The sequence below is a fragment of the Synchiropus splendidus genome, chromosome 2 (assembly GCF_027744825.2).
Source record: "Synchiropus splendidus isolate RoL2022-P1 chromosome 2, RoL_Sspl_1.0, whole genome shotgun sequence".
Lineage (NCBI taxonomy): Eukaryota > Metazoa > Chordata > Actinopteri > Syngnathiformes > Callionymidae > Synchiropus > Synchiropus splendidus.
The window spans coordinates 20,456,742-20,734,127 of NC_071335.1; the positions used below are offsets into that span (position 1 = coordinate 20,456,742).

At 43.6% G+C, this 277,386-nt stretch overlaps 24 protein-coding genes and 1 long non-coding RNA gene across 61 annotated transcripts in view; 11 read left to right on the plus strand and 14 right to left on the minus strand.

Annotated features, from left to right (window-relative positions):
• The first annotated feature begins 3,513 nt into the window (after nt 1-3,513).
• scrn2 (secernin 2) lies at nt 3,514-15,042 on the plus strand. Of its 3 annotated transcripts, XM_053855047.1 has the most exons (12): nt 3,514-3,609; nt 4,182-4,344; nt 5,034-5,215; nt 6,379-6,578; nt 7,400-7,615; nt 7,688-7,853; nt 9,241-9,421; nt 9,900-10,053; nt 10,132-10,555; nt 11,391-11,925; nt 12,075-12,170; nt 13,830-15,033. In XM_053855047.1, the coding sequence occupies exons 2-8, from the start codon at nt 4,183-4,185 to the stop codon at nt 10,050-10,052; spliced, it is 1,260 nt and encodes a 419-aa protein (XP_053711022.1). In that variant the 5' UTR covers nt 3,514-3,609; nt 4,182; the 3' UTR covers nt 10,053; nt 10,132-10,555; nt 11,391-11,925; nt 12,075-12,170; nt 13,830-15,033. The 3 variants fall into 3 exon arrangements, with proteins under 3 accessions (XP_053711022.1, XP_053711021.1, XP_053711020.1); XM_053855046.1 differs by lacking the exons at nt 3,514-3,609; nt 4,182-4,344; nt 5,034-5,215; ... (3 more) ...; nt 9,241-9,421; nt 9,900-10,053 and having other exon boundaries at nt 10,135-10,555; nt 13,830-15,042; XM_053855045.1 differs by lacking the exons at nt 3,514-3,609; nt 4,182-4,344; nt 5,034-5,215; ... (4 more) ...; nt 9,900-10,053; nt 10,132-10,555 and adding an exon at nt 10,652-10,887 and having other exon boundaries at nt 13,830-15,042.
• Nucleotides 15,043-15,350: 308 nt separating this feature from the next.
• LOC128753385 (serine/arginine repetitive matrix protein 5-like) lies at nt 15,351-37,290 on the plus strand. Of its 5 annotated transcripts, none has more exons than XM_053855041.1 (17): nt 15,351-15,426; nt 16,216-16,465; nt 16,546-16,662; nt 16,791-16,897; nt 16,981-17,098; nt 17,333-17,449; nt 17,546-17,638; nt 17,748-17,864; nt 17,944-18,069; nt 18,837-18,941; nt 19,013-19,120; nt 19,290-19,406; nt 19,681-19,776; nt 19,891-19,992; nt 20,460-22,259; nt 23,090-23,470; nt 23,797-37,290. In XM_053855041.1, exons 2-15 carry the CDS (start codon nt 16,238-16,240, stop codon nt 22,170-22,172), a joined length of 3,264 nt encoding a protein of 1,087 aa, XP_053711016.1. In that variant the 5' UTR covers nt 15,351-15,426; nt 16,216-16,237; the 3' UTR covers nt 22,173-22,259; nt 23,090-23,470; nt 23,797-37,290. The 5 variants fall into 5 exon arrangements, with proteins under 5 accessions (XP_053711016.1, XP_053711014.1, XP_053711019.1 ...); XM_053855039.1 differs by lacking the exon at nt 15,351-15,426 and adding an exon at nt 15,457-15,678; XM_053855044.1 differs by lacking the exon at nt 15,351-15,426 and adding an exon at nt 15,457-15,665.
• LOC128753387 (group XIIB secretory phospholipase A2-like protein) lies at nt 23,326-26,744 on the minus strand. The gene is made up of 4 exons (XM_053855048.1): nt 26,442-26,744; nt 25,749-25,837; nt 25,263-25,428; nt 23,326-24,518 (listed from the first exon to the last, which is right to left on the minus strand). Exons 1-4 carry the CDS (start codon nt 26,689-26,691, stop codon nt 24,400-24,402), a joined length of 624 nt encoding a protein of 207 aa, XP_053711023.1. The 5' UTR covers nt 26,692-26,744; the 3' UTR covers nt 23,326-24,399.
• LOC128753384 (integrin alpha-M-like) lies at nt 27,370-41,506 on the minus strand. 3 transcript variants are annotated; one of them, XM_053855038.1, is made up of 31 exons: nt 41,423-41,506; nt 38,167-38,284; nt 37,972-38,063; nt 37,818-37,900; nt 37,411-37,525; nt 37,200-37,330; nt 36,954-37,096; nt 36,584-36,740; nt 35,528-35,663; nt 35,386-35,459; nt 35,141-35,258; nt 34,443-34,585; nt 34,180-34,326; nt 33,909-34,106; nt 32,710-32,840; nt 32,480-32,637; nt 32,242-32,408; nt 32,062-32,178; nt 31,897-31,967; nt 31,696-31,828; nt 30,285-30,380; nt 30,132-30,211; nt 29,987-30,058; nt 29,828-29,903; nt 29,360-29,467; nt 29,246-29,287; nt 29,046-29,171; nt 28,870-28,980; nt 28,762-28,791; nt 28,586-28,696; nt 27,370-28,120 (listed from the first exon to the last, which is right to left on the minus strand). In XM_053855038.1, the coding sequence occupies exons 1-31, from the start codon at nt 41,457-41,459 to the stop codon at nt 27,923-27,925; spliced, it is 3,519 nt and encodes a 1,172-aa protein (XP_053711013.1). In that variant the 5' UTR covers nt 41,460-41,506; the 3' UTR covers nt 27,370-27,922. The 3 variants fall into 3 exon arrangements, with proteins under 3 accessions (XP_053711013.1, XP_053711012.1, XP_053711011.1); XM_053855037.1 differs by having other exon boundaries at nt 28,762-28,980; nt 32,242-32,402; XM_053855036.1 differs by having other exon boundaries at nt 28,762-28,980.
• A 2,092-nt stretch (nt 41,507-43,598) lies between these two features.
• LOC128753516 (nicotinate-nucleotide pyrophosphorylase [carboxylating]-like) lies at nt 43,599-46,947 on the minus strand. Its single transcript, XM_053855299.1, has 5 exons — nt 46,897-46,947; nt 45,769-46,022; nt 45,385-45,695; nt 43,861-43,992; nt 43,599-43,796 (listed from the first exon to the last, which is right to left on the minus strand). Exons 2-5 carry the CDS (start codon nt 46,019-46,021, stop codon nt 43,599-43,601), a joined length of 894 nt encoding a protein of 297 aa, XP_053711274.1. The 5' UTR covers nt 46,022; nt 46,897-46,947.
• Nucleotides 46,948-48,794: 1,847 nt separating this feature from the next.
• Nucleotides 48,795-60,587, plus strand: ppp1r12c (protein phosphatase 1, regulatory subunit 12C). Its single transcript, XM_053857858.1, has 20 exons — nt 48,795-49,134; nt 50,925-51,099; nt 51,174-51,304; nt 51,622-51,740; nt 52,401-52,560; nt 52,882-53,026; nt 53,103-53,177; nt 53,247-53,326; nt 53,651-53,763; nt 53,824-53,891; nt 54,017-54,147; nt 55,836-55,923; nt 56,890-57,007; nt 57,674-57,783; nt 57,948-58,000; nt 58,089-58,125; nt 58,504-58,608; nt 58,914-58,964; nt 59,110-59,160; nt 59,244-60,587. The coding sequence occupies exons 1-20, from the start codon at nt 48,932-48,934 to the stop codon at nt 59,328-59,330; spliced, it is 2,100 nt and encodes a 699-aa protein (XP_053713833.1). The 5' UTR covers nt 48,795-48,931; the 3' UTR covers nt 59,331-60,587.
• A 799-nt stretch (nt 60,588-61,386) lies between these two features.
• On the minus strand, nt 61,387-68,513 carry LOC128753855 (rho GDP-dissociation inhibitor 1-like). The gene is made up of 6 exons (XM_053856009.1): nt 68,388-68,513; nt 65,296-65,487; nt 64,250-64,333; nt 63,113-63,189; nt 62,962-63,025; nt 61,387-62,456 (listed from the first exon to the last, which is right to left on the minus strand). The coding sequence occupies exons 2-6, from the start codon at nt 65,483-65,485 to the stop codon at nt 62,257-62,259; spliced, it is 615 nt and encodes a 204-aa protein (XP_053711984.1). The 5' UTR covers nt 65,486-65,487; nt 68,388-68,513; the 3' UTR covers nt 61,387-62,256.
• Nucleotides 68,514-69,221: 708 nt separating this feature from the next.
• Nucleotides 69,222-71,857, minus strand: LOC128754323 (THO complex subunit 4-A-like). Its single transcript, XM_053856853.1, has 6 exons — nt 71,568-71,857; nt 70,700-70,861; nt 70,473-70,620; nt 69,939-69,987; nt 69,674-69,860; nt 69,222-69,594 (listed from the first exon to the last, which is right to left on the minus strand). Exons 1-6 carry the CDS (start codon nt 71,751-71,753, stop codon nt 69,580-69,582), a joined length of 747 nt encoding a protein of 248 aa, XP_053712828.1. The 5' UTR covers nt 71,754-71,857; the 3' UTR covers nt 69,222-69,579.
• Nucleotides 71,858-72,016: 159 nt separating this feature from the next.
• anapc11 (APC11 anaphase promoting complex subunit 11 homolog (yeast)) lies at nt 72,017-73,092 on the plus strand. Its single transcript, XM_053857260.1, has 3 exons — nt 72,017-72,256; nt 72,364-72,481; nt 72,863-73,092. Exons 2-3 carry the CDS (start codon nt 72,373-72,375, stop codon nt 73,006-73,008), a joined length of 255 nt encoding a protein of 84 aa, XP_053713235.1. The 5' UTR covers nt 72,017-72,256; nt 72,364-72,372; the 3' UTR covers nt 73,009-73,092.
• A 154-nt stretch (nt 73,093-73,246) lies between these two features.
• ppp1r27b (protein phosphatase 1, regulatory subunit 27b) lies at nt 73,247-76,441 on the minus strand. The gene is made up of 3 exons (XM_053857698.1): nt 74,730-76,441; nt 74,509-74,659; nt 73,247-73,825 (listed from the first exon to the last, which is right to left on the minus strand). Exons 1-3 carry the CDS (start codon nt 74,956-74,958, stop codon nt 73,702-73,704), a joined length of 504 nt encoding a protein of 167 aa, XP_053713673.1. The 5' UTR covers nt 74,959-76,441; the 3' UTR covers nt 73,247-73,701.
• Nucleotides 76,442-76,529: 88 nt separating this feature from the next.
• On the minus strand, nt 76,530-90,336 carry p4hb (prolyl 4-hydroxylase, beta polypeptide). The gene is made up of 11 exons (XM_053857697.1): nt 90,032-90,336; nt 88,943-89,149; nt 87,053-87,186; nt 86,643-86,780; nt 83,848-83,952; nt 83,652-83,777; nt 83,374-83,574; nt 82,196-82,316; nt 81,658-81,839; nt 80,705-80,818; nt 76,530-77,704 (listed from the first exon to the last, which is right to left on the minus strand). The coding sequence occupies exons 1-11, from the start codon at nt 90,168-90,170 to the stop codon at nt 77,633-77,635; spliced, it is 1,539 nt and encodes a 512-aa protein (XP_053713672.1). The 5' UTR covers nt 90,171-90,336; the 3' UTR covers nt 76,530-77,632.
• A 2,773-nt stretch (nt 90,337-93,109) lies between these two features.
• pecam1b (platelet and endothelial cell adhesion molecule 1b) lies at nt 93,110-111,599 on the minus strand. 6 transcript variants are annotated; one of them, XM_053857602.1, is made up of 17 exons: nt 111,481-111,599; nt 109,100-109,492; nt 107,369-107,659; nt 107,015-107,293; nt 106,329-106,598; nt 105,985-106,257; nt 104,312-104,590; nt 103,104-103,382; nt 101,606-101,707; nt 101,445-101,475; nt 100,835-100,914; nt 98,083-98,130; nt 97,372-97,461; nt 97,053-97,109; nt 96,440-96,462; nt 95,769-95,828; nt 93,111-94,859 (listed from the first exon to the last, which is right to left on the minus strand). In XM_053857602.1, the coding sequence occupies exons 2-17, from the start codon at nt 109,194-109,196 to the stop codon at nt 94,722-94,724; spliced, it is 2,397 nt and encodes a 798-aa protein (XP_053713577.1). In that variant the 5' UTR covers nt 109,197-109,492; nt 111,481-111,599; the 3' UTR covers nt 93,111-94,721. The 6 variants fall into 6 exon arrangements, 5 of the variants coding, with proteins under 5 accessions (XP_053713579.1, XP_053713577.1, XP_053713578.1 ...); XM_053857603.1 differs by lacking the exon at nt 95,769-95,828 and having other exon boundaries at nt 111,481-111,597; XM_053857604.1 differs by lacking the exons at nt 100,835-100,914; nt 101,445-101,475 and having other exon boundaries at nt 93,110-94,859; nt 111,481-111,598.
• Nucleotides 111,600-112,486: 887 nt separating this feature from the next.
• LOC128754728 (uncharacterized) lies at nt 112,487-114,907 on the plus strand. The gene is made up of 3 exons (XR_008413964.1): nt 112,487-112,567; nt 112,771-113,144; nt 114,202-114,907. It is a non-coding gene; the product is annotated as an uncharacterized LOC128754728 (long non-coding RNA).
• A 117-nt stretch (nt 114,908-115,024) lies between these two features.
• LOC128754527 (putative methyltransferase NSUN7) lies at nt 115,025-122,327 on the minus strand. 3 transcript variants are annotated; one of them, XM_053857217.1, is made up of 12 exons: nt 122,215-122,327; nt 120,550-120,732; nt 119,524-119,582; nt 118,363-118,493; nt 118,151-118,303; nt 117,910-118,093; nt 117,306-117,519; nt 117,093-117,236; nt 116,933-117,034; nt 116,423-116,540; nt 116,011-116,131; nt 115,025-115,804 (listed from the first exon to the last, which is right to left on the minus strand). In XM_053857217.1, exons 1-12 carry the CDS (start codon nt 122,255-122,257, stop codon nt 115,046-115,048), a joined length of 2,211 nt encoding a protein of 736 aa, XP_053713192.1. In that variant the 5' UTR covers nt 122,258-122,327; the 3' UTR covers nt 115,025-115,045. The 3 variants fall into 3 exon arrangements, with proteins under 3 accessions (XP_053713192.1, XP_053713193.1, XP_053713194.1); XM_053857218.1 differs by having other exon boundaries at nt 120,550-120,764; nt 122,215-122,290; XM_053857219.1 differs by lacking the exons at nt 119,524-119,582; nt 120,550-120,732; nt 122,215-122,327 and adding an exon at nt 119,173-119,248.
• A 5,801-nt stretch (nt 122,328-128,128) lies between these two features.
• Nucleotides 128,129-151,954, plus strand: rbm47 (RNA binding motif protein 47). 13 transcript variants are annotated; one of them, XM_053855724.1, is made up of 8 exons: nt 128,129-128,264; nt 129,378-129,541; nt 145,070-145,934; nt 146,651-146,978; nt 147,226-147,249; nt 147,656-147,865; nt 149,243-149,448; nt 149,630-151,954. In XM_053855724.1, the coding sequence occupies exons 3-8, from the start codon at nt 145,101-145,103 to the stop codon at nt 149,879-149,881; spliced, it is 1,854 nt and encodes a 617-aa protein (XP_053711699.1). In that variant the 5' UTR covers nt 128,129-128,264; nt 129,378-129,541; nt 145,070-145,100; the 3' UTR covers nt 149,882-151,954. The 13 variants fall into 13 exon arrangements, with proteins under 13 accessions (XP_053711699.1, XP_053711702.1, XP_053711698.1 ...); XM_053855727.1 differs by having other exon boundaries at nt 128,242-128,264; nt 129,382-129,541; XM_053855723.1 differs by lacking the exon at nt 128,129-128,264 and adding an exon at nt 128,349-128,878.
• A 1,089-nt stretch (nt 151,955-153,043) lies between these two features.
• zfp91 (ZFP91 zinc finger protein, atypical E3 ubiquitin ligase) lies at nt 153,044-160,298 on the plus strand. Of its 2 annotated transcripts, none has more exons than XM_053858061.1 (12): nt 153,044-153,765; nt 153,992-154,029; nt 154,112-154,228; nt 154,739-154,778; nt 154,919-155,032; nt 155,975-156,061; nt 156,135-156,320; nt 156,540-156,590; nt 157,710-157,788; nt 158,052-158,166; nt 158,240-158,339; nt 159,060-160,298. In XM_053858061.1, exons 1-12 carry the CDS (start codon nt 153,371-153,373, stop codon nt 159,862-159,864), a joined length of 2,127 nt encoding a protein of 708 aa, XP_053714036.1. In that variant the 5' UTR covers nt 153,044-153,370; the 3' UTR covers nt 159,865-160,298. The 2 variants fall into 2 exon arrangements, with proteins under 2 accessions (XP_053714036.1, XP_053714037.1); XM_053858062.1 differs by having other exon boundaries at nt 153,061-153,106.
• Nucleotides 160,164-161,725, minus strand: si:ch211-113e8.11 (uncharacterized). Its single transcript, XM_053858063.1, has 2 exons — nt 161,540-161,725; nt 160,164-161,453 (listed from the first exon to the last, which is right to left on the minus strand). The coding sequence occupies exons 1-2, from the start codon at nt 161,596-161,598 to the stop codon at nt 160,823-160,825; spliced, it is 690 nt and encodes a 229-aa protein (XP_053714038.1). The 5' UTR covers nt 161,599-161,725; the 3' UTR covers nt 160,164-160,822.
• A 2,489-nt stretch (nt 161,726-164,214) lies between these two features.
• cntf (ciliary neurotrophic factor) lies at nt 164,215-167,477 on the plus strand. Its single transcript, XM_053857012.1, has 3 exons — nt 164,215-164,503; nt 166,122-166,430; nt 166,493-167,477. The coding sequence occupies exons 1-3, from the start codon at nt 164,390-164,392 to the stop codon at nt 166,655-166,657; spliced, it is 588 nt and encodes a 195-aa protein (XP_053712987.1). The 5' UTR covers nt 164,215-164,389; the 3' UTR covers nt 166,658-167,477.
• Nucleotides 167,478-176,531: 9,054 nt separating this feature from the next.
• On the plus strand, nt 176,532-190,817 carry si:dkey-117m1.4 (uncharacterized). The gene is made up of 9 exons (XM_053857600.1): nt 176,532-176,664; nt 182,845-182,930; nt 183,108-183,183; nt 183,397-183,733; nt 184,215-184,283; nt 185,915-186,789; nt 186,874-187,700; nt 188,390-188,617; nt 189,565-190,817. Exons 1-9 carry the CDS (start codon nt 176,570-176,572, stop codon nt 189,816-189,818), a joined length of 2,847 nt encoding a protein of 948 aa, XP_053713575.1. The 5' UTR covers nt 176,532-176,569; the 3' UTR covers nt 189,819-190,817.
• A 7,457-nt stretch (nt 190,818-198,274) lies between these two features.
• ankrd49 (ankyrin repeat domain 49) lies at nt 198,275-204,766 on the minus strand. 2 transcript variants are annotated; one of them, XM_053856849.1, is made up of 4 exons: nt 204,717-204,745; nt 203,364-203,518; nt 202,389-202,635; nt 198,275-199,611 (listed from the first exon to the last, which is right to left on the minus strand). In XM_053856849.1, the coding sequence occupies exons 3-4, from the start codon at nt 202,611-202,613 to the stop codon at nt 199,135-199,137; spliced, it is 702 nt and encodes a 233-aa protein (XP_053712824.1). In that variant the 5' UTR covers nt 202,614-202,635; nt 203,364-203,518; nt 204,717-204,745; the 3' UTR covers nt 198,275-199,134. The 2 variants fall into 2 exon arrangements, with proteins under 2 accessions (XP_053712824.1, XP_053712823.1); XM_053856848.1 differs by lacking the exon at nt 203,364-203,518 and having other exon boundaries at nt 204,717-204,766.
• Nucleotides 204,767-213,480: 8,714 nt separating this feature from the next.
• On the plus strand, nt 213,481-220,587 carry gpr83 (G protein-coupled receptor 83). The gene is made up of 4 exons (XM_053855300.1): nt 213,481-213,876; nt 217,612-217,737; nt 218,079-218,212; nt 219,810-220,587. Exons 1-4 carry the CDS (start codon nt 213,481-213,483, stop codon nt 220,504-220,506), a joined length of 1,353 nt encoding a protein of 450 aa, XP_053711275.1. The 3' UTR covers nt 220,507-220,587.
• Nucleotides 220,588-224,538: 3,951 nt separating this feature from the next.
• cdk2ap2 (cyclin-dependent kinase 2 associated protein 2) lies at nt 224,539-229,257 on the plus strand. 2 transcript variants are annotated; one of them, XM_053856023.1, is made up of 5 exons: nt 224,539-224,627; nt 225,319-225,474; nt 225,814-225,905; nt 228,081-228,204; nt 228,721-229,257. In XM_053856023.1, exons 2-5 carry the CDS (start codon nt 225,420-225,422, stop codon nt 228,786-228,788), a joined length of 339 nt encoding a protein of 112 aa, XP_053711998.1. In that variant the 5' UTR covers nt 224,539-224,627; nt 225,319-225,419; the 3' UTR covers nt 228,789-229,257. The 2 variants fall into 2 exon arrangements, with proteins under 2 accessions (XP_053711998.1, XP_053711999.1); XM_053856024.1 differs by having other exon boundaries at nt 228,084-228,204.
• Nucleotides 229,258-229,862: 605 nt separating this feature from the next.
• On the minus strand, nt 229,863-232,742 carry aip (aryl hydrocarbon receptor interacting protein). Of its 2 annotated transcripts, XM_053856747.1 has the most exons (7): nt 232,583-232,742; nt 231,700-231,882; nt 231,443-231,631; nt 231,191-231,367; nt 230,982-231,123; nt 230,485-230,714; nt 229,863-230,419 (listed from the first exon to the last, which is right to left on the minus strand). In XM_053856747.1, the coding sequence occupies exons 1-7, from the start codon at nt 232,682-232,684 to the stop codon at nt 230,414-230,416; spliced, it is 1,029 nt and encodes a 342-aa protein (XP_053712722.1). In that variant the 5' UTR covers nt 232,685-232,742; the 3' UTR covers nt 229,863-230,413. The 2 variants fall into 2 exon arrangements, with proteins under 2 accessions (XP_053712722.1, XP_053712723.1); XM_053856748.1 differs by lacking the exon at nt 229,863-230,419 and having other exon boundaries at nt 230,519-230,714; nt 230,990-231,123.
• A 541-nt stretch (nt 232,743-233,283) lies between these two features.
• tmem134 (transmembrane protein 134) lies at nt 233,284-236,659 on the minus strand. Its single transcript, XM_053857143.1, has 8 exons — nt 236,490-236,659; nt 235,856-236,125; nt 234,479-234,546; nt 234,318-234,404; nt 234,169-234,245; nt 233,899-233,943; nt 233,628-233,681; nt 233,284-233,548 (listed from the first exon to the last, which is right to left on the minus strand). The coding sequence occupies exons 2-8, from the start codon at nt 236,078-236,080 to the stop codon at nt 233,466-233,468; spliced, it is 639 nt and encodes a 212-aa protein (XP_053713118.1). The 5' UTR covers nt 236,081-236,125; nt 236,490-236,659; the 3' UTR covers nt 233,284-233,465.
• A 2,317-nt stretch (nt 236,660-238,976) lies between these two features.
• Nucleotides 238,977-277,386, minus strand: part of doc2d (double C2-like domains, delta) — a 46,150-nt gene continuing 7,740 nt past the window's right edge. For all 6 annotated transcript variants that reach the window (XM_053856068.1, XM_053856065.1, XM_053856064.1 and 3 more), the window contains 7 exons: nt 275,641-275,750; nt 264,083-264,209; nt 263,834-263,890; nt 261,501-261,625; nt 248,849-248,930; nt 246,496-246,592; nt 238,977-242,587 (listed from right to left, as the gene is read on the minus strand). In XM_053856068.1, the coding sequence (XP_053712043.1) occupies nt 242,448-242,587; nt 246,496-246,592; nt 248,849-248,930; nt 261,501-261,625; nt 263,834-263,890; nt 264,083-264,209; nt 275,641-275,750 (738 nt within the window). In that variant the 3' untranslated portion in view covers nt 238,977-242,447. The remainder of the gene's footprint in view (nt 242,588-246,495; nt 246,593-248,848; nt 248,931-261,500; nt 261,626-263,833; nt 263,891-264,082; nt 264,210-275,640; nt 275,751-277,386) is intronic.

Consider the following 277,386-nt stretch of genomic DNA (forward strand, 5'->3'; position numbering starts at 1 on the left):
CATGTGGCTTTCGCTACGATTTCAGTGTCTGCAAATATTACTACACACGTCAGGTTTTCACTGCATATTGTTCTAATTTTCACGGTTGTGAGACTGTTCTGATTTTGCTCAGACCATATCTGCAGTTGCCCACATATCTGGCCGATTACTTGTTGCATAGATCAACATCGACTGCTGACTGAAAACAGCCGCTTTGATCTCCTCTATTGTGGTATTAACCATTGGATGTTGCTCATCTTGCAGATCTTTTGTTTATGTCCATTGGAGTCATGGATTTAATATATAAATCACCCCAAACTTGGAAATCCTGTAGGAACAAAGCTATGTACGCAAATATGACTCATTATGTAATATTTGTCAATAAATGAACCTAAACTTCCGTCAATACAAACAGCTCTGATGAGTGTCTCAGTGTCATCTGAGATTACAGCTCTAGCCCGAGCGCTGCCGCCTTCACCCACAACACTGCCTCCCTCTCTGATGACTCTGCAGCTGCACTGTCAACAGAAATGCTGAAGGAAAGCACAAAGAGTTGAATTCAGTTTTAGAACACTTTGTGTTATAAATGGTTTAATTTGAAATGGTTATTTTTTTGAAGCTCCAAATTCATGCTCAGTGGTCGCTGGATTCCAGAGGAAAAGACGATTTCAACCGTTTCTCAATTCCCATAAAAGAAGTAGGTCAACCTCTTGGGGGCGGGTTGAAAGTTAGTGGAAGGTCTACCATCCTTCAGAGGAGATAGAATCCAGCATGTTTATATTTGATTCAATGCCCTTTGTTAGTCCCACAGTGGGGAAATTCAACCTCCTCTCCGTGTGGAGTATGTTCTGCCTGTCCTTGTATGGGTTTATGCCAGGCACTCCAGTTACCTCCCACAGTCCCAAGACAGAGCACTCTAAATTGCTCGTAGGTGTGGTTAAGGGAAGAGGTGGTAGAACGTGAATGAATAAACTCAGGTTTTGTCCCTTTACGGTTTGTTGTTTCGCATTGCTTCAGTCTCTCCGTCTTCCCTAAGGAGAATTCAGATTCAGGGCGCAGATGGTTTCTTTCACCAAATTCTCCTCTCAGGAATGGCCTCTGATGGTTGAAGGTCAAAGGCAGCTTGGAAAACCAACTCATGGATGCATTTGGGGAGATACATAACCATCCATTTCCAAGGCGAATGGTCTTCCAAGGAAAATGGATTTCGTCTGTGGATGGTTTGTTTCTCTGATAATAGTGGTGTATTTTATTGCATCCATATTATTGACTCTCAAGTGCCCCTGGTGGTGAACGTGTCACAGTGGCCCTGGAGAGGTTTCATGGTGACATGTTTAAGTCAAATTTGAATACACCCAAAATGCCCTTTTCCTCCCTTTTTTGTATCGAATAGCAGTTTCTATAACTGTGGTGTGGTTTGATGGTTTTTCTGTTGACGCGTTTCACGGCCATTCAATTAGGTGACAGGTGATTTTATCTGCCAGAGTTATTTCATCGTCCTGTCTCGCTGTCTGTGCCTGTGTCTAGCGTCCGTGTGTGTGTGTGTGAGTCTCTGGGTGTGCCCGTCTTGGGCTCAGGTGGGTGTTTACTTCCACTGGTGTTTTTAATGTTTGTGTGTGAGGGCAGACAGGATGTGAGTCGCTTGTCAGCACACTCCACAGATGAAAGACCAGTAAGGGTGTGGAAGTAGCAGAGTAGAGTTCAGGTAACAGGTTGTCGTCTCACAAACCTCTAAAGAATTCACTGACAGCATTCCTTCGACTCCACAAGAGAACAGCAATCACCACGAGACATTTTAGTGTATCACTCTTCACCTCCAGTTCTGTTCTGGACAGAACTTCAAATTGGCCCCAGGTGCGCGAGTGAGGCCTAACGCAGCAGCTGGGTTGTTGTTTTGTGGCGTCACTGGCACATGTGGCAGCGGTCTGGGGTGACCAGCGACCAGGAGGAGCAAGGACATTGCACCTTCAACAACAACAGTCAACTTTATATTATCAGTATCAGAACAAGAATAAACACATTCCTCAAATTTGATATTTTAAACACTCGATTCATATAGTTCTATTTAAGCCACGTGTTTGATCTGGATTCAGGAATCTTTAGGAGGACTGGTCCCTGACTTGCCTGGTCATTACCACAGTACATATAAACTACTCATGTTAGTACAAGTACACTGTAAAAAAAATGGCTTAAGGTTGTCAAAACCAATTGATGGTAGTGCGAATTAAAAGAATAAATATAACTAATAGTTTTTGAGGAAAGTGTGTGTCTAAGTTATTGTTACCTGTAAATTACAGTACAATTATAAAGTGCTTGTACTTGAGTGGTTGTATAACGTATTCATATCGGAGTGTGGAATTATACTGTACTGCTCTTAAATCCTGTGCTTTGTGCTTCCCTTTCTTGGAAGTCAGATTCACACAATCACAGTGACGGTTCATGCTGTGATGTAAGCAAGACTTGATGTAACATTGCCACACATTGCCACTGTGCATCATAAAGTTGTCAAGAAAGTGTCGGCATGGTAGCGATAGCTGTGGGTCTTCAATACCCCACAGCCAGAAATGCTATTTGTCATATACATATTTAAAAAAAACAACATAAGATGAAAGAGGGTGAACAGTCTGAAGATAGCCTTTGTCAAAAACATGGAAGTTATTGAAATGGAATTGCCGGCTAAAAAGGTTAGAGTCACCGCTAAAGGTCAAAGGTCAAAGCACATTTCTATCTCAAAGTATGACACAGTCAAGCGCCATTGCCAGTCGCCTGTACCAGAGATCAACCAACCAAGTAATGGGAAGAGGACGAGGGAGAAAGAGTGCAACTCCTCCAATCTAAAGAAACTCTGGACTGTTACTAAGAAGACATGTATCCGAAGGGCATTTTCGACGGGACAGCGAATCATTCAAGGGACTCTGGTTTTACACGTGGTGTTTTAAAATGAATTCATGGTGATTAAAAAGGCCTCATTGTATCCAGTTAGATGAAGTAGTATATGCCGCCCTGTTGTGCACACTTGAGAGTCACTGAATGGAGTAAAGTAACAAAGACAATGGGCCACCAAGCAGCTGCCTAATACTTTTTTAATTTTTAATTTTATCCCTATTATTCTTATTATATCCCAAAATAATGATGCTTATTTATATACAAAATTATCTATTAAAAGAAGTGAAAATTCCATGTCATTTAAACTGGAATCAAATGGAGTTTCTGTATGGTTAAAAAAAAAAGAATTATTTAATGGGTAAATTCAAATATTCAAATTGTATTCAAAGTGAAATTCAAAATCAAATGTAGCTAGTGTAAAACCAGAAACGGTCTTATTAAAAAGCATATTAATCATTCCGACTGGTGATGAACCCTATTTCTGTCGGAAAACGATCCAAAAATCATTGTTTTGTGTCTGATTCGGGGCATTAATGGTTTCGAGACGTGGACACTTGACATTAACAACCATGTACTTACTGTCTGCGCGCGCGCGCCTTCGCGTGTATTGTTGTGTGCGCGAGTGTGCGCGTGTGGTCAGGCGAGGCGAGACCTTTAAGTACACGCTTCGGGATGCCAGGGGTCACGTGACTCGCGTGTCTCCAGCCTGCCCGCTCGGCTGTCCGCTCTCTGCGCTGAAGTCAGGTACCGTAAACACTTTCACCCGGCGACAGTCGCTCGCGCACCTTTAGCAAGAAATGCACTCGCGATTAGCTTTTATTATAACAGACTGACACGAAGTGGCGTCACTCATCCGGGGCGGAGAAGAGAGTTGCCGTTGCTCGTCAAGCCGCTCACGCGCGCGGGCCTAAACGTTGACACCAACACTTCCTCGTTCATGGCGCTGGAGCCGCCGTCAGCGCGCTTTAGTCGCTCGATGTCCGAGTAAAACGCGAGCTGTAGTGGAAGCTGTGACGACAGCGGTAATGGAGCATCGCAGAAGACGGATTTGTGCAGATTACAGGCAGCGAAGAAGCCCGGCTCTAATCCCTGCAGTGGCCCGCCGAAGATGCAAAGATGGGTGGAGATTGGAAGCTTCCTTTGCACTTGCACACATGGTCATTATGGTCAGACACTTGTGTCGGATGTCTAAAACATTGTCAGACTCCGTGGATTACTGTGGATCACAGTGTTTACATGAAGTCGCCACTTATTTTCCACAATAAACAGACATCAGCTGATCAGAGTCCTGATCTCTTCTTGTGTCTGGCTTTCAGGATGACTGAGCCACCTGTGTCATGTGACTGTTTCGTGTCCTTGCCCCCCGGCTCTCGGGACGACCATGTCATTTTTGGGAAGAACTCGGACCGTCCGAGGGATGAGGTGCAGGAGGTGGCTTACTTCCCCACAGCGCTCTATCCTCCTGGCTCCACGCTGGAGGTAACACTCATGTCAACTGCATCACCAACACTTGTGTTTCACATTAGATCGATATTAAATTATTCATCACATTCTTGGACCTTTTACAATGAACAGTTCAATAACAAGTCACCTGGGTATGCACATATTACAAGACGTTCCAAAAGAAGTACACATGTGCATGCATGTGCGTTTGTTTTCCTGTAACTTAAAGGAAGGGTTTATCAACCCAGGAGTGGCCGATAATGCCGATTATCGGTTCCCTCACGGACACTCGTAATGCAATAAAAGTTACAATAAAAATGAGTGTTACCTTTTGTACTAGCATTTTAAAAAAGAAGATGAAATGCAGTTTATCAGCAAAAGTGTCCAATAGAGTGATAATAAAGTCCCATCAGATTTGGAGGAAGGAGGGAGACATTTTTACCCCCTTAAATTCCAAAAGTCATTCACTCTGGTGTCAAAGCAACCATTGCAATCATTAACCTTCATTTTGTGCCCCTGTCTCTTTCCCCCTGGTGCAACTGAAGCACACGACTGATAAGACTTTCAAATAACGTTTGTAGCCTTAAAGCGGAGTAGTGGACTTCGGATTGCAGAGATCCCAGCTCTGTCTGTCCAGTTGAAAACATCAATGCAGAGAGAATGTTAAATCTTTATAAAGGCCATTCATTTTCAATGTAATTTTATGTTCTTGCTCTTCTCCACAGTGTACTTACATCCAGATCCCACAGGTGGAACAAACGCACGCTGTTGTCCTCAGTAAACCGGCCTGGATGTGGGGGGCTGAGATGGGGGCCAATGACCAAGGGGTGTGTATTGGGAACGAGGCGGTTTGGACTCGAGAGGCTGTTTCACCTGGAGAGGCTTTGCTGGGCATGGACCTCGTCCGGTGAGCCTCAGAGGTTGTTAGTAGACAAACTTATCGGCTGCATTGATCATAGTAGAATAGACGTGTGTGTGTGTGTCCTAGCATAGCTTTACTTCATGGAAAAACACCTGCTTGTGGGGACTGTTTATGCCTCAATTTGAAGATTAAAACTTTAATTCATTATTAGTGGGTTTGAGTTTGGTTCAGAGTCCTGGTTGAGGTGAGCCATGTGTTTTAGATGGTTAGGTTTAGTTGGAGAGGCTGGGGAAAGGGTAATGGCACTTAGAGGTCTTCACAAAGACAGAGATACCAGCATGCGTGTGGGCTTGTTTATCCTACTTAGTGTGGACCCAGTCTTGACAAAACACTTGTGAGAATACTTGTGAGGACTGTATGACTTTGTGGGCACATTTGGCTGGGTCTTTATATTTAGGTCTGAGTTTAATTCAGTTTCCTGGTTAAAGTGAGCCATGTGTTTTAGATGGTTAGGCTTAGGTGGAGAGGCTGGGGAAAGGTTATGGCAATGAGAACCTCACTATGTCCCCACAAGGAGAGAAATACAAACATGTGTGCATGTGTGTATAGAGGGGGGCATGTTTTGCCGTACTTGTGAGTCCCAAATCTTGACAAGCCACCTTCTTGTGAGGACATTTTGGCCATTATTTGTCATTATATTTGGGTTTGAGTTTGTTTCAGAGTCCTGGTTAAGGTTAGCCATGTTTTTTTGGATGGTTAGGTTAAGGGTGAGAGGCCGGGGAATGCATTATGGCAATGACAGGTCCTCATAAGCATAGATTATACAAGTGTGTGTGTGTGTCTGTGGGCTTGTTTATACTGCCTCATGGGGGAGCAATTCCTGACAAAACACTATCCTTGTCAGGACCTTATGTCTTTGTAGGGATCTTTTGCCAGTCCCCATAGGTCCAAACCTCAATTTGAGGATGAAGACTTCAAAATAACTAAGGTCAGCCATTGTCTTGGATGGTTAGGTTTAGGGGGAGATGCTCCGGAAAGCATTATGTCAATAAGAAAGCTCTCAATGTCCCCACAGGGGTAGCAATACAAACATATGTGTGCGTGCGTGTGTGTGTGAGAGAGAGACCGCGAGGGAGAAAGTGTGGAAGAGAAATTCAAATGCACTGCACACCCTCTCGAGAGTCCAAATCCCGGCCTATTGCCTGCAGGTTGGGGCTGGAGCGCGGCAGCAGTGCCTGGGACTCACTCACAGTGATCACCGATCTGCTTGAGCAGCACGGTCAGGGGGGCCAGTGCAGAGAAGATCCCGAACCCTTCAGCTACCACAACACCTTCCTTCTGGTGGACCGCAACGAAGCCTGGGTTCTGGAGACGGCTGGGAGGCTGTGGGTGGCACAGAAAGTATCAGGTTGGGCTGTTATGCAGTACAATGTACACCTACTGAAACACAAACCTTTGCTTAATCATTGGCAAAGAGCTTTACCCGGTGCCACACAATTACACTGTGCGACTTTCACGTTGACGTTATACAGCGTGTTTGAGGGAGGATTCATATCTATCTGAAAATGTCACACATGCTCTGATAGTACTGTACACCCATACTACTGTTATGAGGTCCCTAGCGCTTCCTCACCGGGGCTGCTCAAAAGCAAACAAATTCACCCGTGTGGCTCTGCCTCATTTTTCGAGACTGGTTTGGTCTTCTCAGTGTGGTAACCTCTGTTCTGTTGCTGCGATTAAAGCAATTCAAATGTTTCGTGAAAGCAGAAAAGAGGATCTTTCCTGTGATATATGACATATATGTCCAGAGTGATGGGGAAAAGAACTCATTCAGCCTCAACAACACTGAGTTTACTGAGATGTAGCGTTTATTAGATTAGAAAATGAGTTGAAAAAATATTGCATTTCAGTTATAAGACCAGTTTGGGAGTGTTTCTTCACATTTTTAGTGCCTCCCTCTAAACCGTGCTGCGACTGTCCCAGTGACGGCCATTGTAACTTGTCTTGAGGGAGCTCATTTTTAAACAGTTCCTCAGCCATAACATCAAAATAAACACTGACAAGCTAAGTGCTAAAGTGCTAGCAGTTTGCGTGCTGACCTGCTTGAAGTATTTTATCCATGGAACACGTTTACTTCCAACATGTTGCCGTCCCATAATATTTCCCTTTGCTCTATTATAGCTTCATTCATAGCTCTCATAGGCCTGAAGATTCTCGACTGTGTTTCAGAGGGGGTGAAGAACATCTCCAACCAGCTAACAATCTCCACTGAGATCTCTGCTGAGCACCCGGAGTTGCGCTGCGTGGCTCAGGCCCACGGCTGGTGGGATGGCGCCGGGGAGTTTGACTTCTCGCGAGTGTTCAGTCCCGAGAACCCGCCAGCCAGAATGGAGCTGGCTAAGCGACGGTACAAGGGAGGAACTGAACTCCTCAAAGAGCACGATGGTGGGTGTGGAAAAACCAGTGGCTGAAAGACCTCTTTACTCCTGTGTGTCCATCATGGATCTGTGTGTTCAGGCTCCATGACCGCGGAGGTGATGATGTCCATCCTAAGAGACAAGTCCAGTGGCATCTGCATGGACTCCGGGGGGTTTCGCACCACAGGCAGCATGGTGTCAGTCCTGCCCAGGGACCCCGGCTTGCCCTGCATCCACTTCTTCACTGCCACCCCAGACCCCTCCAGGTTTGGTGAACTCAGTCCTGATAATCGTGACAACATTGTTCATATATCTCTTCAGTAACTAAGAAATACAAGATGCATAGTTATAAACATAATTGACCCAATAACAGGGTACTTATATAGGCATTATATATTACAAGTTAGGACTTGTTTAATGTTGTTTTTGTTTAATATTGTGTAAATGAATCAATTTATGTTTCTGGAAATATTATTTATAAATATTAATAACATTTATATGTAAATACATAGCCATTTTTAAATGACTCCAGCAAAGAATTAATATTTTTCAAGGGATTTTTACAACACAATTCAGCCAATGTTAACATTGCATCGGCAAGTTAAGTTTGTTACAACTCTGAAGGAATGTAAAGTGCAATAATTCTGCGGGAAGAACAAATAACAAAAACATTCAGTGACATCATTAACAAATGTTCTACACGGTTATTGCATCATCTTGTGAGTGTTCGAGGGAAATGTTGGTCAACAATAATTACTTGTTAAGTCCGGTTGGTCATACTTAAGTGTGCGAGAAATGAGAGGTATGGAAGCAATTATATTAAACTCAAATAAATATGGTGTCAACTCCTGGGACAAAACAATGTGATGCAAGCTCTGAAGGAGTCATTCACTAAACATAGCCCTGAAACAAGTGTTATCCCGTGCTGAGTGCTTCATCTACATATTTGCTGCAGCGAAAAAAATTACTACAATACAAATCTTAAAATATAAATAGACTGATTTAAAAATGTAATTAACATTATAATGTCAGAATGACCTACTAATTATTACTTACTTATTTTGTCTCAATATTCTTTTCAAGATGTGTTTCTATATTTTTACTGTTGCATGAACTGGATTTTGAACTATAGCTTAGGTTTTGTCTAACAGGTAGTGATGGGTCGATTAGGTTTCGTGAAACAGTGTCCTGATTTTCAGAGGCCACCAGATGGCACTGTCTGCTGTAAAATGTTTGGACTTGAACACCTCAATGAAACCTCACATCATTTCCAATTCAAGACCTCTCCCCTCTAGTGGCTTGTGAAAATCAGGACACTGTTTCAGCAACCCTGCAATACTGCTTCATAATACCTCATCTGCCCATCGCTACTGACTAACCCATGTCTGACCAAGAAAATTGAATTCAAAACGAATTAGATTTAACGTGTAAACAAATATACAAACAAGATATGATGTCCTTCAAATATATGATACTCAAACTACAGTATTTTGTCAGTACAGTGTTTTATTGTCGTTGAAATGTAGGCTTTGAATTGTAATCTGTCATGTTGAGTATTGCATAAGTTTTACTAGAGATACTACGAAGTACTTCCAACTACCATTTGTAGTAAACAAGGATCTTCATCTTAATTCCCCACTTCTTCCCTCTTAGGTCTATATTCAAGCCTTTCATCTTCACCGAGTGCTCCACCCCGGTGTTGCGGGTGGTCTCCCCTCAGTTCGGCCCCGATGATCCTGCCAGGAAGCAGCCCCGCTTCCAGAGTCGGGTCGACCGCAGACATGACCTCTACAAAGCCCACCAGGTGGCGCTCCACACTATGGAGACCAACCCAGTGAGTCCTGATGATGCAAGGTCATGTTTGCTACATTCAAGGGGCCCGACGATTGTGTATATTTATTTAACTTTGGAGAATGGATCTTCTTCCATCAAAATAGTTTTTTAAATGTTTGTATTTAATTTAGTTTAAGCTTACAAAATGACCACCTTGCTTGAAATATTTTTGCTTTTGAAGGACTACAACCATGGCTGCTGTGCTGTGTGCCTGACTCCGTTCTGTTTTCATCTGATCAAAAATCTCAGTAATGGTTAATAAACACAAAGATGACTCACATCTCGGAAAGAAAGAAGAAGAATGCATTTGAAGACGTGAGGCCTACTGCTGACTGAGACGCAGATTTGTTTGAGGTGCTTCCGAGGAGCGCGTTCTAGCACTTTTTGGAATAGCCACCTGAGCATGACGTCTCAGTTTCATTAAAAATAATAACAATAATAATACGTTTTTAACACCAAACTAATGATTTGTTTTCCAGGATGAAGGTGTGGCGGTGTATGAGCTCCTGAGGGATCTGGAGTCTCAGTGTCTGAGTGAGATATCAGCCATGCTGAGTGGGGAGATACCTGGAGATGAACTGGGGGACTTATTTTTCGACTGCGTAGACACAGAAATCAAGTTCTACCAATGAGGTCAGTGTGGGTTCGAGAAGGATTTTAGACAAACTAATGCCAAGCTCTTATACTGTAAAAACTTGGATTCTCTTACAGCGCCCTCAAGTGGTCATCCCGTGTGCTTACAGTTGGTCCTGGATCTGTTGAATCCGCTCGTCAGCTCCAGCTAGCGGCCCTTATCTCTGACGTTTTTCCTTCTTCAGCACAGAATAAAGGTCTAAAATGTGATTTGAGAAAATTCATGAAGTGGAGCAGGCAGCGCTGGGACTGTTCCAGACTGCTGGATAAAAAAAAGGTAGACGGCACAGTAGAGCTGTGAGATGCTGCACCCAAGAATAGCAGTGGTTAAACCTTTGTTTTTGGAATCCACTAGGATTCCATTCGATGGTCTGATGTCTAGATTAAACGAATAAAGACGTGTGTGTTACGTTAGTGTTGTTTTGTTAATTCTGTCGCACAACGTTGTTCCTAATTCTCAAGTCGAGGATCCTCCGGTTCACTCATGGCATGTTTTGCAAAAGTGAGTATCCCACAAGAGTTTGTTTTTCTTTTGTCCTCATTGCACAAATGTATTTGTTAGAATTACTGACTGATAATAATAATAATAACAATAAGTTAATAATAATATCTAATCTAATAACGATAGCGCTTCAAACTCCATCCACTAGAGGGCAGTCATTAAAATAACAACGGATCTCCTACGGAAATACAATCACTAGCGCAAAATAAGAACAAACGCTATATTGTCGCAACTTCTCATTCAAACTACTAGATTTTCTTGCAACTACCCTCGTGCATAAATGATTTAAGAGACTGTCGTTTGAAGGTCTTGTTCTTCATTTCTAACCAGCGGTGAGTTGTCATGATATTTCAAGGAAATGACATATCACTCACACTGCTAACCCTTTTTCCTGCAGGTTTATAGCCTCTGTTTTCCATAGATGCTTAGTGGTTCCTAAACGTCAGCGTTGAAATCTGCGACTTGGTATTTTTCAGAAGCCGTTATGCTATTGTTGACCCTCAAGACCAGCCAGTAGATAGTGTTAAGTTGGCTAATACCACTCGACACCACATCTGAACGAAAAGTGAACTAATATTTGGATGACTAATGACGTATAACTTGGTGTTCGCTGTATTTGAATCGTGTTTTTTTGTCTCATATTTTTTCAATTAAGGGCACCTCCTAAAATGTAGGTCTGTATGACATAGACATCATATATGCTGTCAATATATATGATGTCTACATTCAACCACACACTACAGTTATGCTGTTGATGAATGTGTCATGCCGTGGTGTAGATGTTTTTCTGAAATTGGTTTTGAATTGCTTTTCCTTTCCCCACTCTTTTCAACAGGGTGAATACCATGCACTCGTATAGATCTGGACCTGGTCACAAGGGGCACTATGTTCACAGAACCTCAAGCCAGAGGGACGAGTACAGTGAAAGACGAAGAGACAGCCGTTCCACTCATAAATACCCTGATGACCCTCCAAGTAGAAGACAGTGTGACCGCTCACCTCCACGGTCATATTCCAAGGACCATATAAACAGAGACAGAATCAGAAATTGCTCAGCCAGGAGGCGGAGTCCCTCCCCTGACAGGACTATCTCTGAGAAGAAAAGACGACTGTGCTCAGATGACTACAGTGGCAGAAGATCACCTGATGATCGCAGTCACCACCGCTCAGCGGAGAGGGTTAGACATTCATCGTCGCAGGAGGACAGTTTTCACTACAAGCGTTCACCTCCCAGGAGTAGGCATCAGGAGCCATCAAGTCGGCACAAAGAATCGGTGCGCAGGCTGTCGCCTGGATGCTATCGAGATGAAGAAAGTTATAGAAGCAGCCAAGGCCATTCACAGGAAAGGTTAACAGATGGCTTCACATCGGTAAGAGATTGTTAGTAAATATTTCTATAAATGTGATACTCAATAGCTTTGCCTGTGACAGCCCTCTTGATTGTACTGAAAAGAACCTTCTATTCTTCAACGAATTAGAAGTAAATAATGGCACTTAACAATCTCTCCAATGTGGACAGAGTTATTCCAGTCCCAGAGAGAGAAAGGAGGAGGTTGGCTCGCCGAATCACCATCAAGATCCCTCACATTTCAAGCTAAAATGGCAGTCTGGAGAGGTGAGTATATGTCCGACCATGTCATTTCTGTTGTGAACAAAATGTGATGCTATTTCATTTATCAGCAGTTTAGTCATAACCGTTTGGTGAGATTCAAATTGACACTGTTGTTTACGCGTGGTGCTGGCGCTGGTGTGAAACATCACAATGCACTTAACTAAGCAAAATCACTGATGAACAGGAAGGAAACTATGTGTTCCCACGGCTGTCAAGCGGACTTTTTCGTTACAGGGTGTGACAAAAGTCAGCCTGCACATTGATGCATTGATGAATTGGGCTTTCAAACATGTAATGAACGAAACAGCTGCATCAGGGTTAGGACATGGAGCTGCGCTCTTTCAAGAGCCTTAATTTCACGTCACTCGGCACACGGCATGTGTTTTGGTAGCAGGGTTTTCGTTATATTTCCTCCTCTGTTTTCCTCTGTAACAGTGCTTAAATTTTGCAACGCATCTCAGGAGTTTCAGTGGTTGATGCATCATGGACAAGTATTGCTCATATGGGCCTCAGAAATAGAGATACAGCATGAGAATCCCACAGACAGCAGCTCAAAAGTAAACCCACTGACTGAAAGGATTGTGAAGCAGAGGACCCTGTCAAGGGGTTGGAAAATGGTGCAGAAACAATAGCTTCATATGATACTCGGTGTTGGAATCCCACCTTCCTCTGGATTCTGCGTGTTTGTTTTCTCATGTGAAGGACTACTAGAGAAGAAAAAACGCAAAATGAACATACTCCCTGACTGAAGAGTGTAATACATATGCAGAGCTTTGGGTGAGCACCTACACCGAGTTTAGCCTTAGCTCAAGTGCTGTAGAGTGACTTTCTCAGGCCTTGACCCTCTTATACACATCAATTTCATCTTGGGGCTAATATGTGGTCCTGGTCCCTTGGCACCCTTGTGACCTTGCTAATGGTTACACCACCATCCCCGCTTTCATGGAACCGGGCGAGACAGGTCACTTCTCCCTAAGATAAGGAAAACCACTTCATCGTTTTGACTCCATCAATGATCTCGCTGCCTGGTGGTGGATTTCCATCACCCTGGTTGTTCTCCAACTCCAGATCCACCCCTGCATTCCCGGATATCTATCATTACAATATTGATCTTTCATCCACTTTTATCCAAGTCTGCTGAGGAGAGCAAACTTTATTAGTGCCTTTGCACAAACATGGGTGTATCAATATAAGTACGAGTGATTCTGAGTGAGTGTATCTTTCCGCAGACTTGTCTTTGTGATTAATTTCGTAATGTTACTCAAACATTCTACAGTGGTTTTTAGCAAATCATAAATCTTATCCCAAGTTATTGATTTTCATGAATCACAATCTTTCAGTGCTCAGGCATACACCATCTGATCTCATGTTAGACATGTTTATTCACACAATTTATCAAACAAAAGTTAGTATAAGAAGAGATATATATGATTAAATGTTAATGGATTATGAATCACCATTCATATTCCATTAATGAATAGCAACACATCCAGAAGAGAAAAATATCATTTTGGTTAGCTGCTCATCGTGTCAGTTAAACTAATATATTTCGAAACAATGTTTTTGACGACCTTGTGGGGTATTTTCTAAAACAGTATAGCTGATCATTTATACTTGCAAGTCGTCTTTTTTAATCGACTGCGTCTCCGTGTTTTCCCTCAGTTGTCGGAAAATTCCGTTGACAACTGTCCAGCCAAGACAAATGCAAGTAAAGGTTTCCAAAAATTCCTGGAGGTTCTTAACAAGGGCGTGAATGTAGACACTTTGACCCGCATAGTGAAGGTGACTACTCCAGAGGCAGCGAAGTCTGGGAATACACCGGTCTGCAAGGATAGTCAGAGGTACAACATGCAAGCTACTCCTGAACGGACCGTGCACTCCGCTGCTTCGAAATGCCTGGAGACGACTTCACTTGACTTTGAAGAAGGAAGTGACCTTTGCTCCAGTGGCCGGCCGGAGTCACAGTTGGTCATGGAGAAGAGTCCGCTCCGTACTGAAGAGCAGCACAAACACAAGGAGCTTCAGCATGTGCTGCAGGCCATCGGTCTGGATTTAGGGTTTGATGAACTTGGCCAAATGTCGCACAGGATTCAAGAGCGCCTGTATGGGAAGAAGGAGGGGGAGTCGGCCTGCAAAGGTGGCAAGGAGTCAGCCGGGGGGCCAGCATGTTCACCCACACGTCATAGTAGATCTTCGTCCTCCAACAGGTCCGGTTTTATGTTCTACTCTCAGGAGGATTCTTGCCGGGATGTGTCACGATCTCACAGTGGTGCTCCAGATCCTCCTGAAGAGTTTGCATGTGGGACTGCTCACAGCAGCACTAGCAAGGAGGACTTCCACATCCGCAAATCCCCTGAAAGCCCTGATGGGTTTCACACGGCTATTCCCTTTCTCACACCGTCACCACCACCCCAAAACACTCCGGCCTCTTTCCCGCCTGCGAACTCCAGCTTTTACCATCCTCCTCCAACCTTTCCCCCTCCCTTGCCTTTTGTTCCCCCGATGGTGTCTTGGCCTGCCCCACAACCCGCCCCGGCTCATCCTTCTCCCACACAGTTAGTAGGTTTTCCACCACAATACCCTCCGATCCCTCAGCAGGTAAATGTTCATCAGCAGGCTCATGTACAGCCACAGAACTCAAACTATTTCAAGCCACAGGGGAGGCAGCGCTGTTTACAGGTGATAGACATAAAAAAGTAAGTGAGGTCCGCCTCCTCCGTGCCTGCTGCTTCATTATCCTGGCTAAACTGTTCGATTGGGAGAGTAAGAAAATATGCTTTAACTGAAAATTTAATTTTTACTTCTCACCTACTTTTTGTTCTTTTCTCTCAATTGAATTAACACGGATATTGTTGTAAAGAAAGTTCTCTGTAACTATTTTGTGTGTTGATTAAAAAGCATCACATTTATCCTACAGCGACTCTTGTCTCTTGTGTCAGTCTGAACTTTAACCTATGTGCTGTTATTGTTCTGCAGCCGTAATTAAAAATAGTGAGTAGAAACACGTTTTAAAATATTTATATTCTTGCATATGGTGATATCTATCCTTGTTTTCTTATAACATTTGCGTAATGTCAAGTGTGAGCAGTATTGTTGTGTCCATATTAAAAAAAAAAAATAGGAAAGAAAACGCGCTACAGTGATGCTCTTTGTTCCTCCGTCCATATGATGGCGCTGCTCTGAAATTAAACGACATCGCGTAGCCATGGTTGGCTAACAGTCCAAGTCAAAACAGCCTTCCTGGTGAAACAGGCGATTTGTATGTAAAATGCTTTTTTTTTTTTTTTTTTTAAGTCTAGTGAGACGACATTGATTGTCGATAATGGGGCGGTTTTGCAGAGGAATTCGTTGGTTATGTAGAGTTATGTAACTCGACTGCTTAAACCTGATCTAAGGTTTACAGCCGTTTTGGTGCTACTTCTTTTTAATATGTCACAAAGTGAATGCAGGGGAGCATCGTATCTAACCAAGACGTGCAAATGAAGGCCAATGGGCACCGTAAGACATGATGGTACATTAGTAATAATGCTCGCTTTTTAAGTCTTACGGAATTAAGAATGTATGAAGTTGTTTGTAGCAGCCTGTCCTGGCGTGGATGGATGCATAATCATCTATTAACGGTGTGTTCGTAGTAGATTCAGCGAGTAGTTGAATAGTGAGTAATCTTTAATACGAACGTGTTGTTATTGAAAACGACCGATTTTCTGGGCACATGAACTGTTATTGAGAACGTGGCAATGGTGATTTGATGTGAAACATCAGTTAAGGTAAATGTATGACTCACAAACACAGTTAAGATCATAACTGATGTGTCTAAATTGTCAACATGCATTTTCCTTTTCTTTTTATTTGATGAGAGAAATTACAAACTTTATGGGCCTTAAATGTATCTTAGGAAGATGTGAATAAAATAAATGATCAAGCATGAAGAGCGTCTTTCCTGTATAACTAATACGTTCATGGTTGCGGTGATGAAATTTACAGAGCTGATGTTGTCCTGTGCATCAACTCTGATGATAATAGTTCATCTTTTCTTTGAACTTGCCAGATCCAGTTGACGGCCATCTAAAATGGATGGGATGAATGATCCGCTGTTGGCTGAAAAGTTGAATCTGCTCAGCGAGATGGAAGACAGGATCCGCTCTAAGAATGCGTTTATTGCCAAACAATCTGTTGAGCGGTCCACACACGACACACTGGATGGCGATGAGCAGTTATACACATCGAAGGCTACACCTCTTCGTGATAGGGTCCATTTTATTTTGCAGCAACGTGAGACGAGAGGCTTTCTGTCAAAGGCAAGCAATGAGTGGTCACCAATACTTAACAGTGGAATTTGGAAGTTGCTGAATATGCTGACTTGTTGTCTAATGTTCAGTTGGCGTCGCAGCGAGAGCGGGCAACTTTATTATGTCTTAGTGAAGATCCTGTGATGGATCATCCCCTGAAGATGAGGTTGAAGGCTCTCATGAGGAGGAGAAGCATCCAATCAAAGGTGAGTTGAGCTTCTTTTCTTCTCAGTCCAAATTCAGTTAAAAAGTCTGCTGGCAATGAACTAATCTTGACAGGCAATTGATCATAATAATGTCACTACTCTAGTGATATAAATTCTTTTTCATCCAGGAATTTAATCTCCATTCACCACCATCACAATCACCACCTACTCAAGACAATGAGGTCGAAAGGGGCTTTGACTTCTTCCTTAGTTTGCTGAATAACGGAGCTGACATGGTGTGTATATAAATATTTGACATAGCGTTTTTTTTGTGCATGGTAGCATGTGTGCTGCAGAAACATCATGTTGTATTGTTCGGGAATGCAACATTCCACTACCGCATCCACAAAGAAGTGTTTCTCCACCATCTCATTGTGACCACGTGCGGCACAGCTCGAAGAATTTCCACTGTTTTTCCCCTAAAGAAGTGAATATGGTGCGTGTTTTTAAGGGAGGTCATTTGTTGATGTCTGTGTGTGAGTCTGTTGATTATGATGTCAAAGGTCATTGTTTGCATGCACAGTCTGGACTTGGGGCTGAGCTACACACTATATGATTCAGAATTATATCAACGTGTTGGAGCTGTGCTTATAAGTGAGTCTTGGGTTGCATCAAGTATTGAAGTTGGCTTGAAATTTGTTCATTGCTATGTTTCTGTGTGCTTTTCAAGGACCCTGACAGCGCACAAGGTTGTCCAATGCCAACTGTGTGTCAACCAGCCTACCAGAAAAACGCAAGCGAGGACCCGAAGCACTTTCATGGATTACAAAAGAAAGCAATGGATAAGGTATGTGTGTCAGCCCACGATACTGTGTTAAAAAAGACTCAACACTGTTCTAAATGTGCATAAAGTCAGCGAGCACTGAAAAACCCTTGTGCATAGGTCCCTGACATCATTCCCACCCCTCTTCAAAGAAGTTCTCCCCCAATTCAGAAGGAAAATTTGAGCACAGACATCCGCAAAAAAGAAGACGAGGTGCGTGTTTATTCCTTCAATGTTTTCTAAAGTTTTAATTCATTTGGCTTCTTTTTATCGCTACATATTAACTATGACTTACGTAAATGTGGACGGTTTTTGTACTCAGGTCCGTGACATGCCACCAGCTGTTTCTCGACGAAGTCATTCTCCATCAGCCCGTCATGGAAAAAACAGCCTCATTGGAAAGGAGCTTCCTGAGGTGCCCAGGAAGGTACCAGAAAAGGTGTGTTAAATGTTTAGCTTTTTATGTGTTTTGATGGTTGCTCCTCTGCAATAGGCCTTCTTAACTTCTTTGTCTTCAGGTCCGTGATGCTACTCCCCCAACTGGCCAAACTGCGTCTCAATTGCCCTGTTCTGAAAAGGTCAACCAAGGCTTGGACCGTTTCGTGCGTTTGCTCCAGAAAGAATTTGGCTTAAGGAACACTGTGGTATGTGTTTTGGTCTCACTGAACTAGAATACAGGCAGAGAGCCTGTGATGATGTTTTGAGGTGCTTCCTAAAAAAATATACAGTATCAGTGACTTATGGTCAATCTTTTTAACAGCAGAGAAGAAACAATTTCTTTAGTCTAACGGTTGAATAAAGTTTCATTATTATTATTATTATTATTATTATTATTATTATTATTATTTTGGGTGGGGTTGCAATGATCAGGTTCAGCGAGTGAGATTTTGGCTGTGGGTAACACAAAAGCATAGTACATTGAACATCCACAGTCATCCTGAAGGTCCTTCCTTAAAAGGCCTGCTTGACTTGACAGTGAGGGAACTATATTTCACTATATTTGGGGTTTTCCTGGAAGTCAGAATCCCCCTTTAAGCGGCCCTTATGCTACTAAAGAACCCTGAATTGAGGTGGCGTGTTCTCCTGCTGGTTCACATAGCTCCATTTACATTGTAGGTACTGTACTGTGAGAGACAGAATTCAAAAATAATCCAGAAATCACTTCGTATCGTTTAAAAGAATGTACTTGTATTTTATTACTGAGAAAATCTGTTGTAATATTTGGTGCAGAAGCCATCAAAGAGGTCAAACATTTCTTGTAGTTCTTGACCAGGTTTGCACACACTGCAATGGCTCATTTGCATTTACACAGCAACTCAGAGTTTCAGCTCCTTCCATAGATTTTCTATTGCATTTAGGTCAGGAGAGGGGAGGAGGTCATTGCGCCTTATTTATTTATCTCCTTTTCAAGATGTCCACTCATCCACCTCCTCCACGGAAAAGTCTTTCTCCTCCGAACAGAAGGGATGAAGACAGTGGAGTCTTGAAAAGAGCCATCAATGAAGGAGAGGAGGAGGTATGTCTATATATCCTGCGGTGTTCATGATGCTTGCGAGGGACATAAAACAACATGGGATGTCTTCGCAGATCCCTCACAGGCCATCAGCTCCATTGCAGCGGAGTGTTTCCCCACTTGTCCAGAAGAACAGTCTCCTCCGAGTTCAAAAGGCCATGCCAGCTCGCAGAGAAGCAAAGGTACTGCTCTTCGTGTGTGTAAATTGGAATGATTTAGTGGTTGATAGATTTGGAATTGAACAAAAATAATTTTGAGATCAATCATTTATTTTCACTGGCAACATGACAGCATTCCGAACTTCTGATAAGATTCTACTTTATTGGCGCGATGTGACACCTCTACTTTCAGTCTCCTGACTCTGCACCTCCTGCGCCACCTCCCAGTGTCAACTCAACAGTCGCAGAGGACAAATCAGAGAGAGGCTTCCAGCTCTTCCTCAGCCTGCTCAATAATGGAGCTGACATGGTGGGTGTCGGTGCGTCATGTACTGTGTTCCAAAATGTTCCAACACACTGCGTTGCATTATTTTTCTCCCTGAAGAACTACTGAGTTCTGAGGGTCAGTTTAGGTTTTCTGCATGAAGACATTACTCTTTTTTTTCCAAGACCAAAAGCACACAAAGTATCACTTTGGAAAAAGTGAGGTTTGTGCTGTCAGTGTATTGCAGCATGTGTTTGTTGTTAATCATCTGCAATAGATGCGAATCGGTCTAATAACAAAGTGTCATTTACGTCGTCAGGTCCCAGACATCTTAACTATGCCTCGTCATCGAAGTTCTTCCCCGCCACGTCAGAAGGACCAAGTCAGAGGCTTTCATAATGAAGGAGAGAAAGGGGTGAGCTGAGTATACTCCCTCTCCCTCTCTTTAAACCAAAGTGTGTGTCTGTTTTCATGCGTGTCATCAGCTCAGAAGCTGTTCACTTACGTGTCTACTATTTACGTATTTCAGGACCCTAACCTCACGACTCCACCGCCAAAAAGTGTTTCTCCGAACAGAAGGAAAGAGTTCAGTCGAGGCTTAAAGAGACCCCTCGATCCAGGAGCAGTGTCGGTTGGTGTTTTGATTTTACCTTGTGAATCAGATCTGTTGTGAAGAAATGCTCACGAGTTACAATATCTATTTTGCAATATCTATCCATTTTCTTTCTTAAATTTAGTCGGCGGGGCTAGTATTGAATATTGAAATCTATAGTCCGAAAATTACGGTAACAATCATTTGAGTGGTGAATTTGGGTAAAGGAGCTATGTGGAAAATGTAAACATATGTTTTCAATTATTTCATGTTTAAGGGATAAATATGAAAATATTCCTTTTGTTGAAGTGAAAGGCTAAAAGTACTTTTTTTTTTTATTAAATGTGGATGTTATCTGCTATGGGGAATGACAATACAGTAAGAGAAAAAGTTCCCTAACAAAGACATTTTGAATTGAAATGGTGTTGAATTGTACATAATGATATAATGTACAGGCGAATGTCTGTCTGTGATTGTTTGAAAATATGGGATGCCTTTGCTTCCAGGTCCCCAACGTCTCATCAGCCCCACCTCACCAACATGTGTCCCCGTCAACCAAGCAGGAGAAAGTCAGCAAAGGTTTCGAGTGCTTTCTCAGCCTGCTTAACAAAGGAGTAGACATGGAGCAGCTCCAAAGGATTGTCAATGAGCCCAGGGAAAACCACCTGTCAGGAGTAACCTCAGACTTGAATATTGACACCACAAGCCAAGAGTGCAAAAGACGGGGCACAAATGACCTGATGTCCAGGGATCAATCGCCACATCTAGGAGGGTCTGAGGCTGCTGTGAAGAGACAGATAGACAGAGAAGACTGTTCTGGAAAACCTGGTTTTCAAAGTGATTCTCTTCCGATGAAAAAATATAAGGATGACTCTGATCAGACTGAGTCCAGTTTAACATCCAGGACTGCCGTGAGCGTGGAAGCAAGGACAACAGCAAGATCTCATAGCTCCAGGTCACCTGTAGCAAAGGAAGATGAAAGACAAACCAGGGCTGAAACAAAGTGCCCTCTAGTGGAGAAGAAGACAGGTATAGAAAGTCAGCATTTTAGTTCCCAAACATTGAAAGACCAACACCATCCAAGTGATACTTTACACTTACAAAGCACAACTCCTGTCCAAGACAAAAGAGGCGCCGTGCAGAAAGCAAACAAAGCTGGTCAGGCGAAGCGTCCCAAGTCCCTTACCAGGGCAGCAAAAGCAAACACACTAGGACTTGATGACTTTTCAAGGAGTCGATCAAAGTCTCCCCTGCCAAGGAAATCCAAAGGCAAAGCGAGCAGCAAATCACAACACAGTTTGGATTCCAGAAGTCGATCAAAGTCTCCCTGGGCTGTGAAAAGTGAAGATAAATCGGTCTCTCCCGAAGAAAGGAGAAGAAGCCGACACAAGTCCCACTCTCCAGAGAAGAAAGTAGTGGAAGTGAAAGGCAGGTCGGATGACAAGCAAGTGCAGCTGCAGAGCATTCTAAGCTCCTTGGGCTTGGATTTGGAAGCCAAAGATCTGAGTGGGGTTGCAGCCCGTACGCAGGAGCGGCTTTATGGAAAGAAGACAGACAATAAGACTGTGAGTGGAAGCAGCCTAAAGCCAGAGGAGGAAGAGGAGAAACGGTCAGCAGACAAGAGTGGGCGGTCACGTGACAGGAGTCTGTCAAGAGGCAAGAGGCGCTCCCATGACCGGAGGTCGTCTAGTGCAAGCCCTGACCGTACACGACCCCGTGACCAGCGTGATTCCCGTGACCGGAGAAGCCCCTCTTGGTCACCACAGTCAAGATCCCGGAGTCCGTGCCACCGCTTCTATGACAGAATTCACCAGGATGCAGTCGAAAGGCTGCCTGTACAAAGTTATGGCTATTCCTACGGGAGTCTAGCAGCAGCTGACTGCAACCCGTATGCTCCCGCTGGAGAACCCTCCGTCCATGGCATGGGGCATGGCTATGACTTCAGACGCTTCTCAGCCCCAGTTTATCCAGCAGATAGCTATGGACACATCATGGAGTATGCAGGTGGAAGTCAGCTGGCATATGCTCACTACCCCCCTTATCCATCTCAACAGTACTGTCAGCCGCCCGTCTACAACCCAGGGAACCCCTTCATTCAGAACTTTCAGTATCCTGCCTGCATGCCGGCCTCCAGCCTGGGATACCCACCGCAGCACCAGGAGGCAGTGAATTTAGGCCTAAGGAAAGAAATAGGGGGCAAAAAGAAAGAAAGCAGATAAGAGGACGTTCATTACGTTAGCTAGTTAGGATTCATAGAGCAACACTGACAGAGCGGCACAGTCGAACCTGCTTTACCACAGAATCAGGTGGGTGCAGTTCTTAGCTTGCTGTTTGGTGTGTGGACTTGTTTGGGCTCATACTGATGTCATAGACCAGGGGTCGGCAACTTGCGGCTCTTTCACCCTTGTGTTGAGGCTCTGTGTGGCTTGGTAAAATAAGGGGCTCCGCTTTTACAGTCAAGTCAAGGCTCCGCTACACGCTTCGAAAGCCCAAAGGATGACGGCTCACGGCGTTTTTGTTTGCTAGATATATAATTTAAGTTCAGCTTTTTCATTCATTTAAAAGAAACCTTCAACTCTAGGATTTTTTTTTTGTAAGAGTTCAAAACGTGTTCATATAATAAATAAAATGTAATTTTCTGAAACATGGATGGAATGCATGGATTTCATAAGCAAAGATAGACAGTGGTTGGACAAAATAATGGAAACACCTTAAAGCTTTTTTAGCTTTATATATATATATATATATATATATATATATATAAATATATATATATATATATATATATATATATATATACATTTGTATATGTATATACACGCGCTAATATCTTCATTTCAAATGTCAAAAAGTGTTTGCCTTTTCCGTGGAAACTGAGTTGAAATGGATCTTTGAGTGTTGAAGGTTGCCGACCTCTGTCATAGACACATTTGTATATTCAGTGTTGTGTACACTGCTGTCCAACACTAATTCACCAGTTATTGTTTGCTTCCGCTGCCTAACACTGTCTTCAGCTGAGCATTTTTAAATACAGTATCCATGGCAACTACTAGATGCACACATAAGTCCTATACAGGAGTTTAACTCAAACCGTACTGAAAAATATCTTAATATGTGCTTGCTGTTTTTTTTACAGATAAATTTTTTTTTATAATGGATTCATAGTGTTAGATTTTCAGCTTGAAGAATGTGAGCAGACCCCTGTGCCTCATGATGGATGGAAGCATTTGTTCAATGACTTCAACCAAGCAGAATGGTTTCTTGTTTTATACTCATGTTGTATTTTTATTTGACAGACCTCTGATGCTGAAGCAAATTTTGTTGAATTATATTTTTTATTTGAATTTATTATCTTATACTCTTAATAGAAAACATGCCTCTTTTTATGAATAAAACTCTCAATCGCGTTATTGGTACTGAAACCAAGACACTACTTCCTGTACCGTTGTGGTCCAACTCTGTCCTGAGCTGAGCTTCACAAGTCACCACTGGAGTCCATGGTGTCATGGCAGAGCAGGTGAGTGTTGCTGAGAGACCTGCTCCTCCACCTTCCCTCTCAGGATGCCCCGCTCAAAAGCAAGGCAACGTTGCTTTCAGACTTGGTTTATGTTTATTCTAGAGTTGGTTAGTGTAGGTCACAGATTTTGTACATTTGTATTTCATGTATTTTTTTTCAAGTCATGGTGATCAATACAAGTGTTGAATCCAATTTTCAAATAGCGAAACACATTTACTTTTCAAACAAATTTACAAACTTCTTTAGCAAACTTTTTTTTTTTTTTTGCTGAGTGAAAAAAGTGTCAGAAAGTGTCTTAGTCTGTGAATGTGTTTTGAACTTTTCAGTTACCAGAGTTTCGCGCTTGCGTGTTGAAATGCAACAAAAAACTTCAAGACAAGTGAGTCACTTTTGGTTTTTTTTTGTTTTTTTGTAGTTGTTGCTGTCAGTTCAAAACAGAAAACGTTCAAAACTTTCGAGCGAGGCGGCCATTTTTTTTGTGAACTTCAACTCGACGCAACTTAATAAATGCTAACATTTAACGTTATGTTTTAATGCAGATTCCTATTAATTTTCTGTGGTATTGGTTATTGGTGACCTCTTATCAAGAGGAAGCCAGCAGAGATCACGATAACAATTGGACAGAGATGGACTTTTATTTTTTTAAATTTTGATATCTACACCTGCAGTAATTCAGATTGAATAGGTAATAAAAACATAACAAAAAGTCTAATGTTCTAAAGGGTTCAATCGTCTAACTAAATTATTTATTAATACTCTTGCTGTTGTCAATAAACACTTAATTTCCAGCAGGGCCAGACTCTCATAAACACAAGTTAGTTAGTAGTACATCCTCGATTAGTAACTCAGTCAACAACATCATAAACCCACAGACAGAACATATCAGAATAACTTAAACTCATTGAAGAATAAATATCCCAGTGGTTCATTCACAGTTCGTCCTTCTGCTCTCCAGGACAAAGGCAAGCTGATCTCTGACTGTTCATGTACGGCCGGCAGCCCAGAGTCCACACCGTGTTGAACAAGGTGTCGGCCACAGTTTCACAGGCTGGAGACACAGACAAAGGGACGGGTCAGTGAACGCGTCACGCTACATCATAGCACCTGAAAAATGAGATGGTTGTTTTGCTTCTAGCTGAATTATTGAATTTGTCATTGGGTGTTTGCAAAGGTCAACGACGACATGAGCGACATTGTTAACCTTAACTCACACATTCATGACTAGAAGCGTACTCCGGAAAATGCAGACCTCTGGAGTGTCAGAACATCTGAGTTTCATAAATGTTTTCCATGTGATGGCTAATTGTGAACACGGTACAAGGGCGGCAACATGGAAGTGATTGACAGGGAGGTAACCGTTTGTCCCTGACCGACATTTCTGGAAGTTTTATTTAAATTTGTTGTAAAGTTATTTTGCTTACAGTGACATACACACCCTGCTAGATCACATCCTCTTTGGTGCTGTTGTCGCCTTGTGGTTTGTCATGTTTGACATTCTCAGCGCTTCTACAAGTTTGACTCACTTCCTGTTCTCCTCCTGTAAACTTGAGGGAGTGGCTCACTTTCAAGTCATCTCAGGAACATTGTGGACACCACCATCACCACATGTAAAATGCAAGTTTTCAAAAGCATATTTTGGTTGGTTTAACAGCTCAGTGTCTCTGACACATTGACTTGTTCCAAAGCCGGAGTGAAATGTTATCTCTGGTGTTGAGTTGACCGACTGGCCCCGCTGGAGGCCCAAACCGGCTCTGGTGCCTCCTGTCTTTTAGAGACCCGCTCACAAACTCACTTTCCACTTTGGACACGAAGCCAAGGCTCTTCTTCAGGTCGGAGCAGATGCTGTGGAGGCACCAGCGGAACTTGGAGTCGCAGCGATACTTGTTGGAGCCACACGTGTCGTAGCACATATCCAGCTGATTACAACACTTGGTCATGGCAGGGACTCCCATGTCCATCTGGAAACACAAGACACGTCACACACGAGGCTCCGTGTGAAACCATGGGTGAGATGTGACACTTTGGGTTGAGATGAACCCAAGTAATGTGTAGATGAGGTTTCCTGAAACAGTGTCCTGATTCACAGAGGCCACCAGATGGCGCTGTCTGCTGTAAAATGTTTGGACTTGAACAACTAATTCAATGAAACCTCACATCATTTCTTAACCAAGAGCTCCATCTAGTGGAGATTTGGACACGATTTCGCGATACCTCATCTACCCATCACTGATGAACCCCCATACAACATGATCTATGGAGGTGTGTGCCACCAACTCACCCCTTCAGGGATCGGCAAGCCGAAAAAGTAGGAGCCGCAGCCATCGGGCTCTGGCATCTGGTAGTCTGGACGAGGGACTGGGGCCCCGCCTGTGAAGTGGATGTCATATCTGGTTCAGAAAAGTCTCAAGGAAGTCAAGCTTTCCAGGTAGTACGTTGTTTCACAATGTCGGAAGTGGTCAGTTTTGGTTTGCACCACAGTGTCACGTGTGTTTCGGTGCCGTGTAACTAGAGCAGGTGTCACATTATCACCTGGAAAACGCAATCAGGATCCGTTCACAGTCCATTTACCAGGACTATGTCCAGAAGATAGCAACCATGATAAACAGGCTTACATTCATATCAATACACACAAGTGCTTTTCTTTTCAATTCTTGTAATAGTTCAAATATTCCTCCAGTTTTCATAGCCAACGCAAGTGACGTCATGAAAGCCCGAGCTGTTTGCCCAATTTCCATGACGTCAGTCTCGAATCCCACCCAAGCGAAACCCATTTGAGGGTTTGATTCCGAGGATTGGGATATCAGTTACTGCATCCTCTCACCATGTTTGACAAGTCAAGTCCGATAAGCTAACTTTTAGTTTTTTGTGAATTCACTTATGTCAGTTCAACCGCTCTGATTTGTTCCAAATAAAAACTTTCACCACACTTTTTAAACATACTTCAATAGAAAGCCAAACAAAGACTTGTTACCATGACGACAGCGGTACTGGCAGACTCCATCTCGCCCTCCCATGAACTCCAGCATGGAGTCGAAGTATCCACTGACGGTCTCGAAGCCCCCCCTCAGAGAGTTCAGACCCCACTCCGGGTCCTCGCCTGCCCCCTCTGAGGCCTGAGCCGGTGGCGGCGGCGGTGGTGTCTGCCCATCTGCCTCCTGACCGACCAGCCCGCGGAGGGTCAGGCCCAGCAGCAGGGGAGCCAAAAGAGCCCAGCGGGTCATTCTGCTGCTCCGTACCACCACACTGTGAAGTAACACGCCCAGCGTGTGGCAGCTCAGCAAAGAGCCATCCGGACTTTGAGACCGACGTGATGACAAGCTCAGATGTGGAGGAGCAAAGTCCAGCTTGTATCTAGCTCTGTGTGCTCCTGATCAATGAGTCAGTCCGGACAATCGCATCAGCTGGCTGATGACTGCAGTCACTCAGCTGCCATTAAAACATTTACACCGTCGTAGCGTAGAAAACTCCAAATGACTAGTTCTGAAATGTTGACTTCTTTCAAGATCAGCTAGCCGAGTGTGGGGATCAAGCAAGTTTCCTGAAATGTGTAACTCTGTTATTTTATTTTATTTTATTTTAGTTTTTGACGTACTCCACGTACTTTCATGCACATTCCGGCAGACAGTCTGGTGCAGAGGTGGGCACTTGAATTTCCTAAAGGGCCACATTATAAACTGCCGGTTGTGAGGGACCATCATACCAAAAGAAAAGCGGCGATGACTCCAAAATGTGACGGAAAAAAGTAAATAATAAGGACGAAATGAACCATAAAAGCGTCAATGGAAGCAAGGATATTAAGAAGTGTAAATATGGCCTAAACCCTTTAAAAATCTTTTTACATGGATTTGATTTGAATAGAAATCATAATAAAACAATGGACCAAACATCGAAGATGAAAAGGCAGTTTATTTCAAAATATATATATTTTGTTTTCTTTTTGTGGAAAATACTAAAATGACAAATGAAAAGGAGAAACAAAAATTTTGTCATGGATGTGTTGTGTTTACTGTTGTACTAGTCCTGGCTAAAACAGAAACACGATTAAAAAAATGACAACTTATCGGTTGTATAGTTTTCGTCTGACCCTATGAAGGCCACAAAAACACAGGCAAAGGGCCGCATATGGGCCCCGAGCCACATTCTGCCCAGAGCCTAGAGCTGCCAATTCACCTGTGGAGTGTGCAGAGAAAACAGATGTTTGTATTTTACTAGCCCGTCAATATTACATTGATCTCGAGTCAAGCATGTTGGAAAACAACCAGTTAAAAATGCTAATAATAATAATAAGATAACCTCGCATGTACTTATAACAATATATGTATAATGAATCAATAATGTACAGGTTTTTACAGACAGGACCTTGGTGTAGCACACGATACAGCAAACCCACTTTGGTGTCAGAGGTGGGATGGTCTCCCCTCAAATGACTCATTGGCTGATGAAAGCAGTCTGTTATTTTTCATCTGCCTCTGTTGTGCTGGGCCGATTGTCGCTCTTGACATGATCTAAAAGAGCCTTTTGGTCTGCTGGTAGTTCTGGCTGCTCATCTGTCTCCATGGACCCAACAGGCACTATGAAAGAGCTGTTCTGCTGGTCAGCGTGGTCATGCTCTTGGTAGTACTCCAGGGTTTTCCTCCTGAAGCAGCCCATCTGAGGACAAATGACATATGAATCAGAAACATCCAATGCGCTATTTGTTTCCATGCTGCGCCTCGGGGGCTCGCACTGCTGTTATGCTTTGCGAAGACCACCGCTCCACTTTATTGACGTTTACCTTGGGTTCCAACTGACTTGTAAATCCCGCACATCCCAGGGCTGAAGTGAGGGAGTTTTTGCTCTGGGTGTGTTCTGCTAAACGTTCGCATGCTAAATGGCTACATGTTTTCCGCTGAAGTCTCAGACAACTGCTCTGAGAGTTCACTGCAAAACCGTCTATTCCACAGTTTGCAGTGAACTCACCGCGCAGCTGACCGTGAACAGAGGCCGATATCGGTATCGGTATCGGAGCCCAATACAAATACTGGATGGGATTGGTCCCATCTCTAATTCACATGCCATAAAGTGCTGACCACTGCACCTGAAATTCAAAAAGAATTATTGGCAACACCAACGTACCTTAAACATGATGATGGTGACGATAACCAGAAGCAAAAATCCCACGATGGTCCCGGTGAGAGTGATCAGGAGCTGATCTGGTGCGATGACGAACTGAATACGGACTTCAGCCTGCGAAACGTCACAGTGCTCGTTCTCATGTGCGAATTACACACGCGTACATCTGAGTTTCTTACCGATTTCTGTGGCGGGTCCTCGCCCACACTCTGCAGAAAGACACAGTCATTAACGTGAAAGACAGAATTGTTGAAAAAAATCAATAAACTAATTGATAATTCAGTTACTTGTCTGTTCGAGTCCAGCGCAAATGTGTGTTTGTCGTAATCCACATGGAGGAAGCTTCTGAACTGGACCTCTGCTCCATCGCCTTTGAATCGTTGTAGGAAAGCGCGGGCCTGTGAAGTGGAGTGACTTGGTGTTTATGTTTCTGCCTGTTGCCGTGGTTTCCGTGTGTGCTTACGGCTGCGCGCTCCTGGAGCTGCGTGAACTGGACTTCGCCGGTCAGATTAAACTCAACGCTGGATTCTTTCTCCAGGAGAAAAGTGTCACATGTGAACAGTCTGCAGCGTTTGTCTGCAGAACAGTACTGTGGCAACAAAAGCAACAAAGGTCTTTCACAACACTATTGGGAAACAACAACGTGGCACAACGGAGACTGACTTGAGATTTCCCGTCACCGTCGTCCCTGCATTGCGTCTGGCTCTGAAAAAGAGGCAGAGGTCAGACGTGTGGCCGTCCACACGCCAGCAGAAGTCTCCACCGTGATGCCTCTACCTGTTTGACAGTCACTGCATAGTTCTTCATCTCAAAGTTATGAGCCAGTTTAGTAGGAAAGAGCAGAGACACGTTGACAGGGAACGCCTTCCAACCAGGGTTGTTCACCTGAGCAGGGAGAAGTAGTCCATTACTGTACTGCACTGAGTGCATTACTTTTCACTCATTCAGTGTATGATCATGAGCATGATCTTGACTCTTCTAGTGATTGGAAAAAATTGATTTGATGGCTATTTTTTTAAAGGAAAAGACAATAAATGTTTAAATTCCGAGACAGCAAAGTGGTGCAGTGGTTTGTGCTGATGCCCAACAGGTTCAAAGTTTCAGTCCTGTATGCAGCAACTCTTTGAGTGACATTATGTGTTGTATGTTCTTGGCTCCTGGCACTCTGATTTCTTCCCACAGTGCTAACACACACATTAGTTAGCAGTAATAATAAGTCATAGAACGGATAATGATTAAACTCACCATGTAAACGGCTGTTATGGTTTTAGCCCGGAAGTCTTCGTCTGTGAAGTCTATGTAGTCGATGTTGCTCTCTATCCTGAGAAAGGAAAATGTTCAGTGGATTATTACTGAAGTTGCATTATCCTTGTATGAGGCTCTTTAGAGAGAAGAAGGACTTACACTGTCAGTTTTATTTCAAACTGCACAGGGAGCTGCGTGGTGAGAGATGATCTGCTGGAGTTTGAGTTGTCACTGAGGATGCAGAGTAACTCAGTCATTTCAATTCAATTCAAGCAGAGTGAGTGGGAAAACTTGTGATCGGGACCTTTTTCCAGTGACAGTAAGTGAGACCAAACTGTTCCACTCGAACTCAGTGAGGATGCGAAAGGTGACTAGAAAGGTGGCCTTTGCATAAAAGGAAACGCGTATTGATGAGTTTGAGGGTTTTAAAAATAACAATGCTGTGACGGTGACTCACCACTGATCTGCTGCGAAAAACAGGGAGGCTGACACCACATGTTGTCCGGTCAATCGCATCTATGTCCTGGCAGCTGTGTAGTGTTGGTCCCACAGCCTTGAGAGACAAAAGAACTTCATAAATAAGGGATTTCTTTTTGCATCAGATTTAGTATGTACCTGCCGCGTCGCTGCATCTGCTACGATATATCGACTGAGCGTTTGTTCGCACGTGTCTGTGTGCACATCTATCTTTGTGAAGACCTCTCATTGCCATGACCCTTTCCCCAGCCTCTCTTCCTAAACCTAACCCTCCAAAACACATGCCTAACCTTAACCAGGACTCTGAGCCAAACCAAATTATAATAACCTTGTTATTGTTGACATTTTAACCCTAAAAAGTCAATGTGAACTGACCAAAATGTCCTCACAAGATCAGTGTTTTGTCAAAGATTGGTCCATACAAGAACATTAATACAAACACACACACATACAGTATACACACATTCATTGACTTTCATTATTTCCACTGACTCCCACCTGGACCCAACCACCCAAATCTACTGTAGCCTCCCAAAACATGTGGCTAACCTCAACCAGGACTGAAACAAACTGAAACCCAATAATAATGACGCTGTAATTTTGATGTGGTAATCCTTAAATTGAGGCTCAACCTCGCGGGGGGCCCGGCAAAAATTCCCCACAAGGAGGTGTGTTACCAAGGATTGGTAGATTGGTGGTTGACTGAAGACGTATGCAAGTAAAGCTACAAAAGTTTGCAGACACACAAACTGCCACACACCACAAGAACCTTCTGTCACCATAGTTGCTACAGCAGAAACAGACCTCGCACCACCAGTTCTAACGGTCTTCCTGTTGTGGGAATAGTAACATCTACATCTCTCAGAACAAGAACCACACAATGAAATGAAATGAACACACCAGAAAGCGTGTAATAGTTTACATATTCAGCACATTAAAACAAAAAAGTACTTTTCCCTGAGCTTCTGCACATGAGGTCACTGCCCAGAAGCCTGGTACTGGTTTCTATTTGTTCCTTTGAAGAGGTTTGACATGTGGAATTACACCGTGTCTGTTTAAACATTGGTGACACTTTGATTGTACACGTTCAATTCTAAACGTATCACCTTGGCACATGACACACAACCCTGCGTTGGAAGGTGCAGGTTCTTTGCATGTTCCAGTTTAAGTTCTGCTTTGACTGAAAAGCACATTCACTAAAAGTGCTATGTTAATAAAGTTTTTTAAGACACCTAAATGTGTGCATAAATTGAAGAAGTTGTTTTTCTCAACAGAGCAAACGTGGGTTTTTCAGAGAAGGGAAGAATGAACTTTCTGCCTCTTCGAGTGCACCACAACGGTTGAGTTGAAGCAGAGGTGCATGAAACATGAAAGCGCCTACGCAAACCCACCGTCATTCTGGAGAAGGACAGGCCTGGCGGGTACAGGATGGTGAGGCTGGTGTTGTACGAGTCATCGCCTCGATTGGACAAGGTAATGGTCATGTTGAAGGTGCTGTCCTCTGCCACCATTAGCACTGGGGTCCTTAGAGGGAGAGTGGGAACATCCACTGTCATCCACTTTCTCAGCGTCATGTGAAGCAATGTACATACGTGGTGTTGAAATCCACCTCCAGTTCAGCGATGCATTTGATTTTGTTTCTGCATTCTTTCTTAAAAGGAACCTGAAACAATTGTTTAATGTTTTAAAATGTGCTTTAAAAAAAATCAATTAAACTGAGCAGAAGTCTATGACCAAAAATGATCCTAGACACACACCTCCACCAGAACTTCTCGCTCGCCGTCCACATTCAGAACAGCGCTTGATTCTTCGCTGCCCACTTGCCAAAAGTTTAATTTGATGCTGATGGGTGACAGAGTGTCCGACACACAAACCTGCAAGGGTGAAACCAGGATTTCTAGCTGACGCTCCTCCACAGATCAGTCAAGTCCACATACCGGCATGAAGATGGCATAGTTGAAGCAGGTTGCACTGTCCCGCAGCTCCAGCTGAGAGCTCATATTCCGCCTTCTCTGGTCGTCGATGATGAAAAACCCTCGAGACGTCTGTCTGACTGGGTCCACGTGAAGTGCATAAGAAATGTTGATTCTGGGGTCCACTGTTCCTGACATGCAGGGACAAACATCCTGGTCAGGCATTCACACTCTGAAGAATGACTGGAGTTCTGGCTCTTACCGGCCTTGCTCTTCGTTCTTTCTGTCATTTCAAAACAAGCTTCGATACCAACCATCGGCAGATTCACTTTCGAGTCCCCGAGGCAGTCGATCTTGTCTATGTTGATCTCAGCTGGGCGAAAAGACAGAATGGCCTCAGCGTGGAACACGGGTCTGGACCTGAGAGACATGGATGACACCTCATATCTGCCTACTGTTGTCTTGTTGCCTCACTAGCACACTGACTTGTACCTCAAAACGATCACTGCGCCCTGTGATCCGACCACAATGTCGGTGAGTCCGTCCTCTCCCAGGTCCATTTGGCCATCAATAGCCTGCCCAAAGAATCTCAGTCCAGGACCCATTGCCCTTCCTCTGATTCTCTGAAGCGACAGGAGAACATGTGAGGGCTGAACATCTAAGGTGAATTGGACTTTTTTGGTGTCTTGACTTTTTAATCTTCATCCTATTTTAGGGTACCTCCATCAATCTCCTCTGTGGCCTTCCTCTCCACCTTCTGCCGGGCAGTTCCAACCTCAACATCTTCATCTACCAATGTACTGGCTCTCTCTCTCCTCTGTACATGTCCAAACCATCTCCATCCAGCCTCTCTGACTTGGTCTCCTAAACACCTGAGCACATGTGCTGTCCCTCTGGTCCTATCATCATCCTGCTCTCACTCCCAGAGAGAAGCTCAGCATCTTCACCTCTGCTACCTCCAGCTCTGACTCCTGTCTTCTCCTCAGTGCCACTGTTTCCAAACCATACAACATTGCTGGCCTCACCACCCTTTGGACACTTTCCCTTTCATCCTTGTCGACACCCTTTTGTCACACATCACACCTGACACATTTCTCCGATGATTCCATCCTGCCTGCACCCTCTTCTTCACCTCTTTCTCACACTCTCCATGGCCCTGGACAGTTGAGCCTCAGTATTTCAAATCCCCCACCTTCTTTATCTCTGCATCCTGTAACTTCACCTGTCCACTTGGCTCCCTCTCATTCACACACATGTATTCCGTCTTACTGCGGCTAACCTTCATTCCTCTCCTCTCTAAGACAAACCTCCACCCCTCTACGATCACCTTTGCTGAGAAAAAGATGAGGAGTCTCCATAAAAGGTCAGCTGTCAAGTATGACATCACAGTCAAGTGCTGAGTTGTTTCCCTCATTCTGTTGAGTGAGGTGGGCAGGCATCCGTTTCTATGGGGAGATTTTTCACCTTAGTAGGCCATGGTAACAGTGTTTCTTCCTTCAAAGGCACATTTTTTATATGTGCCATGTGTGGGTGCCTCCTGTCTGGAGAAGAGCCAATAATTGAATAATGCATAAATTACATTGTACACCTTGGAGAACCTCAGAATCAGATTTGTTCTCTTGCCTTCCTTGTTTCATGAGCACACTATAATACATGATTCATATTAGTAATAAACAGGAAATCCTTGTTACCTGATGAAAAGTGCTGCGGATGCCATTTTGCTTGTCACCAAGGAAGATGTACACAACACCCCGGCTCTCATCCTCCAGCGGAGCTCCGACTGCCACATCTCGCAGCGCGTCCCCGTTCAAATCTGCAAGGCTGGCGATAGTTGTGCCGAACCTACCCATAGATGGCGCGGTCACGCTCAGCACGCTGTTTAACCGCAACTGCAGAAGTAAACACATCAGCAGGACGTGAGCTAAATACAAATTCCCCAACTGAGATTGGAACGTTCGGCACCTCATCTGTGAGCGAGTAGACGTAGAACTTTCCTTCTGTCTTGTCTTCAGGTACGAAAAACAGTGGGGCTGCCACCAACAGGAAGTCGGTGACTCCATCAGAGTCTATGTCCACAGAACAAAGCTCTGCCCCGAAGTAGGATCCGATCTGTGGTTAAGAGAATGATCACAATGAAAAGGTCAAATATTCACAGAGGTTTCCTGCTGCCCAGCACCGATTCACTGCAGAGTTAGACCAACACTGACGTGTGTTAAGTTACTAACCCGCTCGCCGTTGATTTTTTGGACCACTGTCGAATTTTTTGCTTCCTTTTTGAAGATCACGATTTGCCCAACATGCTTAAATCTTGGAGCACCGGTGAAGTACAGACGAACCTCATTCTTCTCTGCCACAGCGATGGAGTATCCTGCGACGCAGAGATTATCATGTTTTTCTGTGAATTTGCTCAACTCATCTTCTGGTTGAAGTTGCCTTTGAAATCAGAACTTGCTTCTTAGAATATAAGGATTCACTCGAGATAAAAAAAAAAAAACTAAAACTAAAATCCATTTTCTGAGTCGAATGCAAATACTTGTCTTCGGTAAGAGTGTCCTGGTCCGGGATCGTTTCTTGAGTCCCTGCTGGATATTTTTGAGTCTGGAGTGGATTGGCTGGTCCCAATATTGTCTACTGTAAACACTGCTTTCAGTTATGAGCAACATCCCTTAAGACTGAATTGTATTTGACTGAATGAATATTTATTTCACTCCTGCATCAAGCGTAGATACAAGGACACTCTCATATTAACCTGATCTGCAGGTCAAAAATGAGCTGAGCTCTTGCTTTTGCAACTGTCTTGTCTGCTGCCTTTGATCCACGATATTCATAAACTGCTTTATAAATTGCTTTATTGTACTACCAAGAATTCACATACTGTATCAGAAGAAAGATGATCATTTTAAAACAAAGAAATTGTAAATACCCATGTATGAGTCCTTCTCCATGAGTGGGTCTTCTATCTGATTCTCTGATTCCTTTTGACGCTCGTGTAGAGCCCCGCGCCAGCTGTTGGATCCCACCGAACCCAAAATTAAGGTATCCTGTCAAGAGATACTCAGAGGTTAGTTCTAGCTGAAATCACGTGTTGCCTTTTGGCAAACAGAATCTTCAGCTCATGGTTCTGTTATTTGGGTACCTAACCACACTGATGGAGATTTGGAGACTAACCTTATGGGCGACGAGACTGAATCCCGACTGAGACATTTCTTTGGTCATTTCTCCTGCTCGAGCCACTGTAGATCCTGGAGAAATGACAAGTACAGCCATGCATTTGTGTATTTACTGTTCCGACATGCGTGAAGCTCTTTACCTTCGACGCTGAAGAGGTGTGTTTGGAAATTCTCCAGGATTCCTGTTAGTCCGTTATAGTCTTCGATTTTGAAGGTGTTGTTTTTTTTGGGGTGTGATGCAATTTCCTGGATTTTATCCATGTTTGCGATTTTCACCTTTTAAAGACACAGCATTCAGAATACTAGTCCAAAACCAGAGTCACAGTCACATCAATTCGATTAGCTTACTACCATAAATTCTGCATTATAGAGCGCACTGGAATACTAGCCACACCCACTAAATTTAAGAAGGAAAACAGATCGTGTTCGTACATAAGCTGCAGAGGTCTATAAGCCACAGGTGCAGTGGTGCTGTCTGTGCCGTAGAAAGGTCAGTGGTTCTTAAGAATGCAAAAGAATCACTTCTAAACTAGTTTTGAAAACAGACAGAGCACATAAGATTGAGGTGGTGGATGGAAAAAAGTAACAAAGTTGTCTTATCTCTCTGTGATTTAAGCTCACGGGTACCGATCCACCTTACATTTGTTGTTGAGTGAATTCTTGAATTGTTTGCAATCTTATTTTCGGCCTAGAAATTGGCTGCAGATGAGATGATTTTCTTTTCTTTCGTAATGGTTCAGCTCCTCTTCTAACTTGGGTTTCAGCATTGTTTCACAAGTGTTTTGGCTCCGTCTCACTTATACTCCTTCAGTTTCATCACATTTTCATGGGACCCATGTGATGTCCTTCCTGTTTTATTCTGTAGTTCTGCAGCTAGTCATCTTCTTTTTTTCTGGCTGAGTCTTTTATTTTTGCCAGAAGCTTTGCCTGGTGCTCAGGGGCACTGGGGTCATTGATCTGGGAACGTTCAGCAGCCTTTAATTTTCTTCTTCTCTCGTTCTATTTTTTACTCATGGCTTGTGCTAGACTTGTTTTGTTCTTTGCTTTACTGTATTTCTCAGTTGTCTGTCCTACCCTTTAAAAAAAGTCACGCCTGTGTAGCTCCTGAACAAGAACTCTACACTGAAATAGCGTTTATCGAACTAAAATAGTGAGATTTTTTTTCCCTCCCAGTAGACGGAGACATTACATCATACCCCAATGACAAATCTGATGATGGATTTTTTATCATAGGTCTTGATGATGGTGTTGTTCTCGTAGTCCATGTCGGTAGGATTGCCGTCAGTGATCAGAACCAGAACCTTGGTGGCGTCAGGAGAAGCGCCGTCTGCCGTGTTGTCAAATATGGTGTCCCTGAAAGCACAAGCAGCAAGTATGTGAAAAGAAGAATCTAGGTTTTGTGAGCAGGAATGTCAACTTAGCTGTTGCGTCACTCTGAAAATGATGAATTGTATAAGTTGCTACTTAAATGTTGCATTCGTTGTTGGCATAGTTGAGCTGAATTATACATAAAATGTGCAGAAGAGTTGGTTTCTTGACTTAATAAACTGATAGAATACAACTTACAGCAGAAACTCGAGCGCTGCGTACGTGTTGGTCAAAGACATCATGTGAGGTTCCCTTTCGATTTTCTCCTGAGCAAGTCCATTGGTGTAGTCATTGAAAGTGAAAACTGTACGGTGTTCGCTGGCAAACTGAACTGCAGCAAACTTAAAGGTGCAAAAAAAATAAATAAATAAATAAAAAAATGTAAGGTCATTTTCTTCAATTGGATTCATATATGAAAGGAAATAAATGCTTAGCTTTGCTCACCTTTATTGAAGTATCGCCGAGACTGCTCATGATATTCAATATAAAATCTTTATTCTTTTTGAAGTCGATCTCACCCATGCTGCCCGATCCATCAAATAGAAAAACCAGGTTGACAACCTTTTTGGTGCAGTCTGAGCCAAAATAAGTTGCATTAGTTTACGACAAAACAAGGCAGATTCCACTGAAGCATTGTCATTTTCTAATGTTTTACCCTGGAAAACTGGTTTGAAAGACTCAACCTCCTGCAGATCATTCTTCAGGTTGTAGCACACGCTGTTCACATAGGAATTCTCGTAGCATTCATGAGCGACGTGTGGACTGCAAACCTGCGACAGAAAGACGTAGAAAGCTAAGCCAAATGCGAATCTGATGTGAGGGACAAAAGCAAATCCAGGCTCTAGATTCCACTGATGCTACCAGCAGGATGTGCTTTACATTTACATCTTCTGGGGCTGATCTACTGTAAATGGTCTTTACTAATATGAGCGTGTCAGTGTCGGACACAGCACTGAACTCTGAAAAAGAGTAATCCATCTTGAGTTCGAGTGTAAAATAGATGAGTCTTTGCTCAAGCTAGTGGCCCATTTCCGACCTAAAATATGCCAAAGCACATCTTACTGTGAACTGGGAGAGTGAGGGGTCCTCGGCGATTGACAGGCCCAGGTGCTTCACTGGTACGTTATTGCTCTCGAGAGGCAGTTCTGCTTAGACAAACATTTGTCAGACAGATCACAGTGAGTGCTGAGATGTGAGTTTAATGCAGAGCCTCAACCTTTGGGATGGAAACACCGTGGTGCTTGAGTGAAGTCATGTCTGCACACTGCACCGGACCCATTGAGCTGCAGCGGCGCGGTCACAATGATTCTGTGAATTGCAAGTAGAAATAAAGATTCACGATCGGAGATTAAATGTGTCACTCAGTCTTGTGATGCTTGTTAACCACGGAAACATAACACGTGTGTTTTACCCTTTTGTGGGGCCGGATGTGAGCTGAAGCACTTTGTACCCGAAGAAGTCGTCTTTCTCACCGCTGTAGACCTTTGGGTGTGTTGTGTCGATGTTAAAACTCCAGGACACTGCACTGACTGTAAGTCCAGAGAGGAAAACGGTGGTCGACCAGTCTTAGATCTTTATCAGCATTTTGGATAACCAGTTCATCAATGACACGATTCCAGTGGTCATTTTCAAGACTTTTATTTGGAAAATAATACCAGCGTGCACGTCTGTCCAATAGGAAGTGGATCACCATTTTTCCCAACTCACATTCTCGTGCCTCTGCTGGTGAAACCTTAGGCTCAACGTTTCACACAGTGTGAAGGTGATGCAAACTATTTTAACATTCTTTGTTAATCGTTTGTTCCAGTGTTAGTGAAGCCGATCTGCCTCCTGATTCGCTGTTGCACCATCCAATCATCTGATATTTCAGTCCAAGTAAAATAAAAATATATAAACATATAACATGTGATTTTCCCACTTTCTTAATTATTCCATACAGACAGTGGGCCTGCCTGTGTGGAATACTAGGAGGGTCAAATGAGGAAATAAAAGTGGAAAAAATAAGGAGAAATAAACAGAAATAAAAGTGATTTTCATATTTATTGCTGTTTGTTTTTCCTTTTTTGATTTCCACTTTGTGTATTTCCATTTAGATTTCCACATTTATTTCTGTATTTTGTCAGTCCTATTCCATATGTCTCTGGTCTTGGGTCAGAAGTGCGAAATGTGAATTGGGCGAGATGAATCATGATAGTGAAAGGGACTAAATCATTTCATTCGTTTTCAGTTCTTCAGTTTCGCCACCGAAGAACTGAATTATATATACAGTGGTACCTCGGTTTTCGAACGTCCCTGACTTCGAACAAATCGGAGTTCGAACAAAAAATTTGGGATTTCTTTGCTTCGGATTTTGAACGAAAATCCAAAACACGAACGCCCCCTAAAAAAGCTGGAAAAAACATAATGTGCGCGGACCGATCAGCTGACCGACGACACGCTTTGTTATTGTGCATAACGCAGCCTCTGTATGCAGACGTCTCCCGTTAGCTACATTTACTGACTGTTTCTTCTTCATATTGAGGTGTAAAACCTTTCCTGTCTCCTCACTGGACCGTGGTAGAGTGTCACAGGGGAGGTGCTGGAGCGCTCACTCCAGGGTTTGATGTCCTGTTGTGGGCTGGAGCTGGGACAGGGATGAGGCCAGTCTGGGACAGAGCGTGACTTGGTTTATGACTTTGTCACAGCCAAACTGCACAGAAGCGCACATTCAGAGCTGGACACGCACCGGGCACCTCTTCACTTCTGGAGAGACCTCACTCACTCGGCAACCCCTCCCACATGCAGCGGCCACACACATAGAGGAACAGCCACCTGCAGCAGACACTCTACATTCACTCCTACAAAAGACTATTTTAAGGCTTGGAACGCATTGTTTCTTTTTCCATTCATTGTAATGGGAAAAATCGATTCAGATTTCAAACAAATCGTTTCTCGAACCGCCGTCTGGAACGGATTGTGGACGAGAACCGAGGTATCACTGTATATATATATATATATATATATATATATATATATATATATATATATATATATATATATATATATATGATTGTTTTATTTAAAATAACATGCTGCAGCTGTGTTACCTCAGTCGACCTCTTTTTAGGTCAGATCAATAAGAATCAATAAGAATCAAATGAACGAAAGAACGATATGAAGATTCAGAGTTCATCGAGTGGAAAGTGAATGACACGGGGGCGGAACGAAACGATCACATTGCATTCGCTCATATCTTAGGCACTATAAATGAAAGCGACGGAGTCGTTGTTTATTTGGCAAGACTGGGACATGCCTCCCATTCCATGCTTTTAAAGTGACATGAGATAACTCTGGTGATGGGAAGACTATCAGCGCCTGTGCCACGTAAACAAGTCACTGCCTGAGCTGACTCGTCCGTCCCAGGTCGACTCTTCCAACGGCACATGAACTAACATGAATCAACATGAAGACTTTCAAACTGTCAATTGAGTGTAACTCAGATTGAGCTGAGAACATTTTTATTTTTCACCTTTAGTGACATTTTTCAGGTTTAACTTAAGCACAAATGCTTAAGGAGCATTTTACTTTTACTATAGTACAGATTTCTCAGTTTATTTTTATGTTTTAGATTAGATTTGATTGCATGTCCTTTATTAGTCCCCAAGTGGGGAGATTCTTACCACTCTGCTTTAACACACCTTTTTAAAAATCTAATAATTGTTAATTTAATTTTGTTTCACTCGATAGCTGCATTACGTTCACAAATGCGTGTCTTTTTTTCTCGAGCCTTTTGGCCTCAACATAACCAGGGCTGCTGCATTTTAGGGCACAATGTACATAAAAACTGAAGTTGAAATGTGGCGTGTCACAGTGCAGATCCTGAGGTCGCTGGTTCACACCCCACTCGTACCTGTTCAGTGTCATTTATTTTACTGTGAGACTGAACAATGGAAGTTGTTGTCATCATTTCAATGTATCCACTGTCGTTACACAGATGCATGAGTTTAGGAAGGAATGCGTCTTGTTTATTATAGTAAAAATGATGGCTGCAAAAGCTCTCAGACAAGTGGCCTTATGTGAACTTCAGTCTGTCGTCTTTTCACCATATCTGGCGTCTTAACTTGCAGTATTTTCTCCATGCCCTGCCCCCAACTTCCTAAGCACTGTGTGTTATAATATCTTGATGGGAGATAGATGTCAAATGACGCAAAAAGGAAACAACAACCCTTCATCTGCCTAAATCAGTCAAGCACACTGAAATTGAGCAATCTTTTTCTGTCCAAAAATTCTGCATGGTTTCAAGTGCTGCAGTGCAACATACTCTAAATATCAAATTGAAACCTGCCGAGGGCAGGTGTAGCAGCCCAGTTGACTTGACTTAAAAATCACCATCGTTCTTGCATGACTTCATACCATGACAATCTGTAATTGTCTTTTTTTATGCAGCAAAAAAACACTATAGCAAGAGGCGAGTGAAACCCGAGATGGAATGAAAAAAGGTTTCATGGCCTCCTGCTCCTTCAAGGTCAGGCTTTTGTGATTGAATATCATTTTACAAGAAAGATCGTGATTTGAGGGCAAAACTATTATATTAAGAAATCACTTTTTTTCTATCCATATTTGAAAGAAATCTTCTTCTGTGTCCGGATAACTGTAACCATCGAAATAAAGCAGATATTCGCTCTTACCAGCCAACATCAGCGCTATCCGGTGCCACTCCCGCATCTTCGACCGCAGATGATGAAAGTGAGCCTCGTCTCAGCAACAGTTCCTGTTTCTATGCTGTGTGTTTTTGACAGGTGGTGGTGGTGACATGTGCTCAGCAAAATCTTCGTCTCTAGCTTCCTCTTTTCATGAACCATTTCACTGTCAGGAAAAACTTTGCTCTCATAAAGCCAAATGTCAGGAGCGAAGATGATTCATCCCTAAACGTCATGCGACTCAAGGTTGATAGCTGCGTTTGATTATCACAAATACAGCGTTTATTTCAATTCCAAACATCACAGCTGATACTGTGACTTCCAAGCAAGGCATTTGCTGATATGTTTGGGTTAAAATACTGTTAATGTGACGTTTCCTGTATGTTTCAATGAACATAAATGTTCATTCTATCAATGTTTCAACTGAACATAAATAGTGCAACAACTTTTGTAAAAATTTTATAGCTCAGTTCTGAATTCAAGATTATTGTTTTTTAATTTGGAGTTAAACCAAAAATATTTCATGTGTATTTGGCATCAATGTGAGACGTTCTAGAGCACAAAATAAAACTACGCCGAGCTGACGCCCACATACGGAAAGAGAAGGTACTGAAGTGTCACTTGTATTTCCGTTTGAATTTATTGTTATTGATTTATTTTTATTTATTTTCATTTTTTTAAAGTTTGAATAACATTTTTTTGAAAGGCTGTTCGAAAGAAAAGGGAATGGGGAGAATTGTGGTCTCTGCTCTGAGGCTTGTCTTATGATAAATTTGTTTTTGGCGCTGCGTATAGGATTGATACTGAACCTCATTTCGTGGTTTTCTGCCCAGTTGTTGAACTCAGTTCTGGATTCGTTCCGCATCGGTCAAAGCATTTTGAAGAACCAGCGGGGGCCTCAACATAACGGTGGGCTGCTGCATTTTAGGGGACAATGTACATAAAAACTGAAGTTGAAATGTGGCGTGTCACAGTGCAGATCCTGAGGTCGCTGGTTCACATCCCACTCGTACCTGTTCAGTGTCATTTATTTGACTGTGAGACCGAACAATGGAAGTTGTTGTCATCATTTCAATGTATCCACTGTCGTTGCACAGATGCATGAGTTCAGGAAGGAATGCGTCTTGTTTATTATAGTAAAAATGATGGCTGCAAAAGCACTCAGACAAGTGGCCTTATGTGAACTTCAGTCTGTCGTCTTTTCACCATATCTGGCGTCTTAACTTGCAGTATTTTCTCCACGCCCTGCCCCCAACTTCCTAAGCACCGTATGTCATAATATCTTGATGGGAGATAGATGTCAAATGATGCAAAAAGGAAACAACAACCCTTCATCTGCCTAAATCAGTCCAGCACACTCAAAGCAATTTTGAAGAACCAGCGGGGCGGTCGCACATTGCGGCCCAGCAGGGTTTCACTTCTCCATACTGGCAAACAATAGGAGCATTTCTGAATCCTTCTCAACGCCGTGTCTGTTCCAGGGGAAGTTGTTGATGCAAAAGCGTAAAACACACTGGTGGTGGGAAATTACTTGAGTCAAGCTCGACTTTTGTCCTTGAGCTTCTACATGAAAGGGGAATGAGTGAGAACACGAACCACTGCTCTCATTTCAGGCTCGATTCTTAACTAGATTTTAGTTCAGGAAATCACCAAAATGATCGAGTTTCTTTTTTATCTGGGTTGATGTGTTTCAACACTGACATCTAGGTGTCAAACTTAATAAAAAAAAAAAAATATATATATATATATATATATATATATATATATATATATATATATATATATATATATATATATATATATATATATATATAATGGCACAGATATTAAGCAAGTTTTTGCACTTGTTAAAATAGCATTTTATTTTATCAATAATGGGCCTTGAGGTTGACCTCCTACCTTTGTTTTCCGTGTTCATCTCAGTACCTGTCAATGCCGCAGCTTCTACTGCAGACAGCGCTTCCCTCCTCTTGGATCCTCTGAAATAGCTTCATGCCCAAGCTGTCAAGTTTGTGTATTTTTGGTTGGTATTTCAGTTGAGTTCAGTCGTTTCGGTGACTGGAGGTGAGCAAGGCTGCAACCATGAAGTTGGTTTGAAAGTTTATTTATCTGGCACACATTTGTGCCAAAACTGAAATGTAACAAGTGAAATCCAAACAGTAAGTTAAAAGCGTGGCTGCGGTTTCTGAACCTTGAGAGAGAAATCCACGACCGGGCAGCCCTGCGTGATGCAGCCCAACGAGACGATGTCCACATGAGGAGAGAAATATGAGGTTACATTCTCAGGAGTGATGCCTCCACTGGCTTCCAGCAGCAGGGATGGGAACTCCTGCTTCAGAGCATGAGCCGCCGCCTGCAGCTCCTGCGGGAGAGAGCAAAAGGGGCAGTGATGTCACTCAGACTGCGGATGCTTTTGGGATGGCTACCTGGGAATGGAAGTTGTCCAGCATGACGATGTCTGCTCCAGCGGTAGCTGCCTCTCTGCCCTCCTCCACGGTGCCACATTCCACCTCGATCTTGGTGCTGAAGCCACATGCAGAGCGAGCAGCTCTCACTGCCTGCAGCACAGAGAGAGGAGGTCTGGCTGAAGACTGCTGTCCATGTCCATGAAACTCAATGTCAATGTTTGAGATCGAAGGCACCTGCACGTTTGACCTGGATGGTCTTCAGAACTCACTCTGAGATTGTCAGTGGATGAAAAAACTGGAATCACATTTTGTTGTTGGGCATCAAACCACTGGTTCAGGGGTTATAGGCTCAAGAAGGTCAGGTTAGGTCCATCTGAAATACGATACACTTCCAAGACTTCTGACCTTCCTCAGCACATTCTACCAGTCCTTTTACTCCATGTAAGTGCCGATTAAAGGCACCAAACATGACTTGGCTGCACGAACCCTCGCTGGATTCCAGCCACTGAAGCCACTTACCCCACCTGTCAAGTCACGTTTAAAAGAAGGAAGCCAATCGGCTGAGGGCAGCTGAAGTCGAACGTAGACATGTCACCATTGTAAATCTTCATCTTCTGTGGAAGTTCTTCTTTCTCGATAATTAAGGTTAGAATAGTTTTCGTTTTTATTTTGTTTTGAGTTTTACTCTTACTTTAAATTACTTTTTAGACTGGCTTGTCAAGTTTTTATGATCCGTTTTTGAAAATGCTTAGTTTCAGTTTATTTTTATTAGTTTTAGTATTAGATATTTGTTTTGTTTTTTTTCATTCAATTTACGGTATTGGAACAAGATTGAAATAGTTCACGAAAATAGTCACTAATAAAAACCCAACAAAAGATACCAAGTTAAAAAAAAAAACCTGAAATCAAGTTTGGAACGATGACGCTTTTGCCGTCAGCACAAGTGACGTCACGGACTTGACATGCCGCACCAGGCCACAGCCGTCGTAAAAGCAGCCGAAAACAAGTCATCTGAAAATGCTTCCTTATGAAACAAATAAGGACAAAAGCGAAGGACAATTTCTCTGGAATTTTAGCTGGTTTTGTTTAGCTTTATGAACACTTCATGATAATCTTTCGTTGTTATTTTTATTTCAGTTAACGAAAATGATTCATAATTCTAGTTTTTTCGTCAGTTTTCGTAAACGACAACAAGTTTGTCTCGATGGTGTCAAGAGACGCGGGACTCGACGACCTCCTTCTACTTTCAGTGCCAATGAGTTGGACTTCACTTGGACGAAGAGTCCAAGTTTATGGCGACCTCTGCTGGCCCGGAGCTGACATCACGTGTGAAAATAAACTAAGAGTAGTTTAGTATTTCCAGGGTGAGCTGGCCTAAATACTACACAATCTAGCTGTACATATGAATAAGATAAAATCAAAACTGTCCATGCAAATATCCCCAAATGATAATAGATAAAGTGAGTAACTTTTTTTGAGGTATTTTATGGGGAGAGGCCGGTATGATACCAGAGGGTGTGATTTTGAGACCGGGACACCCACCTCGGTGATGCTGCCTGAGGCCCACACGTGGTTGTCCTTGAGCATCACCATCCCGCTCAGGTCATGTCGGTGCGTGGACACCCCTCCCACCAGCATGGCGTACTTCTCCACCAGCCGGAACCCTGGTGTGGTTTTCCGTGTGCCCGCCACTTCTCCGTGCCAACCTGATGCCGCTGCCTGCGACTGGAGCTGGAAACAGCGAGTGGCGATCCCAGACGCCCGCGCCAGGCAGTTGAGAGCGGCTCGTTCGCCGAGGAGCAGGTTCCGCGCCGGGCCTCGCACCACAGCCGTCAAGGTGACGGCCTCTGAGCCTGGAGGGGAGGGATGAGAAAACCAAACGTTGGTTGTCTGAAGGGATCCTTGCCTCTCATGTGCTGCACGGACCAAGCTGGGCTCCTTCCTGGTGAATCCACTGGACAGTGCAGCCTAACTCAGTGAAAACCGCAGTGAAGAAGGGACTTCCTGCCAAAATACTGTTGGGACTTTTACACAGAAGCTTTGCCTCCACATCCTGGGACCCCACGCACACTCCCGCCGCATCAAAGCTCGGCGTGTCCTCGTCCAGCCACTGGCGAGCCAGCCGTGTCAGGGTGTGTGGAGGGATTGCGTCGCACAGTTTGTGTTTCTGTGAGGACATTCTGCAACAGGAACCATGGCGATGAAGGATCAGAGTCAAACCGAACCGTGTTTTTTTCAGACTTGGCTTCTGACAACTGGAATATTATTATTATTATTATTAGTAGTAGTAGTGAAGGGTTGATGGAGTTTCATGAAACAGTGTCCTGACTTTCACAGGCCACCACATCTTGACGGACTAATTCGATGAAACGTAAAGCAACAGCGCCATCTAGTGGCCTCTGAAAATTAGGACAGCTTCATCAACACTGCAATACTGTGTCATGATACCTCATCTACTCATTACTAATTCGTATTATTATTATTAACTTGAATATAAACATTCTAAGTTGTACTTCCGTAATAGTTTAGATGATTTAAATTAGAATAAATTGTACACTCTGGTTGTGGTTTTGACCCCATTTATCAACATTGAAATCTGTGAGGTGGTTGTTTGGATGGAAAGCTAAGTGTTGTTGTAGGTCATTCAGGAAGCAATAAACTGTCACCATCTCATCTTCGATGTCACTCAAACAAGTCCAGTCACATTTTTGTCATGTTCTTTTTAACTGGTGAAATTTGCGTCTTTCCGTCACGTTTGCTCAACCAGAAAACTTCAAACGCATTCCTGAGTGGAGCATTATATGTCAGCAACATGGTGCTTTAATAGTCCTAGACAGCATTTAGATGAAAGATATTAAAACACAGCATAACTAGAGAGCAAAGCTGCTGGCCAACTTCACAGTCCTACTCAGAGATTTACAGATTTCCAAGCAACTAATGACTCCGTTATTGATGTCACAACTCCGGGTTGATAAAGCCGGCGCCTAAGAGTGAAATGTGATTCAGAAACACTCCGCAGAGGAGGAATGCTGTAAAAAGCTGTGATATACTCACATCCTGTCACTTTCTGATTTGTCCAACGCTGGACGATGCTAGTGAGCTGACGGCTGGAGGAATATGTGGAGTGGAATTTGACCCTGTTTGTATGCTGGAATGTTGACAGCCAAGATAAGTGAAGGCGCTATAGGGTCAACAGTGGTCAGGATGAAGCCGCTTTTCACGTGGAAATGATGAAATCACAACTGTTATGAGGAGATAATCGAACACATGCCACTGGTCATTTTCTTTTCAAACCTCTATTCGTTTTTCAAATCATCTCTGTCTCTCTAGGTTCCTTCAGAGGCGATGTGAACCTGGGTTAGTGATTCTGCTCTGTCACTAAGGTCCATTTTTATTTACAATTCCAATGACTGATTTCTGTTATCAGTGATAGGAGACTCCCTGGGCTTCGTGGGTCACGCAGGTTTAACATCAGGGACGGCACAAATAGGCCTGCAATAATGTTTGAAATGGAAAAATATGGCAGAACTACTAAAGGACAAATATGACCACAAAAGGATTGTCTCCATCACTCCGGAAATAGTAACACACCGTCAAAGAGTTTACCGTTATTCTTTTTTTTTAATTATTTATTTTTAAATAAATTGATATTTTTCTTTATTTTTTTTTGGTTTGGCTTTGTTGTGTGAAGTATATACAGTTTGTATTTTTTGCCCGGAAGAGATTATTTATTTTTTTCTCAGTTTTTTTCTTCTTTTTTTATGTTGACAAAACATGGAACATGAGTATGTTCTGCAATAGGATGTCCTCCTCAATTGTATGAATCAATAAATTTAATAAAAAAAAAAAAGAGGAAGTTTCTGGAACAGAAAGTAATTTGGGGTTTTTGCATCCCATCCCATGTGTCATACACACACGTGGGTATATTTATACCATGATCCCTGTGGAACAAATAAAGGACATCTAATCTCATCGAGGGGATTGTGAACCACATTAGTTCATATGCCTCAAGGCAACTTCTTTCTGCACAGAAACGGAACACACGTCTTTATTCAGTGGCATCATAGGAACTAATTTAGGAGAAAATGTATGGAGTTGTTTTCAGTGAAAGGTAGCAGTGTACAGTGGCACTGAAGCAGATGACAGTTTCCCACAGCTTATCACAGGAAGCTGAAAACAATGTCACAAGAGGAGGAACCTGAAGGAGAAGCGAAACACTAGAGCATCAGAAGCTCTTGAAAAGAGGCGTGTTGTCACAAGGTGGAGCTGACTGAAGGCAGGCGATTGACCTCATCTATTGTTGCACTGGTAGCAAGGGGTGCCGTTACAGACGGCGCGTTACCCAGTTCCTGCCTCCAATCTTCCAGCACAGACGACTGGCCCCGGATCTTGCTGTCCAGATTGTGATCACAGATGAACGTGGCCACCAAAATAGGCTGGAAACTTGAACTGCCTTTAGTTCATTTGCACTCATCCCTTTTCCATGTAAACTCTGAGTCGTACTTCAATGGATCTTAAAAGGCATATTGTACAAGTTATTACTACTGCCGTTCAAGTTATTTCCCTTTCGGTGATATGATTTTCATCAATGCACAGAATTCCACTCTTCCCACTGTGATCAGCAGGATGTCTGCCAGTGCCTGATGCAGCAGCGTGTGTTACCAAACACTTTATTACGACACTCAACCCAGAAAAGCCGTCATCTACGCGCATGGGTGAGCGCGTCCATGACGTTCATTCTGTGTTGTTTATCACTAAAAACATTGAGGATGTTAAAGTCTTGTAAAATCACCTCAAAACTCTTCTTTTTAAAAAAGACGACGGCAGAATCGAGAAGTCCGTCAGTTGCACAATGACAGGAAGCGCGAGCACCTACTTCCTGTCAGCCCTACTACAAAACATCCATCGTGACGTCATTAGGCCGGCACAGCTCCGCGCGCGTTCCACGCTCGGTCACGCGCCGCCTCGTCCTCCACAGCCGGAGCCTGATCGAGAACCAGGAAGTGAAAGTACACACCACACATGGAGGGTGTGTCTGTCGCTGCCACCGAGCGTTTTATTTTTAAAACAGTCCTCCTCGGTTAATTCAATGGGCGACGCGGCGAGGACCAAGCGGCGGGAGCAGCTGAAGCGCTGGGCCGGCTCCTGCACCGACAAAGCCTCGGCCGTTCCCAGGCCGAGGTGGCGGGGCGATGCCGAGGACGGAGGCGGGCAGCCGGAGGCCGAGCTCCGGGAGCCGCCGCGTGAGCCGCCGGAGTCCGGTGGGGATGGGAGCCCAGATCTCAAGAAACGGTGAGAACGCGTTTAGCCAAAAGAAGTGGGGAAACGGGGACCGTTGGTTTGTGAGCCGCCTACGAGGAATGGTGGCTTGGTTTGGAGAGGACTGGCCACAATAGTATGAAGCGTTCTAGCTGCGCGTTATTAGCCCTTGAATAAGGATCAGATTGACAGCTACATGGTGGTTGGCGAGCCATTTGCCCGAGCACTTGTTTACTAGACATGCATTTTGTTGCAATTTTAAATCTGATCAAAGTGTATCTCGAGCATTCTTATATTATTACGTTGCCACTGTCTTGTGCTCCCACATATTGAATTTACTCTCAAGGCAAAAACAATCCAGCCTGCAACACACTGGCTCTGATCTTTCCACATCTGTTTTCTGACCTCCATCTATTGAGAAAAGAAATCTCTATAGTCCGTTACAAACGACCGTGCAGCTAAAAATACACATTGTTGCATCATGTATCCACAAATGCTTCATCCTCCACCGACACATTCACCAACCCCAGCTGCATTTTCTCACAGTTCATCGGTTACGCATGTATTCATGTGCTGCTGAAGGGCTGCATCTATTTGGACTGCCGTTCTCCCTGCAGTCTTTTATTCCACTTCATTTACCTGTGTTCTTCTGGATTGATGTTCCCTGGAGTTTGACGCTTGCGCTGCGTGCAGTCGTTGAGCGTAGCCCCATAGACAAACAAAACATGTTTAAGTTAGTTTAGCATAAAACCACATAATACATTCTAATACTGTATGTATATGCTTACCACCCAGGACTTTGTGTTATGGAACTCAAAATTGTGGAAACTGAAAATATACATTCGCTTGAAAGTAACACACCACCATAGGAAGTTTGCTGTGGTTTTCACTGTGCCACTGTCAACCACTTATTTGGTGTTGACTTCCAGGTTATATTTGTAATAACTGAGTACCAGACCTTCCTTTGCCTCGCAACATTGGGCAGCACTGATGCCCCTAACGTGGAACAGGTCACGTCCATGACTAGGAACCAGTCATGAAACCCAGATTTTTATTTATTTATGTTTTGTTTAAATCATCAGACGAAGTTGCTCTTCCAGAGTACCTCTTTTGACAATCTCTCCTTATAATGTTCATTCATAGGAGGGCCGAACTACATGGACAGAAATCCATGTCTATGTCTATGCAATAGCATATGACTGTGGGTTTAGTGAAGCAGTTAAGTTGTGTATTCGCAATTGTCAGTTGTCAGTCAAGGGTCAGCAGGAGATGGTGTTTGTGGTTGGCTGGTTGGTGGGAAATTGATGTTGAAGCATTAATATATTTCATTTTCATCTCTCGATATGACTGTATTGTTCAGCCTTGATTCATGTCGTATTATTCTCATGAGCATAGTTGGGATTTTGGTCAGAGGCAGCCGTGGCAGAGAGACAGACGGCCGTTCAGACACATTTCTGAGGCACCTCTGCATGTTGTTGGAGCCACACAAGCAACGTCCAAATCCGTGCAGAATAGCAGCCTCACCAGCTGCTGTCATCTTTTTTCTCACAGAATGTGACAATGACTCTGCTTCTCTGTGTAAATTCTGTGTCTGTATTGACATTACAAAGTTGTCCTGACTGGGTAGAGATCATGGTCAGGTGGTAACCATGTTCACTTAAGTCAGTGTGAGTATAAATTCTTGTAGCCATCTGTGTTTTGATATTGGTATTAGATTAAAAAATTGATAAAAAAAAACAGATGCCAACGTTCCCTAAACCCTAACCCTAACATACACCTGAAGGTGAGCAGCAGTGTCAGCTGGATGTCCCCTTGTCTTTCAGTAAAAGGGTGCGGTTCGACAGGGCAGCAGAGTTCCTGGCCGCCTGTGCCAGCGGCGATACAGAGGAGGCCCAAGTGATGCTTAAAGATGCTACAGAGACCAAAAACAAGCAGGAGGAGGATGTGCCCGATATCGTCAACTGCTCCAACGCCGACGGCATCACCGCTCTGCACCAGGTGGGCTGCCTTTCCTGGCACTTCACTGGATTCCTTGGCTTCCAGCTTGTGATGTTTTTTCACTTTCCGCACAGGCGTGCATTGATGGCAGCATGGAGATGGTGTCATTTCTGTTGGAGCACAGTGCCAACGTGAACCAGGTCGACAGTGAAGGCTGGACGCCACTGCATGTGGCTGCCTCCTGCGGACACCCCGACATCGCAGAGTATGTTGTGCTAAACAATACTGTTTTGTTGTAGTGGTTTCGTCTTAATCGCTGTGTTGGTTCCACACTATTTTCTATGTTGAACAATAGCAACACTGTTGCGCTGTTGGCAGCACAGCGAGTTAGCTAAACCTTTAGATGGCTGCGCCGATACACACACACACACACACACACACACACACACACACACACACACACACACACACACACACACACACACACACACACACACTCTAACTCTTTCACCTGAATCTGCTGGGACTGTGTCCTCAGTGAATATTCAAGCATTTGATTTTGAATCTGCTTTTCTACCACAGGTTCCTGCTGCAGAAAGGTGCATCCCTGTGTGCAGTTAACTGTGACGGAGATGTTCCTCTCGACATTGCTCTGGATGAAACCACAGAGTCTCTGATCCAACAATATTCCCAAAGACAAGGTAGAAATTTCTTTATTTTGCTCCTGAACTACTATTTTAAAGTCGGCATTTGAACAGTTGATGTTTTCCGGCCGGAACCATGGTCTTACTACACCAGATTTGTTTTTTATATTAATAAAATGGGATGCATAGAAAAAACATTTTATCTCTGGAGAAATGCCATCATTAATACTATCAGTGTATTTATTAGTTTCAGGTAAAACCATGGTAGAATCCTGGACAAGAGTAAGCGACATCCAGCATCCATTCATTTGTGGCCTTCAATAGTCAATTGTTGTGTTATTGGAGGTGTGGTGAGGAGAGACAGAGTTGTTGGATGAAGTGGAAGTGGAGGAGGCCGACTTGCTGAGGCGACCCCTGTTGGGAAATGCTGAAAGAATGAGATGTGAAGAGGTTATCGTCACTGGTGTATTTCATTTATATACACGTCTATAACTGTAATGAAGGTTTGCTAGGAAGGAAATTGGTTTGCTAGAAAAAAAAACCCAAACATAATTATTTAGTACGCTAAATAAATAGAAACTAATTTGTTTAAGTATGTGGTCCTTTTTGAAAATTGCAGACCGATCAGCTAGTGTTTAAGTTGTAAGTGTGTATGTTGGCTTCAGTGAAATGTGTGACTTGAAGTGCTCATGCATCAAGTTGTTGGGTTGTGGCCAGGTGTGGACTTGGAAGCGGTGAAAAAGTTAGAAGAAGAACAGATCATGAAAGACGCCCGGGCCTGGCTGGCTGAGGGACTGCCGGAGGATGTTCGGCACCCCAAGACTGGAGCTACTCCCCTTCACGTGGCTGCAGCCAAAGGCTACTTGGATGCTCTCAGGTTGGAATCTCTTTAGCTGGTCATCTCAAAATGCCGTGTTGCGCGTTCAAGATTTGGTCCTGGTCATGGCTCAACCCAAAACAACGCTGAGTCCATGGTAGAATGTGCAAATGGCGTTCATATTTTCAAAAGCTTTACACCTTAGGATACCATGAATTAATATGATCACCATCATGTTGTGTTTGGTCATTTGGGCATGAAGAAAGCCTTCTCCTCAGGAAGCAGCCCAGATATTACGCTCGGTGTGATGACCCACAGCTAGTGATTTTCCTTTGTGAATCCAAACTATACTCCTCCTTTTGCTTCTCTTCTCCCTGTCAGGATTCTGTGCCAGTGTGGCCTTGATGTGTCTGCGATGGACTTTGACGGCTGGACCCCGCTGCATGCAGCGGCTCACTGGGGTCAAGGCGATGCCTGTCAGGTCTTGGCTGAGCAGATGTGTAATATGGAGGCCAAAAGCAAAGCGGTAAAGCCGGATTTTCATGACCTTTTTTTTTTTGGTTCGCACCTGTGTGTGTCGCATACTCACCTGTGGTCCGCAGGGTCAAACGCCCTTTGACGTGGCCGACGAAAGCGTGGAGGAGCTCCTGGAGGAGCTGTCTCAGAAGCAAGCCAAGGTGGGAACATGTTTGGTCTGATGATATAAAAGAGCTGCGTCTCTCACTGACAGCTGCTTGTCTTCACAGTGGAGAACGGAACGCTCGAAACTGGAGCGGCAAAACCCACAAGGCTCCACCACTGCAAACGCGCAAAATAAATTACGGAGGTTCGTATCCGTCTGCCGGCTTGAGTCAATATTCCTGGTTTGACACAGTTGTCTAAACAGTACTTTGCAATGACCTACGGCGGTGAGCTGCGTTTTTGACTTCTGTGATATTGGGAACATCTGAGGCCTGATAAAATGTATAGAGAGGATCTCACCCGAGTGAAGCAGTTGCCACATTCATGAGGTCACCAGAAGGAACCGGAATGATGACCAAATCTGATCAAACACAACTTAGTCCCCACCCTGAGCCCCATCTCTCCCACCATGCCTTTCACCAATAGCTGGTCCACATTTATGTCACACGCGTTTCCTATGACTCTGCAGGAGCTCCGTGTGCAGGATGAGCAGTAGAGACAAGATGAACGTGCAGGATCAGTCGAAAGAACGGGGCGTCTCGGGAGGTCTGGAGCTGAGTGAGGAGAAAGAGAACAGTCCAGGTAAACCAGACTGATCAGGCTTGAATGGATCCCTCGCTGAAATCGCTCTCTCTTCCTCAGAAAGTTCCACAGTTTCGAGTCCGGAAAGCGAGAGTGTGACCACCTCGACGGTCAGCCCCAGTGAGAAGGTGAGCATTTTACATGACAGAAATGTTTGGGGTCTGAGCCAGGTTATATGAGTGGTGTCACCGGAGCCGGGTTTTGACTAGTAAAACTTCATTGACTCGTCTTTTTTTAATCCCACGAAATGTAGACCCCAGAGGAGAAAGAAGAGGAAGACAAGGAGAACGACAAGACCACTCCAACAGCTCGGGTTCAGCCGACGCCCCAGATGAAGGAAGCAACCAGTGAGAGTCCCAACACCCCCAACTCTGACCGACGCAAGTGAGTTCCCCTAATCTGTCGCCTTGCTTTTGCTGGCTGTTTTGATATTGATATGAGTGTTTTATTTGATATCTATAAAACAGTACATTTTTTCTAGAGGTGTCAAAGTGACTTGCACCACTTTTAGTCTGCGGGCAGCACTTGTGTTCCTGTCACTTAGTCATGCTTTGTGTTAAAACATCTCATCCACTGCCATGGTGCTGGTTGTGTCTTCCGGCTGTTTCCACGCTTCTTCTCCATCTTATCACGTGAGATTTTGGGTTTGGAGGACGAGCGTCCTGATCGGTGCTGGACAGAATCCTCCAGGTTTATTCTAATCGACGTGCGTGGGATCTCTGACCGATGTCAGTCTCTCCGATGTCAGTCTCTTAAGATTCAGATTGTGCGTGCCCTGCATAACTGACCCTCTCTGCTGCTGCTCCTAACACTGGCCCCAGCGTGGGACAATATCTTTTGAAAATCCTCGACCAGAAACATCCCTTGATCTGGTCTTTTCGAGATAAAACAAGTGCTTTTTTTGTCAACGATGACGAAAATATTTCGGTAACAACCCTTTTTTTTCATGGACATGGGTCCCTGTTGACGATAAAGCGTCAGTTACGTGAATTTTCATGCACCATATGTTGGTACTATCAATCGGGCATTTCCCCCCAAAGCTCTTGGTGCAGTTGAACTGCAGATGAATTAGGTTGGTTCGCGCAGCTGATCTCCCACTTCAGTTCCTGTAGCTGGGTTGTGCTGAGGTCAGCGAGTGTCACTGTATATGGTGATGTCGTGGCTACATGTTGTCAGCACAAATGGGAAAAAAAAAAAAAAACTCAACAGTTGCGATGCATTATAGTTTTGACCAACGTTCAAAGTGTTGTGCGCCATCATGTGGTCAATCATTTGTTGAGGCCATTCTATTCTGAACATTATTGTATTTGGGCAAAATGATTTGTTGAAACATACTGTGTAATATACTCCAAGGCAGACGTGTATATTATGCATATCTTGCTATAGTCGATGGTAAATACAGTAATTCTAGCCCCTCTTTTAATTCTCATGACTAAAAATGACCGTAATGTTATTGAGTTTTCGTCACCTGAAAGGAGACTATCACAAGTAGACTAAAATGTGACTGACCCTAATAACTATTTTCATCCATAAGACTAAGACTGAACTGGCTGCCAAACACAACTCTGGATAAAACAAACCACAGGCATAGTTTAAGACGCTGTGATGAATTGGCATGAGTTCATCGTGTTAAAAATGAAATAGAAAAATATTTCTGGTGGGTTTTTTTCCTGTCGCACTCGTGTACTCGCCCAAATCAAAATGGAGTGCCTGGATCTCTTGTTGCTCTGAATAAATGCAAAGTGTTAGCATCCCTCTGCCATGTGAGCTCATGAATACAGCTTTTAAGCTGATTGATTATTAATAACCAGAGGGGTACACAGTCTGTCATGTTCACTGAAGAACCAGTTGGGCATTAAGAATAGTCAAATGTGAATGTACTGTCGGCGGAGCTCAGCACTTTCTCCTGAGTCGCCTGTTACGTAAACGGTGCATATTGGTTGCAATGGAAAATGTCTCCATGAGCAAAAATGCAGAGGACGAATCTTGACTCTTTATCTGTTTGTTACGCGTGTTTGTGTCGCTGTATAGTTGTATGTTATGTGTTGTAACACGGCGAGGTTTGTGCTCAGGTTCCAGCCGTCGGTCAGAGACGAGGAGTCCGAGTCTCAGAGGAAAGCTCGCTCTCGGCTGCTGCGTCAGACCCGCCGCTCCACTCAGGTACGCACCGAGCAACATTTGGCTCTGCGCTTTTGTTTGCTCATTTTGTTGTATTTGGCTGCTTGTACCAGAAATTCAAAACGTAGACCGCGGTCTGTGAGGGAGACGCGCGCGGTCAGACAAAATGTTCTGATGTGTTGGCAAAATAAAGTTTCAAGGGCTTCTGGATCTTTGGCCTCTTCGGCTTCAGAGAAGATCAGAACGGAGCCAACTGCTTGTTTCCTCGTGATGCACCTACTCTTTCAGTTGTTGAGGTTTTATTTCTTAACATTTAATTGTCAGGTGCTCAAAGGATAATGCAGTGTTTTTCAACCTTTTTTAAGCCACAGCACACTTGGTTCATTGAAAAAATTGTCCTTAGTCAAAAGTCCTGCGGAAAAAACATGTAGCTACTGTTACTGGGCTGTTATTTGCAGAAATTAATGAAGATGTATTTGTTTAAAAAATGCGCAATATGGCAACATGTATCATGATTCATTTATTTAGTGTGACGTCACGTTAGCCGTTAGCTCTCTGAGCTCTGTGGTGCAGTCTTTTGCGTCGCGGAACCAACAAGAAACACCCCATCGTTCTGTCGTGAAGGTGTGTGGTCACGTTAGAAGTGCATCAGGTTTAAAAACAACTCAAACTAGCGCATTTGACCGGCTTCTTTGCTGTGAGTGTGTGTTGGATGACGTGCATCCAGTGCAGCTCAGCTGCGAGTGATGAACAGTCGACGCATCAGCATAGATCTATAGTGTATAGAAAGAATGAGACCGAATCCATGTGATCTCCTCAAGTTGGTAGATTGAATGTCATCATATTGTCCACCGCTATGAAAACATGCTAATTCCCACGACACACCTGACACTCTGTCACAACACACGATTAAACGCTGCGATAAGGTGAGCAGACGCAAAGGAAATGATCTGAGCGAATCCTCGCATGTCTGAGAGTCGATCTTCAACGTTCCCTCCACGTCTGCAGGGTGTCACCTTGACGGACTTAAAGGAAGCGGAGAAGACGGTGGGGAGAGCCTCAGATCCCGCGCCTCGCAACATCCAGCCCGTCAGTCCCATCATCACCGTCACTCCAGCTGAAAGAGGTGAGTGAGATCGATACGCTCGGACTGTGTTTGATGGATTCCAACATATACACAAAGTTGCGACGATGGGAGATTCCAAACTTGATGCAATTTTTGGTGTTTTGTTGAGGTTTTGTTGCTGACTATTTTTGTGACCCACCTCAATCTTCAATCTTGTTCCATTACCCCACACTGAAGGGGAAAAACACTCCCTCTCTCCGCGGCTCGGCCCAAGAAGCAAAGAATGATGAAACGTATCGAAAGCGGTCGCAATTTAACTCCTGCGACCATCTTGTCACGGAGCAAGTAAACAGTCTGAGGTCTCCAGTTTGCCTTTGGAAATCCTCCTGAACTCAAACAGCAACATGATGATAGCAGCCAAAATAGGTTTGCTCAGTCGCAAGCATCGTTGTAGGCGCTTGAAATCACGCCACTGTCGGCAAAAACAAACAGGAGCGGAGAGAAGATTGCCCTCTGTGCCGGTGCTGTTGAGGGGAGCCACCGTGTTGCTCCTCAGCAGGAAGAGCTTTCGCTCCACGGTCACGTGCGATGCACATTTATTTGCACTGTGAGCTCCATGTGATGTGCTTCATGTGGACCAGATACACCGAAACTGTAGAGGCGAGTCAGGAGACAAGCTCCCAACTGTCCGACTGGTTTGGTCTCACGTTTGCCTCTGTCTCCCAGACACCGACGCGCCGAAGCAGGTGGAGCCAGAAGGAGAGAGGCGGCTGGGAGTGAAGAAGAGAGTGAGGAAGGAGAGACGCTCGACTGGCATTGTTCAGCCCGACGACGAGGTGATGGGTCGCTGTTGTCCTCTTCATTTTGCCGTTGTTAAAGTGCTTTAGGTGTTTTCTCATGCTGTCGAGCCGAGCATTAGCTGCAGCCTGAGGCTCGTGCTGAAGCGTTCAAGTCCTTGTAGCTCACATGGATCACAGAGACGGTTCTTGCTTGTCCTCAGAATAAAGATGGCGACGCTCAGCAGGAGGACACCAACACTGACTCGACTGATGTGTGAGTGTCAGCCCCACAGTGGACTGCAGCTGTCGATGGAAAATTCCAAATAAAGAGTTGATCCTGATGTTGTTTTGTGCTGCTGCAGGGGGAGCGGCGTGGCTGACGCCACTGGCTACTTAGCGGTACGTGCTTCTCATGTTGTTCTGCAGCCAAACCTTTCTGTGGGTTCAGACTTACACACACCCACACACCCACACACCCACCCACCCACCCACCCACACACACACACACACACACACACACACACACACACACACACACACACACACACACACACACACACACACACACACACACACACACACACACACACACACACACACACACACACACACACACACACACACACAGACACGGACAGACCTGGACCTTTGAACCCCAATGAAGCTTCTGAGCAGAGGGTGGAAGCCGAGCTTGTTCCTCTCACTGAGCTGTCAGTGGCTGCTCACTGTCACGAGACACTGCCTCTCAGGGATGGTAACCCATGGCTCTCCCGACAGATGTACCACCAGGAGAGGCAGCAGAACCGGGCTCTGAAGGAGAGGCTGCAGGAGATGGAGCTGCAGCTGAGTCAGAGCAAGGTGGAGCTGGAGCGGCTGCGGCAGGTTTGTGAGCTCAACTGGAGCAAAACTTTCCCCGTGCGCCATGTGACAGTCCTGCAGGGTCGATGACACAGTGTCCTAATTTTCAGAGGCCACTAGATGGAGCTATTGGTTTAGAAGTGATGTGAGGCTTCATTGAATGAGTTGTTCCAGGCCCAAACCTTTTACAGCAGACAGCGCCATCTGGTGGCTTCTGGAAATCAAGACAGTGTTTCATGAAACCTCGTGGACCCGTTGCTACTGAAGTTCATTTGAAAGCTGATCTGTTCGAGCTGATCCCGACAAGAGTCGTCTCTCTTCCTGTGCAGAGCCAAGAGAGCAGCGTGGAAAGGCCGGCGCTGCTGGAGCTGGAGAGATTTGTAAGTCTTGTTGCGTCTCCAATGGCAGGTTTCTGTCCCGTAACAAAGTAGCAGTTAGAAATGTGGCTGAGTCAGAGTTGGTCACATGATGCTTGAGTCCGTCGTGTCTTCCTTCAACACACGCTCACGGTGTGATGTCTTTCAGGAGAAGATGACCCTACAGAGGAAGGCGCTGGAGTTGGAGGACGAACTCAAGGTACGCACACGACAGAGACGGGGCGATAAGAGAGCCCTCTTGTGGCGACTGCAGCTACTTCATCCAGTGTCCGTGTCCCGCAGGTTATGTCCGACCTGAAAGCCGACAACCAGAGGCTGAAGGACGAGAACGCCGCCCTCATCCGGGTCATCAGCAAGCTCTCCAGATGAGGCTGGCGCCAGCAGAGCCAGATTTCAAAGTATTAACAGGAGTTGTCCTCAGTCCGAGAAACCAGGAGCAGCAACGGCATGGAACATTTGCACATGTAACGCTGGTTCAAGTCCAGGCTCTGTTGCTCCTTCTGGACTGACAGGACGTTCCAGCCTCTTCTTTTTAGTCCAGTTTTAGTTTTTTTTTTTTTTTTTTAAGTGTAATGTTTTATGTGCTTCACTCCTGTGTTACTTAGTTGGGACCTAAAGCCATGCAGCGTTGCGTGAACGCTTTCTGGACCTCAGTGGGGACGTATAAGGGAACGGAGCCGCAGTTTTGGGTGATAACTGGAAAAACAATGTGCCAAAATCCTGCCCTGGTTTGAATGTTCTGAGTGGCGTCTCTTTTTACTTCTCAGCTCTAAGACGGGACCAACCTAGACTTTCTCCTCCGAGTCTGTATTTAAGATATTTATGTGCAGGGGGAGGGGCTTCTCATCAGCTCTCACGCTTCTCCACGCCCTGGTGGGAAGTGATCCTCGAAGATTTCACCCCCTTTTTTTTTTTTTTTTTTTTTGACTGGAAGCTTTGAAACACTGCGACTCCCGGGTGCCGTGTTTGAGCGACTGACGCCGTCACCAGAGCGACCGGGCAGGTTCATGTCTGAATGTTTACTGTAACTTAGAGGGAAAAAACAAACAAAAAAAACAACTAAACTTGCATGAATTATATTTTGATGATGATGATGATGATGATGTGCCTTCTGCTTCAATTTTTCTATCTGTTTAGCTTCAGCCAACACTGATCCAGGGTCGGTTTCACACTGGAACCAAACACATCTGCTGATCCACCAGTCTGGTCTGAGAGCTCTTTCGGGGAACATGCTTCTTTCTAACCTTTTAACCTGCTGTGAAGTGAGATCTCGACGGACGGCGTGTGCGACACGTCTGGAGCCGTCTGATGAACCGTGCTCTTCCAGGCGGACGGTGGATCATCAGCTTCTTCTTTGGTCACTTCTGTATGAACTGTGTGGGTGCGATGATGATGAACACTGTACATATGTGGGAGTCTGGCTGACGTGTGCTTATTATTTGTGCGTTTGTGGAGACACTGGACCGAAAATGAGTGGAAGGCCTAACTGTTTTGGAGGTAATAAAGTGTTGAGATGAGCCTGTGTGCTGTCGACGGGCTTGTTTTTCATCAGTCAAATGTCTTGTCATCACTTGCTGACTACCTAACAAGGTTTAGTTTGGACGGTAGCTGCTGCAGACACAGGTCCTCGTGGACCCGCAGCCTTCAAGCTACTACAGGACTGTGTTGAGGAACAGCTGCTCGTATCCAGTTCTCAGCACACAGCCGTTTTGGGAGGGCAACTCCAGGACTCCCTCTTCCTGTTTCCACTGCAGGTCACCTCCAGATAGTCCTGACCCACGGTGGCATCTGAATCCCCTCATCTGGTCTTGGGTGTGACCGCATCACCACCTGTATAAAGTGGGACCCAACCAACCCTATAAGTTTTTTTTTAGGGGAACCATAAGACAGTTGAGGAATGGAGTGATCCAAACTCAGTAAAATAGGTTCAATCCAAGGTCATGATAGTTTATGAAAACTAGAATTGCAAATAATTTCTGTTAACTGAAATAAAAATGAACGTTTTTTTTTTTTTATAAAATAAACTGCAATTTCTGTTTACAAAACTAATCAAAACAAATAGATTATAGCAAAATTGTCATTTTCATAAAGAAGCATTTTGAGAGGATTTAAAGTATGTGTATTTTGGCTGGGCTGGTCAGCCAGGTGCAGCATGTCGAGTCCGGGAGGTCGCTTGTGTTGACTGGCGCGATGGTGCCAGTTGGGCAAAAGTGTCATTTTTCCATTTCAATCTTCAATCTTGTTCCAATACCCCATATTGAAAGAAAAAAAGCTAAAACTAATAGGAACTAAACTGAAACTAAGCATTTTTCAAAAACTGACTTTTCGTCAAATGTCCTGTCCCAGAACCAGAACTTTGTTCTAGTAACATTTCATGAAAAGAGCCGCGAGGTCAGACATCAGATCGAGCACACGGAGGCCGAGGTGAGCAAAAGTCTTTTAAGACAGAAGAGCAATCACGAATGACATGACACAACCAACCAGCAAGCCAGCCCTGTCACATGACCTGTACAATGTGAGGGGGGGGGTGGACACATCCATCCAGCTGACTTCAGAGGACGTGCAGCCGGGCCCTGCAGACTGGCTCGGAGGGAGGCTGATATGGAAGGTCCAGGTGAGTCCAGGTCCGGACCCCTCCACGTGGGAACCGGAGGAGGGCGAAGGGGGAAGGCGAGGAACAAACATGACAATACAACAGATACAATTCCTGCCATCGACCATCGTTTGTTTTAAGGCCTCGTTCTTTTCAGTTTGGGCTGTTTGAACATTCATCATGGAAACTCACAACAAAAGGCTCCTGTGTGTGTGTGTGTGTGTGGTCGTCGCATCAACAGGGCTACAGGACGGCGACAGACTAGTCAGCAGATGAAGGCGGCGGCGGCGGCAGCTTCAGCCCAGCTCTCCTCTGCTGCGGTCCACCAGGACCACCAGGTGTCGCCTCCCTCCAGAGCTCATGCTCAACTAAGCTTGAGGGCGGGTGGGGGGCGACAACATGGAGCCACTCAGGAAGGAGCGACCGGGCTACGCTACAGAGAGAGAGAGAGAGATGGACGAGGGCCGCGGTGAGGGCTCACACGCTCAGAGGACAATCCAGATAAAAAAAAAGCTGATTGTACAGTTGCTTGAGAGCAGGACAGGAAGACACTGTGTGGAGGGCGGAGCTCTTGCAGCGGCTCAGGAGGAGCTGCTGCTGCTGCTGACGGAGCTGAGAAGACGGCGTGGAGACGGGAGCAGGAGACGGAAGAAACCAAGAAGGCAGACATGGTGTGCAGGGAGGGGGCGCTGCAGAGCTCCTCTATTCTGTCCAGTCTTTTTTGATGTTCAGGTTCCACTCCCAGGTCAGGTGGTCGTGCTTGTCGTCGTCGGTGAACTTGGATTTGATGACGTAGTTCCCTCGAGCAAGGAGACCCGTGGGCGCCTCCTCGGCAGTGGTCAGGAAGTCGTACTCGTCGGCACGGGCGCAGTAGCTGCCCACCATGTACTCGGACTTGTCAACTGCAGGTGAACACAACAGGACACGCTCTGATGGCCACAGCTGCAGCAGACGTCTCAGATCAAGCTTGGATAAGCTGGACACAAGAGCCAGGCCCTCTTCAGCCCTTCTACTTCACTGAGGAAGAAAGTCTCTTGACAGACTTGAGCTCCCATTTCAATTCATGAAAACATTTGGAGGTTTCACCCTTGTTCACTAGCCAGCGCTGACAGCTCACTGGTTACCATGGCAACCTCCAGGGTGCCTTCCGGTGGCAGCAGATATAGCTGAGGACTGACTGGCTGCTCACTCACCGAGTTTAGAAATGTCTGAAACATTCCACCTTGGACGGAGGTTATTGACATTATTTTGATTCAATAACCAGCATAAACACACACCTCCCTGGTGACGACCAGAGAGACATGATGCATCGCCTACATCTGTTCAGCCATGTAATGCTGATGGTAATGAAATCTAGCGGGCAGCAGATGGCAGTGGAGATAAGATATGAACAGGAATTGTACTCACTCCTCATGCCTTTCCTGTAGGTCTGCTGCACGTACTTCAGTCCAGACACGATCTCCCGGTTCACCTGGCGACACAAGTGACCAGCAACTGCGGTTTAGGGTGATGCAAACCACGCCGCTCTCACTAGCGGTTGCCCTGAGTCGGCGCTCACCTTGAAGCTGATCTTGATCTTGTACTCCACACCCTCCTTCAGCACAAAAGCCTGCGACTTGAAGCCTTCCAAGTCACCTGGAGGGAGACAGCAGGCATGGCGTCAGCACCGTCGCTGGCTTGGATCCACTGCTATACATGAGCTTTTGAGGCGGAGGCCACTGGAAGCTAAACTCGACTTATTTCATTATCATCCAGAATGAGGAGGAAACGCTCAATTGTTCATCTTGAGCTTCGTGTCCTGGAAGCTCCTGGAAGTGACTGCCACCGGCATGAGTCACCCATCCGTCTCTGCCATGCTAATGAGAGCACAGCTACTGGGACCCTTCTGTCTGGTGCTGAGCTCTAAATTTAAACCATACACGGTACCAACACCAAAAGACAACCGTTTGGATCCTTCTACAGAGGAAAGAGATTATTTTTAGCGCGGAATTTTAGCGGAAACTGGCAGCAGGTTCTCCATGAAACAAATCTAGGACAGCACCATGACAAACACCTCACTCTTCACAGGAGAACAACGCCTGGTGGACTTGAATATGAAGCGAAGGTCAGAGCCAAAGGGAATCATGACAACAGAAGGAACTGGCTGATGAGCTCAGGGACCAAACTACAGCAAGAGATTGAGGTTCTTCAGTGGCCCTCCACAATGCTTCGGGGGAGGCAGTTTGGGAGGAAGATGGATGTGCCGGACCCTTGACATGAAACTCCAGGAACTTGTTTCCATGGACGATGGAAAACAAATGACAAAACAAGAAAGGCTTTGTTCAGGCTTAACTTTTTGGAATTTTCTTTTCATTGTTTGAAACTTTGTTTATCTTATAAACTCATCATTACTCCTATTTTACCAATTTACTACACATGATTTGTGCGCCAAATGCCATGTGTTAAAACAAAGTCTTATCCTAAACCTACATCAAACACTAATACTTACAACAGAGAGACAGTCACTAGTGCCAGACTTGTGTTTTGCGATACCCACTGTGAATTTTCATACATCTAGATAGGAAGTGAATGTGAACACATGAATGAGAACTCAGCTCATGTTTTGCCTTTGACTTTGCTCACTGGAACGTGAAAACTTCCCGAGCACCATTTCATCCACCTGCACATATCGTACTAGCACATCGCAATGTGTCACCTGTGAGGTCCAGCACCAGGGGATTTGGGGCGGTTTCACAAATGAGAGACATCTGGGTGACCTGGACCATCGGAGCGTTGGGGTCTGATAAAGAAACAGACAGATAGGTGAAACACAAAACACAGAAACTTCCCTAAAAACTGTAGCGTCTGTGCTGTGCAGACCATGCAAATGCTTTTTAAAATCACTTCTCTCAGCGACAACATAGTGATGAGGACGTAGTTGCACTTCCACCACGACTCCCCAGCAAGTTGTCAGTTGACAGGGTGAAGAAACAGAGAAGAACACCTGGGGTTTTTCCGTTACAAGAGGTAAATTTGGAAGCTGCAGGTTGTTGGTCAACAGTTGAACATGGACGCGTGCAGGAGACAGAGTCATATGAAACGTGTCAAAAGTGACACTCACCTTACAGTGCGCTAAAATCATCTTTGTTTATATCCAAGGCAGAAACTGCTTCAAGTGAGAAATTTGATTTATTCAGGATGTTACAATGACATGCCAAGGCAACAGGAAGGCAGTCAATGCTGTGCGTGTGTATATACATTCCCATCCATCTGAAAAACTAGGTGACGCAATATTTTCAGTCGACTGCATCACATGCAGTTAAATCTTTGGTTTGTTCTGTTTTTTAATTCCATTGAAATTTTAAATGCAACAACAATGTTGTGTTTCAGTAGCTCAGGTCACATCCCTCCATCCAGGGTTAAAGAGAGAGGGGTGGCCTCAGGTGGAGCTTGATTTCAGTTGTTCAATGGTTCCATCAGCGCACAATAACATGCAGACGGAACGTTTAAGTCAAGGTGAGCAGGACAAGGCATAGGGAGGTCGGCCATGACAGTGAAGCCGGTGTGCGTCCTGTCTGACGACATTATGTAGACATTCTGAAAGAAAGTCTTTGTATGGACCTGGAGACAATTGACTATTTTAGCGGCAGCAAGAAGACACCAACCTCTGTTTCACAGAGCAGACCTGCCATTGGAGACAAGCCAGGTACCTTGAGAGAACTAACCAAACCAATCTGGGGAAAAAAATATGGTCCCACTCACCAATTTCAAAGTCATTGCGGCCCAGCAATGTTTCCTTATATTTGCGGAGGCTCTCGTCGTCCTTGTCCAACTCATGGATCTCTTGCACGCTCTTCTTCGCAGGAGCCTTGTAGTTGACTTGCTCAGTGCAGTCCTCGTTTTCAGCTGCCATGGCAGCTAGCTGCTCTGGGGTCACCTCGTCGTCAGCCATGACTTTCCAGAAGGAAGAAAGAAATATATATATATATGATGAATACGATGAACTGTGACCTTTTAAGGAGTAAAGGTCACTGCAAATACAATGCATGTGACCAGTGGTAACCAACCCTCTCACATCTGCTGTGAAACAACATCACCACTCTGACTTCAAGACCTGCACCACATGAGACAAGAGGAATGTTTCTCCTGGGATGATGACTGCCCAGCGGCATCTTTAACACAGGAGCATCAGTTCTATGAATGATGTGCTTCCCTGCTCCCAACACGAAGAGTAAACAAATGATTAACACATTTACTGGATTCTTATTTGTTAAAACACCGCTCTGTCAGTTCAAAATTCAGGTTAAAATGGATATGTGTGCGCCTCAGCACTCGGGAGACCGAGCTTCATGTCAGTTAGCGAAAGAGGTGCTGAAGATGTATTTTTAATATGAACATCTGAGGCTGCTGTTGTGTAGTGGCGATTCTTTTTACACAGAGGTGGTCAAGGTGGGGGAGATGTTCACATGGCACAAGAGCCATATTGTAACAAATATCTGAACAAGTCCAGCTTAACAGTTTTTTTGTTTTTTAGAAACACTTGCAATTGCAACTGAGCTACGTTTTAATTCTGTGCAATAAGATATGAGAGAGAGAACCAAGTCTCACTTGTTTGGGCAGAAATATTAGGTAGCTCAACCTACAGACACAGTTTTGACTGAAAAATTATTAAAATTCTTGAGTTATTAATCAAGTAGATACGTACAGTTTATCTTCAATGCAAGAGCATGAGGACATCTAGTTTCAACACTTATCAGTGAAGCTTTTGGAGCATTCTTTTACCCTCGCCCCTATTCTGACCTGTCAAAACTAGCATCTGTTGGAGGAATGTCTTCCAGCCGTCAGGAGCCAACACTTTAGACCATCTAACATGTCTGAGCAGAACCAGAGACCTGTGTAAAATGGATCCATGATTCCCCAGAAGCCCCCTATGGTAGAATAAGAAACGCCACCTACAAACACAAGTCACTGTCATACTAGGGATAAATGAGGCTCATATAAAAAGCAAGGTTGTGGAACACCAGTATTGACATCCTCAAAAAAAGCACATTGTTCTGTCTCTCAAATGCATCTTAACACCTCAAAAAACGCCATTTTGATGGAGGAATTCCTTGTATTATTTTTAAACGATAGCAGCGGGTCATGATGAGGAAAGAGGAAAAGCTCCAGGAAGAATGCATTACATAACTTAGGAACTAACCAGCTGACTCCTCCCCTCATCTCCTTCTTATGCTTTGTATCATTACAGTTGTTTTGACTATTAATATTTAACACATAGTTTAGAGTCTCTGTTCAACGTTATGCACATAATGGCGACGATTAGATCCACTCTGTGGCAGGAGACAGGAACCACAATGAGTTCCTTGTAAAATATCAACATAGCAATGTAAGAGAAGAAAAAACAGGAGAAACCCAAGACTTGACAAAACATATACTTGACATTCAGGCTACCCAGTGTAAATATTGCTTACCTGGTTAACTTCCTTAACGTTTACTTAGCACACCATTAATCGCCATAACACTGTCAGCAGTCTTACTGGCCTACTTTTAACTGGTGTGGGTCTGAGAAAATATGAATTTTCAGACCATAGTCATTCTCTTCTCAGAGATAAGCTGGAACACTGTTGTCGCTTCCATTTAACAAACAAAAAAAATGATCACCACTTGGCATCAAGCTCACTCTCATGTTGAAATATCAATCATACTGATATTTCACCAGGCTACCACACGCATGAACTTAATATGTTCCTCCATTGCCTATCTATTATTTCCCATAAATTTGGGCAGAGGCACAAAGGAAACAACCACCTAGAGCATGAGCTTGCAAAACCAGGCGACCACAGCATCTCTATTGCGACAGCAAAAGCCTGTGGTTTTTCTTGTGCCTTTTATGGTAAAAATAACAGTCTGTTGTGGAAAAAAAAATCAGCTCTCAAGTCTAGTAATGTCAATCAACGATTAGATTAGATAACCGTTTCCACTACTTGATAGGGTTCTCACACTATATGGATGTAGGTCATTACTACCGCGAAAGTGGCGTGAACGCTCACCCCACTTACACCGCTGAACCAAGGGTTGAAGGCATCTGTCGTGGTCTGACTTTGTCATACAAACAGATTGAGAATTTGTTTTAGTACGTCAAGTCAATGACAAGTTTCTGCAGTGCAGCTTCATCTGGACAGACTGGAGAACCTGCTTCAATACTTTTCAAGCTGAAAGACCTAGCAAACAAAGGTATATAAAAACAAGTGTCAATTCATAAATATCACATATTTTTATTTGTCATTGCCCCATGGAAAATATATTAGTCTTGTGATCGATCATGAGGACAACAGGGCAGTGTTCTTCAATATCCTAAAGTGTACAAAGAGATGTTAAAGAATGCCCTATTGTTGTAAATGCCAGATTGAATAGAATCCTGTGTATCAACTACTGCATGTAGAGCACCATTTCAGAAACATGTGCACATGTACTCACGTGAAATAAGCGCAAAAGACTCATGTAAACATCTGGGTGTGTTTCAGGGCAGGCGAAAGACACATCACAGGTGGGAAGACACAATGACGAGCCGAGCATACAGGAGCTCGGTCTGTCAGACAAACAGCTCAAACACGGGTTCTCACCCACACTTTGGAATTACGCCCCGAAAAATGCCCTCAAATGAAATCCGCAGCCATAAGTTCAGGGTACTGGACTTTTCCAACAGGGTGGGACTTGAGGAAGAGGGCAAGTGGCTAGCTCGAATGTTCGGAACAATTTGGCAGCTAACTGCCGGTGAGAAGGAAACGAGGCCGCTCGGAAGAGAACACGGACCACGGACGAGGCTGGTCGCAGGCAAAAGAGAAAGTTCTCACCTTTATTTTGAAGCAGTTGTGAGCCCAGGTGTCGGCACAAGACGATGCTGCGCGGCGCTGCTGAGACACGATGGCGAACAACTAAAGCGGCGCCGCCCGGTGCGCCGCGCGCGTCACGGGTCGAGAAAGTGCCCGCGGACGTAAATCTGCGTGCGCGCGCACCGAGGCAAACCATCCTGCCATTCGTAGTGACGATTGAGTTCACTGTGTATTTACTTTAGATGGGACTAGATGCCTTCAAAATGTGGTTTATGCAGTTTTATTGACAAATAGATCGACTGAACCGGTGGTCCACGTGGGGGAAGATTACACAACACCTGCAAAAACCGTTTTTTTCCCTCTGAACTTGTATTTTCTTTAAAGCCAAGCCACAAACTGAGGCTTATTTCTGATCAGCCTCAGGGCACTGAGAACACTGGATAAGCTTTGTCACTCCTCGGAGCGACGAGGCTTTAAATTCACCAGTTTATCTGAAAATAGTGCCGAACACTAGGAGACACGGTCGCGTAAGTTGAAGGAACCAACTGATGCAGGTTTTGACTCGAGCAGCATTCCATCCCAGCCCCTTCCTGTGTGCTTTACACTGAGCAAAAACAAGGGATTCGCCATGGATTTCAGGTCAGTAAAAACCTGTTTTTGCTCCAAAAATGGCCTACAACCGTCCAAGCCACCCAAATTCCTCTTGCAAAAACATAAAGCCTCTGATCTGCAAAATGTGGCTTCCATACACCCCGCAACATGCCCTTTCCCTCATACCTAGCAACCCACAACTTTAACTTTAAATATTTAAACATCACAGGCTGAGGTGTGGGCCAAAATGAAAACCAGAGAAATACAATTGAGAGATTTTTTTATGTACAAAACTTTAAAACATGTCCAGATATCAAGTATCTATTACCATATCGGTGTTGATTTACAGTAACAAAATAAACATTGTACCAAACCACTGAATTATGTTCAATTGATTCTTTAAAAACAGACAATGTTACAATCCTATGAAAAGCAATTTCATTTCAAAAGAAAAAAAAGAAAGTACAGATATATCCTAGAACATCAGACTTCCAAAAAATAAAAATAAAAAAAAAATAAAAAAAATACATTTAAATACAACATGGTGGTCCATAAAATAAATTGAATCACAGGTTGCATGTTTGCTTATAAGTCGAAACAGAGATCAGGTCGCAGCATTCTTCTAGCTGGTGTCCATCTGAGGAAAAAGAAAAAAACGTTTTAAACATTGAAATCAGAGAAATGCATTTCACCATAACAAGTAGCTCTGGAAATACCTTAGCATTATAAGCATCCAATTCAGCATCCAACTCTTCTGCCGACATCTGAGGTCTGCTTCCGTTTCCCCGCCCCCGGCCTCTGGATCCTCCACGACCTCCTCCCCATCTCCTTTCACCTCTGTCACTCCTTTCAAACGTGGGCTTCCCAAGTCTGCTTCTGTCGAATCCACCTCCAGTGCTGCCGCTTGAAATGCAGAGAGGATGTTTGAAACGTGACCCGGTGTGCAGGACGACACCGCGCAGCTGACAAACACCACCTCACCTGTTACTGTACGAGTCTGACATGACCTGCTGGATCTTCATGGGCCGACCTGGAACAGAATCACCTCATGAAACCATAGAATTTCATTGAGAGCACAAAATACCACCCGCCTCTGGCTCATCCATTAAAGCATTTAACAGAAAGAGAATCCCTGAATGACAACAACACTGCCGCTTACAGAGGGACTCTGAAAGAGAGCACTGCCTTTATCAAAGTTTCCACACCAGAAGTTTCGGACTCTGGCGGCCAATGAACGCTGCACCTGACTCCAAAACGGCGACGGTGCCGGTTGTTTCCGACTCCGGGTAAACACCTGAGAGAAGCTGGTCATCTAACTGGGTGACATTACGGATTATTTCTTGGACAATTTGCCTAGCAGTCTACCTTCACCAATCACGCTGAAACTGGCATTGATGCCTGATTGCAAAGCGTTAAGTAGCCTGGGTCACGAGTGCATGTCGTCGGCATACAGGTCACAAATTTACTAATGATCGTGGTCAGAGCTCACAATATGATTTAATGTAGGACCCTCACCGTCGAGTGGAACTCCATTGTAATGCTTCATTGCCTTTAGCGCATCTGCCGTCTTTTCAAAATGTACGTCTGCAGTTCCTTTGCTACGACCAGAGCGATCATAATGGACAGTTGCTTTCTTCAACGCTCCAAAATCTGCAAACAGCTCCTAAAAAGAATCCAATGTTAGTCACACCCACAAAACCCTACTTTTTGTTCCCTCCAGGCATATTGGTTTATCAAGTTACCTGAATATCTGTGTCAGACACACCAAAGTCCAAATTGGAAACCAACAGCTTCCCGCTGGAGTCTCCACTTCTGTCCACGCCTGGTGATATTCTGCGCACGCCGTTGTTACTTGAATCATCCTCGAACATGTCGTGCTGCCATTTGTCCGGCAACTCTCTTGGCTAGGGAGAGAAAATTACAGGATTAAAAAAAAAAGTAGATTAAGAGGTTGTTGATGTTACTTCCCCGGACGGCTTATTAAACAGGCGTTAAATAAACATGCATCAAAATGAAGCAAGACTCAGTGATGAATGAAACTACGGCTGCACTAACTTTAAATAAATCTAATGTTGTGTACTTGTAAATACTCTGACTCAATGCTAGAATAATGCTAATCTAATCAATGCCAATCTTCCGAATTAAACCGAAATTACTTTACATTACGAAACTCTTCAGTCAACTCAAACCAGGTTGAAGTATTGTCCGTCTTATGTGCTACAAACTCAAAGCATTGGTGTTAGAGCTAACGTTGCTTGAAACGCATATCCTCGCTGATAGAGGCTGCGCTGAATGTCCGCAAAGGTCAACTGGACTGTTAATTCTCCTCACCTGGTGACATCACAATAAACAAGGAAAGGCATGGCGGCCATCTTGGTGAAAGAGCATCAGGCTTCCTCGTGTTTAAGGTCTAACTTTATGACCCTGGTCTGAGTATTACGAAGTTAAGTGATCCCCGAAGAACGTCTGGTTCTTATCGGATTTCCAGGAAAAAAAGTCCACGGTTAACAACGGTGCTGGACGTCCAAATATCCGGTATATACAGTTTAACAAAGACAGTCAGCACCATTTCCCCCCCCCGTGTAATTCCCATTTCCTCATCGTTCCTACCCTGCTGTACGGCGTCGGTCTGGGGTACGAATCCCGGTTGAAGTTGTTCTGTCGTCCCCGCATCGGCCTCGACGACCCAAAGCCGCGGTCTGATCTTCCCCTCGGCCTAGTCGAACCGCCGTCACTGGCACCCTTCTTGTTCATCTTGATAATGTCGTCCAGGGACATGCTAATCTTATCCGCCATGGTGCTTCCTTTAGCTAAAGTTGAACACGATGTGATAGAACAAAGAAGGCGGCTGGTTTTATGTTCTCTTCGGCGGCGCGGGCTCCAAACTTGCGGAAATAGTTAGGCGGAAGTACGTCACGCACAGGCCCCACCTACATTTCAATGCGCTTCTGTTGGTCGTTTAAAACGTCAAACGTAAAAATGTCGTCAGTGAAAGTAGGTTTGTTTGAGTTTGTAAAAGACTATTAGCAGTGATTTACTTTACTTAAAAAAAGACTGTTGTCATTATATCACTTTCAATCCAAATAAAAATTACGTAAGCGCATTTAACCTCCTGTACAGCAGGTGGCAGTAAGCACTCAAATTGGACTTTAATAAAACGACGAAATAATTTGGCGGAAGTAAACACATCTGCCGCCTCCCGAGACGTTCAAGTAGCTCACCACTTTTTTTTGCTTTACATGACGCTGTGAAACTTTACAGTTCAGTTGGTTTTGGACTTCAGAAGCAGCAACGATCGGGTAATCGAAGACATTAATAATCGAATGATTAACGAGCTGTGCAAAACTTGCCTTGCTTAGTATTTGAAGTCCATGTTGGAGTGAATAACACTTTTATTGAAATTCAGAACCGAAATATGAAAGTGAAGATCCGGCAGTGGAGCGGCATCGCATCCTGGTTGTGGGTCGCCAACGATGAGAATTGTGGGATCTGCAGGATGCCGTTTAACGGATGTTGTCCAGACTGTGAGTGTGATGGAGAACATGGACGAATGATACTTTAAACACGTGTTTTATTCTTATGCTGAGGATTTAGTTGATACGTCGTTGTGATAATCGACTTTAAGAAAACCAATGTCCTGTAACTTCTGTTGTCAAGTAGGTAATCCTCTTTAAAACGAACAATTACTGTCCTGTCATGGATTTAAAAAGCAAGCAGTGAACAATCTTTTGTTGCAGTTATTTAATGTAGTCTTCTGCAGCCGACTTGAACCTGAGTGATACGTTGGTTTTCAATTGCAAAAATCCACTGAAGTCCTGAATTGAAATCACACAACAGGCCCAACGTATTTGTTTGTTGAATGACTTTAAAGCCCTCCCAGTAAAAAACAGACTGGTGTGTTGCAGGTAAAGTGCCAGGAGACGACTGTCCACTCGTGTGGGGGCAGTGCTCCCACTGCTTCCATATGCACTGCATCCTCAAGTGGCTGAACTCCCAGCAGGTCCAGCAGCAGTGTCCCATGTGTCGACAAGAGTGGAAGTTCAAGGAATAACAGACTGGAGACTTTGTGTCTCAATGTAAATATTTGTACTTTTGTCCACTGTAACATTTTTGTGCCTACAATTGGAATTAAAAAAAAAAAAGTGTCGCTTCATTTAAAGTCTTTGTTGTTTCAATATTATGACAATAACCACTGATATGACTGAAGTAAAAGACAAAGTTTATTCATTAAAAAGGTACAAAACAACATATATATATATGTATAAAAAAAATCATACACAGGGTGACAATCTACTAATTGTGGACATTTGAGGCTTCCCGAAACTGCTCGCTAGATGGCGCTCTCTGCTTTAAAACTACAGATTTCAGACACCATGTCTATGAAACCCCACATCATTTTTAGTCCGATAGCGCCACCTACTGACCTCTGTGTTACGACGCCTGTCACCACATTCTACAATAAGTAGATTCAAACGTGTCACTCATTATTATCCAAGTGCTAATGGTACGGACAACTAACCTATCAGATTCCACCAACTTCCAAATGCAAACTGGAAAAATACTGCAGCTGTTGAGTCTTTGAGCAGCTCTTTCCCACGCCGTCCTTCTCACATCTATTGGTCCAGACCTGCAGATGAGGAGCGGCTCTCAGGAACTAGGCGCTGCGCTGACATTTACGTCCGGGCATCTGCCGGCGGAGCAGCAGGCCATGAGCTCACGTTTCCCTTAAAAAGGCATGAAGCGGTCAGTCGTTGACGGCCAGTCCAAAAAGCTCCAGCAGCTCCTTGTTCTCTGGGTCGATGAGGTCAGCAGGTCTCTCTCCACACTCGTTCTCCAGCTGCAGGTCAGCTCCCAGTGAGAGGAGATAGCTAGAAGACAAAAATCATGGCTTGGAACGGTGGCAAATATAAGGTTACCCTGGTGAGCCAATCGCCCATATTTAAGAAACACGATTGAAAAATAGCAATGAAGAGTCAATGAGATTTTATGACACAGTGTTGAAGAGTAGATGAGGTTTCATGAAACGGTATCCTGATTTTCAAAGGCCACCAGATGGCATTCATTTCTATACCAAGAGCGCCACTGGGACACTGTTTCATCCACCCTGCAATACTGTTTCATGATACCTTACCTGCCCATCACTACTGAATAATGCTTCTATTTTTCTCCTTTTTTTGAGTATAAGGAAGGTAATTTAATGTCGCTGTCATCCTATACTTGCAACCTTCCTTGCAACTTCCCATCCATGAAAGTCGCACCTAAACTTACAAGAAAACTGAACTGACCTTTTCTTTCTGTGTTTCCGTGTGTGAGCATTGGTATGTGCTCTCCGATCGTAAACATGTATCTCATGTCTTCAGCTGCTACTTATAGAATGAGTCAAAATCAGCCGGAGTGTCTGCATACGTCAAGGGTCCTGAGGGCATTTAGTCAACTACATCTATCTATCCAGCTATCTATCTTATAAATAATATTGATTTATTTATTTCTATTTTATTTATTTATTTTTTTCTCTAGCAATCTAATCCAGTGTTTCTGGTGCAGCACTCACCGTGCAATGTCAGGGAAGCCGTCGCTGCAGGCCATGTGCAGTGGCGTCCACCCCTCCTCGTCCCTCTGGTGGATATCTGCCCCATACTGGACCAGCAGCTTCACACACTCCAGGTTTCCAGACAGGACAGCTTCGTGAATGGCAGCCATACCTGCGGAGAGTGCGCACGCCTGTGAGCAGGAGTGTGACTCCTGGAGAGGGATCGGCCTGCGGTGTCTCACCAGAGTGGTAGATGGTGTCCAGGTTGACTCTTTTGGCTCGAATGAAACGTCCAATTCTCTCCAGCTCGCCTTGCCGAACATAATCCTGGAAGACCACGTCATTGGGGAAGTGGACGCTGCGGCCAGTCTTCAGAGAAGACGCGCTCCGGCAGCTGACCGGAACCTCGTAGTCCTGGGTGAAAGACTTGAGTGCAATGGTTTGGGACACTGGGCACTGGTAGTACTTCATCCTTTTTGCTTTTCAGAGTTGTAAAAAAAGAAGAAGAAAAATTCCTTTAGTTGAGGGTTTTCCCAGCCTGAGGATCTCTGAGGGCCAGACCTCCCTGCTGGGCTCTTTATACCCCCTCAAGGGCTATTTTGAGGGCTGGAAGATGAGATTCCCCAATGACAGGAACCTCCCACCAGCTTCTGTTTGTTTACACTCTCCAAGCTGGCCCAGGATCCTGGCGACATCTCAACAGCTAAAGGCTGAAAACTCCAGTAAACAGCAGGTGGACCAGAGTGGAAGCTGCTGCAGACCCCCGGTGCCAACTGCAGGGTGAAGAGGGGGCGAGAGGTTGTTGACCATCAAGCATGACTGCTGTCTTCACAGTCATATACTATGTCTAGAAGTGACTCAGGAGGCTCCTCAGTGACATCACGTCCAGGATCAAGACTCGGGTGGACGTGACAGGAGGGCGGCTGCTCAGTGCTATAGAGGACTGTGTTTATCATCGCTCAGTGAACTTGCCGTGATATTTGTGTTGATGGGATGTTCTTCTTCAATATTTTCATTTCAGTCGCTGTAGACTGGCTCTACACAGTGTTTTCAACAGGATGAGTGGCTTGCATGGGTCTCTCCTCAACACGCTGAAGTCTCTATTTTCCTGAGCCTCATGCACGATGAGGCCAGTATTGCTCCAGACTGATCGACCTTTTATCTATCAATTCAGGTGTTTGGCAGCTTCCACAGTGATGAAAGGACGGAGCTTGTGCTTGACTTGACTTGGTCTCGAGTCTTGAGGTGGTCTCAGCTATTTAATATGGGCCTTGAAATATCAATTAAAGTGACCAAAGCACCGAGATTTTTTTTCTGATTTTGACTAAATGTCCTGGTCATGAGGAACACGAGGGATGAGGATGAGCCTGAGGGTTGAAGTTTTGTAAAAACTTCACTCATTCAACTTCCTGTCACTAACGAAAAAGGAAATTTTCTTTATATTTGAGTGTTCATTTTTGTACAAATAAGAACATATGAGAGGAAAATAAATGCAAGTGGTTGGATTTGGAGATGATCTGGATCACTGGATCTTCTCTGTGGCATCACTCTTCCGTGTTTGGCTGGGTGCATCACCGTGGCCGCTGGTTGGTGAGAAACGCTCACTATAGTTGGGTTTCGGGCATCTGAGGAGGGGTCACCGCACCTAGAATAACAGCAGCAGAGAGGTTTCAAGTGGCACGTCATGTTTTGGTGAGGTAGAGGGCAGGTTGCTAAGCTCACTGCTGCCGCACGTGACTTCACGTCCGTCATGTTACTTTACATGTACATGAACCAGTGCTAGAGTGCGCAGTGGCTGTCAGTGATCGAGGAAAGCGCAACCATAACTTAGTCTCAGGACTTCAACAAGTGTTAACGTTGAGTCTACACTGGACAGGCTGAATGAAGCAAGAGAGGAGATCCAGCTGTGTTTTTGTAAGGTTTACAAATACAGTGTGGAATATGTTTGAAATATGTTACAATTATTTAGGTGTTAATTTCAAATCCTTCGACAAAATAAAATGTCTAGAATTAAAAAAAAATGAGCGGATAAAACAAAAATGTTAGTGTTTTTATACATTTTTATTTATTGGCCACCATTTCATGTTTTCCATAACAATTTGATTATGATGGAATGCTTTGTCACGTTCCCTTCCTGCTGTTAAACCAGCTCCTCACCCAAACTTGAGCTCGCTGCCCCAAAGAAAGAACACTTCCATTCACACTTTTAACAAGAGCTAGTAAATGTAAACCACCACACGCACTCAAACACGCGCGCGCACACACACACACACACAGGCGGGAGGTCCGGAGTGGGTGAGGGGCGGGGCTGTGCCACCTGCTCCAGGTGGATCGCACGACTCTCCCACCAACCGAATCTGTCCACTTTAGTAACCGCATCGAATCTCTGATCAGGCATGAATGCAGTGCATCAGAGCTGGCTCCAAAGAAAAACCCCAGGCACAGCCAACTCTGCACCCCAACTGCCTACAGCTGGGCACAATGGTACGTTGTTATAAATTCAGAATTAAAAAAAAAAAAAAAAAAATTAAAAAAACACTCAGTGAAAAAAAAATTTAAATAAACTTGACGTCCCTCCAAAGTGTTACCTTGGTTTCTAGTAGAGAATAGGTCAGTAGCTGTGCAGAAGAACAATTCTGGGAATGAAGCTGGAGATAGGAAGCAGACCCCTGCGTTTGCCCTTTGATAGAGCAGGGCTTGCTGCGTGTCACAACGCGTGTGGTGAGAGTGAAGTTGCTTTTTTAAATCTGGGATGGGCTGCGGTCCCGGGAGACCCGTGCTTCTAAAACGGCCCGGGGAAACCTTCTGCCCACGTGATGGTATCGCAGCCCTCTTTATCAGACACCTGACAGATGGAGATGCTACTTCTGGACAAAAAAGTACAATTTTGGTTTCAAATACACAAGGCCGATGTGGAGCTCTGTCAAGACGGCGTTGTTGACGTCTCCTTCAGAGGCTGTTCCCGAGTCCCCCTCTGGTCCCGGTCTGGCTTTGACGTAGCACACATGGACCGACTGAAGAGGCAGAAAGAGGGATTTGGGGTGCTAATGTTCACAGGACAGGGGAAGGTCCACAAGGAGGTGAAGGTGGTGACGGTGACTGGTTGGAAGGGGTGAGGTGGGACTCGTCTCCTCTCCGCCGCCTCTTACAACTCGTCGTGTCCGTCATCCTCGCCGTCGGACTCCTCGTCCTGTCCTTCATCGACATCATCCAGATCCTGCGAAGCACAAGACCAAAATTAATTCTCCGCTTTGTACGTCTATTCAGGGATCAATTCACTGAGAAAAAAAAAATATAAATGATACAAAGGATGCTCTTCATACTTTAAAGCTGATGGTTTTTTTTCAATTCCTACTTTTCACATGACAAAAGTCAGTGACAGGTGGCTCTACACAGTCTACAACTCAAGTTTTCAAATGGGACAAAGTATTTTTTTAAAAAGTGCAGGTGAGCAAAACAAGCTATCGAGCAATTTCAGATTAAAACCAGCAAGTGACACTTGCACATGTGGCACAAAAAACCCAACAAAAACAAATTCAAATAATATGGGAATGAGTCAGTCTCCAAAGCGAGTGGTGGCTTAGCAGGAAATGTTGCGGCGTTAGTCAGTGCATTAATAGTTTTCGATGGGCAGATTGTGGTGACATCAGACTGCCCACATTGACACGCCACTATCAGGAACCAAAACAGTTGAAACCGAGTGTGATGGCAAACTTGAAAGACGACTTCAACAATGACCCATCTGAAAGACACATGACCGCAAATCGTATCGATTTAAGGACAAAAAACATTGACCTAATGGTAACATAATTCACAGAAAGTAAGGCAACACTGAACCAGGACAGGATGGCACAGACTATTGAACTACAGGTGAACTGATCAAACTTCTCAAAGAGGAAGCCAAACGGTGGGATTCAGCAGGTCAGTATCAGCTCACCACACACCAACAACTGCTTTGCCTAATGCTGCATCTTACCCTTCATAAACATAATATAAACCTAACTATATACAACCAGTCTTCAGCGAACAAGGACCTTGGCAGGCTGAAATCAATACAAACAAGTCAATACTTCAACACCTGCATGTGTAAATTAAAACACAGCATACAGATCAAATTCTGCTCAGACTCTGATGACAGGAGGGCGGCTTTGAGTTGGTCTCCCCCCCGCACGTGGCGCGACGCGGAGGTGGGACGGGTGTCGGGTTCAAGCCCAGACAAACAGCTGTGAGGAACGTCAGCGGCTGGCAGTCGGCTGAGCTTGACTCAGAGGTGCCCTCTGATTGGGCAGCACTCCTAATAAACTATAATAATAGAATGCATGAAGAAGAAACTGAGCTCTCCAAAACTCAACAAATATGAGCCGTAGTAGGGATGAGTGATAACTTGTCGTACACGATATCCCGCCAAACACCATCTCCACGGTGTCAATTCTGAATCTCATGATAAATAAACATGCGACACACTCGCTAAATTGGACTTGCATACATGAACACGATGAGACCGCACCGGCGTGCCGCTCCAGCGTGCGACAGCTGTGGAGAGTGTGCTGGACTTTGGTTCACAATTGTAGTTTTAAACGTATTTTTAATATAGTGAACAGTTGATGATGACACTGATCGACTCTTGAGTCTATGGATCTGTGTTTATTTTATTAGATGGAGTGGTCCTCATAGGTTCTCTGACGCAGTCGTCTACCTTGGTTTATATCAACACATGCAGGTCTCCTGCTGTGCTGGTGCCGCAGCGAAACACCGTAGTGAAAATAGTTGGATATTGGACGGACCGCCGCGTCGGTATTAGTGGCAGCGTCCTCTTCTGCGTCCACATTAGGGTTCACTGATCGTGGACACACTCTCACAGGCAGCACTAATGCTTCACCCTGGCTTCAGTTAGGGACCATCAACAAATTCTAAAGCGGTCAAAGTATTCGCATTATATTCAATAAAGCAATGAAAAAAAAAAAACACATTTTAGGTGAGAGAACTGTGAAAAGGTTTTTCCTCACACAAGACAAAGGACTGACAGTTTATATCATGATTTGGAGAATAGAATATGACTAATTGATCATTTATTGACATTAATTATATTTCCTCAGTAACATCTAGGAAATTTGTCCAGACTGGTCCATAGTTTAAGTTAACAGACATGAGATACAGCAGACAGACGGCTCAATTTAACCCCTAAATAAAACTGTCAGAGGAGTCAGACACAAGCGACTTCTACCAGAGACATGAAACATTGAATTTCTCATCATGACACTTGGTTAACTATTATATTTAAACATCAACAAATAATGATGTTGGAGACAAACTCCACTCATGAGTTTCATCATGAAACAGTTTAAAGAAAATGTATTAATTGTGATAATTATCATTATCGCTGAAAATGCAACATTTATCGCGAAAACATATTTTCTTCATATCGCCCATCCCTAACCCGTAGTGTTAAGAAGATAGTGCAGCAGTGTGTTTTTAAATCTCAACCATGAGAAAATTCATTCATTTGTTTTAAGGAGATTTTAAGACTCAGTCAGGTCATGTTTAGCTTTGTGACACTTGCTGTTCGAAACCACACACGACAAAACAAACTAGGTCGACTCTAACATGACCACATAGAAGAGTCTAGTCTTGCCGTTCTATTTCAGGACATGACACCAATAATGGACGCAAAACAAACTGTTCAACTGCCATATATGGTTCTTCAGAGTGTGGAATGGTCTGATTGAAAGGGAAAAAGATATATAAACTGCTGATGTTTGTGCCAAGAGGAGCATGGGGCTGACCTGCTCTTCTCCCTTCCATCTTGGCTACTCTTCCCAAACTTTAGTGAACCCATTCCCTGGCTCACATTAAGATTGTGTCCAGTCCAGCGAGGGCTCACGTTTTCTGGCATAACAGGCGACAAAAAGCTTCCCAGGTCACACACTCAGTTCAAGAGTTAGACTGCACGTTTCACTGCACGACTTCACTCAGGCCAGAGTGTTATTGATGCCAGTACATGACTAACAACATATGTCAAGGCTTCTGTTCCGTTTGTCACAGCTGAGGGGACACTACTTTATTTTGAAACGAAAGATTGGTTGCTCCAATTTAAAGCCTAATGCCCCCCCCCAAAATAAAGAAAAGCATCCTAAATTAAACTTTACAAATAAAGTACTTTAAACATGAATGAACTTGCTAACAAAGTCACATTTCTCTAGCACCACGTCCATCTTACCTCTCCGTCCAGATCGTCGTCATCCTCTGCGGCAGGGGAACCGCCTTCCTTCCCGCCACTTTCCAAGAATTTGGTGAAGCCTTCCAGCGTTCTCTCACCATTATAATCGATGACCTGACAATGAAGTCATGCATAAGATAAATAGGGCAAAAATAAAGGCAATAGCCAGTAACATTACATACAGTATGAAGGCAGATGAAAAGACATTCTTGACAAAAATGGTAAAAAAATGCAAATGAAAAATGAAATTAAGAAGAGGAACTGCCATTATAAAACAAACTTAAATGGCCATGTGTAATTTCATTGTATATATGATTCATGTTATTTTCACAAAATAAGTTTTGAGACTTCAGATTGAACTCAATTTTAATTATTATTAATAAAGAGTCTGACGAGTGAAGTGAACGGTTAGAAGTCTAAACTACTACAATAACTGCAGCCTAATCAGGTGTGAATATACAAGTTATGTAGGTCAGGTGGCACGAAGCCATTTTAGGGTTTCTAAAGTGAGGCCTCATCTTTCACAGGAAGATTACAGATTTTAAGGTCCAACAACGTGCGCCACGTGCAGGGCCCCAAATGAGGGTCACAGGCTAAGCGCTTGGCTCTACTTTGATGGAGGCAGAAGTATTCAAGCTGTTCTTTCAGAATTCTGGACTGCGGATGGATGGTCAATTACAGAGAGCGTGTGAGACAGGTGCAGTCTGAGCCTGGTCTCGTGAGTGAAGTCACCAAGCAGGAATCTTGAGGAGCATCAACATGGTGCTGCAGAAGCCCTTTGGAATCAGGTTACACTGTGAGCTTAGCGCTGCTAAATCAAGTCGCTCTGTTGATACTTCAATGATTTTGGAGCCAAATACCCTTCCAGGTCATTTTGAAGGAGTTCACCATCAGGTGTCAAGAGGGATAAGAATAGTGAGGGCAAAACCATCAGTGAAGGAGGTGCGTTTTACCTTCCGCTCGTCTCCGGCAGGGAAGAACTTCAGCGTGGGGAAGCTGTGCACTTTCACCGACTCGATCTCATTGGCTGTTGAGTCCATCTTTGCAACGACAATGTCCTCACTGTCCTTGTACTTCTCGCCCAGCTTCTCCCAGATGGGGGTCAGCTGCTTGCAGTGTCCACACCAGGGGGCATCTACGATAAGGTACAGTACAGGACTTTGCATATCACTGATGTGTGATTAAAACAATCCTAGTACTACAGTAAAGAAAATGAACTTGATGAATGCTCTTGCTCCAAATGACAAAAACTCTCATGTCAAACATTTGACTGCAAATAACTTCATAAGTTTAGTTGCAACAGCCTGCAGAAACATCAGTGTCTGGTTGCATTTTAATTTGCAGCAAGGTGGGGTGAGGCCATGGCACCAAGTCAAGGCTTAGTGGTGGGCCAAGTTACGAAGGAAGCCGTTTCATCAGAACGTGAGCAATTTGGCTTGAAATACCACAAACCAACCCCCCCACCGTGATATGGATGGAGAAATGTCTTACAGAACTCGACAAAGACGTTCTTTTTCGGATCGAAGGCGACCTCCTCGAAGTTCTTGCCGACCAGAACCTTGACAGGGTTCTTCTCCCAGTCTTCGGGGATGTCCTGGCTCATGAGGTGAGGCTGACAGAACAATGAAAGACATGCAACAAATAGTGAATTATTACAGCTAGTTCTAACATGAAGCCATTTCAACAGAGGCTGCAGGCTACAGTACGATGCCTAAACCTAGTTGAAGTGAAACTGGATGTTTCTGTACAATGAGGAAAAAAAACTGCCCAGATGGATATCGAAGATTTTAGCCCACATCCTCAACTAAAATATTTTTTGCGTCTTTACTTTCTAGGAATGCTGCATCTGCCAAGTTAGGGGAAAAACTGCATGTTAAAGACCAATTTTTTTAATACTTGCAGTCTTCTACACAGTGTTAAGTACATGAACTTTGTCTACTGTGACAAAGTACTGCAAAAAATGATTTACTTTAACAACATTCTGAAATCAGGACAGCTCATACTACCAATGAAAAGATGAGAAACAGTGCTCTTTATTACTCACGAAACTAAAGAGTAGACCGCACTAGTGATGGGTATGTGAGGTATCACGAGACAAGTGTTGCAGGGTTGATGAGACAGTGTTGCAGGGTTGATGAAACAGTGTCCTGATTTCCAGAGGCCACTAGATGGCGCTCTTAGTTTTAGAAATGATGTAAGGCTTCATTAAATTAGTTGCTCAAGTCCAAACATTTCTCAGCAGACAGTGCCATCTGGTGGCCACTGACAATCGGAACCCTTTCATGAAACCGCATTGACCTTTCCCTAGTCAACACTAAGCCTGATAAGACTGTATCTACACCCCAGTCAAAACTGGACGATGTCATAATTCACATCCAGCTATGGTACATGAACACCTGTCAAAAAGAACTCAATAATACATTTACGTGAATATATATAAGAAATAAAAAAAAAAATCAAGGCCCAAACTGGTTATAGATTCTGAGGGGAAAATAAAGATATTTTTGATTAACTATACTGAGCTGGTCGTGGTCACACAAATTAAGATGACTCAGAGAGTGTGTCAAGATTTCCTGACAAATGAAGGGCCAAAATGGAAAAACACACATGTGCAGAACTTCATTGATCTCAATGCAACACTTCACTTTCTAATGTGCTGGTGTCCTTACCTTGAGTTTGCCTTCAACAAAGCGGGTGCAGAAATCAGTGATGCTATCTTTGGTGATCTCATCACTCTCAGGCTTGTACTTGGTCATTTCATCCTCAAGGGTGATGAGGCGGACAGCGGGACACTCCTCCCTCTTCAGGCCGAAGAACTCCAGAATGCGCTGGTTGTCATCCACGTCGCTGTCGATGAAGATGAAGAGAATCTGGACAGAAATGTTACAAGATTCACATCACCTCCGACGGCCGTGGATATGCCAAGGTCTTGGAGTAGTTCACCAACCTGACCCTTGAATCCTTCTGCGGCTTTCTTGAAGTTGTCCATTTTGTCGTCAAAGTCTGAAGCACCTTTGGGCAGGAACATGAGGATGTGAGACTTGATGTCTCCGCCAAAGATTTTGGGGGCAGTCTGCAGGAGAAGGTTGACAAGTTCAGTCCAGGGTCAGTGACGGAAGGGACAACAAGGGGGCAACACTTACCTGCTCGGTGAACTCAATGACCAGAGGCAGCTGGTTGGCCTTGATGAAAGACAGCAGGTTCTCTTTAGTCAGCTCTCCATCGAAGGTATTGCGCCCCTCATCAAACTGTAAAGCAAGATGGAAAGAGCCAATATTAATATCCAGCCACCTGGTGTGTGCCTTGTCTGCCTGTGAACACCAAAGATAGATTTCCCACATGAAACCACTTCAAATCTCTGGTAACCCCAAAGAAAAGTCACAGCTGCCCGGCATGAAACGTGTCAAGAATATCCAGTGCACGGTTGTGCCAGGCAGCGCTTCCTGGCACACACAGAGCAGGGACATGTGAAGCTTGAGGGATGTTGGCACTGCCCACTGACATAAACAAGTCACAGGCCCCACTGTTGCTCCAGATGGGGTTTGTCTTAGAGCCACAGGTCTTGTTCAGAAGCAAGCGCTCAACCTTTCAACGTCCAGTAAAACTTAAAGTGAAAAACACAAAAAATAGACTAAAGTGTATCATTAATGTGCTTTTGAAAACTTCAAAGTAGAGTATTCTTACCATCTGGAATGTGCACAGGCAGTTCATGAGTCTGAGCAAACGTGGACAAACCCACAGAGAGTTAAAAAAGCCAATCAGCAGGAAGCACAGTCATGTGATGGGGAATTTTGGGAACTCACATGCTATGAACTTTCACGTCACTCCAAGTATATGTTGGCACTAATGCTTTATTTCTTTAGCATTTCGATTGTTTTGTGTTTAAAACTTTAAAATCTTATTTTGGTTTCAACAGCCTTTACATTTTTCTTTTCTTTACAGTGCATATGAAATATTTTCAGTTGTAATGACATTGAGTATGAAAACAAATTTCTTTTCTCCCAGCTGCCTTCCGCTCTTAAAAAAAAAAAGCGGATCAAAAAATGTGTCTATATAGATACTGAAGATACTGATACTATAGATAAGGAAATGAATAGCAATATCATAAGAATAAAACCAGGACAAAAAAGGAATTAAAAAATGTGCGCTTACAGCTGTGCAGTCTTTACACACTTTATTATTAGCTTATGACTAGTGACGGGTCATGAGGCGTCATGACACTAATTCAATGAAGCCTCACATCATTTCTAAACCATGAGTGCCATCTAGTGGCCTCTGAAAATTGACATCAATCCTACAGTATTGTTTCATGACACCTCATCTGCCCATCAGTACTTATGACACTTAAACTAAATAGTTAATTATACAACTATTTAGATTAGCAATGCTAAATATTGAACAGCATTGTGTTATCAGTTACAAGGTCCCAAGAAAGCATCTTTTATTGCAGCGACACATCACTTGTCAAGTAAATTCGAAGTCCACATTGATTAAAAATTAAGCAACAAAGTCAGTCTGTGTCAATGTACACATGAGCTTAAGTAGTGGCAATGAGAAACTTCATGTTAAATATTAGGTAAAAATGCACTTCATTTTATTGTTTAGCTTTGATTCATCTGTCCACAGAAAGTGGACATTAAACTAGGTCTCAGCGAGGCAACGCAGTAGTTTGATGGCAACTTAACTTTCTGAGTCGCCATCTCACTGCTCTTCTACCTCTCTTTAAAAATGAGGAAATTTAAATTAATAAATTTTTTTTACCCACGCTGAGTGGACCTTTGACGTGCTTTAGACAACAAAGAACACATAATTGAAGGTCACACAAAAGGTTAAGTACCATAATTTCCGGACTATAGAGCACACTGGAATATTAGCTGCACCCACTAAATTTAAGAAGGAAAATAGATCTTGTTCATACATGAGCCGCACTGGTGTATACGCCACAGGTTCAGTGGAGGTGTCTGCGCTGTGGACAGGTCAGTGGGGCACCAGCTTGAAAACGCTTTTCAAAACTAGTTTCGAAAATGGGGTCCAGCATCGAGAGTGAGGAAACAGCGGAAGCAAGCTGTGTCATACTGAGCGTATTTATTTATTATTTTATTTATCCGCTCTGCTCACACAATAGACATGGGGCAGCTCTCCAGCCGGCATCAAGTCAGCGGCCAAAACCCAACTCGCTTGTGTTTACGTCTGATGTTTGAGCTGAACGCACTTTGTCTCGAGATAGCGTCTCACATCTTTTATTGACATTAAATCCATATATTAGCTGCGCTGTTGTATAAGCCGCAGGGCTCAGACTGCGAGAAAAAAGTAGTGGCTTGTAGTCTGGAAATTACGGTAATTAAAAGACAATTCTAAGGAGAAACAGGGAACATGTTGGCTGAAGAATGGAAGTACTGATGAAAGGAAGGAAGGAAGACAACCATTGGAGTCCAAGGATGTGATAAAGGACAACATGAAAAGAGGAGGGGAGGGGGGGTCAAAACAGGTGGAGGAAACTGACTCGCTGTGGCAAGAAATGCCATAAAGAAAAGAAGAAGTACTGAGTTAGGAAACATATTTTCATGAAGATAACATTTCGTGGTGGGTGTAGCAAACGTATCATGACACAATTTAACTGACAGATTATGACACAAGAACCCAACCAGGTCAATATTATTTTACATTAGCGTTCATTTGAATGATCCACTGGTTATGATCCATTTCAATCAAACCACGTCAGCCCATGGTCTTTGTTTAAATATTAGCACAACCAGCTGTCTTTGAAATGCATGTCTTTTTTTAAATAATTACCCTCCGGCAATTGAAAAAGTAAAGTGGCTGAAGACATGAATAAGAAATGAGGAAGCAATATAGATGAATAAAAAATGTCTTTGTTTCAATCCACAGTCTATTAAACATTTGATCTGTATATAATTACTAAGAAAACCAACACTACCTTCTTGAAGAGGACCACACTGTCTTGCGACACTTCATAATTGGTGAAGACGGCCTCATCTGAGGTCATGGCAAATGGAATATCATCAATAGCATCAGCTGCCTTCTCGAAGACCTTGGCTCCAGCAGATGCTGCATCCTGAAGGCACAGAAATGTACTGCGTTACTTGTTGTAACCAACAACAACGTTACCAAGTACCCACAAGTAACAAATTTGACAAACAAATGGCAAACCTGCACCACTGCCTCCAACATACCAAACATCTTTTGAGAATAGGACGTTCAAAATTGGAGCATTTTTGCATGCATTCTTACGGTGCGACCATAATGAAATAAAATCCACTACTAATGTGGTGGAAGAGCTTAACTCCCACAAGTCTAAATACATGAATCTAAGGATGTCATAATTACCTTGAAGAATCCAATGACTACCACTTCATTGTCACTGATCAGCGACTCAGCAGCGGCGACATCAGCTAGCGGTGCCACAGCGGGTCCAGTGCGCTTCTTCAGCCAGTTTACGATGTCGTCAGCCTGCCTGCCAGCTGAAGGACACAACACACGTTTTCAGGTTTTGGATTTATCCGTAGATTCATTAAAAAGTCCATGCACATTCTCAGTTAATCACGAGTTTCAGCTTGTTATTTCAGTGGTGATATGACGCAAGTGAGGAGCAATTGGACGGATTCTGAGCAGCAGACCATTCTTTTAGTCAAGTCTAGACTCCCCAACTGGGGAGGTAATCTCAGGAGTGAATGGAAATGATGACCTTGTAAAGAAAAAGTACTAGACTACTACTATAGTACTAGAATGAAGTGAAGTATTACTAGCATAAAGCGGCGATAATTGTTTGATTAAAGAATAAAATAGTCTCCTTTGCAAAATGCTCAACATTGGTCATTTTACCGGTTTACTTGAGTTTCACAAATAAGAATTGAACATGGGACAGAAAACACTGCATCAAATGGTGGATGAAAGGCCTGTCCCACACCGAACTTGACTCCCTGCAATCGTTTCTAGTACAATTTTTTTTTCTGGTGTCTTTGGTTGCATCATGTCATTTCTGTACTTTCTGAAGGCAGTCAATCGACCAGCCTCTTCCACTAACAGGGTAATGTCTTCAAAATGACTTCATTCTCGTAAGACAACAACTTTATGTTTTTGCCATTACAGCTCTAATTTTACAGTATTACAACTTTCTTCTGGTAGTACTGCAAGTTTAATCTCAAGTATTTTTCTTTGCGTGGCTTCATACTGTACTCCGTAGTACCTCAACTGACTTTCTTCGCCACACCATAAAAAAAGTGTTGATCTCTGCCAGTGCTTTAATATTAGAAAGCCTTCTTGAAATCTTCTTGAAAGGGGAGCCGGCCCAGAGTGTGAAGCATACGTGAGAATCTGCACATTGCACTGGCATGCGTGAAGGCGGCTCAAAGTCAGCGTGAGGGTAACGTGCTGAAGAAACCCGTCCCACACCACGTCACTGTCCTGCTGCTCACGGCTGATTGGACAGCCTTTACAAATAAGCAGCTCAGGTTACCCCAAAGAAATATGGCAGCCTGATCAATGTAGCAGGCTGATAATTAGGTTCACCACGTCTTTTATGCAAGTTAATTCTGCTGATAATCTATTTGCCAGTGAACATATACTGGTCCATACATCTTTATGGTATTCAATTGGCTACATTTATTAATAAAGACTTTAAAAATCTAGTAACTTTATATTTGCCTGACCAGTATTTCTGGATTCACGGCTCCGTCAAACAAAAGTAAACGCAGCAACTGAGAACGTTTTATGTCATCAATAAGAGCACAGTTTTATGGAGAGATAGAGGAAAACTCAATATAATTTTGTTAAAATAAGCCAAGAAATGAACAGAAAACGTAAATGTCGATCCATTTGTACATAAACACATGAACAAATAACTTATAAAACTAAACGTCCTGAATGAGCCCCTCGCGCAAAACAATAAGATGTGGTTTTATTCAGGTGAGCAGGTGGCCCTGGCTGACTGGGAAACCTGTTCAGTGTGAATCATGTCCTCGGGAGAAGACCTGAGTGAGTGCCAGAGTTTGTATCTGGTTACATGCATCAAAAGAGCAGATCCTGAAATTCTGAAACCCTGATCCCTCATTCATCATTGTCCACAGTTCAGCTCTTTGATGAATAATGCGAGTGGAACTTCACCAACCACAGGAAATATGCTGTGACTTTGACTGGGAAATCGATCGGCAGCAGCGCAAAAGCTGCTCGTAAACAAATAAGAAGCTGTTAGAACGCAGAGAAGACATCAATACACACCAGAGTACTCTTTTGGGGACTCCTTCTCTCCCCCCTTGAAGAACTTGATGGTTGGGTAGCCACGGACGCCGTACTCCTGGGCCAGTTCGGTCTCCTCGGTGGCATCGACCTTCCCCAGGCGAATCGCTGAACCCTCAGCCTTCAGCATGCCAGCAGCTTTGGCATACTCCGGAGCCAGGGCCTTGCAGTGTCCGCACCATGGAGCATCTGCAGATGAGTAAGAGATTAGACACACACTATCTTAGAACACACTACATAGTCTGAAAATGGGAAGATGATGGAAGCAGAATACTAATACTTGCGAAGGAAGCAGCACTTATGTGATGTATCAGTGGTTTAACTGGTTGCTGCACATTCCAACTACTTGATCATTAAAATGATAATGAATAAAACAGACTGCATTTCAGGCTTAAGTTCGTTTTGCATGTTGCAGATTTCTTAGAACTCAATTTATCTAAAAACTAATTGACTTCAATGAGCGAAAGAAACGTCCGTGTTATCAAAAGTGCCACGTCACAGAAGGGTGACGTGCAGTTTCATGACACTTGTTAAAGTCGGTAAGGTCACACAGGAACTTGGCGTAGTACACGTCAACCTAGATCCACAGTCATGGCCAGATCCCGCCCATATAACAAACAAAGAGTGGCCCTTCTCTGTAGACTCGAGGGGCTGCGGGACAGAAAGAACACGACTTCACTTTCGCAGTGATTTGCTCATGAAGAAAAATAAATAACTACAGCATTAGCCATCCAGTCGAACTTTTATCAATCGAAGTTCCTGACGCAACAGTGACGACATTTTAGGAGCAAGGACATGTCCACGGTAGAAGCCGCAATACTGCTGTATATAAAGAATAAATATTCCGGGAAGGAACAAGGATAAAAATTGACTGATGCGATAGGCTTGCATTAAACAATACTTTCATTCGTGCACAAACACAAACCTTGAGTTACAGCTTGGGTGAGACAGTCACAAGACCGCAACAACTTGACCAAGTGTCAAACTTTCATGCTAACTGTGGAGCATCTAGCCTAGCAGAGCCGGTCCGTGGACCGACACCCGTCCGCCTGGGATATCACGCCTACTCACAGAATTCAACAAGGAGGTCCGGGTGAGCGCCCAGAGCCTCGTCGAAGTTCGTTTTCTTCAGCACCAGGACGTCTTCTTCCTCGGTGATGTCAGCCCGGCTGGCGACGGCCAGTGTGAACAAGACGAGCAACTTCAACATGGTCGAGCTGAGACAAGGGGCGCTGCAAGTGAAGCTCGCTGGGGAGACGGGCGTAGGATCCGGGCGTTCGTCGGCGTTTCAGCTCGGGAGAGGAGCTGGTATTAGTCTGGACCGCTACTAACGTGGCACAGCGCAGAGGAACCGGAGGGGCCAGGCGGAGTGCGCATGCGCATTTATCAGTCCGTAAGCAGTTCGTGTTGAATTGTGACTGGACCGCGCGCGAGCCACCTGGAAGTGAAACAGTGGCGCTGCTGCCGTCATCCACAACACAGCACACGAGAGCCACTTAAATACAGCCCCGACGGCACGTATTTCCGGAAATAAAGTCACGGATCTATCAAGCTACTTTCCACAAGAAATATGGACACGTTTTCTAAACTGTTATTCGGAGCATTAACAATATTATAAATAAATCAACGCTTCAATTTCCTTTCATACATTGCAAATGCCTTACATGATCAAGTGTATGACATTTGTATAACCATTATATAACACGGCTTCAGTCAATATTTCTCACATTTCGGAGATGTTGAAAGAGAAAAAGAAACAGAACAGAAGACGAACAGCTGTGATTCCTGCGCCTTATTTCCACTTTCCCTCGTTTTTTTCGAGTTTGGGTCTAACTGTGGGTAAACTTGGGTCTGTGCGATGTGCTTTCTGCTGTGTAGTGTGTTACAGTCGGTAACAATTTTCATTTGTTTATTTTTTACAACCATCGGTCAGTTTAGTAGATAAGGAAAAACAAAATCCTCGATCCAGTGTGTCCCCTGCGGGGCTCCGTAGTTAAGTCTTCCAGTCACTCTTATTTTTGCTTCTGTCCTATTGTTTTTGTTACTGGTCTTTGAAGGCTTGTCACCATAGTTATCCTGAACTTTCTGAGTCAGATAGTTTTATTGAATCCCTCAAATTTAAGTTTTTCATTTCCTTTGTCAGTGAGTTCCTTGAGTCATTTTCCCTTCCACTACATTATTCTCACATGCTTCTGCGCTCCTCCTCATCGGCATTTAGTTTCAACTGTCTGTGTAGATGATATCGTATCAGTCAGAGATGGGTAGATGAGGTATCATGAAACAGTATTGCAGGGTGGATGAAACAGTGTCCTGATTTTCATAGGCCACTAGATGGCGCTTTTGGCTTAGCTATGAAGTGAGGTTTCACTGAATTAGTTGGGCAAGTCCAAACATTTGACAGCAGACAGCGCCATCTAGTGGCCTCTGAAAATCAGGACACTGTTTCATGAAACCTCATCAACCCTTCACTAGTAGCGGTCTATTTTTGTCTATAAACATGACCATAAACCAAGATTTGAAAACGGAACCGTAGTGAATTATTAATCAAAAATTTAGTTCAGTGTGAAAAACTATGACATGCTGGTCACTTCCTGCTCCAATCTTTATTCATCACCATAAACAATAAAATGTGATTCATGACCTAGAATTCCATTGGAGGTGGCTCAGGTAATTATTTCATTATTATCTAAGTCTAATTTGCATAAAAACAACCACCTGGAACAAGTTGGATGATCAGGTCAGTATTAAAATAAAAATAAATAAATAAATAAATAAAAATAATTTTATATATATATATATATATATATATATATATATATATATATATATATATATATATATATATATATATATATATTGGTGTTACCTCCAGAGTGAAAAATGAAGAGAGTCCTCCATTAATGCAGCAGATGAAAGTCGCTATTAAAATCAAGTTCAGCAGCTTCACAAGAGTTGGTCCAACCAGTTTAAAATAATGAGTAAGAATATGTAAATCAAGTTAGCATATTTGTTCAGCTCTGACTTAGCAACAGAGCACCACATGCTCCCTCCAGATGTTCTCTTGTAAACGTGATTTCAGTAGGAGGGAATTTCCTTGGACCCAGCCATTTGCATTGACACAGGCTCTGTGAAAACATAGCCCTGGTGCTTTCAGGGATCCATATATTTTCTTCTTAGTTTGAAAGAACTGATCACTGCTGTTATAGGAAAGAAGTCTCCAGCACCAAGCGCCGAAGACTCAACCGTAATGATGGTGTCAGAATACAATACAATGCATTACACATACTGCACCAATAAATAAATACAAATGTATGATTATTTATCAGAAATTTGATGGGAGTCGTGGCATAATTCAAATTTGTTCTTGAATTCTGGTCTCAATTATCTGACGGTATCCATGTGGTCTACCTGCTTTATTTTATTTTATTTTTTTATGGACTCCAGCACGTGATTGTCGGCAGAAAAGGTGGATCACAGACTATGAACAGCCTGCCCAAATTCTCTCAGTCTGGGGAGATGTTGAGTAATACTGGGGTTCCCCAAGGCACTCTTTCCTGGCCCTCCCTTTTTTGCTGTGCTATGCTTCAGCCGTGGAACGTGCCATCAGAATTTCTCAGGCAACTGGTGTGTAAAATTACAGAACAGACAAGAAGACCAGACTACAGCTGTGTAAACAATGTAGTAGGTTTACACAAAGTAATTTTCACTCCTCGAGGCTTCACACTTTCGTTGTAAACGGTGGAAAGAGATTGGATTTCACTTTGTTGAGCATTATTTTACATATCAAGGTAACAAACAACCTATAACCAAATAATTTCTTCCTTTTATCACAGTTTTTAAATGAAATGTTCATGGTTTTAAGAGAAAAGTAAATCCAACCTCATTACCCTAACATTAAAAATAAATAATTATTGTGATAATCGTAATTCTGTGTCTCATTTTTAAAGCTTTTCCAGCACTTTTCTCTGCAAGAAAGCTCTCACCATGATGAGAGTGATGAGCGGTGGCCGGAGGTTAATAATATTTTAAATGAACCTGCAGGAAGTCAGCTAATCGCCAGGATGAATGTGGATGAGAGGACAGGATGGAAAATAATCAACACACACAATGTTCTGAGCACATGGACGGAGTCATAACATTAAAGTTTAATGAGGCTTTACTGGGAGGATGACAGAGACCAAGTAATGCACAAACCCATGGAGCCCTGCCTGCTTTTTTTTTTTACGTGGATTGTGTTTTTAAATGACTCCTTGAAACCAGTTGGATGCAGCAACCCTTTCATATCAATACATTTAGTTGTACTTCACCGTCAAACATTGAAGTCTCTTATGTTTACAGCAATGTGTAAATATTGGTTTAGCAAATAAAGACAATGGCAGCTTATTCAGTTCGCTGAGTCTTGTCACATTGCATAAATACACACAGAACAAACAAAACCTCTTGACTGAAAGCCTCAAAAAACCTGAATTGATATTAATAAGCGGGGCCTCTAATTTCATCATGGCTCTAAATGGATGTTGTTGCGTCAGTCACTGTCATGTTGTCTGTCATCACATGACTCACAACCCTCACTTTTCCTGTGCACAGGCAGAAGCATGAAAAATAAAAATCACAAGGTGGAAAACAAGATAGAAATTTAATTTAAAAAAAAAGAAAATAATAGTCTGGGATTTTCCATTAGTTTTAGTGGGTTTGATGTTTTTTTTATTACTTGAAAATACATAGTTTTCATTCAGTTTCTACTGCTTTGTGATAGTTTTTTTTCTCCCAAATATGAGGTATTTGTCAAGTGCATGAATGAAGAAGGTCGCAAAAAACAAAACAGATCAATAGATAGATTCATTTAATTTAAATAGATTTTAAATTATTTAAATATGCCTCTGTATTAGATAAAGTAAGTCGAATGACGTTTTCACTATCATTTTTGTTCGTTTTGTCTGAAAAAGCTTCGTAAACAGACTAGATTGTTCGTTTTCCATAAGCTTATTCACGGGTTTCACAGTTGCACACACGCTCGTCTGCACCTACTTATTGAAGCCAGCAGATGGCACTGTCTCTGCAGCACCGTTTACTGGCCGCTACTAAAGGTGTAACTGCCCAACCTCCCATTTCTCCCGGTTGAAGACGGATATGAACATTGGACGCACAACCCCACTACGTGATGCTCCTCTGAGGATTGGAGGGATGCTGCCCTCTAGTGTAACGAATTGTCACTGCATGCCACACAAACGAACGCTTACTATCATGTAAAGCCTGTTATAACATTAAATTATTTTATAAATATGTCCGTTATATATATTCTACATTCATTTCCTTTGTAGCAAAACCTCCCCCCTTCATTATCTTACTAGAGTATGATGTTACGGAGTGTGTAAAACTAACACGTTCTGCCCCGTCAAAAGTGGAATATAACAAATAAAATCAGGGAATATTAATAATATAATATAATAATATAATAATATTATAATATAAGATCTGTAATGGAGTTACTTCAAACACAACTGATGATGTCAGGTTGAATCATGTGGCAGGTGTTGTTTTGCTTTTTTTTTTCTTTTACTGGATCTCAGACAGCACAGGAAGCCTTCATGACAGATTGAATACACACGACTGGAGCATTCGGTTTCCTTTCATTCCAAGCGAAACAATAAAATTAAAACACAAAACAGTGGGACATTTCTCACAACAGTAGGTTCTTCTAATCCACTGGCGCCGTCAGGGAAACCGGCGCACATCAAGACCATAAGACACACTTGAGGTTTCAAACTGATTCAGAGGTATAGTCAGAACTTGTTCTGATGTTGGGCACAGACGAGTCCTGGGCAGAGGTCACATCAGAGCGAAAGGAGACTGACTCGGGTGGATCGCTGCGGCTGAGCTCCACGTACTCCTCTGACTCCTGCACACACACAAACTGACCCTGAAAATGCTGATGCAGTGAGGAATGCAATCTTATCAGAATGACATTGAAATCACACCAAAGACAATTAATCATTCATTGAAATGACAACAATAAATCTTGCATTTTTTTCAAGCATTATTTTACATATCAAGGTAACAAATAACCTATAACCAAATAATTTCTTCCTTTTATCACAGTTTTAAATGAAATTTAATTCTATCGTCCGTGAAAGTGAGTTTAGATTCGCCGTCAATGCTCCAAATGTGCACATCTCAATATTTGCTAAGCCAGCTTCAGCAGAAAAAAACGAATATGAAAATAAATGACACGATTGAAGTGCAGAAATATACTGACAGGAAAGCTAGGACAAAGTTTTAATCAGGTTAACTTTACTTGTCTTATTATTATTATTATTATTATTAACCTGCTTACTGTTTTTTGGGGACGTAAACTTTGCTTTAATGGACAAAGCCACCACCAACTCATCTTTCCTTTCTCAGTTTAAATGGCTGCGTCCTCTCAGATTCAATGAAATTAATAATAAATAGTCTGGCGCAAACATGCTTCACTTCAGCGTTGTGAGCTTTTAGGAATTACACATTATCTGATACTCAAATACCTCGAGTATCAAGAGTCAAAGAGAACTAATCTGCTAGACAACTGCCAGTCAGTCGAACCCATCTGTTATCAAGACACTTCCTGATGAACAAAACAGTAGCTCATTGCTCACAACTTCGCATCCCCGATTCTTTCCTTCTAATGTGGTCGCCTTCAACTCCATGTAAAGACAAACATGCTGCGGAATTTTGAGTCATGCTGTCGGACCGTGTGCGGCCTGGACTAGAGAGGGTACAGAAGGGGACAGAAGAGTTGATCTGACGGACTGATAAGGAAGGAAATGACAACCTCGCTGCTTTTGTTCTGGCATGGAAACTCTGACAGCCATTTTCCCCTCCGGATAGCAGACTGTGGAGAGTGTGACCAGTAAGACCAGAGTTAGGGGAAGGCGCGAGTTACGTCAAGTCACAGGCAAATGGGTGAAAATGCATTAACAAGAAAAAAGAAAGGGTGCAGACATGCGCCAAGCAGCTCATTTCCTCCAGTATTATGATTTTCAACCCAAAAAAAATTTGAGTGACAGAATACATGACATATCTCAATACTGTTCTAAGACATTCATCTGTACTGCCTGGTTTGTGTACTTAGTGTAAGTGCCATCTTTACTACTTTCTTGTGGATTTCAATACTTTACACTTAGGTACCTCTTTTAGCATTTGAAATATCGTTGATATCATTCTTTTGAAATCTAATGAGCTCAGCGGGAGAGGAAGAAAGTTGGTCAAGGTCACGTGAGAGCAAGAAAATCTTGATCGTGTCTTACAGGATCAACATTAAAATCTGTTCATCTGGGTTTTTTTTTTTTCAGCTATTTTGCAAACCAAACCAGTGCTTTATCCACAGTTCTCTGCATCTTCTCAGTTTGTCTTCATACATGAAATCTGTTTGGACAAACTGAGGCGACTGAGAACTGCATGGAGAGGAAGCATGATAACAACCCACAAATGTGTACTACTCACATATCCCTGAAGGTCAGCAGCACCTGGAGAGGAACAATAGCAGGTCAGTGCAAGTGCTTGGTCACTGTTGATGACTCACATAGTGACTCATCAAAAAGTTAATGGCACACATGAGGTGCAAATTCCTTATAGAAAAAGAAAGACCAATAAAAAAAAAACTTTAAAACTGTGAACTTCACAAGAGTGAGGACCAACATGAGAGGAGAGAACATCTCGGCATCAATACGACCGTGGTGTGAGGAAGTTTCGGGTTATTGTCTTGATAAAAATGACAATCAAATGCAGCCACTGAAACTTTTTTTTTATTAAGGAGGTTTGTTTGAACTGGCTGACAGAGTTAAATTTGAGAAAATGTAAGCAAAGCAAATGCTTGGAGAAGTGAAACAAACAACAACACGAATGAGGGATTTCCACATCCACAGAATTGATATTTTGCTAACACGCATCTACGAATCTAAAAAACAGACCCAGAAAAACAGGTAATAGTGAAACATGTTCTGCTTCCCCCTCCCAATGTGAAGCCCAGTTTTGATAACATTGATTCTGATAGAAGATAGGTGTGTCCTGTCTGAGTCCAGAAACACAGAGTCAGCACTCGCTGTGTTACACTCACCGTGTGAGGACGTCTGGAGCTCACTGTAAACGGTGTCTGTGCCCTTTCTCAGCGGAGCTGTTGGAGTCAAAGACACAAGGCAGACATCAAACAACAGCAGATAACATTCTACATCCATTAAAGAAGAGGAGAGGGGGCACGATCAGAGACCAGGAGGGTAATTAGTTCAACCCTTCCTGTTTATTGGTGTGGAGCGGCTGTAGTTCTGAGCAATTATGCCCCTCCCAGGAAGGTCTTATCTGCCATGATGGAATGCGAGAAAACCAGGATGCACAATGAAAAGATTTTGAGGATGGATTTTGAGAGAGTTGGGGATTACCTCTGGCAGGGTCTTTGGGTTGGGGGTGCACCACCTCCGTGTACTCCACATCTGGCTCGGCGGTCATCGCCCTGCTCTCCACGGCACTGGCTGAACACATAAGAGAGAAACAATACAATATTTTACAGGTTTATTGACCTGTGTTGCTTGACTTTCAGGTCAACGTGTTTACCAGGTTCCATGTCAATGTGAACCTCTATATGGGCCACTTTAAACTGTTCATAGATCATGCAACCTCACAAGTTCTGAACCTTCGCTTCAAGTAACAGCTGGTGCTGTTAAAATAAACCACATCTTACGCTCACATGTTTAGCACCAGAAGACTGTTGGATCCCACCAAATACTGCTGAAGAGCCGTGGTATCACTGGTCATACACCAAAGCACTGGTCCATAAGAGTTTTTGACTTTAACAGTTAACTGGATCCTTTGACTGACTTCCTGTCTGAACGATCCACTGTACTGCAGATGGACAGACAATATAGAAGTGCTGCGTATGTGAAACACCATGGAGGGTTTGACTGGGATCAGTTGTTGTTTTGAGTATCACATGTCGCATGATCAACTTCAATGAATGGACCTTTCACTTGTCGCAAAATCTTTACATTTTTCAACCAAGAAAAGAAAATAACAAAAAATACTTTAATTTAATTTTAAATGTTAGAAATTGGACACGAAAATGTCAATGTGACAAGATGACCATTTTCACAGACCTGCTCTTGACGGACGCTCACTCCAGACGCCGACCTCTGCTCTGTTTTCTGTGGGACACAGAGAGGCAAATGGTTAGTGCCAAGCTATTTTGTATTATGCTGCAATAATGGTGATAACACATGCATTTAAAAGCACCTTCCCCATCACTCAAGGACACTGTACAGAGAAGGAAAATACAAATAAAAAGCAAACAAGTGGAGGATGACAATCTGAAGGCATACTTTTAGGGGCTATGAGTTTTTGGTTGGGATTTGAAGTTTGGGAGAGAGTTTGTGTCCGCTGACTAGTGGGAGAAAGTTCCATAGTTTCTGCTGCCCATGGCAGTGAGATGGCTGTTGGACGACAAGGAAGGGTGACAATGCAGTTGAAGCTTAAGGATGGGTTTGTGACAGACGACAAAGAAAAGTGAGCTACAGCAGAGGAGACGAGGCCCTGAAGCAGAACAGCAGCACTGAGAGAGGTGAAATGGAAATATGCCGACCTGAAACCGGATAAACTATTACATCGATCACACTATTCTTGGACTAAAATACAATGTTAAATTAGCTGTGCAGTCATTACCAGCATCTGATGGAGAGGCGAGGTCAGCTCGCTTTGAAACACCCTGACATGCTCTTGGTGACAGCTTATGGTGTTGAAATGAAGATTCAAATATTAGTCATGTTCCCTCCAACCCATGACACCAGTGGCATGGTGCAGCGATAAAACCCTCAGAGCAGCATTTGACTGTGGCCAGCTGAAGGCTGCGCAACAATCACACCGTCTGGTCAGCATCTTGATGTGCCACACCTGCGAGGCCTCAATTAAATCGTCCAGCCCTTTTCCTTCTCCAAACAAGTTGTCTCACTGGAACCAACAGTCCCGAGGGAGGGCTACATGGAAAATACCAATGAGAGCAAGTGGCTCAAATACCATGAGCTAAAAGAGAGGGGGTCATAACAACTGGGTTTACGTTTGCTTCAGAGCTCTGGTTAAAGGTGGTAAAGTTAGCAATTTGTTTTGGTGATATATATATATATATATATATATATATATATATATATATATATATATATATATATATATATATATAGGCAACACCTCAAATCCTAAATGCAAAAATAAGCCGAATATTCAGCAGTGTAGACGGCACTGTCTGCAGAACGCTGCAAACAGAGGAAGTCTTCTGCTGACCCTATTGTTCAAGCCGCTGAAGGAAGTCTGTGTTGTGGATTCCATGAGGAAACAAATCAAACCACTCTCCTGTTGGCTGCGGTTTGTTTAAGTTGTAATTTAGGGACGTCAGCAGCAAGTGAAAACATGCCGTACACACAGGAAAATATCACCATAGATGTGAAATAACAGTAATGAGACATTTCTAAATTAGACCTCTGTTTATTCTATTAGTGCCTCTTCTCAGGGATCAACCAAAATATACATATTACAGTCAGTGTCAAATGTATATATAAGTGTAAATGTACAGAGACCAATGACAATATACAGTCATGCAGACATGGACGACAACCAGGCATGGACAGACACTCGTGAGGAAGGGAGAGGGAGCAGTGGGTCGCAGTGACAACATTCACCAAACACCAGACGCTCATTCCGTCATCTTTTCAGTCTCTTGAAAAGTTTGTTTGGATCAAATTCCTGTGCCTCAACGGCACTTGTGCTACACTGATGCCAAGATACTGTAGCTGCTTCTGTTGTTGGTTTCATTGGGCAGTGATGTCACACTATCTCGCGTCCCATTGGTCACTCTCCCCTCCAAGCCATTATAGCGCAGCACTCCATCTGAAAGAAGACGATAACCTAAGACACGCCCCTTGACAAGTCAGACACCCGAGTTCCACACGCATGCACATGTCAGTGTACCTGCGATCACCAGCAGTCCAGTTATGACAACATGCATGTTAGACGCCGGCAGTGTCGGGGAGACTTGAACTACATGTAGTTGAACTACATCGCTTCACTAACATTTGTTGTAACTCATAGCTAGTTTAACTACATTCATACTTTATGCTGTGTCAAGTAATTCAATGACGGTTATGTATTTTTTGGAGGTCAACCACAAATACAAATTGGCAAGTAGCATGAAATAATATTGTTGCGACATGAAATAAGTTCCTTAAATCACATTTACACTCGCTACTATTGTTCTCCCAACTATAGTCGCCCCTAGAGAACAAATGTCACCACACTTAAATATCACAAACGTGAGTTAAGGATGGCTCAGGCCTATCGGACAAACCATGGATATATTGGAGCACGCCCTTTATGTTGTATGTATCGACACGACTAATGTGTACCTGGATGTATATTGTTCCAGCATGTATGACTTCTTTTTAACCTATTTTATTTTAGATTTAAAAACTATTGCAGGCACAACTACATGATATGCAAAGTAGTTTCCCCAACTGTGAGTGCATGAATCACCATTAGATTGTTAAGACAGCACATTCTCACTTCGAAGGCATCACCAGTCTTTTGCGTCCAATGTTGACACAGAGGTCGGCCTTCCACAGCTAGTTTTCAAGTACGGAAACACCTCTTGGCTTCATGTTATGGCAACCCCTACTTTTTTTTTTAGACATCAGGAGATGGAGTCAGTTGAAAGCCTAATGAGTCACCATGAAAAAGGCATCCCAACGGGACGTCCGATCCTGAATATGTGAGGCCTCAGGAGTTAGAATGCGTGGGTTGTGATGAAGGTGGATTTGGTGTTAGAGGTTGATGCGTCGCACACAAAGAAGAGTAAATCCAAACTACCTGGATCTGCGTTATGAACCTCATTGTTGAACGTAAAAGTCTCGGCTAAAGTGTCATCTGAGTTAGGGCTCGAAGGCTTTCTGAGAAACAGGGAAAAGAAAGTCAAACTTCACCGAGCATCAAACTGTTGGAAAACCTTTTAACCAGTCCATTTGTTGGTACATATATTCGATACCTAGAATCATTTACATATTAGCTAACAGAAATTCACCCAATAGACTTTCTGGTGAAACCAATTTCCTCTTCTCAAGCAATGCTGCGGAACTCTAATATTAATCGAAGAGTTATCTTTTTGTCTTGATCTGCTCTCCATCTGATCAAGAATTTGGGGCGTCAAGTCAAATATTAGCCTTGAAAGTGGGAAGTAAACTTGAAAGTCATTTTTACGTATCAAGATTGTCATCTTGAGTGACTTATTTTCATTATTTTGAATAATCTGAATCAATTCATGGAACACAGTTGGTATTAAATCACATTTTTTTCTTGCTTCATCCCTGTATGGATTTCTGATCGACTCCCCTGAATAAACCCTGACTGCCTCATCCCTCTGGCTCTCACTTCCTCACCACAGCACATCACATTCAGGACGAAATGAGTCAAGCCAACTCACACTGATAATTCAGCCGCTCCCTCTCTTTTACCTACAATCAGAAAGGAGAGGAGAGACAGACGGGAGGGCGAATTGGGGATGGGCAGGAAGGGAGCAAGACCGTGCTTTTGCATGTTATATTTCTGAGGATCTATTGGTTGGATGACTGACAGAGCTTCTACCTCTTCTGCTCGCGAAGAATCCCACAGCGACTGCAATCAGCGCCACCACCAGCAGTGAGACGGAGGCCCCAATGGAGACCTTCTTCCACAGAGCCATGCGGACTGCAGCAGACAGAGAGAAAACAATTACAGGCTGATATGAGAATGATAAAATCACACATCTTCCTTCAGACCCAAAAGCTTGTTTGACATTTGGTTGTGGAAGGTACAGGAGAACATTAGCTCCCAGTTCTCCACCTGAAGCACAAATGCACCTTATGATAGGAAGTGATCGATACCCTCTCAAGGACTTGCCTCTGGACTGGCAGATAGTGAGTGAGTGAGCTCCTTTTGTTGAAAGCCTCCATGGCGAGGTCTATCCCCAGTCGAGTTGAAGCAAACCCTAGACTGACATTGCAGGTTCATAGGAGGTTGGCCAACCAGTTCAGTTGTTTTATGGGCATGAAGTTGGGTTTGCCTTTCCAGTAAGAGTTGTATTCCACAGAGGCTGCCCTTTGTCCCAGGTTCTGTCCATAATATCTACAGGCAGAAAGATGGAGTGCACTAGATGGACACGCACTCCAGTCTTGCGCCATGAACTTCAGCCATCAGACTTGAGGAGCGGTATGGGGAAGATGTCAAACTCTAGATGGCCTCTAGGAAGCCTCCTGGACACCACCCTTGGGCACTATTTCTTAGATGGCCTCCGAACACCTCAGTATTCCCCAGAAGAGAGGGAGGTCTCTGGGAAGAGGAAAATCTGGGTCTCTTTGTTCCAGCTGCTACTCGCCCAACCATAACTCGGTTGTAAGTGTAACTTTTGTGACTACTTTAAGTGGGTTTCAGGCATCAATATCTGACAGTGATCTCTGATAAGGTGGAGACGATTGACCGGGGTGATCTGTGACAGAAGAGAGCCAGCTCGTGTGAGCTGTACAGGACAGTAGTGAGACTTACCATGATGTACAGTTGAGAGACAGCAGCTATGACACACACAAGAAGCAGAGTTAGAAGAATCAGAGTAGAGGATGCTCAGGTTTTCATTGGGAGTGACCATACACCAGAGGGACGGCTCGAGGGCACAAGTTTGGAGAGAAAGCCAGACAGGCCAGACTCTGATGGTTTGGTTATGTGGAAGGAAGCTTTGGAGCGTTCTTGAGGAATGTTAGTGAAGGTAAAAATAAGGAAATGAAGAGGTGTGACGAGGGAGAAGCGGTGGAATCTGGTTATTAGCCAATTAAAAAATGGAATTAAAAGATAACAGTCAAGCCGGAACACATAATATTTGTAAACGCAAACCTTCACTAAATGTCATGTCAGTCTTAGTTAAGGGTTGTGTAATGCCATGACACATAAACACCTTCGGTGAGGCAGAATTCCAGACAAATCAAAGACTTCTGCCGCCACTGATCCAAACAGTTCCAGCTTGACTCATAGGTCATTTGCACAAGTATTTATGTGGAATGTTGCCAACGTCGGAAAATGTCTGTGAAACAAGGTTGTAGGTTTTCTTTCTCACCAGTGATCACAACTGGGGCACTTCGGACGACATTATTAGCGTAGTTGATGGCCTCGCAGATGTAGGTGCCACTTTGCCCTGTACGCAGACCCTTGATCAGGTAGTGCGAGGTATTTTTATCCGATGTGTTGGTGGCAAGTGGCTCATCAATCCCCACGAGGTACCACTTAAAAGTGACCGGTGGTGAACCTTTCACGCCACAGATCAAATAGAGATCATCATCTTCGGAAACCTCAGACTCGACAGGGATGACGGTCAAAGTAGGATGTGACAGAGGAACTGGGGGAACAAAAAGAAAATGGGTTTGAGTGATAAATGATGCGGGGAGAGACAAAAGGCCGCTTCCAACTATGAAACCTCTTTGCTACTAATAATGTCGGACAATCGCTATCAGCATCAACAGGCTTCACGAAACAGTGTCCACATTTTCCACCACCACCAGATGGCACTATCTGCTCCAAGCGCTTGGGATTTGAACAACCATTGCAATGAAACCTTAAGTCATTTTTTTTGCCTGAGAGCGCCACCTACTGAGGTCTGAAACTGAGTACACTGTTTCGCGAAGCCTTATTTGCCCATCACGACAATGAGGGAATTTTATGTCAACTGTGGTCTGTTTCAACCCAATTTCCCCCGAAGGTGGGAACCTGGAAGCGGCTCGCAGGCTGAGTGGAAAGGAACTAGAATCGTGGTTGAAACAGACTAGTGTTCCGCCGATCCAAAGCAAGCACCGCTCATCTGTGACTTGACACAGTCAACAGACAAACAGAGCCCCAGAAACATCAGGACAAAAAAAACCTGCCTTTCCCCCCTCATCTAAAGCTTCTCCTTTAAACATATACTGTATGTTGTGCATGTGCTGACTTTAAAAATGGCCAGATATGCTCCGCCACTTGCAAACCGTCCATGTTTACAGGCACTGAACACGCTCACTGTGCTTGACGTCATCGTGTCCAACACATTTAGTTCACACTGGAGACATACAAGTGGCATTTGATTGGAAATGTGAACAACCTTGCAAAAATGTTTCCTTCATAAATGAAACACTTTAGGCAGCTTTAGACTCAATGCTGGTTTAGTTGGCTAAGATGCCATGTTAATGAACACTGGTCTACAACAAAAACATGCTGGATTCAGTCGGAGTTTGTGCCGTTTTAATATCACAGTTATCATCAATAACATACACTTCAACATTTGTATGTACCTACCGATGAGAGTGTCGTTGAGCTTCGTGCTGAGGTTTTTGATCCCCTTCTTGTTCTGTGCCTCACACAAGAACTGCTGCATCTCTTCAGAACTGCTGACGGTCACTGTGAAGATGGCCTGCTGCTCGGGCCGGCTGACCGTGAAGTAGTCCACAGGCTGGAGGTCCTGATAGAGGGTGTAGTTTATGGGCAGGCTACCAACATCTGACTGGCAAAGGATCCTGAAGGGTCGACCCTGGACCGCTCGCTCCATCACTGTCATCTTGGGAGTGGAGACATGAACTGAAGAGGAGAAAGGACATCAGAATCAAAGCCTTATTCATTGAGAGTGATGACGTCACATTGCTGTTACTGGATGTTTTTTTTTTAAGTAAATGACACTGTAAATGGTGTTATTTTTTTAAACAGCCTGAATCCTCAAACAGTGGGGTGCGACGTGGGGGGAGGAGATGCATGTGTTAGTGTTGAGGCTGTATGAAACGTGACGTTCAGAGTTATAAACACCTGATGATTTTGTACTTATTTGTACTGATTTATTCACCACCCAGTCAGGCAGTTTTGAATCACCAGGATTGACATTGCATTTGGAGTGTGTTATTTGTGTTGTTTGTCTCAATGTAATTTGTGTTATTTGGTGATATTCTCACCATGTCATGATAATTGGGTGGGTTTGAGCACCGCCCGGATGATCGGCGAGATCTTGCAGGACCAGGCGGCTGCTGCCAAGGTGATGGCCAAGGGGGACACTCTAGCAAGAAGACGTTCTGGAGGTTCTAGTGCGTCGCTTTAGGTACGGAATTTGGGATCCTGATACACGACAAATGACGTCTTCCATTTGTCATTGAATGGTCGAGGTCTTGTTAAGGTTTATTTAAATACCACCTCATATTTCCTTTACATTTCAAGACTCATGATCTGATATGATTTGCAGATGTGAAATGCCCAACTGAGATACAGTTGTCCAAGAGTGAAGAAGGCATTGACTGAGCCAGCCTCTGTCCACAGTTCCACTGTCTCTCTGCGAGTGTTTTATGAGTATCAGTAAAATACAGGTTGCCTCCAGGCGAGTGTGGACGACGACACTTGGCGTGCAACAAAACACAAGAACGCACAAGAACCTCCAGAGCAACACCTTCTAGAGTTGACCGTCACCTCGGCAGCTGCCCTCTGGTCCTGCAAGAACTGCTCAGACGCACCAAAATCATGTGATATTATCATGAAAAGAACAAGATAAGTGTCACGAAACACCACAATATTATAACAAAATATGATACTGATTTGAAGCATTAATGTAGGGAAGAGCACACACAACATTTCCAAGAAGAGCTATGAAATTGATATGGCTGATACTTGCGACAAACACATCAATAGCAATTTATCTTCTATAAATTGAGTTACTTTGGTTGCGATTTTTTTTTTTTAATCCAACACAGTTTTGTAAAACTCCCCATATTATTATCACATTATTTTCCTAAATATATTTTTTCATTTAATAAAACCTTATACAAAAATTAAATGTTTTAAACATTGAGCTCTTTCATAAATTGCCAGGATCACACTTTAGTCAACTGTGTCAGGAATTGAGCTAATTTCAGGGTCAACAGAACGCGACTTCAGAAAACAACACAGAACGCCAATAAATAAAGCTGAAGCAGACTTGCTTCACTGACACTCACCGTTCGGACGAATCATCAGTGGCAAACTGGATTTGATGATGTTTCTGGCAGCAGCAACACAGGTGGAGTTAAAGGCAAATGTGGGGGCGAAGCCATGAAAAACCCCAACATGCTGTTCACGCATGAACTCTGCCGCAGGCTCCAGCGAGTAAGTCAAGTCCTCTTTGTTGATCCTCTCTGCAGCAAAGCTTTCACTTCTGCATGTCAGTGTCATCGGATCCTCTGGAAAGACTTCGGCAGGAGTAACAGTGAGTGTCGGTGCTGAAAACAGGTCTGGACCGACAAACATTTCATCAGGTTATAAAATATCACACTCACACCAGACGGCCAAAAAGAGCACCTACCCATCACTGAGACCAGTTTCTTGTCTGATTTATGTATTGTCCCCATGATCAACCAGCACTCAAACTCCCTGGAGTCTTCAGCCATCACAGTCATACTGTAGTCGATTCTGTTGCCTCCATAGCTGAGAGGTTTCGACCCGTGCCAAAGGTTCAGGACGATTTTGTCTCCGTGGTTCAGAGAGGTCACGTAGGTACATGATAAGTTGAGCTGGTCTCCTTCATAGATTTCTCCCAGGGGGTTAATCTCCAGAACTGGACTGATGCCAAGATCTGAGGTAGGAAGATGAAACAATGATCAGTCTCGTTGACTCATCAGCTTCATTCATTCACCCTAACTTTGCTTGAACTTTCACATCATCCAGGCATTTAAATAAAGAGCTGCTACACTTCCAGTCGTTTCCACATCATAGATTGAGCGGTGCAGTCAAGTCAACACTGTGATTCCTGGCTTGACTTCAGTGCTCCTTGTCTCTCGGCTGTGTACAAATCTGTCCACTTCTCCTATTTCCCAACAGGATCAATTCCAGAACCGTGTCGGTGTGAAGGGCCTCTGAGACACAAACTTTCTAACACTTACAAATTGATCCTCTCTGGGACCTGGTTTTGAAAAGTTGGGGATTCAGTGATGAGATGAAGGTTCTTGCTAATGTGAAGTTTGATGAAAGAGGTTCAGAAGCACCACCAACCTGTTACTAGGACAGTGACTTTGTTGCTCTCTGCCGAGTTGGTCGAAACATCCTGGACAATGACTTCATAGGAGCAGTGAATCGTGTGGTTGCCAGCAGTCATCAGTGTGTAGTTAAACTCTGCGTCGTTGGTGTCGACTCTTTTCTCCAGGACATATTCAGAGTTGTCATAAAGGTTGAAAATGAAGCGTCCTGTTTCACCAGGGGCTGTGCACCGAGCTGTTAGCACCTCCCCTTCAGTCAACTCAGTGCTGTCAAGCTGAAGCTGTGGAGTGGCAACTGTGGAAGTAAGCACGTTTACAAGTCACACTCTTGCAGAGCAACTTCTCCAGCTTTTCTGAGAAGAAAACTAACCTCTTACTAACAGGGCCGTGATGTGACTGGTGACCTCCACACCCTGGACGTCAACTTTACACCAGTACCTTCCCTTGTCGGAGATCTGCACCTCAGTGAGGGGATGAAGAAGGTCTTCAGAGCTGCTGGTGGTCTTGGTGTAGATGGGAGCAGAACCCTTGTAGATGGTGTATTCTCGACTCAGACCCTGGGCACCGTCAACCACCGCCCGGCATCTCAGCATCACATCTGTTCCACTTATCACCTCAGAACTGGGCTCGATCGTCAGATTGACTTCCCTCACACGTGGGACTGGAGAGGGGATTTAGAACATGCGTCAGGAAATCTGCGACTATTAACATGCAACTGAACTGTCATACAAAGTGTTCAGAAGATTTAACGTACACACAATTAAGAGTGCATACTACAAAACCACCAGGAATCCGCTCAACTGCAGAAGTCAACAATTACAAACAAATAAAAACAAGAAAGACACTCAACCCCCACTGAAGACCCCCCTCTTCTTGCCCCTCAAAAGACTGTTCTACAGAAGAATAGAAACAAGAAAAACACAACCCGCCAATATTAATTTCATCTGCATAAATAGTCTTTATATCAGGGAATAAATATTTAATACTAGTTTTGTAAACCATATAGAAACTTTCAAAATACTTTTTTTTTTCAAAATAAATCAAGAACTGAATTGGTACAAACTACAATTTGTTTAGTAGAATTCATAGATTTGTTTTTAGTTTGGTCTCGGTCTCTGTTAACTCTGGTGTCGACACGGTCTTGGCTACAACACGAATAAATATACGTCGTCATGAACATGTTTTTACCAATGACAAAGATATATTATTTTAAAATGAGTAATTTGGAGGTAGAACAAAAGATTGTATGGCGGACAAACGGTCCCCATGATTGCAAAAAACAATGTATGGGGAAACACTGCTGCGCTCCTCTCCCCTCACACTCTCCATAGAAGCCGGTCAGAAGCCCAACTTCAAGTTGTTTTTCTAACCTGAGGCGCCAACAGAGCTAACGGCTACTGTGACGCCTCACTTCAAAACTTTATTGACACTGGTAACACTATCAAAGTTTGCTCTGTGTAAAAGTTGGCTAAAAACTAAATGTAAAAAGAAATAAACAAACATATAAATGAGGTCCAAAAAGTGAGAAAGAAAGAATAATTATTGTGTATCTGAGGCAAAGATTTCTCCGGAAATTCCCCAAGATTGTGATAAAATCAAAACAAATATAAACAAAAAAAAACAAAATAGCAGAGTGTCACAAAGATTTTAAGAAATTAAATGGATTTTCTACAGGTCTTTCAACTAAGCACAACTGAGCTTTGGCCGAGGTTCCATTGGTGGTGCGCCTTCAATGAACCAAGTGTGTTGTGGCTTAAAACGGTTAAAAACACTGACATCAACGAACAGTTGTAGGAGGGTCTCAGGCGACCACAGTCAGAACCGTGCTTGAGAGAGAGATCTGAACAAAATACATGCCAAGATTTGCAGAATTGTCTTCTAAACTTCAGGAGTTATTTTGATTGGTCAAAAAAAAGTTTGACTGAACCACAATAAATCAATGTTCCATATTTATAATGTATTTTAGCGTGAAATGAATTGGATTATAACAAGAGAATGTCCCTCATGTTAGTATATGACGCTCCATACTGGTGAACTAAACAGTTCCTCCTAAATTAATTTACAACAGTAAAACTGAACCAGACTGGCAGTTTATACTCACATATTCTGCTCGCTGTTCCTCCCGGAGGCTGGGCTGAAGCAGGGGCAGAGAACCAAGCCAACAGCAGTGCACCGGCGATGAGTCGCAGAGAGACCATCCTGTCTGATCCAACGCTGCTCAACTGCCCGTGAAGGTGTGCGGCTGATGCATTTCAAACTTGGTAAACAAGTTGGGCAGCAGTGGGTGGTCCAGAGACGGGACGCTTTATCTCAGTGACTCACTTAGGAGCCCAGCCAGCACTCAGTTTTGGTTTCACTGGTCAGGAAGTGACTCTTTTCCTCAGGATGTCCACGCCGCCCAACTCCACTGTTGCAGAATGTTGGTGCAAGAGCGAGGTGGCCATCACAGTCAGGGGGTTGGAGCCAGAAATGGTCAGCCAGGTGACCTTCGATGCTAGGTGACAGCAGAGGTAGAATCAGAGAGAGACCAGAGTCTGGTGGCTTTCTCAACGCAGTCATCAAACCTTTCACAACAGACAGCCACCTTCCTCCTCACTTCAGTTTAAACTCAAGTTGAGGTTCAAGTTGACGTCCAAACTGTGGTTCCTAGTCTACTGACATGATACAAAGGAGAGGAGTGGACACTGGGGGGATTCTGGATTTCTCACATGTAGTAATGGGAATTGTGTATTAAACAATATTAATTATCGTTGGAATTGCTTGCGCTACTAATAAGGAAGGAATGCTGAGTGGAGAGAGTGTGGTTGAGTGTACGTAAGAAAGAGAGAAGTTACAGATGGTACAATGGCGGGAGCGAAGCACACTGGAGGCCTGAACAAACAACTTGTGGGTGGGTCCAATGTCAGACGGAGGGGGCTGGAAAGTATCATCATCTCCAGGGCTGGAAGGAGCTGGTCCTGATGAGAGCGACCTGGGTCCGGAGGAGGAGAGCATGCTTTGCGACCGTTGCCACGGTTACAAGGGAACCAGCGACCGACAATGGCGACAACGACTGCGGACCAATTAGACAAGGACAGAGCCCATGTGTATAAAGGGGTGAAGACAAGACAGTTTAGTCAGGTGTAGTTGCTGACCCAGCATTCTGCATATGTATTAGACTCCTCTGTCAGGGAATACATTTCTTGAATCTAACTTGTTGGATTCTTCTCATCCTCACGAGTAAATGGACGCGCAGAGATACACGGGAGGTGTATTTCCAATAATAGTGGTGGCAAAAATGGTACCTATAAGGTTGTCCCGGAAGACAACTAATTTTAAAGTCCTCTGGTATGAACATTTAAGATATCATTTTAAACTAAAGGAATAATATTTCTAATGTTTCTGGATGGTTCTGTTAAAGGGAATGTCTTGCCATCTAGCAGGTGACATGCTAGAACAGCACCTTGAGAATCCTTTATTGGTAGGTAAACGTCCGACTGTCTGGAGATGGAGAAGTTAGGTGGTCCAGATTTTGGGTAGTTTGGACAAGTGGAAAGGAAAGACATGGATCATGTCGCAGAATGTTAGCAATGGAAGTACCAGCAAAAGAAAAAGGGGAAGACAACTACTGAAGTTCATGCATGTCATCAAGGAGGACAAGAACGCAAGTAAAGCTGCAGGCCCTGACAACATTCCTGGGCGACTGATCAAGGAACGTGCAGACCAGCTGTCCCAAGTGCTCACGGACATCTTCAACACCTCTCTGATCCAGGCGGTCGTCCCCCCATGTTTCAAGTCGGCCATAATTATTCCAGTGGCCAAGAAACCGACGACCACGTGTCTGAACGACTTTCGCCCCGTTGCACTAACATCCACCATCATGAAGTGCTCAAGAGGGTGGTGAAGGACCACATCGTGTCCACACTCCCCGCATCATTCAACCTGTTCCAGTTTGCGTACCAGCCGAACCGCTCCACTGAGGACGCCATCTCCACTGCTCTCCACCTGAGCCTGGAGCACCTGGAGGGGAAGAACACTCTGGTTCGGATGCTGTTCCTGGACTTCCCAAAGGGCCCGGTGCACAAAGTGGAGGCCTCCATGTGCAACTGGCTGCTGGACTTTCTCACCAACAGAACCCAGTCTGTCCGAGTAGGAAGTAACACATCAAGTGTCATCTCCCAGAACATCGGCTCCCCTCAGGGATGTGTCCTCAGCCCACTGCTGTTCACACTGCTGACCCACGACTGTCGCCCCCAGTACAGCAGCAACTACATCATGAAGTACGCGGACGACACAATGGTTGTGTGTCTCATCCAGGACAGTGATGAGCTGGCCTACAGGCAGGAGATGCAACATCTGGTGGACTGGTGCAAGGCGAACAATCTGGCCCTGATTCTCGACAAGACGAAGGAAATTGTTGTGGACTTCAGGCGATCGAGACCCAGCCATGCCCCTCTTTACCTCAACAACAGGGCTGTGGAAGTGGTGAGCTCAACCAAGTACCTGGGTGCGCACATCACAGACGATCTTAGCTGGTCACTCCACACCTCCTCCCTGGCTAGGAAGGCAGAGCAGCGTCTGCACTTCCTGCGGCGGATGAGAAGAGCTGGTGTGTTGGTGTTTGAGCCTCACATGTACCTGTAATTGATGACGTAGGACACAGGGTGTGTTGTTCTAACGTGTACTGTATGCAGCTGAAGGAAAGTAAAGACAAACGCTTGTCACGACTGATCAATATGACATGGCCTCAGGAGCAAAAGCAGAAGATGAGATTGGTGCCGTTTGGTGGACAAAACTGTTGTGCAGTGTGAAAGAAGTTGTGACGCAGGTGCCAGATTTATAGGGAGGATTCAATATCCCGCCAAGTTTATACACATTATGTCAAACAACAGCGCCCCCTTGAGGAGGCTGCTTGAAGGTTTTGAACACCTTAAACAGCTCCTACTCTGATATGTGATGACAACGAGCCCAGAAACCTAATGTAACCTCAGTTTTATGAATATGTGCGTAGCCCACTCCCCATAAGCCCCTTGTCCTCCACAGCTCAGACTCTTTTTCCGCTCAGCCTTTAACCTGTGATCATCATCGGATGCTAGGTTCGTAGTAATCGTTCCTGCAAGTCATGTGAGTTTGATCTTGTTGCTCCAGACCATCAACCGCTCCTACTCTGAAATATAATGTCAACAAGCAGTAGGATGAAACAAGTCATCTGGGCTGATGTTCAAAGTGGCAAAGCTTGTTGTTCCATAACATCTCAGGCAGGAAATGCAAAATACAGGAGTCACACCGAGGAATGGTTAAGTGTAAAGAAAGAGGTCTCACTCTGAAGGGTGACGACACTTCCAGAGCGGCCGTCACTAATGCTTTACTGTCATGTCTGGACAACCTTTTTCAACAGTGTCACATTCATAACAGCTCTTTAATTCCTTTGATCATCTTGGCTTGAACTTACATAAAACTAACTCCTCCATGTGCGGACAGTGCATGTGAGCCGCAGTGCCCCCGCGTGGTTCGCTAGAGCATTACACTTTTAGTTCACATGGCAACCATTTTTTTTTCTTTCTTAGCTTCATTTATAAAGAATTTTATGGTAAGTGATTTTAACACCCAAAATATTACACCACACCCACTGCATTGGCTCAATGAACCCACGAACAAGTTAAAAAACAAATGAAAGATTTTAAAACATTTATAAAGATGGGTCTTCTGAAATCAGGGAGCAACCACTAAAAAATGTTGAATGTCATCTGTGGAGTGTTATAATAATAAATAAACCTGTGTTTCATTCATCAGTCCAGAGAAGGAAAGGCGCTGCTTGACTCATCCCACCTGTCTGACACGTCCACCTGTTCGCTGTGGCAAACTCCACTACATCTTCTCTCTGTTATGTTTGATGAGAAGGAACCAAAGCTTGCTCATCAGCTGATGGGTTCAGAACGGGTTCATCACATGGCCCAAGTCTTCTGCAGACTGATGGTGGTCATGTGATCAGCCAGGCTGAGGAGGAAGCTCTGGTGGAGTGTCGAGTGCGATTCCTAACCTTCATGGGAGTGGGACACAATGTGCACACGTTCGGTTCCATCATGGACGCTGGCGGTCAGCACTTCGACTGTCACGTCTTCTGACATGGGGGGGGGGGGTGTCGGAGGCAGTGCAGGCAGCGTATGGTGAGTTCCAGGAATTTTCATTTTCATTCAGTGCCCCACTGGCTTCTTTGTGTCACATTCAGTGAGGAAGTACTGCGAGTAGTTACTCACCAGCAGCACTTAATTTCCTGTTTGTGACTGACCTTGTATCTCTGCGTCTGTCATCCAACCATCCATCCATCCATCCAGCATCAACCAGTCCACCCATGCATGCGTCTGTTTTTTCTTCTATCATCCATCCATCTTCAGACTACCTTCATCCATCCATCCATCATCCATCCATCCATCCATCTTTATTCTACCCTCATCGATCCATCCATCCAGCATCAATCAGTCCATCCATGCATGCATCTGTTTTCTTTCCATCATCCTCCATCTTTATTCTGCTTCATCCATCCATACATCCAGCATCAACCAGCCCTTCGTGTATGCATCTGTTTTTTCTTCCATCATCCATCCAGCTTTTTTCTACCTTCATCCATCCATCCATTTCTGTATTTGTCCATCTTTCCATTTGTTAGTGTATCATCCATCCATCCACCCATCGACCCATCTATGTCCAAATTAAGCCAGCACACATTTTCTTTGTGCCACTAAACCGTGTCTGAGACAAAAACAACAAACAAATGTCTTGTTATGTTTTGATGGGTCTGGTCAGATGGTTGCACCTGCTCCACCACCTGCTCCAGTCATGCTGCTGCTGTCATAACACATCTGGAAGTCATCAGAAAAGCCAATAAAAACACCACTTTTCATTGTCAAGCCACATCTTCTTCAATGTTATTTGATATCCTCGTCTTTTCAAGCAGCTGCAACTGCATGAGCTTGTTAGTAGGCGACGGGACAGCGGTGATCACACGCTCACAGCTTCGAATCTCATTGTATAAACAAAATATATCGCAGCCATATATTTAGTCAGTTAAGTTCATCTCACGTTGTCCAAGGCAAATCACTTCAGCTTGGGCTTGTGGCTGTAAAAGTGATGAAGAAAGATTCGAGTTATTGACTAACCTTTATCTCACTCTCTCACACACACATTCTTTTACACGCCCTGCTTCTCTCTCTCTGTTTTCCTCAGCTGCGGTACCAGAAGTGTTTAGTCGCTCGACCACTCTCCCAAAAAGCCTGCAACCTGGCCCCCCACAGCGACTCAGTGTCCCGTCGAGTGTCTGCCAGTGTGAAGCACAGCGTCCTCTCCCTCATCGACAACCTCAAACAGAAGAGGCTGCCAGAGTAACAACCTCCCTGTCGCCATGGTAACCAGGCACAAACGAATGCTGGCACTGGCACATGAATGTCTGGCGCATGTTTATTATTTGACTGAAGGAAAAAAAAGACTTGTTATATACGAGTCAAATCTGATGCATGCTGGGAGGTCAACAGTTGGAATCCAGTTTGAGGCAAACCTACTTCCATTCTGAGAAGAGTTTAGCTGATCAACAAACTCTCTGATGACGCCTTGGAGATATGAGTGTGTGCATGGACTGGTCATAGTTTTGGTTAAAACTGAACTCTTGACTGAACGCAGATGAAACACTAGATGTCATTGTGAAGGTCAATAAATGTGTCGTTACCCTCATTCTTGAGGAAAATTCATGCGGTCAGTTGCCGAATATTGGCGGTTGAGACCACACGTTCATTTTTGATGGTTTTGAAACACTTTTTTTCTTTAAATGAAATACTATTTAGCAGACGGCTAAAGTGCAAAATAGTGAAACATAAGGAAACAATGGAAGCGGACAGAGTTTTCAAATGAGTTGCCCACCACCTGACAACTAGCACTAAACAGGACGTTGGCATTTATTTGTACACTACTAATGTAACTAAACGTGGGAATAAATGGTCATGGAAATGTTCCGATTGGGTTTTTTTATTTGTTAAATGAAAATGAATGTTACTGGATGCATCTGGCGTGAGCAGACTCACTGCCCGAGCTTCCTCAGACTCGGGAGTGTAACCGAAGAGGAAGCAGTGGTCCTCAGTGCACGTCTGGATGACCTGGCTGATGATGGAGGCCTGGACAGAGAGGAGCTGCTCAGCGAGCTGGAGGTGCTGGAGGAAATGGGTGGAAGCACAAAATCCGCCGGCGTCAACACTCGCTGTGCGGCCGTCCCTTCTCCCCTGTCTGGGCTTTGTCTCTGCTTTGAGGGAGTTTTCGGGGCAGTCGGACGAGGAGGCGGTTTTCTATCTGGTTCAGTCTGCTGTGTTACACTAGAGACTGGGATGGAAGCTTTCGCTGAAGAGATGAGTGACAGCGTCAGGCGAGGAATCTTCCGTGCTTTGCCTTTGCTCTTTTTGCTCGTCGGAGCATTTTTCTTTGCTGGTTTCTTCTTCAGAGTTTTAGGCTCAAGCTGCGAGCTGCTTTGTTTTGAGTTCTTTTTGACTTTTCTCTTTCTCCCCTTCTTCTTCTTCTTCTTTCCCTTTCCTCCTTTATTCCCTTCCGTCTCTTCCTCATCTTTGTCCTCATCCTGATCTGACTGTGGCAACCGAGGTCCTGCCTCTGCATCTCCGTCCAGACCAATGAGGAGCTCTGGTCCCCCGGTTGCCGAGGGGACACTGCTCTTTTTGTTTTTGCTCTTTGTGCCTGCGTTAGCTTGTTCAGGGAGGATTCCTCCCAGGAGGCCTTTGGCTGCTGCCCTTGCCAGGACGTCCTGAACCGTCTCCACTTTGGTGGGATCCGCCTGCACCATCATTTCGAGTGGATTAAACAAGGTCTTTATGACATGTATTTTGAAAGGCTTGAGCAGTCAAAATTGCTGAATGTGCTGTTTTTATTGTTAAAAGAAATAACGTAAAGATATATAGAAATATTGTGATCCAAAACCAATAAAAAAAATATATGCAGAGTCAGCAAAACAAGCAGTCCTTGTCACTGCCAGTGGCTCACCTGTCTGGACAGTCGCGCCACAAAGCAGCCGTTGGTGAACTGAGAGGCCTCCAGTCTGAAGAACTTGGAATCCTCCGCGTCTCCTGACAGCGAGTCGTCAGGGAAAATGGGCCCATTAACCCTGAGAGAAGCAGCGACAGCTCTCGTAAAATGCAGAGGCAATGCAGCATCAACTCATCTTCGGCGCATTAATGCACCCAAATGTTGTTGCTTTTCATCACAACATCCAGAATTTTAAGTCCAGAAGTTCTGATCAGCCGTTATAAATTCTGCCTCAGTAACGCTGAGTCGGGAATATAAGTCTTCATAGCCTCTACCTTCCTCTTGTCCAGTGGTCGCCATGTTGTTTGCGGTCCCAAACGGAGGCCCCGAATTCTCTGATGTGTTTTTCAAAGGTGTGTGTGTGACTCACCTGAAGGGCAGTAGTTTAGAGTGAGTGTGTGTTTTCTCCAACACTCTCTTCACCAGTTGTTCATTTTCCTCAGGATAGATTGAACGTGTGCAGTAGACCACCGTCTGGACTTTTGGGACTAGAAAAGAACAGAAGGAAAGGTCAAGAGAGGATGTGTGTGTGTGTTCTTGTACTTCTATCTTCGTGAGAACCTGTATGTCTTTTTAATAATTTATTTTTAAAAAAAAATGTTTTTTTAAACAGAGTGAGGACATTTTTGTAAAGTGAGGACGGTCCTCACTTTGTCAAGACTCATTCTGAGGGTTAAAACTACAAAAAACACCCAGGTTGTTATGATTGGGTTTTAGTTTGGTTCAGAGTAAAGCTTAAGTTGAGCCATTTGTTTTAGATGGTTAGGTTCAGGGGGAGAGGCAGGGGAAAGGGTTATGTCAATGTATGTCAATGACGGTCCTCACTAAGATAGAAAGACAAACGTGTATGTGTGTGTGTGTGTGTGTTGTGTTGACTCACAGGTTAGAGAGTGTGCAAGCAGTCGAGCTTGCTGTGAGGTCAGGGTTTGGAGTTTACTCTGCGACACTGAACTTCCACATAAGTGAGTCAAAAGGTCCCAGTCTAGGGAGCAGAGCTGTCTCTTAAATCTGAGCAGACCGGGTCAACTCCAGAGCCGTACCTCCATGTTCGCTGTGGATGGTGGACACGGGGTCACTCAGGGCGGAGGTGGAGCAGCGAGGAAGCACGACGATGACCTTCAAGCGCTGGGCGGCGCTGTCCCACTCATCCAGAGCCAAGAAAGCCTCGGACACCACTCTCAGGTCTGCGTGGAGCACGAGCGACAGCGTCAGCAGTTCGGAGTCACACACACAGCGTGCGATGCGCGTCTCACTTTTGACGTCCATCAGGGCGAGCAGCTCGTGCAGCTCCGTCAGCTGCGCCGCTGTGTGGTCTGCCGCGCTCACCAGCGCACGACCACAGCGAGCGGCGGCAGCCACGGCGACGTGAGCTGCGGTCATGGCCGAGAAACAGCCGGCCACCATGACGTCGCCACAATCATACAGCAGGGGGCGTAAGACGCTGACGGCCACGCACACACTCCGCTCCTGGTGGGTGTTACTTAAAAACCTCAGCAAAGCAAACTGACTCATTTTCAAAGTTCAATATTTCAACCCTTTGATTCCAGTTAATCTCTCAAAATTGTTTAATTAATTTGACAGGAGAAAATACCTTAAAATCACATTTTAAATATAGCCATTTATCTGCAGTCAATGTAATACATGACAAAAAAATCTGCTGTAAAAGCTAGAAGAAAAGTGCCATTGTCTAAATAAATAAAAAAAATAAATGAAATAAATAATAATTTGCATCTTCAAAGAAAATTGACACATTAATATTTAAAATATTGTGCATAAATAAAGTCAAATAACAATCAAATTATTAATATAAACCAAATTGAAAATCCAAAATGATTCCTTTGGACTCTGGAATCTTACCTGTATGTTGAGTCTGTGTGTGGCTGTCAGATCACTTTGCTCCAGACGACTGATCGTACTTTGGGAGAAGACGAGTGTATCAGGACACAAGTGGTCTCTGCAGAATGTTGATTCTGCCACTTCAGACACACTCTTGACCTCACACAGTCCGTCACGCTGCAGCTCCGCACACACTTCCTCCACGCTGTAGAGAGAGCGGTCAGTATTTATGCTGACTTTCCTGAGCCTTGGTTCCAATCACCTGGACTTGAGCGTGTTCACCCAGGCGTAGCACGGCAGCAGCTTCATCCGCTGCTGCTTGGCTCTCACAGGATCCGGGAGAAACAGAGAAACACTCTGGAGGTTTCGCTTGATTCGGTAGCGGGCCAGAGACGCCGCCAGCTTGATCTTCCACCTAAAATGATTTCATCAACATGACGGATTTCCTCTTACACACTATCATTCGGTCCTCACTTATGTAAGCTGTGCTCCAGAGCTCGCACTTCTTGGCTCAGTTCCGTCAAGTCTTTTGTAGGTCGAAGTGTGAACTTCCGCTCCTGAAAGTCGAACAGCATCACCATGGCCAAAGGCAGCGACTCACTGGGCTGAAGATCATAGTCAGTCATTGGCGTCAAAGTTTTTACATGATGTCTTCTGTTGAGTTTTTATTACTGACTCTTCTGTGACCTATTTCAATCTTCAATCTTGTTCCAATACCCGATATTGAAGGGGAAAAAAAACCAAAGAACTAAAACTGACACTAAAGCCAATAAAAAGTAAACTGAAACAAAACATTTTTCAAGAAAAGGTTAACAAAAACAACGCACTCTAAAAACAAATTAAAACTAATTGTATTTAAAAAGACAAAAAATCACAACTAAATGAAAACCAAAACCGAAGAAAAATCTGTCATGACCTTGCGAACTTTCCATGTTTGGTCCAGTTCATTATAAAAACATACAGAAAAGGTTGGATGGGTGATTTTGTTTCTTGACCAAACTCCATGACAGCTCATTCACACTCCGATTACAACCAATGAATTCAATGCTCTTCCAGAAAACCGTATCACAAAAGCAAACAGTCACTGATCGTCTGTGAAACGTACAGTAGTGGAGAAACAGCTAAACATTTCAGGTGATTCTAACTGACCCAATTCAAACTTCATTCAAGAGAAACAGTGTGCTGCTCTGGAGGCGTGAGTTCAAGGGAGGGTCTCAAGAAATGAGGGTTTGGACTTTGAATTCAAACTGCAGATTGTTTAATTTTAGAGATCATGTACCCTACCTTTAGGTTACAGAGCCAGGAGCAGTTTGTTAAAGAGGAGCTGTAAATAGAACATGACAGTAAATAAAGGCTGTGAATAAAGGGTCCCTTTTCCACAGGCCTGTCTTGCATTTCACTTCTATTCAATGAGTCTCACTGCAGTGCTGTTTATTCTGTAGGAGCCAGTCTCGTCCACATGAAAGGACCGAGTGCTCATCCAGTCCTCCATACTGAAAGGACCAAAACATATATTTGTGACCACCAGTCACATTGATAAAACACTAACCTGCCGGCTCCGGGCCCCGGCCCGCGGCTGAAAACCCACCCCAGCTCCGACGTGTTCGCTGAGGTAAATCAGAAAATGAAACTTACAAGATGTTGTGAGGTGAGGAAGCTGCTGTCCATCATGATGTACTCCAGCAGCTCTTGGTCTGTCAGGACCACAATAGGAATCAAATGCTGGCAATTCAAACCAAATATCTGGAACATGGATCAACCAATCGATTGTAGAACAGAAACAACTTAATTCATCAGATTGAAATTAGTATTCATGACAGCAATACTAGTCGAATAAATATTAGTCAACATTGAATAAGTTTTTAAAGTTAATCAGAACAAGTTGTAAATTATTATAAAAATATTTTTAAAAAAGTATGATTTTCATTTATGATATTTAGACATTGTTTTATTACATTTATTTTATTCAGAATTTTATTCATGACAGTACATGAATGTCAGCAATTTGCATCAAGTATCTTTGTGAGGATCACATTTCGCGAGGTTTTGGTTTGTTTACGTGTCAGTTGATTAAATATGGTTATTGAACACAAGTGAAATCAAGAGTAATGAAGCAGTTTGGGCCCATTTGTTCTGGGAAAGGTGGGCGAGGGATGAAAAATGTCTAGACATCAGTTTTTGTCTCTTGGTGGAAAGTCTTACCAACTCGCCTCCGCTAACAATTTGTATTCCGCAAAACATATTAGTTTGAGCAAGAAGACGTGAGAAAATTCCAGATATGCTGACGCCTATTCGCTGATAGAGGAGCCATTGCTCAGGAGCTCTGTTTTGGATGATGGATTTGAAATTACAGTAAAGTTCTGAGGCGTAGGATTCAAAGGACGAGGAGCCTGTGAAGGTGATTTTCTTATCGCAGTACATGCGCCACCTGCTCAAGTCATCACATCAGGGAACTTCATGTTAAATGTTTGACTCTGCAGTTGTAGCTTCTATTCAGAACAACAAATCAAATGGCTGCAGCGCCTCGGTTCATTCCAGAGATAAAGCAGAGAATCGGGGAGCGGCTGCACAGGTTAGTGTCAGGATAATGGTGTTCCAAGTGCTTGTGGTCATAGAAAGTGGACGGATGAGCTTTAAGTTCTCCAGCTGACCTGGACTCACATTTGATGGTGTTGAATGCCAGTTGAAAGGCTTGCCGCTGCGATGTCTTGTCTCCGCTCTCAGGGAGTTGTGTGTCCGACTTCTTCCCATAATGCAGCACCTGATGGGTGACGGGTTTTTCTCTGCGCAGATGTTGGAATGCTGCTGCCGCCATCAGGTAGACGCCATCGGACAGAGGGGCGGCTGGGTCGAGAGGAGGGAGAGTTTGAATGACTCTGGGGGTTGTTGAGAAACCTCCACAAGACGTGAGGAACAGGACGGGTCAAAAAATGTTCAGAGAGAAGTGTAAAGGCGGATTGAAGCATATTTAAGAGGAAAGTCTTATTGTTGTCTGTCGTTCACTGTGATGACAATGAGGATGACAGTTGGAACAGTCAAGCAGGCAAAGGAGTACTCAACAAAGGTAGTGTTTTTGAAGTGCAAGAAGGTTGTGATAGCTAGACAACCTTGGTATACAGAAAGAGTTAAAGGGGACATATTGGGCTTTTATTCTTTTGGAATAAAATCTTTGTTTGCATCAACAAACACAGTTCAAATGTTTAAATTAAATGTATTTAGTTTTTTTTCAGTTCATCTCGGGACTTTGTGAGGACTGTGAGGTCACTCTCAGGTCCAACTTCCCACAGTTCTTTTCAAATTTGGACTTCAACTTGAACTAAAGTAGATAGATGAGATTAGGTTTATGGCACATTTTCTCCAGTAAGTGTATGTGAATAAATGACATGAAAATACTGACAAACAATAGGTGAGCACTGCAGCTGTCCTGCAGCTTGAGGAGTGCAAGTGAGGCTCATGTCAAAAGTGTCATCAATAAATAATGGACCCTCTCCAAACCATGACACAACATGCGTCGCTGCTTCTCCACTTACCACACTGGTCATTATTTGACTACAAAACAATACCGACGAGTAAACTGATCGCTTGTATGGAGTTTATATGAAATTCTAAAACAAAATGTAATGCGCACATTCACTTGTTACATGTTTTATTCTGTCACATCTTAAAGCCTTTTTTTATTCATTAATTTTTCTGTTAAATTCTAAATAATGCTTTTTTGTAAATTATCTTTAGTTTTATTTATTTCACGTTTGTTTTTATTTTTATTGCTCTCCATCAAAATAATTGAAATATATTTTATAGCATTTGTATCATAATTGTTTTCAGAATGCATGCTTCGATTTCACAGTCGTATTTTGGTGTCGTAACACCAAATTTCTTAGTTAAAAGTCGTCTTGCATCCTCACAATTGAGTCACTAAATTTGCCAGAAATCTCACCCACATTTCATATTGCCCTCTTCATAACTTCTCATTGAAAGTCCATGGCCAAAAAGCAAAAGAACTGAGGAGGAAGTGGTGGAGTTGCTGGAACCACCAGCGTCTAATTAAATAAATTTAAAAAAGAAAGAAAGAAAGAAGGAAAACAGAGTCACCCAGTTTAATGGGCTTTTGACTGGAATTGTGCAACATGTCCAATAAGGCCACGTCACTTCATGGAATAAATGAAGAGCCATCAAAGTGCAGTGATTTCACGAGAAGCAAGCAGCAGCAGAAACTCTCAATTCCACTTCACAGAGGCCAAGAAGAAAGGAGCGGCCTGGAGCAGATGAGTGTAATCTGCATTGACAATGACCGGCTCTTTAAAGTTGCATGGCAAGTCTTTCTACCTTTGTCACTCCGGAGCCTCCTCTCAGGAACCGCACAGCTCATCGTCTCTCTCTCCTCCGTGCACCTGTCGTCTCCTACAGCCCAAAATATCTTGACCAACACGCAGGAATCATCTGTTCTTTAAGGGTGGTTTTCCAGTCCCTCCTCTTTGTCAGGCGTGGTTTTGAGCCTCGAGTTTGAGTTTCCATGACAACAACATGATAATGAAGAAATCCGACTTTGAATGTGACCACTTTAAAAATAAAAAATATAGATAAAACATAACAGGTCTGTGGTACTTGTTTTCAACTTCTCACCGCACATTAGCGCAAACCTTTGACTTGTACTTTGTTTACTTCGTCTGATACTCGCTTTAACTCGGGGCGGAATCCAGAAGTGTTGTGACCTCTAGTGGCTACATGGCAGAAATACACCTTAGAGAGCTGCACTTTTAATTCGTCCTTTTAAACATCTTTCATTTGACATGACCAAAAAGGAGCAGGAATCCCCCAGTGTATCTGAAAGACTATGTTCAAAAAGTGGAATAGGAGATAAAAGTTTTGGGCCATGCTATTTTCTTATTCTTTAGCCTAAAGAGGCATGTTTTTGTTTTGTTTGTTTTGGGTGAGTCGTTGAAGTTCCATTCTATTTTATGACTATTTTATTACTTTATTAAGTTTTAGACTTACCCAAGTGTTTATAGTGGTTTTGGGGACATGGGTTTTGGGAATGAAGTTGGAAGTGAACGATTTGAGGGGGAAGACACGTTATGATGTGTTATGGGATTATTTGGGGTCACAACTTGGGGGCGCTCTTGTTATGTTGCCGGGTCACCATCCAGGTTGTTGGAAGTTGGAAGCGTGAATAAAACCCGCTGTGTTGATACCACCTGTGAGTTTTCCTTTCAGCTTCCAGCTATCACGTGTATTGCGACGGTATTTATGATTGTAAGTTATTCTCCACGTCTGTTTATTTTATGCGTGAATGGACAAGTTGATTTGATTCACGCTTTTCTCGCATTTCCTGATTCAGAATCCGATTTGCCTCCATATATTATGTTCCACTCGCATCCTGCTTTCGTTTATGCAGTTTGTATTGATTCTTGTTTTCGTTCTCTACTTGACACACAGCTGAACACCCGCCACTTCCTCCATCCACTGAGGTCAGTCAGTCAATAGACATGAAGTCCACGGACATATTTGTTACTTTGGACACTTCGAATCGGATGAATATTTTGCTTTCAAATTGGTATTTTAATGTTTGGCTGAGTGACGAGAGAAGGTGCAAATGCTTCGTTGTTGACGAGAGTTGGTGCAATATATCTATATTTTCGACATGACAACCGTTTAGAATGACAGCAACACAGCAGCGCCTCGACTGCCTCTCACCAGCCTGAACAGAAACTGCAGTAAATAGCGAGACTTAAAGTGAAGACAAGCCAAGATATTTGAACGTTTGCCATCAAATGCAAATGCACGTCGACAAATGTAGGATTTCCATGGCGTTACTATTAGATTGTCTCGAACATTTTGCCGGACTTATTCTGTGATTTTCCATTTTCAAGTGAATAACACAGTGAACAAGCTCAGGTTATTTATGGGGCGGGACAATTAAGGGCCCAACCAATAAGAAGGATTGAGAAGTGAAGCTCAACCGCGTCATTGGTCGATTGCAGTCTCTCTTCAAGCATTTGATTGGTTATCAATTCATGAATGGCGCAACAGAACCACAGTGAACTAAGACAGAAACGTTGCACAAATACGAGCGTTTGTGCAACATATATATGTATATATATATATATATATATATATATATATATATATATATATATATATATATATATATATATATATATATATATATATATATATATATATATATATACTGGAAAGGGAGGTCATGTGAATATTATGTAAATATATATATATATATATATATATATATATATATATATATATATATATACACACACACATATATAATAGCAAATTCGTAGTATTCAGAATACTTTTTACTTACATAATATTCACATGACGTCACTTTCCTGACTAGTTACCTTGTAAACTACCGTGCTACATTGCATATCTTTTCAAATTAGGTTTTAAAATAATAATAATAATAATAATAATAATAATAATAATTATTATTATTATTATTATTATTATTATAGCCATTCTTACACTGGCATAAAGCTAATCAGTGTATAGCCTTTTATTGGACCATCGATTTATCTGAGCTACCTTTGTGGTCACTGGGCACCTCTGCTCTCTCTGGACTGATACATCAGTTTTATTAGGGTTTGGAAAAGCCAGAAAGCTTTGTGGCCTCAGGGGTTGCATTTCCTGGTGGGTGAGAGTCCAGCTGGAGAGATTATCCCTTCAACACGCGTCATCAGTGTCGCCTAACAACAGGCCTCCACTGGCTTGTGTGTGCGCGACGGTCGTATTCTTGTGTGTGTGTTACAGTGTATTTAATAATCAGCCCCGTTGGAGATGGCGGGTCGTGCGCCCGGTAAGCCGACCTGGAATTTTGTCAATAAAGGTCTAATCTGCTGGGGAAGCTGTAAAAGGCCAGAGAGGTCGTTTCCCCTCTTACCTTTCATTTGTGCACAGTGATGTTTACTGGGTGCTGTTGACTTAAGTGTGCCTCAAACACTTGGTCACCCGTGGAATCCTGCCACTGACTGTTGAACCGGGACATCCAGGGATTACAAACTGATGGTCAGCCCTTCAATTCGGGTACGTTGCGTTTTCAGGGACAGCTGAAAAGGAATTGATGATTTAAAAGCAAATATTAGCGCAAACACACATAGATGGGAAGACTTCTTGAAAGGAGCTGTGGTGTAGGTTGGCTACGACTTACAACATCATCTAGGCAGTGGAATTTGACATTGCTGAATATGATAACAATCTCAAACAAATGTAAAACAAGTTGAGCGTAAAACTCAGGTGTTCCACAAGTTTCAAAATGACACTGAATTTCAAAGCCGAAAAACAAATCGCCAAAAATAAGGACCGCAATTCTAATGTGTTGTGATGACATTCGCTTTTCTGATTCTCCTTTGTATGAAGCAAAGAATTGTGTAAACAAATGAAGAAACCAACTAAAACTTGGCCAAGAGAGCTCGAGTGTACCCCCTAGTGGCCGAGGGCGTCTATTGTTGAAGCTGAAATGTACAAAGAGAAGTCACTTCTGGCTCAAACAATAATACTAATAGCGATAAATATTCATTTGTGCATGCATATATTGCTTTTCGCTGACTGAGTTCACGAAATACCCTGGAAATAAAGGCCATCTAAACTAATCTAAGCATCATGTCCCACTTCGCTCCAAGTCAGCTCCTGCACCCCTTCTGTTCTGTTCAAACTGCTTCTGTCTCCATTCTTTTTGGCCACTTAAACAACATCAGTCTATTTTCTGGAGACTTTCTCTGGATATAAACAGGACTTTGCCTTAGTGTTCACCTAAAATGTCAAGTTAAGATGGCTCCTTGTCACATTTAAACGATAAACAATGTTATGTTATTGTTATTAAGCACAAACTTGTGCTTAATAACATGTTTTATTTCCAGCATTCATACATGCCATTTTCAGTTTCCTGTGAAGGACTTAACTGGTTCCACTTGTTACGGGTGAACATGTCTAACCATTCTCCTTCTTGTGTATCTTTGTCTGGCCATGCGCCGCTGACAATCTCTGTGTCTTTTGTGTTGTAACCAGGGCAGGGTCAGAGCTGCTCATTGTGGGATGAGGTTTGTTTGTTTACACCCTGTGAAAAGACTTTGTGTGTGTCTATACTTGTCTGCTCAAGGGCCCATTAACCAAGTCACTGAGTCAGTCCTAGATTAGAATCATTAATAATAAAATGTGCTCTTTTGTATTAGAAAGGTATTGTATTAGAAAAGGAGAAGGAACATTTTGACATGATTGAAAAAAAAAAAAAAGCTTGGGGCTTGATGTTATGGCTGACGCTGACTCATCTGTTTTGGCTTCAAGGGCCACGGTCGCCCGGCTTTCCTGCCTTCTTTCAAGGCAAACGTTTGGCAAAATGGATAAGTAACATTACAACTTAAGCTGTGTCAAATGAGTTTTACAATTGTCTGAAGCTTGTCATTTTTACCAGAGAAAATATCCAAATAAAGAATGGTGGAATGAACTGCCATGATTGTTGTCCCTGTGAAATATGCATATAAATGAACAGTGACAATCTTAGCTCTTAGAACCCTTGTGATCTGATTTGCGCAAATAGATTCCATAAAACCTACATGATAATGGAGTCGCTCCCCTCAAATAAAAGCCTTATCTCACTTGCCCTCGTCTCACTCGGCCATGAAGGAGTCTCACACGACGCAAGGTTCGACTGCGTTTGGAGGAAGTAGATGTGAAATCAACGACAGCTTTGTGAACGCATTTAAATTAATTATAAAAATTAATTTTTGTCTTTAATTCAGTGATGTTGTTCTTTTTACTGCGCCGCTCATTTATCACTGTCACAGTGCCACTACTGTTACCCTTTTACTCTTTTTCGAAGCAACGTGAAGTTTGAAGTCTTTTTTTTAGATGTGTTACTTGCTTCTGAAGCTCTGTCCTCAGACCTTGACAGGATTTCTCCAGCTTCTGATTTTTGTTTGGTCTCTGAACTAGTTTTGTCTGATGTGTGGGTGAACAGAGAAAGAGGCAGCGGAAATGTAGAATGTGAGTTGTAGGTGAAAGTAAGCAGCATATTCTGTCCGGTCCCTGAGATTCAAACATCTTTCTCACGTCGATATCTATCGCACACATTTCCAAAGACCAAGTCAAAAGTGGATCTTCCCAGGTTTCCTACCTATAACGTATCTCCAGATCAGACAGTCAACAATAAATGATTGTTCATCTGAACATCTTCATGCAGATATATTTTGCTATTGATGAAGTTATTAATGATCCAGACCGCCAGGAAATTACAGCAGTGAATGTTTTTAAAGTCTCTATTTTGTCTGCAGGATATCACAGCTGCTGACCTCGAGCCAGTCTGTCATAGCAGCGTCGTAATACAAACCCAATATTGAAAAGCCGAGAGGTCGGTGGCACTCTGCAGTTATCTTCATGGTTTACTCCTTTTTTTTTGTCTTTTTTTTTATTACCAGTAAGCTGATATAATTTACGACTTCCGCTTGCCAATTCGATCAGATGCCGAGTAAACAAACCTTTGCCGTGCAATGACAATAGCTGATACCACTGTTGCCCTTGAACACTCATATAGTTGCCAAATTTAATTCAGAAACTCTAAGGAAATGCATTGGATCGGCTACCACTCCAGCATTAAACAAAAAGGCCTGGGAGCAATGAGCAGAGTGGATCTACCCGAGAAGCCATGCAGCTCAACACAAGGATGTGAGGGCTTTTTTGCATACTTTTTTGCTGTACTGGAATGAAGCATAATCCACTCATGATTTTTGTTTTTTTAATTTCAGTCAAATTGATGCACTTAGTCTTTTCAGTTACAGATAAAAACAATGTTGAGTTATTCTTCATTGTAAGTTGATCTATATGACTTTCTTTTTTCTTTTCTTTCATGTTTACAAGAATACAATGTTATGCAGAGGTGTACTTAATAATAATTTTATAGACAAATGAAACTATTTACAGAGGGAGTTGCGGGTGTCTAAGTGGATGATTTTACAGTCCAACGTTTTAAGTTTTCACGGCACCCTCCGTCTAATCTCAGAGTCAGATGTGCTAACCAAGCGTTAAAGCGAAATGTATTGTGCAACACCTCCAACGGCCCTGGCCTCCTCCCCTCTGGAGTTCAACTGCTGTGTCGAAACTTTATTTCTCTGTGTGAGCACGTCTGACTCAATCTCAGTTTCCTATACACACAAGTTCCCCACTGCTAGTGTGTGTGTGTGTTGGTGAACCTATACATGTGAGTCACAGAAACCATCACTTCCCTCTTCTGTTCTCAGCCAACTGAGGTTTTGTCCAGCTCGCTCTTTTTCTGTCTCCACGGCAACAAACCGACAGACAGCCAGTGCACACCTGAGAGCAGGAAGCAGGAAGTCTCTGGCTCCGCCCCCCTCTCAGGGCGTCAGGTAAGCAAACACGCTGCTAAATGAAAGACGAATGTCACGGCGAAACTGCCGCGTTTCAAGGGACGCTCAGAACAATGAAGGCGACAGACTTTCAAGGACTTTTCATGACATCTTGTTTTAAAAAAGTCTTGTTAGAGGCGTCGTCCTTGGACAAACAGAAACAAATCAGAGTGTTTTTCTAGTTATAACTCAGACGCGTCACAAGCCTAATGGGAGGGAACAAACTAGCGTAACAACTTCAGGGGTGTGTGTGTGTTTTAAAAAGAAGCATAGGTGTGTGATCACCTGTAATTATGGGGCGTTATTTGTGAGGTCACATGAGAGGTCTGTGAATTGTATGAGCGGAATGCTGCTCTGGCTCAACACACACACACACACCAGCCGGCCAGGGACACGGGAGGATAGCATTTCCCATTCGAAGCGATAGCGTAGTGGGAGGGCGGGAGGTTTGTTGGGGTTTTGGGCAGTCTGGTTTGGTGAGTTTCTCCGTGTGTACACCACACACAGATTGAGAGCCGCAGAGTCAGGTGGAGAGAAGGAGATTTCCGATGAGCGCAGATCACCTTGGTCTAACATCCCGTGGCCCCGAGTGACGCGGCAGCGATGGTGCGTGTGTAAGAAACTTTCTTTGTCAGCCCAGGTTGCTTCGGGTGGAGGGGTGTTCTGTGTGATTCCAAACTTTCTTCTCTTTCACCCTCTCCCTTCTTTGCCTATCCCCCCCGAAATTCTGAGGAATTTGGGGCTTATGTCAGTGAGAGTCAGGTACAGACTCACTAATTACCACTGCCCTCCTCCCACCCTCCAGCTCCCCCTCCCTCTTTCTATCTGGCTCCTGCCTTCACCTCCAGCACTCCCTCTCTCCTCCAACTTGTGAGACCTTGTGCATCTCCCCCACCCATTCTTGCGTCTGGCTGTTGTGCCTACTAACACTGTCGCGACTGAACGGCGAAGACGACACACAGGGATAGGATCTGAGTCAGAATCCAAAAAAAAAAAAAAAACAACAAAAAGAGAAGAGAAACTCAGACTTTTCCATTTGCAGTCAGTGTTTGCTCGGTGTGTGTGTGTGTGTGCGCTCTTCTGATTGAGCTCTCTGGGAACCTGTCATTGAAGACAGGAGGCACCTTGACAAGCAGGAAAGAGGCCCGGGAAATCCAGACGATCCGACCTGACACAGCCGAGGACGAGAAGAGGAAGATGAGAAAGTGACACTGGATTTTGAGCTTGAAAAGTGCCAGACCAACTTTGAAGGACACAGCAGCAACACAACCTGACAGGTGAGCTGTCACTCTTTTTTTAAAGAGAAAAAGAAAAGAAAGAAAACACACACGCTCATGTGTGAACACACACACACACACACACATCACAGTGGGTATCGAAAAGGAGATTTCTTCAGCTGGTCCTGGGTTCACACTGACCCAGCTGACTGTTGTGACCTTCCCCACAAGGTTATGGAACACTGTTTATTTGTGCTTCAGCGTGTGCGTTTGCGGGCTTTGTCTCAATGCGTGTGTGTTGCTCCGAAACTGGTTAAGCAGGGTGAAAGTTGGGTGAATTGTTGTGTGACTGAGATGCCGGCGTGTTGTGTGGCGTTACGTAAGTGACAAACTTAGCTGATGGTCAAGACACATTGTTCTCATCTTGTTCCAAGCCACTTAACATGGTGGATCCCGAACCTTTCTTCCATCTGGAATTTGATGAAAATGGAGCGGGTGTAACAGTTGATCTGGTGAGGTGCTGAATGATCTGCTGTTTCTATCAGTGTAAGGAGGTTATCACGTCCTCTCACAGCCAGTGTTGAGATACTGCTGTCCTTGTAGCGCTGTGATGCTAAGATCTGAAATGGAATCTGTTTGTTTTTCTTTGAGCAAAGTATTTAATTTCCTGGCTTTGAACAGTGGTGTCAGCATCATTGACTCTTTTCACCTGACTGCATTCATCACAAGAACTATGGGGTTTTTTTTCTCCCCAACATGTGACCAGTGCTTTAGGTAACTTGGTCAGGGGTTTCCACATCTGTGTTGAAAAAAAAAATGTCTTGCGCAAATGAGAAGTTATTGCCTTCTTGAAATCTTGTGGTTCTTCCAAAGATCGCACTTTTGAAATTGAACATTTCATTATTGGACAAGAAAGTACGTTGTGGCTTCAACTCATGTTGGCATCAGTGAGAATAAATCTTTTTATCGGACAGTTTTAGACGTCGGAAATCACAGGGTGCTGTTGAGTGGGAGGTACGGTCCTGCTGTTCCAGAGAAGTACACTCACAAAGCTTTAAGGTGTGTGGCAGGTGTGTCTGCTGGCGTGCAGGTCAGACCTGATGAAGTGACATGACAGTCATTTTCATCCAAATCTAAAAGCAAAACCAAGAAGAGGAAGAAGTCAGATGGGGTAATAGTTTTGCTCGAGCAGGTTCACAACAGCGGTGCCTGACTTATCAAAAAAAGACTTAGATCTTCATCTCCCAACCTGCTGAATCACATTCCTCTTCCTGGAGAGACAGTTGTCCAAGCGCTGGAATTTAGATATGTACTTCACTCAAGTTAGGACTGACCTTGACTTGTAGAAAAAAAAAAAAAAAAAAAACAGCAGAAAGCTGATGATGTTTAAAAAGCAACAGAGTGAGGAAGACAAACATCATGAACAGGATACGTTTCTGCACACATAGATAGTACATGACCGTGTCACATGATCGGCTCCTGCTCCTGATGGGGAAGCGCTACCCTCCGTCTGCTGACAGGAGGACGAGAGCGAGAGCACTGGACCTGTTTGCACTATTGTGCTGTTTATGAAATACATGTAACAAGATCTGATCCCCTCACTTTCCTCCCCACTCCCTCTTGTATTTGTCACAAACACACACATACCTGGAAGCACAATGGCCACATTCTTCTTACTTCTGTCGCCTCCACCCTCCGCTCCCCTCTTGATCCCCTCTCAAGCACCGGACAGCAGCACGGCCAAGACTTGGTATTGACGGAAAATACTGACATTTCAAAAATTTCATTTCGCTGCATTAGTGCATCGCATTTATCCACATCAGACACCAAATTCCTTCTCAGTCTCCTTCCATTTAAATGTTTCAGGAAGTCTTTTGTGTGCAGTGACTTGAATTGTCGTCAATTATTTGGTATATTATTCAAATAAGATCATGAGGAGACTTGGCCAATCTACAGGGGTTGGACAAAACAATGTTTGTATTTTCGCTAGTTTCAGGAAGGCAACACCTACAACGCACCTCTGATGTCAAACTGACATTCTCAGCTGACTCAGCTAAATTCCAGGTTGCTCATGTTGGCATCAAAACGAATAACTGCTGGCAACCTGTTCTGGTTGGCGCTACTTGAGTTTTTATCTGCTCTGGTTCAGAAGCAGCATCGCACAACGCAGAAAATATGTAGCGGATAAACAGTTTATACTTTGCTTCACATCAGCTTTATCATCTTTTCACTTGCGTTTCTTATACTCTCCTGCATTTATATGTATTCAGATATATATATATCTCTGGAGCCTTGCTCTTGCCTCGTTCAGTGGGGTTGATAAGTCATTAGTAATCGACTAAACAAGTCTGAAAATAAACACAACATTGTGTTTGCACTTTAAACATCTTAATCGCTACAACAGTCTTCCATTGTGTTCAGTAGCTGGGCAGATGCAGGCTGTTGCTATTAGTCACATCAGGGTTTTCTCCTCACCTGGGGTGAAAGAAGTGTTTTTCCTGTGAAGTCAATTGTGATGCTGAACAAACTATTGTGTTGTTGGAAGTGACAGTCTAAGTTCATGGTTCCGCCATCCTTGACGTTGTGTGGTAACTTGTGGGATTTCTTCACGGAACAACGGCCTGATCATGGCAGTAACACTCTCTCCGTGTGTGTAAACAGGGGTCGTCCTCTTCCTGTCCTCCTCCTCCCCTCCTCCTCCCCTCTTTAAACCCACCTCACCTTCCATCCTTCTACTCCCGACCCGCTCATGACCTCTGCACCCTTCCTGTGTTGACCCTGTTGAAGCCTCCATCCCTTTCCTCAGAGTCTAACACTGTTATAATGCCTCACTTCACCTGAAAGTCTTCTTCACTTTCTTTCTCCCGTTGAGGTCAATGCACTTCCTCGCACATGCACAACACACAGGCAATTGCCTGATTTGTTTTTTTTCTTATTCTTTTTTTTTTTTTTTCTTTTTGTTGGGGAGGAGGGGACCCAGGTCTCCACTGCATACCTATGCACCTGCACAATGGGCTGGTTGTCTGGACAGCAGACCTGTGTTACACAGATGATTTGATACCGGCAGAAAAGGAAAGTGCAGATCTTGAAGGACAAAAATGTTAAACCCATGCAGTCGTCTATTTGACTAGCTCCCGAACAACATGGTTTTGTAGACTTCACTAGGGACACATCTTGGCCTTTTTGCTTCTCTATCAATGTCAGTCTAAAGCAGTCCTTCTCAAATAGTGGGGCGGCCCCCCATGAAGCTATGCCAGGGGGATGCACGTGACCCCCGGGGAACGTACTTTTTTGCCGTATTAGAATAAAGTGTAATTGCACATCCATTCATGATTTTTTTTTCAGGCAAATTGATGCACTTTAAGTCTTTTCTGTTACAGACAAAAACAACGTTATTCTTTGTTGTAAGTTGCTCTATATTACTTCCTTTTTTCTTTTCTTTCATATTTACAAGAATACAATGTTATGCAGAGGAGGACTTATAATAATGTTATAGACTATTAACAGAGGTGGCTGAGAGTCAGGGGAGTCGCGAAGCGTTTACTCCTTCCTGGATCGGGCGCAACAGAAAATAGTTGAGAAGCACAGCTCTAAAGCTTGGTCCGCCATTGTTTTGATGCTGACTCTGTCGCCACTACAGTTCCATGAACCAAAACTCACCCTGTGCTCTTGAAAGTGAGCCTGTTAACACGCTGATCCTCACGTGCACACAATAATCTACCATAGTCATGCTATTCAACCAAGCTACTATGCATTGACAGATCTATATTGAAGGATGGATTTTATTTTCACACTTGTTTTACATCGATCAAGGTTTATGAACTCTGCTGTACTGTCCAACCCCCCTTGTTCCAGGCCGGTTTAAAGTTCCCCGTTTTGCAAATGTCCACAAAACCGTTTCATTTTCATCTTTAGAAGAAGCAGGATAAGGTATTTCTGACGGTTAGATAACTAATAACAGCATTGTTCAGTCTTCTAGTGAGTGTAAATAAGTGAACATGACCTTTGTACTTCGCCTGTCATGATAACCCCGAACTGTCTACACAGCTTCCGACTTAATTCTTCGAGTGTTTGTCAACATTTTTCTTAACATTTTCATAATCCAGTGACACTTGAAGTTAAGGTTCTAAAGAAATGTATTTTCAGTGCACACATTTGTATCCACAGACCTGGTCTGAAAGCTATGCCTGGGCTGTCGCTTGTTGATGACATCACATTAATGTTCTTGGTCCCAGACTGAGCTGAGAAGATTGATACCAGACGTAGAGCTATTCGGTTGATATTAGTTTCAAAGTCAACGTCCTCCGAACGTGAGAAGAAGAATCTGATAAGGCCTTTTGTTTGCGCTGCTTCCTCTTGCTTTGCGGCGAGGACAGTCACCAGTGTTGACGTTGGCGCTCTGACTGGTCAGTGGTCAGATAATAACTGACTCCAGTTGTGGTGAGAAGTCACCAGCGGGACTGTTTTCTGTTCATTCTGGGTCTGTCAGCTGTTTTCCCCACCGCTCTCCAGCGCTCCACTTCCTCATCTTGTTGACCCTGACAGTGACACCTAAACACACATTATCCCACTTCAGGACTGTCAGCGACCCGCGGCCAGTCACATGACTGAGTGAATTCTAGGCGAAAGGCTAAAGGATGGAAGTTGGAGTGTTTGTGTGTGTGTGTGTGTGTGTGCTTGCACATTCTGCTGAGTCATTGTTGTTAATGATAGGCTTGGGGTTAATTTACTGGATAAGAAGTGACACGATTTAACTGTCACTATTTTACAGTCTAAAATAGAACATTGGATAACTGAGTTTGTAATTCACTTGTGATTTGTTTTTCAAATGTTAGGATTGTATTTAGTGGAGTTTTGGACTCAGGAGGTAAACCGGCAAGACCAGTTCTTCGATCCATTGACTATGAATGAGAATGATGGTTGTTATTTACACCATTGTTAATATGCCATTCGGAGCTTCAAATATACCAGATGAACAATTTTACATAGGTTGAACTCCTGGTCTTGCCCCTTCGTGGGCTCTTCAATGAAACCCATTGAAATTGTTATGCCACAAACTTTACATTTCATCTGGCAAAGCTCCAGGAAGTCACTGGTGTCAGTGCTCCATGATGACCACATGATTATTTGTCATGTATGGAGTATTATTTTAGGACATGCTGATGTTCCTTGAAATTAGGGGTACGCCGGTAGATCAGTCCAACATGAGCATTGTGAGGTCATGATGGCTGACCCAAATCTTACTGTCTATATTCGTACTCTAGGATCCTGTGCATATCACTGCACTGCTGTTGCTACACGTTAGTAGCCACATTTATCCTATTTAAAGGCCTTAAGCGCTGGCTGCATAAACAAACTGCTCATTTGACACTATTGCACAGAAATCTCAGCAAGTCATCTTGGTGACTGCAGTTTTTTCTTGTTGTTCTGAGAGACAATGGGAAATGCAAATGACAACATCACGTCACAAATTCCGAGGAGAGGCCGCATGACTTCCTCTTTTGAGCAAAAATTCAGAAGCAGGTGGAACATAAAAGGATTTCCTTATAAGATTTTTGAACTGCCTTTAATTCCCTTTCCTTATTTAGACTGTTTTATGAGGGAAATACAACTGTAAACACAGACGAGAGAAAATGTTGAACTGGCGCATTTCAAAACCCTATGACGGACGCTGTTATCTCGCTGACACACTGAGTCCAGGCACTGCTGGGCACTGCGAGCCGCTCCGGTCAAAGAGGAAGCTGGGAAAAACAAGAATGTGGCGTGAGGTGGTTGATCTACTGCTGTGGCCCCTAAGTTGAAGGATGGAAAGACAAAGAATGAGGAGAGCGTCAACAGGCCCCTCAGTGTTATTATGATGACTTGCATTGGTGGAGGAGGATAGCACGGTGAGATCGTAGCTCCTCTCACCTTTCAAGATAAAGATGCACTTAACAAGGAGCTTAAACCGGCTGCAGAGAACCTTTGAAATCTGGGGCACTTTATCAAACAGGTTTAAACAATGAGTTGTGCACCAGTTCTGATGACTTCTAAGCTTTCATTTGACAAAGCACCTGTGTACCACGCGAGAGGAAAATACACACAACAATAAAATCTTTCAATCTTTTCACCTTTTGTAATGTAATAACAATAAAAGCAAACCTTGTCCATGAAGCAGTGTGTCAAAGATGTGTTGATTCTAATTTAAGATTATTAGTTGACCATATATCCTATGTGCTTCTCTATGTCAGACCATCATTATATCCTGATCATATTCTCCTAGAACAGGCAGGTTTAGTCGTAAAAACACAGAAGGATGTTGAGCAAAAACAGACAGAAATTAAAGTCATATTGTTCCATGAAATTATTTACAGAAGCCTGGCCCTTTAATATGAACTCTTTTTTTTCTATTTTATGGCATAACAAAATGAATTTCCTTCAGTTTATTTTGTAATGTTCTTAAATACTAATGCTTAACCTTTTGGAGGCATCCGTCATAACCTCTTGTGTTATGTACCTCGTGTCCGATTATTGCCCCCGCTATTGTGTTATTGTAGAGGTGGTATATGAAATTATATTCTTCTTTTTTCTGTGCCGTCTGTAAACATTTAGAATCACTTTTAACCTTTTAACGGGCTGTCAATAAATTACATTTTTTATCTGAATTAATCGCTGAATTAACTCAGGATTCATGGGAAATGAATCACACATTTTGTTTCTGTTCTAAATGTAACTTAAGGGAAGAGTTTATCAACACCACAGTGGGCAATAATGTTGAGCTTTTAGCATGTTTTTTTAAGCCATTTTAGAATGTTCTTTACACTATGTTATGTTGGACTGTGGTTTGCATTAGAGAGAATTATTAGCCACGGTTGTTTACATAAAACAATAAAAAAATAACAATAACTGACATTTATTAATTCGTCCTGAGTTAACTCAGGGTTTGAGGAAAAGCTTGAATCTATTGTAGGCCCTATTTTTAATGAACTATATATTGTTACATTTTTGTCCAATAAAAGTTTGGTGTGAATACAAGTTTTTTTTAAAGTGTCTGTCTGTGTGTGAGCGATGCGTTGATCTGGTAGTAAAGCCATCCACCGTTCCGTTTGATTCATGATCCCTTCCAGCTTGTAAAGTCTGTTTATGATTGTGCTCGGCCTTCACTCCGTCTTATTGCTCCTGTTAACAAGTGAGGAGATTTCTCGCGTGTTAACTTTGTACTGACTGTCCAGCTACAGTGTGTGTCTGTGTGTGTGTGTGTGTGTGTGTGCGGAGCTGGAATCACTGATTGCATGTCCTTCATTAACAGAGTCCATGGTTAATGTGTGACTCGCACAACAGCCATTGGGCACACAGACACACAGTTTGGAAAAGTGTGGTGCCTCGCGTGATAAAGAGCGTTTGCCTCATTCTCCCCGAGGATTCTTCCAGGTCGTGTGCAACTCCTCATCCTGCTCTCGTGGAATCGCTGCGGCGAAATATGAACGGAATGTGTCGCTAAACGACCGCAACTTATTTTATTAAAATGCCATCAATTCTTTTGATCAAATCACAATATTAATAAATAACTAAATGCACTCAGAGAGTGCACACATCCGCGTAGCAATGATGTCATTTCAGGTAAAAGCTGGCTGGCTAACCTGCTCCCGAATTGAAGTGTCAACTACAAACAGGTGTTGGGCCCACAGATGAAGCCCCGCTAAAACTGTAAACACCCAGTAAAGTAAAGGGGCGGGGCTTATCAGGGGGTAAGTCAGCGCATCCCTGTGCATGTAATCCATCCAATGCCTTTTCAAACATTAAATCATTCATAGCAATGAGCTCAACGTGACAATTGGTGGCGCTAGTGTTACGGAGCTCGCTTGTGCAACACAAGTAAAACACACAAATATAGCGAGCATATTGGTAATCCTGAACAAACACGGCTCAAAAAGTCAAACGTGACTATTTAACATTTAACCAGATGGATTTTGGTCAAACTGTTGTTGGGGCAAGTTGACATTGAGGTTCCCTGTTGAGGGAGTTCATACTTATTAATTTCCTTTTAAGCAGATTATTCGCAGACAGCAACACAAGATTCCCTTTTTGAGGAACTAATACTTTCAAGTACGTGCTCTGGTGTCAGGGGATAAAGGGATGTGGGACTGAACTGCTGCCAAAAACTCTGTCCCAGAGCAAACAGAGGAGATCGCTCAATGTATCTGTCAATTATACATTGTTTATATTTGAGTCGAAGGCTTGCATTTATGTCATATCCTCCTCACATTTCCTTAGTTCTAGCTCGCAGAAGGCCTTGCCAGCCACCGTCCTGCTGGAGCAAGTGCAAACATTGTTTGCTGTTTTGCCTGTCAAGCACTTTCTGAAAAGTGCTGTATAAATAAAGCTTTATAAGTGAGTAATAATTGATGGCAATTTTGACAGTTGCTGATGAGAAATATAAACTGCTCGTAAATGTTTGTAAATAAACATTGACAACAGCTCCCAAATCTCTCATTGATATCCATTGTTACACTTTAAATGCAGTGAAAAGCATCTACTTCTTCAGCTGGTTTTCAGTTTGTGCCATTTCCAGGACAGAAGTGACTGCTCCCGGCCATCACTTTTCTCACTGCTCCGGCCCCTCCCCTTCTGTCTTATTCCTTATCAGCTGAGAGAAAGACTGAAGGAGGAGGAATGAGGTGGGGGGTTACCTGGCCCGAATGGCCCCACCTCTTCTCTGGTCATTGAAATTGAGTAAACATTAAAACACCTTTACTTAGAGGCAAACTCCAAGAGTCACACACAGCCTGGCAGCATCTCGCACAGCGACACCAGAGACGAGTGGATGGACAGAGATTGTGCGCTGTACACAAGTGCTTGAGCTTCTCGCTGATTTTGGGACACAGGTAGTGTTTGTTTTTCTATACTATACTCTATATTGTGGCTATATTTCACACTATACTGGGGGAGTTCCTTACATTTCAGCTACAGTTTTGTGTTCGCTTTCGTCCACCTGGAATTCCATTGACATATTTCCTCATACGTAAGATGAATTGTTTCAGACAGTCACATCAGTTTCGCCAAAGACATGATCATTAGAAAAAGAAACAAAAGCACTTGAACTAATCAGTGACCTGACAATGAAACCAGTGGAACCAGTGGGGTGGCCCAAGGTGTGTGTGTGTGTGTTTTAGATGAGGATCAAAAAGTGAATCAGTTGGTACACAAAGCTATTAATACACACTGGCCTCCGGGTTCTTGAGCGTATAAAGTGTGGACTTTAACCCTGTGAGACAAGCGTTTTCCTCTGGGTGTTTCTAAGCCAAATTGTACCCGTATTTATCAGTATCTGTTCTGTTGAAAACCAGAACTAAATCCTCGTCTCTGCTGGTTTAGTATCACCGGTCGATTTCGCATTTGTTCAAAAGCAAACACTCCAGAAAGTGTTTGTGGACTAGGCGGGACCCTGCTTTGACTTTTGCCATGTGTGTAAAGGTTGCCGTTGCAGGAAGCTGTGTTCCAGTACTGTTAATGACGGCTGTGTTTAATTCTTTTTATCATGATTCTATTAATCCAAGCGATTACAAACAATTCAAGTGCGATCGCGCCGTCATGAGAAAGCTAGCGTTAGCATCTCGGACCAAACAGTCCTGAAAATAATTTAGAATTATGGCACAGATTCATTTTAAGAAGTTTTAAGTGTTGGATATTTGAAATGTTCTAGTAACGTCATAATAATAATAAAAGACTTGGCTTGTGCTTGATAAGACGGAGGACATACGCTAAAAATCACCATCAAAAGCGGGTCTTGAATTTGTGTTATTGTCGCTGCTAATTGAAGAAATGTCCTCACTGACCTTCTTCAGGGTCACTACTGGCCTCAGGAATGTTTTCCCAAGCGGCTTTTATGTAGCATCGTAGCTAATTTCGGCACCAGCGCTAGCTTGTAGCTCGCCTCAATAACTTTGTTAATCCCAGTTCTGCCGCTGGAGTCGCCGCTCGGCTTCGTGTTTCCCTCGACTCCTGGTGACTTGAAAAGAGCAGATTAGAAGGAACGTATCATTAAAGACGAATCAGAGTGATTTAAAGGTATAAATGTGAAGGTCTTCTGAGCAGGGGGCTCACAGAGTAAATGAACTGGAATCATCCCTGTGTGGGGCGAAGCTGGGGTGGGCCGGAGGCGGTCACTTGCGCACTCCGCCTGACCTGAAATTCTTCGGGCCAGTTTGACTTTGAAGGGCTTTCTAGCACTGAGGGAGGCCTGAAGCGATCGCAGAGGGAACACTTGTTCCTCTCCTCACTCTGTTCATTAGCCTCTCTCACCCCGCTCCATCTGGTCCCCCCAGTCACACTTTGTCTCTGCGCTCCCTCCACTCGGCGCCTTCATCCTCTCCCTCCACTTCCCCTCGCTACACACTCTTCTTTGAGCTTGAGTGAGTGCGAGGAATGAGGGTGACAGGCAGGTACACAGACGGGCAAAAACGCAGCAGAAAAGGGAAAAAAACAACAGATATTTACAGAACATCTAGGTCATAATGTTGCCACCATGTAGCAAAATGATGGCGAGAAAACATAATATTCTAAAACGAAATTGAGTTGTTGTTTTTTTCACCGCTGCCATTGCTGTATTCAGAGTTTAACCAGCAAGCACTGGATTTGTGCAACTTTGAGGAAAACTCGGTTTATTCTTACTTAAATATATGTTGAAAAAAAATTCCAACTCAGCTATTTTGTGGCTTTGTAGAAGAGGAAGCAGGACGGTTTCAACACTTGAAAAATCTTGCGAAGGCCAATGAGAATGTTGAAGAAAAACCTCGTCCCTCGTCTTGTGATAAGTTACTTATTTACTGCTGTGGATGAAATTTATACAGTCGCTTCACTGCGGACACTGATTACCACAGCTTTATCGCTGACGGTAGACGGTTGAGCCTACGTGGCACATTTGGGCGTGCGAGGGTGTGTTTCTGAGTGCGAATTGCACTTTTATATTTCCACGTTGAAGTCTTCCTGAGACATTCCTGAACCCCCTGGTTGCTTTCCCCAAACCTTCAGCTCTCACAGTTGACTTGCCATCATCAGGTGTGAATAGTGAAGGGTCGATGAGGTTTCATGAAACAGTGTCCTGGCTTACGGAGGCCACCAGATGGCGGTGTTTTCAATATTTAGCTTTGAACACCAAATTCATTGAAACCTAACATGGTTTCTAAACCAAGTGCGCCATCTAGTGGCCTCTGAAAATTTGGACACTGTTTCATCAACCCTGCAATACTGTTTCATGATACATCATCTGCCCATCACTAGGGAGAGACAGGTGTGGCACATTTAGGGCGACACATTTACCTTGGCCTTTACCTTTAACGCTTTTTATAAAGAAATGTGGAGAGTGGAAAAGTTCATAACAAAAAAAGTGGATGAGCAGCCATGTCTGGCAGGAACTGGATCCAGGGTTTCTTCGATTTTGTCGTCATTCAATTGCTCCCAAGATGGTCACAGATCTGTATAAAAAACCTCTTGTGTTCTCCACCCTTTGCCGCTGTGATGGGTGATTGCAGAGTGGCGCCATCTACATGTCACCTTCATCCTCAAGTTGGTTGGTGACTAGACCCGGTGATGTGTTGCTTCTGTGGTGACTATTTCAAGGCAATTCATTTGCAAATGTTCAGAGAAAAAAATGAGAAAAGCTCTCGGGGACATGTTTTTTGATCCACCCCAGCAGGTCGACCCACTTTTTAATGTGTTGCCTCATCGTGTTAGGTGGGAACGTACAAGATGTAGCTATAAAGAAAGAAAAAAAAATGACAGAAAGATGAGAAGCACCTAAGGTGTGGGTGGCTTCAGTGAGGAGGTGACGGTGAATGATTTATCCTCAACAAGGTGAAGCAGGAGGCACAACTTTCAAGAAGGATACTGACTCTCCAACACTGGAAAGACCTTTCATTGAAGTGACTTATCTCATATGTTGTGGAGCAGGCATGTTGAACTCCTCCACCTGGGGGTCGCACTGGTTGGTTACATAGTTGTCTGTCTCGAACCCTTCACATTGGAAGTGCACAACATGGCGACCTTTGTCTTCTTGTCCGTGCCTCAGACGGGGAATTATTAAGCTGACGTTATTGAGTCAGTGGTTGGGATTCATCTCTTCCTGTGGGGTTTAAAAGTTACCCATTGATGAGCTGAAATGGCGACCCCCATGTTCAGTCACCAGAAAACCTCAGTTACTCTGGCCAGCTCCGATTGGCTCCCACCAATACCGACAGTTAATTTTTAAATGGGGTCGACCTCTTCTGACCCAAACTGATATTTGGAGCCAGCGACTCCTATTGCAGTGGAAGTGGTGTTATTTTGAGCGTTACATTTCTCGGTCTCGACTCCCCTCCGTCTTTAAGCTGAAGACTCTTATCAAGTGTTTACTCAGTCGTAAAGGAGTGGGGCTGGTTTCAATAGCAGCTGAAACTGGGACTTTCATCCCCTGCTTTTTCAAGTGCTCAGTATCGCTTCTCTCCCTTTCTCCTTTCCTTCACCTTGGTTTTATACTGTAACTCTATATTGAAGTGTTTGTCTCTGGGTTGCCTCTTGTCTGCCCTCTTGACTGCCCAGGAAGGTGTGTGCTGTTTGCTTAAGCTAAGCTGCGCAGGGAGCACCTCGTAACGTGCAGAAGAACCGGCGACCGGACTGATACACAGTCACAAACTACATCTTAAAACAGCTATGAACATGATTTCAGAGGGTGGTTTTATTTTGGAGACACTGAGGCTTTGCTAAAAGAGTTCCAAAATGGAGGACAAAAGTATAGAAAGTCTATTTTAGGGCTCTGGTGAGGGGATAGTCGGATGATTCTGAAGTCAGTTTAAAAGGAAGTTCATTCTAATAACCATGTGAGATAATCATTTCCACGAAAAGGAAATGAGCAGCACGTGCTGCTTGAATGTGTGTGTTTAAATCACACCTAGAAAAGCGCCACCCACAATCATGTATCACTGTGGAGGTGGGGGAGGTGGAGGAGGAGGCTGGCCTCTACGCTCCCTGCCCTCCTGTACCTGTCTCTGACAGTGGCGGACCAGAGGAGGCAGCCGAGCAGCGAGGCCGCTGTGAAGCATCACGGGTAGATATCCTCCCATCTGACCGCTCTCTTCCTCTTTTCCACCGCTGTCTCTTTGCTGATGTTTTTCTTCACAGTTCTTCTGTCTCTGGTCTCACTTCCTTCTCTCCCCTGCTGGTTGGCTGCTAATATAGCCACTAAAAAACATGGATTCCAAATGAAACTCTTCTCCTCGCCGTGATACTGAATGGAAAATGTGCTGCACACAAGTACGTGGATAAACCTCACTTTGTTTTGGATCATGGCTTCGCTGATCCGCCTGCGCGAGCCTTGTCATTAGTGCAGTTCTGTCACCGCAACACGTGTGTTCATAAGATGCTGGAATTCTGGATCAGTGTCACTCAGCATTGAGGTGCCAACTGAGTGAAGCATTGTTCTTAACACAGAAACCCGCTTACCCACTCGAGATTTTGTTTCTTTTTCTACAGAGAATTTAGATGATCAATGAGTTGATAAAAGATCAGTGACAGAACACACGGTGAGGAACATGTTATCCTTAACTCTCCGTGCTCATCTGTGTCTTTGGTAGGCGAACTGTGAGATAAAAAAAAAAGGACTGTACAGCACATCATATTGTGTGAAACATCTACTGACGCATTGTAGTGAAACCAGTCTTCTCCTGTGAATTATTAACTCTGTGGCGCTGCCTTTCTCACACACTCAACGGTGGCTACCTTTCGAGACACCGCCTTTTGACTTCATTTGCTTGGTTTGCAATCGTTTTTGGATCAACATCAAAACAATCATTCATTTAATAACCAACAGTATCTGCTGTTGGTCGGTGCAGTTTCCTGTTCACTAGCTATCAGGGCATCATAATGATTCAGGATGTGACATTGCTCTATCAGGACAAAGGGTTATTTGATTAAAAAAAACCTCACTTAACACATATAATTTGTTCTTTTTCAGTCCAGTACCCCCTCACCTGAATGTTTCTATTTTGCTTCATTAATTGAGATGGAGGGAGTTAGTCTAACTTGGATTTATAACACATTTAATGTTCACGTGTTTTCAGTGATGTTATTATGTATGTCAGCAGCAGCCTCTGTGTTGCATGTGCTTCGACAATAGACAGTCTAAATCAATTAATCGTGGAAAAAAAAGGACTGAAATTTCCTATTTTTATTGCTGGGTTTGATCAAATCTCTTTGTTCTAGACAGATACGTAGTTCAATAGAATAACGCCAGTGCAGAGTGCGAGTAACTGCAGTGTCAGGAGTGTGTTACAGGGACTTCTATTTGTTCTGGGACCGCATTGTTTACTGCGACTGATGTCAGGGCAGAAGAGGGTTGGGGGTTTTAAAAATTATATATTATTAATTTATATTCTTTATATACATCCTATATAAAGAATCCTGGGTGATGTTTTAAGTGGTGCGTATCTTGGTAACACACCTAGGGGTAAATATGATTTAGAGACATAATATTTTTTGTTTAATCTTGTGGAATATTTTTGGGATATAAAATAATTGAATTGAAATGCCAATTTATTCCCAACACACACACACACACACACACACACACACACACACACACACACACATATACACACAGATTTTATATATATATATATATATATATATATATACTGCCTGAAAGAAGAAAACCAAAGGTCTCCTGCTTTAGTTCTGACACAATTCTGCATGTGTAAATAAACCACTTTGTCTTTCTCACAAACCTTTCTCGAAATAGAAATCTTGTGACGCACAAAAACCTATCGGGGTTTGAGATTATCTGACGCCGGGTCTGACCTCCAATAGCACAATATATGGTCGGCAGCGTTTGGCTGCAGCGTAATTGCACACTAGAGGTGATTTGAGGGATTTAAACAACAAGGTGGATTTTTCCATTCTGAATGCTCCCAGTGTTGGAAAATAATAAGTAAGAGGTTTATGCTTAGGAAACAGATTAGTTATTGTTCTCTGTTCCTCATATGGAGCTAAACACACACACACGCCTACGTGCACACGCACACGCACACACACACACACACGCCTACGCACACACACACACACACACACACACACATTGCCTTTTCCATTGGTTATAAAGCTGCAAGTTATTCAGTCACTTTCAGTGCGAGGTGTTCTGTCTTCACTTTGGTGATAAAACCATCTCAGTTTTGCCACAATGCAACAAAGTTTCCTCTAAAATACGCTGGCGGTGAACATGTGATGCAGATGAACGTTGTGAACTTTGGGCTAGCTCGGTTTTACAGCTGCTCATTCTCTCTGATTGGGGTCAGAGGTCAGCATGGGATCTGTGGAACTCAACAAAACAAGGTTGTAAAAGCTGCTGATAGCGGTGGACACGGTGTGGATTTATAGACGCTGTATTTTTTCCACTGAGTTCACATCCATCTTCTTTTTTGTGGATGTTAATCATTTGGGAAATAAAATAGTCATGTGATTGTGAAGCAACTTATTTGTGAAGCTTGTATAACACTCACCTCTCAAAGAATAGCGAAAATAAAAAATAAAGCACATGGATTTAAAATTGTTCTCTCTTTATTTTGTTTTTATCCTCATCAGGGCCCGGATCTGATTGGATGGTTTTGACAGAATGACAGCTGAAGACCCTGCTTCCACTTCAGACATGAGTAACTGCGGCGCCCCCTCTAAACCCTCAAAACACAGTGCCTCCCACCATTCTGTCCAGGGGCAGATGAGCGCAGCCGATGGCGTCGCCAGAACTCCCAATGAGCCGGCGTTGGTGGCCCTGATGGAGCGTACTGGATACGGTATGGTCCAGGAAAATGGTCAGCGTAAATACGGCCCCCCTCCTGGTTGGAACGCTCCTTCCCCGCCGCGAGGATGTGAAATCTTTGTGGGCAAGATCCCCAGGGATGTTTATGAAGACGAGCTGGTCCCCATATTCGAGTCTGTGGGTCGAATCTACGAGTTGAGGCTGATGATGGACTTTGACGGGAAGAACAGAGGATACGCGTTTGTGATGTACACAGAGAAACACGAGGCCAAGCGAGCCGTGCGCGAGCTCAACAACTATGAAGTCCGGCGTGGGAGACTGCTGGGGGTCTGCTCCTCGGTGGACAACTGCCGTCTGTTCATTGGTGGCATCCCCAAGACCAAAAAACGCGAGGAAATCCTGGAGGAGGTCTCCAAGGTGACGGAAGGCGTACTCGACGTGATCGTCTACGCCAGTGCCGCAGACAAGATGAAGAACCGGGGCTTCGCCTTCGTAGAATATGAGTCTCACCGCGCCGCCGCCATGGCCCGCAGGAAATTAATGCCTGGTCGAATTCAACTGTGGGGCCACCAGATCGCAGTGGACTGGGCTGAACCAGAAATAGATGTTGATGAAGATGTGATGGAAACAGTAAAGATCCTTTACGTCAGGAATCTGATGATGGAGACCAGTGAGGAGACAATTAGACAGGTAAGAACTCCATGGTAGATCTTCATTATGGCCACTCTCTGGCAGTCAGTCGACACCATCAACCCAAACCTAAGACAAGATCGAAAACCTGCACTTTAAAGGCCCATTTATGACTCCTTCAAGTACGAAATCGTACCCGTCTGTTTCAAACAATGTTCCATCACTGTTACGTTGGTATTGCTGTTCACCAACATATCCACCAGGGGGAGCAGCCCAGTGTCAAACATTTATGATGACAACAACAAACTCCGAAACAAACATGGCAACTATGGTATTGATCCTGTACCTCTTGCTTAAAAGACAAAATGGAGGCAGCGTTGTAGGAGGCGGTGGTCAGTGAGGCTGTTAAATAAGTCGCCACTGGAGGATGGAGAATTTCCACCATGTTTTGTCTTCTTCAAAAAAAAGTCTCTCTTTCACATCAAATCCACCCAAGTGTGTTTTGCATTGACATTAGCAAACACTTGTCGGACATGACCTTATCCATCGTGAGCCACTCAACAGGAAATATGATGTCGAAGAGATGAATAAGACATTTAGCTACTGTTGTCATGAAAGTTTAGAATTATTTCTGTGATTCAATTGTATGTTGTGATTTAGTCAAATACGATTAATAATGAGGAGAACAAGGTCCTTTAGGAGTGTGACGGGTACTTTTTTTTTTCTAGCCCAAAATGTCTGGCATTAACCAAACTAATTCTTGCTCCCCCTACCAGATGTTCAGTCAGTGGAACCCTGGTTGTGTAGAACGTGTGAAGAAAATCCGCGACTACGCCTTCGTCCACTTTACCTCTCGGGACGATGCGGTGCTGGCGATGGACCACCTCAATGGCACAGAGATCGAGGGGTCTTGCATCGAGGTGACGCTGGCCAAGCCTGTGGACAAAGAGCAGTACTCGCGTCAGAAGGCCACCAAAGGGGCTTCGGCTTCGCCTGAGACAACGCCACAGAACTACCTGTACCAGTGTGACCCCTACACATTGGCTTACTACGGTTACCCCTACAGCACCCTCATCGGACCCAATAGAGATTACTTTGTCAAAGGTAAGTTTACCTTGGTTTGAGTTGGAACACCTGAAACTTAGAAGATGGAAACTGAAGGACCAAATTAATCTTGATACCAGAATGAACCTCGTGATTTTTAAATGAGACTGAGCCAACAAAGAATTCTGAAGAGCCACACTGTCAAACACATTTAGCTGTTAATCCTTTGGTGATTGGTGATACATGCTCTGGGTGTAAGCAGGAAAATCTATTCAACAATCATTGTGTTGTGGTTTTCTCTCCAAAGGATCCTCAATGATACAGAACAATGGTAATCGCTCACATCCTTATTTCTACTGATACCTACAATGAATAATGAGCTTTCTAACACCTCTTCCTGCCACACTTTCACCTCCCGTCTCAGGTTCATGTAGCAACCACAGAGCTTTTCGATTCCCCGCACAGTTCTGTGGAGCTGTGTGAAATATGAAACTGAAGTCCGAATCATCCAGTCAAGTCTTACTGTGAAGTGAAAACCCATAGTTTCAATGTGTTGTCTTCAGAGAAAAAGGCCAGGACGCCAACATTCAAGTCTTATAAACCGCTCTTTCTTTGTCACCAAAAAAAGCAGTGCTCTAAATTTTATAGTTTGACCTCATTATTTTCCAAGTCTGACCCCAAGCCTCCCTCCATCTAGTCGCCACCCTGTGTGTTCATACTCCCTATCGTATTTTAAGCAGGTTCTGTGCGAGGTCGAGGTCGTGCAGCTGCAGGTACCCGCACCCCTGGACCTCGGGGGTCGTACCTCGGAGGTTACTCTGCCGGTCGTGGCATCTACAGCCGTTACCACGAAGGCAAGACCAAGCAGCCCGAAAAGCCCTATGAGCTGATGCCCAGTCTGGAGCTCGCGGCCTCCGTCAACCAAGTTGCCCTCAAACCTGGCACAAGTCAGTGAGCCAGACAAAGCGCCGCACGTTCTCGCCCATCCTACAACCCCTTCACTAAACCTGCTCGTCCTGTTCTCCTGTCTTTTCAAAACATTAAAAAACAGCTGCTGGATGCTCGTAAACAGGAAGACTTAAATTGGCCAAATGAAAATCTGACTCCTCTTCAGTCTTCGATGGCATGAGCAGAAAGTAACTGTTATGAAATTCCACTTTTCCGCTTGCTTCTCCCCAATTATTCAAGAGTGTGTTTGCTTCGAGGAAGCTGGCCACATGATTTACTGTTGATGGAGAAGTGATCTGACAGCAACATGTGGGTGGTTTGATACAATCTAGTGTGTTGGTTTCACTGAACCCGAAGCCATTGACAGAGGTTACTGAAGTCATTGGAGCTGAGATTATGAATTACCAGATTTAAACTGAAAATGAAGCCACATTTGAGTTCATCCATATATATATATATATATATATGACTTATGACTCATACTATACTCATACTATGACTCGAAATTGAGCAGGGACTTATATAATCTAGCTGTTGTTATTATTGCAGTGTAATGTAACAAGTGGCTCATCGTGTGCCTTGCAGCCTTCATTCCTGCAGAATAATGAAACCTAGCAAACAGCCGCAAGAGTTATTGATTCCTGGCAAAGGTGTGGCTGCTTTGCGGAACCATGTTGATTCAAACCAGATTTAATCAGAAACGGAATCTTTAGTTTCACAGACTGAAACCATGTGACTGTCCTCAGGTGTGATTGTCCTGATAAACAAAATCTTAACAGCTGAAATGTGAATAGTTGTGGAGGTCCTGCTGTGACTCAAAGCTCCACAGTAAACATAGCCTTTCATTAAAGTTCAATCATAAATGAATTGAATTTGAATTTAAATTGAATATATTGTAGGAAATCTTTGCCAAACACTTGAGTCTGACCTTAACCCTTTGACTGCCTGCTCGACCAAATGGTCACGCTCATACTGAGGAGGCAGGTGAAGTCATCTTTGAAGAAGATCATCTGAGCAGAGGGGGAAGAAAGAGGGCGTTATTCCGTTCTGCTAAATGTTGAGACAGCGCTTACTACCCACACTCTTGAGGCTCTGCCCACTCAAGTCACTGAGGCTCAGCAAACACTCATGGACCCTCTGAAACAATGGCTGACTTTGTGTTGTTTGTTTGTGAGAGCGTGATGAAAGTCTGGGGTTAATCCTTCTGATCTGACCACCGTCATAATCCCAATCACACCTCTACACCCTTTACAGATTACACCTTGCTTCTGTCTTTTTTCGGTGTCTTTGAACCTGGAATTGGAATGTTGATGCATGCGTGTGTGTGTTTCTCCCACCGTTATCCTCGCTCTCACTTTTGACCTCTTTGTGTGCAGTGGCGTTGCCGACCCTCGCTGGGCAGTACCCAGTTTTCAGTGCGGCCCCCGCAGCCAAGATGATGGAGGAAGGGAAGGTCCACACAGTGGAGCATCTAATGAACCCTCTGGCCATGCAGCACACCGAGCACAGCAACGGAGCCGCCGCCGCCGCCGCCGCCGCTGCATCCGTGCTGCCTGCTGTTTCTACTCCTCCACCTTTCCAGGTGCGGACATTGGCTGTGGTTTAGTCACATGGTCGCCATTTGCACATTAAAAGCTACAAACTGTTGTGAGAATTCCAACTGTTCCAGTGCATTATGGGACTAGTATGAGTAGACGTAATAATGCCAGATGTTTTCATGCTTGGACTTCCCTCTGATGTCCTTGTCCTTCACCCGCATCCAGGGTCGTCCTATCACTCCTGTCTATGCCATGGCCCACAACGTTCAGCGCATCCCAGCAGCCGCAGGCCTCTACGGAGCCGGATACGTCCCCATCACAAACTACACAGCAAACACGGCGGCGCTGGCGGCGCTGCAGAAGAACGCCATGGTCGCCGCTGCGGCGTACGGAGGCTACGCCGGCTACGCGGTCCCTCAGGCCTTCCCAGCGACCGCCTTCCAGTTGCCCATCCACGACGTATACCAGACATACTGATCCCAAAAGCCAGACTTGAACCGAAGACAAGCATTGTTCTGCCTGATACTGATCGACTGCTGAATCCTCTCAACAGTGTTCACCGCGTGAATACATCTCTTCGACTCGATCCTAGTGGACCACCTGACAGCAACTCTGCAGGCTTTATTGAGGCCAATCCAAAGTCTTTTCACTCAAAAGCTTCATTCCAGCGGGTTGTCATGACAATAACACTGAAGGTACATTCGAATATTTATGAAGAGAAAATGCATTCAAACTTTATCCATTGTAGCTTATGCAACTCATTTTAGGGCGCTATTCTTCTGAAGTGTGAAACTTGAGGCTTCAGCGTTTTTATTGAAACTAACAGGAACTACTGACATTAGCGATGCCACTGAAACAGTTCTGTGTATTACTAATGTTTGTTTGTAGTATTTTGCCACTAAAATGTTATATTTTGTACCTTCCGTCCGCAGGTTTATGTGTTCTCTTGCAAATCGCCATTTTTTTCTTTTCTATTTGAATTCATAAAGATGCTTACTGACTTGCGACTGCATTGAAAGACTAACATGGATCACGCTCCTGATGCCGAACGTGATTTCCACAGTGTCTCACAAAGGCATCAGCTAATATCAGAACAAATGCATTCTTTAAAATTGTCAAGGTTTCATTTCTACGTTGCTTTTAAAGTCAATTGTAGAACTTATCGCGGGATCTCAGTCTGGATCTGTGATGGGGAAACAAGTCCTGAGCATTTTCTTTGGAAGCAAACAGCGGCACCATTCTGAAAGAAGACTGAAGATGTTTGTTTTTGTTTTAGCAGAATTATCAGAAATTACAAAAAGAAAGGGGGCATTTTTAAGTGGTTGTTTGTGTCAAAAGTATCGTCATTTTTAAGATCTGCGGAGAAGAGAAAAGCTCCTTTAAATAAAGCACTCCCAAGAGCGAACACATGGTCAGGACAGTTTGGCCATTTCACTCATCCTTAAGTGACTGGGGATGAGCAATGAAATGTCACTGCACCTGATGAGCTTGAGATGTTGCTGCCTTTTATTCAGCAGAGATTCACTCCATCGTCCCAAATTTACAATGTATGTATTTTTTAAAATAGAAATGACGTCTCAAAACTTCTCAAATCTTCAACTCCAGGTAACTTCAGTAGCAAGCAAACACAATAGAAGGATGTTGTGTGACGCGCATTTTCAGTCAAGGCTCCTTCAAAAATTGTACTTGACAATGGTGCACTTAGAATTTGTACTGAGCGCAAGGAGCGCTTTCATATGAAGAAGATGTTTTAATACACAGCCTTAAATGCCTTTTTCTCTTTGATGACAAAAGTCCATTTTTTCTATCTCTTTAAAAGACTGTTAGCTATGCAGTTAGTGTTGGGAAAAAGTGCCTCCGCCACCTAATGTGCCACTTCAAACTGCATTTTCTTTAAGTGATGGAGCAGTGTTGAACTTTATAGAGAGAGAAATGAGAACATCTTTGCTCCTGGTTGACTTTTCCGTGCCTACTCTTTCACACCATTCCTCCTAAAGAACAAACCGCTCCTCTGTTTGTGTGTCAGGATATATTTAATATATGCTTTACCTACATATATTGTGTGTATGAAGTAAGAAGAAAAGGTCTAATATATTCTGAAAGCATCACTTTCTCTTTATTTGCAACTCAGAAAAGAATAGATGCAATAAACTATTTGCCAGACAGTTTTAAAGTTTTATTGAGTCATGTTTTTTTTTTCATGTCTTGAACTGGTTTGGTGTTTTGGTGGGAACAAACTCTTTCCTCTGTATTAACTGGAACGTCTTGTTTTTATGATGTAGATGGTGTCAGTGTCGATTCTGCTGCTGTTGTTTGACAGAAATCCACTTTTATTTCCTCTGAAGACCGGCTTCTATTTCGGAGCATTATCTGTAGTTCATGTCTGTGTGGCCATTTAACGCCTCGGTAGTTTGTGCCTTACCGCCAAGATGTGCCCTCTTCTCCTCTGTACGCTGGCTGTCTTCTGTCTGAGGTATTTTTGTTTGTTAATTTTTAAGGCTTGTTCAACATTGTTCTATTTATAGATAACGTAGATAAATAAAGCATTTTAAAAAGGATTTAAATGATTGGCTCTTTTCATTTTTGTGCTCCACCCTGGATCAGTCGGATCTTTAAAGATGAATCCTACTAGGTAAAAATATGAAGCGGTTCCGGCTACAGAAGTTCAACAATTCAACAGCTTATAATTCATATTACAAAAAAATATTGTATTGCACAGAGCATTAATCAAAATGCGGCATAATTTAACAACTATTGAATGATTTCAAGTTGATATTTTGACCAAGTAAGTAAGCAAGTGCCTCCCTTCCTGTTACCCGGAGGCTGCAGAGAAATATACACATCGTCTTTGGTCATAAAAATCTTTTGGTCATAAAAATCAACAACTCAAGTGAGGTGTGGTGTGGTGAGGAAGTTGATGATGAGTCAGTGGAGTTCACATCCGACTTTTTAACAACAATTCGAGCTCGATAACTCCTCCTGTAAGCTCGAAAACCAGACGAGAATTGTAACGGTGAATCACTTTCTATGATACTTTCGGGATCCGAATATCTGCGCTGCGCTGTAGTAGTAGATGCTGGAAACGATATCTTCCAGAGCTTCTGTCGACATCTAGTGGTCACAGTGTGAATTGTGAGCTCACACCCGTCGTTAGTTTAGAAGTTCCTGTTTATTTTTTCCACAGAATAGGGTGTAAAATAAACACAGTTTGTGGTGTAAGTCAAGGTCACAATGAGATTTTACTTATGGCTGAATAATTAGTCAATAAAGTAATTGTACTGTAGCTATAGTAGAAACAAAAAAAACTGACTCTTGTATTTTCTTAAACATCTTACGTAATATAAATTCTTGTTGACTTTGTCTCTCAATAGGTGCAAGAATTGAATGCGTACATCGCAGGGATGCAGTGGTCAATAACAATTAATGATATGAACCTGAACATTATAAAGCATCCTCAGTCAATTACCGGGTCCAGTTGAACTACAATTCCCATAGCACCATCTTGCAAACGACGCCGTCACTTTTTGTAGATCTACAAACCACACGCCAAGACGCCGATGCCGTAGAAGGCTGCTCAATGGGAGCCATCTTGATAGTTTGTCTATCTGCAGCCACTGCTGCTCATACCGTCCGTTTGTATTTGGCTTAAAGGAGACGCAACAAAGCGTACAAGATGGTGGCGCTCCAGGGCCGCGAGAATAAGTAGGTTTACTATAGCTTTAAGAACGCCAAAATAGTGGCTGCTTCTTTAAAATTATATCCCTTTATTGCCGCATCGATAATTAAGAAAAAGTTTTCGATATCTCATCGATAATTTAACGCGTAAAATTAGCGACGAGCACAACGCGCACAGAAATGCCTCACTGTTTGATAAAGGCCTCTCGCTGTAAAAACGTATTTAAAGCTGGTACGCGCTTATCCTTCTAACAGTCGTGATTTAGAGGGCGGTGGGTTCGTGTTTTGCTGATGGAACCTACAAGCGAGCGACCTGATGATGTGAATAAAGGTGACGAGCTTGCGGAGGACAAGGCCGCAGAGCAGACCCCGGCCCCCAGTACGCCGGACACCCCGCGGAGGGGCCTGAGGAACGGGCGCTCCCGGTCAGGTGTCGCGGCTGACGTAAACGGGGCTGTAACCAGCCCACAGCAGAGCTCCGGCCGCGTTCTGAGAGATCGCTCCACGAGGTCCGTACCGGCCTGGCTGAAGGACGCCAAGAGCGATGGAGAGGAAGAGGAAAGTGCGGACAGTGGAGCGAGCAAGCGGAGGAAAGTCTCCAACTCCCGGCGCAAGAAGAACGTCGAGCCCGTGGGTTTGGTGGATGTTGGCGGTGAAGTAGCAGCTGACAGCCTTCAAGGAACTGAGTAAGTGGTCACCTGGGAAGCCTTGGACTATTTACAGGCTAAATGTTTTCAAACAAATTCACACTTGCGTGGGACAGCCCCTGTCAAATTCACGCCTTCCTTATGGTGCGTCCCCTTCCTGCTGCCAGGAGGGTGGAGTGAAATATGTACTTCATCTTCACTCATAAACGTCAATAACTCTACGCTCTTGTGATGAAGTTAATAATGGATCAATCTGTTTCTCCAGCTCGGATGACTCCAAGGAACCTGTCCCAAATGCTCAAGGTGATTGGAAAGAAACATGAAGTGTTCTTTTCATTACCCTTTTTTATTTGCACGTGGGTTCACATGTGCTCCATTTCAACAGCACTGCCCCCTCGAAGGCTCCCGACCCAGATCCGGTCCAAGCCTTCAGCACCCAAGACTGTGTCTGGTTCTGCTAAGCCTGTGTTTAAGACTGAGCCAGGAGTAGAGAGTCAAGCTGGTGAGTCAGTTTTAAACGCTATGTGAAGCTGTGAATATTAGACTGTGGTGTTGAGTCCGAGACCGAGCCACAGACTTCGAGGGCCCGAGATCAAGTCAAGCCCCAAACCAACCTGAATGCAGAGTCACTTGATTGTTGAAAAAAAAAATGGAAGAAACATGAGCATAAGCTACTTTGTTTCAAGGCTGTGATAACTTCATTCCTACTGTTTGTTTTTCTTCTTTGGGGCTTCAGTGAGATTGTGTCCTTGGGAATTGTGCATTAGACCTGGTCACCTGAAAAAATGGAAGTATTGTCGAAAAGAGTGTAGGTTTCAAGAGATACTTGACAGCTATGTCTATATGTGTTTGAGCTGTCGATATAAAATCACATGCAAACATTTCAATCTGTTTGAAATCCCACCCTGCTTCAACCAAAAATCTCACATAGATTTAATGCTGTGAAAACCTGCAATGGTCCGCTAAAATCCTTGTGTCAGTAACTGTGAATCTCTTTACCTTTGTCTTGTAGCCACTGATGATGAGTTGAAAGTGAAAGAAAAGTGTGACATGTAAGTATCAAATGTGTTGCATGGTAATCATGGAAACCTTCTAAATAATTCTAAAATTGTTTCTAGTCATATTGACCGAGTAACCACACTGTGTAAGTTAAGCCTGTTAAGCTTTGAGTCTCCCTCATCTGATCTGTTAGAGAAAAGAAAGAGGAAGTGGATGATGTCTCAGAGCCTGCGATGGTGGACGAAGATGACCCAGACTTCAAGGACGACCCCAATGACCCGAACTTTGAGCCCGAGGACAGTGCCAGGTAGGGATGTGCGATAACTTATCGTACATGATATCTCGCCAAACACAATCTCCACGATGATAGTTCTGCATCTCACGATAAATGTGATGAACACGTGACACACTCACTGCATTGGACCTGCATACGTGAACATGATGAGAGCGTGACGGCGCGTCACGCTCTCCAGCTCCTGGGCGTTTGACAGGGCGCTCCTGCTGCGCTGGCTCCTCGGTGAAACACAGTGGTGAAACTAGTTGGATATTGGACAGACCTCTGCTCCGGTATTGGCGGCGGCGTCCTCTTCTGCATCCCCATTAGGGTTCACTGATCGTGGAAACACTCTCACAGGCAGCGCTAATGCTACAACCCAGCATCAGTCAGGGACCATCAACAAATTCTAAAGCGGTCAAAGTGTTAGTGAAATCTTCAATAAGGCATTGAAAAACAACCATTTTAGGAATGAGAATTGTGAAAAGGTTTTTCATCACACAAGACAAAGGTCTAACAGTTTGTATCATGATTTCCAGAATAGAATTTGACTAAATGATCATTTATTCACGTTATTTATAATATTTCTTTGATATCATCTAGGAAAGGGGTCCATATTTAAAGTCAACTGTGAAGAGACATGAGATACAGCAGACAGACGGCTCAATTTAACCCCTAAATATAGCTGACACAGCAGTCTGTCAGACACCAGCGGCTTCTACCAGAGACATGAAACGTTGAATGGACTTCACTCATAAGTTTCACCATTAAACAGTTTCAAGAGAGACTGTAGTGTGTCCAGACAATGAAAATGTACTTATTGTCACAATTATTGTTATTGCCAGAGTTACAACATTTATCCATAACTTATTTATGTCCATATAGCCCATCCCTAGTGCCAGGCAAATGTGCAGTGAAATGAAGCCGTGATTGTGATGCGGATGAATCTCGCTCACGTCTGAACTACGTTTTCAGCGGTGCAGATGAGATCATCAGCAGCGATGAAGACCTTCCGTTTTCCGATGACCTGAACGATCAGAGCTATGACCCGAAGGCTGAAAGGTGTGAGAGTTACTCTTTGGAGACTGATTTTATCTTCTTCGAATAATAACAGTTTATGTATTTCCAATCTCAGGGACCCAAGTAAAGTAAAGCGCAAAGTCCCTCCCAGACAGCGGGAGCGGGAGAGGAGAGAGAAAGCCCCCAAGAAGGAAAGTGCGGGGACTGAGATAAAGGTTGAAGGTTCAGACAACGTGGAGAGTGTGGAGGAGGAACCGAAGGTGGAAGAAGAGAAAGTCGACGACCCAAATGGACCCAGGAAGTAAGCACAGCAGTGATTTCAAGAAGAAAAATATGGTTACAAAGAACAGACTCACGCTGACTTTGCCTACGTGCTAGTATTATAAACCCAAAATGCTGCGTCATAAATTTGTGGTTGCACCGATGATGCAGCTACTGGAAACGTTCGCTGCACTGTGAACATGTAAATCATCTTCACTTCTTTCATGTGTAATTTAAAAGTCTCTGTCTGCTCTGTCAGGAGAGGTCGGCGGAAGAAAGATGACAAAACACCACGGCTGCCAAAGAGGAGGTAAAAGTGTGTTTTAATGGCTTCTGAGAACTGCTGTTGATCAGTAGTTTGAAAGCGTGTGTGACCTATAAACGGGAGTACCATTATTATTTTAAGTATTAAGGTACATGGTACGTACAAACAGTATTTTGGTTTCAGTACAAGTGGAAAATATGTGATCAGGATGTCAAAAATGCCACTTCTGTTTGCGTCTTTACAGTTTATGAATCTCAAGTTTTTACTATTTGTCTTTATTTTTCGGCTTGATTTATACTTGGACAAATGCTTGACTCTGTTGCCCCGACAACATTCTCCACCTGGAGCGGCAACTTCAACTCCAGCGTTGCTGCAGCAAAGTTTTCAATTTCACCACGAGCCGCAAGATACTTGACGCATTTAAAGAGGGCAGTGCTTCATTGAGCGATCGATTATAAGTAATAAAAAATACACAGCAGAAGTCTAGTTAGGAGTATAATAATCTCTGTAACTACGGATGTCATTGGTAAACGTTTTCTTGAATGAAACTTGCACTTAAAACTTCCATCATAAACATAAAATTCTCCTGAATCCCCTCAAACTTCTTCTTCTGGGTCTGTGTTTCTCTCGCATTAGAGATGTAGTGGGTCATGAATCAGCTGATGAGACGTCACGCAGGTGGATCTAACCAAAACTGTTGAGTTTCTTGTGTACAAAAGTACAATTCAAACCACAATCATGAACCACGGTCATCCACGCTCGAATGGTCAGGTGCTGCGCTTTGGTTTCGGTTTCATACAGCGCGGAGCTGCAGCCCATGCTGTACTTTCCCTTTTACTCTCATAGTAAAATGCGAATAACGTCAACATATGGTGTTTTATTATGACATATTCCCAGATCCATGACACTTTTCACAGGTTTATTTCTGTCTGTTTGTTACTCCTGTTTATTCTGCCGGAGCAATTCATTCTTTTTGAAAAACTACGCTGCAGTTGCACTAACACTCCCGGTGGAAATTGGGAGTCACTCTCGCTGCAGATCACTATATCGACAGCAAACATCATAGTCCATGGAAACTCCTCTAAGCTTACCACTAAAATGGCAATGAACCGATTTAGTGGTGGGTTCATCACTGTGACACTGAGGATGCCTTTGCTCTCACAGGAAGAAGCCCCCTGTGCAGTACGTTCGCTGTGAGATTGAGGGGTGTGGCACAGTCCTGGCTCATCCTCGCTATCTGCAGGTTGGTCTGGATCATTGTCATGTTTTCAATGATTTAAAGTGAGCAGGGGAAACTGATCTCAACATGAATGTTAAGAGTGGACTTAAATTTGAAACTGAATGGAGAAAATGTTTTCCACAACACTTCAACATAAATGCCTCTTTATGCCAATGTTCTTCACAATATAAACAAGATCAAAGACGGCGAGCAGAATGAAACTGCTGGTGTGTCGTCGTACCTTCTGTATTACTTTTAATATAGTTTGATTTTCTTCCCTCAACCAGCATCACATAAAATACCAGCACTTACTGAAAAAGAAGTACGTTTGCCCTCACCCATCTTGCGGGAGACTTTTCCGGCTGCAGAAACAGCTGCTTCGTCACGCCAAACATCACACAGGTGAGGGGGTGACGTGCACCGTGGTTCTGTAAAAAAAGATAACATTTTTAATGCTTCATCGTGCTTCGTTCAGACCAGAGAGACTACATCTGTGAGTTCTGCGCTCGTGCCTTCAAGAGCTCCCACAACCTGGCCGTGCACCGGATGATCCACACAGGAGAGAAGCCCCTCCAGTGAGTCTTTGTCATTGGAGTGTGTTTCTGTTCATGGAAGTCCTCATGTTGTCAACGTGCAGACCATTGTTGGGAAGCTCTGTGGTCGTCTTGGGTCCCACACAGCCTGTAGACAGGGGCACCTGTGACACAGAGACACTCGCATACAAGTGTGAGATGTTCAGGCCTGGACCCTCTCTTTGGTCGGCTGTAAAACTAGTCTTCTCCATTGTGGCTGTGGTTCAGCATCAGGGTTTGAGGCCGTGTTCCCTCTGAGACAGGCCTTTTGTCCCTGAGGTGCAAGTGATGACAGGACCTAGTGCTATTGAGCAAACATGATGTTAACAAATACAAACATTAAATAGATTTTAAATGTGAAAGCTTCTGATATGCTTGTGCCTCTCGTTCTCCTTGGTTCAGGAGTCTCAGTCCGGTACTCAAAGGGCCGCAGCGGATGCAGGTTATTGTGCTGTAATCTGTGTTTGCTTGTTTGGTTGGAAAAAAAACCCTGCACCCACTGCGGCCCCTCTGTGGATCAGTGCGAGGCGCCTGCCTTGGTTTGTTCCTTGTGCGCTACAACGCCATCTACAGGCTTGGCATTTGCACTACATCGTTTTCAGTGGATTCATGTAGACTGAAATTGAACTGTAGGGAATAAGAAATGTAGAATACCATGACCAATACCATGATCTTTTTTTTTTTTTACTTTGAAAATTCGAATGTGATCCGCTGTGTTTCTAGATGTGAAATCTGCGGCTTCACCTGCCGCCAGAAAGCGTCTCTGAACTGGCACATGAAGAAGCACGACGCCGACGCCACCTACCAGTTCGCCTGCTCCATCTGCGGGAAGAAGTTTGAGAAGAAAGACTGCGTGGTGGCGCACAAGGCCAAGAGTCACCCGGAGGTCCTCATCGCAGAGGCGCTGGCCGCCAACGCCGGCGCGCTCATCACGACGCCTGCCGCTCTCTTGGAGCTCCCTGGGAACTCCATGCAGACCGGGGTCGTCAGCGTGGAGGCACAGAGCGAGCCCGCGGGCCCGGAGGAGGCGCCGCAAGTCGCTGCGGTGGGTCACCAAGTCGTCGTTCTGGGTCAAGAGCGGAACCTCCACAACATGCAGGTTCCCGTGACAATATCGCTGTCCCCCATCGACCCTCCATCCCCTGCTGACGCCCAGCAGCAGACTCACCTGCAGCTGCAGATGCCTGTTCAGTTTGTGCAGGCGCCGCCGCCACAGCCAGCCCAAATCCAGCACCTGACCCTCCACCCGGGCGGCGTGGTGACCCAGCAGCAGCCCCAGCTTCACCCTCTCCAGTCGTATACCTCGCAGCAACAGCAGCAGTGTCAGGGCCAGATCTTGCAGATGAGCTTCCAGCCAGTGAGCCAGGCACAGACTCCCAGCTCCTCCATCATGGCCACCACGGCGGCCCAGCACACGCCCACCACCAACTGCTTCACCCTGGACAGCCCTGCGCTGAGCTCGCCCTCTCAGCCTGCTGGCTCGGAAGCGGTGCGGGACGACACCGTGGTTTGGCAGCAGACAGGATGAGGGCGTCATTAACAACCTAACATACTGTATGTGTTTGAGATACAAGTAGGGAGACGGCTCCATCGCCTACTTTGACTTGTCTACTGGGTAGCTTTTTAGAAGAATCAGGGAAAGACGTGTCCATGTTGGTCTGTGTAAGTCGTTGCCTTTGTACATAACATTCCTGTAAACGTCACTAGCCTTTTAATGTGAGAGCACCGATGATATGCAAAGCCGTCGGGTCATGGAGAGCGTCGTTCTCTCCGGAACGTAGCAACATAATTTATGTTTTGACACGTAAGAAAATGATTCATCGAGATTTCAGTTCATTTATTGTGTCCTTTATAAACCTTCGCCTGACAAGGTTGACAGAACAAGTTTTTAACAGTCTTAATGAAGAACAACAGTTGTTAAACGTCTAGAATGAAGTTGCATATTAAACACGTTTGTCAGTGTTTGTGTGACTTGTGTCTCAAGGCCTTTCCTGCTACTCCAGCGCTCCGATTCACCTAGGCTGGTTATAGGCTCCAGTCTCAGTACGATGAAGATCTTCAGGGGTCGCCACAGCAAATCAGCCCCCTCCACCTGAACCTGTCTTCATCCTCGTCCTCCTTCATCACATCAGTGAACCACATGTTCTCGTCTGTCGCATTGTTTTGCCCTTCATATTGGACTATGGAGATCATGTCACGATTTGCTGAGTTAGAAAATACTTCTCTGAACTAATACAGGAAACAAAACGTTTCATTGAAAGATGAACAGATGGAGCAATGTGTTTCCACTATGCAGCAAGATGGGAAAACTAGGAACAAACAGTAAGAAAGTGTACATTATTGCTGGAGTGGAGTGGAGTGAAAGTGTACCCCACTATGTTGTGGTTGGGTGAAGCCAATTTGTGACCCACCACTGAAGCAGGTAAGTAAAAGGTGCGAGTCTCAATGTTGAATGTCTTTTGAGCCTCAGTCTTGTGAAGGAGCAATCAGGACCAGTGGAGCCGCTCTCTGTCCCTCTGCATGGCCAGCTGCTTCATGGCGCGCTTGGGTGGAATCAACGTGTTGCTCAGTCCCGCCTTCCTCTTCTTGGCTCTTTGAGCGTCCTCCTCCGTCTCCTCTGACCCGCCACCTTCACCGGACACAGCCTGAGGTGGAGTTTCATTGCTCAGAGATGAGCGACCATCAGATGCGGTCAGCGCCGTCTGAAGGTCGCTGTCGTGTGCGAACTTGCATTTGATCCCGAACCTGCATCTCCCGTCCCTTCTGTACGACACACACATCTTCTTCCCCCCGATCTGAGAGGGCTTGGACTGCAGGGTGAGTGGGACGTGCTTCTGTAGGGCACTAAGCTTCTGCTCGGCCTGGGCCTTGAAGGGGTTTGCAAACACACTGCTGCTGCCCGAGCTGGCGTTCAGAGCAGGAGGGGGCAGTTTGTTCTGGTGGACGGCGCCCTGGAAGCGGGCAGCAAGGCCCGGATGTTGTGGGGAAGGGCACCGCTTCAGTGGGTCCAGGTCAGCCCCTGGATCTGCATCTCCATCTGACTCACTGGAGCCCGACTCCAACAGGAAGTTGCGGGACCTTTTAAGAGGTGAACCATCCGGCTCCAGAGTCTCCCCTCTGTTTGCCAGCAGATACGCAGGTCAAATAAGCGCAACAGATAACAGAGCAATGAAAAAGTGGCCTAACACAACATGTTAGTTTACCTCTCTTCGGCATCACTGTCAGAGTCCGAGGAGACGCCATATCCAACCAGGGAGTTCATATCGCGCTCAGCTGTTCCTGCTTTGCCTCAGCTTTGATCACAACATCCACGTCATATATCCATACGTTTATTTGATCGCAACGAAAAGCAAACCCTCGCATTAGCCGCTAAGGTTTAGCATTCCCTCTTTAACGCTATTGACTTCCGATAGTGCCATCTGGTGACTTGGAGTATTATTACAGCCAGGCTGCTTCAGGATGCGATTTCTTCCACCTTTTTACGTCCGAAAACGCGACTTTTATTGATTTTCGTGCGAGTATAATGCACGTTATACAAGGAAATGAACATAGCGTCTCATTTAAATGGAAATAACTAGAAATGTATGGACATCTTCATACTCATATAGGTTGCATTTAGTTATCAAGTTCCGTGATGCATATTTGCAAGCATTTTGTTTTTTGCTATGAACCATTTGCATCTTATTATAACTGAATAGGTCAGTTAACCACTGTCTTCTTCTGTTTGCAAATAACTTCAATAAAGCTTTTAAAGCTATTTAATTTAATTTCATCATTGTTTTGGGTTTTTGTCAAACCTATTGTCATCTCTGTAAAAATGCCATCACTGTATCACTTCCGATGTTAAATAAATTTGTGGCTTTCTTTTATTCTGAAAAAGGTTGTCACTTTTTTAAAGCAGGCGTGGCATCAAAATGACAGATGTGTCAAAGTCCTCTCCGGTAATTCGCTCGAGGCACCAGAGACAACAAAGTGAGGCCAGAACAGATCCACACAAGTCACACAGTGATCATAATTCCACTACATGGCTAAACTTTACAGAGGTTATTTTTTTGTTAATCACTCTGATTTAATGAAATCTCTTGATCGTTCATTTGCTTGCCGGGGATCTACATGACAAGAAAAGCCTCCTGGTGGAGCAGCTGTCTGACTTGGCCATGGGATTGTTATCTGTGATCTAAGACCGACTCCACCCCATACAGATGATGTCATGCTGCTTCTGCAAAATTCACAATCGCAGCCCTACTTTCAGGGTCTCGCGCACGCTCTCCTGGATCCTCTCAGAGACGGTCATGAAGAAACTATTTTCATCCTTTTCCAGCCTCCTCTTGGCCCCCACTCAAGCGCTTTAAAAGTAAGCCGTGAACTGTCCTCGGCTGTGATTGGCGTGAAGATTACAAAAGTCATCTTCATTTGCACATTCATGACTCTGTGCCACTCGTGACCTTTCGGTGCAGACGTGTGGGTACAGAACTCTTTCTTGCACTGCAGTACGCAGCAAGTTAAATCATCACCCTGCGGCTCTGCTTAATAGCTGTAAATAAAAGGTTTCCCAGCTGCTGCTGCATTCCTTTACCTGCGTGGGTTTGGGTGTGGAACAACCATCGCCAGTCAAATGTGGGAGCTGGTCTCATCGTTTTTGAAATTTGTATTTATTTATGTTTTTTTTAGTGCTGTCATTTTAACGCGTTAATTCAATTAATTAATTTAACGCAATTAATTAAGAGTATCAACAGTTCTTCATTTTGCCTCATTTAGAGGCGTGTTATACTTCTATTATTCATTTTTGAATTGCTATATTGAGCCTAAGTGCCTATTTGAAACAGCCTTATTTTATTTCAGAATTTTATTTATTTAACTGAATCGCTGTATTTGTATTACATTTTTGAAAACAGCTTTATTTTATTTATTTAACTGAATCGCTGTATTTGTATTACATTTTTGAAAACAGCTTTATTTTATTTATTTAACTGTATTGCTGTATTTGTTTTACATTTTTGAATAATGCACCTGGCCTAACTGGTTTGCGGATGTGCTTGACCTTTACTTTTTCTCAACACAATCCGTTCCAGAAGGCCGTTCGAGAAGGGATTTGTTCGAAATCTGAATCGATTTTTCCCATTACAATGAATGGAAAAAGAAATAATGCGTTCCAAGCCTTAAAATAGGCTTTTGTAGGAGTGAATGTAGAGTGTCTGCTGCAGGTGGCTGTTCCTCTATGTGTGTGGCCGCTGCATGTGGGAGGGGTTGCCGAGTGAGTGAGGTCTCTCCAGAAGTGAAGAGGTGCCCGGTGCGTGTCCAGCTCTGAATGTGCGCTTCTGTGCAGTTTGGCTGTGACAAAGTCATAAACCAAGTCACGCTCTGTCCCAGACTGGCCTCATCCCTGTCCCAGCTCCAGCCCACAACAGGACATCAAACCCTGGAGTGAGCGCTCCAGCACCTCCCCTGTGACACTCTACCACGGTCCAGTGTGGAGACAGGAAAGGTTTTACACCTCAATATGAAGAAAAAACAGTCAGTAAATGTAGCTAACGGGACACGTCTGCATACAGAGGCTGCGCTATACACAATAACAAAGCGCGTTGTTCAAGTATATATATATATATATATATATATATATATATATATATATATATATATATATATATATATATATATATATATATATATATATATTTATTTATTTATTTTTTTTTGATAAGTCATGCATGTCACGTCCAAAACAATAGACACGTGTATGTCACTTCCCGGGTTCCGTAGACTATTTTAATAGCAGAGGAGATAAACTTCTTGCGAACTCGACCGAGCCGACCGATCCTTCCCTCCCTCCCTTCCTCCCTCCGGGCTTGCTCCGCCTTCTCATTCCTGCCTGGTGTTGGGTTCAGAGGGGAGCGGACTTGGCCGCGAGCAGCGGGGGCTGACAGTTAGTGAGGAGATAAGGTCAGTGAAAAGCGGGAAGCTCGTGTAACAGGACGCGTGGAGGAGTGGCGTGAGCTGCCTCTCGTTACTGACCCCAGAGCGGAGATGAGCGGTGCGCGGTGAGCGCTTCATCAATGGCCGGCAGACGCAGCATCGGGAGGGTCAGCTCGGACCCCAGTGTCGTGACCCAAGCCATCGCCGTCGCTGAGCAGCTGAGTGTGGAGTGCTCCACATTACTGGAACTTTATGTGAGTTTGTGTCAGTCACGCTTTTGAGAAAACGTTTCTAAGCTGCCTTTCCCAGTGTTTTAATTCGTCCTGTTTTAATCCTGAATTTAAGTCCGGACTTTTGGGATCTGCGTTAGTGTGTGCTCAACAAACAGAATGCACTTCCTGTCTAAATTAATGGTGCTTCATTCCCATGTTTAGAAGCTGCAGCGTTCATTCCATGACTTTGAATCCATGATCTTGGTTTGTTGTGGTTCCTCCCAGCCTTCTCAGCTTGACACTCTCATAATGGATTGACATTAAAAAGATGAGCAGAATAGAGATTAAAAAGTAGGGGAATATTTATTTATTACTTATTCTATCACTTAGATTATTATATTACATACATATGACTGTATATTTATTTTATGAAGCAGTGTGAAGAGTTCTGTGTGGCGACATGTGCGTGCAAGAAACTGCGCCGTCAGAGCGCCACCAGGTGGGCGGTATTCAGGTCCTGTACCAGCGCACAGAGGTTCAGTCTGTTCTGCAGGAGCCTGTGTCACGTTACAAATGACTGAGTTCCCGAACTGGAGCCAGACTGCTGCTCTTTCATGGGGCTTGGAACAAACGCCAGCGCGGTTTCCGTCATGTGACACTGAGCACTGTTTGGATAGTGTTGGCTTCCGACAAAGAGAATTAAAACACCCATTTGGAAGCTATTTCTGTCTCTCATCTCCATCACAGACCAGATCCCTCTGTGTGCTTGAGTCACAGAGCAGTGAACACCAGGCGCAAACTCAACAAACAAGCGTGAACTCTGAAGTTGCTTTGATGCTTTCATTCTGAAGCTGAGTGGCAAACACTGCTGGAACCATGACAAACATACAGACTAACAAAAACCCCTGCCAAGTATTTATGATCCACTTCTAAACATCAATAAAAAATCCCAGCGATGATCATCTTTTTTAGAAAAACAACTCATCTTCTTCCTTCCTGGTGAGGTCTCTACATCCAGCCTGTTCTTATTAGGGTTGGGGCTTTCATTTTGGTTAGTCACAGATAAAACTCCACCAATTCCAAGATGAAATGAGATCGATTGAAGTACTGAAATTTCATTTTTTTTCATTGATGTGTAAGCTCATGTGGACATATTCTTCTTCAATTTGATCCTTCTATTATTAAATGTGAAAACGCGACTAATCACGATTAAATGAATATTTTTTTAGTTTTTGTTTACAGAGCAAGTCACTATTATTTTTGCAAAATAATAAAAATTTATAATCAAGTGCTTTAATATGGTAAAATGCCTGAAAGAAGCAAAAATGTAAAAAATAAAATAAAATAAACAATGTTTGTGCAGAGATGTGGATTTTTTTTTGTTGTTTGTTTTTTCGTTCGGAGGTGTCAAACATTTACCTCTGGGTCAGTGCAGGTCATTCTGTCACTGCGGTTCTAACTTGCACATACCGGTTAAGATTATGGCCTCAGCACCAGATCACGGGGCTTGTGGGCTTCGCGCTTCGACCCGGTGGTGGAATCTGTCGAGTTCCGCCGGGATTAAAAGAGTTCCAGTCTCGGAAATTGTCTTCCGAAACATCAGGTTGTTCTATACCTTACTCTGGTTTTAAATCTCTTTGCTTTATGTTTCCGCATCAAGAAGCAGAAAGAGTCTTTCACCTCGGAAGTGGCGGACAGTCGCCTGGTGTCTGTGCCTCACCCTTCTGCCCAGCTGGACTCCGGGGACAAACTCTGGTCCCTCCACATGGCCCTGCTTCAGTGCCGGGGCCTGATGAAGAGAGCCGTGGAGCGAGAGGAGAAGGAGCTGGGCAGTGAGAAGAACGGCAGCTACGAGGGTCAGAGGCGGGTGGTGAAGGAGCGTCTCTCTCTGCTGGTCGGCAGGACCGCTGAGATCCTCAAAGCTGTGAAGGGTGCAGCGGCGGCGCCTCCTAGCTTGGCGGAACCTGAGGTATGTGCACGGGTCAACACATGTGCTGGGTAAGAACCGAGCCCTCTCTTTTCTCGTGGCAGTGGGACGGTTCCTCCACGTTTGAGCTGAAAGTTTGGGTGTTTCGGGTGTTTAAGGAGGTGGACTACTGGACCAAGGCCACCATCACGACGCTGAAAAGTCTCTCGAAGAGCAAAGAGCCTGTCGCAGCCAGCAGGAACAGAAGTGACAGGAATGGATACAGATAGAAAAGTTTGAACTGATGTGAAGCAAAACACGAGTTAAACCCTGCTGAACTATAAGTTATTTCATCACTACCATCTAGCGGTTGAACTACGCTATTAACCAATTCGCTCGGGCAGTGCGAGAAAATAAAATGTGCACTTTAAAACAAAAAATGGTGTTGGAACAGGCTCCATTATCAAACAATATATCTTTAACTTTATTTGGATACACTGATAAAACTGTTTTTAATTGATGTATAGGTATGAGTTCTCGCTGTGAAGGCCACACTTTTATATCATTTGATAAAGACCTAATGTGTCTGAATTAAATAGCGAAAATTCATTTGTGAGTATTTAACAATGGATTGATTCATTGTTGTGGTAGTGTCTCAAGTTGTCGAGGCAGAACAAGTTGTTGTTGTTGCTAGTATTCATTTGTTGAAACTGGAAGTGGAGAGTTTTTTTCACGTGGAAATGTTCCTGATTTTTAATCCTTTTAAGGTTCAGACATGCCGTGAAGTCAGTGGTGTTGTTGAGGTTTTATTGTTGTGCATTGTTCCACAGTTTATATTCCACTGTTGGTCTGGAGAACCTGCATTTACCAAGCTCACGTGGCACCTTTCATTATAAAGCGACTTGCTTCAGATGTGTCGCGGATTCCATGACATTCCTTTGAATTATATTTTATATTTTTGTTTATTTCTTGTTACGTTGTTTTCTTTACTTCTTAGTCAGGACTACTGATCCAACAGAGGGAAATGAGAATTATGTACTACTGTTTATTTTATTTTTTAAACTTTATTTTTCTGTTGTGACTAGTAACAAACATAATAAAGTACGACAAAACGTGTGGTTGTTATTTATTGGTTTTAATTTCACGACATGCATGTCCTGGTAAAATAAAGAAGCTCAGATTATTAATTATCACTGGCAAAAGGATTTTGTAGCATGAAAAAAACTTCAATCGAATCACTCTAATAAATTGTTTTTAATGTAAACATGGTGAACCACCACACAATGTGGGCTAATGTTTTGAAGGTTTTCTCATACATTTCCTGAGTGCAGTCTCTTCTTCGCATCTCCTGTGTGTCTGTGTTACAGTATTACTGCCACCTGCCGTCCGATTAAGCTCATTGCATTCTAGGGTCACAATATTCTGTGAATAAAAAGAAGAAAAAAAAAAAAATCAGAGTAGATGAAACTCGTGGCCTTTCTGGTTTTACTTCACCCTTAATTTATTTTTATAATTTATATACTTCTACACATATTTTATCTGTATGAAATATCTTTACTACAGTACATATATATAAATGATAAAAGTCCCATAAAAAATAAATCCCATTTGATATTACATGTATATTAAAATGTGTTGATATGCCAATCAGGGTTATTAGTGAATGAAAAAAAGAAAAAACAGAGGACTGTAATTTGTGTTTACTGAAGTAAAAAAAAAAAAAAACAAAAAAAAAAACAGATGAAAATAATAACTGAAACGGTCCTTCGCTCGTGGCATAAAGAAACCAGCCAAACCTCTCCATAAACAAATTACAACTAACTGAATTTGAAAGACAAAAATTCAAAACAAAATAAAAACGACAACGAATGAAAACCCCTAACTTTTATAACCTTATTGCCAGTGTGGGAGGAAGTTTTCGCTCCAAATAAAGTGACACAGCTCCCCCTGTTGACCACAGACAGAGCTACGTGCGTCTGCCCGTCGGTTGGCCTCCAAATCCAGTCACAATAAAAAGAAAGGATATCCATCTTCATTGGTGAGAATCCCTGAGCTCCACTGTAATCTCCATAAACTGCGAAAGAGAATTTCAAGACAACCCGAAACTCACTGTTTTCTTTTGAAGCCAACCACGGGAACCACATCGAGCAGCGCTGCTTTGAGGCTGTGATCGTAAAGGCCTGGTCACCCCCAGCTTTCATTCTGCCATCAATATTCCCTGGTCAGCAGAGCTCATGGACATTCATGAGTGAGAAAAGTAAGCACCCAACTGAATACTAATAATCGATCTATGCCCCAATATCTTGTTAAGTAGGTCCACATGAGAGTTTTAAAAATGAGGAAGTTCAAGAGTTCTTTATAGATATGGACATAGAGATATAAACAAGCTACGGTTAGCGCAATGGCCAAAACATTATTATTATAATTATTGCATTTCTGATGTATTAATAAAGATTATATATATATATATATATATATATATATATATATATATATATATATATATATATATATATATATATATATATATATAGCCACATTTTTCAGTTTGAATGAATTTGGTATATTACTGAATAAAATGATCAAATGATGGACCCATACATAAATTTAAACAACAAAATATTGTTTATTTTGCATCAGTGTGACGACAGCACAATAAATCACAATGGTGGCTATATTCAAGTTTTTTTTTATCACCTTAATTCAACTAAAGCTCCTTTAATGTCTTGAAAATATTTGTTTAAGAATTTCAAGTACATTCAGAGTGGTGGAAACCCTGGCCATTGTGTAGTGAAAATCCCCCCTGAACCAAAGCAAACAGATGCTTTTGTTTGCTTTTGTTCAGGGAGGATTCCTCCATGTTTGTTGTTGTTGTTATCATCCTAGCTGCAACGTGTCTTGTGCATCAGTGTGATCAGTGGACCAGGAACTCCTGCACTTACAAAGGTTCCTTGTCATTATATATATATATATATATATATATATATATATATATATATATATATATATATATATATATATATATATATATATATATATTTTTTTTTTTTTTTTTTTTTTTTTTTTTAAGTGACCTTTTTAGTCCTGCATATATTTTGTCTGTCAAACCATTTTTAAATCACTGAATGGACAGCAGGTTTGCAGTAACTTTTAGGATCTCACCTGCTCAACACACTTTCTATTTATTGATTTACTTATTATGTTTTGCAGTGGAATTTGCAAACTGACTGTTAGCCCCACAGGCGAACACCAAGTACCTCATTCCCTCTTTGGTGCAGGTAAAATTCGCTGGAGATTTAACTCTCTTTGAGTTGCCAAACCATAAATCACAAAATGTGCCACTTTCCGGAGCCAAATTGACTGAAGTAAATGAGTAAAGTGACAGCGACTGATTTGACAAGTGGCAATAGTTAAAAATAATATTGTTGTCAAAATTGGTATTGGATGAATGGGTGGAACCAAATCTGCCCCTAGCGGACACACAGTGTATGGCACTAACTTCATTTTTCACCGGCAAGAAAGTCATTCATGAATGGCTGGTTCACTCAGACGTCACTTGACTTCTGTCAAAAGCTCTTTAAACTTTGTGTCAGCACTTTGTTTACCCCTGAATCACAAACAAGCTTGGTTGGCTGTTGAAGTGAGTTTGTTCGGAGGTGAGTCACCGTGACATCACATCCTGTCCTGTCATGTGTATGATCAAGGGAACATGCTTGCCGTGCACACCCGACTCAAGAGCTCATTTCCCAATCTTCCGAAATTGATGTGGAACACTCCGACCCTGTGCCTCACTTCATTCAAGTCTCATTCATACTCTCAGCCAGTTTCAGATGCAAACATCACTTCACTGTCATGAAGCTTCACCAAACTCCAGGCCAAGACGCCAGGATCCAACCCGCCTTTCATGTGCCCTGCGATGCTCTAAATATGGTTAGAAATATCATTCACTAGTGCTGTAGTACCAACAACAGTTGCAGATATGTTTTCACCCCACATCATATTGCATATTTATGAAAAAATCTTGAGTCATCAATATGTTTTTAGACAAACACAGGGAGAACAAGCCGACTCCACACAGGAGGACGGCAAGGTGCCGTAGGCTGCTTTTGAACATATGACTGTCCTGCTGTCGCACGGAGCACCTGCTGCATTTGTTGCTATTAACGCCTCCTATGACAAGTCTATGTGCCGTCATCAACCGAACACAACTTCCTTCAGGCTCCATGAGTTTTCGAGAGCTTTGTAAAATAGGGCTTACACTCAAAATATACATTCATTTTAGGACCTATAGACATGTGAGACAAAACTAATTTTAAGTGTCACTGTTTAGTTTTCTTATAAACAGCTATGTATTGAACCAAAGTGTGTCATAGTCGAGGCCCAGGGGCCAAATCCGGCCCTTTGTGCAAGCACCTGAAATGCTCCTTTCAAGTGCACGATGAGGCATAGAATATGAGAGGATCATGACTCCAGGAAAATTAGCAAGGTGTTCCTGACGATATTCATGTGTTTTTTTCATCCTATTGATGATGCTGTTACTGCTAGCATGAATAGCATGAAGCATGAAGAAACTTTTTGAAGCGTTTTGACGCACCAAAACAAACCGAAAGCTTGTGAAATGACATGAAAACATGTGATCATCACAAAAATATTTATTTGTCAGCTAAGACTCCAACGAGCAGCAGCACCAGGCTCAAGTCATATTCATCAAATGTATTAAAGAAAAAGAAAAAAGAAGAAAAAGAAAAAAATACTGTAAACAAAATAAAAATAAACTGTAAACAAGACCTAAGTAAAGTGCAAATGAAAGCATAGCTGTAAATTTTAAAATTAATTTTAAAAACTGCTTCAACAGGTGCTTTCATGAAATTGATGCTAACTATTGCAGGTTCGCGGCTCTCTTCTTCAGCTTCTTTGAGGCTTAAGTCAATGGAAAGACAAACTACTGCCACCAGGGCGGTGTATTAAAACTGCGGGTCTCGAGCCGTGTATTAAAAGTGAGGGTCTCGAGCCCTTCGTGGGTCACAGCAATCTGAAATATGGCCTCTTAAGGGTTTACATTCTGCTCCTCGGATTCAGAAGAGCAGCAATGTGTGCGAGAACTTCTGCCTGATGGAGTCGTCGCAGCATTATTGGTGACAGAAAACCCTCACACCGAAGTTTATCTCGGAGAGCTTGGAGAGGTCTTGGGCTGGAGATCAGACTTGCATGTGGTGGCATCAATTCAAATTTAAATAGGGTCGACAGGCAGATGTGATCCAGGAAAACTGGGGTGTCTTTAAATGGAGGTCAACTGAGGGCTACTGGAGAGGATGAACCTTGTGCTCCTGAAGTGAAGCGCTCGGAGGGGGCCACTTCACAGGTTGACTGTGTCTGTGTTTCTTGGTTTGTGTGCGTTATTGACAGGGGAGTTGCCGTTGATGTGGAGCAGAGGGCGGAGAGCAGGCTTGTTCATACTACTTTGAGGGGGACCAGTTCTTGACAAAGCACTATCCTGGTGGGGACCTTATGCCCTCATGGGGACCAGTCCCCACAGGTCCAGACCTCAATTTGATGATGAAGACATCAAAATAACAGTGTTATTATTATTATAACTGGGTTTCAGTTTGGTGCAGCGTCTTGGTTAAGGTTGTTTTGGATGGTTAGGTTTAGGGGGAGAGGCTGGGGAAAGGGTTATGGCCATGAGAAACCTCACAGTGTCCCCACAAGGATAGCAATACTGATGTGACTGTGTGTGTGTGTGTGTGTGTATGTGGTGGGAGAGAGACGTGTGTGAGGGAAGGAGTGTGTAGCAAGAGAGAAAATATGCGTAACAGGGAAAGAGAAAATTGGGTGTGTGTCATGCGCTTGTGTGTGTGTGTGTGTGTTTGTGTGTGAGTGAGAGAGAGAGAGAGAGAGACAGAGAAAAAGGAGAAGGGGAGAGAGGGCAAAAACAGTGTGTGTGTGAGAGAGAGAGAGACAGAAAGACAGACAGAGACAGACAGGCAGAGGGAGGGGAGTGAGTGCGGGCAGATGAGAATGTGTGTGCGTGTGAGTGTGAGTGTGTGTGTGTGAGAGAGAGAGGAGCAGAGCAAGGGAGGGTGTGTGTGCGTGAGAGAGTGTGTGTGTTACAGATGAAAGTGTGCAGAGACATGTGTTTCTGCGTGAGTGAGACGGAGTAGCAGAGCCAGGGAAGGTGTGTGTTGCTCTGATGAAGTGTGCATGTGTGTGTTTGCATGTGTCTGAGAGTGCAGCAGCGCAAGGAAGGTGTGTGTGGGTGTGTGTGCGTGTGTTGCAGTGATGAAGTGTGTAGAGACTATTGTGTGTGTGTGTGTGTGAAGTGAGAGAGAATAGCAATGCAGGGGAGGGTGTGTGTTCTGATGAAGGTGTGCACAGGCACTTGTGTTTGTGTGAGATGAGCTGAGCAGCCGAGGGTGTGTGTTCTTGTGCGTTCAGAGATTCAATGTGCGCAAAGACGAGTTTGTGAGAAAGACAAGCAATGCAGGGTGGTTGGCGTGTGTGTGTGTGTACATGCATTAATATTCTTGTGTGGACCAATCTTTGACAAGACACTGATCGTGTGAGGACATTTTGGCCGGTCCACATAGAGTTTTCAGGGGGAAAATGTCAAAATAACTGGGCCATGATAAGTGGGTTTCAGTTTCCTGGTTAAGATTAGCCATGTGTTTTTGGATGGTTACGGCTGGTGTGGATGGTGAGAGACTGAGGAAAAGGTTATGGCAATGAGGGGTCCTCATGAGGACCGAGATACAAGTATGCGTGTGTATGTGTAGTGTGTCTGCAGGCCTGTGTGTGTGGATTGAGTGGGTGTGTGTTCAGTGACTACGTGCGCAGTCATGTGTTGGCGTGACAGGAGGAAAGAGTGTGTGTGTGTACGAGTGTGTGCTCCACGGTAAAGAGTGAATAAACAAGTAAAGAAAAAAGTGAGAGAGGATATGTGTGTGTGTGTGTGAGACGAGAGAGGAAAGGAGTGGGGGAAGGGTGACAGAGGAAAAAGTGTGTGTGTGTGTGTGTGTGTGTGTGTGTTAGCGTGGGTTCATGGCTGTGTGTGTGTGTGTGTGCGTGTGAGAGAGAGAGAGACAGACACAGTGTGTGCTGGTGTGGTGTGTGCAGGTATATCTTATTCTGTGGGGACCAGAGCTGTTTGCAAACTTCCACAGTGGAGACTCATTCTGAGCGCTCTCCTATGAAGCCTACACATTTTACTAGTTAAAGTCTTTGTCCATCAGTGCCATGTCTTCTGCAGTGAACACATGAAATATAGGATATGAATGTGTGTTTTCTTGTCTCTAAATATTAGAATTTTCTGAATGCTTTTGTGCAGTGTGTAGAAAAGGATCTGTGCAATGCGTGCGAGAGAGTGGTTATAAAGAAAAAAAGTGTGTCCCCACTTCTCAGCCTGTTTGAGTATTTGTGTGAGAGTGTGTGTGTCTGTGTGTGTGTGTGTGTGTGCGCCTGCGTAGGAGGGCATGTGAATGTTTGTGTGTGACTGTGTGTGTGTGTCGATAGAGGGGGAAGGGTGGTGTGTGTGTGTGTGTACGCTTGTTTATACTGCCTCGTGGGGACCAATTATTGACAAAACACTATCCACGTGGGGACCTTATATCTTCGTGGGGACCTTTTGCCGGTCCTCACAGGTCCAAACCTCAATTGCAGGATGAAGACTTCAAAATAACTAGGTGATTATAACCAGGTTTCAGTTTGGTTCAGAGTCCTGGTTCAGGTGAGCCATGTGTTTTGGAGGGTTAGGTTTAGGGTGAGAGGCTGGGGAAAGGGTGATGGCAACGAGAGGTCCCCACAAGGACAGAAATACAAACATCTGTGTACATGCTTCACCCAAAATTGGGGACATTTTTCAGCATACACATCAGTAGAATGGGGACACAAATTGGGGGGCCCCAATTACACGAGCTTTGGAGGATTGAAACTTCAAAGTAACTGGATCGATATATTTGGGTTAAGTGCGGTCAAAAGTCCAGGTTAAGGTTAGCCAAGTGTTTTGGATGGTTGGGTTCAGGGTGGGAGGCTGGGGAAGTGGTCCCCAAAAGTTGGTGAAACAAACGTGTGTGTGTGTGTGTGTGCGAGGGCGTGTGGACCTCGGTTAATGGTCTATAAGAGAGTTTTGCTGTGTGAATATGTGTGTGGGTTTGGTGGAGTTTTGGTTGGCTGTGTGTGCGTCAGTGCGTCTGCTGACGTGTTGCTGTAGGAACTGTGTGCAAGTAGTCCGTGAACCACAACCTGTGTTTGCTGTGTGTAGAAGTGTGAGCACACACACACACATACACACACACGCTTGATTACCATAGTAAACCGTTGGACCTACAAACACACAACTGAAGTTCCATCGTATCTCAGAATGGCAAGGTCACCGGGGCTGTTCCTTGCCTGACCTTTGACCAGATGGAAGGGAGTCTACCAGCTACAACTACCTCTAAATATGGCAGGTATCAATGGCTAAGTTGGAGATCACAGTGGTTTCTAATTTTAACCGGTGAGACCAAGGATAGCTCCAGGCAGCAGCATCATCATCAGAACTTCACTTGCAGACTGAGCCTCTCTGAAGAGCCGAGTCCAGGTGAAAACAGGAGGACGGTCTTTCAAACCCGTGGGGTTACAGAGAAGGAGTCAGCTGCCTCGTCCTTCTCTACCAAGGTGGCAGAATTTATTAAAGAGCCTTCCGGACCTCACAGATGCTCATGGCTGTGCTCAAATTGAAACTCTTCAGATTAGAATAAAATGTCTGTATCATAAAAGTATTTTTTTTTAATTCAAAGGTCTATAGTTTTTGTAATCGAAGTAGCAGTTTCAACATCTTGAGATACAGGTGACTTGCGTCGGAATCCTCCACGGTGATGTTCTCCTGCCAGTCATGCGTGCAGGGAACTCCTCAGAAATGAAGTGCCTGCAGGGGACCTGGACTCCCTGTGCCCTGCTGGGTGACCTGCCTCCTCACACCCAACAGGGTAAGCCACCAGGAACACAACCACCTGGTGGAGAATGTTGGGCACAGCTCCTTCCTTAGCAGGAGAAACCGTCACAAAGTCCTCAGTGATGAAGTCCTTGTTGCTCTCAACAAGACCCCAAATGGACTGAATTTCTTCTCTTTGTTTTTATATCTTCTTCCTCATCTCATTGGGAAATGTTTCCAATTCTCCAGACAAGCAGACCACTTGTTGCTGGAGTGCCACTGAGCAAATTGTCCTGACCGCAGCGCAGTGCTGCAGCTCCAGCTCATCCTGAAGATAATCTGGAACATCTCCAAAATGTTTCTGGGCCTTCTCTTATGAAATACACAGCAGTTTTTTTTTTCAAGTAACCAAACCAAACATTTGAATGAGAAAACTCTTGTCAGTCTTTAATCGTTCTACTTAGGAAAAACAGGCAGGAATTGAATCTGAGTTTAGATACTCTGCTAAAGTGATGTATCATCAGAAGGTTGAGGCTCCTCACTTCAGCAGGTGGAGCACCACACCAGCGTCACTACACCTGGTGATGCTGCAGTTGCTCTGCTTTAAGGAAGCTGTGGTGGATCCTGTGGCTAAAGGAACTTGGCACAACAAACAAATGAATTCACTCACATTTACTGAAATAGCTTTGCATAGACAGTACGTCTGTTTACTTTGTTCAAGCACGACATGTTTGTCATGTTTGAAGCTATGGCGATAATGACATGAAATATAAGTTAATATTGACGCCCATTAAATAAGTCATCAATGTAACTAAGAAACATAGCATGTGGTAATAAAACATTGCTCTTGTTGCCATGATCCGTTGTGATTAATATGTTAAAATGAGGCTTGTTTTCGACAGTGACTAATGACAGACAGTTCCTTTCTTTGATCGTTAGTTACATTGAAAGAGACCCGTTGATCAATCTCCTCAGAAGCGCATTACTTTTTTCAACCGCTTGCTGGACGCAACCATTCACAAGCAGGCGGGGAGGGGGAGACGGTATTCGGTGAATGGCACATTCCTAATTGGTGCTCATCGACATTATATCCGTGTCAGTTGTTTTTAATTGAACCCCTGGTCTTTAATTGTGTATGTGAATAAAAGACTGTTCTAAGTGGAAAGTGAATGGTTCGCTTTCACGCCAAGTGGCATGTACACCTCCGCTCCAGTTCGTTGGTAGCGGCTGCAATAACCTTGGTTGAGCCAGTCGGTCTGGCGGAGTTGAGGCTGAGCGCTGCTGCAGCGGGAACATGGCGGAGACTGTGAGCTCCGTCTTCGACAACCAGGACACGCACAGCCCGGACAGCGACGGGGAAGGCACGAGACCGGCACCGCCACTCCGAGGGTAGGGACACACAGCCTGAAGGAGGCGCTCGTGGTGGTCTTGCTTAGTGGCAACAACGCTCGGGTGGGTGTGTACGCGCCTGGACGGTCGCGATGTTTTGGTGATGCCAAAGTAGTAATACGCAACTTGTTGTCAAAGTACGTTGATAAGGCGCTTTATTGAATTAGCTGCACGAGACACTCCGGTATTTATTTTCAGTGTGGTCCAACTTACTGGGCTCGGGGCGCGTGCGACAGTGCGCCTGCCACTCAACTCACCTTTGCCTGAGTGATTGACAGATGGACGTGATGATGGACGGATTCGTAGCTGGTGTGTTTATGAATGAGAAGAACGTCATTTCACAGTTGTGTTTATGAGGCTGACCTCTTCGTTTAAACGTGTTCGCTTAAGTAATCCGTCTGTGTTTAGTTTGAGAGGAAAAGTTAGTGTCGCTAAATCTTATGATGCAGCGGTTTGTGGATGGTAAAGACAATGTTGGGATGAATAGGGAGTGTGTGCGTGTGTGTGCGTGTGTGTGTGTGAGAGAGAGAGAGGCGAGCTGTGGAGCGCGTGCTCCCTCGTGTATGCGTGTGTGTGTTTGAGAGTGGGAGACACACACAGGGAGGGGTGGAGTGCGTGAGAGAGACGCGAGCGAGCTTTCTCTCTGGCTGTGTGTGCGCGCGCGTGTGTGTGTGATGATCAGGTATTCCTTATGTTGTGGAGACATGAATCATTTCACCTGTTTCATTTGGCTTGGCCATTTCAACTTTTTGATCATAACGATAGGTGCGTCACCCGAAAGGTGAGTCAGCTGACTTGAACTGCAGGTAGAGCTTGGACAAGTGGTCGGAAGATGAGGATGTGTTAACTCATGCAACATCTTCTGACACACACGTTCATGTGGGAGAATTACAGACACACACTCTCTTCCCCTCCCATCTCTGTGCCTGCAATACACACACACACACACAGACGCACACACACACACTCTCGTTTCTATCCCCCTCCCAACTCTTTCTGCTTCACACACACACACACACACACACACGCGCACACACACACAGAAAACGGAGGGAAAATCTCTCTTGGACTCAGACGTGCACGTAGATAGTGTGTGTGTGAGGGGGAATGGTGTGTGTGTGAGGAATGGAGCTGAGAGAAGGAGGGGTGTGTGCGTGTGTGTGTGTCTGTCTGTCTGTCTGTCTGTGTGTGTGTGCGTGTGTGTGTGTGTGTGTGTGTGAGAGAGAGAGAGAGAGTGTGTGTCAGAGAAGGACCAGAGAAGGAGGGGCGTGTGTGTGTGTGTGTGTGAGAGAGAGAGAAGCTCAGATGGAGGGTGTGTGTATGCGTGTGTGTGTGTGTGTGTGTGTGTGTGTGTGTAGGGGGGTGGGGAGTGGTGTGCGTGACAGTGTCTGTGTAGGGGAGATGTGGTGAGGGTGTGTGTGTGTGCATAAGATGGTGTGTGAATGGTTTATACATGTGTTATGACCACGTTTGTGAGCAGTAATGACTTTTTTGCTTGTGTGCTTGTACATGTGTCTGCATGTGGCGTGACAAGTGTTGCATGGCTACGTGTGTGAGAGGAAAGTAAGGGACACTAGTTTTGAGTCAAGTTGGGGACTGTGACAGACATGTGCTTGTTGTGTGTATCTTCAGTGTTGTACTTGAGAGTGATCATATGAAGTGTGTGTGTGAGACAGATAGAGGGGAAGTGTGTTAGAGGCACAGGGAAGGGGAGGGGAGAGAGTGTGTGTGTGTGTTTGTGCATGTGTTTGTTAGACTGGTGGGGGAGGGAGTGTGTGTGTGTGTGTGTGTGTGTGAGAGAGAGAGAGAGAGAGTGGGAGAGATTGTGTGTGTGTGTGCGTGTGTGTTAAACAGTGATGGGAGGGGGAGAGGTGTGTGTGTGTGTAAAGTAGACAGAGACGGGAGGGGAACTGTGTGTGTGTGTGCGTGTGCATGTGTGCATACGCTTGCAGACAGAGTTGGGAGGGGAAGAGTGTGCGTGTGTGTGCATGTCAGAAAGACTGAAGAGGAAGAATGAAAGATGAAGTGTGTTTGTTTGTGTGTGCATGTGTGTGTTTGTGTCTCACACACACTCACATGCACACACTCGCATTCACACACTCTTGCAGTCACAGTCACACACACACATTCACACTCACACAAACATTCACAATCACTGGTTTATCTATTCTTACTCTTTGGTCGGTCCTAACAAGGTTGAGCCTGAATCTTAATCTGAGACTTAAAACTTGTCTGTGTGTGCTACGTGTGCGAGTGTCTTGTTGGACTTCTTGATCGATAATAGCTGAGGTTTCATGCTGTACCATGAGACAATGACCCTTAAAGTACCATATGCTCTGCAACATTTGTTGAATTGTTAAACCTACTCCCGCAGGGGTCACTGACCTTTCAATCTGCAAGCTTCTCAAAACTTGTGAGCAATGAATAATCCAAAGAGCTACCAGATGATCCATAAAGTTCAGTGTTAAACTGTAAACTGAACTGTTTTCAATAATGTTCATCTCTTTGAAGACATCAATGGCCTTCATGAATCAGTCTTCACAATAATACACACTGAGATATATCTACATGCAACATAAACCTAAACCCAAACCTAAACCTACAGCTATTCAAACTAAACGTTTGGGTCGGTAGATTCATGTTCATGACATCACAGTTGGGGAACGCTGTGTTGTTAGCCTTGAGTGCGAGGAATCCCTGTTGTGATATTTTACTGCCTCGATATTCATCTGCGAGTTATCGTGAAGGGTTTTTCAATTGAAGTGAAGCCTCAAATGGAGTTCAGGGTTCGTCCAGAGGCTACAGCAAGGCTTACACAGTGGCACACATTTCTGAAGAATCTGATCTGGACTTGTTGTTCCAAAAGGGTTTGTCCCTGGGTTTACGTCTTGTTACCATCAGAACTTTTTACTTCTTAAAGCAGGGCTTTTTTTTACTGAGTCCTTTCATTTCAGCTGCTTAATTCAGATACATAAAATGGAAAAAATGATTTCAGGAATGGAACAATAAAATCTTTGGTGGTGTTTATGGACAGGACATGGTTCTCGTCCGGAAAATGATGGATTGCTCGCTTGAGGTGAGAAATGAGCTCCTGCCTCAAGTGGAGAAGTTTAAGTATCTTGTGGTCTTGTTCTCGAGTGGGGGGTAAGGGAATTGGAGATTGGTCAGCAAATCGTCGCAGAGCGAGCTGAGCCAAAGGGCAATGCTCTCTATTTACTGATCAATCTTCAACTTAGAACTGGATCCCGGATCCAAGTGGCTTTTCTCCGACAGGTGGCGGGCATCTCCTTTTGAGATATGCTGAGGAGTTCTGTCACTTGTGCTGCTGCTTCTCGGCGTTGAGAGTAGTCAGTTGAGGAGGCATCTCATGAGGACGCCCTGTGGAGGCCAACCTCTGGAGGTGTTTGAAGCACTGTTTGGGAGGAGACCGAGGAGTCAACCCAAGACCAGGAGGAGGGATTATCTCTACACCTGCCTGGGAGCATCTCAGGATCACCCAGTCGGAGCTGGTGGATGTTGTCCGGGAGAAGGGAGTTTGGCACAACCTTCTGAAGCTGCTGCCCCTCGACCTGACAACTGATAGACAGATGAGGACGGATGGATGGTTTTGAGACAGAAATGTAGATTTCAATTGCAGAAGGTACACTTGTGTTTAAAGAGGTGTGTGTTACATTGCTGTAAGGAAGAAAACAAGAGTGTCTGTTTTAGAGAGTGCGCACATAAGCTTTAACCAAGTGGAGATGGGTTTGCAACATTGGAAGTTGTTGCTAAGTGTGTGGAGGTGGTTGCTTTGTGAGTCTATTCTGTTTGTGTACTTCTGAAAAGACAGTTGTGCCCATGTGTGCGCACATCTGTCAGTCACGTCAGCTGACCTGTGTGTGTGTGTGTGTGTGTGTGTGCACGGACATGTTTGTTCTGCAGTCAGTGGGAAAGGAGGTGTGTGTGTGAGTCATTGGCAACACAAACACAAGGTGAGTGTGTGTGCTCCTACACAAGGGCAGTGTACATTTGTGTTTGTGTGTCATATGGAGGGAGAGGGTGTTTTTGCGTCTGCTTTGTGTAAGAAAAAACAAAGAAGAGTGTATTTTGTGCGCTGTGTTGTTGCTCAAAGGTGATTTAGCTAAGTGTGTGTGGGTGGGTTGGTATATGTGATACGGGGGTACTGTGGAGGAACAATGTTTCATTTTGGGGATTTTTAAATTTTGTGTTTGTTCATGCCTGGTTTGCGTGCGCAGAATTAGAAAGGTACGGGATTGTGTTGAAATCCCTCAAATGTTTGTGTGTGAAAGTGGAAAGGTGTGTGTGCGTGCGTGTGTAGAAGGAACATGAGACTGTGGGTTTGGTTATCTGAGAGAGAAACTGAGCACTAGAGAGAGAGAGCATGCGTGTCAGAGTGTGCGTGTGTGTGTTCGTTCCTGTTGGTCAGCTCTGTGTGTGTGTGTGTGTGTGGACATATGTGTGTGTGTGTGAGCTCTAAGTGAGAGGGGGAGGGTGTGTGTGTGCGTGTTTGTGAGCTTGACTCAGGATATTTGTGTGTGTGTGTAGTGTGTTTGTATGTGTGTGCGCATGCATATTTATGTGGGTGTGTGTGATTGACTGTGTTTGTTAGCATGGTAGTGTGTACGTGTGTCAGCTAGTGAGGGGGAGGGGTGTTTAAGTGTGTTTGTTTGTGCGTGTTCCTGCTTATGTAGTTCTTCATTAGCTGGGAAGATAGTTGAACCAGAGTTTGGTAGCTGTGAGTGTGTGTGCGTGTGAGTGCGAACTTATAGAGCTATACTAGTGGGGACCAATTCTTGGAAACACACCTCCTAGTGGGGACCTTTTGCTACTTGGGGCTAATGGTGGGGACCTTTTGCTGGTCCTCACGAGGATAATTTTAGGATTAAAGCCTCAAAATAACTGGGTCATTGTGAATGAATTTAAGTTTGGTTTAGGGTAAGGTTAGTGCCATGTGTTTTGGATGGTTGAGTTTGGGCATGAAAGTCAATGAAATGTCCCAATAAAACATAAAAACATGACATGACTGCCTTTGTGTGTGTCTGTGTGTGTTTGTTGGACTTGTGGGAGCCGGAACAGAGATGGCCAATGAAACCAAACTGAAGGGTCTGGTAGGAGCGTGAGGAGGTTGATGGTTCTCAGAATCTTGCTGCGGAACAAAATATCAAACACTATAAAAAGTCACTTGGTCTTCATTCTGGACTGCAGATGAGGATTTTGTGCAATGGAGGAGCAAACCACAAAACTAACAGTCAAGAGAAAGACACAACGAGCAGAGTCAAACACACAAATGTTTTCTAACCTGGCTGAGCAGACTCAAGTTCAAGGTCCAGATCATATCTTCCTCATCTGTGTGTCTCATGGCCGAGTTCTCCAAGAGATGACACCAGAAAGCCTGAAAAACGTATTATACAGAACAGCATTTTTAGCTTCACAAATATAGAGGGCGTGGAGCGATGCCAAGGGGGTCACATGTGACCTCGGAACATACTTTTTGCCGCACTAGAATACAGTGTCATTGCACATCCGCTCATGATTTTTTTATTTCTTTTCAGGGAAATTGGTGCACTTTAAGTCTAAGTTATTCTTTATTGTAAGTTGATGTATATTACTTTCTAAGATACAATGCTATGCCGAGGTTTACTTGTGATAGTTTTATAGACAAATGATACTATTGACAGAGGCGGCAAAGAGTTGGGGGCGCGAAACGTTCACTTCTTCCTGAGGTAGGCGCAACAGAAGATAGTTGAGAAGCATTGCTCTAGTCACACACGGAACATGTTATCACTTCTATCGCTGAACGCATGTTGAAGTTACTTCTGGCAGCCTGAGACCTGTGCAATTGTGAGTTGTTGAGGATGTCAGGATGACATTGGTGCATCAGTCTTCGGTCTAGTTTGGAACTCGACGAGAATGGTGTTACCATGGTAGCATCTACTCGCACATGGCAAGAGCGAAATGTCAGAGGTCATATTGATGCTTGCTTGTGATAGATTGATGATGGCTTGTTTTAGCTAAAAGGTCTATCATAAGAGGTTCATAATGTTTTGTTACACCGAGTAATGCTGGTTATATCTGATGATCATGGAGGTTGATGTGGATATTATTGCTCCACAGGTTACCATTACCCTCTCGATCAATGTGTGTATGGATTTGCTGAGCGTGCATTTCTGTCTTCCCTAGACGAGGCTGTGGAAGGAAGAGAAAAGGAACGCCTGTGAAAGTCTTTGTTTCACCAGCCGAAGAGAACAACACTGGCCACAGCGCAGGTGTGTTTGTGTGTCGCCGAGCGTGTGCTACATCTGCATGGCCCATACCAGTGCCGGCGCTAATGTGTCTGTCTGTCACGCATGTGTGACCTACTTTAGTGTGTGTGCTGGGTGGAAGCAAGTGTGTATGCGTGTACACATGTAATCCCTTTATACCTACTGCTGGTTTATTTACAGGTGATCCGAAAGAATCAGCAGAGCGCCAACACCAGACACCTGATGTGCTGGTGTCGGACTCAGATCCTCACAGCTGGTTCGTACCTTTTTATTCGCTCAAAAGTTTCATGTCGCTTTTTTCTGGTGCACCTTTGCTTTTGGTGAGATCCAGAAGAGTGTTGACCAAGTAAGGTCCAACATTATTATGATATCTAGTATATGTTTTTAATGTCTCAAATTACAATACAAGAAGTTAGTGTCCTATTTTAAGTCAGTTGTCCAGAGAGTTCTTCTTCCTCTGACTTTGCAGTGAGCCTTCAGATCACATCGGCAACAAGGCCCCCTGTGGAAATGAGACCAACTCCAGTTCAGCTTCCACACCAGTCCCAGCTTCGGTCCCCGCTCCAGCACGAACGCCGTCTCCCGCTCCGGCCCTGTCCCTGACACCAGCATCCACGGCCCCAGCCACCCCGGCAGCATCGGCTCCTGCCACATCCGCAAGCTCCTCGCCTCCCTCTCCCAACTGTCGCATCAGAGAGGTTCACTCCGGCAGCCAGGTCCGGCTGGTGGTTATAGCCATTCGTGACATCACCAAGGGGGAGGAGATCACTGTGGACTACAGCCTCACCGAGTGGGGAGAAAACCTGGTCAGTGTTATTTCTGATACCTGCTGGGATGGGTTCAGTTAAATAGAGATCATGCAGATCGATGTAACCATGGATTGAATGGTCATAAATGTTGGATGGAATCGTACACTAAACTTTTCAAGTGCAAGCTTTTATACTAAAATGATGGATTACACACACAGTGGCACACACACACGGTTCCCATAGTGATGGCTGAGCTCCAGCTCCAGTCTACCTTATAGTGCTTCAGCAACAGTAACCATGGTGATTACATGACATCTGCTTTGTTAATTAGCTCATTGGATCGTATCAATTTGCGCTGATGAAACTCAAGTCCTGGTAGATGAATTGCTATAGGAGCATTTGAGCCAGTGTCATCAGAGCTTGATGTTTTCTCTCACATTGAATACAACGGTGACTGTGAAGAAATGAATGTGGCTTCATGGAGGCGACCTAAGGGGCAGCAACAAAGGTTTCAACCCACGTTCTGCCTCTCCCTCAGGGTTACCGGGGTACGTCATCTGCTGTGGAACATGAGTCCAACTCTGACGCTGAGAACAATATCAAAAAGGTAATCTTTATGTCACGTCAAACATATGTCTTCAGCCAGGTAGATAGGTGATGAACACATATTGTTAGCGACGCATGAATTACCAGGGGACACTTGGTTCTCCTATATTCCCCTTCACTTCATTTATTTTCACTAGTTTGGTCTATATATTCCTCTTGATTCTATTAGAACTTTCCACCACATCCTTAGGGGCTCATGTTCCAACACATGGGACTGAGAGCAACAATTTGTGATTCAAAAGATCAAAACATTTGTAAAATGGTCGAGGAGACGAGGCAGGTTGTAGCTACGTCGTAGGAGCTTCCAAAAGGGCCAATTTGACTGGATTCTGAAGCAGAATATTCACACTGCGATGAAGATGTTCAGATGTCCAGAGAGACAAAACCATACCGAAGCCCGATGCTTTGCTTCACCGTGTCCAAGGAAGTAGTGAAGGCATGGTCGTACGTGGTCGAAGCTGCATGGAAAATACCCAGTGGAGCCATCAGCAGTTGTGTTCACGGTGCCGCTGAGTCTGTGTTGGATTCTTACTGGACACATCCTGGGAGCTACTGAAGTCCGCTCTCAAGTGCCATTCAACCTTCTAGGTAGAACAAAGCAACGGTGACAGGATCATCCAAGAAATGGTTAAAAGTGCAAACACACAAACAGCCGCTTTCACTTGTGTGAAATTCCTCAAGATGACTCAAAATGAGAAGGGCGTGCTCGATGACGCCATCAGGAGAGAGTTCCTCCTTGGTCGGAAATGTGGCGTCAGCGACCTGCTGGAGGTTATTTTGGAACGTTCTGCCATGTTCCACCTCCACCCACGCTGCAGATTTGCTGAACTGTGTCCAGTAGTTCCTCCAGTTCCTCCTGTAGTTGCCCCAGATCACATTCTCATAGATACTGATCGATACCGATCACTTATCGATTGACTGGATTTGAACTCAAAATGATGAGACCATCTGTATACATGATGTGAAAATATGAACTATCAAATCATTTTAATTCAGACACTTGTTTCATATACCTCTTGAAGGAGAGGAAAATTCGAAAACCCTTGCAAAATGCAGCAACTATTATGTCGAAAGGACAACTGTGAAACATTTAATTCGAAGTGAGATTAGTCAATTTTGGTGAAGGTCCACCAGACGTTGCCATGTCTGCAAAATATTTACAAACTGGCCACTTGTAGTGGGGCTCAGAGAGAGAAAGCACTCCTCTTCCATCCACTCTGGAGGTTTTCAAAAGTTTCAGATTCAAGTGGCTAACTACGGAAGCTCAGAACTGCCAGTGTGATTGAAACATTTTTGACTTGGCGGTCTTGTAAACTAAATGCTACAGTGCTACAGGCATATATATATATATATATCTATATCTATCTATATCTATCTATCTATCTATCTATCTATCTATCTATCTATCTATCTATCTATATATATATATATATATATATATATATATATATATATATATATATATATATATATATATATATATTAATTTCGTGGGTGCAACTAAGATTTCGGTGCGCTCTTTAGTCTGGAAAATATGGTATATATAAACAACAAAACGCCCCCAACATTCATCCTATTTTGCACAGGAAGTGGAATTGTATTAACTTCTTCTCATCCTTCTCTAACTTCTAGGAGGAGGAGAATGTTCCCCTGACATCCCATCATCAACAGAATTCCGACTACGTCGCCCCTTCCTGGTCGCTCTCCCTCTCCTCCCCCCCGATCTCACACTCTGAGGGCAGTGATGATGAAGACAACCCCTCCGGACGAGGCCGGACGCAGCGGCGGCGCAAAAAACGCCGCGGGACTATCTTAAAGAAAAGGACCCCGCAAACCCCACCTGGACGCTCAACAATAATGCCTCCTCAGCAGCAAGCGTTTGTGCCCACATCGTCCCCCCACTGCGTGTCTCCTTCCTCAGCCAAGTCGGACTTTAAAGCCCCCACGCCCCTCGGCTGCAACAGCAACACCACGAATGTTCCTAAGAAAGGACCGTCTGCCGACTCCATCCGCCAAACGTGTGAATACTGCGGACGCCACTTCCGCTCTTTAGGCCGCCACTTAGACAAGCACCATGCGCACCAGCCAGACGTGTGTTCTGCCCTTGTTGAACGCTACACGCAGATGCCCCACCTAAATACGCAGAACACAAACTTTCTGACAGCTCATCCACACTCCAGGTCCTCACAGAGCCGGGGTGGCGTTCCGGACTTCTCCATGTCTCCACCCCATAGACAGAGTGCAGTGGCAGTGTCCGTCCTAAAGCGGAGTCCGCCCCTTGTGTCCTCGCCGCCACACAAAAAAGGAGTCAAGAGGATAAAGAAGGAGCGGCAGGATGGCGAGGGGAACAAAGGTGTGGATGAAGAGCTGCTGTGCCCTCGGTCAGAGTTGAACCCTCACATGGAAGCAGAGGACAAGGAATATGATGAAGATGAGGAAGAGGGGGAGGAGCATGTGGATGGGGAGGATGACAGCGGTGGCGAGGGGAAGGAACCAGACCTGATGAGGTGACATATTCTATAAATCCACCAACTCAAATAACGTTTTTGGTCTTGTACACGCCTCATTCTCCCTCTGTTCTCCTTTGGTAGTTCTGGCCGTCACCAAATGCTTCCTCTGCTCTCGTCGCTCTCCTCTCTGGTCCTTTACCTGCGGCGGCTGCAGCACTCGGCCTTCTTGTCTCTGTCCCGTCAGCTGCAGTCGTCTGAGGCCTGGCGTCTCCTCTGCCACTCCAGCCTGGCTCTCCTCATCCTGTATAACCGACGGCGAGAGTGTGAGGTCTCCAAGCTTCTGATCTGCGAGTACAGAGCACGTGTCACTCCTCAGTGTCCAGTCCCTGTCCCCCCAGGGGCCCCTCCAGCACTCACCCCACTGGAAGCCTCCTTGTCCCCCTTTGAGCGTCTGGTGCTGCCACACCTGCCCCGAGTGGGTGTTCAAGGAAAACGTGGACGGATTCAGCCTCTCATTCTTCCGCCCCACTGTGAGCCGTGCCTGGAGCTCCTGCTGGAGACCCGGCATGACGTGGGAGTAGACCCAGCCAACCCTTACGTCTTTGCCAGACCGTACCACTCCCCGGCCACGCCACTTCGAGGCACCGACCTGCTGCGCAGCCTGGCCCGCTCCAGTGGGACACGCAACCCCAGAGCGCTGACTCAAACCAGGGTCCGGCGCCAGGTCGCCATCCTCACTCAGCTTCTTCTCCTGGGAGAGGGGGAGGTGGCCGGTCAGGTGGGGGGCGGTGCCGTGGAGCGGCTGGAGAACTTCCTGGAGAAAGAGTACCACGTGACACAGTGCTGCTCTGAAATCGGCCAGGACCCCGGCCTGATGGGGAGAGTCGGCCGAGTCGTGCTGTGTGGAGAGAGGGACGGCGTTCTGTTCAGAGGAATGAGTCTCAACCACATCTGCCTGGAGCTGGACGGTAAGGCGCTCTCGAGGTGCTGACTCGTCAGTTTTGTTTTTCCTGATCAGGATTGTTTTCATCATGACGTATACATGATGTTAGGGAAAATATATTTTGATTTCTTTACATTTTCTTTGGCGCAAAAAACATCCTATATAAATAAATACTTATTTTTAAAAGCAAAATACAATTACTGGAGCTGAAACTCAATTTAAAAACAAATCAGTTTGAAGTGTTGAAAATAGTCCTCATCATCATAATCTCACTTAGTCTCCTTCATATTTTTGGCTGATGGCATCACATGTACAATGTGGTGTGTCTGGAATTGGTGCACTGGAAAATAAATTCAACTGAAAAATTGCTGTAATGTTCTATAGGTCCCCTGTCATTTAAGTTGGGATCTCAATAGATTCAAAATTGTTTTTTTATGGCATTGGTTTTTATCACTATCGGAAATCAAATGTTTGATATTGTCAGTTTGCTGACATTCAATATGCCGATATTGTCCAAACATCCCAATTTATAGTTATATGATATTTCCTACGAACCATTCTGGCTGATGACCATCCATCACACAGTCTTCAGACAGGGGCTGGGTCACATGTCAATGAGTATACAGGTCTTTGCAGCTAAATCGCTACTGACCTGTATATTTTAAGGTTGGCAACACAATTTGTGCAGTTTTTTGAATCTCTGCGCCCTTTCAGTGATGTCGGGAAATTCAGCCGACTCCTTCTCCGAAGGAGAGTCGGATGGCGAGCGCAGCATCGAGATCGACGCACTTCCTGAAGCTGGTATCAACGCCACATCCGCATTACTCTACATGAAGAAGGCCAAAAACAACGGGCGAGTCGGGAGACCAAAGAAAGTCAAGAGCATTGAGCCGCTTCCTCCACTTCTTCCTCCACTACCTGTCAAGAGTCGACGAGGATCAGGTGGGTGGAAATCCCTCTGACATGAGGCCCATCATCATTCATGGTGAAAAGGATTCATTTTCACAACGACTCGATTCACATCGTAGTCGGAAGGTGCTGTATGATTCGAGGATGATACAATACGATTCAATTCAGTGACTCAGTGACTTGAAATCGAGTCAGTAGCCTTGAAGCCAGAAATTCTGTGAAATAACACTTCCTCACTCCGCTACTTCGAGTGACGATTAAAGTTTTGTCAAAGTAAAAGTACAGAAAAACACATTTTTATAAAGTCTGCCATGATTAAATGCACTAACAATTTCCTAATATCCATATAGCTACTTTTTAAAACGATTTCAGATGGATATATATGCTGTTTGGAAGGCGAAAGAGTTGGATCATAGATATTATCGATATTACTACGGGATGAATCGCAATGGTAACTGGTGCCAGGATAGACTGGTAACGATTGAGAGAGCTCAGAAGCAGAGAAAATTCAAGTACTACGTAAAACAAGCCACAAAAAAGGAATTCCTGATTCAAACTGTAGCTCCTCTTTACTCCTGAAGATGGAGCTGCTTGACCGCTTAAATACCAGACACGGCGCAACTAAGCGACCTGACTGTGGTCAGATGTCCTGAAGTGACTGGCTGCACTACTCAAATTGTGCTTAAGATGTCCTCATGTAAATGTCTGTTGCCGGGGAAACTGCCAGACTTTTCTATCCCTGACAAGTGTAGCAAACTTAAGTCTGGTCTGTTGGACTCTGTCTACCAAAAACACTTGTAAACACGCATTCGCTCAGTTCAACTCAACAATTCACTTTTAAAATGACAACCAAAGATGAGATGACCAAGAAGGCACGTTGACCTCTTGACCTCAGATGGGGATTTGAACGACTCTGTAAGATTCTTCTTCAGTCTGATCAGTATGTTTTGACGGCCGTGTCGCCGCCTTCCTCCCCTCAGGCAAACGCGGCGTGTTGAAGAGGCCCTGGTCTGAAGCCGAGCGCGCGGCGGTGGAGGAGCACCTCACGCAGAACATCACAGAGATGCGTGTGCCCGCCAAGGCCGACTGCGAGCGCTGCCTGCAGCAGTGCCCCCTGCTGGTCAGCAACCAGCGTGACTGGCGAGCCATCAAATTCTACTGTCACAACCGCATTCAGCTGCTGAAGAAGAACATGCAGCGCGAGAACGAGCCGCTGCCGCTCCCCGTCTGCTGAGACTGACCCCTTGCACTTCAGCGAGTTGTAGATGTAGCACCTTCTTCTTTTCTCACCCGAGGGATTTTTGAAATCGAAACAGGAGCAGATCAATTCCACTTGTTGCTGCTTTGAGTCTTAAATATCAACTCCAGTCTTTATTTTTGTTTTGTTTTTCCTCTGCTCATGAACGCTTCTCGGTGGGGGGACCCGCTTGTCGTGTGCTGTATCCGTAGTTATTCGTCTCCACCAGTTTCAATGTTAACAAAGGTCATATCTCGGCGTTTAGTTTCACTCTATGACCATTGTGGAGTAGCGTTCGTGTTTCTAGCACTTTGGAGATGAAAACTCAACTGTCTTTTTAGACTAGACGGCTGTTTCCAGTAGACTGTGCAATTCAAAGCTTTTTTTTGTAGGCGGCGACAAAAGCTACTTTTTTTCTACTCAATTGTGAGACAATTAAAATGGCGTTGGAATGTAGAGATCAATACCTAAGATGTTTTTGATAAACGCGTCCGGAGACAGTTCTTGAACCTGCTGGGTGGGACCTGGAAGATTTGTCTTTCTGCCTGTTGCACGTGTTCCAGCAAGCGCTGACGGAGCAGCCCATACGCTGGAGAAACACCAGTCCTGTGCTTGTGTTTAATCTGGCGGCCGTTTTTCAAAAATGAAGGGAAAAAAGGGAAAGTGTCCTGCGCTTTTCAGGTCTGTTGTGTTCAGCGCCCCCCAGTGGCGATTCCCATATACACGCTTTTTTTGCGATCGGTCTTCAACGAAGCATCAAACCGAGTAAATCTCCACAGAGAAACTTGAAATTATCTAAACCGTTCATCAGTTTTTTTGTACTTAATGACCATTATCACTATGGTAACTGGCTGTAATGAACCCATTTCTTTGTGTGTTTTTTTATTTGTACATAATCTTTGTAAATTCCTTATTGAACAGAGAAAAAAATCCTATGACATGCGTTTGATTACTGTGTTCTTTTTTTTTCTTTTTTAAAATAAACTCAGTTTCCAATTCCTTTCAACAAAAATTCTATTTTTTTAATTTAAAAAAAAGGTCTTGGTTGAGGCACCTCTCAATATATTGTAAATTTAAGAGTCGTACAAATGGAATAATACAACGGAATATTTGATGTTTGCAGATGGGTGTGTCAAAAGAAGTAGGCTTCACATCAGTGTGAAGACTCTTGGTTGCTCCCTGAACTTGACCTGATATCTTCATCTCTTCACCTCTTGACCTCAACCCCATGAGAATCACATTCAACAGTTCAAAACTTATTTTCCTGTGAGTGAGCACATTCAGAACTGAAGGTTACATTTTGGAGGTTATTTGGTCGGACATTGACATGGAAAAAAGAACTGCAAAGATTGAGCTTGGTGATCACAGAGGCGATTTTATTTTGTCGTTTCTCTGGTGAGAATAAAAGATGACGCCCAACATTGATAAGCAGCAAGGAATTCTTCAAACATGAAAGAGATCCACCTGAATCACATCACCTTGCGTGTCCAATTTGGAGTTCTCAAACAAACACGCATGTCCACAAACTGCAGTGAAAGCCACATGTGATTTCATTATAATTATTAATTATTTTTGGGGGAGAGGGGTTGGAGGTCTTTAAAATAGATTACATGTGAGCTCTTAAATCCTGCTCGCGCTGTGGAATGCAAATGAAGCCAACCCTGCAGATCTCAACAGACGTTTCATCTATAATAACTGGACTCCAGGACAGAAAACATTGTTGGTGACACTGGCTGACACCAGCAGGGCTGACACTTCGAATACATTTCCTGTATCAGGCTGAATCTTAATGGGCTGATTCTATTTTGTAAACAGCGTGTGGTTCTCAGCAGGACGTCACTGGAGTCTATTAAATGGGTTGTATTCTTTTACTGAAATTTAAGAGGACACAACAGCACTGGGAAATTCAATTGGGCGGCATTATTGCATGGGATGAAATGGCTGATTTAAAGTTATATATATATATGTGTATTGGTACCTGGGTTCTCGACCACAATCTGTTCCAGACGGCCGTTCGAGAAGCCAATTGTTCGAAATCTGAATCGATTTTTTTCCCATTACAATGAATGGAAAAAGAAATAACGCGTTCCAAGCCTTAAAATAGTCTTTTGTAGGAGTGAATGTAGAGTGTGTGCTGCAGGTGGCTGTTCCTCTATGTGTGTGGCCGCTGCATGTGGGAGGGGTTGCCGAGTGAGTGACGTCTCTCCAGAAGGGAAGAGGTGCCCGGTGCGTGTCCAGCTCTGAATGTGCGCTTCTGTGCAGTTTGGCTGTGACAAAGTCATAAACCAAGTCACGCTCTGTCCCAGACTGGCCTCATCCCTGTCCCAGCTCCAGCCCACAACAGGACATCAAACCCTGGAGTGAGCGCTCCAGCACCTCCCCTGTGACACTCTACCACGGTCCAGTGCGGAGACAGGAAAGGTTTTACACCTCAATATGACGAAAAAACAGTCAGTAAATGGAGCTAACGGGACACGTCTGCATACAGAGGCTGTTTGTTTTTTCTGGGGGCGTTCGAGTTCTGGATTTTTGTTCGAAATCCGAAGCCTGCAGTCCAATTTAATAAAAGGAAGGGAAAATGAATTGCTAGAATGACTCATACTCTTGCCTGCATAGATGTAAATAAAAAGTTAAAGATTAACTTTGATACTAATATTGACAAATGGGGACAAAAACATTGATCCCCAAAAGATACAATACACGGGAGAAGGTGGAAAACAAATAAATAAATATAAATCATATATATAAAGCAGTAAAAATATAATCCCAGCAGGATCTGGGAGCCAGGGGACGTCAGGCCAGTGGGTCGGAGGCAGCTGCTGTCGTGAACCAACCCCTGTGATTCTGGACACCTTACCATTAGACGTTGTATGGAATCTATCACTGCTTCTCACCTGGATTGCAGTTTGCCTACAGAGCCAACAGATCTGTAGTTGACGCAGTGAACTAGGCCCTTCATGTCATTCTGGAGCATCTGGACTCCCCAGGAACCCATGCCAGGATCCTGTTTGTGGACTTCAGCTCTGCTTTCAACACGATTCTCCCAGCTTTGCTTGAAGACAAGCTTCGCCAGCTCAACGTGCCTGACTCCCTCTGCAGTTGGATTGCAGACTTCCTGACCAGCCAGAGTCAGTGTGTGCGGCTCTGTACACTAACTGCTGCACCTCCAGCCACGAGTCCGTGAAGCTGATCAAGTTTGCGGATGACACCACCATCATCTGGCTCATCTCAGATGGAGATGAGTCGGCTTACAGGAGGGAGGTGGAGCGGCTGGTGTCCTGGTGCAGCCACAACAACCTGGAGCTCAACGCCCAGAAGACAGTGGAGATGGTCACAGACTTCAGGAGAGTCACAGTTTCTCTGTCCCCTCTCATGTTGGCTGGTTTACCTATTCCTATTGTGGACTCCTTCTGCTTCCTAGGAACCACCATCACTGAGGACCTCAAATGGGAGCCAACCACCAGGTCCCTCATCAGGAAGGCCCAGCAGAGGCAGCTACGAAAACTACGACTGCCGACGAAGTTGCTGGTGGAGTTCTACACGGCCATCATCCAGTCCATCCTTACCTCCTCCATCACTGTCTGGTACAACAGCGCCACCTCCAGGGTCAAGAGCAGACTGCAGCGCATCGTGCGTTCTGCTGAAAAGGTGATCGGTTGCAGCCTGCCACCTCTTCAGGACCTGTATGCCTCCAGGACCCAGAGACGTGCAGGTGGGATCAGAGCCGACCCTTCTCACCCTGGACATGGACGTTTGCTCCTCTTCCCTCTGGCAGGAGGCTACGGTCCATCCAGACCAGAACCTCCCGTCACAGGAACAGCTTCTTCTCCTCGGCCGAATTTGTGAACAGCCTTGTTGTTATTTTATTTTATTTTCTGTCAGCACTTTATTCCAAAACACTTTCCTAGTTGGTGGGATCCGCACTGACCTACAAAAATGGCCGATGGGTTGTGCTTGCCACTCTGTTCCAGTCTAGTTGATGACAAAGGTATTAAGACTTGTTCATGCACCAAAACGTCTTGCCACCATTCTGAGTTCTGCTGCCCCCCACACCCTCTTGCTAGCACTTTTCTTTTCTTTCATAATAGCACATGGAGGGAAAAGCTCTTTTAGAAAGAGAACAAAACAATATGAAGAGTGTTGCACAAGTGTCCTGATGACTCACATCCAAGGCAGGAAAACAAGTGTAGTTTAAGAGCGACTGGCATTGTACGCATCCCTCCCAAGATCACAGGCGACAAAGTGCGTTCGTAAGAGGAAGAAGCAGCAACGGAACAGTTCACCTAATGTGTTATATAACGCAGAGTAGACTTAACATTCTCCGCTCCTCTGCTGGATGATAACGCTGAGGGCAGGTGGTTCACCTCGCCCCGGGGCTGCGTCTCAACGATGCAAATTGTTCCCTCTCTTCTCCTGACACGTCCTCGCTCCTGCTCCCGGCGAGTTCTGCGAGTCATTGATGTGTTTCAGGGGTCCGAGGGGTCCAATCTCTATGGTAGCAGCCTAACAAAGGCCTGTTGTGTCAGGCGTGCTTCTCTGGCAACTCTGTCCACGAGTGAAGGGTCGATGAGGTGTCACGAAACACTGTCCGGATTTTCCGAGGCCACCAGGTGGCGCTGTCTGCTGTAAAATGTTTGGACTTGAGCAACTCATTCAGTGAAACCTCACGTTTTAAACCAAGAGCTCCAGCTAGTGGCCTGTGAGTTTCATCCACCCTGCAATACTGTTTCATGACACCTCACTTCTGTCCAGAAGTTTACTGGACAGAACTTATAGATTGAAAGATGATGTGAAGTTTTATGCGGAAGTTACTGATCTTGATCTTTCACTCTGAAAAGGGTTGAGGAATGCGGCAGCGTCTGTTTGTGACATCCACAGATGTCATGTGATGAAATGCAGCCGGAGACCAAAGGCCATACATGTCCGAGGAGAAGAGACACAAACATGTCGACACAGATCAGACATTTTAAACCTTTACTTTATTGTGCATTGTGTATGGTTTTGTGTATTTTATATATTGGGCTTCACTTGAAAGATAAATTAAAAATGTTTGTATTTATCAAGTTATATTTGCTTGCAAAAGAAAGTTTACAAAATGGCCGCCTCTCTCAGAATGTGCTGTTGGTGGGAAAGACTACATTATGACTACAAGACTACAAAAATGGCTGTGCTGGAGCAGCTTAAATGAACCTTGAGTATACATTTTTAAGGGGCAACAAACCCCATTTTTGTGCTTCACCGTGGACCTTTAAAAAAACAACTTTTTGCCCCAAATAAAGCTAGTGGACACGTCTTTTTTTTCATATATATATATATATATATATATATATATATATATATATATATACACCTTTGTAAGTGCAGGAGTTCCTGGTCCACTGATCATAGTGTTGCACAATACACGTCGCAGCTAGGATGATAACAACAACAACAAACATGGAGGAATCCCTGAACAAAAGCAAACAAAAGCATCTGTTTGCTTTTGTTCAGGAATGTTTTTCACTACACAATGGCCAGGGTTTCCACTACTCTGGATGTACTTAAAATTCTTATAAAATTGAAATTTTTATACAAATATTTTCAAGACATTAAAAGAGCTTTAGTTTAAATAAGGTGATATGAAAACTTGAATATAGCCACCATCATGATTTATTGTGCTATTGTCAAACTGATGCAAAATAAGCAATATTTTGTTGTTTAAATGTATGTATGGCTCCATCATTTGATCCAGTAATATAGCATTTTTTTCACTCAAAACGTGTAATAAATGCTGTGCCACAGACCGAACCCCAAAGGTCCACTAGAATAGGATGAAATACCCTCCCTCACCCGCCTAAAGGTTTAAGCCATGCAGTAGAGGATTTGTTTTTTAAAGGTCTGCTTGAAAACAAACAACAGAGACCTGAGTAATCTACAATGAATATTAATGGAATAAACAATATTTATTTTTGATGAGTTAGAATGAATTCACAGCCAGCGATTCATGATTAAAAATGTAAATTGTTTGGCAACCAATGCAATGAAAAATATTAATGGGGAGGAAGAAAAGTGCTGCAAACATACGCGCAGCTCAAACGTCGGCTTTAGCTTCATTTCCTTCTGTATCACATCCAAGAGCCTCATTGGTCGGTCACTGCTCCATCCACCGGCTACTTTCATCTCTAACACTGGACGACCAAAAGTGTCTTGGGTCGCCATGTATGCAAACACCTGGCCTCCATCCTTCCTGCTTCATTTCATCCAGAGCATTCAACACATTCTTCATCTCCGGAGCCCGATTCATCACAAGTCGGGATGAAAACAGAACAAAGGTTTTTTTCAAGTTCAGGTCTCATTTGGAAATACAGAATCACCTCGTGGTTTGTCCTCCACCTGGTTGTTCATCCAGACACTGTAGCAAAAGCTGAAGTGCATTTGGAAAAGTCTGTGGCTTCAATGCATTATAAGGCTTCAGAGTCACCAACAATCTTTTGCTCTGCGGAACTTTTCATGCGAAACGAAACACTGGAGACACGCGGAGGTGCCCAGGCAGCGAGGGTGGGCGGCACGGCTGCGTAAATGTCACACCTAAGTGGATGATGTTTAAGAATTCATCATCCATGCTGTGATTGCCGTGCGATTTCACGCCACAGCTGCTCCGGCTAAAGTGCGGTTATCAAGAACGTTGATGGTTAATTTCCCACTGAAGGAGTCTGTTAACCACAAGTGCTTTCTGATTCAGATTTCTGTGGTTTGCTGGAATCGAAGGGCTGCACTTTGGACTCAATATTTTCCCGTTGCTATTTTCCATGCAGATCAGCGACAGAACCACAAGAAATGTTCTTCACTCCTCTCCATTTCTCTCAGAAAATACGACTAATGGTTGGAATTTTATTTATGTATTTTGCAACGTGTGAGCCACAATCCCCAACATTTTCCAAACTCCAAAGTGTCTGGAGAGCAAATTGTTAAATTGAATTAACTAATAGACTCATCCGCAAAGCTGGTGATGTGGTGGAGGTGAAACTGGACTCCATGGAGACGGTTATGGAGAGAAGGATGCTCCTGAAACTAAGGAGCATCCTGGACAACATCACCCACCCCCTCCATCAGCTCCTGGCCCAATACAGTAGCACATGAACCAACAGACTGAGACTACCCAACTCAAAGACGGCGCGCCACACGAGGTCCTTTCTTCCTGTGGCAATAAAACGGTACAATTCATCCCTGAAAAAATTAAGGATTCTTTGGCATGTTTTTCTATTCACTCTGTCCTTGAATCTGCTATTTCTTGCACATGGTTTTTAAGCTCTTTTGTATGACTTTTTACACTTTATAATATTATTTATTTTTCACTTTATTGTGATATGTTGTGTACAGAGCATGTTACGAACATATTTCCCTTGGGATTAATACAGTTTTGTGATTCTGATTGAAGTAATTTTTTTCAGTTGTAATTAATTAATCGTTGTTAAACTTGTTAAAGTCCCACCATTAATATATATATACATATATATATATATATATATAAACGCTCCATATATGTCAGCCAATCACGACGCTTTCCGTAGAGAAGAATGGAGATAAAATTCTCAAACGTTCCGATGACAAACATCATATTTTGTGGAAGTAAATGTTTCACATGTGGTAGAAAGCATGTGGCTCATGAAACATAAACAAATAGCCTCGTAATAGTCCGTACATTGTTGCCACAAGGTCCAGGCCATGAGAGGAAAAAGTCGTGGCTCATAGTCCAACAATAACAGTATTTGATTTTCAATTCAGGAGGGATTGTTTTTGTGCGCAGAGAACGTGTAAATCGTGTGTCACGGATGGTTTTATAGTAGTAAAGTAAAACCCATCATAATCTACAAGCAGATGGAAATATCACAAATGGAAATGACTGAGTAATTCTTAGTCACATCCTCTGTATTTCTGTAGTAATTGAGGCATTTTAAACCCCAGCTCCCACTAGCCCTTGATTTTAAGATAAACGCCTGCAGGCTGTCGAAGTGTGATTGAATTTTTAATGAAACCATCAGCATTAGACGCCCCTTGAAGCCTCCACCCTTTATAACTTCTGAATACTTATGAGCTCATTCAGTGGTCCAGTTTTTTAATCCCTCCTTCCTTCTTGGCGACTGATGTTTTTGTTTGTGAATGTTGAACTTGTCACTGTCTGCACACTTGAAGTGAACGAATTGGATCATGATTCATCGTTGACCTGTGATGGGAGGAAACCAAGAGCAACACCAGGACATGTATTCTGTGCAGCAGCCAGCGGTTAGAACACAACAGCTAATACAAATGGTAATTTTCGGCCGCACTTGAAAACATGTGCTGCTGAGGCTGAGGGCACCTCCTGCTTTACAGAAGAACATTGGCAGCACTTCATATTCCAGCAGTCATTCATGTTAGCACATTGGAAAACTGCATTTTAATATACTGAAATGGTAAATGGCCGTTGGCTGTACTGTGCTTTTCCATGCTTAAAGGTTGGCTGGCGGCCCCCAAGAGGGCCACAAGGGCCGAGAGACCCTCAGTTTCAATGCACAGCCCCGCCATTTGGTGGCAGTACAGTGTCTTTCAATTGACTTAAGACTCAAAGAAGCTGAAGAAGAGAGGCACAAACCTGCAATAGTTAACAACTATGGAGAAGTTCTTGAAAAGTAAACACGATAAAGAAAGTGATGCTGCATCCCCCAACAGTAAAAACTTCCATGAAAGCACCTGTTGCAGCAGTTTTTAAAAGTCATTTGAAAATTTACAGTGATACATTCATTTGAACTTTACTTATATCTTGTTTACAGTTTATTTTGGGGAGAAGAAAAAAACATTTAAAATGTCAATATTGTTTTGTCATACTTATTTTATTCATTATTGTATTTATGACATCCAGGTTTTCTCAAACGAAATGAAGATGACTTGAGCCTAGTTCTGCTGCCAGTTTTCGATGACAACTATATTTGCGACAATCACAGTTTCATATCATTTCACGAGGTCTAGGTTTGTTTAAGTGTAAGTGGTTTAAACACAGGTTATTGAATGCAAATGAAACCATAGCAGCATGATGAATTCAGTTCTATTCCTTGAATGGTTCCCAAGGTCAAAGAGGCTGAGAACCTGTCTAATGACTGAAGTGATCGGTGCTGGTCAGTGTATTAGCAGTGTCTTACATTCCACAGGTTCATCATTCGGTCACAGGGATTGAAAGGAAAACGCCTCCATCAGAAGTGGAAGATCGGTTCAACAGACAGAGTAGATTTTTATCTCCATTTGCTTGATCTCCTACACGAGTCGCTGAGAGTGAGTCAGGATTGGTGAGCAGTGTGGTTCAGGAGGCGGGGAGCACGCTGGTGCAGTCCTCCACCATCTCAAACAAAAAGTGAAATGGGCCGCTCCGTCTCGCCAACTCGCTGGCTGTTTCGTTGCTGTTGCTGAGGAGACCTGCCTTCAGGTGGCGCTGTGAGAGCAGCAGCTCCAGCGTCTGGCGGGAGTCTGTTTTGGTTTGGCTGGTGTGGGAGGCTGCCAGGTGCAGGGCTGTCAGGCCTCCGTTGGTCTGAGCGTTCAGATCAGCCCCGTGCTGGAGAAGACGTGAGGCCACCGCCACGCGGCTCCAGCGGCAGGCGCTGTGGAGCGGAGTCCAGCCGTCCACCGTGCGGGGGTCGATCTCCGAGCCCGCAGCCACCAACGACGACACCATTTCAACATGGCCGCTATAAGCTGCACGGTGCAGGGGGGTGTAGCCGTCTTCATCTGAGCAGTGGACCAGAGACGGGTCCGTGAGCAGCAACCTGTGGACAGTCGAGAGCTGGACACAGATTTGCGAGTGAGACGGCGTGATCTTGTATTGATATTGATATTCTCATCATGTGGGCGACTCTGATGTTGGAGGACATCATAGAAAGAGGGCAAAGATTTTCAGCTCCAGCCACAAAAAAAAACAGCCGTTTCGTAAACGCAATTTCGTATCCAAGTAGCATAGCGTGTTTGCGATAATTCCTTTAAATGAGAAGGGTTGTTTAAGCCTATAATGTGTCACTCCAAAACCTGGAACGTTTCGCAGTGCTCACTGACTGATGGGAACTCAAAGCACTGCTGACAAAAAAATCCATTTAAGTCTTGACAGCTATTACCTGAACAATTAAGGGAAAAAATGTTTATTCAAGCTGTTCGTAATTGCACAGCGGCGCCACATGGTTGATAAATGTTGATTGATTTCTGTCCACGGGCGACATCGTCAACTGGGGAGGATAAAAATTGATGGGAAGACCACTTTGACTGACTGAAAGTGTCTGGAGAAAATGACAAAGTGACTCACTCGAACTTCAATGCGCTGCAGAAAGAGAAATCAAGTGCGTCTCACGGGTTGCCGTAGCGGAGACGCATGGCGTTACATAAATGGAAATAAATTGTTGACCGTGGTGTCTACAGGTAAGTGGCATTCTCTCTGGTTCCAACCGTTGTCATGGCGATGCTTCAGCGCAAAGTGTGATCTAAAGTCGGAATAAAGTGTTTTCTGTTACTTTGAATGTGTTGCAGGGCGAGGACCCACCAAACCAAACTATCTAGAGCCTTCTGTTTACATTATCAGCCTAATATTGAATGGGGAATCGGGTTAATGTGTTTTTATTGTTATTATTATCATTATTATTATAATTTTTTTTAAAATATGACTATTTTATAATATTTTAAATATAATAAATATATTCAACCAGTTAAAAATGAACTTTCTTTGACAAACACGTATGTAATATCTCTGTGCAACATTAAAAAAAATAGCTACAAAAACATATTCAGCATTTGGTATTATTATTATAAACTTGTTTTCATGCACATAATATTCTACTGCATTGTTTTTTTTCTCCCTTACAATTATGGTTCTAATTACAATATAACGCTAAACTTACAGTATCGCACTGTATCATTTTACCACTCCTGTATCGGGGTACGTATTGTATCACCAGGTGCCTGCTGCCACAATTCAGTACATTCAACAGCTTATGCAGCTGGTCATGCAAAGCAGGGTGGTGGCACTGTGGTGTTTTCAATGTAAGGCAAACCCTGCATCATCAGAAGGTGACAGCATGGAGACAAAAATGGCATCCATGGCAACGGCCATGGAAAGTCAAGAAGGCAATTACAGAGAAGTGGAAGCCAGCGGGAGCGACAGCAACCCAGCCACGAACCTACAGACCTCCAAACTCCACGTGACCTTTCAAATGAGACAGTGTGTGAACAGCTTCATGGGTTTGGAATTAAAAGCAGCTGGACTCTTTTTGGGGATGGAGCGGTGCGTAAATCTCATGTCTGGTGAGGAGAGACGTCGATATACGACAGCAAGTGTTGGGTGGAGAATGGCTTGGACTGAACCACGGAGAAGTTCCTGTCACGGTTTTCTCCGCTAGAGCTGGAACACGCAGCCCTTCATCATCAGGCTAATGAAGAATGCTCGAGTGTCATTTGATAATCTATGTGTGTCTTGACTGCTAAACATCTGCTTCAGTCACGGTGAACTGTTTCCAGCGCTTCCACTGTGTCCTTGATCTTGAATCAGCTCTAGAGGAACTGCTTCCACGCTGCAGTTGACTGACAAAAATAAACTGGGAAACAAGTCAGACGGAGTTACAACTGGCCAGAGTCCAAGTTCCACCAACTCTATCAAGCCTGCTGCAGAACCTTGGTGCCGTTTCCACCCGTGTTTTGGACCTGGGCCACGCGCTTCCTCTGCCCAGCTGCCGTGTCCACTAACCTCTGGAAGCCGCTGGGGGTCAGTAAGAAGCCGTAAAGGATGCACAAAGCCATCACTAGTCTGTCAAGTCTTCAACTCGGGGGTAAAAAAGAAAGCCAAGACCTTTTCTACCAGCATCCGTGTGGAGGTGGTGTCCTGGTTGGTAAAATGAAGGCCACTTAGGGATGCAGCAGCGAGGCATGGAAAACGGGGAGAAACTACAGTACAAAGTGGGTCGGCTGAAGGCCAAGGCAATAGAAATATACTGCATGAAGGCAGTTTCTTCTGCCCTTCATCCAGCACTGAAGTGTGAAGGTGTATTTGCAATGTGTTGATCACCTTCATTTAACCACCAAAACATATGAACAATAAAGAAACTCGACTTTTTAGATTCATGAGCCTTTGAATACCAGACCCAGGAGAGGTCAGGTTCAATGGCCTGGGACACCACGGTCCACCTCCAGCCATGAGCTCAACAATACTGTGCATTATAATCGTGACCAACTCTATCAACATCTCTACAAGTGTCTGTAGCTCCGGATCCTTCAGCAAACCAGCCAAACACACAAGACTTGGGAAACGGGGACCCTAAAACTCATGGCTCGCTATGTTCCAGCACAATTCATGAATGTGTTGCTTTGTTTACAGCACAGTGCAGGGAACGCCTACTCCCTGACCAGTTCCTGTGAAGAGTTACAAATAATTCTAAAACAATATTTTGTTGTCCTATTCTAAATGACCTTTATGAACACAAATACTATTTTGAAGTTGGTACTGGTTTCAGTCATTTTTCTGTCCACGGCACATTTGTTTCTACTCCATCACTTTGAAGTGCACAACAACACATCAAAACTCACTCGGTTGTTTTCTGCTGCCCAGAGAAGAAGCTCTGCAGGCTTGTCTTGAAGCTTGTCTTCTCTTTGTAGGTACCACTCCTCACTGTAACCCCCCTCAGGCGCCTCCTCTTCCTCATCCTCCTCTTCCTCCTGACTTGCAGTCCAAAGACTGGAGGCTCCTCTGGGAATCATGTGTCCGTGTGTGTTCAGCAGCTCCAGCTGGTTGAAGTCTTCTGGAAACTCCATTATACCTCTGTGGTATTTGAATCTGTAGGAACGATGCGGTGAGACAAGAGGAAGAATACGCTCACACAACAACGGCAGTGATAGAAGTTTCACAGGTTTCATTAGAGTCAAGGATTTTTGCCGGAGGGGCTTAATGATTTATTTGACAGACTCATTTAGGTGCAGTTGTGTGAGAAACAGAATGAATGCGACCTCCAGAAACAGTCAGGCTGATGGATAATTCAGAACAACTATAGACATTCAGTGAATTCTTTTTCTTCTATTGCTCATTAACTTTACAATAAATGATGTCTGCCTTCACGTTCCCTTACGGATGAACTGGCATTTACTTTCTTTACTTCTTTGTCTACAGGCATTTGCAGTCAGGCGTTGGCACAGCACCTCAGCCTCCTCCACCTTATCTTGATCAACTTCCCTTCTCCGCCTGGCCGCACTCTCTTCTTCACCTCTCATGATCACTGTCTGTTACTCTCTAAGGCTGAGCCCAACATTTCCACTGTCTCGCTCCCTCCAACTTCACCGTTTCTCCCGCCTCTCTTTCAATGAGACACGCATAGAGGGTTTTCACGACGCTTCATCACCGCGTCATCCAATCTGGAAGCTGCCATGTTACTCTTTGTAAACACCCCCATAGGCTGTGAATGGAGTGCGATGGAAAAACGCAAAATAAAACAGAAAGGCTCGTCGAAATGAGTTGGGAGTGGCCAGACATACAGAGAGGGACTTAATGAACAGGAAAATGCGTGACACCTGGAAGAGTTGAGCTTTATTGGCGGTGCAGACCCGTACGGGTTGGCTGCAACGTCGCGGGTGAACGATGACGGACAGTCTGCCGTCTGTGACGTATCCTGATATCGCAGAGTCCATCCACCGCCGAGGACCTGAGATGTCACCGGAGTTTGGAGCTGTGTAACCAGATGGTGTGCGGATGGGTCAGGGAACTGTTATCATCGACATCATCGACATTAGCACCTTATATGAGAATGTGACATATTTAAATATGTTGAAGTTTCATTTTGAGTTTGTGTGCTATTTTAGTTTGTGCTCAAGTATTTTTGTGTGTGTGTGAGATAGCTTTCTAAGGGAACGTTCTGAAAACTGTGTGTGTTGGCATCATCAAATATGTTCTGATAAAAGTACTGTGTCCTCCTGCAAATGAATATTAAATTAGGCTATACTTTTATGCAAAATATTCGGATGTTATCCACACTTTTACCACAAAGGTCCTGGTTCAGCTTCGCTAACCACAAGCGCCTCCTTTCTTCCGACAACTTCTGGCATTGTTCTCCTTGATTTGTAATAACTTTTGGAAGTCGATAAAATTCCAAATGCTTTTCACGATCGGAATGATTCGTACAATCCAAAACACTACCGTAACTCACAATTTTTTCAAGGAAACGCTGAAGAATCACCTTCAGTACCGCTCTGTGCTGAGCAGTGACTATCTCCAAAGTGGCGGATTCCGGGTTTGATGACGCACCATGAAAACCCTCTATTCTATCTCGGTTCTTCTTTTCAAACACTTCAGGTCACTATAACATCAGCAAACATCATAGTCTAGAGACAACCTCGACAGTCAGTCCATTCATAAGCACATCAGTTACACAGCACACTTCACCATCATCCTCACACACCTGTCAGTGCTGACCAAAGCCATCAAAATGCAGAATTTCCAACCACTCATTCCACTTTGTTTGCACAAATCTTTCAATACATATAAACGAAATTAGTCATTTGTAAGTCGTTAAATACTAAGAACGTAAAAAATGAATCTCACGTTTTTCTTTCTTTAATCACAAAAAAATGTATATAATATATATATATGTATATATATATATATATATATATATATATATATATATATATATATATATATATATATATATATATATATAATCGCGTAGTTGGACGAGAGAAAACAGGGGCTGGTATATCGATAATAAAAGCTAGTGGTATTTACAAGAACAGTGTGTCCGTAAAATGAACTCTAAACGAATAGAAACCATGTGTTCTGCTTGGAACAAGCAGAATGTCATTAATATCACACATCGTACCGAAACATGAGCTAAAACAAAACGCGACATCGGAATGCTTAAACCTCACCTCTCGGTTCCGAAACACAGCAAACGCCACTTTCGTTGGGAGGAAAGCAATGTGGGAAATGTAGTTTGAGTAGGCAAACCTTCTTAAGGATGGCAAGAAAAAAACGCTGTTTCCCACAACTCCCGGTGTGTTGGTCTTCTTCTTCTTCTATTTTATAATAACGCCGCGGCTTTTCTGTTGCTGCTGCCCCTACAGTTTATTGTTGGTATCAAACTTTTTTTTTTTTAAATGAACATATATTTAATACTGGCATATCAAATGTAACCACAACCACATTGGATGGCAATAATAATAATAATAATAATTATTATAATATTATAATAATTATAATAATAATGGTACTACTACTACTACTAATAATAATAATAATTCCGTATTATTATTATTATTATTATTATTATCATTATATAACTAGAATTGGAAATTACTGTTCATGATGAATAAAACATTATAAGAAGCATCAATTTGCTATGGTTATTCATGAATTGGTTCATGACAAACAGCTTAATCTGTCATTGTACCAGAAATATCATCATCATTCTTCAACCATTTAAACATGCCGGAGCATATGGTCGCCACTTCACTTCTCAAGTATGTGCGACATTGTATAGTGTCTAATCTTCTCACTTGTCTTCATGAATATATACAGATGTGGCACTCTTGTCAGCCCCGTGCTGTCACTTAAAGAACATTGAGAAGAGATTCACACAGGCATGGCTGAAGCTCCAACACACTCTGAGGATGGTGAGAATTTACATCAACACGCTTCTCTGAATAGTCATTTATTCATTACTCCTAACCAAACTCATGAAAACCACCACTCTTCTCCTCACTACTGCACGGTACAATTACATTTATAGAAGAAAAATAGAAGAAAATAGATAGAAGAAAAAGATTTTGTCACTGAAAGCAGAAAACAATAGAAAGCTCTAGATGAGCTCCTTAAATGGTAAACAGTGCAATGGGTGTAAGATGGAAATATGGCATGAAGGCACTTTAGTGGAATTATTTTTTCTATGTTTCAAGTGACAATAAATTCTGTTAAATTGCCATTACTCATCAAAACATTTCAATACAGCAATTAAATTCAAAGAGAGAAGAAACATTTGACCCAGTCTGACAAACCGTTCAAACCGTTTTTCCCGCTATTGTCGGTGAAATTGAAATTCCATTGTATCTTGATTTCCTGTTAATTTTACAGACCACGTTCCGGAGCTCTGGCAGGTTGCATCCATTTGTTCGGTCAGTGTGAGCTGAATGCAGTCAGGTTGAACCATTCCCACTGCAGCACTTGACTTGACTTACTGGTTGTGGATTGAAGTTTGAAAGGAGTTTGTATTCCCGAGTCTTGGGATTGATGGTGAGCTATCGTGATAGGTTGAATGGATGCTTGGAGCTCTAACAGGAAGGTGGGGTGGAAGGAGTGGAATGGAGATCAAATATGACCTAATGATTTATCTGTTCTCTTGCATTATTTTGTGGATTTCAAAGTGTGATGTTTTTCAGGAGGAGATCATTTCAGACTCATGCAACGTTCTTTGCAAATTGATTCATGCTCGCTCTCTACGCATATAAACTAATATCGTGATGATGAAAACCACTGGAGCTTGTAGACTTGGAACAATTTAGAATAAATGATATCCGTGATCCAGTCAGAGAAAAACAAATGTTCCTCGCTGAGCTGCAGTGAAGCAGCATGTGCAAGCAGTCGGACTGTGTCCCATGTTTGGAGCCCACGAGAGCCTTGGGAATGTATGAAGACGGTGAGGTGAGAGGGTGGCGAGGAGGGACTCTCAGGGAGAGTGGGACGACATCTGGGATCAACTGTTTACTGTGGTGATGGACTGGCTGAGGGAGGAGTCTCATAGGACTATGATGTTTGCTGCTGATATAGGGATTTGTTGTGGGGTTGGGGGTAGGAGGACAGGTGGAAGCATGAGCTGGAGACAGGAGAAGTGGTGGGTCAAAGTGTCTTTATTAAAGGAAAAAAGTAACCAGACAACCCCCTTCTGTTGCTCAAACATAAGCCCCATTTTCAGCGTGAGAAAAGTGCCTTTACTATTGCTTGTTTTTTTCCTACTTTCACTGTCTCAGTCATCAATTCCGCCCAAATGTATGATGTTATCTGATGGGGCATTTATTGGAGTTTTCATGTGAACTGTATCCTGACTGGTCTCCAGAACAAATTTTTTATGTTGTGTCAATCTCGTACTGGGTGGACCAGTCGAGTCCGACAGAGAAAACTGTCGGAATTGGTAAAAGTTTTTTTCAGTTTTGTTGTGTTTTTTTCTGTCGGTGTCGACCTCCAAATATCTTGGTCTCGCCTTCCTCTTGATCTCCAAATGTCTTCTCTCTGCCTATACGCTCCAGTTGGCTTGGTTTTGACTACCACGCTATAAGTCAGCGCCATCTCCTGACATGTCACGGAGCGATTTAATACCTTTGGTGTCTTATACAGTCTAATATAACCCCCCGTGTTGTGAGACAAATGACTGAAGTCACCAGTGATAGCGTGTCTGTAGCGGGGAAGGGATTGTCACATGGTTTCGGAGGTGTGTGTTTTACTGTGCAGTGATCAGCAACTGGGTGATTTGAATAGACACAATGTGTGAGAACATGATTGGGTATTTATGGCAGTCAAGGCGAAGCAGGTGGAGATGAAATAGAGTGAAATGGAAATAGTGAGGGAGTTTGATGAAGTCAGAAGTGGCAGAAGATGCTTTGGTTTAGAGTCAGGACATGTTTTGGCCAGGTGTGTTCGAGCGGCAGCCCTTGTGGAGACGTTTGTCGATGGAGCTCGGAGGGTTGTGCAGGAGAGAGACAGAGAACATGTTGGGCCAAAATCTCAAAACTAGAACATCAGTGTTTGTCAAACACGTCACGCTTCAGCAGCTCTTTCTTTGGTAGAACAGTTTGCCATGTTTGGACTCTTGTGTTGTGTAAACCTGCTGATTCTACCACGTAAGAAAAAAAAAAACATACCTGACACTTTCGTGTTCAAGAACCGCAGAGATTTTTTAAGGCAAAATCACATGGAAGGGCACACAATCGATCAAAATTGATCTTTGCCACACAGCCGCATTGATCCTTCCCAGGGCACAAACACCGGCCTCTGACACCGTTCCCCGCTCACCTCCTACTGGAGATCATAACCGGGCAACAAATTATGCACTTGATGCTTCAGGCTAAACACGTTCCACTCTTCTCAGCGTGAACTTGATGGGAGCAGATCAATGTGCTGTACTTCAAGGACTGTTTTGCAAACATCTCTAGGCTATAATTGAAAAAAAAAGGTGATTTCTGCATTTAAATTAACTGCAACGTTCCACATCGACTGGTTAAAAGCAACTTTTAAAAAGACATATAAATGTACAGTAGTTTTTACACAGCGCTGAATGCATTTGAATGATTGCTTCATGGCGCCACAAGCAGCAGTCACAACAGTTCATTTCTGCAGTAACCATGGACACGCCTGATAAAACCCAGGGCATTACTTGACCACCGCTTATCGACAGAGCGCTAAATACGAAGAACATGCCTCTGCTTCATCGTCCCTCTCCAGGCAAATTACCTCTTCCCTTCCGTAACTGTGACGGCTCAATTCGATGTATTTTTAATGGAAAATAAAATGAGTTTGTCTCCCCAAATCTTTTTTCACAAGTCAAAACACGTTTTCATCTCTTAAGTGACTGGTCTGCCATCTCCCTGTCCAGGTCGGTCAACTCATTTGGGAGGACCCCAAGACACCCCCTAGCCAGAGTGAGATGCACTCACCAATCTCATTTTGAATCTCATCCACAACTGGACAGGTCTCACACAAGACCTGTGTGTGACCCGATCAGACGACCACGCAGACATCTGCTTGCCGCGGCGCTTCAAAGCCAATGATAAACACCCATGTCTATTCCATCATACCACCTCAAATTACAGTGACCCGCTCATCCTGGATATTTGGCTGCAGGATAATAGCGTTTCAAGTCTGAGACATTCACACACTGAGGCAGCCGGCTGCCATGTTGCACAGCATCTGACCCCTCTGGGGGTCAGAGTCATGGACACAGCGGCACAAAGAAATCTGTCGCTAGGATCCAGCAGCAAACAAACCTTCCCTATGATGCTCACAAAGGTTGCATGAAGTTACTAATGAAAATAGCATGATGACAAAATGCTCCGTGAATCTGAAACGAGCCTTGAACCCAGATCCACATGACAGGCTGTTTTAACAAAAGGTCGTGAGCCGGCAGGAGTCAGATGGCAGGAGTCTGGACTAGAGCACAAACATTCATTCAAATCATACCTTTGGCCACAAAAGATGGAGGCGAGAGTGCGACTCCCACTGAAGACACCCATTGATCTGGCGAGGAGTGAATGAGCTCCAACAGTTTTTCTGGGTTTCAGAGCTCAGTGTCCAATAAATACATTAGCAGCGAAGACACACTCATAGATCACTATTCAGGACCATCAGTCTGCATTTATATAAGCTGCTGGAATTTTGTCTCTGGCCTTTAAATGAAAGTGTGCATAAAAGCTGGCTGTGGAAGAAACATCCAGCGCACCACAGGCCTTCTGGTACCACACTGCTTCTTCAATGGAGGCTGTTTTCACCTCAGCCACCTTCAGCCTGTCATTTCCAGGCAACAGATCGAGCCACCTTGAACTCTTTCAAAGTGAAGGAGAATTGTTAGGAAAGGAAGGAAATAAATACATAAAAAAACACATTCACCTTTTTGTTCTTCTGTTTCTGGCAGAGTCTCTACAATACCTCTAGGAACAAAGAAGTGTAGAGACAAAAAGCGGTGACTCCAGCCAAAGCTCAACCCGTCATCTGTGAACACCAATGCCTCTTGGCACTTTTTACCATATTTATCGGACCGTTTGCGAAGTTTCTGTCCATGGGCTGCGGATCAAGGCGTTGTCAATAACATAGATTGGAATGGATTATTGGGTTAAATACCCACATATATGTTATTTGGAGATGTTTTTCCATGGACATATTGATTTTCATTTCCCAGCAGGACTTGATACCTGCTCCCACTGTCAAAGCTGAGCAGCGCCATGGACCGTAGTGTTGTCAGCTCCCACTCAGTAAACACCTTCATCTATAGGAAAGCTCTTGTCCTTTCACTGCACTGTCTGTTCAGGAGTTATTACAGTTGTAGAAGCTCAGGCTCTCCACTTTCAGATGCTGTATGAATCTACATCAATCTACATGGGATAAACCTTCCAGGAGTGATTTTGAGGGCCACAAATAATCGGCCCATGGAGGACCCAGGCCACAGACAGGCGTGTACAGGGTATGGTATGGGAGGTACCTTCATGCCACACAGTCGTTCAGTTCCGCCAGCAAAAGATTGCATTTTCTAAGACAGTTAATGTCGACTTTTCATAATCCTCCAAAGGTCAATAAATAAAGGCTTTCCCTCTGTCTATTGAATCTGCTTGATATGAGGTTGTTGCTGTCTGAAGAGCAAGTGGTGGCAAATCTCTTTATTATTATCTCTTTATATTCTATTTTGAAGATACACTTGTATGACCTCCAGACTTTGTGGCCTATAGAAATGAAAAGGTATCTGTCTCTGTGAGAAAATGTGTTGCTGAAGAATATTTATCATGCTTTAAAATCACAATCTCCGAATGGAAAAGTCTGTGGAGAAGCCATGTTTTTTTTGTACTATTTTATTTTCCAGTTTTCAATAATGCAAGACAGAATATATATATATCCCACGAACCCCCCCCCAATGATAAGAAAGGGAAAAAAGTGCACACCACACAAAAAATGAAATAAAGCATGATCCTTTCAAGCATTCATAAATTCACCTTTCACCTTCACCTTCTTCTGCCGCTTATCCGGGGTCGGGTCGCAGAGGCAGCATTCGGAGAGAGGAAGCCCAAACTTCCCGGTCTGCACAAACCTCCTCCAGCTCCTCCCGGGGGATCCCGAGGCGTTCCCAGGCCAGACCGGAGACATCATCTCTCCAGCGAGTCCTGAAACTTCATTGTTCTAACACTGTAGAATTATTTTTTTTTGCGAGAACCATGCTGTATGATACTGCCATTCTTTCATAATTATTTACATCTTCCACTTGTTGTGAGTAACCTAAATTAGGTTTGGTTATTACAAGTTCTTCTAGCTCAGAGTAAACTTCAAAATGTAAAATATTATTTTTAGCAAAATTCCTGATTTGTAAGTAACGAAAAAAATCAGATGTACGAAGAGTGGAAACGCTATGTTTTTCTACCAAAACACTGCTGGGAGGTGTTTTGTATGTGTATTTCCATGGATTGAATGGAATGCATCACCTTTCATCTTTATTATTTTCTCTCTTTCAAAGTGTCATTTCTGGAGGTGTTCCTGAGAAAGAGAATAATTTCCACATCCATGTGTGCATCACATTGGTAGTGATTTGAAAACAAACACAAGGTTGATTTATACCATACAATTTCACCTCACATCTTATGTCCTCACACTTCTTTCCGCATGTAGCGCTGCACTCACTAGACTGTCAAGGACAAGTACAGCTACAAGCGACATCATTGCTTAATGAGAGTGAGAACAAACTAGAGGGATCATTACACAAATCATGTGTCAAATCGCCTTCAAATATGGAAGTGCCTTCATGATGTGGCGTGATCGATATGTATTTTCATTGGGATTCCATCGATCATATAACTATACAAGGACACACACGCAATGTTTTTGTGTTCAGTGGGGACCATAACCCTTTCCCCGGCCTCTCCTCCGAAACCCAACCATCCAAAACAAATGGCGAACCTTAACCAGGACTCTGAACCAAACTGAAACCCAATATCCCAGTTATTTAAAAGTTCTAATCCTCAAATTGAGGCTTTTTGCCGGTGCCCGCAAGTTTAAGGCTCCAAGAATTGGTCACCAGTGTCTTATTGTTTTGGACAACTTCCTGCTACCGCTTGTTCTCTTCCAGGATTGGGGGTTGTTTTCCCGCCATGCAGGCTTCACAGACACACACACCTGAGCCCAATCATCTATTAACTTCCCGCTCTACTTGAACTTGGGCCAGGAGACAACCGGCATCAGTTCATCGCGTTTGCGTGTCCTGTGTGTTTGTGCCTGCTCTCCGTTGTTCCTCTACCCAAATACTGTGGACTTATTTTTGTCCCCTTGACATTGGTTTTTGACCTCATATTTGCTTGTGGATGCCTGTTTATATCCTGGGTTGTTTATTTATTTATCAGACTCTGTCTCCCTCTGGTGCTAAGGTCCAATTTTCCTTTCTCTTGTATACCTGTTTTTACTATTTTGGTTCTTCGTTGTTCTAGCATCCTTCTAGTGTAGGAGTCGAGAGTAATTCTGTTTGTTTATAAGTATTTTTGTTCTCTTATTGCTCCTGCCTCCATCTAGCATAAAAGTTAGAGTGTGACTGTGATTGTTTTGTGTTAAATTTGTTGGACCTGATTCCGGTCCCAGTCTCCTTTCTGCTGCATTTGGGTCTCCAGTCTTTGAAATAGTCACACACACACACTCTTCTTCAGCATGTCATGAGTCTGAAGTTTGAAAGACTACCCTGACTGATAATGAGCGACAAAGCTTTTAGCAGTAAAATGTCAAATGATTTAGCAGAGTGTGGGTTGACAGCTGTGTCATGGCTGTGTTTGCTCTCGGTAGAAGCGTGGTCACGCTCTGTCACGGCAGTTGGCGTTCGTGTTAGTGAATTTGATTTCAGTCATTAACATTAGCCCCCCACTGAACTCAGTTGTTGCCTAGGTGCACCAGGAAACATATATTTCTCTGTGATATTTTCACCAAGGAAAGAGTGATGTTTCTGGAGTGGGACATCACAGTTTTGGCTGAGGGCATCAACCCAGCTTCAGCGGCAGTGACAGGAAGAAACCGGCGCCTGAAGTTTCGCGCCTCCATGTTTTAGAATTGCTCACAGATGTACCAAAGTTCTTCAGTGTTTCTTTTAAGGAAAGAAACGTTTTTCTTCTCCTGAAATACTACTCAAATTCATGCCAAGGAAAGACCCACATGAGGTCAAGCACAAGAAAAAAACAAAATCACGCTGTGTCACACTGCCAATCGATGAAATAATTCAGAGTTCTAATGTGGCCTTTCACATGTGTCAACAGTGTCCTGCATCGACTCCAATGTTTCTGAGACGTTCCAGTCTTGACTGACCTTGTGACCCCACAGCTGACCTTTTGTGTCCTCCACCTGCACTATTGGAGATATATTGTTTGTTGGGTTCAGGTGGGATATTTCCCTCAATAACAAAAAAAAAAAAAAAAAAGTTGTGATTTTCATTTTCCAAAACCTGGGCAATAAAATGAGCCCTTTCATGGATGAAACATGAATACAAGTGCTTTGCTTCTCGGTCAGACCCTTTTCATCAGTAAATCTATTAAAAGTGCACATGCAGAAATGTTTCAGTGCTTTTTGGGAACATTTGATGCACCTCAAAATACACTGAAAGAAAATGACACTCGTCATATTACTGAAGTTTACCCAAAACTAAAGTTCTGCCAAACATTGCGTTTTCATCATATCATGAAATATATATCATATATCATGAAATTCATCAGCTCACGTACGTATATATATATGAACGAGAGAGAGAGAGAGAAATATGGTTTAGTCAAAACTGAGCCGCTCCCCATCAGCTCCTCGCGCACGCGCCCTCACGCGCGCGCACGCGGCAGTGGGAGCGCTGCAGCGTCAGAATCCTCACTTCAGACTGTCGTGCTGATCCTGAAAGTTCCACTGGCGTGGTCGCATTCAGTCGTCATAATGGAGGTTGTTTTCTCGCCTCTGCTGGTTTTAGTTTCGGTCTCTCTCGGCGGCGCCTCTGAGCCGGTCCTGAACGACACTTCTCTGCGAGCGCTTCTCCAGAACGTCTCCGAAAGTCGCTCTCCCGGGTTCCACCTGTTGGACTTTGACGAAGGGCTGCTGGATGACTGGAACTCTTTGACCTCCCGGCACAGCGAGAGGTCTCGGGACGGCGCCGTCAAGGCTCTTCTGGTGGCTTCCTACTCGCTCATCATCGTGGTGTCTCTGTTCGGGAACTCGCTGGTCTGTCACGTGGTGCTGAAGAACAAGCGGAGCCAGTCCACCACCAGCCTGTTCATCATGAACCTGGCCGTGGCGGATATCTTCATCACGGTCCTCAACACTCCTTTCACTCTGGTAAGACGCTCAAAATGAAGGTGAGAAATAAGCGGAGGAAACATCAGCGCAAATACTTCTGGAAAATGTAACTATTTTGCATTGAGGAAAGCTTGGCGTGAAGATTCAGGTTGAGTGTCAAATAATATAAGGTCACAGCATGTATCAGACTTCAGATCAGGTGCTATATTTGGCATGGATGTTGAAAGGCGTGTGTGAGCATGGAGGAGCTCACACCCATCAGTGTGTGATATCAGTTAGGTACTCATCTTCACGCCAACCAGCAGTGCGAGCAGAAGAATGCTGTGATCCACCTGAAATCCATGAAAACATCAGGAGTCTGGACCACAGCGTGTCTGGAGTGCAGCCGTTTGAGTTCAGAGTTCAAGAAACTCCAGTGGCTCATGTACTTAGTTTCGGTGCCTGTCGTCTGCCATCCAAATTGAAGAAAACCCAGTGACTACCGATGGGCCATATGGACAAAAATAGTTATTGCGATAAATGTTGTAATTTTGCCGATAGCTATAATTATCACGACAAATACGTTTTCATTCTATTATGTGTTGGACACTACTGTCTCTCTTGAGAAACTGTTTTAAGATTAAACTTATTGGTGGAGTTTGTCTCCAACATCATCATTTGTTTAGGTTTAAATATAAACGTTTAGTCAGTGTAGAGAGGAGAAATTCAATGTTTCACGTCTCTGGTAGAAGCCGCTGGTGTCTGACAGACTGCTCTGCCAGCTTTATTTAGGGGTTAAATTGAGCCGTCTGTCTGCTGTATCTCATGTCTCTTCACAGTTGACTTTAACTATGGACCAGTCTGGACACATTTCCTCGATGCTATTGAAGAAATATTATAAATAATGTGAATAAATGACCATTTAGTCATATTCTATTCTCGAAATCTTTATACAAACTGTCAGTCCTTTGTCTTGTGTGAACCTTTTCACAATTCTCTCACCTAAAATGATTGTTTTTCATTGCCTTATTGAAGATTTCATTAATACTTTGACGCTTTAGAATTTGTTGATGGTCCCTGACTGATGCTGGGTTGTAGCATTAGCGCTCCCTGTGAGAGTGTGTCTGTGATCAGTGAACCCTAATGGGGATGCAGAAGAGGACGCCGCCACCAATACCGGAGCGGACGTCCGTCCAATATCCAACTAGTTTCACCAGAGGGAGACATGCATGTGTTTATATAAACCAAGGCAGACGACTGCGTCAGAGAGGTGCACTGGAACTGTCGTCGTGGAGATTGTGTTTGGCCGTATATCGTGTACAAAACAACTTCTTTTTCACACCTTTTACCTACAGAATACAGAGTCATCTTTCTTTGAATGCAAGGTTTGGCAAACCTTTGTCAGATTTTCACTTTGTTTTTCACTCTACACTTGCTACTCTGTTGTCCCTGTGGCGTGAGTCTTGCTCTGTCAAAACTGTAGAAAAATGAGTCGTGCTGCTCATGAAAGTGGCAGCAGTCATTGCCCTCAACCAGAAGGCACAGTGCTCCGTTCAATATCAATAAAAACAACTTTCATGTGGCCGAAATGTGTCCGACTTCCTTCCACGAGGGTTGCTGGCGGCTTCCTGACTCGGCGTCCTACTCGGGCCGCACGATAATAACGGCACGTGTGACAGTGACATGGCAGGAGAGTGCGATATTCATCTTCATTTAAGAATCACCAAGAAATTCTTCTCTCTCTCCCTGAAGCCTTTCGCACCAACGCGGTTCTGGTTCTCGAACTGGTGCTGTTCAGGACTCTTACAACTTGGTGCTTTCTATCAGACCAGCCCGTATTCAGACTGCTTCAAGTCACTTTGATATTCTGAGCGAACAAGCAAATATTTAATTTAATGCAATTAGCACCTGTTCGTCGTCGACTGTGAAGTGAAGGTATGAGCCAGAGCTCTTTGCTCACAAAAAAAAAAATCCCAAAAGACAATCAACGCCAGTAATAAAGGACCATTTTGGATCTCCAAAAAGTTTTCTTGACTAAAAGTGCCTTGCTGTTTTTGACGCTGTCCAAGGTGACATCTTCATGGTCCCGCAAGTCACTGTCACAGATCACAATAAGGGAACTCTCCTTGGTAACAGTGTTATATAGCCAGTTTTAGTTTTCATTTTTATTTAACATTTTTCATCTGACATGCTGCGACTGACACTCTCTTTGGAGACCAACAGCTACCAAGAATTAGGTGTCAAGGTTGCGTATGTTGGATGGAGATAAGAAAAAGCACATGGGTTCACCTATATATTGCAGTTATTAGTTATTAGTTACAGTATTTCATTTCAATATCTCTCCACTGGATCAGTATTATTGGTTATTTTGTACGTCTGGCAATGACTTGACATTCTCTCTGTTCCTGGGTGAACAGTCTGCGTTCAGCTACATCGATGCGATAAGAGAGTCGTACGGAAGAATTGCGGTGAAACCAGCTGGATGTGGGTTATTTAATCCAGACCCAGCTGCGTTGCCGTCCGACGCGTCTGAGCGGAGGTCTTTGGTGGCGCAGGCTCTACAACCTTTACTGAGATCTTCAATAAGGCAATAAAAAACAACCATTTTGAGAGAATGGTGTAAAGATTTTTCATCACACAAGACAAAGGACTGAATAAAACATGACTAAATGATCATTTATTCACATAATTTATAATATTTCTTCAATAGCATCGAGGAAATGTGTCCAGACTGGTGCATAGTTAAAGTCAGTTTTTTACCAGAGACGTAAGAATTTCTCATCTCTACACTTGGTGAACTATTATATTTAAACATAAACAAATAATGATGTTAGAGACAAACTCCACTCATAAGTTTCATCATAAAACACTTTCAAGAGAGACTTAGCGAGTCCAACACATGGAATAGAATGAAAAGGTATTTATGTGATAATTATCATATTATCATGCTACCTTTTTTTTTTTTTTTTGCCCATATCACCCATCCCTACTGCACATAATATGTCCGTGTAAGCACAAATAAGACACAAATACCTCCACTTCCATGGTTACCACCATCGACAGGGGGCAAAACGGTAACACAGGTAGCAGGACTGACGAAAAGAAAATTTTGTTTTTTTGTATGACACCTAACCCAGTATCAAACAGTATAACTGTGGGAGGAAGATTTCAAACATTGCCGCCGACAAAAGCCATTCATATGTGGCGATCGATGGCTGAGCTGGAGCGTTTTCTCATCATCTGTGTTCCAGCTGATCAATAACCTGAGAGGATCTGCCAAGTGCGAGTACCACTGAGCTCTGCAGAGCAAAGCTGTCAAACATAATTACCACCCAGTTGGGAAAAGAAAACCTGCCGGTCAGCCAATATTTACGGACCATGTCTAATGGAAAATTGGGATTTTAACCTTTGAACATCCAAGTTCCCTCCCATCTGCATTTCCTTCCGTTGAATGGTCTCCTGGATCGTAATAGCAACATCAGGTTTTGTTGAGTTTTGAATGAGTCATATGTTTTTAAGGCGTCCGCAGGCCATACGAAGGTGGACCAGAGTTGACTCCCTCTTCCCTTTGAATGTGCACGGCTGATGTGTGTAATTTTCAAGGAACGTTTCAACCATTGTAGCTGTCCTCTCGCCATTCAGTATTTTTCTTAAACTGCAGCTCCAGCTCAATAGTCTTGTGTGGAAGTGCAGCTTGTCACCTGACTTCAAACACCTGCTTTATCAAACCATTATCCAGTGGTAATTATCAGGGTGAGAATATATCAAGGCTCTCATGTGTGCATGGTCCTGCAGGTCCGCTTTGTCAACAGCACGTGGGTGTTTGGAGAGACCATGTGTCACGTCAGCCGATTCGTGCAGTACTGCTCCCTGCACGTCTCCACGCTCACGCTCACCGCCATTGCCCTGGACCGGCAACAGGTGAGTCTCCTGTACCGCATTTGTCTTGAGTCATTTATTTATTAAAATATCAATTTTCCAGACGAGCACAGGGTATAATTGGAGTAATTTGAATAGAACAGTGGCCATGTGTTTTTCAGTGGAAGATGGGCTCTCCTTTAAGCTTTAAAAGGTTTTCACAAATCAGAACCTTATGTTATGTGTCATCCAGTGTCGGCTTTTTAATAAAGGCTTCACGAGTTGATGTGCTCTTATTTTTGAATAATTATCCATTTATGTCCTTTTAATTCTGAGAAACACTTCTCTCCCCTTTTGTTACTGGAGAATGAATTCAGCATGTCTGTCTGCTTCCTATTTTTTAGGCGATAGTGCATCCGCTGAGAACACGGTTGACCTTGGCGCAGGGTGGCGTTTGGGTGGTTGTTATTTGGATTATGGCCAGCTGCTTCTCCCTCCCACATGCTATCTACCAAAAACTTTTTACATTCACATACAGGTAAGCCTGTCTATCCATCTATCCATCCAACCACCCATCATCCATCCACATCCATCCATCCATCCAGCCATCCAGCCATCCATCCATCTATCCATTATGGGTTGATGAGGTTTCATGAAACAGTGTCCTTATTTCCAGAGGCCACCAGATGGCACTGTCTGCTGTGAAATGTTTGGACTTGAACAACTTATTCAATGAATGCACCCATCATTTGGAAACCAAGAGCGCCGTCTAGTGGCCTCTGAAAATTAGGACCCTGTTTCATCAAACCTGCAATACTGTTTCATGATGCCTCACCTGCCCATCTCTACTAAAAACCTTTAAATTTAGCATAATATGGGTCCTCGAGTGTCTGTATTTCCAAATACTGCCCAAGTGTGTACTTTGTTACATGAGTCATTACTCGATTTGAATGCATGCATTGGAGTTACCCAAATATTTAGTGTAAAACTAGGTTGTTGGCATCTTCTAACAGTCAAATGCAGTCATCAAAAATATGTTTTGCCTGGTTAGCGTTGCTTATCTCACTATACTCCATGCAACTTTGGAGCTAATGAGCTAAATGAAATGAATGAAATTTGCTTTCTTTACCAGCTATAGGCCAAGATACCAAATAGCTTTTAGCTGGTCCCTAAAAATGAATATTCAGCAGCTGTCTGTCTGTTTGCCTGTGCGATTGAGGAGCAGAATAAAATGGCTTACCTCTCAAGGTGTCTGCAGCTGCAGGTGGCAGAAGTACAGAGCCTTCAACTCTATTGCATTCAGTTCTGGGGCTCCATTACTGGACTACTGAGTCACCTTAATCTCCGCCCACAGTCCTAGAGACTCATGTCTTTCTTGTCTTGAAAGAGGCTTCAACTGCGAAAGCAGTGAACATTGAAAAGTGTTATCCGTGTGGAGCAAAAATATGAGCTCGTCCGGCACTCATAGCACTGCTTTCCATTAACAGCCTCGACCGTGTACCTCAGGGATTTTGACGCCGCTGAGAGAAAGTCTGTGAGTGAGCTGTTTATTTGCAATGGCTCCCCTTCTTATCAGCTTTTATTGGATCTCACGTGAAATTTTAGGCTCGGAAGAAGAGGAAAGCTAGAGAAGGGAAAATATATTGCTGTTCTCTACTGATAAGAACAACTGTGGTCCATCGATCTTTCCTTCCCACTTGATGTCACACCACATTGTTGTAGGCAAGTTAATAGAGCAGAATCAACTCTTACCGTCACTACGCAGTGCAAAACATTTTAAAAATGAACTAAAAACCATGAATGGCTCTTAGACATTTAATGTTAACTCACCTCTTCAAAGCCCTTGCAAAGACCAGAGAAGAGTCTGCTGGAAGATTTTGCATCTGTCCAGCGTCCAAAGTCAGAAACAGGCTCTCAAACCTGGATCTGCATGTTTGAAATGTTTTGTACTTGTTATGACTGACATAGTGAACCTTTTGTCTGACCTGTAATGGCTTTTCTTTATGTCAAAGCCAATCACAACACAGACTCTGTAGACCTTGGATGAGTGGTGAAAATGGATGACTTGTTTTCTCTGTCTGTGTTTGTGCCCTAACTGCCATGCTTTTGTCTGATTTGTTTGTCCTTCTCTTCAGTAAACACAAGGAGCGCAGTCTTTGTGTCCCTGACTTTCCGGAGCCATCAGACGTCTACTGGCAGTACATCGACCTACTGACGTTCATCCTGCTCTACCTGCTGCCGCTCCTCATCATCACGGCGTCTTATCTGAGGGTGGCGCATCAACTGTGGCGCAACAATGTGATCGGAGACGCCACCAAAGCTCAGCATGCCACCCAGAGACGGAAGCGCCGGCGAACAGTGGCCATGCTGCTACTTGTTGTCGGAGTCTTCGCTGTGTGCTGGTTCCCGCTCAACTGCTACGTAGTGCTGCTGTCCAGCCAGGCCATCCACTCATCCAATGCCCTTTATTTCTGCTTTCACTGGCTGGCTATGAGCTCCACGTGCTACAACCCCTTTATTTACTGTTTTCTCAATCCCACCTTTCGGCAGGAGCTTCGCTCTCTCTTCAAAACGTGCAGGGGGAACCAGAGAGTGGAAGCTGGCTTGGAGCTCCAGCCGGCAGCCGCTTGCCAACAGGCCATGCGAACCGCTTGGCCTGAAAACGGGCCGCTTGTGCCGCGGAATCCGTTGTCACAACCCGGACCTTGTTATTCACAGCCAGTTCCTGCCGTTTCCACTTCATCGCAGAAGAACACACACGTGGTCTTCAAGGAGAGCCGTGTGCCCTCTGGGAGAACTGACATCTTCTCAGTGGAGCCTACAGGGATTTAAATGGTTTAGATGATCAGCATGAAAAATCCCACCATCGTGTCTGAATGTTTTAAACCCACATCCTCCAGAATTTTATTGGTTTAGTTGAGGCCACTTGACCCAAGACCGAGTCAAGACCAAGACTAAGGAGAGGGGCGAGACCAAGGCAGAGACCAATATCAAACGCTTTCCAATGATAGCATCATGAGAACATTTGTTATTTTGTGACTTATTTTGAAAAAACAAATGACTGCTGCTAACAGACAATATGCATCTGTATTCTGTATTCAACTTGGTCGCACCGCCCTCATTGGTCTTGGTCTGGACTGGTTCTCAGTCCCTCAAAGTCTTGGTCTCTAAAACTACACCACTAATATTTACTGCCACAATTTTTTTCTAAAAGCAAGTTAATTTCTTTAGAAATAATGATAATTAATCTGAAAACATTTCAGTTGGAATTTTTCCAGTTTTGGGATCAGATGACCTGGAGGTGCAGTGGAAGTAGAAGATATTATGATTCAAGTATGACAGAAATATAGAGTTTTAGTGCCTCAAGGCTCAATGATGGGACCCAAGTATTGATATGTAAATAATTATATTACATATTATTGATCGCATATGAGCCATTTCGACGGAAGTGGAGAGGATCTGCTAACATTTATGAGAGTGTTTGAAAAGCAGAAAAAAAAACTGGTTGGGCAGAAATGGATGATCCCAGAACAACTGAAAATAAAGCCTTCAATTTATGAGTTCCTTGAATCGCAGCCCAGACAACGTCATGTCCTCAACAATAAATAGAAATGAGCCAGCCCGACTACCACAGGTTGAATGTCTTTGCTGAAGTATGCTCAAGCAGCTAGCATGGAAGCAGCTCTTAACAAACCGCAGGATGAAAACAACAAGGTCATCAATGACAGTGAACATAAGCACATTGTGTTTAGCGTTGTACTGTACTCTGGACTGCGACAGAAAAGGGCTCTCAGTATGATATTTAAGGTAGATGATAATGCACCACATACGTACAGTGCAGACTGAAAATGACCTGAAGGTCGTGGAGAGACGCTGCTAAAGTGCTCTCCAGTAACACGAAGGAAAATGAAAAACCAACATCCTGCCAACAGTGCAATTATCATTGGCTGCCATATATTTTCCAATATATATTGTTTTACACAGATAAATGTACAAAAAGAGAAAAAAAATGGATCTGAAAAATCCTCTGATGTTGTAATGGTGTATTTAACATTTGTATCTGTCGATATTGTACATGTACTGCGTTGGGATGATTTGCATTCAAAGGATGCTAAATGCTCTCATGCTTGATCACTCACATTACGAGTAGTAAAGGACTTCATTTGCATTTTCGCCACCAAAGAAAATGCCATCAAAGCCCTCCACTTGGCTCCCTCATGTGGTTTAAACCCACAAAGGTGCTTCATCTAACTCCGTCTCGGTCCGTCTTGGGTCAGTCTGGTAAGACGCTTTTGACCTTTGCATCTGAACACCCATCTTGTTTTCCCATCTTTAAATCCTGGCTCTAACCTCTCCAACACTGGCATCCGCGTCCTGAAAATCCAGTTTTGTTCTCTGTGTTTCACTGTATGTATCTCAGTGGCTCTACTCAGAACATCTCAGTATGAACGCTGCCTTTTAACACAACCCCTAGCTGGGGTTATGCCACTTTGACCTCATCTGTGCTTGGAGGAGTTCAAAGATTCAAGGATCTATTGCAGGGAAACTTTATTTATATCTGCTCAATGTTTCAGTTGTGTTTGATGTATTGTTTATTGGTGTAATGGCAGCCAGTCAGGGGCTGAACTACAGATGAGACATGGGTGGAGGACGTTCATTGTGGCAGGACAGTTTTTTTGGGGGGAGATTAGATGGTAGGCATTTCAATGCCCTGGCGAGATTATTCATTGCAACCTTGAAAAGCTCAGAAAGAGATCGGGAGAGCGTTTATGTGTTTAATGAGCCACAGCGCAGACTTTACGTGTATTTTATGCAACAAGCCACTTGTGCTGACAGTTTCTTGATCGTGATGTCCTCTGCTGATCCTCGTGTCACTTGCTTGTGTGTCTGTTATTTGTTCCAAATGTATTTTAAATGATAAAATTCATGGAAAACAAACCGTCGTCTGTTTTATGTTCACAACATCCATTTGTCTTTTGGCAATATTTGTTTTAAACTGAGAGAATGAAGGATTTCGTCTCGGCTTCTGGGTCTGTTTGTGTCAATGTTCAGATAGCAGTAGTTATGAATATTGTCAGATCACATTGAATTATATGTGAGTGTTATGTCTGGGTGAGAGGTGACAGCCTTCCACCAATAAGTTTTACTCTCACATACATCCCTGGAGCGCAAAATGCCTTCACAACATTCAGTGTGCTGCTGCTTGAGATAAATAATTTCACGCCTGACAAATCTGGCTCGGCTGATGTTATGTTTTTTTGTCTACGTCCTCTTTATGTTGGAAGAATCCAACACCACAAACGCATCACCCCGAGCTGCTCTGGCGCTGTAGAAACGAACTCAGGGAGGTGGTTTGATGTCAGAAGGAGAAGATTAAAATTGATTCAGTGCAACTCTGAGAGCCAGTGGGGGCACTGGAGGACAGAAAGACATGGTTAAAGAACAGGGTTTTTGTGATGATAATGTTTTTTTATGTGATGTTTTTACCTCCAGAAGAGATGAGGAGAATAAAGCATCAGCCAGACGTAACTTTGAATTGATCATGGGAGACGACAGATGTGGGTGACCTGCAGTGTTGCTATTGTTTTATTTAGAGCTAAGTTACATGCACACAGAGTCTTCCTTCTTGAAAACCCAATCACGATGCTGCTCCAAGAACATAGTGTTTTTTTAAAAATATATCACCGTAGTATATATCGTATAGTGAGACAAAAATACATTGCAGAAAGGGCACGCTGTCTTTTCATGCCTTGTCAGTACAGATAGTCAGGAAGCCGCAATAATCACAACATATCGAGGCGACATTTCCATTTGCAGAAAAAATCCAAAGATGAAACAGTGATTTAACTTTGGTTCAAGAGGCTGCTACAAGATGTGACTGACCTCAAAAAGATGGAGTTGAAGGGTGCATTAGAGGGAAGAGCAGCTGCCGTGGCAGACTGTGTGAGGTCAAGGGTTATCATCGACCGAACGACTGCTTATAAAGCGTTACTTTTCTTTGGACCTGTTGCTGCCAGGACCACTCGCATGCTATGAATGAAGACTGTCAGGATGCATCTTTCACAGGAAAAGGTAGTCATGTCATTAGGCGTTGCACAGTGTGAAAGTATTTGTCAGAATTATGTAATGGTCATTCAAAAGGGTGGAAAATCAGAAGATGATGACTAAACCTGTGTTTGTGTGCTGGGATTTTTTAATTAATTTTTCTTTTTCTAGAGCAATAAAGTACATGTCTCATTCCCTCAGGGCGATTTGGCAGCCTCGAGTATCATGGTTCCAATTTACCTGTCACTCAAAAAAGTTGTTAATAACCTTGATGGACATGAACTGCAAAATGCTAAAAATCTGAGAGCATTGAAGATATTTGATTTATGGATTGGATCAGGCACGTTTTTTTAAAGTAAATCTGATACGGGATGCAGTCATTTTGGCTCAGACCTTGTAGCGATTCAAGCCGATAATTGTCAATAATTTGAATTATAGTATATCGAAACACTTAATATGGGCAGAGAAATTCCTACCAAAAATAATGTTGTTGTTTTTTTGTTTGTTTTTTGAATGATGAATGACAAATTAATTTGTCATATTTGCAGACACGGAACAGTCGCCTACTTCATTTCGCAAGTTAACATTTACTCAGTTTTAACCATCACAACTCCTTGCTTATTTCAACAAACATTCAAGCAACAAAATACCCCTTCTACTAAAATGTTTTTTGTTTGTTTGTTTATTTGCTGTAAAACAGCTTTCAAGTTCATACCAGTTTACTTTTGTTTAGTGCGTGTACACTACTTTGCTTTTATTCAAATTAAAAAAAAAAACTTTTTGTGAGCTCATTTCCGCCTCTTCTACTACGTCATGCACCTTCAGCCAATGAAACGACACAGCTACTGCGCCTGCTCACGGGTGAGCTAGCCTTGTCCCAAAGAGGATAATAAGTATCCTGTAAAAAGGTAAGAAACCTTCAAAGTTAATGGCTTTAACTGTTACTTTGCACCCTGACGACCTGTTTTCTCATTCTTCGTTCATTAGTACCCCTCGGTTTTGGGAAATATATCAGTATTCGTCTGTCTTCCTCCTCAGTTCATTGTTGTGCTAGCCGGCGAAGGCTAACGCTACCGAGCAGTCTTGGGCATCTGTGTAAAAGCGGCTATTGTTTTTGTCGACGCATCGAATTTATGGCGTTTTGACCTTTATTCTTTGATATTGTCCAACAAAAGTGAATGGAGATAAACGGAAGCGAAGGATGTTCGACATAAATCGCGCATCTCTGCTACAATGGACGGCTGTTTACAGGCGTTCGCTGGTGAAACATCGATGAAAGAGGTTCATTGTTAAAGTGTCACCTCCTGTTTCTAAATAACCACATTCTTCCACAAAACGATGACCTTGTTGATTTAAAGACAAACGAATGCATCATAGATTCATTGTCAGTGGTACCATCAAAAGGCTTTTTATGAGGTGTGAGAGTCGGCGTCACAAATCCCCAAACAGAGCGGTCAGCAATATTAGTTTTTCAAATTAAGTTGATTTAGTGGTTGTGAAAGTCCTGGTCGTTTGTGTTTTGGGGGGCATTTCGATCATTTCGACGCCTCTAGCTGTGTTCTTGAAAACAAACTATTGTATTCCCTCTACGTTTGTTAGCTCCAAGGAGCTCAGAACCACCAGGAAAGCTGTATAAGCACCGGGTCGACGTGACTGAAGGAAGTGGCGCACTGTACGGGGAACTTCCTGCCGACCTCACCATGAGTTACAAACCTATAGCTCCAGCGCCATCTGGCTCCAATCACACGCCTCCAGGTAACTTCCATGGTTGTTGTTCAGTTTCGATTTTTTTGCTGTCAGTAATCATTAACCCCAGCTGCCGATTGAATTCATTCAGTTCAGTTATCTGTGCTTTTGCTTGAATCATGTGAGAAACCGATCCGGCGATGATTCGGACACTGAGAGTAATGTGTAAACAGAAACTCTGTTTCTGATGATGAAGATTAACATTTATTTTTGTTTAAGATCTAAGATTGCTCTCTATTCCTTAAGGTATAATGGTGGAATAAATTGTGTGTTTTCAGTATAAAGTATGAAGGCCATCTAATCTCATACATCTGACACATATGTGTTTACATGTTTTGTTTCGTCCAGGCTCCTCTGTGCCATCTCCGTCACTGCCATCATCATCCAATTACCGGCCAGCGTTCAACGACTTTGGGCCACCGTCAATGGGCTTTGTTCAGGTGTGTGGGACAGACAGACTCCAACAAAACCCAAGTGCATGAAAGAAATCATCACACGTTTCTTGATTTAAAAAAAAAAGGTGTTTTATGTTCAACTTGACACTCTCTTTAGCTGACATCTCTTTCTCTGCACCGTTATCTTGTGATTGGTGGTGATTCCCGTGCGAGTGTAGATGGGTATATATATATATATATATACCCATCTACACTCGCACGGGAATCACCACCAATCACAAGATAACGGTATATATATATATTACATCTGGAATGTTAGACACGTTGACACATTCCGAAATGAAACAAACGTTTTAAATGAAGGCTGAGCGATATTGCCTGCCTGATCTCTCAGCATCAAGTTGCTATAGGTTGACACACGGTGATGACGTCGGCAAACAAAAGTGTCGACTCTGGATTTCATCCATTTCTTCTGAGTTTAGTTTTCATCTGAGACCCGCTGCCGCACCGTCTTGACTGCCTTTCAGTCTTTGACCCGCATGCGGTGGTCAAGGTCTGTCATGTCTGACTCCGGGGGATCTCACTTGTCTACGAGGTAGCGTTAAGATAAAGCCATTCTTCAGTGATTCTGGAAGGGGACAACGGTCTGTTCCAGTTTGTTGGTGCATGTGTCAGGCTTCATTGAAGTCACCAGCCCTGTGCTGTGCCAGTCATCCTCTCACACAGACTGTGTGGGATTGCTCACAGTTGGAGCGATTGAGTCCTGTCAACAGCGCAACTTGGAATGAAGCTAATGCTCCTCTAACTTGACCATAAACCTTCTCTTGCATGGCAGCGGTTTCACTCAATACGTCAAGTGGGTGGTGACATTGTTTCAGGTGATGGAACTAGTTTGTTGCGCTGTTTTGCTTCATTTTTGTGAAGCACGTCCTCACTCTGCTCAGTGTCCTTGTGTAAAAGAAAAAACAAAAAATCCATATTATGGAGGAGGCCCAGATGAATGTGTGGCCTCCGAGTGCACGCTCTGCACTCATGTTCAGAATCTCCACTCTGTGCGTGTGAGTGTCTGTCTCACTCGCTGTACTGCTTCCCAGGTTGTTGTCATTGGCGGATTTAGGCTGTAAACAGTAAACTTGAAAGGAGGTTTGTGGTTGGCTGGTTGCTGCTGAAGGGCAGGTGCAGCAGTGACGTTTGTGGTGGCCTCGGCTTTATGGCTATTGAATGTTTTTAAACGTTCTTATCGCGATATAGATACCATAAGCCTGGTTGTATCAGAGGTGGCACTTTGTTTGCGGGTGATGCCTCTGCTGGAGCTGGGTTACCTCACCAGATAATATACAATTTTGCCCCAGACTATCGCGTGACTTTTTAGCAGACAGAAATGGACTGGAGAGCAAAGAGATGTTAACTGAACTGCACAGCAATTGTCTTTTCAGAGTCTCTGGAAATCAAAGTGACATTTAATATCCCTGATATCCCCATTTCTGAAACGATCGTGAGGAAAGACGGGCTTCATGTAAGGATGGAGTTAGTGGGCAATTCAAGTCGGCGGATGTCATTTCACCAAAAACTGTGGAAGATGATGTGGGCTCTATGTCAGCATCAATGTGTGTCCTGCTTCAACACTGGTTTGAGGGAGAGACAAGAAGACGGGTTGAAAGTAGCTCATACTTCACATGAGAAACAGGGAGAAAAGTTCTTCTAAGGTATATTGGCATTGGTCTCACATTTGCTGCACATATGACAGAAAAGCCAAAAGACATTATGTAAGTTTTTTTTCCCTGCTTTCCTTTCCTCAACCCCAGCCAGGACTCTGGAGATGGACGGGCAGCTGTGTGTGTAGAATGTGTAGAGCTCAGATTTAAAGGTTCTAATCAATATGGAGTGTGAATGTTGACAAAAACAGGCTGGTCCTGAGCTCTTCACGAGCCACTTGAGCTGCTAATGGGAAGGGTGGATATAAGGTCGTAAACAAAGCGTCTGTCTGCAATGCATTTATTCAGCGGTGTGTATCTTTGGAGCTACTTCTGAAGCCTCAACTCCTCTTCACATTTCACATGACCAGCTCAAATCACAAGATTGTTGGGTTCAGCTGAATGGTTGGTCCACTTGTATCTAGACTGTAGTCCGTGAGTCCCATTGTCAGTATTAGCACACACACTCGCATTCATTTGAACTGCCCTGCTATGTTCTAATGGAGCTGGTGTTGTTCTTCCAAAGCAGCCCGTCAAAGTCTCTCAGGGATCGACCTACAGTGAACTTTTGTCCGTAATCGAAGAGATGAGTCGAGAAATCCGGCCGACATACGCTGGGAGCAAGAGCGCCATGGAGCGGCTAAAGAGGGGTGAGTAAGAATGTTTTCAGCTCATGTGACCTGCTGGGTCACGGAGGGCGGGGCGCTCTCGGGATGGCCCGAGTCTCGCGCAGAGAAGTGGCATCACATGTTGTCAGGTAGCTGCAAGAGACGTCCTCAGAAGAGCTTCATAGTCCTCTGGTTCAGGCTTCTGATTCTGGGCGGCTGCCCCCGTGACCTGACTTTAGAAAGGCAGTTTAACCTAACACACTAACCTGAGGTGTGGTTTTGAGTTGACCAAACTTCAAACCATCTCGACTAAATAGAGAAGTTTCTCAGCGCCTACAGATGGAGAAGAAGCTTTGAGTTTTTATCATGCTTCTTTGTGAATCTGTGTGTTCAAGTAGGGTCATTGCACAGCTCATAATTCTATCATTCTTTATAGCCTGATATAGAATCAGTGGCCTTGGAGGGAAAATTCTCTTGAGAATTTTCAACAGGAGCTGAGATGTGTCCTACCTGGATTATGTGTCTTCACTAACTGACCGCCGTCTTTGTCCACTCTAGGCATCATCCATGCCCGCGCTCTGGTCAGGGAATGTCTTGCTGAGACGGAGAGAAGTGCCCGCACATAACCCTTTTTGCAGCCTTCCACATCTCCTTCCCAAGTCTCTTTTTATTCCTCCTCCTTTGGTGACTTTTCATCAGTGGCTTAAAAAAAAAACATCCCACTCCTCCCCTCAAAACTTAGTTTAATTCCTCCACGGCGTCATCCATTAAACAAAAGTACATCCGTTTCTTACCTTCTGTACTTCATCACACACTTGATTTGTGGAGGGAGGGGTGTTGACGAAAGTAAGAAGGAAAGTGTTGAAAATTCAAAATGGCTAGGCCTGGTTTTCGTGGATGGGATGGAGAAGGTTTTGTTGATCTACTGGAGTCAACAGTGGCCGACTCTCGCTGTTCTTTTACCTTTGAAACCAGACTTTTTTTTTTTTCCTCAGACCTCGGTCTCGAACCTCGATGTACATCTCAAGTCAGTTTGTTCGTATGGAAGTTTTGTAAACCAGATTTTTGCAGTTCAGCGTGTTTATCTTAATTAAATAACATAAAGAAATCACTCTGTTCTGTCTGTGTGCTTTAATGTGTTCTATTCATATGGCTGAAGTCTTTCCAGCTACAGCGGCGCCTCACTGATGCTCCTGGACCAAACACATTCAGGATAGTTTTGTGCTAAAATTTCTCACCTCTGAGACAATGAATGCTTTACTTTATACTTGGTTTAACCCTGAGAAAGTTCAAGTCCAAGTTGACAGACATGAACTGACACGATTTTAAAAAAAGAAAATGCCTCTGGTTGAAGAGAAACTTTATGGGCAGATAAGGTTTCATGAAACGGTGTCCTGATTTATAGAGGCCACCGCTGTCTGCTGTAAAATGTTAGAACTAACACAATTTACTCAATGAAACCTCAAAACAAAGAGCACCATCTAGTGGCACTGTTTAATCAACCCTGCAATACTCTTTCATGATGCCTCATCTTCCCGTCACTACTTGCAAATCCAATTGCAAAAAGTAAAGGCTGCATCCTCATTCTGAGCTCAGAAGGCTGTCGTCGGTTTGAAAATGAGGACACTGCCTTCAAGAATGAGTCCCTAAGTTTTCTGCTGAAAACTGGTAGTCTTGGATCCAATAAAGCATGTTGTTCCTGTTAAAACAACTGCAAGCAGATCAGTGATTTAGCATGTTTATTTCAGTTTCAATGTCAAAGGCAGCATTATATTCTTGAGGCCACCTGCTGCTAACATCATAACCTCGAATGTACTGAGTGAAAAGCAGCATATACATGTGAAGATAAATACACAAAAGCACAGAAGAGGAAAGCAAGATTGTGGGGCGCTGACAGCGTTGCCTCCAAGGTTACTTAAGTAACTGGCAAGATGCTGGAGGATTGCACACGATAAATGAGTGACTACTGGGAATAAAGGCTGCACGTAAAAGAAGAAAGCAAGGGTAGTAACATGGATTGGCAGGGCTTGTTGCATGATGTGGTACATGAATAAAACGTTGAAAACATCGGCTGCGAGACTGCCAACTGGTGCTGCTGACATTGTGTGAACACTTGTTGACCCAGAATGGAAGGCTGCCGCCGGCTTGGTCAGCTGAGGTGTTGAGGGGCACAGCTCCACCCTGTAGAATTGGGTTACTGTTCTCAGGTCCAAAAAGTGGAATTCTTCAATTCACTGATGAGTTGACCCTTTCATCCCTGTGCAGAGGGAACAGTTACAGGTCACGAGTTGGACACCAACAAAGAGCATGCGAAGAACTCACAGTGGTGGCGGTGGCTGTCGTCGATCCGAAGTTGAATATGCCCTTGTAGCGACCTTTCTCCTCCTGCTCCTTCTGCCGGATCCTCTCCTCCATCGCGTTCAGCTCCTTGGTCACTGTCGACCTCAGGGTGGGATCCAGCTCCAGCACCTTGGCAAAGTCAGCACGAGCCTCTTTCTCATTCCACACGGCAGCGTGGGCTTTGGCACGTTTGTAATAGGCCTTCAAGTTGTCTGTGTAGAAACACGGGAGTTTTATTTAGCTTCTTTTTCACGGACACCTTCTTGACTTGGCCGATTTATTTCAACTGTATTTTTTTATTTCCAAACTTAAGATAAAGAACGACAGATAAAACACAAATCAAACCAAATGAAGAACACTAAATTTAGCACAGTTTTTTTTTTCTGTTTTTAACCGACAGGGCGCTTGCCTCATCTTGCTTTGAAGCTGGGTGGAATAAGTGCAGTACTGATACTGCAACCAAGCAAACAACGTCCTACCTTCGTACTTGAAAACCAGCGCGGAGCAGTGTTCAATAACTTCATAGTACTGTCCCATTTGCAACTTGCACTGGCAGTAGTTGAGAAGCAGCGGCGTCACCATGTGGTCCAGCTTGATCCAGGACTCCTCTCCAGGGTGTTCCTGTACGGAAGTGACGTGTCAAACATCTCCCTGCTGCAGATCTTATGAAAAAAAAAAAAAAACCTGCCTTCATCTGTAGGTTTTTCAGACATGCAATGCCGTTGTAGTATTTCTCCGAGGCCTCTTTTATTTTTCCCTCTTTAAATAACTGGTTGCCTTCTTCGTGGATGTGGGGAACAAACTGGAGCTTCTGTTCGTCCGTCATTGCCCAAATATCCAGCTCGTAGGTCCCCGGTGGAAGAACCTGCAATGGACGTTTATTGAGTCAATAAATACCAAACAAATGTGGCTCGACTCAGACATGACTTGTTGACATCACCTGCAGAAGCTCAATAGAGAAGACCAGTGGCTGTGGGTTTGCCTGGAGGTGATCCAGGTCCTTGTGGCCCAGCGAGTGGTGGGAGTGGATTTGGGCGATGCCACAGCAGTGTCTCTGGCCCTCCAGGGGGTCTTTGCCGACACTGATGTTCCTCAAGGACTGAGACACCAGTGGATACAGAGACGTGTGCTGCAGCGGAAGGACAAAAGACTTGAGCTTGAACTGAACAAACCGCTGACGTTTAACCACCCACTCACCTTGGAGTCGCAAGTAAACTCAGCTACTTCGCCGGGTCTCATGGTCACGATGACTCTCTCCCACACAACCAGTTTGAACTTCTTTCCCAGGATGAGCTCCATGGGTTTGCAGTGGCCACCCATCTCCCTGGAGTCGTCCAAGACTGTGCCATCGCACAAGCTGGTGCGGTAGTGAAAGACCACCTGAGGAGAAGTGAGGTTGGGTCTCCGTCACGCAGGATTTGAGTTGAGTTCCAATAATACATCAAAACAACCATGACATAGCGCACGGAATGCAGGACGGGAAGCACCTTGGAAACTTCTGCTACTAAAGTCTATTCAGATGAACGTTGCTCATCTTTTTTTCTGCTCTTCAGGTCAGAAAAAAACGTGTTATTAAAAAGAAAAAGCAAATGTAAGACCGGTCAGATTGTTTTTATTGCGCTCCAAATATATACCATTCACTGTTTCGGTTATCCACGTTTAAAGTACCAGTCCGTCCATGACTGACTAAAACCTCGAAATTTCGAAGTGAAATATAGTAATGCAGTTATGTAAAATACACTGAATAAAAAATACGCCGACAAATCAAAACATCCAGAAATTATTGACGGGGAAAGCGGACCAATACACAACCGTCCCGCCCCCACGATCACGTATGATCTTCTTTACCTAGAATATGGCCAAAAAACACACATAAACGTTCACGTAGTCTCGAAAATAGCGTGACACACCGCGGTTTTAAAGTTCGCCAGAGCACTTTCACCTCACCAAGACGAGTGGAAAAGCCATAGAACAGTCATGCTAACGTAGCTGCTAGCTGTAGCTTCGGTGCTCCGTCGGTTTAGGCCACTTTCAGGGGGGAAGACTCAACAAAACGACGAGGCAAAGGCGACAAATTTACCTTTGTTCCCAACGGGAAAGCGGGTAAGTCTCCTTTGCCGGGACTGATGAGTTTCTTGTTTATTCCTTCTTCGAGGAGCTTGCGAGCCTCTTCCTCCATCATTGACCACTGCGTCGGCACACGACAAATGCCGATGTTTGCCGATGAGCGTTCGTCACTGACAGGTAGGCGGCGCCCCGACTCCTCCCTGCACTTACGATACCGCTTTTATTATTTTACATGAATGAACTATTGTGTTTTTCTTGCCTACTTTGGTTTCATCGTTTTTAGAACGTCACCGCTCAAAACCTCAAGGTAACCTGGCTTATCATATTTATGAAAAAAAAGCGAGATCAGATGACAGTGCCTTTATTCTTCCCAATATATTTTAAAAAATATGTTATTTTTCTCAGTATTTGGGGGGAAAAAATCACCCCCTTGGTCTTGTCCTTGCCTACTTTGGTTTCATCATTTTTAGAATGTCATCGCTCAAAACCTCAAAGTAACCTGGCTTATCATATTTATGAATAAATTAATATGAGATCAGATGACAGTGCCTTTATTCTTCCCAATATATTTTAAAATTGTATGCTATTTTTCTCAGCGTTTGGGAAAAACAAATCACCCCCTTGGTCTTCACCTCTTCACCAAAGTACACTATAAAAATGCAAAAAGAAAAGGGACATTTAAATACACTTTTAATGTAGTTTAACATCAACGCTCACAATTCATAAAAGACACAGGCTGACCTCCGTTTGCTTACAGTGATTTAGTTAATGTGGTGGAATCAATGAAAGCACGAGTGGTGGCGTTAGTAGTGGTCATTACACGATTGTTACAAAAAGTAAAATACAATTCATTCGAGAGAACCAACTCTGTAGTGGGCGTGTCTGCAGCTTATTGGTCACTTTTCAAAATATGGCAAGTAGAACAACTTGAAACCTCGTCTACCACGGACTGCGCAGTAGATGTAAATCACATGATACACTGTGGAGACAAAAATGTGACAATGAAAATTCCTCATCTGCAAATATTGGCAGTTTAAAAGCAGAAGAGCTACATGTACCTCCTGGGATGAAGAGAAGAAAACCAGGTACAAAGAAAATGGCGCTGGAAACTCCTGTGACAACAACACAGTGAACAATTATTGGACTAAACAATACGGCCATGTGGTTTGCACTTTCTAAAACACCATTAAAACATCCTCCTTCTCATGCTGGCCAAGCTACCTAAATATAATATCAACTGACTTCAATTGTTCACAGGTCGTAATTACTAAAAAGTGGTCCCTGTGTCGGTTTACTATTCAGTTTGTCAAGATGTAGCTCATGTCTCACCTGCAACTGGATTCAGCTGAATAACAACACCAGTGAAAATGAGAGCTGGACAGGAAGAGAAGAAACGTTTATTGTCATCATATAACGTCCAGTCACAATGGATACCATAACATGAGGTGTGTATGTATGTGTGTATATATATATATATGTGTGTGTGTGTGTGTGTGTGTGTGTGTGTGTGTGTGTCTGCATCCACAAACTTTGCAAAAGGTTTTACATCAACCACAAAAGGAAGGAAAAAGCAACTCCAAATGTGGCCTTGACACTTACCGATCCCTGTGATGAAAAGAAGGAAAGAAGCGAGAACAACCCTTCTGTTTTTCTTCACAAGAGGATGAGAGACCCACCTAAGGACACAAATCCCTTTGTAGTCATTGTAAATCAACGAGCGGTTAAAACGGCGAAGCGCTGGAACGAACCCGCAGCAGCGCGCGGGAAGTTGCGTGACAGAACTCAAGGTGCTGAATGACCACTGCGAGCTGCAGTAGGAGAGCGTGGCAGGGTCGCTTTGAACAAGACAAACAAGGATTACATATAAAAGAGGCAGGCTTTCGTCACGCTCTTCTGAAGCAGAACTCACCTGATTTTAAAAAGGTTATTGAAAGCTGAATTTCCATAGTTGCCCAAGGCATCTTCATTTTCCAGATTCTGAACAAACAAGATTTTTAGACACAGGTATTCATTTACAATATGTTAATGCTTTAAATGAATTAAAAAAGAAAGTATAATGAAGGGCAAATACTTCATTACTAAGCCGACAATATCAAATGTAGAGAATTATTGAGGCACTGAGGATGGTGACAGTGATACTACATTTGTAGTTTAATTGGATGAGATTCAAGACTGAACATAAATAAGTAAATGAATAAAAAATGCTCCTCCACACTCAAATGAGTCAGACTCCATAAGGCCAGGGTGTTCTGGGAGATTATTTCAGTAAAAATGGGCAGTAAATACACCTTTCTGTGAACGACAAAGCATGTAGAGAAATTATGATCATCAGATCCAGCAGGTCAGACCTGGCCCGGGGCCGTATACAGCCCTTTGCCTGTGTTATGAGACAAGTATGACAAGTGATACTTGTCATTTTCTGTCATTTTTTTTATCCTGTTTTAGCCAGTAACAGTAAATACAACATATTCCTCACTTAATTTTTGGATCTTCTTTTGTTTGTCATTGTAGTATTTTCCTCAAAGTTCAGTGAAAGAAAATTCCAAATATATTTTGAAATAAACTGCCATTTCATCTTCAATGTTTGGTCCACTGTTTTATTATGATTTCTTTTAAACTAAAATGCATATAAAACAAATTTATATTATATATTATAGGGCTCACGCCATATTTACACTTCTTAATATCCTTGCTTCTACTGAACCTTTTATGGTTCATTTCATCCTCATTACTTGAGATTTTTTTCCATCAAATTTCACAGTCATCGCCTCCTTTCTTGTGGCATGATGGCCCCTCACAACAGTCACAACAGTTTATAATGTGGTCCTATAGACAATTTAACTGCCCACCTCTGCTGTAGGTACAGTGGTACCTCGGTTCTCGACCACAATCCGTTCCAGACGGCCGTTCGAGGAGCGAATTGTTTGAACTCTGAATCGAGTTTTTTCCATTACAATGAATGGAAAAAGCAATAATGCGTTCCAAGCCTTAAAATAGTCTTTTGTAGGAGTGAATGTAGAGTGTCTGCTGCAGGTGGCTGTTCCTCTATGTGTGTGGCCGCTGCATGTGGGAGGGGTTGCCGAGTGAGTGACGTCTCTCCAGAAGTGAAGAGGTGCCCGGTGCGTGTCCAGCTCTGAATGTGCGCTTCTGTGCAGAAATTTTAGTTCGAACTCCGATTTGTTCAAAGTCCGGGACGTTCGAGACCCGAGGTTCCACTGTACTAAGTTACAGGCAAATTGGTTCCATCAATGCATTCATACAGTAGTTCCCTCGAAGAAGAAGATACCTGGTACTTCAGGTTGCTGTTCTCTGCAGAAGCGGCTGCAGGAGGCGACGGGAGGCTCTGAGGTTTGGAGAAAGTCAAGGGACCAAATGTCAACTCTCCTCCCTCTCTGTCCTTCTCTCGACCCTTCCACACCTCGGATGAGTTGCCATCACATAGGTCTCCCTCCTCCTCCTCCTCCTCCCCCCCCAACACAAAGGCATCATCAATAGTAAACTGCGTTGCCATGGTGATCGCTGCTTTACACCCTGGGGTTTTGAGGCGCGACGTTCACTGTGGGAAGAGTCGAAGAAAAAAAAGCGTGAGGAAAAGCACAATCACATGCTCCTTTTGCAGCCTTTCACCTACTTTGGTGCGCAACAAAAAAAGTAAATATCGACTTTTAAAAAGTGGCTATTATATAAATGTCTGGTTCCTTATTGTTGTTTACTTCGTAACTAAATGAACTTAGCGCAAACAAAATAAACCAAAAATAAAAAAAAGGTTAAAACGACTCATGATCGATGAAGGGTTTTCTGTTTAATCGTTAAGCGCATGCATCACTAACTTAAAGCAGCAGTGAGTAGATCGTAAGTAACTCAGAAGTTTGTTTATCTCAGTTGGTCTGCTCGTCGATGAGATAACACACAACACTTACTGTCCGTGGTCAGTATTTCCGCCAAAAAAACATCCCCGCGAGGCAAAGAGAGGCGTCACATCACCGTAACGGCTCCATTTGATCCGCTTCACGTTTCACGAAAGTGTGTATTAACTGATCTGCGGCGATCAAAACGGTCCCAAAAGTTTTTGGAGTCACGACTGTTAAACATCCGGCTATCGATTACTCTTGTCTGATTCCGCCCAGCGGATTCAATGGCAAGGCTTTTTAATAGAGCACTGATCTGTCGATCGAGCCGTTTGTCCAAACCGTTATATACAGCACTTTTCACAACGAAGCCGTCGACACACTGACATGGGCAAAATAAAGTCGGGTAATCCTCGGCCCATTAGACATGACTTTTGGCAAACATTTTATGGTCATCATCGTCTCCTTGTACATGACGAAAGTACACGTTTTATTATTTAAACGTACCGATTACAATTGTTATTATTTATTAAACTTATTTCAAGTTTTTGTACGCCCAGCAACGTTATCTAAACTTTCAATAAAACATTGTGTCTCACTTTATAGGGGCGACTTCATGTCCAGAGCAAGTGACGCAGCAAGGCAATACTTAGCGTGACTGTTGTGTCTTTGGGACATTGTATTCTTAAAATGTCTTTTAAACATTAGGAATGCAAACCTTCCAAACTTTTCAAACCCATCTCTTATGTTTGAGGTGCTTCTTCCCAGATAAAACCCCTAACTGTAAATATGTCTATTAACAAAAATAGATCCAGTAAAAAAAAAAAGAATAAATAAAGATAAAAAATAAGAAAAAAAAGTACAATTATAACAAATAACACTTGTCATTAGTCTGTCAGTTTTTCAATATATTCTGAAAAGAATGACTTTTCTCCATCTAAAAGCACTTGTGTAGTGAGGGCTGTTGTCTTGTTGACAGTCACTGTTGCCATGGCTTCCACTGAAGCAGTGAGCCGTGTCAGCAGCAGCTCATAAGAGAGATGCTGGGAGAGCTTAAAGAGAGTTCCATGATCCGGAGGAGTTCTCTCTCACTGTTTGGGTTTGCCTGCCGAACATCTACGGCTCATTAATTCAGCCACCACCAGAAAAGGGCTTCCATTTTTAATCTCATTATCAGCTCCTCTTCTCACTGGAGCACCGTGATTCATCCCTGCTCCGAGGACACGAGAGGTTTTGTGCTTTTGTATCGCTCACCACTAGCTGCACTAGAGTTGCATTAATGTTTTTTTTTGGCCTTCATTAAAGTAATGAAAATGTACTCCAGAAAAAGGACATTGATTTTCCCCATTTGGAGACGGTGGATTGTTCAACAGACATCAATGCAGATCTGCTATAAAAAAAAGTGAAATGGGGACAAAGTCACTGTTAATGGAAATGACTAGTCGGTAATGGCAAACTGGCTGATCTTCTAATGCTAGCTTTGTTGAGAACTTAAAAGTTGTACAAAATATCTTCCATGGCTGTCAATCTAAAGACAGATCATCCTCTTTCTCATGCTTATGTTCTCTCCCTTCTATAAGCCTCTTTTTCTTCTCTGGTTTCTGTGTATCATCTCACTGTCTGAGGCAAGTCCTTCAAAACATTTGACATTCAAAACATTCAAAACTGCAATATTTCATCCCACATTCTTTTTTTTTTTTCAAACTCTATTTATTGGTCTTTTTCCATATAAAAGTATAAGACTATTTAACTTACGAAAAATAGACAGGAATGAAAATGGAAAACAAAAGCGGGGAAATACATTCATTTTGACCGAGTTGATTCTGGCTGTCATGGGCAGGTTTAGAAGAGACCACTTTTCAAAGTCAATTTTAATTTGATTAAATAGAAAAAGGAAATTTCTTTTCAAGAGACTACTCATTGAAGTAGTGATATGTATTCCAAGATACACAAAACCATTCTTTACTATTTTAAAAGGTAATGTATCAAGTGAATGCCCTTTCGCCATGTCATTATTAGGTAAAATCTCGCTCTTACTGAGGTTCGTTTCATCCCACATTCATCCAAAAATACTTGAAATGGTGGCAGTGAAGTGTTCTAAACATGGGTTTTCTGTCAGCCTCACATGTGGAGTGTCATGAGCCTCCCGTGACCCTGACGTGCTGGTGATATGTGGGATCAAACACAATGTGTTCACCCTGTTTGAACCTCCGCTTTTCTTAAAACCCCACTAACCTTCTCCACAACAGTGCCATCTATTCTGATCGCACTCATCAGATCCATACTTTGCAGGTTCGATGACTCAGTTAGGAAGGACTGGCACATTCTGCCCCTCGTCTTCTGGATCCCTTTTCTCCCAAGACTAACTGGATAAAATGATTCCATTTCACACTGACTGAACAGGCAGTGGAGTCCGCCGTCATTGTATTACACACTCAATTGTTCCCTTCATTGGCGAGGCTGCCCTGAAGTGCTGCTGATCCAGTCGAGGGCCGAGCCATACTCGACATGTTGATTGACTCATAGTAATAATAAAAACACAAAGCACCAGACTCTGAGTGAGGTATTCAGAAATGAAGGTTTCATGTTTTATTGGAAAGACAACAGAGACTGAAACGGCCTTGGTATATTTTGAGAGTAGCCACACAAACCCACCACAGGATGGCAGCCACATACTGAGGGAGAGTGAAAACAAGTCGATCTCTTTTGCCAGCCGGTACTCAGCAACAGGGCGTCTGTGAAGCCGGGTGAAGGAAAGCGACAGGGCGGTAATACAGCAAAAAATAAATAAAATCATGAAAAAACAAGTCACTCATGATACACAAACGGAAAACAGACAAATTTGACTTGAAAACAAAGGCATACTAAACATGTATCCGTCAAGCTGCACTACCATTTGACCCCTAGTTCAACAAGACTTTTTGGTGTAGTTTCACTCAGAATTAAATGACTTCATTGCTTGATGTTTGCGAAACCAAACAATGCTGTGTTTGTGCATAGAGAGAGTACGAAAGAATCATGACCTTAAACTCTCTAAAGGTCAAACAGAAGCCCCGAAATACAATGTTTATCTTCTTAAAGTTCTACTCATCTTGGGAAATGGTTGATAAAATATGACCCTTTGACAGGAAGTAAAGTATGTTGTGACGCTCCGACTATCATTAGAGGGAATGCCATAGCCAGCTTGGCTGAAACTTAATGAAGCGTTGTGATGATGCTCTGCTGAACCATCTTGGATCTGTTTCAAATCCAGTGGCAGCTGCTGTTTATACTCCATCAACAGTTGAGCTCACTGCAGTCATTGACATTATGTGAAGGGCAAAAATATTGGGTTTAAAAAAAAAAATAGAAAAAAAAGGGAGAGAAAAAGCGGCAGAAGTTTTGTATTTTATGACGTGTGGCTCCGATTTTCAACTAAAGATTGTTGTTTATTAAACATTCAATGCTCTGCTGCTGGTTTTGCACCTACGACTGTGATGATGAGAATTTTATAACCAGACCAAAACACCACCTCCGTCCTCGTGGTGTATTTCTACCTTAATCTCAAATGAAAGCTCGAATCCTTACCATTTCTGAACAATTACAAATACATTCATATGTGATTAAAAAGATTATTTTTTTTTAAGTAAAACTTTATAGATTGTTTAAAAAGGGGATTCATATTTTTTATAATATCATTCAAAATTGTCAAATTCTACCACATAAATCTGACATTTGTCTGCATATTTCATACAATCACGGGGTGTTTAGTCAAACTATATTAAGCAGCAGCTTTTCTTTCAAGCGTCATTCTGCATCACTGTGTCCCAAAAAAATTATTAAAACTAGTGAAGACATAGTCATGTAAAGACTGACAACAAATTTCGTGGTTTTGTCACAGGAGATTAGATGGAGAAAATCACTGTTTGTTAGGTGGAAAAAAATAAAATATGTGAGAAAACAACAAATTCTTCTTCTTCAGACATAAATGATTTATTGTTTACTCTGGTGGAAATAGAAATATATTCAACCGTCAATGAAAAAAAAAAAGGATGGCGAGTGTGAGCATGCTGTGTGTGAGCGTTTGAGCCGACCAGTGTAGACACAGAGCAGTTGTGATGGATGAACCAGGGAGTTCATTTGATATCCCCTCAGGAATGAGTCAGTTGAGCTGGTGTAGCCCATCAGCATGCAGCAGATGTGCAGACACACGCCATCAGTTTCCCTTTCTTTTTTAACTTTCTCTTCATCCTTCTGTTGCTATCATGCAGGCACCATCCCAATTTGTTTGTACGGAGGTGAGTGGCCCACACGTTTTAGCGGTTCAAGATGACGTGAAGAAGAAGGCATGAAGGATCACCCGAAATGGATCCCTGAAGTGTCAACACCTCAGACACAGACAGCCTGATTCGAAGTGGGCAGGAGGGCTTCCCTTTTTAATCCAAGATGAAAAGATGATTGTAAGCGGTGCAAATATGAAGTGGTGCGGCCACTTTATGATGTTATTCCTTTGAAGATGAGGCGAGGGAGCGGGGGAGAGGACACTCTCCGAACCGGACTGGGTGTGTCGGAGACCCCCCACCCCTCGGAGGGGAGTGGATGTTGAAACAGATAAGCAATTTAGGTTGAGTGATATTGCCCCGCGGAAAGAAAAAGTTGCATCACGTGCCGCGTTTCCAAAGCCACAGCAATGATATCAGAATCCACTGAGGTACTGTGAACTGTTCCTGAAGCAGGATCTGCTCCATCGCCGGCACCAGTCATCACACAAAGGTCAAACAGGACTGGGTTCCTACGTTAAAGTCACGGTCCTTTTGTAGCCGCTCTTTGCAGGACGAAGTAAAGGTCTGGTTTGTCACAGAAGACAGCCACTCACCGAAACCAAAGTGAGAGGGTTTTGAATGGGTGTCGACAGAGATGGACGTCCACAGCACACACAGTCAATGTAGGCACTCGTATCCCCAGCATTCACTCACGTACACAGACACATGACTGTCTGCTATGAAGCCGTATTGAAAGCCACCGTCACTGAGACACTGAAAGGACGAGAACATTGAAACACTGACAGTACAAATCCACCAAAGAAATCAGTTTGTGCTTTATAATACCATATTACTTTGCATCAGATCCACAAAGATGGAGTTTTTTTTTTTTATAGTCCTTCATGTAACTACGTGTTACAGTATGCTGACAAAAGAGCACGTATGTTGGCCCCTTTCCCATGTCTTTGAAGTGGATGCATGAATGACAACCTCTGCACTACTTCAGGATCAAAGTACGGAACTGAACCTTTAAAAAAAGGCGTGTGTTTTTTGAGCTCTTGATCATGTTTTGCCTTAATCTGAACTCTTCGTTTTAATATTCATGACTCCAAATTTATGAAGCTAGAACCTCCTCCAAACAACAGGTGTGCAACCAGTGAAGCAGGCCTGGGCAAGTGGAGGGGCCACATTGACAAGAAAAACAAACATTTGGTGACGATGGCATTATAAAACAAGGTGAAAATAGGGAAAAGCATAATTACACCATGATGTTATACGCTTAAAATATGTTGTTTTATCGATTGTCAATATAAGTGATAATAACTTGTTTTTAAAAGGCATTCTAAAAGGCATATATATATAGATATAAATGACCTCTAAATGACCTCCCTTTATATTTGGCAATACTGGACCCACCCATCTCAGTGGATGCGACGCTGCTTCCTTCACTGGCCAAGTACTAGTGACAGCCATGTTGGCAGGGAGGCTCTCGGACTCGGAAAAGTGTGAAGAGACATTAAAACGTCCAAAGGCAAAACATTTTTCAAGAGGCTCAAACAACTCTGGTAAACTTGTCGTACTTGTACTTAATGGCATTGCTATGTAGGGCTTCATACAATTTGGTTTGAGTCACATTACACCCTAATAACACCGTCACTGTTGGCATGAACATGGGATACTATGGCGAATGTACTTGATGTTGCATGATGGGTTTTGTTTTCTCTGTTATTGCATGTTTTTATCCCTTTTTTTAACCGCTGTTGTCAGGCTGTGTGTGCGACAGATGAGGCTAGTCGGGTTTGTCGCTGCTCGGAGCTCCTTGTTGTGTGAGCGTATGCCAGTATTCCACTTTCTTCCCTTTGTTTTTGAGACATTCGAACCAGTGTTTCAGTCTCTGTCCGCTGGCATTGATGCCCAGTTCGACTCCACCTGAAACAGAAACAGAAAGGCACCGGTTTATTCCCAAAACAGCAGCAGACATTTCGCCAGATTCAGTTGTATAGTTTTGCCATGTGGCCCCACATACTCAGTTGACTCCGATCTTTTATGGACTGTGGGAGAAACCAGACAAAGCGGTGGGCAAAGCAGAACCAGGAGTTGCCTGAAGCTGGATTGAAACCCACAACCTTCGATTCATAGGATCAAAATTTGTCTGCTTTTATTCATGAAATCTTTGAAGAACCAACACCAGCGACACAGGAAAAGGCGTCGGTCCAAACTGTTCCCTTCACCAGGAGAGCATGATAAGAGAATCCATCGTGAAAGTTTGGACAGTTCTGGGTCACTTGTGATTTTCCATCCAACTCAAAGAAGTGCTTTGAGTGATGACGCGAGAAGCACTTAGTGACTCGAGGTGTTTTCGGAGAAGCGGGAAGATGCGTTTGTAACCGTGCCGTTGTCACAAAGCAGTTCCCTCGGCACTGATAGCAGTTAATGGAGCCGCACACTTTAAATGACTGCTTTCAGTAGCGCTGGTTCAGAGCGGCGCCAAACAAAGCCGAGGTCACTCGAGTTGGCTTGAAGTCGCGCGGCTGCTGCTGACGTCTTTATTTATTTCATTCACGTCAGTCACACATCCGACTCTCACACATGTGCGCACAGCTCGGACGGCGGCTAATCCTGGGATTTGAGCTCACAGTGACTCCCGCCATGGAGTGTTGTCGGTGCCTGGGGGTGGTGGTGATGGTGACATGCCACGTCCAGCTGTGACATGCGATGGGTTGAAGTGAAAAACCAACTGTAGCTCACTGAGGTAGAAGAGATGGAATCGGACAAGTGGTGATGGTTCACCAGGGGGCGCGTGCGCTTCTTCAAGGCCACGGCGGATCTCGATGCGTAGGACTCTCCAGGCAGTTTTTAAATATTCTGTTTCATGAGGGACTTGAAGGTTGACAGTTTTGCACCCTAAAATTTATACTGGAGTCCAGACGTCATGTGACTATCAATAGGCATGTGCTCAGCTAGGCCCCTAGTGGTGGTCAAGCGCCATGAGAAAAGTGCCCATTTTAGCTGGAGCCAATTTGTTTTTCTTCATTGTTAAATTCTTAAGAGAAAAAGTAAAAATAATTTCATGATGGCTGCCCTGTTTTCTGGCCACGAAAATGTCTGTGCAGTTGCCTGTCAATCTACAACACCTCTGTGGGACATGCTGTTAACATGTCATTTGAGATGGCAGAAATTTATAAAGTAAAGATCGTGGCAATTAAAATGCCACCGATGACAGACAGCCACAGCTGCAGTAAAATCAGCAACTTATGAGCAAAAAATACCACACACTTTCTTCCTTCCAAGGCTTCACAACTGATGAAACAAGCTGGAAGTGGGGCATGAGACTGGGGAGTCTTAACATTCGAAATCTTCGCCGCTAATAATGAGAATCATTTTCCAATTTTGTAATACAGTTCGGATAGACTGAATTTAAAAATAAACGAGGGCAAAACTTTTCTGCTCGACGACAATCTCAAACCGATGCTTTGTCTTCTGGGGTCCGCAGGGGTTTATAATGCTTCTTGTGAGGGATGTGGGAGACGGGTGGCTCTTTGTTGTCGCGCACCTGGAGGCGTCGGTTTACTTCAGATGATAAACCTGAGCAGGAGAATCGCCCCGACAGAGCTTTTTGAAGCAAGGATACTCAAAGTGTGCTCCACAACAACTTTGTTTCTAAAACCTCCGAAAAACAACGCAGTCACTTTTGCAGAACACGACGGTTTGAAATTCAGCAGAGAGAGACGAAACAGGGGAAGCAGGGGGAAGCTCTCCTGAAAACCCAGTTGAGTGTAAACCAGGAAAGCTGCACGATAAGATAAAACGATAAAACGACTTCCATGTTGTCCAATGAACATCGCCAACACCTTTTGTATACGAATCGAATATGTGGGCGTCACATGATTTATTTTAGCAACTCGAATGTGTTGTGTTTGATAGCCAAGTTTTCTTTCGTTTCTTCTTCACTGGCTCAGAATAGAATGTTATTTTAACAAAAACCAACTCTTTGAAATAGGTAAAAATATAATGTCTGTTATTATTATTATTATTAGTATTAATATCAAAAGCATCTATTGACAAGTCACATTTTGAAAATACTGCCTTCGACAGCACCAGCGCTTTTCAAAAGCACAACAAAAAATCATCTTTTTCGAGGACCTTTTAAGATGCAGTGGATTTAACGTGACGAGAAATGTGAATAATGAAAACAAAAGAAGGAGTAAAGAAAATGAATCCCGTATTTAAAAGCTAATCGAATAAAGTTGAAAATAACCTCTAAATGACCTCCTTTTATATTTGGCAATACTGGACCCACACATCTCAGTGGATGCGACGCTGCTTCCTTCACTGGCCATGTACTAGTGACAGCCATGTTGGCAGGGAGGCACACAAACACACAATGACTACACAGTTCTGGACAATTTAGAGTTGAAAAGTACCATCGGATTGGACACGGAAAAGTGTGAAGAGACATTAAAACATCCAAATTTCCACATTTTTTAAGAGGCTCAAACAACTCTGGTAAACTTGCCGTACTTGTACTTGCTGGCATTGCTGTGTAGGGCTTCATACAATTTGGTTTGAGTCACATTACACCCATATTACTCTCTAAATTCTTATTATCAGTATTTGTATTAATATCAAAAGCATCCATAGACAAGTCAAATTTTGAAAATTCTGCCTTCAGGGCAACTCTGCCACGCTTTTCAAAAGCACAACAAATCTGCCCATCTTTTTCGAGGACCTTTTAATATGCAGCAGATTTTAACTTGGCTAGAAATGTGAATAATGAAAAGAAAAGAAGGAGTAAAGAAAACGAAACCCCTATTTAAAAGCGAATCTAATAAAGGTGAAAATGACCTCTAAATGACCTCCTTTTATATTTGGCAATATTAATAATATATTCACATCTCAGTGGATGCGACGCTGCTTCCTTCACTGGCCATGTACTAGTGACAGCCATGTTGGCAGGGAGGCGCACAAACACACAATAACTACACAGTTCTGGACAATTTAGAGTTGAAAAGTACCATCCGATCAGACTGTGTGAAGAGTGTGAAGAGACATTAAAACGTCCAAAGGCAAAACATTTATCAAGAAGCTCAAACAGCTCTGGTAAACTTGTTGTACTTGATGGCATTGCTGTGTCATACGACTTGGTTTGAGTCACATTACACCCATATTACTGTCTAAATTATTATTATCATTATTAGTATTAATATCAAAAGCATCCATAGACAAGTCACATTTAGAAAATACTGCCTTGGACAGCGAGGCCCACTCCGCCGGGCTTTTCATTCACGCTTCTGGCCTTTTGGTTATTTCTCTGTGGCCCCGGTGTCATTTCCCCTCCCAACTCCAATAACCAAGATAGGAGGAGGCTGCAGAGCCGAGCCTGTGATGATAATGGTCTGTAATCTGACGCGGTCATTTAGAGCGATGGCATTTCCTGCCCGCAACAGAAATAACTCACCTGGCTCATCTCAACACTCCCTTCCCACCAGCAGACGGAGTCGGGCGCACGTCAAGACACGCGCGGCTTTGATCAAAAGGTCCCAGCCTGCTCATATCCGCCAAAGCCGTCTCTGCTGACTGGTTTCTCAAGTCGCTCTGCTTTGCCATCAACTACACGCCAGCTGGAGACAAATCTGTTCTGCCTGATGAAGCAGCTCTCCACTTCATGAGTGATGAGATTCCACATTAAAGATTGATATGTGAATATTCGCCCGCTTCCCTTTACAGTCCATTTCTGTTCTCATTATCTTGACTCTTTTTTTCACCTCCTTCCTGCTTCTGCTTCAGTCTGTTTTTTGACTTTACTCTCCTCACAGCTGCGTTTGTTGTCAGCGTACCTATGAAGTCGTTGCTCATTCCCAAGTCGTAGTCCCACACCGAGATCTCCAGGGTTTTCTTGGCGAGCTGGTCCAGGGTCACCTCGTAGGAGAACTCCTGCGCAGGTGCAGGGCACCGAAATAGAGAGTGAATTATTAACACTGTCATTTAGGCTGTTACAGTGTTGCAGCCACTTGAACGTGAATAACCTGTGATCCACAGTCAGCATCATCTCTCTGCGCTCAGTTCTGAGGAGACATTCAGTGGTCATTATGTGTTAATAATGGTGATGTCAATTGCCTTCATGACTCTTTTTTCACTCTTTTTATGACGCATGACTCAAACTCTCTCCTTACACAGCACACTTTGTTGAATGAGAAAAATCCTGAGACACACCACCAAAGGAACCTGGGGCAAAGCACAACTGTGCTTAGTCCAAAGTCCTGTGGAAATTCCATTTTAATTTATGAAAAAAGAATGTAGCTACTGACACTCTGCTATTTTGTCGTATTTAAAATATTGTCTATCAGTTTGACAATAGCACAATAAATCACAATGGTAGTGATATTCTGGTTTTTATATCACCTTATTTAAACTAAAGCTCTTTTGATGTCTTGAAAATATTTGTATAAGAATTTCAATTTCATAAGAATTTCAAGTACATTCAAAGTAGTGGAAACCCTGGCCATTGTCTAGTGAAAAACATCCCTGAACCAAAGCAAACAGGCTGCTTTTGTTTGCTTTTGTTCAGGGATTCCTCCGTGTTTGTTGTTGTTGTCATCATCCTAGATGCGACGCATCTTAACTTGTTAAAGTCCCACCACTAATAATTATTTATTTTAAATAACAGTTTCAATTTTAACACAAGCTCACATGTGTTTTTAAGTCTAACTTGCAAGTTTCTGGTCAGCGTTGGTCAAAAAGGAAAAACAAAATCGGACAATTTTTAGACAAATCTTTTACATTCTTTGCCTCAGCTTACTTCCTCACCACAACTATTCATCCTCTCTTCACATTTTTGGGTAAATTTGTTTGGTTCTGGATTTAGTTTTTCGCCAACAAAGCCACAAGCTTTGATGGTTTAAAAGCCCTGTTAGCTCTACTGAATACTAGTTGAGCCATTTGATGGAAGTGGAAGCTGACTATGCATAACTTTAAATAAATAAATGAAGAGTCAAGAGATGGTTTGGAGAACACATATTGAATATTAATAAAATAATCGCCTGCCTTTTAATAATGCGCACTTATGAAGCTGCTTACGGTGACCTTTTGGTGACCTTTCCTGTGTAAGACGTGCGTAGACTAGACAAGACATGAATAAGTACTGCATGATGTTAGCTAGCCACATGCTAAAATTCTGCACTTACGCACACAAATGTTGAAGGTACTGTTTCTCCCCTAATATAAAACGTGACCCAAATTTTGAAGAGACATTGAATTGGCTAACAGCCCTGGTCTTGGAGAACTGCAGAACTTGGAGAAGCGGATGTTGCCTCTCCCGAACATCTGTCATGCCGTATGGGATCTTGTGTTGTTGGGCAATTTAAAGCCCTTAAGAGCAGGTATTCCGCACCCAATTCTCTCTCACCAGATCCTCCTTGAGACCCACAGCTTATAGCTCCTCTGAGCCACAATCAGAACAACATTGCATGAAGAGAAAATCCTGTTCTCTGTGAAATCAGGGGCTCTCCATACAACCATTGCCCCAATACGACAAGCCAGGACCCAAAGGAAAACAGAAAAAAAAAAACAAAAAAAAACAACAACATAATAAAAGCTGCCCAGGGCCTTGTAAGCTACATCTGGATCCTGAGGATCAGTGGTCTGAACCAGTGGTTCTTAACCATAATACCAGAAAAACTGCTCATGTAAGCACCTGTTCAAGCAGTTTTGAAAATGAATAAGAACATTTTATGACAATATTTTCATTTAGACTTTCACTTATATCTTCTTTGGAGTTTAAATAAAATATCATTTTATTTTATGGTTTTATTATATTTATATTATTCACAATTTAATTCAGTTTTTCCAATTTTCTCAACAGTTTGCATCAAGTGTGTTTCTTCTTTTCTTTTTTTCTTTGGTAAATTTGATGAACTTGACTTGCATCTGCTTCTGCTGCTTGACTTTTCGATGACAAATATCTATATATAACTGAACACATGGTTTCATGTCATTTCACAAGGTTTTGGTTTGTTTACGTGTAAGTACATTAAATATGGTTACTGATCACAAATGAAATCACGAGTAATGAATCAGCTCTACTTTACTTGAATGGGTCCTGGTCCCATTTGGTCTGGGAAAGGTGGGCCCCAATATCCAAAAGGTCAATAACCCCTGGTCTAAACATTTCCTGTTGTTCGAGTGGATTACCTCATTGAATTCAGGGTTGAGAGTCTTCTTCTTCACCGACGTCTTGTATTTTGACTTTTTCCCCATGTCTGGTTGCAAGATGCTGAGGAGACAAGGAAGGAGAGAAACATGGTGAATTTTTCAACGTCTCCGATGAAGAGAGAGGTCGTACATACGCTTGTGTCGGAACCAAACCAGCGGAAATAAGCGGAAGAAAAGAAAGAAAAGAAAAAGTCAAAGGAAATGTGATCCTTCAACTGAGGATTGGTGGTTTTGATGGATCGCTGCACTCCAGTGTTCACTTGATCCAACAAGCCAGAGCCAAGTTATATGAAGCCGACTGAATATAGTCAGCCACAGTGAATGTAGTTTGTAAGTGTGACTTGTTTCCACCACTGTGATATGGGGTGCTATTTTTTTCTGCTGCACATACGATTGGACTCCATGAGAGTGTCACAGCCGAGGGCGAGATTCTATACGCTAAACTAACAGTTTGCTCAAGTAACAGAGTCTTGCCCCAAGTCAAGTTACGCATGAGAGAAGATTGTAAAGATTTTCTAAATTGATAGTACGGAATATTGCCGGAAATGCTGTTGAAGAAGAATGTGTGTTTCAAGGGAAATTGCACAGAGGAAAGCCATAAAAAAAGGAAATTTGGGTGACCCAACAAAGCCCCTTTGTCAGACTGGAGCCCCCCCCACTTCACAAAATACGCTACCTTGGTGAACCGGCTGCCGAAAACACTCCATACCAGCCCTTCTGAACTTCTGCAACGGAATTTGGGACAATACAAAGCATATTTCATGGGAGTGGGCCAGTGCCTGCAGTTATGAAAAGAACATGTTGTTCTATATAGAGAGGAAAGAGCTGAGATGAAAGGAAAGCTCTCAATCTACCATTCAGGATCCGAGCTTATCCTCATCCATGGTCTATAGCTGGAGACCTATTGATCACCGTCTCATACCTGTGACTCAAAGGATTTCTGTGCAGGGAGTCAGGACTCTCCCTCGCAAAGTCACACGACTCAAAGTAGAACCTCTGAGACCACAGGAGCTAGACCTCTCTGGCTCCTGCTAGTGCGTCAGAAAAAGCCCACGGCAGACGCAGAACTAACCGGGGGGATGACATCTCACAGTTGGCCTGAGAACACCTCTGTGTTCCCGCAGGAAAGCTGCAGGAGGCTTCACGCAAGTCTGAGCCGCTTTGCTGAGGCTGCTCCAACAGATAAGTGGAACACAATGGATGGATGACGAAACTGTAACTGTGGTTTCCTGTGCTCAGCTGGTGCCCAGCGTGAGCTTCTCTGCTGTGGACAATCGGCCACTCCGTCGCGCTTCTTCCAGACTAAACGGAAAAGACATGGCTGTAGCTCACTCTATTAAAAACATGCCGGTCCGTCTTCCCTCAGTTACCGGTCTGCAGTTTCATTTTTATTCTGGTTACAACGCATTTTTATGAAATGACTAATACATTTTTGTGGGCTGGAAGTTGTTTTCACTCTCTAAAGAATGATCACAAAGCACTTGTATGTATATAGTACAATAACGTGTATATATATATATTACAACAACATTGACAAAAACTGGATGAATATGGGCTACAGTCAATGAATAAAAACACGACTCAAAGGTTTTGCAAGAAATAAAAAACAAGAAGACGAAAGGTTACTGCGAACGCTGGCGACAGTAGGTCTGTTCATTTCAGGCTTTCCGTATTAAAACGTAGAGGAAATGTTGAAACAAGGGGAAAACACTTAATGCATCAAGGAGCTGACAAGAGCTGAACATGATCATCATGATTTCAGCTGGTATTTAACGGAAAAATCTGAAAGGAACATCACTAAGTGGCGCATTCAGACGGACAAATGAAGAGACGGACCGGGTGAGGATGGCCTTAGACTGGAGCCAGATTTATTTCTCATGATGAAAAACCATTGTTATTATTATTCAATAAAGTTGTCTTCTAGAATGGCTGCTTTCAATTTCAGTTTTATTTATTTATTTGAGGAGGGTTCAAAAAATCCTATTTTTATTTTAATTTTGTATTTTCTTTAAACCTGTTGATGCACAACTACAAAAGCATATCTGTAAAGTTTGTCATTTAGCACCATGTTTAAAATGTTATTTTGTTGGTGCTTCTAATAAATACAAAACATGAAGTGTATTATTTATAAATGCGTATTGAGTCAACAATCCAAACACAGACAGCAAAGTTGCATTTATACAAGATGCTTATTATTCCAGAGTTTTAGTCAGTATTTTAGCCGTGGAGCACCAGTCCACTGGGATAAATAAACAATAAGCATCTCAGGAAGGACAAAAATGACTAAAATGTTTTTACTAAAACTTGACTGACATATGTCAAGCTTTCGTTTGAGCAAAACTAGACTAAATTGTTGTGAGTTTTAGTCGACTGAAACATGACTAACAAAAATGATATGTGAATGACTAAATGTGACGAAGACTAAGAATTAACTTTGGCACAAGACGAGGACTAAATTGAAAATATGTGCGACAAAATGAACACTATACTGTAACAACACAATTTACAACACAAATCAATGTCCGCAGTGGCAGGATCAGAACTAGCACCATGTATAGAGCTGTAGAAACACTTTGGTACGGCTACGTTTCACTTTTAAAACAGCAGTCAAGTATAACAGCCTTAAGGGCAATTCAACTTTTACTGGCGAATAATTCATTTATTTATTTTTGCTTGTTTCATTTTACACTTCTTCCACCGCCCCTTTATTTCATCCAAACGTTCCACGGATTGCCATGTCCAGGTCACCATCTTGGATCGAGGCTCTTCCTTGTGACCGGCGGAATAAATGTAGCATTAAGCAGGAACAACAATCTGCCTCCGGACTTTCACAGCTAACATGTAGATCCTGATATATGGAATTATTAACACCGCAGTGAATTTCAAAGGTGATGAAAATGTTCCCTATTCTGCGGAGAACAACGTGGGACAATGGTGGCTCCCGCGCTGTAAAGAGGAAGGACCATAATTAAAAGTGGAAGGCAATTACAGCGTGGAGCCTGCTGATGGCTTTTAGAGCACAAAACAGGATGAGTGTATTAAAAAAAAATAAAGAAATGAGGAGATAATGACCCACCGGGAGAGAGTTTGCTGAAGAGGCAGAGTGCGCCTGCAGCTTAAAGATGTTGCCGATCTAAAGAGTCAAGTGAGGGGCCGCCAGTATTCCCTGGATGCTTATGTGTAGAAGGTTTGCCAAGTGGAGACGTTGCTCTGAATTTAGAATTTAGGCTTGTTATCGGTCGACATCGGCCAAATTTATTGAAACATGTTAGGATTATTATGATTATATAAAAAAAGAGTGTAAAATCTACCATATAGCAGAGAAACACTGAATACAAGGCCTAAGTAAAATGACAAATATATATATGTATATATATATATATTTGGAGGAAAATAATAAGGAAAAAATGATTAAAATAAAATGATGAGTTTTGTTTTCACACAGGAGACGCAGCGATGATGTTTTCACTTTTTAGACTCATTAAATTTGGGTGCAGAAATCTAATTACCGAGCGGCTGGAGTGGAGGGAATTCTGAATGCGTTAAAAAAAAGTTGCTTCCTGGGTTTTTATGAATTATTCAGCGCACTCTCGCTCCTAAGGCGTCAAATATCGACACTTGTCAAGTGCACTTTTGTGTCCCAGAGTGACGCAGAAAGCAGACCTCTGCGTGACGTGTTGATGCTTCAGGCTTTCCACTGAGTCGTGTATTCCTCTGTGTCACGTAATGAAAAGAAAGTCGGGGTAAGGGGAAGGAAAACACTTGATTCTCCAGTCCAGACTCCTTCAGTTCAGGGCTTTTGCAGCTGGTCAGGCCCGAGTTCAGCGACATTATGGGGCCAAAGAATGAGGTCAGCTGACCCCTTGAATGACTTAGTTATTCCATCACTGGATTTTTTTTTTCTTCCGTGATGACACAGGTGTAGCTCCGGATGGCGGTGCCAGGATTTATCGGACTCAAATTGGGAAGAGGGGGACCATGAGGCATCATCTTCACAGCCCTGACTTTATTACACTGAGACTCTTTAGAGTGCCCAGGAGAAGTCTTTGTAGACACTATAACCCAGACCTGGGCAAAGTGCGGCCCGGGGGCCAAATGTGGCCCATTGCCTGTGTGTTTGCGGCCCTCATGAGGTCAGACTAAAACTATTCAACTGATAAATTGTCGTTTTTCTGACTAATTTTTTTGTCTTGTTTCTTTCTTAGCATTACTATTTCAACTGTTCAGGACTACAATTTCTTTTCGTCCGCCATTTTAGTTCCTCAAAATACATACAAAATAGAAAATATATTTTGAAATTAATTTCCTTTTAATATATCATAGATATTTGTGCTATAGTTTTATTATTATTTATATTCAAATTAAATCGCATATTACATGCAATATTTTTATAGGTTTCATGCCATATTTGCACTTCTTAATATCCCAGCTTCCATTGAATCTTTAATGGTTCATTTCGTCCTTGCTACTTCAGATTTTTTTTCCGTGACGTTTCTCAGTCATTGTCGCCTTTCTCTTGACATAGCGGCCCCTCACAACAGTCACAGTCTATAATGTGGCCCTTTAGGAAATTCAACAGCCCACCTCTGCTATAAACTAAACTTCAATCTGACCTTTGGGTCAGATGGTAGATGGGTAGTTGAGGTATCACGAAACAATATTGCACGGTTGCTGAGGGGTTTCAGAGGCCATTAGATGGCGCTTTTGGTTTAGAAATTATGTGAGGTTTCATCGAATTTGTTGTTCAAGTCCAACATTTTGCAGCAGACAGTGCCATCTGGTGGCCTCTGAAAATCAGGACACTGTTTCGTGAAACCTCATAGACCCTTCACTGATCTCTGCTTCTTCCAAATAAGAACGGAAATATCTGTAACTGCAACAAAACTGTGTGGATGATCTGAAGTGAATATTAAATTTAGTTCCACACAAGAGCAAAGACATTAGCCGTGTAGTGATGGTGAACAAAGAAGCATTTGCAAAAACTGGACCGAGATAGTTGCGATCCAAAAGGCGTTTGTTGCAACATAGGATGACAGGAACTCTGCAGTGGAGCAGAACGTGATGGCCGTCAGCCTTTAGAGGAGGAGGAGTACGTCAAAGCTCCTGCAAAGAGGTAACAGAAGGTTTGCCAGAGGGCAGTGGGAGTCATCATCAGCATATATTCAGAGTCAAGATGTTCAGGCGGTGAGATATCTCACCCTTCCAGCGCCCACTTCTCTATGCCCCCGATCGGTGACGAATCTGAGCTTGACAGTTCATGCAGGAGATGGGCTTGAGGCTGCGGTGGCCGAATCAGAGGGAATGAAGGGCGAAGAATTTGTGATGGGGAAGGAACATGGGGAGAAACTGACAGATGTGAAAGGTAAAAATGTCCATCGTGTCTTCGTTTTTTCTTTTTTTTTTTCAGGGAGAATCTGACATTTTGATGTGAAAGACACACTTATTACGATCAAACCAGTCCTTCCCCCATGGAGATGTGTTGACAACCACAGATGCAAATATGTCACAACTTATTTTGTCCCTGGGACAAGAAACCCCAGAGAACAGAAAACTGTTTCCACTCAGCACAAGTCGCCTGAATGAACACGCTGACACAGACAATTATAAATGGCTTCAAGGGTCCGGGCTGTAATGACACACTAAGGGGAGAATTTGCCAAGGTCCCCTCTAGTATGCTGTAATTGGCATAGGCAGTACAGATTTTGGGGTGAGGAATCGTGAAGATTGTCTGAGGTGAAGTTAGGATCAAAGCCTTCGATCACGCAGGAAGGAAAACATTTTGCAACAATCCAAATGTGAGAACTGTGGCCACAGTGGATCCTCTTCCTCCATCTCACCCTGTCCTCTGCGACCTCAACATCTTCATCTACCAATGTACTGGCTCTCTCTCCTCTGTACATGTCCAAACCATCTCCATCCAGCCTCTCTGACTTGGTCTCCTAAACACCTGAGCACATGTGCTCTCCCTCTGATCCTATCCATCCTGCTCCCTCCCAGAGAGAAGCTCAGCATCTTCATCTCTGCTACCTCCAGCTCTGCCTCCTGTCTTTTAGATTTTCTCCTTCTAAGCTCACACATCATCAGATCTGTTGCTGCTACATTGTGAGAGAGCTGACTGGTTGCACTGAGGAACGTGGGAGCACTGAAAAACACCTCAATATAGTTCGGTCAGCAGAAGTGCCACTCCACTAGTGATGGGTAGATGAGGTATCATGAAACAGTGTTGCAGGGTTGACGAAACAGTGTCCTCATTTTCAGAGGCCACTAGATGGCGCTCTGGATTTAGAAATGATGTGAGGTTTCATTGAATGAGTTGTTCAAGTCCAAACATTTTACAGCAGACACCACCATCTGGAGGCCTCTGAAAATCAGGACACTGTTTCATGAAACCTCATCTACACATCACGACACGCCACTATTGCAAATTCACTGTGCAATGTTGTGCATAGTCTGCAGAAGTCCTTTTTGTATTGGAGAGTGAATGGACCTTAAAGAAAACCTTTCTCCAGCATTTCCAGGTGAACGAATGGTGGATTCGATTCTACTCGACAGCAGTCACGGTGGGGAAAAAGGATTTTTCTGCAAACGCCTGCAGTTCATTCAATGCAAACCTTCCACGGACAAAGTCTGAAGAGTGAAGAAATTTAAGGCATCAATTTATCATCCTTTCTCTGTAGATTACAACGCTTGAGCCGAGATAAAAGGCCTTGGAGGATTTTAGAATATGACGCACTCAGACGGCACTTTATTTAGATCGTGGATGAGATGAAGTACTTTTAAATGTCCCTTCATCTTTCATTCATTCAGACTCCTGCTCAGGAAAGAACATTTGAACGAAAGGTTATTACCATTACAATGACAGATTAAACTGTTTTTGAGTGACAGGGTGTATTTTAGGAATCCGCGGTGACAATTTTTGGGGAAGAGTTATGACTTTTAGCCTTCCAAAACAAATCTCCCGCCCCCATGATGACTTACGGCACTGATGTATTAACGTTTATTACAGCAGAATTAGCATGTATTTATCAGATATGTGAGTGTTGGTCTCACATAGGCAAAGACTGGGTGAAAAACATCCTGTTACATAAACTATCCGGCACAAGTGGGGTCAGTGCCCAATTGTTGTTGGTGTGTTTATTTAAATTCATGATATTCATTGTTAAATCAGGGGCTGTTTTCTCCGCCAAATTACCCTCACAAAGCGAGAAACAAAGCCTTAAACAAGCGTAATGTCTTTCCCCAGAGCCCAACTAGATCAAGAGAACAAGGCCTTTCGATGTTCATCCAAGTTCTTCTGCTTCATCGCGAAGTAAATATGCTCAGTACGACTGGGGCGACTCTCCCTGATCTTATCGACAGGAACACCAGGGTTTGCTTTCTGCACCAGTTCCATCTTTCCAAACCAAAGCTATTTAAAGGAACAAGAAAAAAAAGTGTGTAATGAAACAAAATGCAAATTAAATTCCACATTTTAAAAAGCAATTTCCTCCAGATTTGCATGTGGATTCCCCTCCTGCTATTTTCCTATTAGGGCTTCCATTTGGGCTGCCGTTTACCTTCCCACTGAGATGTCGTCGCAGCTCGTGCACATTTAAACCAATCCCACAAAGACAATTAGAAAAGCGACGTGTGTTGAGGCTTTCGCTCTGAGAAGCTTCACCGCTCTGTTTATATAAAGCCTGTTTCTTCATCGCGCCTGCACATTGTGAAATTACCGGTTAATTTGGAAATAACTACCTTCACACTTCAACGCAGTCGTTTGCCCACTTTTTCTTCTGCTTATTAACACAGAGAGAAAATGTCCACAATTCTCCGGCATTTCATTTACCCATTAGTGCACATTTAATTAAGTGTAACCACAAATGCTCACAGGGGGAATTGAAAAGTCGACTGGCTGCGACTGCTGACTTCTCCGGAGCAGCGGATTTGAAATGCTGATGCAACCAAACAGCCCTGTGAATGAGGAATCCATTCAGAGAGAAATAAATAAATAAAAGGAGTCTGTTTGATGTTTGACATCTGTTTCGAGTTTTCACCTAAGGACGTCTTTTACAAAACAACCCACTCTCACTCTGAAGGTGTCACGTAGTGACTAGTAGTGATGGGTAGGTGAGGTGTCATGAAACAGTGTTGCAGGGTTGATGAAACAGTGTCCTGATTTTCAGAGGCCACTAGATGGCGCTTTTGGCTTAGAAATGATGTGAGGTTTCATTGAATTAGTTGTTCAAGTCCAAATATTTTACAGCAGACAGCACCATCTGGTGGCCTCTGGAAATCAGGACACTGTTTCATGAAACCTCACCGACCCATCACTAGTGACTAGTGAGTTTTGTGTCTCATGCAGGCGCTGAAGTCGGCCTTTGACACATGGATTCTTCAGTAGAGTAAAAAACGTTCCTCTAAGCTGAATAAAATTGCATATTCTAGAGATTGTGTGTGTCCATGTATGACAAGAATGATTAATGTCGAGTAAAAGAAACATAGATTCTCGCGTTGTGAGCCGAGACTCACTTAGCAACCATGCTAATAGTTGCTAACATGGTGCTAATGCCTCCTAAAACCAACAAATCAGGTCGAGCAGTCTGTCAAGCTGCGAGCTACATGCTAGCTTAGTCCTGCTACTAACCACATTATCCAGGTCCGACTAGGAGAAATAAAGATTTCTCTCCAGTTGTCGGACGTATGAGTCTCTCCTCTGAACTGACGGGGCCGTAGAAGTCACGAGATTGAAACACAGGGTTGTTTGAGGTGCTTTAACCGTAAACCAGAGCGGCATGTCATGGCTAACGCTTCGCGTCGTGGATAGCTTCTTCATGAAAACAGGACGCACTTGAGAAGAGTTGTCATTTGACGCCATGGGAGTGAGAATGAGTTGTAGAAAACAATGTCATAGTCCCGTCTCTCCATTTCGTATCAGTCCTTGGTTCAACATAAGTCAGTGTTTACTAATGTCTTAGTCAGTTTGTGGTCAAGTGTGGCCCGTGATATAAGCATTTGTCGCTCTACTTCCAAGTGGTCCTTAGTTTCCAGCGACAAAATCAGCTGTCACGTCGCATGAAAAAAGCCAGTCTGCTGAAGGTGCGTATCGAGCGACTGGAAAGCCAATATGGTGGATCGGAGAAGCAGAATTAGGGCCCTGTATTTACTGTGGATGGCCAAAAGATGCGACAGCTGTCGCAAGACACACACTCAAGCTGCAACCCTGTCGCCCCAAATGTGACACGTCCCCCTGCTTCCACACGTTGGCGTGACAGTTGGACGCGCGGGATCACGTTTCTATATTGACTTTGCACGTAAATCTGTTGATTTTCACGCATGGATCGCGTTGAACGTACTTTAAGAGCTCAACCTCTGCCATGGTCCACACCAATGTCTATGATAATGATGTAAGTCACACCTTCATCTACAGGCTTGGCATGTGTCCCGCTTTGTTTTCATGTGGATGCAGACTTTTCCTCGCTGCACACAGCCGCTGCTCAGTCAAAAACCAAATATTTTTGCCAAATTAGGTTAGAAATTCCAGGAGCCACATCTAACAGGAAGCCAGTCGTAGAGGCTCATGCAGCACTTTTTACTTTATTTCCTCCTGGTGACACGACATGAAGGGAGCATATGACACCCGCCTGACTACTGGATATTCAAACTGACAAGACTCTGACAGGCAGACAAACAGCATTATTTGAGCTGGGAGGGGGGAAAAATAACTTTGCTGTGACACTGCAGAACAACAAGCGAAAGAAAAGGGGGTGGGGGAGTGGTGTGGGGGGGGTAGGCATATGCTTGGTCAGCAGGAAATATCTTACATGTTTTGCTGGCTCTCATTACCATTGCCTCATGTCTTTTTCTGACAGAATATGTCAGCGATTGATATTATAGAGTAATGCGAAAAGAGCAACCAGGGAGTTTGTTTTCCCTGTGAGGGAACCAATTTAAATTATTCTGTGAAAGTTTGCTGTTTTAATCAAAAATTGGAGGCAAGCGTGACGTGACGGAGGCAAGAGTTCAGCCAGTATTTGAAACTCTCAGAACTTGCCCTTTGGCTTTATTTTCCCAGATGTAAAGTCTCAAATGCAGGAAACAAATCCTCCATGGGCTTAAGAATCTCTTTAAATGGCACATGAAGGGAAGAAACTGACTGTTTACAACAGGCTGATAGGATGGAACAATTATTTGTTGAAAACTAGGAATTCTCTGAGACAAACACGGGTTCCCTTGGACAGGTTAGAGTACGTCTAATCGATAACATGAGGAGCTGAAATAGAGCTATTATCGTGGTAAGATGCCAGAAAAGACGGTTGGTCTGTCTCTTGAGGACCTTTGTTAGAGAGCCAGATTCACAGGTGCAAGCAGATCACGGCAGACTAAGTAGAAACCAATCACTTAGCCTTTTTCTCCACACTCGCCTTTTCTTTGTCGAGGAGTTTCAGCGTCTCTGTGATGGTAAATGTCATCCTGTGGCCATGAATGGAACACATCAATACACAACACTGCACGCAAGGCTGGACGCTGAATGATGAGACATGTGGTAGTAATGGGTAGATGAGGTTTCATAACACAGTATTGAAGGGTCTGTGAGGTTTCATGAAACAGTGTCCTGATTCACAGAGGCCACCAGACGGCGCTGCCTGCTGTAAAATGTTTGGACTTGAACAACTAATTCAATGAAACCTCGCATCATTTCTTAACCAAGAGCGCCATCTAGTAGCATCTGAATATTAAGACACTGTTTCACCGACCTTGCAATATTGTTACATGATACCTCATCTACCCAACACAAATATTTACCTATGTTAACTAAAAAATTGTTGTAAAAATTCTTGTAACATAATTTCTACAGGTTCTGAATGAAAAATACAGATTGGTCTGAAAACCAGAACATAAATTTGATTTCAATATTTGGCCCCTGCTATGCAAGCACCACCTGTTCACATCATTTGCATAAATATTTGCCTTTTTTGTTGGTTTTGTTAGCTCCACTGTCAAAATATTTCATGCAACATGAAGTTGAGCGAACAATACTTGAACCTGTTTTCTTGTTTAGCTGCTTCAAAGCTATTCTCATTTCCAAATCTCCATCTGTTGCCTCCTACCGCTAGACTTGTGCTTGGAACTTTTCTGCGTAGGTGCCACCTTCAACTGCGATGTTTGTACAGAGAGATTTCACTCTCCATCTGTCCTCAGAACCATATAAAGCACTTCTCCACAGCAACTTTTTTCAGTTATTGTTACGGTTGTCATAATAGGACTCTGTTTGTTTGTTCACCTTTGCTTTTGTTCGTAAACACAATAACGCCAGAACGAATGGCATTCTCATGTTCGATTGTTAACTGATTTTGATGGTGTTTTGTAGGATTTGTTTGCAACATTTCACATTCATTTCTGACACTTACGGAAGGTCATGTGACTGGCTCCACGATAAACCATAGCCTCTTCAGAGGTACACACTTACCCAGTGCCTTTTTAATTTCTCTCAATTTTGTGAAACAATATCACAGTATTATATCGAACAACTGGCAGATGGTAAAGTAGGGCTGGTGTTTTCTTCCTCAAGTTAAAACCAAAGCCTTACAAACTTGTTTTTTCAGTTGAATAATAATAAGCGGGTTATAGAACAATGCATTTATTTCATGATGTTTCCAAGTGTTTGCCCCTCGAACTGGGAAATTAAGACCCCGAAAAAAACACAGCTCTGTCAAAGTGAAAACTATTTAAAATTCAGTGATGAATCGACTCCATTAAAGCCAGTTAACAGTCTAATTGGGCGTCTGTTTGACCTTCTGTTTCAGAAGTCGGTGCGGGTGAGGCGGCAACAAGGATTCTGTCCTGGCCTTCTCCTATAATGCTCTCATGGTTTCGTGACTAAGGAGACCTCAGTTGTCGTGTTGACTGCTTCGCCATGCTCATATAAAGCATCCTTTCTTCCTCCTGGAGGAAACAGCAAGCATTAACATCCTGTCATATTGATTCTAAATGCAAAACTGTGACGTCAAAGTCACTGGCGTATTCAATATTCTACACGTGGGCGTTATAACCCGCTTATGTCAGCAGGGCATTTGAATTCACCCACTCCATTTTGTCAGGTTCTTCAGGGAGCAGAACCCCTTGGAAACTGTTTTTCCAGGTGCTTGGGAAGAATAGAGAGAGTTTGGTTACGTGTTTGTAAGGATTCATTTGCTTTGTACAAGCGCATGCATGGTGGGGAAGCGGTCACCCACGGGCGGGTCCCATACTTCTCTAAATCCCTTGTTGATGCAGGAAAATCCAAGGTGAAGTTGATATCAGAAATCATGAGGACCACGACCTTTATAAGCCGAGAAAACACCGATATTGATGAAAATATCACGGCTAATTCATGACAAGTAGAGGGAGCAAAAAGGGATGAAGGAGGATTATATGTTAAGAAGAATCTGGATTAGAAGAGGTGGAGTGTGGAGCTCAGTCACACACCGGAGTTTATGGGCTCCTATTGGTTGTGTCTCAAGCACCTGATGGATGTTTTTTTTTTTCTCCCCCATCAATCCCCCTCAACGGCCCAACAACAAACCAACCAGTGACTCAGAAGCAGCCACTAGTGACCTGCGTGATTTACAAAATGCGACAAACTGCAAAGTTTGAGTGGAATTCCGCTCACATTTTGACGAAAGGGTCAGAGTAGCCGTTGGAGTCCATGGCGGCCAGATGGGCGCAGCGTATGATGCCGACCAGCAGGCAGCCCTTCTCAGTGTTGTAGCACAGAGACACCAGGATGCGACCGCGCTGGGGACACACACACACAACAACAGTGTCAGACACAACACCTGTTTCCAGAAAATAACCATAAATAATTGTCCAAATTCAGCCGAGCACCGCGCTTTTTTCTTCTTCTTTTTTCATGTAGACGAGTAAATAAATGATGGAAATCAACAAATGCTGTCATCAGCGGCAGCGCATCTTAATGGCGTCGGGTAATTGCTTTTATTATGGTTGTATTCATCCTGTTCTCATTTTGCGAAAGTGTTATTTGGTTCATGGGTTCTTTAATCAAAATGTGAAATGGACTTGATTTTAATATATATTCATGTTTAACTTTACAATAGGATATGTAACAGATGAATACGTTTTTAAATGTAATTTAACAACAACAATGTTACATTTATAAATAATTAAAGGTTTAGACTGATCATTGAACTTAGTTATCAAATGTTCACTGAAATGAGAGACTAAATAGGATTTATCTCCTGAAAAGCTCAGAATTTTTAAACGAATATTCTTATATTTTTTAAACAACTCAACAGAGCTTCACTTTGATTTGTAATGATGGGTTTCAAATACTGTATTGAACTTCATGTCTTTGGTTGTCAACATGCCAACACCAAGGGGGGCGTGGTCAGGGTCAGCTGTGAAAGCAAGGTGCGGCGTGCGACCATCATCTTCTGGCTTCTCCCTTCAGGGGTGGCCACAGTGGATCCTCTTCCTCCATCTCACCCTGTCCTCTGCTTCCTCTTCTCTCAAACCTGCAAACCTCATGTCCTCCTTCACCACCTCCATCAATCTCCTCTCTGGCCTTCCTCTCCACCTTCTGCCTGGCAGTTCCAACCTCAACATCTCCATCTACCAATGTACTGGCTCTCTCTCCTCTGTACATGTCCAAACCATCTCCATCTTGCCTCTCTGACTTGGTCTCCTAAACACCTGAGCACATGTGCTGTCCCTCTGATCCTATCATCATCCTGCTCACTCCCAGAGAGAAGCTCAGCATCTTCATCTCTGCTACCTCCAGCTCTGCCTCCTGTCTTTTCCTCAGTGCCACTGTTTCCAAACCATACAACATTGCTGGCATCACCACCCTTTTGGACACTTTCCCTTTCATCCTTGCCAACACCCTTTTGTCACACATCACACCTGACACTTTTCTCCAATGATTCCATCCTGCCTGCACTCGCTTCTTCACCTCTCCATGGTCCAGGGCAGTCGAGCCTAAGTACTTAAAATCCCCCACCTTCTTTATCTCTGCATCCTGTAAGTTCACCTCTCATTCACACATATGTTCTGCATTACTGCAGCTAAGCTTCATTCCTCTCTACACCTCTCTAGCTTATCTTCCACTTGCTCCCTGCTATCACCACAGATCACAACGTCATCTGCAAACATCATTGTCCAAGGGGCTTCTTGTCTAACCTCATCTGTCAACCTGTCCATCACCATCGCAAACAAGTAGGAGCTGAGGCTTGGTGTAGTCCCACCTCCACCTTGAAGTCCTCTGTTACACCTGCAGCACACCTCACCACTGTCTTACACCTGGTGTACATGCGACATCATCAGTTAGGTTAGTCCAATAGCGCCCCCTAGATTCCAATTTTTAAGTCTAAGAAAGAAGCATAAAACAACGCAGGTTTGATTATAACTATAGAGTTGTATTCCCGCACACATCTCCACAGCACGTCGACTTCCTCTTCCTTTCCCCTAGGTTTACACTTCAAATCATTCTGTGTAAATGTACATCCACTTTAAATCTCCTCCACATTCATTTCCTGACTCACCCGCGGCTACGATGCCATAATTCACGCGTGTATATGAACGACCTGCTCCACCTATTGAATGTCTTGAAAATAACAATGGTAATTTAAAAACTTATCTGGGCCCCACGTAATGAGACGGCTCTCCCTTGAAACTAAAACCAATTATCCCCAGTCTCCAAGTTCATGAAGCGAAATTAGATAAGCGGCCGAGGACAGGAAGGCGAAGGGCTGAAAGGACTCCAGTTATTTTACTTGTGTTTTTCTCGTTTCAAAACGCCGCCCCCGTTATAGTTTCCTCGCCGCCGCCTTTTATGCTGCGATTTGCCGACGCGTGTACTGATTACACTTTTCTGTTAAGCTGCGGAAGATAAATTGGAATCGGAGGGAGATCGGAAGGTGCGCTCGATGGTGAGAAGTCACAACAAAGTAAGGCGACGTGTGTTTGGGTGAAGAGCCAGAGTGTTACCTCCTCCTCTGCCACCACCGCGCCAGGCTCCACTGCTTGGCTGTTGCCTTCTTTGTTCTGGAACAAAGCGCAGGAAATCACACTTAAAATAAGCTCTAAACCAGTGAGTCCGCAGGTGAATATCTACGACACAATTCAGCTCGGACATGCGACACCATCTCTCAGGAGAACAAAGTAGGGCACGTCTTGATTTATATGTCCAGGAATCCCATCTGGTATGCAGCACCATCATACAGTATGTGTACGTACCTGAGCAATCCTCTCCAGACCCATGTTGTAGCGCTTGTTCTCGCCCTCTTTCAATTTCTTCAGGGCAACCCTCACTTCACCGATGAATTCATTACGCCCGAGTCTGTCCATGTCACACACGCACAGCCTGGAAAATAACAAGAGGCCCGCCAGGTCAATGCAACAGTATTGATCACCTCTGTCTACGTATTATTGAGAGGCAGACTGGGCCAGCGCCTGAATATTCAGCCGGCTTCTCTACGGACACTTTTGTTACACCCTCGCAGTTTCTGGAACCTGATACACGTATTCAGATGAAAGAGGGGAATTTCTATTTGGAACCAATCAATTGTTCTTCAAATCATCCGAAATGTCTCTGAAAAGGAGACAGAGGCAAATCAATGGTGCGAGACCAGGGACAGCCCTTTGGTATTGAAAAAAAAATGGTGTTAATATAAAATTTATATATATATATATATATATATATATATATATATATATATATATATATATATATAATAGCATCATGAATACTTTTGGATGAAAAAGAAGAAACCAGTGTCGGCCTAAAAAGGTAAATAAACCAGCTTATTTATAACTTTTGCTATATTAAATTAAGTTTGTGGCTCTTAAATCAAAGTTTGGTCATGAAATGCATACATGCACACACTGTGGCTGTGTTGACATGCACGGAATAGTTGGCCCAAGGCAATAGATTGATTCAGCACTGTCCTGCAGGTGAGGAAGTCGAGTCACTCCGGGAGAGGAATGTCACTTGATAGGTTGTGCTACTCATGCATTCAGCTGTGTGTTCTACACAGTCATTTCTAAGAACGACTGAACAGCCGATACCAACACTGTAGGCGTGAGGAGCCTTCAATACCGATCCGTTCTAATACCTTCACCAAACAATGGATCTGAACAACATGGCATCTCCCATGGCGTCTTATATTGACGTTGGGAAAGTGGACTTCTGTATCTTATACTGACAAAAAAGGCAGCCTTTTTTGAAGGTGTTGTGCTGCCAGTGCTTTACATCGGTCAAGGACACAAAAGGCAACATTCCCAATGTCAATATGTGACGCCGTGGGTGTGAGGATGGGTTGGGATGGGAACGTTCCAGGCTGATACTGATCCCTAGTTATTTCTGTGGAAAAATGAATAACTCGGGGACTTCACTTCTCTCATGTGTCTTGTAAGAACTGACCGCGGTATGTGAAGGTGACTGGCACGAATCTAAACACCTGCAGCGTTATTCAACACACATCCACAATGAGCCAGGGACCAGTGCAGTATAAAGCAAAACAACAAAAAATACTGTCTCAGTTCGATCTCGTAACCAACAGGCAGCTTGGTTTGACCAGGTGATTGGAATTTCTTGGCTACAGTCGCACTAAACTCTTTAGATGCATTTTAAAACCTAAATTCTTGGTTGAATTCAGTTTTCACAACTTTTTCAAATCTTCACAATTCAACAACGAAAGTTTCTCAACTCCATTATTCCACGTCCATTTGTTCACAGTGAGAGATGGCAATATTTAAGAAGAAACAGTCCCTGCCAAAATGCAGATTCATCTTCTTCTCTTCTGCTGTTGTCGCTGCCAAACAGTCTGATAAAAGATGATTGAATAGTTTTCATTAGAGGGAAAACACGCTGAGAAACACAAGCAGAGTGAGAGCGCTCAGCATTCGAAAACCTTACTTTGGAGTTTTGAACGGTGTGGCAACAGAGGTGCAGAACAAGTGCATAATAGCTGGAGTCTGTCCATGTGACCCGGGGCCAGACCAGGGTCAGGCTGCAGGGCACAGACTGCCTCTCACATGGAGGACACGCATGGTTCTTTTTCCGAGAAGTTGTTTATAAATATCGGCAGTCATGGGTTGTGGTTTTCTAGGGCTTGTTTCTAAAGTGTGCTTGTGTATTTGGGTTTGACCCCAGCTGAAGTTGTCAAGCAGATATTTAAACGGAGGCAGCAGAGTTTTTTCCCAACCCACATCTTGCTGAGGCTGAGTATGACAGTCCTTTTCTGTTGAGGAAGTAAGAGGAAACACCTTGGTGTCATTTGAATGGAAAAGCGCGACTAGAGTTCATGAGACAAAGTGGGTGAAATATGGAAAAAAAAAATGGGGGAAAAAGAGCGGCTTAAAAAAATGGATTCAACCTGCGTCTGTGGGTGACGACTCTCAAGCCCTGTGCAGGGTATGTGCACACCACACACAACTGAGAACCACAGTCCTGGCGTGTTGTATCTCAGGGTCCACTGCGCACAGTTTAGCGATCCCTCCACAAGGATGCAAATTGGCAATTTGTAGTACCCACGGTTCAGGCTCTTACCTTGGATTTTGAAACAGGGCACAAACAAAAACAATCTGTTTGCTTTTGTTCAGGGATGTATTTTGCTACACAAAACCAGGTTTTACTACTCTGAATGTAGTTTAAATTCTTATGAAGTTGAAATTCTTATACAAATATTTTCAAGACATTAAAAGAGCTTTAGTTTAAACAAGGTGATATAAAAACTTGAATATAGCCACCATCCTGATTTATTGTGCTATTGTCAAACTGATGCAAAATAAACAATATTTTGTTGTTTAAATGCATGTATGGGTGCATCATTTGATTCAGTAATATACCAAATTCATTCAAATTGATGTGGCTTCTTGTGGCAAATATTCTTATAAAAAAAGGGTTGAGAAGTGGCAAATTTTGATGGTCAACATTCTGTGAAATTGCCAGGTGGAAACACCCTGTTCATGGAAACCAGTATGATGACACCAGGAGTAGTGTGTTACACGAATATTTATACAATATTTAGGGCGTCCTGCTGAGAAAAAATGGGCGTCCATTTTGTCACGTTTGCAACTCAGACGCCCCCTTGGCTAAAAGCCTGCCACAGTTAACCATCCATCCAGACTGTAAAAACGTGCAGGTGATTTATTTGTTTTTCTCACCGCTGAACCTACAGGGGCTCAGTAGGAGAAGACGCTTGTTTTCAAAGGCCTGGTGGCTTATTTGTCTTGCTAGATCTGGCAACCGTGAATATGGTACAGAGGCTGGGGTTTGTTATACAGACCGTAAAGGAGAAATCATTTCACTTCTTGTCAACAATATAGAGCACAACAATACAATAGTCTGTCTGTCTGCTACGTTACGCACAGGCTCCACCAGCAGCTGACACGAGCTCCTAAACTAACCCAAACCTGGAAATCTAAATGATTTGTAATGCTCTGTCTGCTTCAGTAGCAGACTCTCAGCGTCTGCTCTGAGCTGGAATATCCCCAGATGAGCTGGTTCCTATACGCCAACGCAAGCACACCTTCCCCCTCCCTCATGTCCTCCTCCTGCTCCCTTGACCGACGTCTGACGTGCGTCTTTCAGATCTTAGTCATAACGGATGAGTATCTCTTCTGGAATAACTCTGAGTCATCGCCGTGGCTGTCGGATGATTTCTGAGTCTCGGTTCACTCATACATGTGGCGCGTGATGATCTGAAAGTGTGACATGAGGCAAGCCCAAATCCACTTTCCGCGAAGATGCACCATCCGGACTCCTCACACCTCCTGCCTCTCTTTTTCCAGCAACAGAACAGCATGTGCTAAAACAGACAGATGCTGGCAGAGACTCCTTTGGAAAGCAGAATTAGACTGTTGGATATGGAAAAAAAACCAAGACATCAAAGAGGCTGTGAGCTCATTTTCCTCTCGACAAGTGTTTTACCAGTCAAATAATTGCTAAGCAATTTATTTGTTTTCTTTTGCCGTAATTGTGGATCATTTATTTTTGTCTTGTGTTCAATATAGACAGCTGCATGAAATATTCATGGCATTTTCCAAAGTAAATAAATGAAACTGCACTTTCACTCAGCATCACCGAAACGACTGGTGAAGTGTGACGTAAAGAGGCAAAACAAACAGTTCTTCAACATTCATCATCTGAATTTGTTCCACAAAACTCTTTGAATCTCATTTTCTTGTCATTTGAGCGCGTGGAAGTGAAAGTCTATTTTTTTTTTTCAGGTTTGGCCTCTAGATGTGGAAGACTTCAACAACAGACTTCAGGCCTGACATGGCAGAAAGCAGGCTCACAACAGCCTTGTTCACCATGTCTCAACCTCAAGGCTCGGGGGCCAAACCCAGCACGGTAAGTCTTTTTTTGTGGCCCGCAAGTACTTTGCAGTTGTGCAGAAACAAAAACATATTGACGATCACAAAGTCGGCTTTCAGCCTTTTGCACTGCATTGAGACCAGAGGTCTAAATTTCACAAGGGTCCAGGTTATATATTGTGACCGCTGAGAGGGGCAGTCAAACCCAAAGAATGGAGGGTGAGAGAAAATTGAAAAAAAAAAAAAAAAAATGAGTGTTATTATGTGTGATTATGAAATTACCCTTTAAAAACGCACAAAAAATGTCAGCTTGTTGTGATTTATTTAATTTAAACTGCATTCCATTCCAAGATCCTTTCAATACTTTCAATTCTAATGTATATATAATGTAAAAGAAATACTCCTAAAATAGCTAACGGAAAAGACAAAAAATAATCACACGAGAAAGCCATGTTTCAGTTGCATCATAGTGAACAAAAAACAATGCAAAGACGAAAATGTCATAGACACCAACAATGTCAGTTTTATAGTTAGAGTTACTCTGACTCCTGGAGGGCCACATTAATACAGTCGGAGGGCCGCATTTGCCCAGGTCTGCTTTAGACACTTTCAATTGAATTATAATGTTTCCCCTTCAGCAGTGCTTCCTTGCACCAGCGGGGGCGTTTCACCAGACACACGCTAAAAAAAACAGGACACGGGATGCTGCTTATGGTCAACAGTCACAATCGACATTATGCTACGCCTTTAGGCAGTGATGGGTCGATGAGGTTTCATGAAACAGTGTCCTGATTTTCAGAGGCCACCAGATGCCGCTGTCTGCAGTAAAATGTTTGGACTTGACCAGATAATTCAATGAAACATCACATTTTTTCGAAACCAAGGGTGCCAACTAGTGGCCTCTGAAAACTGGGTCACAGTTTTTTCAACCCTGCAGTGCTGTTCCATGACACCTCATCTATTCATCACTACCTTTTGGCATGAGAGCACGGTGCAACCTTAAACATTCTGAGCTACAATTCACCTCTGATCATTCAAAGGGTTTTATTTGAGTTTATTCTTCCTGGAGCCAAGTATGTATCTTATGGCATTGCTTGTAGAAGCAAGAGGTGCCATCTTCAAAGATGACTTTTCAAGCATAGCCCAACACTGTGAGGTAGAGGTTGGTCAGCTAAATAACATGGACTTTTTTGGGGAACCCGATGATTCAGCGTCCTCTTTTTGAATGACTAACTGACAATCAATAAACACAGCGCTTCAGAATGAGGTGTAAGTTTAGACTGACCGGAGGCGCTTTTGGCCTGCTCGGTGACAAGTATCAGTTATTTTTGAAATGACATGAGTGGAAACAGTCTGGAGGGAGTTCAGTGAAGGCAGGCAGTAGTTGTGTGTGCATTCATTATTGATGGCGTGTGTGTCCTAACGTCTTCCCTGGCAACTGAGAGTGTTCATGTACTATAGTGGGCCGACACTCAGGAATACTTTTGAAACATTCCAAGAAACCAGGCGTCTTGCTTACATTATTCAGCGTGATGAATCATAACATTTGGCATCTTGTGGGGCGTGTTTTGTTTTGTTTGGTTTTTTTCCTCGAACGAAGCATTAAAAATGGGAAATTCTGGCGATAAATGAAAGAAATGGGAGGATTTGATTTGCAGATTGAGAGTGAAGAGACTCCGTTTGCTTCGTTGCACCAGCCCTTTTAGAGTTCATCCATTCGTGAATCATTTACACTCATGCAGTCGTCTGCTCACAGGCTGTAATCGTCTCAGCGGCGGCTCCAGTCTCTTTTCAGATCACATGCTGAGACCCGGACCCCGAGTCCAAAACAAGCAGGCCGCTAATGACCAGCCCAAACACTAACAGTCTGCTGAAAATCCACTAAGACACAGGCAGAAGAGTGGGAAGCAATTTGGACTTGTCTCTGCACAAGTGGACGTCCTGCTTTTAATTATTCACCTCAACACACATCAGCACCAAGTGCTGCAGCCTCACTCCATGTTTGGTAAATCTCTGGTTTATGAATGAACCCGGGTTCTTTCTTTGGTTCCCCGGTGCCTCGCACAGTACCAAAACATGGTCAGTTCATGACATCACATTGCCCGCATCCTCCAGTCTTCATATACAACTAAATGTAGTTGTAAAAATGCGAGAATACGACAAATGGAATGTGTAAAATATGACTTCACACTAGTAAAATTTTAGTAGTAGTAAAGGTTTATCCTAAATGGATGATCGAATCTGGCATTAATCTCCTCATCAGTCTCCTCTTGGACATAAAAACCTGTCAACGTCAGTCCTGTTTGCCAGATTGCTTCTCGCTTCATCAAGGTAAAACTCTTTCAGAGTTTTACCTTGATGAACAGACTCCCGTGTGTTCGCTTTGCTCCCTGACCTTTTCCAGATTTTTCCTCCGCGCTGAATTCCTATTCTGTCGCCGCCTTTTGTTCTTCCTTGCTACTCCTGTGTTTACTCTCAATTCAGTCCGAGTGTGAGCTGTTTATTGAAGCCTCACTTTTTAGTTATAGATCCGTTAGTTTACCCCTCGTGTGATTAGCCGCCGCCACGGAGCGCGTTCAGTTTAGTGCCACCACCACGTTGAGCTTAACTCCGGGTGTGTTTTCTGTTCTCCCATTTATAAAGTAGCTCGTTGATTCTAATCCACCTCTCTTGTTTTCCAGATTCACCCCGTTCCCTGTGTGTTGTTCCCGGTCCACGTTTTGGTTCCTGGCGTCCTTAGTTTGTAGTTATTTGTCTGACTATTTATTTGTTCGTTCCAATGAATAAATCTTTAATTTATCTTTGTCTCCCGTGCCTTCTGCCGACCAACACTTCCTGCACTTGGGTCCATCATCCAGAATTATGGCTATATATATATATATAGATGACTGGTGAAAATGGTGACCTGAAAATGATTCTTGCTATATGTATTTGGCAACAACTCAATTCAATACAAAATTACCAAAACAATAAGCATGATATTGAGTGAATAGCATTAAAAACTACGGCCTAAATAAATCCATACTTGAGACCTGTTTACTCACACTAATGCAGTATGCGGTACAAGTCTACACAGTAACCGACAACACAAATAGTCGCAAAACCAAGTCACATATGAGTGATTAAAGAGAAATACTTGCCCTTGGAAACAGTGTTTTACACTAGCCAGAAAAGACACTTTAAACACTTCACATGGCAAAAGAAAGGAAAACTAACTTTTGAAGCAGAGATGAAGAATTTGTTTTCCTGAGGGGCGACATCCTTTACTGTGGCTGTGAGATGTACTGCGTTTGTAGTTTGAACAATTCAGCGGAAGTTGTACAAGGGTGTGTATCAGAGTTAACAGCATGGATGCAAGGGAAAGTATTTACTGAGAGAAAATAGGAGATGGAGTGAAGACGATGGCTTGATGGATGAAAGGAGGGTGCAGGCCATGTATCTGCCGACCATCTGTGGCAAAGGTCTGTGAACAAAAACATTTCTTCACGAAACTTTCAGGGCAGGATGTTTTGGGTTTTTTTCCCGGAAATTTACAATGATTTTCAAAGGGCCAACCAGCACTTTCATGACCAGCAACAGGCAGAAAATGTTGATTTCATAAAGCATATACAATGGAATCACTGTAATGAAACATCTTTCATGTGACGATGCTGACGAAATATGGATTCACCGCCTTTGTAATGGTTTTCTTATTCATTTCCTTCAAGTTGGCCTCTTCTTTGTGTCTTAAATGTGTATGTAACAGGACCTCGGGCACACTACTGCCATCTGCCGCCCATTCACACTCATTACACTTTTAAACCCTGCTCGCATTATTATCATTATTTATAAACCATACAACTACTAACACATTTTTTAAAGCAATACTAATTATATGATTTGAATAAATAATAAACAAAAAAATGTAAAAATGTGTGGAGATTCACTGAACTTGGGGATATAGAACGCATAAATGTATATTTTGATGCCTCACCCACAACTCCAGTGTCAATGTTGTAGTAGCAGAGATGAGTGACAGGTGGTTTATAGGATAAAAAATAAATTGTTATTTAAATAATACAAATTAAATAGTTTATAGAATAATTTCTATACTGTGCTTTTTTTTCTGTTTGCACTATATACAGTTGGAGATACTGAGGTGAAGGTTAGGGAGGAGGAGCCTGACCTGCTGTGGCAAACCCTCATGGGGAAAAAAAGATTATGTAATGTTTGAAAAAAAAAGTGAGGGTAATACATACAGAGAGAATGGGTGAAAATGGATACAATAATAATGATCATGTTTCAATAAAAGCAGTTTAGTTTAAAGTTTAAACATGGTTGAACTGCAAAACCCCAGTCTCTCCGATGGGTGAAACGTAAACGTTAAACACAGAATATTGCGTGTGTTCCAGAACCATGCAGCAAAATTACCATCCAAATGAGATGGATTCCAATCTAATAAAAGCACTTCTAAAGATCGTTAAGTCAAATAATAAATGTACACTTACGACATGAAGGAATTGAATTAAGATCTTAATCGCTTGTTATCGTCTGTTAATCTATTTTTCATGCCTCTCACAGAGGCTGATGCTGCTGATCTATCTCTCCTAAAACACCCAGCAGCCAGTTTCAGCCTCATGTCAGTCCAGTCTTCAATCAAGTCCTCCATTTGTCCTTATTTCCTCAGCGCTCTGCACGTTACAAGTCCCTCCTCGCCGAGACAGAGGGCAGAAATCCAGGACAGATAACAGGCACCAACATCATCGCTCTCATTTTTTCCGTCCCAACAAGGTTGCTGCGTGGGAAAAGACGTAATGAGTGGAGAGATGAAGCACCGCATTTGTGTTACTGTCAGTGGGCATGGGCTCGACGGAGGAAGAAGCCAAATTCAATTGTCAAATCCAGTCAGTGGCACCAAAACAGACTCGTGGGTTTCCATCCAGTCGTTTCTCATCGTTCGCAAACCAGGTGTTGGACAAATTTTGTTTTCATTTTCTCATGGAGAGAGGGGGAAAAAAAGCTTCTTTAAAAGAGTAAAGTGTTCCAGTTGTGTTGTCTGTGTTGGAGAGCAGAGCACCTACGCACCAGCGAAGGCAATCCAACACCAATTAAAGGATTAGCCAGTCCGAGGGCAATCGGAGCGCCACGGCTGAGAGCATTACTTACTATTTACTCATCCCTAATAACAAACTGCTCCTCTGCTCTCTGCAAGAGATAAAACTGTGGGCTTTTCTCATGCTGCAACTTAATGAGAAGACCTATTTCTGGACTTCTGCTGAAGCGTCTTTCACACTCGCTGGAGTTCACCTTCTGTGTGTGGACCTCCCACTGGCGAATGCATAATGCTGCAGTATCTATTTTGTCTTCTGAGACGGCGCATGCAGCATTTGTCTTCCACTACAAAGCGCATGTCGGGAGAAGTGGACCTGACAGCAGAGAAAATTTTAATGAAGCAACTTTTGAGAGCAGTCGAGCTTTTATCCTCCGCTCGGCTGTGAGCTGATGGTGTGGGGGCGGGGGGAAACACCTGAAACTGGAGATCAAGAGAAGCAAATCGTTCGGGGAGGACAGAAATTCGAATGAAGTCACGTGACAAAATAAACATTTTAATAATAAGATCAGATTTGAATTTGGAGTCGACTCCACGTCGGCCTCCTCCTAGTCATTCCATCCTCTTTTTCTTCTCATTTCACCTGCGTTTGAATTTTTCGTTCCCATTTTGTCCTTCATTACGAATCTTGTTACTGCAGCACAAAAATACATTTTTGAATATTTCCACTTTTTGTCTGTAAAAAAAGTCTAGTCACTTGAAATGAAGACAGAGGCCCACTGACATTTACTATCAAGGTATTTTCAATATTTTCACGACTTGTGATGCTTCATTGGGAACATTTGATCTGGTGCGACTCAGTTTCTGCATCAAATATCGAGTGCAAGGGTAAGGGTAAGGGTTAGGGTCAAACTCGGATCTTCTGCTGTAAATAGGATAATGATTTCCCAGATCTTCAAGACTAAACTGAAGACCGAAAACTGTCACGATTCTGGGAGCAACAAATGAAAATATTGAGTGGTGTCTAACACAACTGTCCAGCCAGTGCACTGGTCTCATCTTATTCTCTGTCCAAACCCTAAGCAACTTTGCTGAATATAAAGTGCTGTGCAAGATTGAATCTGAAAAAGAAGCCAGAAAAAACCCAAAATAATTTCAGAGACTTCCTGCTCAGAAACTGTGGGGCTGCAGCTGGGTACTTTGGCAACTCATTGCGAACGGAATTCATTGTGAGAAAGGAAACATCCAAGACTGACTGAACTCAGACGTGAATCTTAAATGCACTCTTGAGCCAGTCGTGTTCTGAAGTATGGACGAGCGTCTCCACTGAACTGTGACCAGCAGAGCAGAACGCAGTGGTGTGAACAGCTTGAGCGTACGCAGGTCTCTGGGGATCCATGACACCTCTGTCCCCCCCGAATGCGCTTCTAGCTGAACCATCCCAGAGTTTGATGATATTCTCGGAAGACGGTCGAGGACTACCACTCCATTCCTTCGCCTTCCGCTCATCACATTGACTCACTGTCCTCATTCTTTTGTTACTTTGGAGTCTCGATTATCTCTCCGTCTCCCATCTATTTCCTCACTCATCACTAACCCCGACTCTCAGAGCCTATCGCGCTTTTATTCCTTGTCTTTTCCGACACGTTTTTCTCCATATTCGCCCCCTCTCCGCTGTCACTTGACATCTTTTACGCTTTCTCTCCTGCTCACTTTGTTGACTTGGCAGTCACCTCTCTCTTTTCCCCTCCCGTACTCTGGCTCCCTTCATCAGCAGGATGAAAGCAGACACGCTTTCTCCCTCCTCTTCCTCTGTTTGGCTACCCACAGCCTCCATGCTGGTTTGTGTCTGCCGGCGATGTCCTTGGTTAGAGGACGGGTGGGTTTCCTTTAGTTGGAGGGGTCTCTCCTCCGGCAGGCGCTCGGAGGGGCGACTATTAATGCTATTTCTTATCGTGCACACTTGTTATAGCCCAAGGACGTGTGTTAATTGTGTGTATGTGTTTGGGTCCTCTGTGTGCACAGGAGGCGCCGCGCTTGCTCTTCCCCACCAGTGATTGTCCTTGACAATACGAGGCGCACACCTGACTCCCTCATGTGTGTCCTCATGCCTGTGTTCCCGGCGACAAACAATGTTATCCAAACCCATTACAAATCCACAGAACAAACCGATGATGATTACACGTGGCGAATACATCCACAAACCAAACAAGCTCAAACTAAGCCTCAAAATCATCTTACAAACCACAGCGGACACTTCAGAGTTTCGAGGCCAAGGTGGTTACGCTTGACCTCGATTCCACCATCAGGAAGGAATTACAGCCAAGGAGGAGTCGAGACATGACTAACACACCAGGAGCAACATGCTGGTGCTGCTGCAGTAATAAATTGGAAAAGCCCACTGGGAAGTGGAGTCGCCGAGCCCCTCGGACGTTCAGCGGCCTACCTTAACGTTTTGGTGGTCATGTCAGCAGCTGTGATGCCGTGGTACACCAGGGTTTCGTTCCACACCGGATTCAAAGTGTTTTTCAGGGTTTTGGTGCGCAGCTTGTTTGCCTGCAAATCAAAACAAGTGGCGAGGATTAGTTGCTATCAGTGCACCTTGAAACATCTTCTTTAAAAAAATCCCATCGCTTCATCTCATATTTAACCGTCTCAGGGTTCACAAAATGCCATGCTGAGAGCTAAAAACACTTTGTTTCATCTCAACTAAGTGAAGCAAAACATCTCAGCAATGACTGCCGTTCATGAATATTAAGAGTGGGCATCCTTAAATAACACTGAGGAACACAAGCTGTAGGGCTCAGCATTTTCTCCAAACTCTTCTATGGAAGATTGTACAGGAATTTAGTTGCTCATGAGGACAAGTTGACGTACGAAGCAAATTCTTTTGAACCTAGATGATAGATGACTTTTTCCTGACGGGGAGACGGAACTACTAAGGAACTACAGGTACATGTACAGAGTTGTCAAATATAGAGTGAGAATTGTCCAGCAACGCCAAAACTCCATCACATGGAGTCTGTGAGTCGAGTCTGTGACTTGGAATCGAGTCACACTTAAGAACTTGAGACTGGACCTCAAGGTTTGTGACTCATCTCCAGCCCGCCTGACATGCGTGAGAATAACAGAGTGGCCATCTGCAACGTCAGCCAGTGTAGAATCAACGCTGCTGCATCGAACACGTCAAGTTAATCTGACACTTCAAAACACATCCACATCAATCAGCCGCAAAACAGGGTTCAGCATGAGCACAACACAAGTCCAGTTAGTGGAGCTCATGGTCAGCTTTGCTACTGTATATGTACAGACTCAGTTAATCTAAAATGTTATTTTAGATTAGACTACAATAAAAGCACCTGTGACACAGGATTATTCTATGTTTTAAGTGAAATAATACCGTAAATATTTCCTATCCTTTTTCCATGACTCCCTCTTTGGTGAGACCTTTTGTCCACTTCAGGCCACCGTAGATCAAGCTAATAGCACTTGGGCTGATCAGGCTAAGATAAATGAGGAGTACGTTTCTGTTTCACGTGGCTCCATGCTTCCGCTGCTTTTTCAAGTTTCTTTCTCTGAGCTCCGTATCTCGGATGTGTGCGGATGATGTGTTCAGGAGTGTCGGAATTTTATACTCCACTGAACATAACCAGGGCTACGACGCGTCCCTGCGTCTCCTACAGCCTCATGTAACATCACAAGAAGAGTAACAATGAGAGCTCATGATCGCCACCCTGTGTGTCCCCATCTTAACTGCAACCATTCTTTTTGAACAGGCGTGGGAAACATTTGATTCAGTTCAAACACCCTTGGACGCAGATGTCCACTGGAATAAGAGCAAATTTACTTGAATTCTGTTCACAACAAGGCAGATAAACACTGACAAAAACCCAGCGTCCTTGGCAGAGGTCACACGATTGTCACCAGCAGGATTAAATGCAAGGGAAATCACTCCTGCAGTCGTATACATATTTACAACAACACTTCCGTGGCTTGCTTTCATGGCTTTCGGGGAAGATCCAATCCTTCCATCAGTCCACACCAGAAATAAAGACTCTTCTCTTGTCGTGTGCATTCATCAGAGGTAAAGAAACAACACAGTGGTGGGAAGAAGGGAGCGTCAGAGTCATAAATAAACAATAAAGACCATTCATCTCCACCCCCCTGGTGACCACGGACATCTGTTATCTGA

Coding starts and splice junctions, on each gene's coding strand:
- scrn2 (XM_053855046.1), top strand. CDS start 11,401: ATGCACTCGTATAGATCTGGACCTGGTCACAAGGGGCACTATGTTCAC. Junction 11,926..12,074: donor TAACAGATGGCTTCACATCG/GTAAGAGATTGT, acceptor CAATGTGGACAG/AGTTATTCCAGTCCCAGAGA. Junction 12,171..13,829: donor TAAAATGGCAGTCTGGAGAG/GTGAGTATATGT, acceptor GTTTTCCCTCAG/TTGTCGGAAAATTCCGTTGA.
- LOC128753385 (XM_053855041.1), top strand. CDS start 16,238: ATGGATGGGATGAATGATCCGCTGTTGGCTGAAAAGTTGAATCTGCTC. Junction 17,865..17,943: donor CCAGGAAGGTACCAGAAAAG/GTGTGTTAAATG, acceptor CTTTGTCTTCAG/GTCCGTGATGCTACTCCCCC. Junction 19,121..19,289: donor CAGCTCGCAGAGAAGCAAAG/GTACTGCTCTTC, acceptor CTCTACTTTCAG/TCTCCTGACTCTGCACCTCC.
- LOC128753387 (XM_053855048.1), bottom strand. CDS start 26,691: ATGACCCGCTGGGCTCTTTTGGCTCCCCTGCTGCTGGGCCTGACCCTC. Junction 25,429..25,748: donor GCTTGCCGATCCCTGAAGGG/GTGAGTTGGTGG, acceptor TTGTGTTTCCAG/ATGGACATGGGAGTCCCTGC. Junction 24,519..25,262: donor CTTCGTGTCCAAAGTGGAAA/GTGAGTTTGTGA, acceptor CTGTGTCTCCAG/CCTGTGAAACTGTGGCCGAC.
- LOC128753384 (XM_053855036.1), bottom strand. CDS start 41,459: ATGCGGGAGTGGCACCGGATAGCGCTGATGTTGGCTG. Junction 37,526..37,817: donor CCTCACTCTCCCAGTTCACA/GTAAGATGTGCT, acceptor TTTCTGTCGCAG/GTTTGCAGTCCACACGTCGC. Junction 32,841..33,908: donor TCCGCAGCACTTTTCATCAG/GTAACAAGGATT, acceptor CTGTCGCTTCAG/AGAATCAGAGGAAGGGCAAT.
- LOC128753516 (XM_053855299.1), bottom strand. CDS start 46,021: ATGTCCTCACAGAAACACAAACTGTGCGACGCAATCCCTCCACACACC. Junction 45,696..45,768: donor CCAGGAAGGAGCCCAGCTTG/GTCCGTGCAGCA, acceptor CCTCCCCTCCAG/GCTCAGAGGCCGTCACCTTG. Junction 43,993..45,384: donor CCTCAGGCAGCATCACCGAG/GTGGGTGTCCCG, acceptor TCTGTGCTGCAG/GCAGTGAGAGCTGCTCGCTC.
- ppp1r12c (XM_053857858.1), top strand. CDS start 48,932: ATGGGCGACGCGGCGAGGACCAAGCGGCGGGAGCAGCTGAAGCGCTGG. Junction 49,135..50,924: donor AGCCCAGATCTCAAGAAACG/GTGAGAACGCGT, acceptor CTTGTCTTTCAG/TAAAAGGGTGCGGTTCGACA. Junction 51,305..51,621: donor GGACACCCCGACATCGCAGA/GTATGTTGTGCT, acceptor TTTCTACCACAG/GTTCCTGCTGCAGAAAGGTG.
- LOC128753855 (XM_053856009.1), bottom strand. CDS start 65,485: ATGGCTGACGACGAGGTGACCCCAGAGCAGCTAGCTGCCATGGCAGCT. Junction 63,026..63,112: donor AGATCAAGATCAGCTTCAAG/GTGAGCGCCGAC, acceptor TTGTGTCGCCAG/GTGAACCGGGAGATCGTGTC. Junction 62,457..62,961: donor CTACAGGAAAGGCATGAGGA/GTGAGTACAATT, acceptor GTTCACCTGCAG/TTGACAAGTCCGAGTACATG.
- LOC128754323 (XM_053856853.1), bottom strand. CDS start 71,753: ATGGCGGATAAGATTAGCATGTCCCTGGACGACATTATCAAGATGAAC. Junction 70,621..70,699: donor TGTCTGACACAGATATTCAG/GTAACTTGATAA, acceptor GATTCTTTTTAG/GAGCTGTTTGCAGATTTTGG. Junction 69,988..70,472: donor CAATGGAGTTCCACTCGACG/GTGAGGGTCCTA, acceptor ATTCTGTTCCAG/GTCGGCCCATGAAGATCCAG.
- anapc11 (XM_053857260.1), top strand. CDS start 72,373: ATGAAAGTGAAGATCCGGCAGTGGAGCGGCATCGCATCCTGGTTGTGG. Junction 72,482..72,862: donor TAACGGATGTTGTCCAGACT/GTGAGTGTGATG, acceptor GGTGTGTTGCAG/GTAAAGTGCCAGGAGACGAC.
- ppp1r27b (XM_053857698.1), bottom strand. CDS start 74,958: ATGAAGTACTACCAGTGCCCAGTGTCCCAAACCATTGCACTCAAGTCT. Junction 74,660..74,729: donor GGACACCATCTACCACTCTG/GTGAGACACCGC, acceptor CACTCTCCGCAG/GTATGGCTGCCATTCACGAA. Junction 73,826..74,508: donor GGCTTCCCTGACATTGCACG/GTGAGTGCTGCA, acceptor TTTGTCTTCTAG/CTATCTCCTCTCACTGGGAG.
- p4hb (XM_053857697.1), bottom strand. CDS start 90,170: ATGTTGAAGTTGCTCGTCTTGTTCACACTGGCCGTCGCCAGCCGGGCT. Junction 89,150..90,031: donor GGACCTCCTTGTTGAATTCT/GTGAGTAGGCGT, acceptor ACTCATCTGCAG/ATGCTCCATGGTGCGGACAC. Junction 83,778..83,847: donor TCATTGAGTTCACCGAGCAG/GTAAGTGTTGCC, acceptor CTTCTCCTGCAG/ACTGCCCCCAAAATCTTTGG.
- pecam1b (XM_053857602.1), bottom strand. CDS start 109,196: ATGGTCTCTCTGCGACTCATCGCCGGTGCACTGCTGTTGGCTTGGTTC. Junction 106,599..107,014: donor AGTCACTGTCCTAGTAACAG/GTTGGTGGTGCT, acceptor TTCCTACCTCAG/ATCTTGGCATCAGTCCAGTT. Junction 97,110..97,371: donor ACCCAAAGACCCTGCCAGAG/GTAATCCCCAAC, acceptor TGACTCCAACAG/CTCCGCTGAGAAAGGGCACA.
- LOC128754527 (XM_053857217.1), bottom strand. CDS start 122,257: ATGAGCTGTGCGGTTCCTGAGAGGAGGCTCCGGAGTGACAAAG. Junction 118,494..119,523: donor TCCTCACCTCACAACATCTT/GTAAGTTTCATT, acceptor TATGATCTTCAG/CCCAGTGAGTCGCTGCCTTT. Junction 116,132..116,422: donor TCTAAACTACTGCCCTTCAG/GTGAGTCACACA, acceptor TGCTTCTCTCAG/GGTTAATGGGCCCATTTTCC.
- rbm47 (XM_053855724.1), top strand. CDS start 145,101: ATGACAGCTGAAGACCCTGCTTCCACTTCAGACATGAGTAACTGCGGC. Junction 147,866..149,242: donor TGCCCTCAAACCTGGCACAA/GTCAGTGAGCCA, acceptor CTTTGTGTGCAG/TGGCGTTGCCGACCCTCGCT. Junction 149,449..149,629: donor CTACTCCTCCACCTTTCCAG/GTGCGGACATTG, acceptor ACCCGCATCCAG/GGTCGTCCTATCACTCCTGT.
- zfp91 (XM_053858061.1), top strand. CDS start 153,371: ATGGAACCTACAAGCGAGCGACCTGATGATGTGAATAAAGGTGACGAG. Junction 154,030..154,111: donor ACCTGTCCCAAATGCTCAAG/GTGATTGGAAAG, acceptor CCATTTCAACAG/CACTGCCCCCTCGAAGGCTC. Junction 158,167..158,239: donor TCACGCCAAACATCACACAG/GTGAGGGGGTGA, acceptor TGCTTCGTTCAG/ACCAGAGAGACTACATCTGT.
- si:ch211-113e8.11 (XM_053858063.1), bottom strand. CDS start 161,598: ATGAACTCCCTGGTTGGATATGGCGTCTCCTCGGACTCTGACAGTGAT. Junction 161,454..161,539: donor GACAGTGATGCCGAAGAGAG/GTAAACTAACAT, acceptor GCTGGCAAACAG/AGGGGAGACTCTGGAGCCGG.
- cntf (XM_053857012.1), top strand. CDS start 164,390: ATGGCCGGCAGACGCAGCATCGGGAGGGTCAGCTCGGACCCCAGTGTC. Junction 164,504..166,121: donor CCACATTACTGGAACTTTAT/GTGAGTTTGTGT, acceptor TTCCGCATCAAG/AAGCAGAAAGAGTCTTTCAC. Junction 166,431..166,492: donor CTAGCTTGGCGGAACCTGAG/GTATGTGCACGG, acceptor TTCTCGTGGCAG/TGGGACGGTTCCTCCACGTT.
- si:dkey-117m1.4 (XM_053857600.1), top strand. CDS start 176,570: ATGGCGGAGACTGTGAGCTCCGTCTTCGACAACCAGGACACGCACAGC. Junction 176,665..182,844: donor CCGGCACCGCCACTCCGAGG/GTAGGGACACAC, acceptor TGTCTTCCCTAG/ACGAGGCTGTGGAAGGAAGA. Junction 183,734..184,214: donor CCGAGTGGGGAGAAAACCTG/GTCAGTGTTATT, acceptor CCTCTCCCTCAG/GGTTACCGGGGTACGTCATC.
- ankrd49 (XM_053856848.1), bottom strand. CDS start 202,613: ATGGAGTTTCCAGAAGACTTCAACCAGCTGGAGCTGCTGAACACACAC. Junction 199,612..202,388: donor GGGCAGCAGAAAACAACCGA/GTGAGTTTTGAT, acceptor ATCTGTGTCCAG/CTCTCGACTGTCCACAGGTT.
- gpr83 (XM_053855300.1), top strand. CDS start 213,481: ATGGAGGTTGTTTTCTCGCCTCTGCTGGTTTTAGTTTCGGTCTCTCTC. Junction 213,877..217,611: donor TCAACACTCCTTTCACTCTG/GTAAGACGCTCA, acceptor ATGGTCCTGCAG/GTCCGCTTTGTCAACAGCAC. Junction 218,213..219,809: donor CTTTTTACATTCACATACAG/GTAAGCCTGTCT, acceptor CCTTCTCTTCAG/TAAACACAAGGAGCGCAGTC.
- cdk2ap2 (XM_053856023.1), top strand. CDS start 225,420: ATGAGTTACAAACCTATAGCTCCAGCGCCATCTGGCTCCAATCACACG. Junction 225,906..228,080: donor CGTCAATGGGCTTTGTTCAG/GTGTGTGGGACA, acceptor GTTCTTCCAAAG/CAGCCCGTCAAAGTCTCTCA. Junction 228,205..228,720: donor CATGGAGCGGCTAAAGAGGG/GTGAGTAAGAAT, acceptor TGTCCACTCTAG/GCATCATCCATGCCCGCGCT.
- aip (XM_053856747.1), bottom strand. CDS start 232,684: ATGATGGAGGAAGAGGCTCGCAAGCTCCTCGAAGAAGGAATAAACAAG. Junction 231,368..231,442: donor TCTCTATTGAGCTTCTGCAG/GTGATGTCAACA, acceptor CGTCCATTGCAG/GTTCTTCCACCGGGGACCTA. Junction 230,715..230,981: donor GCTGGTTTTCAAGTACGAAG/GTAGGACGTTGT, acceptor GTTTCTACACAG/ACAACTTGAAGGCCTATTAC.
- tmem134 (XM_053857143.1), bottom strand. CDS start 236,080: ATGGCAACGCAGTTTACTATTGATGATGCCTTTGTGTTGGGGGGGGAG. Junction 234,547..235,855: donor ACAGCAACCTGAAGTACCAG/GTATCTTCTTCT, acceptor TTGTTTGTTCAG/AATCTGGAAAATGAAGATGC. Junction 233,682..233,898: donor TCAGCTGAATCCAGTTGCAG/GTGAGACATGAG, acceptor TTGTTGTCACAG/GAGTTTCCAGCGCCATTTTC.